General features: G+C 38.7%; 23 protein-coding genes and 3 long non-coding RNA genes across 49 annotated transcripts; 12 read left to right on the top strand and 14 right to left on the bottom strand.

Moving 5' to 3' along the window:
• Window positions 1–21,712: 21,712 nt before the first annotated feature.
• LOC116803896 lies at window positions 21,713–36,273 on the top strand. The gene is made up of 3 exons (XR_004363909.2): window positions 21,713–21,780; window positions 35,930–36,039; window positions 36,104–36,273. It is a non-coding gene; the product is annotated as an uncharacterized LOC116803896 (long non-coding RNA).
• LOC26528351 lies at window positions 24,310–26,958 on the bottom strand. 3 transcript variants are annotated; one of them, XM_032729030.2, is made up of 4 exons: window positions 26,810–26,958; window positions 26,217–26,751; window positions 25,583–26,183; window positions 24,310–24,722 (listed from the first exon to the last, which is right to left on the bottom strand). In XM_032729030.2, exons 1-4 carry the CDS (start codon window positions 26,858–26,860, stop codon window positions 24,353–24,355), a joined length of 1,557 nt encoding a protein of 518 aa, XP_032584921.1. In that variant the 5' UTR covers window positions 26,861–26,958; the 3' UTR covers window positions 24,310–24,352. The 3 variants fall into 3 exon arrangements, with proteins under 3 accessions (XP_032584921.1, XP_032584922.1, XP_015020942.1); XM_032729031.2 differs by having other exon boundaries at window positions 25,583–26,254; window positions 26,303–26,751; XM_015165456.3 differs by having other exon boundaries at window positions 25,583–26,751.
• Window positions 29,233–30,181, top strand: LOC122757127. The gene is made up of 2 exons (XR_006357046.1): window positions 29,233–29,320; window positions 29,380–30,181. It is a non-coding gene; the product is annotated as an uncharacterized LOC122757127 (long non-coding RNA).
• On the bottom strand, window positions 30,755–36,710 carry LOC6576983 (CD109 antigen). Of its 4 annotated transcripts, XM_015165453.3 has the most exons (8): window positions 36,474–36,710; window positions 35,402–35,465; window positions 34,613–35,272; window positions 34,187–34,550; window positions 33,803–34,128; window positions 33,227–33,753; window positions 31,109–33,135; window positions 30,755–31,049 (listed from the first exon to the last, which is right to left on the bottom strand). In XM_015165453.3, the coding sequence occupies exons 2-8, from the start codon at window positions 35,452–35,454 to the stop codon at window positions 30,810–30,812; spliced, it is 4,197 nt and encodes a 1,398-aa protein (XP_015020939.1). In that variant the 5' UTR covers window positions 35,455–35,465; window positions 36,474–36,710; the 3' UTR covers window positions 30,755–30,809. The 4 variants fall into 4 exon arrangements, with proteins under 4 accessions (XP_015020939.1, XP_032584919.1, XP_032584920.1 ...); XM_032729028.2 differs by lacking the exon at window positions 36,474–36,710 and having other exon boundaries at window positions 35,402–35,748; XM_032729029.2 differs by lacking the exon at window positions 36,474–36,710 and having other exon boundaries at window positions 33,227–33,750; window positions 35,402–35,746.
• Window positions 36,711–37,453: 743 nt separating this feature from the next.
• On the top strand, window positions 37,454–38,644 carry LOC6576982. Its single transcript, XM_002002922.4, has 3 exons — window positions 37,454–37,855; window positions 37,964–38,186; window positions 38,272–38,644. The coding sequence occupies exons 1-3, from the start codon at window positions 37,547–37,549 to the stop codon at window positions 38,568–38,570; spliced, it is 831 nt and encodes a 276-aa protein (XP_002002958.1). The 5' UTR covers window positions 37,454–37,546; the 3' UTR covers window positions 38,571–38,644.
• On the bottom strand, window positions 38,641–42,016 carry LOC6576981 (protein ref(2)P). Its single transcript, XM_002002921.4, has 3 exons — window positions 41,529–42,016; window positions 39,089–40,648; window positions 38,641–39,026 (listed from the first exon to the last, which is right to left on the bottom strand). The coding sequence occupies exons 1-3, from the start codon at window positions 41,704–41,706 to the stop codon at window positions 38,878–38,880; spliced, it is 1,887 nt and encodes a 628-aa protein (XP_002002957.1). The 5' UTR covers window positions 41,707–42,016; the 3' UTR covers window positions 38,641–38,877.
• LOC6576980 lies at window positions 41,759–43,215 on the bottom strand. 2 transcript variants are annotated; one of them, XM_002002920.4, is made up of 3 exons: window positions 42,939–43,215; window positions 42,716–42,878; window positions 42,519–42,648 (listed from the first exon to the last, which is right to left on the bottom strand). In XM_002002920.4, the coding sequence occupies exons 1-3, from the start codon at window positions 43,213–43,215 to the stop codon at window positions 42,594–42,596; spliced, it is 495 nt and encodes a 164-aa protein (XP_002002956.2). In that variant the 3' UTR covers window positions 42,519–42,593. The 2 variants fall into 2 exon arrangements, with proteins under 2 accessions (XP_043864404.1, XP_002002956.2); XM_044008469.1 differs by having other exon boundaries at window positions 41,759–42,878.
• Window positions 43,216–43,477: 262 nt separating this feature from the next.
• Window positions 43,478–54,220, bottom strand: LOC6576978 (ethanolaminephosphotransferase 1). Of its 3 annotated transcripts, none has more exons than XM_032729364.2 (5): window positions 53,529–54,215; window positions 53,388–53,456; window positions 52,665–53,287; window positions 52,421–52,601; window positions 43,478–43,597 (listed from the first exon to the last, which is right to left on the bottom strand). In XM_032729364.2, the coding sequence occupies exons 1-5, from the start codon at window positions 53,601–53,603 to the stop codon at window positions 43,493–43,495; spliced, it is 1,053 nt and encodes a 350-aa protein (XP_032585255.1). In that variant the 5' UTR covers window positions 53,604–54,215; the 3' UTR covers window positions 43,478–43,492. The 3 variants fall into 3 exon arrangements, with proteins under 3 accessions (XP_032585255.1, XP_002002954.1, XP_032585254.1); XM_002002918.4 differs by lacking the exon at window positions 43,478–43,597 and adding an exon at window positions 48,151–49,350 and having other exon boundaries at window positions 53,529–54,212; XM_032729363.2 differs by lacking the exon at window positions 43,478–43,597 and adding an exon at window positions 50,579–51,322 and having other exon boundaries at window positions 53,529–54,220.
• LOC6576979 lies at window positions 44,914–46,487 on the bottom strand. Its single transcript, XM_002002919.4, has one exon. It carries the CDS (start codon window positions 46,313–46,315, stop codon window positions 45,053–45,055), a length of 1,263 nt encoding a protein of 420 aa, XP_002002955.1. The 5' UTR covers window positions 46,316–46,487; the 3' UTR covers window positions 44,914–45,052.
• Window positions 51,319–52,046, top strand: LOC122757126. Its single transcript, XR_006357045.1, has 2 exons — window positions 51,319–51,511; window positions 51,611–52,046. It is a non-coding gene; the product is annotated as an uncharacterized LOC122757126 (long non-coding RNA).
• A 325-nt stretch (window positions 54,221–54,545) lies between the features above and the next one.
• Window positions 54,546–60,482, bottom strand: LOC6576976 (centrosomal protein of 104 kDa). Of its 2 annotated transcripts, none has more exons than XM_015165449.3 (8): window positions 60,280–60,482; window positions 57,932–58,099; window positions 56,853–57,873; window positions 56,489–56,627; window positions 55,436–56,424; window positions 55,231–55,376; window positions 55,060–55,161; window positions 54,546–54,990 (listed from the first exon to the last, which is right to left on the bottom strand). In XM_015165449.3, the coding sequence occupies exons 1-8, from the start codon at window positions 60,317–60,319 to the stop codon at window positions 54,848–54,850; spliced, it is 2,748 nt and encodes a 915-aa protein (XP_015020935.1). In that variant the 5' UTR covers window positions 60,320–60,482; the 3' UTR covers window positions 54,546–54,847. The 2 variants fall into 2 exon arrangements, with proteins under 2 accessions (XP_015020935.1, XP_002002952.1); XM_002002916.4 differs by having other exon boundaries at window positions 56,489–56,603.
• Window positions 58,223–60,051, top strand: LOC6576977 (transmembrane reductase CYB561D2). Its single transcript, XM_002002917.4, has 3 exons — window positions 58,223–58,839; window positions 59,037–59,229; window positions 59,295–60,051. The coding sequence occupies exons 1-3, from the start codon at window positions 58,663–58,665 to the stop codon at window positions 59,609–59,611; spliced, it is 687 nt and encodes a 228-aa protein (XP_002002953.1). The 5' UTR covers window positions 58,223–58,662; the 3' UTR covers window positions 59,612–60,051.
• An 89-nt stretch (window positions 60,483–60,571) lies between the features above and the next one.
• On the top strand, window positions 60,572–61,607 carry LOC6576975 (dolichol-phosphate mannosyltransferase subunit 1). Its single transcript, XM_002002915.4, has 3 exons — window positions 60,572–60,767; window positions 60,824–61,034; window positions 61,105–61,607. Exons 1-3 carry the CDS (start codon window positions 60,664–60,666, stop codon window positions 61,513–61,515), a joined length of 726 nt encoding a protein of 241 aa, XP_002002951.1. The 5' UTR covers window positions 60,572–60,663; the 3' UTR covers window positions 61,516–61,607.
• Window positions 61,608–61,784: 177 nt separating this feature from the next.
• On the bottom strand, window positions 61,785–70,204 carry LOC6576974. The gene is made up of 10 exons (XM_002002914.4): window positions 69,749–70,204; window positions 67,176–67,315; window positions 66,917–67,113; window positions 65,556–66,861; window positions 64,581–64,686; window positions 63,724–64,523; window positions 62,944–63,655; window positions 62,689–62,879; window positions 62,148–62,623; window positions 61,785–62,082 (listed from the first exon to the last, which is right to left on the bottom strand). The coding sequence occupies exons 2-10, from the start codon at window positions 67,247–67,249 to the stop codon at window positions 61,862–61,864; spliced, it is 4,083 nt and encodes a 1,360-aa protein (XP_002002950.1). The 5' UTR covers window positions 67,250–67,315; window positions 69,749–70,204; the 3' UTR covers window positions 61,785–61,861.
• Window positions 70,205–71,521: 1,317 nt separating this feature from the next.
• Window positions 71,522–79,608, top strand: LOC6576973 (protein lev-9). 2 transcript variants are annotated; one of them, XM_002002913.4, is made up of 15 exons: window positions 71,522–71,790; window positions 72,287–72,592; window positions 72,646–72,825; window positions 72,904–73,095; window positions 73,733–73,909; window positions 74,834–75,016; window positions 75,070–75,860; window positions 75,923–77,080; window positions 77,139–77,246; window positions 77,311–77,624; window positions 77,692–77,837; window positions 77,897–78,011; window positions 78,069–78,187; window positions 78,252–78,411; window positions 78,491–79,608. In XM_002002913.4, the coding sequence occupies exons 1-15, from the start codon at window positions 71,739–71,741 to the stop codon at window positions 79,419–79,421; spliced, it is 4,932 nt and encodes a 1,643-aa protein (XP_002002949.2). In that variant the 5' UTR covers window positions 71,522–71,738; the 3' UTR covers window positions 79,422–79,608. The 2 variants fall into 2 exon arrangements, with proteins under 2 accessions (XP_002002949.2, XP_015020932.1); XM_015165446.3 differs by lacking the exons at window positions 74,834–75,016; window positions 75,070–75,860; window positions 75,923–77,080; ... (5 more) ...; window positions 78,252–78,411; window positions 78,491–79,608 and adding an exon at window positions 74,001–74,335 and having other exon boundaries at window positions 71,525–71,790.
• A 637-nt stretch (window positions 79,609–80,245) lies between these two features.
• On the top strand, window positions 80,246–91,092 carry LOC6576972 (monocarboxylate transporter 13). Its single transcript, XM_002002912.4, has 5 exons — window positions 80,246–80,629; window positions 85,403–85,505; window positions 88,457–88,684; window positions 88,752–88,878; window positions 89,143–91,092. The coding sequence occupies exons 2-5, from the start codon at window positions 85,406–85,408 to the stop codon at window positions 90,656–90,658; spliced, it is 1,971 nt and encodes a 656-aa protein (XP_002002948.1). The 5' UTR covers window positions 80,246–80,629; window positions 85,403–85,405; the 3' UTR covers window positions 90,659–91,092.
• A 135-nt stretch (window positions 91,093–91,227) lies between these two features.
• On the bottom strand, window positions 91,228–93,130 carry LOC6576971. 2 transcript variants are annotated; one of them, XM_002002911.4, is made up of 4 exons: window positions 92,932–93,130; window positions 92,107–92,592; window positions 91,724–91,961; window positions 91,228–91,601 (listed from the first exon to the last, which is right to left on the bottom strand). In XM_002002911.4, exons 1-4 carry the CDS (start codon window positions 93,011–93,013, stop codon window positions 91,388–91,390), a joined length of 1,020 nt encoding a protein of 339 aa, XP_002002947.2. In that variant the 5' UTR covers window positions 93,014–93,130; the 3' UTR covers window positions 91,228–91,387. The 2 variants fall into 2 exon arrangements, with proteins under 2 accessions (XP_002002947.2, XP_015020931.1); XM_015165445.3 differs by lacking the exon at window positions 91,724–91,961 and having other exon boundaries at window positions 91,544–91,601; window positions 92,932–93,129.
• Window positions 93,131–93,234: 104 nt separating this feature from the next.
• On the top strand, window positions 93,235–97,108 carry LOC6576970 (guanine nucleotide-binding protein subunit alpha homolog). Its single transcript, XM_002002910.4, has 6 exons — window positions 93,235–94,167; window positions 94,667–94,805; window positions 94,867–95,072; window positions 95,856–95,987; window positions 96,063–96,202; window positions 96,272–97,108. The coding sequence occupies exons 1-6, from the start codon at window positions 93,769–93,771 to the stop codon at window positions 96,630–96,632; spliced, it is 1,377 nt and encodes a 458-aa protein (XP_002002946.1). The 5' UTR covers window positions 93,235–93,768; the 3' UTR covers window positions 96,633–97,108.
• A 605-nt stretch (window positions 97,109–97,713) lies between these two features.
• On the bottom strand, window positions 97,714–99,470 carry LOC6576969 (ras-related protein Rab-30). 4 transcript variants are annotated; one of them, XM_015165443.3, is made up of 2 exons: window positions 99,003–99,470; window positions 97,714–98,928 (listed from the first exon to the last, which is right to left on the bottom strand). In XM_015165443.3, the coding sequence occupies exon 2, from the start codon at window positions 98,910–98,912 to the stop codon at window positions 98,220–98,222; it is 693 nt and encodes a 230-aa protein (XP_015020929.1). In that variant the 5' UTR covers window positions 98,913–98,928; window positions 99,003–99,470; the 3' UTR covers window positions 97,714–98,219. The 4 variants fall into 4 exon arrangements, with proteins under 4 accessions (XP_015020929.1, XP_002002945.1, XP_015020930.1 ...); XM_002002909.4 differs by having other exon boundaries at window positions 97,714–98,925; XM_015165444.3 differs by having other exon boundaries at window positions 99,138–99,470.
• Window positions 99,471–100,310: 840 nt separating this feature from the next.
• On the top strand, window positions 100,311–105,939 carry LOC6576968 (RNA-binding protein 39). 4 transcript variants are annotated; one of them, XM_044008908.1, is made up of 7 exons: window positions 100,311–100,422; window positions 100,488–100,582; window positions 102,954–103,102; window positions 103,183–103,396; window positions 103,433–103,626; window positions 103,701–104,268; window positions 104,331–105,939. In XM_044008908.1, exons 2-7 carry the CDS (start codon window positions 100,529–100,531, stop codon window positions 104,967–104,969), a joined length of 1,818 nt encoding a protein of 605 aa, XP_043864843.1. In that variant the 5' UTR covers window positions 100,311–100,422; window positions 100,488–100,528; the 3' UTR covers window positions 104,970–105,939. The 4 variants fall into 4 exon arrangements, with proteins under 4 accessions (XP_043864843.1, XP_043864842.1, XP_015020927.1 ...); XM_044008907.1 differs by having other exon boundaries at window positions 103,183–103,402; XM_015165441.3 differs by having other exon boundaries at window positions 103,183–103,626; window positions 103,704–104,268.
• Window positions 105,940–108,370: 2,431 nt separating this feature from the next.
• Window positions 108,371–125,873, top strand: LOC6576967 (trafficking kinesin-binding protein milt). Of its 4 annotated transcripts, XM_002002907.4 has the most exons (5): window positions 108,371–108,540; window positions 108,611–108,820; window positions 121,694–121,972; window positions 122,034–123,624; window positions 123,694–125,873. In XM_002002907.4, exons 1-5 carry the CDS (start codon window positions 108,378–108,380, stop codon window positions 124,790–124,792), a joined length of 3,342 nt encoding a protein of 1,113 aa, XP_002002943.2. In that variant the 5' UTR covers window positions 108,371–108,377; the 3' UTR covers window positions 124,793–125,873. The 4 variants fall into 4 exon arrangements, with proteins under 4 accessions (XP_002002943.2, XP_015020925.2, XP_015020926.2 ...); XM_015165439.3 differs by lacking the exons at window positions 108,371–108,540; window positions 108,611–108,820 and adding an exon at window positions 114,405–115,499; XM_015165440.3 differs by lacking the exons at window positions 108,371–108,540; window positions 108,611–108,820 and adding an exon at window positions 119,479–120,043.
• A 2,269-nt stretch (window positions 125,874–128,142) lies between these two features.
• On the bottom strand, window positions 128,143–130,918 carry LOC6576966 (protein tyrosine phosphatase type IVA 1). Of its 2 annotated transcripts, XM_044008524.1 has the most exons (5): window positions 130,798–130,918; window positions 130,560–130,726; window positions 128,791–129,054; window positions 128,500–128,631; window positions 128,321–128,442 (listed from the first exon to the last, which is right to left on the bottom strand). In XM_044008524.1, the coding sequence occupies exons 1-5, from the start codon at window positions 130,903–130,905 to the stop codon at window positions 128,331–128,333; spliced, it is 783 nt and encodes a 260-aa protein (XP_043864459.1). In that variant the 5' UTR covers window positions 130,906–130,918; the 3' UTR covers window positions 128,321–128,330. The 2 variants fall into 2 exon arrangements, with proteins under 2 accessions (XP_032585370.1, XP_043864459.1); XM_032729479.2 differs by lacking the exon at window positions 128,791–129,054 and having other exon boundaries at window positions 128,143–128,442; window positions 130,798–130,906.
• A 292-nt stretch (window positions 130,919–131,210) lies between these two features.
• LOC116803999 lies at window positions 131,211–133,971 on the bottom strand. 3 transcript variants are annotated; one of them, XR_006357057.1, is made up of 3 exons: window positions 133,797–133,971; window positions 132,703–132,780; window positions 131,211–131,798 (listed from the first exon to the last, which is right to left on the bottom strand). XR_006357057.1 is itself a non-coding variant. In XM_044008526.1 (2 exons), exon 1 carries the CDS (start codon window positions 133,925–133,927, stop codon window positions 133,808–133,810), a length of 120 nt encoding a protein of 39 aa, XP_043864461.1. In that variant the 5' UTR covers window positions 133,928–133,964; the 3' UTR covers window positions 132,699–132,780; window positions 133,801–133,807. The 3 variants fall into 3 exon arrangements, 1 of the variants encoding a protein (XP_043864461.1); XR_006357056.1 differs by having other exon boundaries at window positions 133,801–133,962; XM_044008526.1 differs by lacking the exon at window positions 131,211–131,798 and having other exon boundaries at window positions 132,699–132,780; window positions 133,801–133,964.
• A 9,471-nt stretch (window positions 133,972–143,442) lies between these two features.
• Window positions 143,443–144,811, top strand: LOC6576965. The gene is made up of 2 exons (XM_002002905.4): window positions 143,443–143,597; window positions 143,661–144,811. Exons 1-2 carry the CDS (start codon window positions 143,514–143,516, stop codon window positions 144,648–144,650), a joined length of 1,074 nt encoding a protein of 357 aa, XP_002002941.2. The 5' UTR covers window positions 143,443–143,513; the 3' UTR covers window positions 144,651–144,811.
• A 1,381-nt stretch (window positions 144,812–146,192) lies between these two features.
• On the bottom strand, window positions 146,193–148,569 carry LOC6576964 (cdc25-like protein phosphatase twine). The gene has a single exon (XM_002002904.4). It carries the CDS (start codon window positions 147,994–147,996, stop codon window positions 146,710–146,712), a length of 1,287 nt encoding a protein of 428 aa, XP_002002940.2. The 5' UTR covers window positions 147,997–148,569; the 3' UTR covers window positions 146,193–146,709.
• Window positions 148,570–180,957: 32,388 nt separating this feature from the next.
• Window positions 180,958–207,266, bottom strand: LOC6576963 (zinc finger protein Elbow). The gene is made up of 3 exons (XM_002002903.4): window positions 206,931–207,266; window positions 182,985–183,747; window positions 180,958–182,103 (listed from the first exon to the last, which is right to left on the bottom strand). Exons 1-3 carry the CDS (start codon window positions 206,997–206,999, stop codon window positions 181,352–181,354), a joined length of 1,584 nt encoding a protein of 527 aa, XP_002002939.1. The 5' UTR covers window positions 207,000–207,266; the 3' UTR covers window positions 180,958–181,351.
• Window positions 207,267–210,418: the final 3,152 nt, after the last annotated feature.

Below are 210,418 nucleotides of genomic sequence, written 5' to 3'. Positions count from 1 at the left end.
AGTAAATTTAATGTAGGTAATTAGCTTAAGGCAATAAATTATGAAACTTCATGCTGCCCATAAAATAGTCAAATACTATAAGTATTGCTTCCGTTTCTATATTGATTCCATTGCTTTTTATAATTCTATAATTTATATAATATATCTCTATTTAAGAAAAATCTTTCATTCATGCATTATTTAATAATAATTGTTCTAGTACTTAAGCTTCAAGCATCTGATAAAATTCTTTTTTCATGAATGCTTAATATTGTTAAGCTGAAAGCAATGCGATAATGCATAATGCATAAGCTAATGAGAAATTAATGACTAATGACGCTGTCAGCCATTAACGGTGTACAAAGACTCCGCAAAAATTAAAAAAAATAAGAGAAATGAAAAGAGTCTTAATCGGGATTGTAACAGACAAGTCATGCACTTAAAATTACTTTTACACATATACAGATTTATATGTGCATGTGCCTTTAAATATGTATATACTCATGTTTGTGTGTATGTATGTATGTTTGTGTGTAATATATGTATATATTCATGTAATTTCGCACGTGCAATTTTAATGAACTTTTCACACTCATTACACTCAATGGGAGCACACAGACAGCGCAGAGTTGCGAGCTCGACATTCCATTACCCACACACTTGCAAACGGCACACACACACACATACACACGAACATGCACTTTCATATAGGGCATCGTTTAACTTCCGGTTTTGTCGCGTTTTTGTAACCGCACGCAACATCTGCAAAATCATGTCAGATTGCAACAGCCGCTGTTGCCTGACTTTACTATACCCTGTAAATACAAAGAGCCGTCCCTTGTCATTATTCAAATACTAAAATTGACAGTTTTAAATATAGCCCGCGCATACTTAGACTAAGCATATGCTTAAGAGACCTGATAAAAATGTTGTGTGACTTAAATATATCCTATATTAAATATTTATACCTATTTGAGTGATTTGGTTAGGTGCTCTAAAACTTCAGATTAATTTTAATTAGTTAATTGCCTGACTTAAACTTACCCTACTGCATTTCAGAGTAATCTATTGATTATGAAATTAAGTAATACTGAAAATTGTTTTATTGAATTTTACTTTAGAGTAAATTGAAGAATGTGATATAACAGAGACTTACAATACTAGTAATTCAACTTCTGAAACTATTGCCACACTTAGAGATACCCTGCATTTATTTTCAATTAATTAATGCACACCCTATACCATGTTCGCTAAATTGTACATGCCTAGGTATTATAGAAAATATAATATAATTTTGATTTTTGTCCTCTTTTTCCAACCGTTGCACAGCTTTACAAATGTGGAACTAATTGACTGTTAAATTTAATCCGGGAAAAGTCAGTGCGTTGTGCGTAGCTATCAGTTCCTCAATATATGTAATATATATGTAAAAATAATCGCATTATATATTATACATATGGATATAAAATTAATGGCAGGTAACGTAACTTTAATAGATTTTTTTAAATATAATAATTATATACCTTATAATTTTTATAAATAATTTATTTGTTAATTTATAATTTAATTTTATAAGCTCAAAATATTTGGTAAACATTTATGGCACTGACATAAAAGGGCATGACCTACCCTATAATATCTATCTTTCTTGTCACTCTTGAAAACAAGAACTTGACTATTTTAAATAATTTACAATTTATTGTATTATTTCTGATTGAAATTGATTGGTATTTCAACAAATATGTAAAGGTTGTATTTTTTTAATTCGCTGCAGTTATTATTATTCAATTACTTTTTAAACTAATTGCCATCCTTTAAACACTCTAAAGTTAAATATCTCACGTACAGGGTATATACATATACACATATACATAGATAGAACGAGAAAGAGAAAGAGAGGTGGGAAGACAAGCTTGTCTTGACTTGTCAAATCGTGCGCATAAAACTTTGGCCATGAAAAGTTTTGTAGCCTTCCATCCTCGAACCCGATGCGCGTGGCAGTCGAGTCTGACTCAAACTGAGAGTCGGACTCAGACAGGTTGACTGATATATATCTGGGATTGGGTAACAACAATGTTGGGTGTCATCTAGTGCATGCTGAATGCACATGATGTGGCCTCATTCGCATGCTACGTGATCTGCTGAGTTTCTATCGGGTCTTGTCAAAATGCCTTCCAAACTGATTCGGTTGCGCGTTTGTTCTCCACATTTTCCTGGCACTTTTTCCCCTTTCGGCTACGACTTGTGCCGCCGCGTCTCGAGACAAATTGAATTGGTGCATTTTTTGTGCGGTGCATACAAATTGCAAGCCAACTGGCGCTGACGTTGACTTGCTCGTTGAGATTTCGTTAGCTACTCTCACCTCGGATCTATGCACTTTGCCAAGAAGTTAAAGTATACGTGTGACTATAACTATAAGTCTTATGAGTTGTATCATCTAATAGCACTAAGTTGACATCTCCAAGATTGCTGTAAATTATTTGATATATATTTCCAATATTTTAGGGTATTTCATGGTCGACTCTCTGGCCAGTCTTGTGTTCCCTTCACGTCTTCTGTGCCCGCTGAAAATCACGCTAATTGTCGCACAGCAAATGTCGTTGCATACATTTTGGTCGTCGAGCCCGTTGCACAGTGGTCCCATCGGGCTTGATGCCCGGCTCCATTAACATAAATTTGAATAAGAAATCGTTGGATGCTACAGCTGCATTTATATAGTTGCAGAGCAGTGGTTAAATCCCAATACCATTTAAAGCTAGCTCTTAAACAATCTCACTAAAAATATCTCAATAAATATTTTAAAAACTTCCAAAAAATACAAACTTTAATAATAGCATAAAAAGCGTATGAATATTTCTTTGACTTGTCTGAACTTTTTCTCTTTTGTTGTCCACCTTCGGTCGGCTCAAAGCCTTGTCATGTTTTTTGACATGCAAATGCAAGCTGTGGCATCTGGCGCATCCGTACTTGCAGTTGGCATCTCGTTTTAAGTCCTTTGTGTGTGTGTGTGTGTGTGTGCTGGGGTGTGCAGTACATATTATAATGGCAAGCCCCTCAACATAAACAAAAGTCAACGCTTTCAGCTATTAGGAAAACAATAACAAACACTCCGCCAGCAGCGCCAACATCAACAAAGCATTCCAGTGCCACCTGCTGCCAGCCAGTGCCCATACGCTAACCTCCCTCTCACTCTATCTCCATCTCTCTCTCTCTCTCTCTCTCTCTCTCACTCTCTTTGTTACCCAAACAAAGATAAAGAGCGACGGTCAGCCACAAGCCGAACAATGATGACGATGCCGATGATGATACCCAGGTCCAGGTCCAGGTCCCCCGACCTATGCATAATTTATAGGCAAGTGCAGTACCGCAATATGTAGGGGGTACTCAAGAATTGCTGATGCCGATGCTCCTACTGTTGTTATTGTTGTTGCTGTTGCTCTTGGTTGTGCTTGAGGGTTTCGGCTTAGGGTCGCGGGCGCACATTTGCATTTAAACACATTTCCACACTCATGAGCTGCAAACTTGTGCAACACTTGTAACACCAGTCTTAAGCATTAGCGAACCACTAGCAATATGTACATATATAGACGAAAGATCTTAAGAGGTATTAGAAAATTAAGTCTGGTTTGCTTAACAGATTAACAAGAATTTGTTTAACTAATACTAAGCCAGTACAATGAAAAAGGTTTCAAAATTTAGATTATATAAATTATTTGTATTCCTCTTATATCTTGGATTTCATATATTAGCCATAAAATTTATGCAAACATATGTTCTTTATATGAATTATAATTTTAAGTAAATTTAATATATTAAAATGCTTGAAATATTAAAATAAATTAATATAATAATAAAAAACAATTTCATCATTTCTAATATTATATTACAAAATAATTATAAATATAATATATTCACTAATTTTTTTAATTATTTAAAAATCAAAATATGATTGATTATTTAAAAAAAATATTAAAAAAAAAAAAAAAAAAAAAAAAAAAAAACATTTAAAGAAGTCTTTGTTTTGTAAATTGTATAAAAAAAATATATTTTTTCTATTTTTTTTAAGAATATCTTATAATATATTAAATATTTAATACTTTAAATATACATGTAATATATAAACGCAAGATTTGTGTATTTTAATATTTAAAAATTATAAATCTTAATTTTAATATAATCTGTATTAATATAACATACATAACCATATTGATTGCAAGTATGCCATATTTTAATATTTTCGCATTCATATTCTTTAATGCCTATCAAGCTTTAATTCACTCCGATTTGACATTCAAATGCAGCTAATGAGATATGCACAGATGAGCCCAAAAAGTCTCGTCTTGCTCTTGCACTCTCTCTCTCTCTCTCTTTGTCTCTTATTTTACGGTCATTGTCTTTGGTCTTTTGGCAGCCATGACATTTTCAGATTGCGCATTCGCCAGGTTGAACGGTGCAAATATTTCAATTAGCTGGTCTAACAAATTTTTAATAGTTGTCAGCTGCATAGACTTGATAAATGCCAAAGTGCCAGCCAGTTGCCAGTTGCTCTTAATGCCACACCCCACCACACAGTTAGCGGCGCAGCTGCCGACCTCTTTGCCCCTTTTTGGAGAGCATTGCCTGCAGCCTTCAACTTTCAGGCTTCTGGCTTCGGACGGCTTTTTTGTTCCAGGGTTGGCTGCGCCTGACATGCAAAGCATTAAAACACGATTTTCACATTTACCTTTCAATTTAGCATTGCATTCGCTTTTGCTGTCGTTTGTCCTTACTTTTGTTGTTATGCTTAGTTGTTGTATACTCTCTTTGCTGTTGTTGTTGTTGCTGTTATTCCTGTGTTTGTCTGCGAGAGGCAACATATTGACAAAAATGCCTAGCTGCTTGAATTAAATTATACCCCACGGTCCCACGGATTTGATTAGGTCAAATCGAATTATTCAGTTTGATTAGCGATAATCAAACTATAAAATAAGTCATTGTGCCCATCTCTCAGCATCCAGGAAGAACTCACTGCAAATATATGTACATATATATTTATAATATGCACTGAAAAATATTTCTTTTAAACGTGCATTGAGTTTAGTTCTAAGCCTGACTTTATATATTGAGCTTGATAAAACTATAGTAAGGGTGAATTATTTGATTTATATTTGAAGAAAATCCAGATACACTTTTTTTGTACCAAAAAATGTTTGAGGATATCGTAACGTTCACTTACAGAACATTTTTTATTTATTGTTTATTTCAGTTACTGTTATGTTTTGTTTTTTTTTTCTGGGTGTTGGCCTCATAAATCTGATTTATAGGAGTAATAAAATGCTTCATGCTTCAACAAATTTCAACTGTTCGGCACACACCTTCTTGTCAAACGTTTCAGCTTGAGTTCTCTCTGCTGCCAGAAAATCAAGCACTTTGAAGTTAATGTGCGAGAGCGAGCTGTAACCACGTTGAGTTGCCATCTGCAGTTATTTAAATGATGTATCAAAAGTATTTCAGAGCAGTTATTCGGTTGAGTTAATATTTCTCGTAGAACACTTTATTATCTCTGATTTTGAAAATTATTTACATTTTTATGCGCTGTTCTTAGGAATTTACTGGAGTATATTAGGATAGCTAACAAATAAAAAATAAAAATACAACAATTTTTGAATTCAAGCTTAGAATTTGTACATTTATTATTTTAAAACGTATTCTTATATAAATGTATATAATAAAATTCCTTCGATTATGAACAATTTTAGAAATAAAAACTAAAAAAATTATTTCAAAATATTTATTATTATTTCAACAGTTATTTAAAATATGTATTCTCATAATATATATATAAAAAAAATATAATATAATAATAATATTAATGTTGATAGTATTAAAAAATAATTTTTTAAATATATATTAAGTATTTGGTATACTTTTACATAGTATTTTTATAAAAATGTTTGCAATTGAATACGTCTAACGTCCATCCATAATCAAAATACTTAAAATTTAGTCTATAAATATACATTTATTTTTATTTCTGTAAGAACGTATTACATAATAGTTAACTTGTTCTAATACAAACATTTTTAATTTTAATAATCAATAACTTTTCTTACATTTTCCAAACTCATTGATATTACTTGAGCACACAATTTAATACATGGCAACTGATTCTCGATATGTATTGAGGCTATTTTAATACATATTCAAATAATGCTAATTAGCTGTAATTTGAGTATTAGTTTAGCATAATATTTGGCTTTGCCCAAACGAAATTTAGTTTCGAAATTTTTAAGCACAACTAAACGGCTATTAAATATTAAGCCATGCACCTTGACTAAGTTGCTCACCTTTCAACGGCGTTTTAAGTATCCGAGTCCTGTTGACATTTCGTTCATTGTTATCAACTGAATGGGCTGGCTCATAGCTGCAGGCCAAGCTTTTATGTGTGTATATGTGTGTGTGTGTACTCAAACAGTTTAATGCCTTGGATAACAAGGCGCATCATGTTACATTTACGCACAGATACAAAAACATCGATGTATATACATATATATATATATATATATGTATATGGAAGACATGTGTGGCACGCGGCCAGGTGCTTAGCCTGTGGCTTGCATTGCATTGCCTGTAGTTGCTCTGTGCACGTATATGTGTGTGTGTGTGTGTGTGTGTGGGAGAAAAGGATGCTCGGTCACAACTACACGTACGCTCTAAACCGTTGGTACTAATGCAATTTCTGTCATTTTTAATGGTTTTATAAGTTGCACTAAAGTCGCCTGACTAAGGGGTCGTATACGCAACGCTTTGGCCACTTGCTCTGTGCCAGACTTTTGATTATTTGCTTGGACTTTGGACATGCCAAGCGAGTCGAGTCTGTCTTCAGCTGCATCTGCTCTATGAGCACTGGGTAGCTCTGAATTTTGTTTGCTCTCATTATGATGGGGTCTGGTCTTGCATGTGTCCTCTGCATGCTCTGCATGTCCAGCATCTCCATCTACCGCCTACCGCTGCCGCCTCCTGGCGCTGTGGCCATCCAGTGTGGCAACTGATGGCAATTACTGCTTCGTTTGTGCCAGAGCTAAATGTGTTTAGTTTTGATTAGTTAAGTAATTGCCGGATCTCAATTCAGGCGAGTGGCACTATGGACTGGCAGGCTTCTGCAGCTCCTTCAGTATTTCCTGCAGCATGCTCAATTGCCATTCATACGCGAAATTAGAGTTGTTAATCTAAGTTGATTAGGCTCAAATCACTAATATGGGCATTTCATTTTGAATGCGATTGGCTGAACATTTAATGCAGAATATTTTCAATGATTGCAAACGAAATATCAATGGTATTTTCGTTTACCTGCGACCAATTAGTCAGCAATATATTTATGGCAGAAGAACGTTAAATTTATTAAACAAATATGCTAATTTGTATTATTAGTATTTAACTTGGAGAACATTTACCAAATTAATAATAATATTGATATTCTCAAATAAATATTAAAAAAGAGTAACGAAATTACTGAAAATTAGGAAATATATATGGAAACAAGAATTATCATAGAATAAGTATACGAAAATTAACAAATTTAAATAATATTACTTGATGCAAAAGACAAAATAAAATGTTTTATTTTTAAATTAGTTTCTTTATGTTTAGATACATTTCAGTTTATCGTCTTTAAACATAAAGAATCAAGCTAATATAAATATCATAATAGTAATATTATTATCATAATAGTAATATATTATAAAATAGTGCTTTTTAAGAATATGAGAAATAAATAATATCCTTATTACAATGTTTATTTTATATTAAGGTTTTTTATAAATGGGTCAAATTTTATAATTTTTGTATTCATTTTACATACATTATAAAAACACAGAAAATTTTAACTTTTTCAGATTTTATATATTTTATTTTATCTATTATGTATAGATTTGTTTATTATATATTAATCATACAAAATATTGAAATTATGAATCCTTCAAAAATATTCTAATTTACTCTCTTATTATATTTTCTGCACAACTCGCAATTGTTTTCTCTCAGTGCAGTTTCACACACTCACATGCAAAGGATGCTCTGGACCATTCTGCGCATTCTCACCACAGAGAGAGAGAAGCCCACACTCAAAATGAATTTCATTTCGTCAAAAGCTCGGCTCTGGCCATAGAATCTATGGAGCCGGACCGGGCGCAACATCTAAAGAATCATTCGAATTGGAACCTACATGAACAGCAAAGCGCTTGAAATTGAATTCGACGCGCGCCTTTAACAATTCCAACTTATTAAAGGCAAATGCGAAAAGTTTAATTGGAACTGCGATTGTGGCGCTGCTTCTTGTCACTGGGGAGTCGCGCAAAATAGATGCGGCCGAGGCAGTACCCACTATAAAGTCACGCCTGTCCGCCAACCAGCCCCCATGCCCCCGGGCCACTCCTCTTGGTTAACTGCAGGCCTGGCGCTAAATGTGCGCAATTGAAGGCAATTGAGCAATTTTGTATGCTCCGAGCATCAGGCGGGGCATTTGCATAAATACATTTATTTAATATTTAAATTAGCTTTCTCGCATTTCTTGCAGCCATGCATTTATGTATATATATTTGTATATATATTTGTATACTTTCACAATTTTTACTGATAATCTCCATTGACGACGAAGTAATTGTCCATGACGTAAAGCACAAATGCAGCTAATCTCTGTAAACTTACCAATTTGCTCTCGACTCCAAGGCAATGAAATCTCTGTCTGGCTGCTAACCAAACCGAATGCGTACAACAAACGCAAATTGACAAGTTTTCTGGCTCATTAATCTGACGGGCTCAGACGAGATTTGGCTACAGCAGAACCTTTTTGTTTTGAGCTACGGTTCGGTTTGGTAAGTTTTTGTTTATTTTTGTATATGTTTATATATTTTATAGAAGAGTGTTCGCTTTTACAAAAATTCAATTTTTACAAAAACAAAAGAAATATAAAACTAAATTAAATTTTAATTAATTAAATTTAAATTAAATGATTTCATATAATTTTTTATTCAATTTCAAAGTAAACATTTCCTTTTACTATCAATCAAGAATAAATTACGAAATTCCAATTAGAATAATTTAATTTCTAAATATTACGTATACGCAATGTATATTACAAATAGCTTTATTAATGTCCTAAGTAATTTCATTTTGTTGCATATTATGATGTAAAGTAAACTTTATGTTGGCCCCTGTCAACTAGAGCATGAAAACTCCTCAAAATATTACGCATAGGCCAAATATTGCTTCTACGCCTTGTATATATTACAAATAACTTTATTTTTCATATTCCAAGTAATTTAATTATAATGTAAAGTAAACGCAGCTAGAGCAGAATTTAAAAATTCCTCGAGAATATTACGTATTCTTCCTCAAGCAAAAAATGGCGTATATGCCAGATATTGCGTATACGCCGTGTATACGCCGCGCCGGACTGTTGCTGGCAGGTGCAAATGTATGAACAGTTAACAGTTTACTTGCCTGCCTGCCTGCCTGCCTGCCTGCTTACCTTCCTCAGCTGCCCCACCTCCTGCTGGCACCGTCGCTGACCCAGCTGGCTGTTGTACTATATGGCAGGAAGCGCGGCCAACTTCTGCGACAGTTTTTCTTTAGTTGTTTTTCGCTCAGTCTTTCGCTTACGTAAATACCCAAAGCTCTGCGCATATTTCCATATTAAGTATTTTTATAGCTAATGGCGCTTTTTACTTAATGTCAACACACAAGCCACGCCCCACGCTCATACATATATACATATACATAAAATGCAAAAAAATTGAATATTTTTATGTTGTTTTTATAACAATTTTATATTTCGATGTTGCTGCTGTTGCTCTTTGTTGCTTTTTGTTTTCACTGTTTTTGCCTTTTGCCGTTGACGATTTCAGCGCCAAGAGGCAGAGACTTCCTGTGACTCCTGTGCCACCTGTTATCTATTGATTTTTATGCCTGCGTATTGCCTGGATACATGCGGTAAAAAGAAATATTTATCTAAGGGAATAGCAGTGCCAATAGATACCCTGGAAAGAAAACCAAAAGCAGACAGAAAAAATATTTTTTTTAATTTTTACTACTTGTTTGATTATTTGTATTATTTTCAATAAAAATAAATGTATAAACAAAAAAAAAAATTATTCTATTTTTCTTTTAATTCATTATTGCACCCCATTTTTATAATAAAGTTAAAAATTTTTGAAAGAATTTTAAATTCTAATTTTCGATTTTTATAAATTTTGTTAATCATTTTGAAAATGTGTAGAGTTTTAAACTATATTTAAAAATCAAGATAATTAAAATTATTTGTATTCTCATACGGACTATAAAAAAGCAAATATTTTTTCAAATATTTAATAAATGTAATATAATTTCTATAATACAAAATATATTTATATATACAGATATATTATTCAAAATTTAATTTAAAATTACTTCTAAAAAAATGATTACTCAAATAATTGTATTTCAATAATTGTTGTAAATGCAATGTTGTAAGAATCCCTTACCAAAATTATTTTATTATATAATATTACTTAATAAATATTATATAATATTATATAATATTACTTAATAAAACTAAAGTAATTTTAAAATAAATTTAATAGCTGAAGTGAAAATGTATATTTTTTTCTAATATTTATTTCTTATATAGCTTACCTTTATTTTCAGTTACAAAATTTCAAAGTTTCAAAACTTTTTCTTAATTTTTGATTTGTTAATTTTTTTTAACAATTTATTTAAATTTTATTTTCACTCTATATAGCTTTAACAAATCTAGAGGCACAGCAAGTAAGAAGGCTTCCAACGCTTGAGATGCAAACGCTGCGTTGGCTAACAAGTTGGCATCAGATAACTGTAGAATACTCTTTTATATATATTCATATATACACACGACTATATGTATATAAATGTGTGTACACTCTAATATATACACAAATACATATATAAATAAAAAATAAATAAGCAACTTCACCCCAAGTTCTTTTCTAAGGCAAAGTTGACATTTGAGCAAATTTTAGATAGCCAGCAATGGCATACAATAAACTCACCCACATTCACCCACGCTCTCCCACTCACTCCCACTCTTGCGGTCTCCCTCTCCTTCCTTGGGAATTGTGAATGCGTTGGCTCGTAGGGGTTAAAGTGCTAGAACAGCAGGGACTGTCGGACGAGAATGGTTATTGTTATGTTGTTTAGCATCCACACAGGATGCACAGGATGTTCGTGCAGCTGCCTGTGAGTGCCAACCAATTTGGGGCTTGTGACATAGACAAAGTGTTGGCCATTCCCGCCCATACTTGGCTACATTCTCTTTGCCAACTTTATAATTTGGGTTTTGATTTCGCATTTCGATATTCCCAAGTGGCCATTAAATAGTTGCTACTGATTCAACTTGTATTCTTTTTAATTTCTTTAAACTCTGTTTTGTTGCTAACTTGAATTAAATGCATTTTGATATACCCGCAGTTGACTCTCTCTCTCTCTCTCTTTCTCTCTGTCTTTCTCTCTGTTTCAGTTAATTGCAACATAACGAGCTCTTTGTTTGCCAGCCAGCACTGTCGCTTTAGTGTATTGCACTTTTCCTTTGCTTTTCAAGTATTTTGCATATTTTTGCAATTTACACTCCAGCTAAAAAGGTGAACTATTTTTTGTTGCTTCCACTAAGCAATTGCCAAAGTCATTAAATCGTTAAAATTTAAATTATTTAATTGCATAAATGGTTCTATGATTTCCTAATTGTCTCGTGCCTTAAATACCCTACAATAGCGTCTGAAATCGTGTGTTGCAGTGTAGTTTCCTATAACAGACTCTCCCTCTCTCTCTCTCTCTCACACACACTCTCGCTCTAATTTCTATGCTAGGTATCGCGGCAGTCGAGCAGAGCCAAGGGACGCTTTCCAGCTTGTTTATAGCTGCTGGCTTTTAATTGAATTCAATTATTCAGTAGTTGCCTCTAGTGCAGCTGCTTCTTCCGCTCCTTTTTTTCAGTGTAGCGCTTAATCCAGTGCGGCAATATGTGAAGAGTGAACAGGTAAATGGATTTAACGCGCGCAGCCAAATGGTTTCTGTGACTTGTTTAGGTAATGTTTTTTTTTTTTTTTTTTTTTAATTAGTTGGTGTGTTGCGATAATCTGTGTTTTTGCACGATTTAATTGAATGCCAAACAATTAAAATTAATCAAAAAGCGGAAAGTGTCAGGCATCGAAAGCGGCGACAAAAAAAAAGCTTCAAATGAGCCGTAAAAAGCGAAACAGCCACACAATCTCGATTGACCCGACTTTGTCGCTGTATGAGTATGACGGAGAGAGAGTGTGTGTGTGTGTGTGTGCCTGTGTGGGTGAGTGCGCGTATCGTCAACTGTCATTGTCAGGCAATGATGTGCGTGCGTGAGTGTGTGTGCGATGTAATTATCACAGACGCCAACAGGCGGCGCTTTAAAGCTGCTTAGCCACGCAGACGGCGGCAGCGCCGTGCCTATTTATCGTTTAATATACTTTAAATGCTATATTGACTCTACTGACAGTATGCGATGCGCACGCATGCTTCACGTGTATATATACGTATACTGTATATGTTATATTTTTAAGGTAACTCAGGACGATTTAATTGAGGGTGAGCGACTGATAGATATCCTTAGTGACTTGGCATTTTCTGGAAGATTTTTTCTTCGTATTTTGAGTAGATTGTAGGGGTGTCATTCCAATAATAAAGTGCTCTATATTTTAAGGTACTTTTATCAGAAGAACGTGCTGAGTAGCAACTAGTGTGAAAAATTATTTAAAAAAAAAATAATAATAGAAAAAAAATACAAAATAATTATCCATTCGATTCACAAGAACATATCCTATTCACTATACCATATTCGAGGATAATAAGCTGTGGTGAACATACAATAATCGAGCGCTCTTACAAGGTAACGTTGAACAAATTGCTTCCTTCCCAAAGTGTCCCAAAAGCTTAGCGATATGCCAAACTTCGTCAAATAGCTGAAGATCTACTCCAATCTTATAAAAAATTAATATATTAAACTACATAACGCTTGGTAAATAAATGTTAATTAAGTACAAGTCTAAGCATTGAATATAGTTAACAAATTTTAATTAAGTTTTCGCAAATGGCCGATGCTGTCCATTCAGACAACTCATTTGTCAAGCACTCCAAGTACCAAGGGCAGTTGAGTGATGACCATAGATTGTTTTCCTCCCAATTTGTATGGCTCTATTCAGTTAGGGTATTTTGAGCTCTCGGCTATCCTTACGGTAGTTGCATATTCATATTTGTTATCATTGGGCGTTTGTGTCATTTTGCGCCAACTGGCAACTGGAAAAGTTATCATAGAGTCGCAGCCCAAGTTTATTGTTGCATACTTTTCAGCTGTGCTCACACCCATACATTTGTAACCCACCCACACCCACACCCACACGGACGCCCACGCCCTCTCAAACGCAGGCCCATAGAATATGGGCTTCATGACTTTGTTTTGTTGGCTGCGCCGCTGCTGTGCGTTTTCCCAGTTGGTTCTCTGCTGTTCTGTTGTCTTAGGTGGCTCGGTTAATTTACATTTTCCTGGTAATTAAAATGTGCTCGCCCATTCGCTACCCTTCGCTGTACCAACCCCCTCCCCCCTCCCCCCCCCCCTAGTTCATCGTACTGACAGTTGCCACACGCAAAACTCGTTTACATAATTATGTGTGGCAATTTGCGCGTGTGTGTAAAGATTTACACAGCCATAGCCTAGCACACCAATACACACACACACACACACCAACAATCACACACACTTAGACCATAAATTGTACCATTTCATTTTTTAACATATTTCTTGTTGTTCGCCTTCTTCTGGCAGGAACAATTGTCAGCTAATTTGAATAACTCACAAGTTTAATATGAATTTATGAATTTATGAATATCAAATGCGAATATTTTTGGAGCTTTACATTTAACTTTCTTGACTTTCGAAAAGTTTTTCAATAAATATCTTGGTTAGCCGCAGGTTTCCCAACTGAATTCAATTTTAAATGACCAACTTTTCTAGTTGAAGCTCTCAAACTAGAACTGCAAGTCCCAATATATAATAGGTGCAAATCTGAAGCTATTTCTGATAAATTTGCAATACTAAAGAATTTTTGAAATAAAATTAATTATACACAGTTAAGCTTCGATAAAAAAAATATATATACATAAAGATATAACATAAGGTATATCCTAACATAAAAGTATAGCCTTTATGTGCATACGTTTATACAATAAAATTAAAAAATTTTTATAAAAAAAAAAAAAAAAAAAAAAAAAAACACTAAATCAATTATATAAAGTATTATATATTAAATTCTTTTTTTTTTTTTTTTTTTTTTCAATATTTACATAAAATCATATGTACAAATATTTCAAAAATATTTTTATTTTAATTTATATTTTTTTAAATACCTAATGTTTAAGTTTGTTACCAATTAGTGTTATTATTATTTTTTTTATTACTTTTTCTTTTTGTTATGATACAGTCTACATCTTCCTTACTCCCATTTGAGTGTAGTAATTATTTATTTTTTTCATTTGCTGTCAAATGGTTATTGATTTAACGCTTGAGAGTGTGCCATATATCATTAAACGAAAATGAATATTTATGATTCATAAAATTGTAATTAATATGTTAATTCTCGCAGTAATTAAAGTCCTATTGTGTTTTTGTTAGACTACAGCTATACAACGAAAAAATCATATGCATATGCATAATGGATGAATATGTGTTAATACTTCAAGATAGTCGACGACTTTAATATCAGGAAAAATTAAATGCATATATGTATATGTTTACATACACATACAGTTTTACGGAAATTACTTTGGAAGCAACACTCTTTCGTCCTGAGCTTGAAAATGCACAGTGAATGTATCACAATACTTATCTGGATCAATATGTAAGCTACGTCTATGAATTTATATGAAATCAGCATCTTTCGTGCTCATAAATAAATTGTTTGCGCCACGCAACGGAAGCCAGAGCCCCGGAACATACAAAGTCAATGGGACAAACCTCGAAAGCCAACAAATAACCCAACGAGATGGTCGGAATTGTAGCTTATGCTTAGACCGAACCGGAACCTGAACTGAACACGAAATTCGTTTGTGGGTGGACATTAGATACGCTTAGCAACTGCGTTACAAGCAAAACGGGCGGGCGCCGCCTCCCGTTGCTCCCCAGTTGCCTTGCTACAGCCCAGCTCAAGGACGGCGTGTGTATGTACATACACGAGCAGGAAAACGAAAACGAGAGCGAAAACTTCCAAAAGCAAATTAATAACAAAAACAGCAAAAACAAATGCAAAAGCTTGCGGAGCTGCTGGAACGCAAACTGTCAAGTGGCTCAACTGCCCGCAGGACCAATTAGAAACATCCAATCAGAGTTGAATACGTGCCAACACGATGCGGGGTGAATGGCCTGGTTTTATATTAGATATTAGTTAGGCATTAGGCATTAGGCATTATGCATTAGCCATTATGCATTACGCATTATGCATTATGCATTAGGCATTATGCATTAGGCATTATGCATTACGCATTATGCATTAGTCATTAGGTATTAGGCATTAGGCATTAGGCATTAGGCATTAGGCATTAGGGATTAGGCATTAGGCATTAGGGCATTAGGCATTAGGCATTAGGCATTAGGCATTAGGCATTAGGCATTAGGGCATTAGGCATTAGGCATTAGGCATTAGGCATTAGGCATTGGGCATTAGGCATTAGGCATTAGGCATTAGGCATTAGGCATTAGGCATTAGGCATTAGGCATTAGGCATTAGGCATTAGGGCATTAGGCATTAGGCATTAGGCATTAGGCATTAGGCATTAGGCATTAGGCATTAGGGCATTAGGCATTAGGCATTAGGCATTAGGCATTAGGCATTAGGCATTAGGCATTAGGCATTGGGCATTAGGAATTAGGCATTAGGCATTAGGCATTAGGCATTAGGCATTAGGCATTAGGCATTAGGCATTAGGCATTAGGCATTAGGCATTAGGCATTAGGCATTAGGCATTAGGCATTAGGCATTAGGCATTAGGCATTAGACATTAAGCAATGTATTATTCTTATTGGAAAATAGTATCAATATCATTTCGTGCTTTACCGAATTTTCATCACGCGCCCAGCACTCAGCAAAACAATCGAGGATTCTTGGCCAATTGGCGGGCCAAATTCAATTCATATTCGCGGCAATGCCTATTTTGAATGGACTCATTAAATAGTATCGAGATTTGTTTCAACTTCAACGATTTGTTGAGCACTTTGTTCCCCGGTCGATTATGCCGTTGCGCTCGAGTTGCCTTCGAGTTGTTGCAAATCATTTCGCAGCCAATTTCAAAATAATTCCTAGAAGCCGGCGAACTTATTCCTTGGTGAGCAATTAGGAAATTTATTTGTTCTTGGCCTACGCCTCGGAACAAACGAAAAATAAAATAGAAATAAAAGAAAAAAGAAAAGAAATAAAAAATGAATATTCCGCTGAAATTAATAGCTAGCATTAAATTATAAACTGAAATGAGTGCGAAGAATTTCATTTCATTTAATGGTGCCATTTAATTTTGAGCCCCCCGAAGAAAAGGGCGTTAAAAATATGCTAATTTGACAGTTATATAAATATATGTATATCTGAGATCCTAAAAAATGCGTAGGAATTGTTTAACAATTCATTAAAGTATACGGAATTATTAATATGTATTTAATATGATTTGAATATGCTTTACAAAATCCCACTCCTGCCCTCCGGCCAATTAATTATGAATAATAAACTATTGCTCTCTGCTAATGCTAAACTTTTCACCCGGCACAACAACTCAAATGAAACAGCTAATTAAATGAAAAGCGCCTAAAGGCAGTCGAGGTATTGCCAGCGAAATAAGTTGCCCTGCAAGCGAATAACTTTAGGCCAAAGTGTACCCTGTACCACCTCAGTGTGTGCAACAAGCTACCTGACTAGCCTTATGATTAATAATAAATGTAAAGCATTCGGCAGACAGGGCTCAAGTCAAAAGGCAACGGCAAAAGTAACTGTTAATGAAATAAAAAATTTAATTAGCAAACGGTAGCGTAAGGTGTGCCAGCTGAGCCAAGACGAATATGGAATGCACTGAGAGAGGTAGGTGAGAAAACTGATAGAATATTTTTATACCCATCAGATTAAAATGATTTTGCTCAAATTGTATATAAGACCCTATATATAATTGTTGATGAGCTCGAGGAGTTGAGACGATTGTCCGTCCGTCTTTTCGTATTTGCCAACGCGTCGATCCCAGAACCTATAAGAACTAGAGGCTTGAAGCTCTTTCCTATAGGTCCCTGTATACAGCGCATTATTAATTTACATAAATTTCTAAATACTTTTTCTTTTCTTAAATATATATTCAACTAATAAATATTTATATGTGCATGCACAAAATTCACATGGTTATAATTTATTCATTTTATTTTAATATGAATACCTTTTCTTTTCAACAAAAATGCATGATTTAATATTCAAGTAATAAATATTTATATAACCCATTAAATTTATATGAGTATATTTATTATATTATTATTATTATTTTTTATTTTTTTCTTTAATTAATTCACATTTCCTGCCGAAAATATGAAATGCCCTCTGATAGTGTAATAAAAAAAACCTTAAAGGAAAACGCAAACTCAGCTGGAGAGCCTGTTGAAGTGCGCCGCCTACAAACACAAATAAAAGTATAAAAGAAAAAGAAAAAATATGTCCAACAGATGTGTGTGCGTGTGCACCTGTGCGTGTGAAGCTTTTTGCTTGATTTGACTTGCGAGTCGCGGCCTGAACGAAAGCATCAATAAATTCCCTTTTTTTTTATTTTTTTATTTTTATATTCAGCCAAAAAGCATAATGAAATATTTTATCGAGTTTATTAAGCAGACATATTTAAAACCATTGGGACGAACAAAAATAAATAAATAAACGTTGAGCGTTCGAAAAAGTTGAGCGCGATCGCAGGGACTTAAAAGATTTGCCGTGAGCCCGGTGAAAAATGGAGTGTACAAAGGTAATTTCAAATTCAGGGCACAGAGAAAATGCGTGAGCTAAACAAAGCTGTCAGGTGTCAGCAGCAGCAATAGACACACACACACACACACACACATAAAATAACATTATCACAAGCCCACTCAGTAGGTGCTGTTGAGGCAGGTTTTTTATTTGCTTCTGCTCTCCTTTTTGAATTTGTGTAAAGAGGAAGAAGGCTGCTGTTAGTTGTCGATTTTGATGCCAGTCGAAAAGTTGGCGAAGGCTTTCAACAGCAGAGGCAGAGTCAAAGGCACAGGCTCACGCATGCACACACACTCACACGCTCACGCATGCACACACACACACACGCTCACATACATCATATGTATGTATACGCACATGCACTAGCTACTTGGCTATTAGAAGATAGACCAGCCACGCCCAGCGCCTATAAATAACAGCCGTTATGTGTGTGCGTGTGTGTGTGTGTTTGTGTTAGAGGGAGAGGCATAGGCGCAACTATTCAAGTGGCCAATTTACTAACAGACCACACACACTCACACACACACTCACGCATACGAATACACCGACATGCAGCTTTGGTAGCTTTAGTCCCTAGATCGCAATTTGATGTGGTGTTTCATGTTTCAAATTGAAACTCGGACCAAGTGGCAGGCAAGCAATAACAACAACAACAATAATTGAAATGAATTGAATGAAAAAATATGAAAATCAATTGAAGGAATTATTTTCGTTTTCCTTTTCATTTTTTCTTTTTTTCCATAAACGAAATGGAAATGATTTCAGCTTGGCCAAGTGGCAAGCTCAAGGCTTAGTGGGTTTTCTACTCTCTCGCTCTTATTGATGGTTATCTATCTACATACATATGTATGCATGCAAATGTTCCCTTCTCTGTGTGTGTGACTTATGAGACAGCTTGAAAAGCCTAACTGAATAGGTCTTACTTTTGTAAGTAAGCCAATTGATTCCTGAATAGCGTTTGATTAAATTACTATGTTGAAATCTGAACACTACTATTTAAATACATCAAATAAAATAAAAAACAAAAATTAAAGCATTCCGCTTGCAATTAAAGCGAAAGTTCACGAACAACTGAAAGCAATAGAGCAAAGCACTAATTTGCACTAATAAAATTACAACTTTGAGCATTTAACTTAGATAATTCCCAAGCTTTCACATACACAACGAAACAAACACAAACACTGCAAAGAGCAGTTGAGAGCCATTGCTCCTACCTCAGACACAATTATCGGTAAATGCTCTCTCACTGCAGTCCACACATTTATATGCATGCTAAGCAAAGCTTTGGCTATCCAGCGAACTAGTTAAGAAGCGCTCAGCTTTATCTTCCACCATGCCTCTCTTTAACTTACGATCCAATTGTGGGCTTTGAATGAATGCATTAATTTTGGTTTTTTATTTTAGTTTATGTATTTAAATAGTAGTGTTCAGTATTTTTGTTGAAGACTCTTAACACAGTTACATATCTCCAGATATTAACCGGTTTAACCGTTTGGCTTTCTCGGTTGCTGTTATTCGTTAGACTGCGAGATGGTTGGCAATTATAACTGCGTCGGCCAATCTTTTCTGCTGCTCTAGGCATTGCTAGATCCTTATATAGCTATGAGTTTCTCGCATATGTATGTATGAATGTGTATGCAAGGAGTTTCATACATACAAGAAATCAACGTCGCTTATTTAAATTATATATAAATATGTGCATACATAAATATGTATGTATTTAAATATTGAAGATTGCGCCTTTGCTGCAATATGACAATTTGCTGGAGGCTCTCAGCATGCAATATTAATTAATATTTTTCTAGCAATATTTATATTTTATAAATCGCATTAAATGCATATGTCTATATTCTATTGCAAACAGGCACTTAGCTAATTATTATTTTATGTATGTGTATGTATGTATATCAATATCACACAGTTGTTATGGCATGTAGTTATATATATAGATACATATGTAGGTATATGTAAAAATGTATTTACATAGAATATGAAAAACTAATAATATAGAAATATACGCAATATAAATATATGTATGTGTCTGTGGGACCAGCAGTCGAGTAAAGGTGAGACTGAACCCACATACACATACATACATACGTATAATGTCCTGCTCTGAGTAAGTAGTTATCGTACAGAATTTTGAGGGTGTAGTTGGGATCATGTGGAACTTTTTAGCTGAGTGACTATTTCGCTCTTTTGCATTATGCTAAATAACTATTTTGGCTACTGCATTATTTTTGCGAGCTTTGGATTTAGAACAGGAAATCATCACGAGTTTGCAGTGCATTTTTATGCGTGGCTGCATTAGAGTTAATTAAAATTAGTTTTGAACGCTTGGATTTGTAGAAAAGTTTATAAGCTTGTATTTCATACATACATATATGTAACAAATTCATATGTATTTATAAAGTGAATTTTGTACATATATATTTTATGTATGTGAGTATATATAAATTTAGCAGCATTAAAATTAAGTACTTCAGGTTATCCAACTCTTGAGCTAAAAAAAAAAAAAGCGTTGCCAATTCGTTGCGGTTTTAATGTTCCCCAACTTTCTGTATAATGATAGTTGTACGGAGAAGAGCACACACACAAACATACGCGCTCACTCACATTCATGCACAGTTGCCAGTGCACTGGCGTTAAGTGAAGTTTGTCAGGAACGGGAAATCTAATAACAGCAAACACAAACACAATAACAGTTAGTTGGTGTCACGTTGTTATTACGTGTTAGTGTGCGTGTGTGCTTGTGAGTATGTGGAGCCGAGCTTTAATTTGTGTTTGGCACTGCATATTAAATAGACACATCAACTCCCCAGTCCCCACACACCTACACATACGCGCCCCTATGGACGCAATGTCTGATTGAATCGATGGGGCGGCGCGTGAGGTGGTTTATGTGTATCGCTTCCTAGCTGAATCGAATTTTGGCAAACTGAGCTGCTCACACTCACACACTATCCCTCTCTCTCTCTCTCTCTCTCGCTCTCAGTTATGTGTGTTGAGTCACTGATTACGTATACGCCGCCTGGCCGCCTCATAAAAAAGGCATTAAATGGCGATAGCTGTCGTTGTGGCCAAACTCTGGTCAACCTGTCCAAACATTTCGGCCTCCTTTTGGCCTAGCGCAAATTGATGTGACATATTTGATATTAATTGACATCATGGGTCCTGCAATTTCAATGACCCAATGCCCACAATTCAATGAAATTCCTTGAGCTCAATAAATAACAAGTAACTGAAATTGAAATTGCAAACATTTAGTATTTATTATTGTAGTTGAAAAGTGATTTCATTGGGTCCCAACTAACTTCTGTTGTTATCAGAAGTAGTTCGGACTATACTCAAAGCTTCTCTAGAAAGCCTTAACTAATTAAAATTTCTTTTTTAGACAGGTTTAGCCACTGAGCTGATTTGTTTAGTTATTTACTGCACTTTACTCTTTAAATGCTGTCTCTGCTTTAATAGTACACAAAATTGAATAGCAATACATAACGTAATTCCACAACATTGTTGCCCTAAGCTCTGTATTACTGTGTTAAGCAGACAGATTAGACAAATATACACAGCACATTTTATAACAGTCAACGACAGTTTCAGCTGTAGCCTTAAGACAGCACATTATTTAGTTGGGAATTGTAAAATAATAATATGTAAATTGTAAAATTTATAATATTTTCAGGGATCGCGACACGAACATCGGGAGCTGAGACCCTAAAATGCAATTGATGCAAATTCATGACCTCAAAATGTAAGTAAAGAATAAATGGTGACTAAGAATGCTTTATTATTCAGAATCAGACATTTTATTTTTAATTATTTTTTAGTAATCTCATTATTCTTTATTTTATTCTTTATTTATTTCATTATTCTTTATTTAATTATGCTTTAGTAGTCTCATTATTTATATGCCCATATAAATGCTGCGACCATATTATATATGAATCTTATTGTACGTTAAAAACAATTCTCCGCTTAAGATTGATATTTAATTGATTCTCCTTCCCATACGATTTCTACACGATTTCAAAGTGCTGAGCTCTAGATTTCAGATAGCAAAGCTTTTGCTTTCCATTCAATTGCAATCGTAAATTATAGCTATTGCCCGATAACACACATACACTTACACTGCCACACACACATATGCCTATAATTTTGTGTGCTACTTACAGCTTTAGCTCAAATCCCCAGAAATTAAACCGCAAACACTAGACACAGCGCCACTAAAGCCACACGCCACATTCCTGTATCTCTCACCCTCTCTCTCCCGCACACATTCTCGCTCTCGTACACTTGCACACATACACACATTTTTATGATATTTATCAATTTGGTTCTGCCAAACATTTTTTAATGCCTATAATCCATTTGCTGGCACACGCTGCGTATACGCAATTTAATGACATTTCCTTGCTTAAGCTGTTCAATGCAATAATTGATTCTTTACGATGTTAGAAAAATATTTAACTGCAATTTTTTAGCCTCTTGGGCTAAATTGTCTTAAATATCGCTAAATTATATATGTACATATAAATTAATAGTTATTTAAATAAATATTAGAAATATACATTTAATATAAATACAATATTCAATTATATTATTAACATAAAGAATTATTCTGTATACTATTGTGGGCAAAAGTAAAGTGAATTTTCAATTACTTTCACTATAAATATATGACTCAAAGTTTTGGATTTTCTATCATGCATTTATATACAAAAGTATTCAATAGTGATACTACTCCCAATGACTATTAAGTCGTAGCAACTTCTTTAATTATTGATAGCATGCAGCTCTTATTACACAATAGCTGCTAAATATAAGAAAATAAATAAATACAAATTAATTAATACCAAAAATAAATTTATTCTTATAGCCAATACTCGACATGGCTGCAGTATAAAATATTGTATTTACTTTCCTTATGTTTCAATAAGTTTTCAACTCAAATAAATTGATACTTCGCATGGACATACTTACAACTATGCATATACATGTATATATATATATTTATAAATATGCATATGTGTATATAAAAACAAAAATCTCTAGCTAGCCGGCTGTGCACTCATGTGCGCTTATTATTTATGCAAAAGTTATCCATTTATGTTGCTCAAATATTTACAAACGACTTTGGCACGCATCGCGCACAGTTTGACAGCGACTTTTAAATTGTGGTTGAACATACGTTTTTGACGGCTTCACTTGCTAAGCTCGTAAATGCGTGGCGCATTGGTTTTCAATTTGAACATGTGTCCCGGGTCCAATAAGTGAGCTATGCACGCACATACATGCATACATACACATATGTGTATGTGTGTGTTCATGTTCCTGTAAGCCATTGATACTTTAATGTATGCACCAGGGGATAACGGTTTATATCAGCTCTCCGCTGGATTTTGTAGACGCGCGTGTGTGTGTGCCGGCTCTCAAAGCCCATTTATTGAGGCTTGGGCTTTTGGTTTTTTTGATAGACCTCAATATATGTATGTGGCGTTATGTATTTAAATGTATATATAAATGTATGCATAAATATACATTTGTACTTATATATGAACATATGTATATAAATGTGCATATCTTTGGTTATTTTCTTCTTTATTTTTAGATTTATTATTAAATACCTTTTATATAATATATATTATATTCTAGACTAATTTCGAAAAGGCGTCAAGTTTTAGTTTAAATGACTTTAAAATGATACAAGTATTTATTAATCTAATGCTATAAACTATAATACAATTTGTCTAAAATCAATATTGGAACATTCATTTGCCATCAATGCTAAAGGTAATTAAATTCCACCCCAACAATTCACAACGGAATTAGACTCATAAATTGCATTACCAACGCAATCTCCATCTATTGACAATGTAATTAATGGGTTCGATGTCAGTGTCGATGTCACTCGATGCTTGAGTAAACAAAGATGTAGGCACTATCTGTTAGCCGACAGGTGTAAGGGTAAACACACATTGTTTATAGCGAAACTCAATACCATAGAATATATCTGTAAGTATTTCGATTGGGTGGGGCGAATCAGACAAAATATTTGTATAATTACCTTTAATCAAATTACACATTGGCTAATGGCGTCTTCAAGCTATTTATATATACAGTATAAATATAAGTATAATAAAAGGTAAAAGATCTAAGAATCAACTTTGCTTGTGATGTCAACAGACGCTGAGCTGATAAAGGATATATGATTTAAGGGTTCGGCTCTCCCATAGATTTTACCAAATAGATTTTACTCAGAATATATAAACAAACGCTTAAAAAGTTTTTTTCTTATATATAATTAATGTATTATTTATAATTAATTACGATTTTGGCTGATATGATGAATAGCTGTTATACAGGTTCTCATTTATATTCTTACTGGACATAAAGACGTATCCCAATTGATGAAGTGGATATTTTGGTATTAAGAACTCCATGCGTTGATTGCGCATCAAGGCACATTCCAGATAGGACCTATACGTATTGAAAGCTACTTTGTGGCACTCCTCAGATCTTCCGTTTTTGAAGAGGTTATATCTGAAAGCAAACCACATGTTATAAGCCTCGGGTCCGGTCCATTGGGCGGAATTGGAGTTGCAGCCCGAATATATTTTCGTTTTCAGCCAATCCATCACTACGGGCTTGTTATATATGGTGGAATGGCCAATGCATACAGAATCCAAATGTTTACTAAAAATGAAACGAAATACTATAATAAAATTCGTGTTTCAGTCCGTAACATAAGTAACTAAACTGCGATCAATGCAAAAATTCGCTATGAATTAAATGTCTTACTCCCTTTAATACATACATACAAGAAAAGCTTTATTGTCCAGTCAACAAATATTCATAGCCCACTCACTTTCATCCTCATTATATGCTGCTGTTCGCAGCAGAGAATCGAGTGACTTACATTGCGTGCATTTTAATTATATGTGTGTGTGTGTGTGTATGGATGTGTGTAGATACTTAGCTCTAATATGTATTAGTGAAGCTCTCCATATTTCATACACAAAAGTGCTCTAATTCACGTCTATACGATGCAGTCTGTGGAACCTGGGTACAACTACTAACTGAGTGAGCAAGCACATGTATGCTTCGCTCTTTTACGATGTTATCTGTGGAACCTGTGTCAGGATTGCACATTTATGTGCTCGTGCTCAGTTTTCTTTCTAATGTTGCAGCCCCATCGATTATAATAGAAACAGCGAGCTTAAGGTAATCTAATAAGCTCCAACATTGGGAAAGCGCTCAATTCACTGTGCACAAATCCACTCAATCTGTTACGGTCCAAAGTTGTGGAACTTGTGTAAAATTACTCAAGCGGCAATTATACTCAGCAAGCCAATGCACATGTATGTGTATGTGTAGCTTTCTTATTCGCGATCCTAGTAATACATATACATATATACATGAGTGAGAATGTTTGTGCTATGCACAAAGGCGCTCAGCTCCATTCTCTTACGATCCAATAAGTGGACCTTGTGTAACAGAACTGAGTACGCTCAGAGCAAGAGAAGTACAAATGTGCGTGGTTAAGAAATAATTACCCAGGATAATAGTTCATTGGCGCATTGTTCCCTAGCAATAAATTTGCCTTGGTCGCGCGACCCCGTTGATTGATTTTTAATATCATCTGCTTAAGATCCTTATTATGGTTCACGGCTAACAGGTTCGGAAACTTTTCGAACTTTTCTCCAGATGAATCAAAGTTGGCTTTTGGTTGTTTGTTTATATATTTTATTGTTGTGCCAGACTCTCTATTATCCTTATTTGTGGGTCGTAAGGATTCGATCATTTTAGATCGATTATGCTGTGGAATATTCGTATTTTTTCGATTCTTGAGGGCGTGATGTAAGATGAACATATTATCTATTCTATCTCTTGGTTTTGAAAGATTTTTGCGATTTTTGTTGCTTTTGATTCTTTTGTGAAGTTTTCTTGGAAAAATGCTGGCGATTTTTTTTGATTCTGCTAAATCCATATCATCCAGTGGAAGCAAACTTTCAATTTGATTTACTTTGCCAGCATTTTGAACGTCTTCCATTGATATTTGCTGACTATTTGTATTGTCTACTTGCTTTAGGCCTTCTATTGGAAGTGAAATTTCACTTTTATGAGACTCTACTACTTCCAAGTTTTCCTTTGGAAGTAATATTTCGATTTGGTAAGTCTTGTCATCATGTGGATTGTTTTTATATTCCAGCGGCTTTTCGTTTTCCATTGTAAATCTTTCATTTTTATAAGACTTTACTATTTCCATATCGTCAATTGGAAGTAAACTTTTGATTTGATTAACCTTCCCAGCATTTTGTTGACCTTCCATTGATACTTCATGACTATTCATGTTATCCACTTGTTTTTTGCCATCCGTTGGAAAAAATCTTTCATTTTTGTAAGACTTTACTATTTCCATGTCTTCATCTGAAAGTAATCTTCCCTTGTGATAAACCTTGTCATCATATGTTACGCCTTCCATTGGCAATGAATGTTTCTTGTTGTCATTTTTTACTTCTTTGACACTTTTTATTAGAAGTAAGCTGTTAGTACTCGAATTCTTAGCTAATTCCATGCCTTCCATTGGAAATAAGCTTCGATTCAAAGAAACTTCAGCTTTTGGGTAAGGTAAGCTTTGAGCACTTCCAGGATCATTTTGATTGTCAGTCTGCCTTCCAGGTTTTTGCGTTGGAAAAGCACTTACATCGTCCACACACAAAAACTAATTAAATATAATAGGAAAATTTTGAGAGATTCAAATGATTAAGACTGGAACTTACGTTCACTATATAGCCAATGGTTAAAAACAATATACAATTTGTGTTCAGCATTTCAAAAAATTAACATACTAATATATATATTTTTGTATAAGCCGACTAGGAATTTGTGTGCTATGAAGTCAATTACTGGAACTGACTTCTAAAGAGCAGATAATTGATGTAGAAATCAAATTGGCCAAAACTTGAATCTTAAAGTGAATGGAAAAGCTTAAGCAATGTTGACTCTGGCAGCTGACAGCACTAATTCATTAAGATTGGTTGGTCTGAAAAGCGAATATGTGTTTACCATTCATTGCTCTATATAAGAGTAGTCAAACATAGTTTTACAGTTTCAATGGCGAGCAGCAGAACGAGCTACTGAAGGGATTGACCCGACGGACTTTATGTGAAATCTAATCAATCAGTATTGAGTTTCAGTTTGTTTGTCGACGAGTCCGAACAAAAACAAGCAAACATGCTGCAGTTGGGCGTCAGCGATTGCATAATGCTCGCTCAGAGTGGATGAAGAGTTAAATTATTTATGGCAGATTTTAAAAGAGACGCGGCTTAGCAGTCAAAAAAGCTGTGAGTCTCAGAGTTTTGAGCTTAATAATATTTTAATGTAATGATATATAAATATATTATATATTAATTTATTATTATTAGATTTATTAATATTTATTTTTCTCTATATGATATTCGGACATAGTTGAGTGGACGAATAGGTGGACAGACGGATGGATGGGCGGATAGACAGACGAACGGTGAGCATACGAACGGGTGTACGGATGTATGGAGATTGTTAAAAACCAATATACTCTTTACACGTCGTGAACGACTATAACAAAAAAGAGGTTTAGGCGTTTTCATGTTTATTATGAATGACGCAAATAAACTCGTCAGAGTAAAATGATTAATATTGCGAACACGATGCGCTGTCCGATCGAATTATTGCTGCTAAGTGATTTGAGTTGGGTAAACGGCTAAAAAAAAATCAAGAATAAATATACTAAAAATCCATTAATATACAATTCCCACCAGTCCAATCCATCTGCTGTCTAGACATTTGCTGACATCAATGTAATTGTTAAGTACGCATAAAAAGCGTTTTAAATAAAAATAAAACGAAACCCCAATTGCTTCTCTTTCTCTCTCTCTATCTCTCTCTCTTTCTCTCCCTCTCTCTCTCTCTTCCTTTCCCTATATACACATATATACAATTCGAAAATCCGTAACTAATATGCTCTCTGGCACTTGCCAAAACAGAAAGAGAATAAAAACTTCAAAGTATCCTAAACGGCAATCAACGTTACAGACGAACGCCAACGAACCGTAAAGGCAATGCCAAAACAAGTCAAGCCATTAGCCGGACACTGAGCCAGGGCAGCGGTTTAAGCCAAGATTCACATTAGCCAAATACATTTTCCACTGGCGAAATATTTGTAACAATAAATTCTACAGCAATTGCAGCCTTAAACTAGAAAAAAAAGCAAAAAAAAATCGACCACAAAATTTCATATTCAATGAGGACAAATTAAATGAAATGTAACCACAAAACTTGCACAAATCTATGAGCTCCAATTACTAAGAGAGAAAGAAGCCGCTGAATTTATGGCCAAATAACTGCGGGGGCCCCTTCGAGCAACGATGCCTTTGCCGTTTAATGGGCTCATTCGAAAATTAAAATGCCATTTTCATACCCTATAAATGTGTGTAGGCAGCAGATGCATGTGGGTTTATAATTTAGCGACAACAGACTTGAAGCCTTTTTAACATTTTCATTAATAATAAATGTAAAATTATAAATGATCAAAAAATTATTAAAAAAAAAAAAAAAATATTAAATATTACACAACTTTTTTTAAATTTCTTTTTTTGTATAAAATATATAGAATAATGCGCCAATCAGGTACCGACAAAAGCAAAAAAAATAAATAAATAAATAAAAATAGTAAGAGCTATACACGAATTTTCACAGATTTTGGTTTACTTAATATATTTTAAATGTCTTTACTATTTTTATTTAAATAAATAAATAAAACAAAAACTGGAAAATATATAATAAAAATATAAAACATATCTTGAATTAAATTTAAAAAAAAATAATAATAATAAAATTAAAAAAATAATAAACAAATAAATAAATTAATTAATTAAATTAAAATATCTTTACTATTTTGTAAATTATAATATTAATTGATATATTATTATATAACAAGTAAGAAAGCTCTAGTCCAGACTGCTCGACTAGGAGATCCCTGAACCCTCTAAGCTGATATTCTACTTATTCTGCACAGTAAATCTGAAGTCTCTAGGTCGAAAAGTGTTGAAATTAGGCTCAAAAAACAATAACCATTTTTCGATTATTCTCGATAAAAAAAAGTTATCGAGTGAGTTATAGAAAAAATATGATAAACTTGTACTGTTTTTTGATTTTACTACAGGGTATCTTAAATCATGCCTGTTAAATGCTTGTTTGGCAGCCGGTTGCTTGACTGCTCTGCCTGGCCGTACTTAGGAAGGGTTTTTGAGGTATTGGGATTTTGCCAATTAAGCTGACGATTTTATAACTCCCTTTTTTATGACCAAAGTTTTATTTATAGCCTAAAGGCAAGGCGATGCCAATTGCCTGTGATACGTCTACAGATACAATGCAATCAATTCAAATCGAGAGAAATTCAAGCTAAAATAAATTGAGAGAAACCAAAAGTGGATAACGAACCTGAAGAAAAGCCTCATGTGGCTTTATATTATGCATTAAGAAAATTTAAGAAAGCATTGGAAAATGTATGAAAACATCTCAACAGCCGCTGAAGCCTCCTCGAACGGAAGTCGAGGAGGATGAGTTGACGCCAGCTTGCAGCCAAACGTGAAGTATGCGGGGCTGTGCTTAGGGGAAATTGCCAAAAGTCATTAAATTGCTGAGCAACGAGGCTGGAGCAATAAGCTGTTGCTCTCGACTGCTAACCAGGATGGATGGATCACTGGAATGGAATGCAGCTGCAATGGCTCATTTTTATGCAATCCCATCATCATACAGCCTGGAGACTCAGAGACAGAGAGAGAGAGAGAGAGAGAGAGAGATAGAGAGAGAGGGGGAGACAGGGAGAGCACATGGAGAGACAAGCAGAGAGTCAGATACCTCAAGCAGTGTCTGCCATCTGCTACTGACGTTTACCATAAATATAATTAAAGTTTCATTTCCGTGTTAGAGCTGCGAATGACAAGCGCTGCGGGCACGTGGCGTATGAGTGATGCCAGCGCAGCCAACTCAAATGCCATTCAAACTGCGAACAAACATTTCAAATTTCATATGAAAAGTGCATTTCCAACTTCGTTATGTCACACATTCACTTTTTACAAAATGCATATTTATGACGTTAGTGTAATTAATTAATTAATTGACAATGATTTCATAGGGTCTTGATTTCATAGGGTCTACATTTGTTAAGGCGATGCACCCATCGGAAATGGGAAATCTGGAAAGCTATATGTTTCAAGCAGAAGAAGGTGTGGCATAAAGTATATACATTTTTGATCACTGCTCTCTGTCTATCCGTTGAATTTTTGTATGTGTGCAAAAAAAAAAACCCTGGTTCGGGGTATGGCCTAGTTGGGCTATCTCAGCTAATAGACGGTGTGGTAGACCCTAATAGAGCATATACATATATATTTTGGATTATGGCAACAAGCAGTATCGATATAGCAATGCCCGTCTGTCTGTTCCTTTAAATCTTTGTATGTATAAAATAAGCGGGTTCAGAGTATCTCCTAGTCGAGAAATCTCGCCTAGGCAACTCTTCCTTGTTTTGCATCAAACTTAAGCAGGGTACAATTTATATGAATTTTTGTTTCTTACTTACCTCTTAATTTGTTTGACTTTTTATATATATTTTATTAATGATAATATATTTATAAATGTATTTTATATATTTTACGTGTTTATATAATATATATATATATTTTTTTCTTTGTATGTATATATAAGTATATATACAAGTTTTTCTCGCACCTATCGTGTTTAGCTCTCGCCCGCAAAGTCAAATCCCTCACAAATGTTCCTAACTTGTGATTTTACTTCGTAATACTCAGTTGCCTTCTTATTCGTATCGTAGTAGTCATAGAGGACGATCGGGACGGGCTTCAAATATGCCACATGATGCCTCATAACCGCCTCGATGAGAAGGCACTTGATATCTCCCTTGTGCAGGCTCTCAAAGTAGATGACCAGCACAGAGTCGTCATTTTTGGTCTCCACCAGCTGCGTAAAGTAATTAGAATTGATATTCAAATAGAGATAGGTGATGAATTGATACCCACCCTGACGCGATCGATTTTCTGTATGTCCTTGAAGCTGTCCTCATCCACCTTATAGCCGGAAGGTAGTGAGACTTCCAGTATGGCCATATTGGATGCCTCAGCCTTGCCCTCCTCTACATACTCAACGCTTACGCTGAGCTCCAGCTTGGCTGGCGGCGATCCTGGTTGAACAATAGCCTGAATCTTAAAGCTGGGCTTGGGCTCCCTTGCGACAACATTGTACTGATAGCTGACTTGTAGCAGAGCAGCGCCAGCTCCCTTGACCATGTACGACAGCGACTTTGTGCCTTGCGGGAACTCCACAGTTTGTAGTAGCAAAGCGTTATCTTCCGTCAGGCTGAGCTGCTCCGTCTTTTCTCGCTGGCCATGATTGGAGACGGATACGTGCCACCTGGCTGGCTCGTCGCCGAACTTCTTGGCGAACTGAATGAGTGCCTGCAGGCCAGCCACCGTATCCTGCGAGGAAGCAAAGCCACCAAAGCAGTTCCGCTGTGCCACCAGCCAGCGAATCGAATACAACAGTGAAACGGGAGTCTCCTGGCCCGATTCCAACAGCGAAAGCACAGCATACGAAGTGATCTCAATGTTCTGACTGGCACAAAACTTTAGTTTATCTTCCGTCCACCAGGTGTAATCCGCCTCGTGCTTGGCCAGTGCTTGCAGTGCTGCCACATGCTGGGCGGCATCTGGAGACTTTGCCCTCTGCAGAGCGTAGGTGGCAATGGCCCTGGGCAACAGGCCTTCCGCATTCTTCTCAGTTGTGTGGGCACTCAGATAGGCCACTGCCCGATCGATGGCCGATTGGTTGGGCTTTTGGTGCTCAAGTAGGGCCAGCAGTACGTTGGCAGTGATCGTGAGGGCCGAACACTGTGCGGCATAGAAATGGTCGCCATTCTCCGTGAAGCTCCCGTTCTCAGCCTGGCGGCTGAGCAGAACCTCATATCCGCTCTCCAGTAGTTGCTCGTCCACTTTTATCAAATCCCTTATCTGACCGAAGGAGCGCAGCACATAGGCTGTCAGCCAGGTGGATCCCTTTCGTTCGGGATCCTCCTTATGCCACCTGCTGGGTCCAAACGAGCTGTAGCTGCCATCGTCGAGACGGTAGTGGAGCATATGCTGGTAGCCCTGCTCCAGATTGCGCTTTATGCGATGCTCCAATTCTGGAGTTAGTTTCTTCATGTGCTTCAGATAATCATACACCAAATAGTTGGGCACAAGTTTGGACATGGTCTGCTCGCCGCAGCCGCTGGGCAAGCGCAGCAACCGCTCCAAGTTCTTAATGGCCGGGCCAAGCAGATTTCCACCAAAACCGACTTCAATGTGCTGCGAGTCTGGCACAAGGTCCTCCGGTAGATCCAGTTCGAAGCTGCCCTTGAGCTCGTGCACGTCCGTCAAATTCAGGAAAAAAGCCCGGTTCCTATATTGCGTCACACCTTCGGGCACCACCTTAAGGGTCTTGAGCACCGCATCTCCGGCAAGAGGCGAAACGGCCGTAAATTTCAGCAGAATGCTGCCAACGATTCTGGGACGCAAAAGGAAGGAAGCGCCTGCTGTGGCATTTGCGCCCACTTTCAGTGTCTTCGTGCACTTCTGGAAGTCGCCAGGAGCTGCGCTGGACGGATCCACAAAATCGTACTCGTTATCCTCATTGCTCAGAGTAACCTCCACGTTCAGTTGATGGGGCAGGTAGTTGAAGACCAGAGCGGGCACATTGATCACCTCGCCCCGCCTCACCGAGTAGGGCAGACGCACGGACACAAAGAACGGCTGATAGGTCTTCATTTGCAGCTGGTCATTGATCACGCCCAAGCCCCTCTCGGGATGCAGTGAAAACGCCGACAGCACCCAGCTTGTAATTGTATCAGGAATTTTGCGGACCCACTTAAATGTCTCCGTTTCCGTCCATTCAATGTCCTCGAATAGCCACGTTTCGGCAAAGTTGCTCCGCACCTTCGGTAGAGGCCGATCAAGTGCAGCTGGTGCTGCTTCGGGTATCATCAGGGTCGACGAGCTACTATCAGAGCTTTCTGTAAATTGCACATAAAGGAAAATTCATTTTCAACTGGGAAAGCTCAAGTGCAATGAGAGTGAAACATCTCTCAATCATTATTGAATTACCTCTTAGACAGTAAATGGGCATGCGATCATAGAAGAATTCGGCATTTGTCATAGTCACAAGTCTTATTAGCCGTTGCCAGGTTGGGTATATATTATAACGTTCAAGGCAAGAGAACGGGTCATTCTTGATATCGTTGTTGGCACCAAGGCAAGCGCTTTGATCAACGGCCATAAGACCAACGAATGATCCTGGCGCCGTCTTAATCTCTAGCTCAACATCTGCGCCTGGCCTAACCTCAGCTGGAGCACTAATTTGAATCGGGTTCGGTAGCTGGACTTCTACATCAAATTCAGTCTTGGCATGGCGGAATGCCCCAGAGTCGTCCACGTAGTAGGCATAAATGCGACCGTTAGGTAACATTTGGAATGTGGGTGTCAGAGTGATGCTATGGACCTCCTGTGGCTCACTCAGCACGACTCGTTCCGTCTGCAGGACATTTCCACGTCCAATGATGTTGTACACGAAATTCTTCAGGGGGCGTCTGGACTCCAAAGTTACTTGATATACCTCACCGATGCGGAGCCTGCTATAGGGTGGACAGTTAAGTGTTTGCCGAATAGAATGATTTACAGTACCTCGCATTCTTCGTAGGGTTTTGCACAATGAGCCTGAACAACTCTTTACTCCTCTCTTCACTCCACAATTCACGCATTATTTCATCATGCCCACACTTGATCGGCTCTTCGAAAGAATTTATGTCTAGGGTTTGCTCTTCTCCATCAAACTGAAGCACCGCGATGTGGTGAGGCGAATAGTATCCAGGCTTCGGTAAATCTGATGGCGCCAACTTAAAAACAGCAAAACTTGACTCATTGAGTTGGGTCACGAATTCCGAGTAACTGTTCTCTTCTATTTCCTGTATCCCCTGTCCAGAATTATACATGCCCGGGAAGAGCCTAAGCTACAGTTTTGGGTTATAAGTTACCGTTAGTTATTAAATAATTTTTCAAATGACCTACCTTGACAGGGTTCTTGTTGTCCTTTAGCAACGTACCATCGACATAAATGATCTGAAACACTAACTCATGTCTCGTTTCCGAATATATATTGAACATTTTATAGCGATTGGCATGTAGTTGAAAGCTGCCGGTTTCACTGAATTTAACGCCCGTAAAGTCTTCCTCAATAGTGGCTAAAATCTTGTAGTGCAACGAGCAGAAATTATCTTGCGAAAAATTGTCCAGTTCCTTAACATCTATATCAAATTTCGCAATGCCGTTGACCAGGTTAGTATTCCTTATTAGAGTGTGGCTCCACCAAGTTGAGTTTTCCCTATGCACTTTGAGCAATACTTTGCCATTTACTGGTTTGCCATAGGCGTATCTGGTAATAAAGCAATGAGAATTTGATGGGTTTCCCTAGGGAAAAAAGTAAAACCAACTTACTTGGCTCTTACCGCAACGTACAAGTTGCCATCCTTGACTGAGACATGTTGATTCGCATCCATTTTCACGATATATCTGGGAAGAACATACTTCTCGACCTCGAATTCGACACGCTCATCCGTGCGACAATTCTGAACGGAAAGGGTCCATAGGCCCAACGCAGCAAGCTCGGACAGTTGAAGCTTTCCAGTATAGACTCCACAACGGGTCTTTATGTCCTTTACCATCGCGATGAGTCTGCTTTTGGAGTCGTCGAACCGTACAACTAAATCATCCGGTGCCACGCTAGGCATTTGGTTTTCATCCAAGAAAACGATCCGGTAATTAACTGTGTCTCCCGGCTTGTACTTACTCCTGTCCGTTTGCAACTTTACTCTAGGCTCAAACTCTTCGAAGAAAAGCATCTTGGAGTTCTTGAACTCCATTCCAGCGACACCCTCTGCGGTTAACAAATAGTCACCCGAAGATAGAGCAGGCACCTTGAAGGTAATCTGCTGGAACCCATCCGAATTTAACAGCTCAACTGTTTGAGCTTCGTTGTACGAAGGTCCCGTAATACCAATCTTCAAGGTAACTGGCTCCTTGGTGTGGTGCACGGCGACAGCCACATTGTAATCTCGATTAGCGCATAAGGCTCCCGAGGCGACGATGGTGTATTGCCTGCGTGAAAAAGATTATGTAGCTAATTAAATAAAATGCATGAGTCAAGAACATATGAATGAATGAGGTTCATCAGACAAGTCAATTTAGGCCTGTCAATCCGGTATTCCACACAAGACTTTGACTTACCCTTCACATGTCTTCGAGTCTTTGGTAGAGCTTGCGGGATCCACAGAAGCCATTGCTGATAGTTCTGAAAGAGCTTGCATTTATTTTATTGCAAAAGGATTTTCGATTTTCAATGGATTCAGGGAAATTATTTAATTTAAAGGAGTTTTTTTCTATGTATAATCCGGACTCACGTTGTTATCTAGTTCTCAAGTTGAAAATCACATGATTTACCGAAATGCATATATTCGCTTATCTACAGAATGCGCTTGTATCAGTTATCTACAAGGGCTTAGTTATCAAAGAACACATACATACATATATGTATGTACATATGTCTGTATATGTAACCTATATACATAACATTTTTATCAGCTATTAGTTTTTATGAATGGCATGAGTGTATGCAAACCAGTGATGTCAATTTTTTTTATATTTTTTTTTTTTTTTTTTTTAAAAAAGGCAAAAATGTCCCGAAAATACGGAAAAAAGGCTGAAAAGAGGGCAAACAATTTTCTTATAAATTTGCAATTTATACCACATTTGCAGATTCTGCAGTACGCCTTATTGTTGTCGTTTTCATCTCGAGCTATCCGCGACTTGAAATCTGGCTGCTCTAGCCAGTAATTCCGAAATTTTTGCACTGTGCTTAACCAAATGTGGGTACACTATTTAGCATATTAAATGCTAAAGTTCTGTTCAAGTTCTCTTCAATGTTAATAGGATTCTGTTGCATCCACAACCGATCAACTGGAAAAACGGCCAACCAACTGGAAGGATATGACCTCGATCCAGAAAAAGGACAAATTGTCATCACTGATGCAAGTACATGCATATATTTATATATGTACAAGCATATCATATTTTGGAATCGATTAATCGCAATTTAAAAGATTAGATTTACTATTTACATGGATTTTTTTTTTTTTTTTTTTTTTGCCTGCAAATTTGTTATTTGTTATATATGTATATTGCATCGAATTTAGTTAATAATTAATTTAATATTTTTTTTAATTAATATTTATTTAAAACTGATATATACTTCAATATTTTGTTGTAAGCACAATTTAACTAAATCATATATTTGAATTACCTTTAAACTTGTAGAAAGATATTGTTTGTAATATTCTATTTTACTAGCTGATCAATGAAGCCTTTTATTAAATTATGAAACTGCTGTTTAAAAATGCAATCGCTGCGTTTTACTGCTTAGACGCCTCGATGGAGAGTGCTCATGGAACAGGCGTACAATGCCAATATCAAATATCTGACCAATGCTTTCTCTCTCTCTCTCTCCCTCTCTCTCTCTCTCTCCCTCTCTCTCTCCCTCTCTCTCTCTCTCTCTCTCTCTCTCTTTCTCTATCTGAGTTGCTGTTGCTTGCAAGCGTGGGGAATTCCCTCTCAAATAACGTCATTGATTCTTTCATTTCGTATTGCCCTGAATAACTACATATGTACATATGTAGTTTGCGTTGTCTATGTGAGAAGTGTAAGTCCCCCAGTGCGATAAAAAGCTGAATGCGCTTGCTAAACATGATATGTATCTAATTTTAATAGCTATCCAAAATTAATGAAACTCATTTCAACTGTATTTTTCTCTATCATTACAATTATAAAAGTTGCTTTCAGCTTGCATATCATAACCCAAACACTCGTATGAATCATAGAAACAGTTTTAGAGTGGACCAAAATACCACTGTAAATACTGTGACTCTGACTGTCAGCTGTTGTCAATGACGTAGAGAGCGCAGTCCGTTGGCGAATTGGACGGATAATTATACAAACCGGTTTAGAATGTGCCGAAAATAACATTATAATACATATATACATAAATATGGAAGTAGAATGCGAGCGATGCCAATCCGACAAGCGGCACCTGGCTGGTGTCCAAGGTGAAGCACGTGCAAGAGCGCTGAGTCACGCTCCATTTGCTTTGAAAGTTTATTTTACATTATTATTATTATCATTATTTTTTTTTTTTTTTTTGCACACAAACTTCTCTCCGAGATGTGATCCACACAGCTGTTCTGCGTTCTCTGCTCTGCCAGCGTTCTTTCAAACGTTATTCGACAGTCGAAGCGCGCGGTCAGCGAATTTCTTATCGGCCGAGCGCGCGTCTCGCACGTAATAGATAAAACTTGTTAAAGTCGGAAAAACACAGAAATTATGGCAACCGGAGTTATGTCAGGCTGCAGTGCGACGGGACTGCGCGATGTTTGCGAGAATCCAGATCTGTGGGCCTATGTCAGGACTTTGAAGGAACATGCCGATGGCAATGTAACGAATGGACGGTTTCTGGAGGGCACACAATCCCAATCCTTCAGCTTCGATATATCCTCGGCCGTGTTTTACTTTGGTTTCTGTGCCTTGATCTCGCACCTATTGCTGGCGGGCGTCACAGCTGTCATAGTACACAAATGCGTCTCCCTCAAGATGGTGCACACAGCGGGGCATGCCTTCTACTGTACAGTGGGTGTAAGTATATACAATGTATATGTATGTCTGTACATACGTACATATGTATGCATCTATATATTTACATATTGTAGCTCTCGAATATTTACATTTTGTTTGCTCCGTCAGTTTGTTTTCTTTCTGGGCGAAGCTCTGCTTGTGCGTCACAGTGGAATTTTGGTGCTCTGGCTGGGCATATCTAATGTGGATCTATTGCACAGTGCTCTTGGCCTACTCGCCTTTGGCATCGGCGTTGGCGGCGTGGGCATCAAAACTTTGCAGAAGCGAGAGCGCAAGCGCGAAGATCCAAATGCTACGGTTAGGCACTTCCGCAGTAATCACGGATTCTCTGGTAAGTGCAAAGGCACTCGCTTAAAATGCAAGCAGGCTATTTACATATTCCCTCTCTCTCGTTCTATTTCGCTCACTCTCCATAGGCATTGTCGGGTGCGCTCTGCTGCTGTGCTGCGTTCTCAGCGGCCTGCCGTTATATTTCTACACAAACAAATCTCTACAGCTCGTTCATCGCTTTTGCTCTCTCGCCAGTTTTGCAACACTGATGACTTCACAGATGTTCAGCTACAACACTGGCTTCGCTCGGCGCCAATGGAAAGCTCATCATGTCCGGCTGTTCAAGCTGTTTACATTTATTGCACTGATCACAACAATGAACTATGAATTTCGGAGATTTGCGCGAGAAATTGTTAGCTTAATAATGAGACAAGTCTGGCATTAGCTTAACGGGAAGTTAAATTTTGTTCATTTCCATTATTTTAATTTGATTAAATACTTTTTCAGTATATGCATATATTTATATAGCTTTTATTTGTTATTTTGATACACGATACCATAGGGATAACAATATTTTGATTATTTGCGACATATAGATTTACACATAGATTATATACTTGATTATCATTTGTTTCGTAAAACGAATGAAAACACTTCACCGAAGATAAACATAAATTGACATAATATGCCTGAAGCTAATATTAATTGTCGAACATAAAATGAATGAACTTATAAATATGCGACAAAATTACTCAATTGCGGCCACTTTGCGATGTATTCATAATGTCCAATGCAGCCGGTATGTTGCCCTCCACTGAGTCCAACAGCTGCGTCAACCAGGCTCCCTCATTGCTGAAGCCCATGGCCATCATCGCGTGCACTGCGGCATTGATGCGTTCATCTGTGAAATGGATGACAATTTTGAATGAAATTGAAGCACATCGAGGATAAATTTCTACTAACCAGTATGATAGATGGGCACATGGCGCTTCTCCTCAGGGGCCGGGGGATTGCCCGCTGTCGATGTCGATGTCGAGGTGCTGTTGGTGGCCACAGCTGTGGTTGAAGTCGATGTGCTGACCGTGTTCACCTGGGAGGTTTGGGTGTGAGCTGTTGCCAGTTCCCGCTGCTGTTCCTCGTTCACGTGCTGACGCAACATCTCGCCCAATTGCGCGAAATCACGGGCTGGGGTCACCGGTGAATCAGTTGTGGTCGCGTTTGGGGTGCTCAAATTAATCAATGCATCCGAGCTAGAGACATTGGCCATGGGCGAGGTCGTGTTATCAATCATTTGCCAATCCTGATCCAAGCTCTCCGAACGGCGTCGTTCCTCTACCAGGGTATTAGTCGTCTGTGCCACTGGCTCGCCAACAGTTTCAGTTTCAGTGGCAGTTGTAGTTGTAGTTGTAGTTGTAGTTGCAGTTGTAGCTGTAGCTGCATCAGCAGTTGGAGCAGACGCCTGTACTCCATTGCTAGCCTCAGATTTCTCAGAGGCCGTTGAGCCATTTGAAGCCATGGAGGTCTCGGCACAGCCAAAATCGGCTGCTGCACTGGGATCAATCATTTTAGCAAACATTTCGCTAAAGTTGTTCAAGATTTCAATACCGGCACGCATATACTCGGGATTGACAACCTGTGCTAAATTCTCCAGACTGATTACTGGGGTTGTTGGTGTGCTGTTCGGAGTAGGCGTGGCAGTTGCCTGTGTCTGGGCTTGCTCCTTGGGGCTGCGAGGAGCAGCCACCGGCTCTTGTGCATTTGCTTCAGCACTTGCTTCAGTTGAAGCTGCTTGCTTTTGCTTTATTGGGACGTCAGTCGACTCTCCTACTTTCTCGGTTTTCTGGGTTTCTTCAGATTTGTCATTATTCACTACAGTTGGCTTCTCTTTTGGCTCCGGCCCTTGTGCCTCCTGAGTTGCGGCAGCCGCAGTGGGCGTTGCATTGCTCTCCGGCAAATGCATCATCATGTCTACGAATTGAGAGAATACGTTGCCATTCCGGCGACCATGGCGTCTTTCGCGACGAGTCCAGCACGGAGCTGCACCACCTGGCGTAGCCTGTGCTGAAGTAGCAGTTGTAGTAGCAGTTGCAGTTGCCCCTGGGAATGGGCACTGATCGCGAGAGCGACGGCTCGAACGACGATGATGATGCGAGGTGGCACTCGGGCCACTTAGCCAGGCCTCAACCACACTCGGTCCACTGTTGGTGGGCATGCGGACCATCAAGTGATCGGCATGCTTGTGAGCCGACTCGCAGGCCTGGCACAGATCAAAGTTGGGGCACTGTATGCACTTGTACCGAAAGCCGACCAATGGTAGAGCGCCGCATGCATCACACTCGACTCCATCATGGATGACGAAATTGCTGGGATCGTCCTCAGCTTGCTTAGCAGCTGATGCCTGCTTGGCGTCAGTCTTACCATCGGCAACAGCTGCAATTTGCAAATGCATATTCTCCTTGCATTTGGCCAAGAATATTTCATAATCATTCTGATTGAAGACTTCTATTTCATCACCATCGGAATCTACAAGAAATATAAATAAACTTTAGTTTACCTAAGATTGCGTAATATAAAAACTTGGAGAATTGCGTGTTCAAATTAAAATAGTGTCTGTATAATAAGTCGATGATTAAGCGAATGTGCTAATTTCATGGCAGACTCAACTATTTCGTGATATCAAGAATGTATGTATTTAATTTAAAATATATGTACCTTGGAATAAACTCCATTTTTCCCTATATACATGCACTTGTACTTGTACCCCAACTCTACATTTCTCCCTTGTGAGAAGAAGTATTTGCAAAACAAATCGGCCAGTCAGAAATACTTAGATCAAATATCGCTGTTTACTTTGTAATTTGTAAACAAAATTCAAGTATTATACAGTCTATAATCTTTTGATTAAACCAAAAAAATGTTTGTATATATACATATCGTGAATCATTCGATTTGACTGGATTAAGTTCTGTCATTTTGTTTTGCTATCAATTCTATTGATAATGATATACATTGCTTAGTGAATCACACATAGGGCTGACAGGGTTGTCTATATACGCATACTTGTATATATGCAGATACATATATGTATGTACTCGTATACTTCGTATATTTAGTGAATACCTATGAAATTTGCCGAGGAGTTGGCAAATGCACTTTAGCCTTTTTCCATTTATCGAACAAATGCTTGCGAAACTGTTTACATACATACGTACATAAATACACATATACATCTCTTGACACAGATGCGCACGCACACAAGCTTGCAAGCATCCGATTACATAGCACACACGCACACACACACACACACACACACACACATTGACACATTTAAGTGCATACAATTGATATCGCATGTTGATTCGTCTATTATATCATATCTACGTATATGTATGTGTATATTTACCAATCCAATATGTCCTTATCTCGCATTTGACCAGCTGTCGCTCCTGGAACAGGTACATGTCGATTTCGCGACGTAGAATGCTAAAATTGTTTGATGGCATTCGCAGATATGCATTCAGCTTCTTGCCAGTGCCAGCTGGTGCATTATGGTAAGTGATTTTCAGCAATTTCTCCGACATATTCAAGTAGTTTTACTTTTTTCTTTCTTGTTGTATTTTTATTTTAATTTTATTAATTCGACAAAGTAGACAGCAAAAGAATGTATTTGCTGATTATTTGTTTCACAATTTGCTTCGAAGTCGTCTATTGCGTCGCAGTTGTTCTCTATGTATACAGCCGCAATGGCTGCACTTCGGCTTTTATACTGGGTCTTGTTCGTCGTGCAGTTAGACACGACGGTTCTTGAATATTCGATGTAGAACGAGCGAAAATACTGCAAATCACTCCACGGACACCTATTTGTTTATGAAATGATTCGCCAAAACGAAGAGTAGTGCCAAGCTGGTCTTAAGTTGACCGACTATCAATCGAAATTCCTGATTTTTTATCGACTAACAGTGTTGGTTAATTTATTGAATTTTTAAAAGATAAATTTATCGTATCAGCCCTGATATTCATATGATGTGATTAAGTGGCGCAATTTTCAAATTTCGTTTACATTATGTTGAAACAGAGAGTATGTTTCTGTAAAATCAATTTTCATATCATATGTGATATTTAACTGAGAGGTGCATTTTGTTTCAATTCGCATATCCGAATTCATTTTTAAAATTTTCAATAATTTTTGTTTCACATATTTCTTTGTTTGTTTGTCGATGTTGTCTAACAACTTTGATGACTATATCAAGCAGTATTACAGGCGATTTTATACTGTTCTTGCTTCTTGTTAGTCGTATAAAACTTTTCTGTAATACTCGCTAAAACAAGGAATAGATTTTTAGATTTATATAACCATATAACGGATATTATTCAACATTCAATTTAAATTCACATTTGTTCGTTTTCAAAGATATTATTTATTTGCCATAGCTTAAAAATTCGATTTTATGTATTATATTAAAGCGCTCTAAGCTTGAGGACGTCGAAACAATTTTAGAAGCTGCACCATTTCCGATTTTGTGCTGTATAAAAATAAAAAATAAATAAAAAAATAAATGATCTAGTTGGCTTTCCATAAGAGTTACAAACCGAGGTGCACTAGACAGTTTAGAATTGGGGCTGTGTCGGCTTTCGATTTCCTTCTTCGGCGTTGATATATTTACCACTTGAGTTGTTGTCTGATCTGTTTTATTACTTATAGACTCTGTTGGATATATATCGACTGGCTCCCGTATGGCTGCCAGTGGACTGTCTAAAATATAAATTTTTGTATATTGTATATTTGTTTTTGTTGGCGATCAGCGTTGCTCACTTGAATATGTCTCAAAGAGCTGTTCCATCCAGGAGTAGTCCTCGCGACCTGGTAAGCCGAAAACAAACCCATCTAGATGCCATCTCAAGTTCTCAGTACCCTTCTGCCTCTGATCGTAGTGAACCTCCTCCACCTGGTAGCCATAGTCACCATAATCATTGTACAATAGATCAATTAAATCGCTGGCACTACTGCGACTCTTCAGTGGCTTCGGCAGGGCCAAGGCAACGCATTGCAGCAAGGCCAGGACAAATAAACGATTGGTAAACTTGCACATTTTAGTTGAGCGTCTCCTTCGCGTAAACAGGACCGTTGCTCTCCGACTGCGGGCGATGAATGAGCCACAGCTGCAATCAGGCAAACAAGATGAGCCTTAGCCCGTCGCCAGTTGCCAGTTGCCAGTTGCCCAGTTGCATATGGGTAACGAAAAACCCGCTTGGGTGCTAGACAGATGCTCAGTTCAATGGCCAAAAGACTTCCGCATTGTAATGGCAATGTGAGAACCTTGATTAGATGCTGCCATTGACCGCAGCTCGATGCGTCTAAGCCCGCAGCTAAGGGTGTGGGAGAGGGGTGCTCGACTTGAGGGGTGTGACACCTCTATCCCCAGTTCTCGGAGTCGACAGTCTGCTTGAAATGAATCGGCTAATCAACTTCATCTATAAATGTGAAATCGTATTATTGTAGACTTTTTTTGTTTTTCTTTTATTTTTATTTTAGTTCAATAATGTATGATAATTGTATATTTAAGTTTGCAATTCCCACAATCGGCTTTTTCATAATGTGTATCAGCCCCCTCCAAACATTATCTACTACCACACTACGCCACTGGCCAGAGCGACATATGTATCATTATGTGGGTAGTATTAATTAATATTTAATATATGTATATATAATATATATAGAAGGTATATACATCTATAGCAATATATATATATACATATATATATTTATTTAGCACATCCAGCTAGCTTAGCATTATAACCTACATATAGCTGTTTGAGGAAAATAACGCGAGTCATTGTAAAACGTTCTAATTACTTTGACTACTGCTGTGGTTAGTTGTTTATTGTAAGTAACGGCATCTTGTTTGAGCTGCTTGGAGTAGAGTGTGTGAGTTCGTTGACCCATTGAGTAAGCCAGTAAGCAGCAGGCAGGAGGCAGCGGAGAATGCACCCAACTCTTTTGCCAATTTATACAGGAAGGTGCTGCTATCAGAAACTAGAAGCTGCACTTTCTATCTTCTAGTTTCAGGTGTGTGCGTGTGTGTGTGTCTAAAACTGGTTTTCAATTGAAAATTGCAACGTTGCAAAATGATGGCTCTGGCCTTAGTTAATGCATCGCTATTAATTTTGTTTGTTTTTTTTTTTTTTTTTTTTTTTCTTTCCGTTTTTGCTAGCCCCTTGATGACAGCTGAACTTCACATTCAACTGGACTTATCCTTGATCGCATCATTACCGTTACATTCATTTTTCACGTCTTCCGGTTTCAATACACCAATGAAAGTTTAACGTTGGCAATTAAGAATACCGTTAAGCATAGAACATAATTCAATTTGGTTTGTCCTCCCGTTTGATTTACATTTTATGCTCTCCCACACTGACTCGATGCGCCTTTGCCCTTAAATAAATGTTAAGCTTAACATTGACCTTTAACATAATCGCTGGGCGCTTAATTTGAAATGTAATCTTGTTGTAAGTTTATTTAAATAAATAAATTGGTATTTATTTTTTGTTTTTTTTTTTTTAATTATTATTAAATTTTTGTTTACTTGAAACTCTTTTTGTTTGATTATTATTATTTTCTCTTCAATTGGAAATACAATTTTTGTCGATTAAAATAAATCGTTAAAATATAACAAAATATTTTTCAATTTGAAATGTAATTTCTGTAAGTTTAAATTATTATTAAAATGTATTTAATGATTATTTTATATAAAATGCAATTTTTGTAAGTTTTTTTTTTTTTTTTTTAATTTAAGCTCATTTATTTTTGTTTTATGTGTGTGTGTAAAGTGTGAATCTTAAGTCGAATGCCTAATCATTTATTGCGATGCTTAGCCTAATACATATGTATGTGCGCTTTCGTTGAGCAGTCTGGAAAGTGTTTCAGTCTCAGTATCCCTCGACCTGGCGGCAGGCACCATAGCTGTCGCGTCGCTGACCCGGTGAACAGCGTGCCAGGCCGTCGCGCAATAGGGCCTTGGAGTCAGCCAGGGCATCGCCCAGTAGCTCGAAGCTGAGCAGAGGCTCGCCATCGATCAGATGCTTGGGCTGTATCGGTGTGGGCTCATCGCTCAGTTGCCAATTACGCGGCTGTGCCTCGTTAATTATGTAGGCGGGCACATCGATGGGCGGATACAGGACGTTCGCAGTGCCCGGCTGGGTTTGGCTGCGGGCGACATCGGTGCGGTACAGGGGCACGCTAATGGCGCGTGCATTGGAGTCGCCAGCCAGGCGATTGGTCTCCAGGAAGCTTGGGCCGCGCAGCGAGCGGGAATTGCGATAATACTGGGAGTTCGCCTGGTTAAAGCCTTCGAGTAGATTGTTGCTGCTGCTGCTGGCTGGCACGGGTGGCAACGCCTGTATAAGCTCCGGCTCCGCTTCCAGGTGATATGGCTTGATCAGCTGTGGCATGGGAATCAGCTGAGGTGGCAACACATCCACCTGCTGGCGATGCAGACGCGGATGCTGCTGCTGTTGCTGCAGTAGCTCCTCATTGGTTGCAGAGATGTCCACATGGTACGGCGTGCGTCCCTCAATAAACTCGGGCAAACCACCTGGCAATCCCGACTGGGGCATCTGCTGCAGTATCTGCTGCTGTTGCTGCTGCTGCTGAAGCTGTTGTCGCTGGTAGAAGGATTTGAGTGCCGAGGCATGCTTACGCTTGCTGTTGCTCTTCGTACCGCCGCGCATGGCGGACTTGCTCAAGAGATCCAAGAGACTGAAACTGTCCTGGGTAGCGGATGGGATCACCAGTATCATGAAGTTTTCCAGATCGCCACGTATGTTATACTGGCCCTCCTGCCGCTGATCGTAGGTGACTACGCGACGACGCAGTCCCTCCTCAGCCTCCACAGTGGGCAACAGCGGTGGCTGCAGCAGACCTGTCTCCGCTTCAACCGCTGCCTGCGGCGGCGCGACAGCCGGAAAATGCTCCTCCGCTACAGTAGCTGGCGTCTGGCTTTGACTCTGACTCTGACTCTGGCCGGGACTCTGATTCTGACTCGGGCTCGGTCCTTGATTGCTAGTGGATGGCATTTCAGTTGTGCTGTCACGCAAATAGGACGACTTTGAAGCCAACGCTGATGCGCCGAGCTGCAGCAGCAGCAACAGCACCAGCAGCAGCGGCAGCTGCGTGAAAGTCTTCCAAAACATATCTCAGACAATCTCAGACAAGATTTAACAAGCGCTCAATAAATTCTACGTTCTTAGCTCGCGCGCTTCTGCTTCGCAACTGATTAAAAGACAGCAACAACAGCTATAACATCGACGTCGACGTCAACGACGGCGCTGACGTCCGCATCAGCTTCGGCGCCAGTGTAGGCACTTTAGCTTTTTGCTCATCAGAACTGGCTTTTTAAAAAGTCCAATTGGAGAATGAACTTGAAAACAACGGTATGCGCGAATTCTAGCTTTTTAAATATCTAGAAACGATTTTTCAGCTTTTTCTAGTCAGATCAGACTTTTTTGTAATTCGATTGCGATTAGAGTTTTGTAGCCTGGCAAAGGTTTTTTCTACATTTCAATTGTGTATGTTATAGACATTCAAAATTCTGCAATAATTCCTTAATATCACGATTCAGCTAAATCTTTTTCTCTTCCGTTCCAGCTAAGTCTAGCTTTTTGTGCTGCAGAAAAAATGGCAGCACTGTTTAGTATGAGCGTCGGCGCATGCGCAACTTTCATATTCTGCCACTGTCGACGTCGCTGCTTTCTTGCTTTCTTTTGCATCTCGTTCTCGTTCTGGTTTTCTGTTCACGTTGTTGTTGTTGCTGATGGTCATTGTTTATTTTTCTTATTCGTATGTAATCTTCATTTCTGTTGTTGTTGTTGCTGTTGTCGTGCCCATTTCGTGTGCGTGACTTGCGTACGTCGACGTCGCCGCCGCCGCCGCCGCCTCTGCCTCTCGCTGCCACCCGCGCTGCTACGTAATGTTTATTTGTTGCCCACTGGAAAAGGAGGAGTGGCAGGGTGGGGTTGGGGGTGCTATGGGTTCTCCAAGTGCGCACAGCGATCCGTGAATTAGATTTTCACACCAATTAGGCAATGAGGAAGCATTTCGATATCCAGCTAATCGCCCGAGCACGTACTCAAAACTGATCGATACATTGTTGACAGCTGGACAGCTGGGCAAACCTGCTGGCAGTCGTGGGGACTCTATTAGGTGCAGTTTCTACGCATCAATAAACCAATTAAATAGATTCAATTCAGTAGAATTAGATGAAGCAGAAGAAGTCGCGTTCCAGTTAAATTTATTTATCCATCAGATTAGCGATTCAAAGAATTGATTCTATTGTTGCCCCTCTAATACAATTATTATGCTCTGAACCCAGTGAAACTGTGAAATCGGACCATAATGTTTACATAGTTCCAATTTATGTAACACGCTGAAGTGGGCGTGGCAGACGCCTTAAAGTATATATATACATAATATTGATCAATATATGAATTAGCTCTGTCCGTCTCTCCGAGTGTTAAGAGGCAGCTGGAGTTTGTTTACAAAATCGATCACTTTTATCCTTTCAGTGTAATCGATTAAGCCCCTTATCGAAATGTAGTTTACAATTAGCTTGATAAGTTTTTATACAACATTGATTTTTATTAATTCTAGATTTTTTATTCGGCGGTGGTGGTAAAGGCATTGTAGGTTATTCAGTTATCTTATGTTCGAGCTAGACAGTGTTAGGGTTTCCTGTTTATTTATTTATTTTTTTTTTTTTTTTAACATGGAAATTGATTGTGAAAGTATGAGATCCAAAATTAGCATGTCTTTGTGCTACATCAGGTTATGGGATTGGACGGTATCTAGGGTATCTCCTAGTCGAGCACCCCAACTAGAGCTTTCATACTTGTTTTATCTCAGTTATTTTTCTTTGCGTATAAACTAATTTACTTTCGGATGCTGCTAAATATTTGTGTCCGATCTCTAATCGAGATTAGGAGCTCACTCACAGAACTCAGCTGAAACACTTAGCACTTCAATTGTAATATTCATTTTTTAAAATACGAATTTATTTTTTAAGTGGTTTTTGACTTTGTTGTTTGCTGTTCGCACAGTTTTCGAGGATAGGGAAGCGACATTTACAGTTAAATATATGCGTGTATAATATAATTAAGCATTCATAGTCTGAAGTTTACATATGCGTGTGTGTTGTTTTAAAATAATAATAACATAGTATGCATTTAAATAATTAGAGGTCTTTGCGGTTATATCTTAGCTAAGAATTGCATGAATTAAAATTTCAATTGGCCCTTTCGCACAATCTAAACAATTTGAGCTAAAACAATTTCAAAAATAATACAAAATAATTAATTAAGCACATGTAAGGTATGCCATTAGATCCACATATACATATACACATATACACCTATATAGATTGATGTAGACAATTTACGATTAAGAATATGAACAATTATTATATGATATAGGAAGCGAGCGTCGTTTCAGTAGTCTCGTGTTGTCCCCCAAAATGTCTGTGATGTAAAATAGGATTGAAAACTAAACCGCAGATGTGGATTACTGAATTGAATACTTGGCGAAGACTTGTCATTTAATTTGATATTTAACTTGCCAGAGATGAGATTTCTCTCACAAATAGATACTAGAAGGAATAATACAATCGAATTTAAGAATACTTCAGATAGTAATTGATAATTGAGTGCGACTCAAGCAAACTCTTCGTGTTTTCTGTTACCTGAGCATTTTTGTGTTGTTCAAGAAGCGCTAACTAGCACAAACCTATAAATACATACATCTGTATAATCTCCCGTGATTTGTCTTGAAAAAAAAGCCTCCAAGCTGATCGATGTACATCAGAAATATGCAACTCGATCACGTTAAACAGTTCACCAACATCCAGTTCAGCCTAATCCTGTTTCGCTGCTGTCCTCGGCTGCTCCTCAGGCTGCTCCTGCAGCGTCTTCTGCTGCTGCTGCTGTGTCACATCCAGATGCGTCACACGCTTATGCACTGTAAAGCAAACCCGATTGAAGTGCTCGCACATCTGATTGACGACGCTGGCGCCGTAGTGCCAGTGGGTCAATGTGGTCACGATCAGTAGGATGTAGAGCAACGGCCGTTCCAGGATCGGCAGCCACAGGCTCATCAGCAAGGACATCACGAACATGGGCGTCTGCCAGTGCCAGGCCTCGCACCGCGTCACCGACATCTGCGACACAATCAGGCGGCACTGCAAGGTACATCAAATGAAAAGCCATTGGCTATGAATTGTGGAGTCCATTGTAGCACTAAGATTTATTTTGGCTCAACAATGCGAGCCACATTGGAACAAATAATGTTAATTGTGGAATTAATCGAAAATTCAACTAAAATTGTTATTGGGAAGGGACCATCCCAACCATCCAGCAACAGCTCTCTGGCGCCCTTAGCGCGAATTCCTAAGCATCCTTATCATTGGATCCCCCTCGCGCGGAAATTCAAAGACGCCGCGATCCTTTATCAAGAAGTCGAAGGCCCGATGCTGATACCAGCCATATATTTGATTCTCCGTCATTGGCTGCGTTGAGACATGCCGCGGCACAGGCTGACTGGCTGACTGACTGGACGGCCTGGCCGCCACATGCACATTCCCATGCACGTTCGCATTCATTTCGGGCAGCAGCTTCCTATGGTATTTCTGGCGCATCTCCTCAAGCGTCTCATCGTCGCAGTGGTAATACGAGCAATCGTGTCGCGCATAGAACTTGGTGGTCAATGGACGCTCAGCATCCAATATCTGGGTCTTCAGTAACCCCCGGTCGATGTTGAAGTACAAGTCGCGGTTGCAGCGCCGACGACGATAACGATGTCTGGGCATCTTCCAGCACTTTGCCCACCTCTAAAAACCTATCAAAACCTTCAATCGAAGCGAATAATAAATGCAAAATTTGGAATCCAAAATTATGTGTGTAGTGTAGTGTATTTGTTGAAAGTAGTTCACTGACTGAGAACGGCATTAAATCGTATCGGACTACTATAACTCGGATGTCAAGGTTTGCATACCCATTGAAGTCGGCTGAAGAGGGTGTATTGGTTAGATCTAGGAGTTACAATTGAATTGTATTACAAATCAATTCCATTCTAATTATATAGACCTCTTTCTTATGTACAGCAGTTCTTGAATGATATACCAATACAATACAGTCCGCTTCTACGGATTAGACTGAAGAGTATATCGTCAAGTAATGTTACTTCTCTATTTAGTATTTATAAATAGTTGCAAAAATTGGGAAAATAAATGGAGTAAAATAAGCATTGACAGAAATATAAGGCTATCATTAGGAAAAAATCAACTACTTTCCTATATATACGCACTGCGGGCGTATCTGAAAAATTTTGAGACCAATTAGCATACAGGAACCCACGGTATATTTAAAGTCGGACGAACGGATGGACAACAAGATGAAAGTTGACAGAAATCGCGTATTTTTGTTCATTTATTTTTATCTGTCATAGTCCCATAATGAAAGTTCAATAACAACGAGATGTTCTTCAGTATGCTGTCCAGATAGACATGTCTATATGCATTATATTAGCCATAGGTATAATTTAATGCAGGTAATCATATCTACTCATGTCTGCGACTTTTGCTTAGCCATCAAATTGGTTTCCAGAATCAGCTTTATCAATGGATCAGCTTCGCGTGGAAATACGAAGACCCCGCGATCCTTGGCCTTGTACGGAAAGGCGCGATTGTGATACCAGCCGTATATTTGATTCTCTGTCACAGGTTGCGGTGTCGAGTGCTTCGGCTCATACTTCTTGAAATTGCCATCAGCGTCGGGTACATTTATCTCGGGACCCTTCTTGTCAAACTTTTCGCGCATGCGCTTAATCTCCTCATCGGTGCAGCGGTAATAGGGCCAATCATGGCGGGCATAGAACTTGAGGGTCAGCGGCTTCTCCGCCTCGGTCACTGTTATCGGCGACGCCTTCGCTTGCTGCTCCTCGGTGGCATCGTCTCCTTCAGCGTTCGTCTTCTCCAAGTCTTTGGCACAGCGCCGGCCGCCACAGCAAAATGGCGGCATGTCGATAAAGTTCTCTCTCGAATGTTTTTTTTTCTGAGTGTTATTATTGTTATGAAAGCTGAGAATTTTAGACTGCAGAAATTGACGTCTGAAGACTGCTTTGATTGTGTCGTAATTTTGAAGTCTTCTCAGTATCTATTGATAGGCATAGAGAGATCATTCTAAGATTGTAACACAAAAATATGTACAACCCTGTGCTCCTTTAGACTGTTGATATTCTGGAAACCCATAAGAGATTTCTAAAGAGTGTATTTCCCAATGAAATTTTATATTGAAAGAAGCTACGTAATCAACATAAGATTGAAGACTTTCGCTTGTATCAACGTAAGTGAATATTTTTTGAAAGAGGTGCATACTAAATGCCGTTTAGATTAGATTAAGAATATCTAATCATTTTTCTATAACTATAATCGATATTTTCAGAATGGAACATATAATCTATTTGGCTATATAACGAGGAACTCAGCCAGAACTCAGCTCTATTTCGAAAATTTTGTGTTCATTTCTCAGACTGGGAAAACTATTAGCTTCAAAACAAAACCGCTCAAAATGCAATAGAACCAGTTCCATATAAAAAGACTCGATCTACCAAGCTCCTAGTTGTGATGGATATATAAGTAAACCATTGGTCCTATTTCCGAGTAGACTAGTTCCAAGACTGTTACATGTTTAGTTTAACAACCGCATACATGAATTACTTAGATTATTTCCATTTTTCCTTAGTTGTATAACAGTTCCGATAAGTGTCTAGCCCAAACATTGATCAAAACTATCTGTGTTCGCTGTAGCTAGCCTACATTCTTATCAATCAATATAGAACTACTAATATGCAAGTTTATAGTCGTAAGACTAACAATTATTTATTATTATATTTATTATTATTATTAAGCACTCATTGTTCTGTTATCTTAGCTATCAGCGATATTGAGTTGTTTTTATTAGTTATTAGCCAAGAAACCCCTTAAAATGACGAATACAAAACCACGCCACTCCATATCTAAACTGAGTCACTTGCCCCGTTATTAGACGCTTGGTCAGAGGAGAGGGCTGGGCGGGCAGACAATTAGTTTGCTAATGACCCAACAAGTGTTCGAGGGCTCGAGCATGATAATAGCAATTTTTAACAACAAACAATAAAAACCAAAACTTAATAATTTGAAGCCTTCAGGCCAAATGTAAGTATGTAACGCTTTCTCATTAGTCTGCAGAGATAAGGGAAGATAAGGAACTTACGCTGACGTTGGAGAAGATTGTGCCACTTAGCATGAACATGGCGCGCGGATCCCTTTCCATAATATCATTGGGCGATAAAAATGGCCAGAGCAACAGCAGCACAAAGTAGGTCACGAATGGCCACATCGGACGCACTGCCTCCCACGCCGACAGCATCCGGCCGGTGCGCTTGACATATGAGCTGTAAGTGACAAAATTGAATGTTAATTGAAACGCTTGGCCAGTGATAGAGAAAGACCCTTACTTGTAGACATTGATAACTACTAGAGGTAGATTGGCCATGGCGCTGATATGCAGCACCGCTTCCATAACATTGCCCAAAGGCAGGCTGCCGAGCGGGCCCAATGACAGAGCGAATTTCCATCGCTCGAAGCCGGCCCACCACGTGAACAAATACATGGCCGTGCTGCCCCACATGCTGACATCGTAGCCCCACGGCAGATACAATACGCCCGTGTTGTATTTCTCCCAGTGCGACACGAAGAAATTGAAATAGACCGTTAGACAAACGTAATACATTCGCATCGGCCGCACTGAATAGACCCGACTGCGTCCAAAGATACTATACAGGCATGTGGGTATGATCATCGCCGTATACGAGTCCAGGCCATGATCAAACAGTTCGCCCAGCGGCCCGGACAGACCAATGCGACGCGCCTGCTTGCCATCAATGCCATCCAGCGTGTACGCCAGGAATATGTTGATTGCTGCGCTCAGCCACACCCACTTGGGTATCGGTGTGGTGCCCTCCTCGCCCGAACTGGCCTCGAAGTTCCAATCATAGTAGGAGAGCAGCACTAGATTCATCACGCTGAACAGGAAGCCCAGAAAGGTCATCAGATTGGGCGCAAACCAGCGCGGGAAGAACTGCATGAATAATGAACACGTAAATTATTCAAATTATTGATTTTTGTTTGTCATTTGTTGTTGTTGCTGCTGTTGTTATGAATATGCCGTCTGCACTTACCTTGACCAGCCAATTCCAAAATGGATGCATTACATATTGGCTGAGCGGCGACGTGTCTATGGCGCTATACTGCATATAAATAAAAATACATTAGATTTATGGACGGACTAGTGCGACGCCATCCCCCCTGCCCCATCATACCTTGTAATTGTCAAAGCCATTGATTTGCTCCCGTGTCAGGTACCGCCAATGCAACAATCGCCACAAGCGCTGCATCTTTGTGTATATGTATGTATATGTATATTCCAGGCGTAACACACGTGCTCCGTTGTCTATTTTAGTCGCGAGAGTCTCTCTCTTATAGATAAATATGGTTTACACGGCAGCAACGGCGCCACTGCTCTAATTGTTGTTGTGGCAATTGACTGAATGGCGGCAGTGGCTTTTACGTTAATTGTCAATGTTCAGCGCATCGTTAACTGGTTTGCGCGATAGAGTTACTTTTACTGGCCACAGCACATACAGAACGAAGCACGGCAACTGGTCAATTAATTTCACATGCAAAAACAAAAACCAATTTTGCCGGCTGTTTTTTCACGTTTCACACACACAAGCGCGCGCGCGCGTGCACTTACACACATGCATTTATATACACTAAATTACTGACACACACACACACTTACACTCTCAGCTGGTCAGGGGGTTGTTTTGCAGCACACACTTTGACCCATTCACCTTAGAGATGGTATATATATCTATATCCATTATTTATAATACATTTATATTAATCAAATACTTTTTACTTAAATCTAACACCATCGAACCATTCGCGAGTGTTAAGGGCCAATTAATTGCCTCATGAAAAAGTGGCACTTAATGCTGCAGCAACAGTGCTGCCAGCTCAATCAAGGACCGGGTCGATTGTCAGTGTTGTCTAGCACAGAACGTTCTCTAATTTATCGATTATTGGCGGAATTTCGAAATTCAAATTTAAATTTTCACCCAAATTGTTATAAGGAATCACATTCTTAAGCTCATTCTTAATGAATCACTAACTTATGCATATTGAAATTATGAATATTAAAAAAAGCTGCCCCTTTTCAGATACGTATTCATGGCTACAGCAAAAGTGCTGCCAACTCTAATAAAGATCTTACCAAAATACTTTCAGCATATCGATTTTAGCGGATTTCTTAAATAGGAACTCACATTCGAAACTTCAGTTGATTGGCTTTATTATTGTGGGACGTTTAGAAATTCGTGTTTATGTATAAGTTAACAAATCACATTGCGTAAAAAACATATATACTCGTATAAAGTTTAACAAAATGTATAAAGCATAAATAATGGTGAACTTAACACCAAGTCCTGTAACAAAATGTGCTAAATTGAATCTGTGTGTAACAAAAATTACTTTAAATTATGCTAATGGCCGTAATAGTTGGCTTGTCATAAATGATCTACTCTATAATAGACAGATAGTTCAGTTATTGATGACTTGTGTCGTCGCAAGGTATTGTTTAGTTTGATTTCTTTAAATTCCGTTTACGTATATTGCCTGGACAGCCGCCAGCGCTTAATAGATGTAATTTCCAGCCTCCGTCCAATGGCAGATGCACATCATCATGACAAAGTGGACAGCGAGCAGCGCCAGTTTTAAGCTCTGAAATAAAACAAGTGTATGTATATATATTAAGTGTGAGCAACAAGAGAAATGAAAATTGAAGAATACCCCGACAAAAGTCCTCCATTTGATGTAGTTCATATAGCTGCTTATGCACCGACTCCGTGCAGCGCGCGCACACCACGTAGCTCTCCTTGGCTTCGCATTCGTCTGTAATTCGAGAAAGATAACACAACTGTCATTATTATTATTCAAGGAAGAATAACTGGGGAAACTTACTAATTAAATGGTAGTTGAGCGCAGCTACCTCCAGCACCTGACTACATTGTGGGCACTTGGTGAGAAAGGGACAAGTCTTCCAATAGTGACGATCCAGTTGGCCAGCATCGCTCCCAGGGCAGCTCCAGCCACAAAACATGCAATTGCTATAATGAAGGATTCAGCTTAAATACGGGACTTTCTAATTACCCTGTGTGGTGCTCACATCTTTGGCGTTGTCTCTTCAGTGGACTCGGAGTTGGTTGCGGATCCCTTGCGTGAATTCGAGGCCGACTGCATGGAGCGCTTCAGTTGCTCATTGTACTGTTGCTTGCCATTGCAGCTGACGTAGCCATTGTCCACCACGGAGGCACCCAATGCCATTCCGCTCTTGCTCTTCAGCAGCCGCGACGCGTCTGTGCTGGTTGTGGGCTGCATTAGCTCCGCATCATTGCCTGAATTGTGCACTTCTAGCAGCTCCTGCTTGCGCTCCAGATCCAGCTTATCAAACTCCGTGAACAGCTGGCGGTAGAGCAGATTGCGACGCGTAATGTCGTCGTCTGGTGGCAGCTGCTTGCGTACCAGTCGCGGATTCACCTTATAGACGAGCAGCAGTATACGCTCAGCCACCTTGCGTACTGGCTCCGCTGGATGATGTATGCCCGAGCATCCGCAGTCGGACAGAGCCCGACATGTCAATCCGCTATGCTTGTCAGTGCTAATTCCTTGGGTGTTCACCAATTGCTCGAGCATTTGTAGCCGGCTCATGGCTAGACGCTGATGCGTTCCAGAGCCAACGCTTCGCGACAGCGCAGGTGCGACCAGGTGCTGCTCGGCCACCTGTGGGCATGCGGCGATGCTGAGTATGGTGTGCTGTGCCAGCGTATGCAAACGCGCCGAGGGATCACCCGACTTTGCCAGCAGCTCTGGCAGCAGACGATCCACGCATCGGGCCACCTCATTGGGCGACACGCGACCGGGCACATATTCAAGGAACAGCACCCGCACCGTTTCGGTCGCCTGATTAAACACCGAATAGACAGCATCTCGGACGGCACGATGCAGCAGCAAAGCAGCGCTGCGTGCAACTTTGTTGGGACTGGCTGCATGCTCATTGCTAGCCGCTTCATCCGTTTCCTGCTCCTTGAGAAAACTGCGCAGGCGCACTAGGCCATCCTCGCGATCCTGAAACTGTCGCGAATAGAATAGCTCAACCTGCAAGAGATCACATCAGAAAACCATGGACTTCGAGGCTGGTTAACCGGTTGGGCAATCTTACCAGTTCGCTGCCAAATACCAAGATGGGCAGCGCAGCTTGTCGACGCTCGCGGTCATTGAGACGGGAACGGCTGCGATTGGGGTCCGCTTCGAGCAGCGCGTTGCCCTGACACTCCCTTAAAAATTCATTAGTATTTGAGCTAAACAGTTAATGGTAAAGGAACGAGACAACGTTTACGGAAATGGAGAAATAAAAAGAAAAAAAGCAGCGTAAACATCGACGACAATTACTCTTACTGAGGCGTTTCTATAACTATTTGTTTGTGTTGTGCTGCTTCCAACTCATGCCACATGCAAACTGTTCCCTAATCACAACAACAACAGCAATAGCTACAGATTGATCTGTTTCATATACTCAAACTTACTGCCTCAGCGTGGGTATCGCTCGCTCCTCGTAATCCTCGTAAGAATTGCGCGGTGCACTTTTATTTCGCCTCCTTAGCGATCCTTGGCGACTGGACATGGGCGAGCTATGGCGGGATGCCATGGGCAGGCGCGGCGACTGAGGCAGCTCGTCGTGGGATTTAGCATGCAGATGAAGTGCAGCAACAGGCGCAACTATGGCAACCTCATGGCTGGGCGACTTTTCAAGCTGCACACTGCTGGACTTGGGATTGCTGACAGCCTCGGCCAGAGCGTGAGCCACATCCTGAAGACTCGGTGCAGCTGGAAGGCTAGGTTTACCGCCCGCATAGATCTCGCAGCTCTGATCGTTCTGGCTGAGTGCTCCATCGTTCTCGAGCAGCTGCTCCACTTGGAGTTGCTTGAGCACACAGGCGCGATACATTTCGATCTGCTCCTTGCGCAACTTGGCCGCACTAAAATCTTCCTGTTGCACCGCCTGCCGCTTGGCCAACGCATAGCGACCCAAGCGCTCGCCCGCCGTTCGCAGTGCCGTCATGCAAAGTTTTAGTTTGCGCGCATATTCGAATCTCTCCATGCTGACTGCCTTAATCTTGCGCTGTTCCAGTTCGCGTATGTAATGTACAATGGACTCCTCCACGTACATGGAAAATAGCAGATCATCGCATATAGAGGCCAGGGCTAGTTCACCCGTGGCTGTGTCTATGGGCGCCGACTCGGTGGCCAGATGCTCGTCGCCTTCATTGAGGGCTGCCGTTTCCAGATCCTCGCCGAGCACATTGACCGCTATCAATGCAATCTGCTGGGTGCTATTCAACTCATTGCAATGAACGCCAATCAGACGCAGCTTCAAGTGCGTTCCTCGCCTCGGATTCACTGTCACGCTCTGCAACTCGCGGGATTTGTAGTTGGTATTCGCATTGTCGGCGAGCGCGACAAAGCCAAGAAAATCAAAGTACTGTGAGGACGGAGTGCTGGGCATAGACTTTGGGGAGTAGTGCAGCCATAGTTCCACTTTTTCGGCTAAAACAACAAATCTTACTTAGTTAACAGGAATTCCTCTACAAACAGCCAAACTCACGTATCAAATACTGATGGGCCAAGAGCTGGATGCGATAAATTTTAGCGGGTTGATGGAAACGCAATATGATGTCGTGTGTGCTGACTCCGCTGTCCACGGCACTGCGCCAGCCGTGTACTGTGGGGCCATGTGTATTAAGTTCGCTGGCTGGAAAGCCGGGGTCCTCATCTAAAACCACGCAAATAAAACAAAACGCAGGCTTAATTGATTAACATTAACATTAACAGTGTTGGTAAGCAACGAATATTGTGAAACGAAAGAATCAAATTGAGTTGGCAATGTTAACTCATTCTCATTTCAGTTCAGTTAGTTCAACAATCGTGAAGGAACTATAGTTTATAATTTGTATAACATTTACAAAAGTCTTAGATAAATTAATTTAAAACTTAATTAACAATCTGTGATCTCTTACATGAAGAATATTGTATTTCATCATTTTAATGAACTATTCAAGTGAAGCATATGACACATCTCTAATCATAACAAATGTTAGCGGCTGTCGGCTAGTAAGCCCATGTACACATAAATTAAACGAAAACAAAAACAAAACCTCTCCAGAGAGGTCTGAGAATGACGCTATCACACATACAAACAGCAACGATTACGTGGCTGTATATCGTTCAGACGCTCTTTATATGTACTATGCGCAGCTCACTGAGAATATAACTTAGTCTCGTTTTTAGTCTGCGACACGGCGGAACGCATTATTCTGCTTCACGGCTGATTTCAAGATGAAGCAAGCAACAAGCTCGGGTTCTGAGTCGTCACCATGGCTGTTACAAATTCAAAGCCTGCTAAACAGCATAAATCATATGCTGATCTTTATGGTGGGTGCCTTCTTCTTCACACTCGCCAGGAGTCTGGAATTTCAAGATACGGCCATGCACATGTTCATGACGGGCATAGGAGTAAGTAGTAGCCCGGAACCAACGAACCCACAACTTTAAATTGAAATCTCCATTATCATATCGAAACATTTTCAATAACATAACGTAACTATAAATTTAAATACCCCGTAATCATTGTTTTCATATCAATTTTAACTGTGCTGCTTATCATTGGTTTTGTCACCTTTATACCTTAATACTTTGTTTTTTTTTTTCAGTTTCATGTACTAATTGCTCAGGCATTGATGTCACACTATAAGGTAAACCGAATTACCCGCTGGCTCTCACACAAGAACAAATCCCGTTTGCATGGCGTGCTGCAATTGGTCGGTGGTTCGATGGTGCTGCTGGGCGCCTTGGGCAAGTTCTCCCAGAAGGATGTGCACTTTGACACTTGGCATGGAAGATTCGGTGCGTGTGCGCATAAATTTCACACCTCAGTGAGCACTAAACACGTCAGTTTAATTGACTTTCAGGTGTGGCAGCTGCCTTTGGGTGCGCTGCGAGCGTTGTTGGCGGTCTGGTTAACTTCTTCCAACCCAAATTTGCGTTGAAAGTATTTCCACCATCGGAAATGCGATTCCGTCATAATCTCTTTGGGCTGCTCAGCTTTACGATTGGCATGACGGCTATTTACCTGGGCTACTATTCAAAGTTCTTTACACGTGTCGTTGATCATGAATTTATACCTGCCCTAATGCTAACCACGGTATTGGTCTACCTCCTGACCATAATTGGGCCGGTGGGCTCGCTGCTAACGAAGCTCAAGTACCGCAGGCAAAAGTCCGCGTAAAAGGGGCCGTCGACTAGGTATACAAATTGGTGAAGGTTATGAGGCTACATGAAAGGGAGAATTCTCTTTCATTGAGTACAATAAAAAATGAATACAAAATAAACTTTCTAAAGCGCAACGAAGGCAATTTGAATTGTCAATTGGCTTAGCGCTTCGCGCTTGGCTCGTTGCCAAACAAATTCCTTGACTGCATATTTAATTGGATATGCGTTGCAGACATGCCAGACATATTATGACAAACCGTAATCTGTCAATATAATGAAGATATATGCAAACAATGACCATCATAGATTTCAAGTGCATTATCAGTTAGAGAGTATTCTAAAATTGATGTCTTATGTCTTTCAAAATAAATGTGTGTTAAATGTGTTCAATGGTTGCTCTAGATCAATATATAAATGTATAATTGTCATAAATAAATGTTTTGCTATCCCGTGAAATTACTTTTGAATGTTGTTTAATTAGGCGTCGCACTAGGCGTATGTGTGATTTTTTATCGATTTCTCAAGTGCAGCCAAATGGCGCGCGATACTCAGCGCTGGACGAGCGCATAGCTAATGGTAACTAAAATAAAAATGTAAAACAAAAATAAACGTAATTAAATAAAAGTAAATCACAATTATTTCTAAAGCACAGAACGATTCTATAATACTTAACATGTTGTTTACCTGAGGCAAATACCACGTTAAATGGAATTTTCTTGGCCATTGTGCAGGCAGTTACACTAAACACACATTTACTCAATTAAAGTCGCTAGGTTGTGCCTTTAGCAGCATCTATTTTATATTTAACACAAACTAAATTAAAATTAAATAGCGGTGCATACCGCCGTATCTGTGGTTACAATGCCTTTGCACAGTTGCAGTTAGTGCAGTTCATTGATAGCGCTGGTATATCGATAAATAACAGCTGTTTTCGTACTGTATTTACCAATACTGTTCGTTGGAATTGTTGCGCAGAATAATCGAACTAAATCTAAATTAATGTAAGTTCCAGTTCGTTCTTTAATTGAACGTTTGTTAAATTATTTGTATTGGACTAAGCAAAACAAAATGCCTCCAAATGGCCATAAATACAGCATTTTGTTGCCCACATATAACGAAAAAGACAATTTACCAATTATCATATGGTTAATTGTAAAATATATGAAAGCTAGGTAAGTTGAATTACTATCGAATAACCGAATTGATTAAAATCAAATTATTTTTCCAGCGGCTACGACTATGAGGTAATTGTGATCGACGATGGCAGTCCGGATGGCACATTGGATGTGGCCAAGGATCTGCAGAAGATTTATGGCGAAGATACAATTGTGTTACGGCCACGCGCTGGCAAGCTGGGCCTAGGCACCGCCTACATTCACGGAATAAAGCATGCAACCGGCGACTTTATTATTATATTGGATGCCGATTTGAGTCATCATGTGAGCGTAGATAATGGCACTGCACTGACGTGTGATATTTATATATGCGTGTGTGTCTCTTTACTTGCAGCCCAAGTTTATACCCGAGTTCATAAAGTTACAGGAATCGGGTGACTACGACATTGTCTCCGGCACTCGTTATGCTGGCAATGGCGGCGTTTACGGCTGGGACTTCAAGCGCAAGCTCATCTCGCGTGGTGCCAACTATCTGTCTCAGGTGCTGCTCCGACCCAATGCCAGCGATTTGACGGGCTCATTTAGGCTGTACAAGAAGCCGGTGCTCGAAAAGTGCATTTCCAGCTGCGTCTCTAAGGGCTACGTCTTCCAAATGGAAATGTTGGTGCGTGCTCGTCAGCATAATTTCACCATAGCCGAGGTGCCCATCACTTTTGTGGATCGCATCTATGGCACCTCCAAGCTGGGCGGCACTGAGATCATTCAATTCGCTAAGAATTTGCTCTATCTTTTTGCCACCACCTAAGACAGAGAGAGAGAGAGAGAGAGACGACAGAATTGATCGGAGAACCATAAGAATTAACAACAATAAAGCTAGATGACTTAATGAATCTTTAATTTATAATTTCTTTTTGGTTATTTCTTTAGCCTTTTGTACATCTGGTAAGTTTTTTTTTTTCAAAAATTTTACATACAACTAATGAATTATGCATGAGAAGATTTTTTATGTGATATTTATATAATTCGGATTTATAATTTCTTTGCATTTCTTTTCTTCTTTTTTTTTTTTTTTTTGTTTTGTTTTCATAAATGTACGTTTAATTTGAATAATGATATCTAAGTTTAATTGATTCAGGCAGCTGTATCAACTTTTAATTACTTAAGTTAAAAACTTTGTGCTGGTTGTCGGGATTGCCATACAAGGTGCCACAGTCATCCTCGAGAGCATTGGCCGAGCTGCCTCCATAGTTCTTCAATGCGAGCGTTAGCAGATCATTGCGATCCACAAGGGCGAGCACAACATATGCACCGTTTGGCAAAATCTCGCAGGTGCTGATCTTCGCTGGTGGCTTAAAGACGGCCAAGGACTTAGCTGTAAGCCAGATGATATGAAATAGCATAAGAATTCATTGAGAGGCTAGATGTGCTTTGACCCACCTGTGTTCAACTCCCACAAGCGTATTGCACTGTCACGTCCCTCCTTGTCGAAGGACAACAGCACTTTACCGAGTGGATCCAGTTTCAAGTACGTGACGGGCGCATTGTGTCCGATGAGCGTGCACTTGCAATTTCCAGTGACCAGATCCCATATCAATATCTTGGCATCCTCCAGGCCAGCGATGACGCAGGCATTCAGCTGAGAGATGGCCAATGATACTGTATTGCAGCTGGGCTTCCACTTCTTGAACAAGGTGCCGCTCTGCAGATCGTAGACCACAATGAAATTTGGCGTTGTCGGTTCGTTTAGCTCCTTGGCCACCACGCACACATAGGATCCCTCGTGGGTAATGGCCGATAATGAAGTGACAAAATCGTGGTGGGGTATGCGCAGATCGTAGAGCAGTTTACGCTGCGATAAATGCCAGACGAGCAGTGGGAATGGCTTTTGCGTCTCATCGCCGCAAACCAAAATTCTACAAAATTCAAGTATTTGAATATGAGTCAAATGCTAAGTCAGAATAATTCTTCGCTTGCTCACCGTCCGTCCCCCGAGACGAGCAACGAGTTCAGGAACCGATCCTCGCCCGCTTTGAAGGTGGTTACACAGTCGCCCGACTCCAGGTTCATCAGATTCACATACATGCGGTTGCGTGAGAGACAAACCAAATGATTCTGATCGTGCAGGCCGAAGTAGGGCATCTTCTGGTTCATGACGCCCTTCAGTGTGACCTGCGAATGGTAAGTAAATTATGATAATTAATAACTATATTATCGAATCAGCAGTAAATCATACCTTAAACTTGCCCTCGTCCAGGTTGATGACCCGAATCTCGCGACGACACAGCACAGCCGCCTCGTAATTGCCCACTGGGCACATGGCTGTCGGCTGCTGAATGCCCTGGAGCTCGCGTATGCGACAACAGTTCTTCACATCCCAGATGCAAATCTCAGCGCGCTCGGTGCACAGCGACGCCACATAGCAGCCCGGCTGCGGCAGATTCATCAGCACATCGTAGCCCCTGACAGCTGGTGTGGCATTCGATTCGTCAACGTTAGCCTCATTGTCCTTGGCATCCAGATCGGCATTGAGTATCTCAAGAAAGGCGAACTCCAACTCATTTGTGTACTCCCACCAGGAGCGTATTTTCTCATCGTCCTTCAGGCTCTCGTCGTCCTTGAAGCGTGTCTTCAGATAGTACTTCATAAGCGTATAGAACTGTTGACCATCGTAGCTCAGCTCGTGGAGGTAGCGCACCAGAAATTGCTTCAAGAAATTTATATGTACATAGCCCGTAGAGCCCTCGCTGCCTGCCAGCCACTCGGCATGCAGAATGTCATGCATCAGATGCGCCGGACCCGTGGCATGCACCTTGTTGGCTATCCACTGCAGGTCCGTAAAGTAGAAACAATTGAAGAGTATGTCGATCTTATGCGGCGCCGGCTTATCCTCGATCACCGCACAGAAATGATGATAAGGCAGTTTTAAGTACTTCTGATAGTTGTAGCTGCAAGTGTGAATCAAGTTAGTTAGGGAGTACTTTGATGTTTTGGTCTCGATTTGAGTTTCTCTTACGTTTTGACACCGGCGCTGCCTTTGAACTCGCTCTCCTGACGATCGAAGTAGTCGCGCAGCGCTTCATGTACCAGCCACTGCTTCTGCGCATACCTCGACAGGACGGCGCGTCCAAAGCTCCTGTCCGCTATTCTAATATTTTTCAGATTTAAAAGCATTGGTCCCATCAGCCAGCAGAACTTGGACCAAATCTTGAAGACGACCTGCGCCTCCAGCTGTGTGATCTTTTGAAAAACGCCCAAGCAGTCGCTCTCCCGTATGCCCCACGGCGACAGTCGCACAATCAGCAGCATCAGCTCCACCTGATCTGCCGCAAACTTCGTCTCCAGCACCTGTAATATCTTGCTGGATATATCCCCGATCTCGCTAATTGGCTGCGCCACATGGCCCAGCCAGGCGAGCCACCACAGCGACTTGGCATGGTAGGGCGTCTTGCCGTGCAGCGACTTCCAATCGTCGGGCAGCTTCAGTGCCCCGTTAGCTGCATAGAAATCGCCGCCGCCGGAGCTGAGTATGTCATGCCATTGGCGCTCGGTGAACTGGCGCAGACGCAGGAAACAGCGCTGTGGAATGCCCAGCTGCGCCAGCGCCGCGAGAATATCGAATGAATCGCTCTCATCCTCCTCGTCCTCCCGCTCGCTGACCGTCAATATCAGCTTGCCGCAGCTGCCCAGCTGCAGTGGCAGCCAATCGAGCGCCGCATCCCGCTGCAGCTCATCCAATCCGTCTATGATGAGCACATAGAAGCGCTGTTGTCTACCCAAAATCGCTTTGATCACGCCTGCGTATGCCTCGAGGGTCTGTGGACGACCTTGAAATGTTAAACTCGACTTTTTACTCATGTTTGTTCGACTTACGTGTGGCACCTGACACTGCTGACCCGTCTCCAGCACCGACATCTGATTGGCTATCGATCCTAACAACGAGGTGATGTCCGAGGAACGCGCGCTCAAATTGGCATATCTAAGAAGAGAATAGATTATAATAATAGATTATGCTTAGGTAAATATTCTTAGGCTAGGAGCCTGCTCAGCTTTACAAAGGAATTACCCAAATTGGTAAGCTAGCTTATTTCATACTCTTTTGAACAGACTGAACCCATAGGAAAAGTGAAGACTTTTTCTAGAGACGTCTAGCCTACAGACATACCATTTAAGATAATATTTTAATCATGGCTAGATAATTTTTCATTTAAAATGTACCCAATATTTATAAGAACTTCCGACAACCGAAGTTAATTACCCAAAATATTAAATATTTTTTGTTTACGAGCTTCAATTACTTTTCCTGCGAGACGAAATCATCTACCCAGCGAGTTCGCTAGACTATATATTAGATTCCGAAGGCTAGGAGTTTTTCCCACATGACAAAACCCATCAACCCTACAATTTTAGATCTAGGAGTATATTAGGCTAGACTAGCCAATTAAAATATACAATATCTACTGAGCTTTTAATTAACTAGACACATCGACTATGTATATGGCTTCAGCTATTGGCTTGGTTCATAATTATTAACTTTTATGGGTTACTTGTTTGATGAAATCGTAGGTACTTAGATATGTAGATAAACAGGCAGGCATCTACCAATCTATATATCGACATTGAAAAGAAGGTTTCTTGATGCAGAGGGATCGGAATGAGCAAATGAATATTCTTAAATTCCAACCCTTTAGGATAAGCCTTAAAATTGGAGCGAAAGAATTTATTTATCTAGGGGGAATCAGCTGATATATTACATCAAATCTCCACTTTCTACATCCACAGCACCTTCGTAAATTTATCCTACTGAGAGTTTGGTAACGCTATTTCGGCTATAAATTTCAAGCTCACCTGAGTACTAGTTGTGCCTCTGGCTTCCATCGATGCACGTTCTCCATGATTTTAGACACGAGCACACTTTTACCGCTCCCCCGGGCGCCCGACACCACCAACGGCTGGGAGGTGCCGTCGCGTATGTAGCGCTTCACATCGTTCATAATGTCGAAGTTGGCCGAGTTTTGGGCTAGCAGCTTGGAGTAGTAGCCGATCAGCTGCAGCTCCTCGAGGAGGACACGATCCACGCCCAGCGTGTTGTAGGGTATACTCTTCTGCAGATGCTCCTCGAAGATGCCCGCCAGCGACTTGTCCAGCAGACTCTCGATGACCGAGGACAGTTCATCGTCTAGGATATTCATGGTGGGTAGCATTCGGATGAGATTCTTTTCGCAGAGCTGATTCTTTAGCTCCGCGTAGATGCGTGTGATGCGACGCAGTACCTCCAGCTCCAGCTGTGTGGCATTCTCTGGGGCGCGCGAGTAATGGGCGCCCGTCTGTATCCATATGCAGCGCTTGGCCAGCTCCTGGCTTATTAGCACCGTGTTGTTGATCTCCTGCTCGACGACGGTGGTCAGATACGAGTCCTTCACATCGTCCGAGAAGAGGCGCAGCAGCACCGCCAGCAGCTCATTCAGCTCGTCGTTCACCTCCGTGGAGTACGGATCGATTTGTTGCGTGTAGAGCCGATGGCACATGGGCTGGTAGGAGTTGTCAATGGTGTACCACTTCTCCAGCAGCAATTTCTCTGCATCGCTGGCGGCGCTCAGCACCGAGGTGAAGTCCTGGCTCTCAATTGTCAGCGGCAGCATGGGTGTGCCCAGCGTGGAGCCAAGGAAGAGCACTGGTATTATGTAGGCGTCGGTCGCATGGCGCGTTATCTCGCACAGGCAATTGGCTGCCTCCTCGTGGCCGCCCTGCGCCTCCAGTGGTGTTTGCGTCCAGCGCTTCACCTCCTGCAGCCTGGAGAAGTCCTTCTTCGCATTGCCATTCGCCTGCTGCTCCAGCGACGTCGTCATCGCTGTCGCCTCCGCCTCCTTGGTCAGCGCCTCGCTGTCGTGCACATCGGCAATGATGAAGTCGAATCCCTTGCTTTGGCACTTGCTCTTAAAATGCTTATACAGACTGTAGATGACGCGCTTGTGCTTCTTGTACTCGGTGCTATTGTCCGCCAGTATGTAGATGACGATCTTCTTGTCCCGCTCGATTTTGCGGCCGGGCGGCGGCTTGCCCTGCAGCATGCTCAGGTTGCCCATGCCCGGACTGCCGCTAGACGCATCGCCAGGCGCCTGCGCCCCCTGCGTTGTATTGTTGCTGTTCAACTCTGCAAAACCAGAACTCATTAAGATCCGATCCCATCCGATGGTTCCACTACTTACCCTTCTCTGTGGCATTGGACTTCGGTAGGGACGTCTGCTGCTGCTGTTGTTGCTGTTGATTGCCATTCGAGTCGTTGGGCTGATTGGTATCCGGCAGCGCCTCCACATCGGCCAACGGTGCTCGCCTTTCATTGTGGTCCTTCGCATCGTTGCTTAACTGTGCGTCCTTTTTATCGGCTTCCTCATAGGGCGGGGAGCTGTAACGATTAGTTCGACACTAAGATTTGAGACTTTCATATAAACTGCGGCCTCAACATACTCATCAGACTGCTCGGAGGCGCTGTCCTTATCCTTCTTCTTCTTCTTTTGCCCGGAACTGCAAACGTTGCCCATGGCTAGAGCTAAAAGCTTTCTGCTTCACTACGAATTCGAATTAACTTAAAATTGACTATTGTTGACCTGAAAGAGAAGGGGAACATAATACGTTAATTATAAATAATATAGACCATAAATATATTTATGAATATAGTACGTTTTTTTATTGTTAGTTGCAAGTTCATTGCAAGTGGCAACACTGCTGCTAAATTTCCATTGCATGTTCGAAAAGCAAATGCTGATTGAATATCTGTTAACAACATGCAGTTAACATTCACTTATTATAAGGTGGCAGTACCGTAGCGAATTTTTTTTTTCATATAGAATTCTCTGATTAACTTATTGTGGCGACTTCCACAGTGAAGTTAAATTGTCAGACTATTAAATTTTTAACATTAGGCTAACATACAGGCGTAAAGATATCATTTTATTATTAATATTAAAATAAAAATGTTTGTAAATTATTATTTAAGTCTTTCAGACATTTTTAATCTCAAAATCCACCATATTGGAACTCTTAACATGAACTTGTCAATATATCATGACGGTAATTGGGTTTCAGTTGACACCCAACTATAACTATTAGCATTCAGTTAACATTCATTTAACATTTAAAATTCTTAATATGTTGAATGAACTTTCCAAGCGCTAGCACTATAGATTGCATTGTGATCGACTGAAATGGAAATGAATAAAAAATCTAAATAAGAGTCTGATAAGATGTTCAGGTATCTAAAAATATCTCTGACAAATGACAGCACTAAAAAAATATTGGCATTCATTTTAATTAAAATCAATTTCTTGTGTATCTTTTGCCAAATTGTCATTGGCCAATGGCAACACTGATGATAATTTGTATAGCTCTAAACATGCATTTAACATGAAAATTGGTTTACCAATGCAAAGGGGCAACACTGGAGTTAAATTATCAATGTGTATTATTACCTTCATGTTATTTGTACCTCAATGCTAAGTGGCAACACTAGGCTCAAATACACATTGTAATTTTATCTACAACTTTATCAAAGTGGCAACACTCCAGTTAAAATTGCTATTCAAATAACCTATTTGTTTGCTATGTACAGCCAGAACAGAGCCAATTCTGTGCAACACTAGGCTTAAATGGCTTAAATACTCATTGTAATTTTGTCAACTACTTTTATCATTCACTTAACACGAACTTGAGTGGCACATCGAAAGCCTGCCCAAAGGATTAGTTGAAAATGTGTCTGAGATAAGATTCACTACTTCTTCTTCTTATATGCATACGTGTGGATACTACAGGATGCCTAAATGCCAGCTTTGTGGGCAAAGTATTTAATTGTGCATAATCAGATGCTACGTAAAGTGTCCTCGTATCGATTTACAGACGGCCTGTAGGGATGTGGCTTTTGAAAATGCCTCGAGGCTTTAATTTTACGCCAGGTACACAAAAAACACTGGACGAGGGGGAGTACAAGCAGGGAAGGAGGCACGCGTTCAATATACAAATTCCATATACACATTTACAAAACAATAACATTGAAATCTATATATTTGTGTAATAGATATCTAATTAGCACTTGATATATTGTTGAATAATCTCGCATTGTTTTTCGTTGTTTTCTCCTTTTCTCATAAATATTTAAACTATTTTGAATCTTTCACTACCACAACAGGTCAATGACAAAAACAAAAAGAGAATTTCCTGTGCAAGGCGCGAGACGCACACTGAGAGAGAGAGAGAGAGAGGAAAACAGAGCGCGGACAGTGCGGGAGCGAGAGAGGAAAAGAGAGCGAAAGCTCAGTGAACGCATGCTCTCTGCTGAACTTTTATAGAGATTTTCTGCGTTCGAATTGGCATTGGCGTTAATCAAGTGGGTCCGCCTGGCTGGCTGGTTGAGTGGGTGGGTGGGTGTTTGGTTGGGTTGACTGTGGTTCGTTGCTCTGCCTCTGTGGTGCGGTGCGGCATGATTTGGTCTGGTCTGGTCTGGTCTCCGTCTCCGTCTGGGTCTGGGTCTGGGTCTGGGTTTTGGTTTTTGTGTACACGCTTGAAAATTATCGGCTGCTGCAGAATCTAATTCTTTTTTTGGTTCAATATTTATTGGATATAAAAAAAATTGTTCAATCGTGTCACATATTTCTCCGATTTCTATTTTATTTAATTTTTTCTTTTCAGTTTGCGCTATAAATAAATTTACTTTATATACACAGCCATAGAAATGTATGTATTTGTGTTTTTTTTTTTTTTTTATTTTTTATATTCGACATTTTGTCGCGCGTTTGTCGCATATTTTTATTTATTTTATTTTTCTCAATAGCAATTAATGTGTTCCAAGCATTCCTTTAATAATAACGATCTCTTCTAAATTTTTTTTGCGCATATGCCACTTACACTGCTCGCATACATGTGTGTGTGTGTGTGTGTATGGGTGAGTGAGAGAGATGGAGCGACAGCGGAGGGAGATGAGTTTGTGTGTGTATGCATCGCTTAGTTGGTTATTTGATTTATTTTAATACACAAATTCTGGCACTTACTTTCCTTTACGCGCTTTTCGCACACTCCCCTCACTGCCCGATGACCGAAGCCCAAAGAAGCCCGAACCCGGACCCGAATCTGAACCCGGACCCGAGAACCCGAAACCCAAAAACCCGAACCCGAACCCAAAAGCGAATCAAATTTAAAACATTTCCACCCACTGCACTTGCACTTGCCGTTATTTGTTTTTGTTTTTCTTTTTTATCACACAGCAGTCGTCTCAATTAATTGCTTAATCAAAACGTTCGCCACACGCTTGCACTAAGACATTTTCGACAGCAACACTAACAACAGCAACTGCAACACAATACAACAACAACAACAAAATAGAATTGAAGATTTTGTTTAATGCTCTGCGACGTTTTTCTTTTTTTTTTTTTGTTCTTCCTATTTTTTATTTTGCTTTCGCTTGTGCGCGCTTTGAATAGTTTTTCCCGTTTTGTGCGTTGTGCTCCGTGCCGTGCGTCGTTCTGCCTGTGAGCGTTGGAAAATTTCTCGACGGCGAAACGTGTGTGGCGAAAGCTTTAAGCGAAAGCTCTCTCTCTCTCGATGGCGCTCTCAAGTTCTTGGCGAGGGCTGCAAATTGGTGTGGAAAAGCGTAGTAGCAGCCAATGCCAAAGGCTAGCAACAGAATTGTAGGGAAATGTGAGCGGGAAATTTAATAGTATTTATTATTTAATCGTAAGTTAAACAAACAATAACTGAATGCGAATGCATTATTTATGCTGCATTTATTGAGTAATGATAAGAGTTGAGCACCATCAGTGCTTAGCCCAGACGCAAACCAATTGAGCATCCTGCATGGACGAATGCTTTGTGTGTGTGCATTCGTGTAGAGTTGTATGGAACTTATTAGCATTTAGCAAAGACACAACCCAATTAGCATATCCTGTGTGCTGCAGCCGATTATCAGTAGAGTTGAGTAGAGTTTTCGAATTTGGAAATGAATCTTTTTAAAGGAATATTTGGCTTGTCTACAAAATCAATCAAATAATTCCGTCTGCACGTGGCGTTCGTGCATTCCTCTAATTATTTCCTTGAAGTATTTCATCTCTCACACACATCACTTTACTGCACTGCACGACTGACCCCACCATGCCTAGGCGACTGAAGAAATGCTGCAGCTGCTGCCCTTTATATAGAGTCGTGAGAGACGAGAGCCGAAGTCGTGCTCAACTTTAAGTGACCAATGGGAACACTCTCCGCTTCTGCAAGAATTGTAGCTTCGGTTTACCCAAATATAAAAGCCAAATGAATACTACTGCTGCATACATATGTATAGGACAACATAAATGATCTCATGTAGTTAGACAGACCGACAGAGAGAAAAGACGGAGGGACAGATATACAGGCTAAATGTGAAGAAAAATTATGAAATATCAGTCACTCGAAGCTTTCAGGGGATCTCGTAGTTGAGCAGTCTGGACTTACTTTTTATTTGTTTTGTAATTTTTTAAAATTTCTTTAGCGCTCATTCTATTAAAGAACTTTAAGCACAGGTATTTCTGCATATATATACATAATACATAAAACGAATGTCGATCTGCGAAAAACTCTCCGATATTTAGCAAAAATTGAAATACGTCAATTCCCAATTGCCTACACATACATACATACATATTACATTTGCTCCCAGAGCGTACGCTTTGTGGAACACATTACAGTTTAGCTCAGACACCAACCATTAACGCATCCTCTGCCTGTCAGATGCGATGCTGCTCTCACCATCTGTCACAAGCTGAGAGCGAAATGCCCGAAATTTCAGCAGCTGAGCTGCATTTCGTGTTGTTTCGCCAAAGTGTGCAGTCTGCAGCTTACAAGGCAGCTTGCGAAATACGCACCAACTAGCAAAAAAAAAAAGATTAAAATCAAGCAAAAAATGATGCAGATGTAAACCAATTGGGGCCGATGTAAATCCAATTGGAATACCAACAGCCACAACGCAAAACCCTCTAAGCAAAATCCCCAGCTGAAAAACAGGCCAGCAAAATGAATCGTCTCCTTCTGCACTGCTTGGTGGCCATGATTCTGGTCTACAAAGGTGATTATGTGATTGATTGATTGAGTGACTGATTGACTGATTGATAACAGCACAGATAAGTATATTTAGTGTGTTACGATTAGAGACCAGACGATTCAATTGGACTGCAGCTGAAAAATGTATATCCTGTGCTGCTGCTGCTGCTGCTGATTATATAAGCGTGGCCACAGTGCGCAGACTCCAGATGCTGCGTGGACAGTGCGACTGACTGACTGACATGTGGAGCAGACGTCAACACATAAATGGGTCAATGTTTTTGAGGGCAAGTCAGGCAACCACAACAACACAGCAGAGACACCCACCCGGCGCCTGCCAATTCCCCACCCCACTCTTCGCCGCTGTTGCTGTTCGTTTCTCCAATACAGACGAAATGGGGAATCAAAACAAAATACGCGAATAATGTGTAGACTTTCGCTGAACCGGAAGTGGAGCAAGTGCTTAACCGGAAATTTAACTCTCTCTCTCTCTCTCTCTCTCGCTCTCTAACCCTCTTTAGTCATCTCGGTGCCCACCAGCCAGACGACCGCATTGAGTGGCCTAGCAACTACTACAGAGATACCCCAGCAGGATGACGACGACGACGATTGGGACGAGGGCGATGATTCGCTGGAGTCCGATGATGATGGACGCGTCTACAAGAATCCACGCAATTCCCCGTCCACGGAGTGTCCGCGCGATGAGGAGCAGGCCACGCTGTTGGGCCAGAAGTGTTTGCGCAAGTGCTCCTCCGACGAGGATTGCAAGAGCAAGAAGAAGAAGTGTCTATGCGACGGCGTTTGCGGCAATTCGTGCATCAAGCCAGGTGAGTGGAGCACTCCAGCTGCTGTTGCCATCGTTAATCATTGTCTTGCCTAGATCGTGAGTGCCCGGAGCTCGCCCAGCCCAGCCTGGGTCAAGTCACCGTCGCCGGCCGTCACTTTGGCGCACGCGCTTCCTATGCCTGTCCCCATGGCTACCATGTGGTGGGTCTCCAGAGCCGCCTCTGCCAGGCCGATGGCAACTGGGCCGGCGCTGAGCCAGCCTGCAAGCAGAACAGTAAGTGGCTGACACTTCCAAACAATATCCAAATTCTCATACCATTAATATCGAAACTAACTCCATTTGCTCCTGCAGTCTACTGCCTGAAGCCTCCCCAGATCGAGCACGCACGCAACTCGGCTCTGCCGGAGCAGGAAACCTTCGACTTGGACTCGACGGTGCAGTACCATTGCTACACGGGCTATGTGACCAACGGATTTCCGCGCGCCAAGTGCCTGGCCATCGATAATCAGGCCAGCTGGTATGGACCGGACATACAGTGCGAACGTGAGTACGACATTCTTATTGGAAGCATGCCTCTGCTGCGAGTGCTCGGGGTTCTTATAGGAAATGTAAAGTTATTGAAATTGATTAAAGAGATAGTCTTGCTGGAAGTTGTCCGTCTATGAAAAAATGGTGGAGAGAGAGAGATAGAGAGTGAAGGAGTAAGAGAGCTATTGAGAGAGAGAGAAAGAAAGTAACTGAGTGACCGAAACAGAGAGAGAGAGAGTTGGGGAGAGTGAGTGATTGTGATAGTCAGTGAGTGAAAGTAGGAGAAAGCGAGTGGAATAGAGTGAGTGAGAGAGAGCGAGTGAAATAGATCAAATGAAAGAGGGAGAAGTTGTGAGAAAGAAAGAGTGAGTGAGAGAAAGCGGGAAAGAAAAAGAGAGGAATATAGAGAGATATGGAGAGAAATAGTGAAAAGGAAAATACCTATTATACTCAGTTTTCAAATTAATAATTGATTTACTTTAATGAATATCATTATAATATTTAATGGGATTTGTTGTATTGAAAGGTCCTTCCTATCCTCCGATATCTATTCTCTAAATATCCGTAATATTCTCAATACAACTGCAAGAGAATGAGGGTCAATAAAGGCTTAATGTCAAGGCTTAATCAAGTTTATCGCAACTGCTTACAGCTCGCTCCTGTGGACAGCCTCCAGATCCGGCGTACGGCTGGCACGCCGGCGAGTGCTACACCTACGGCTGCAAGATCACCTACAACTGCGGCACCGGCTACGAGCTGGTGGGCAAGCACGAGCGCTACTGTCAATCGGATGGCTCCTGGACGCCCAAGGAGCTGCCCACCTGTGTCTGTGAGTATCTTGCGCCTTTGTCCATCTAGTCTAGAGCGATCTTATAACTTTTCATTTTATAATTTACTAATTCCCAACCAACACAACAAAGCGGATAACGCAAATGTTACAACCACCCAAGCAACGTTGTCCTAAAGCAAACCAAATTTGAATTTCTTGTGCAATTGCGCGCGGGATTGCTCCAAAACCAACAAAAACCAAAATACAATTTGCAATTTGTTCCGAGCGCCAAATTTCGAAACTCCTAGCCAAAAAGCAAAACAAAACAAAACAAACCAAAAACAAAAAAACTAAATAAATTGTTAATTATCGTTCTGCATTCAATAATAATAATTGTTCAAAAGTTGTTGTTGGCCTACAAAATGTTAATTGATTAATAAATCTAATAAAAGTTACCACAAATCTTAAGAAAGAACTAAAACAAAACCAAAGTTGTTTCATTTGTCCGGTGGTCGATGCGAGCGCTTTCCTAAGATTTGTGATAGCTTTTATGAACACATCCGATCAACTTTGAAGCCTTATCTTTATCACTCTTTTAACATAGATCACCTGTCGTCGATTGATGCCTTTGTATCTCAAGCCTTATCTTTGACTTGTGACTAAGTGTGATCTCACAGTGGTTACCCCTTATCCCTTATCCTTTAATGACTCTTTACCTCATACACCACCATAAGAGTTTCCCCACTTTCGAAGGAGTTACCCCCAAGATGTGTCTTACCAAAAGTAAAACTTTGTTCAAAGCTTTTCATTCTTGTTGGGATTGAAAGAACTTTTCTTTTCTCATATATTTTTTAATATATATATATATATATATATCACTTGAAGCTTTTTGTAAGCTTGTTCATAGGCATCTCCCCCATCTCTCTCTCCTCCTTTTGCTCTCATAACTTTAAACCTATTTTATCCATTTGCTTATCTTTGCAGTGGTCACATCTGTGGTATGTCCGACGCCCGAGAATCCTAAGAATGGCAAGGCTACGTACACCACCTTAGCGTACAATTCGGTGGTCAGCTACGAATGTCGCTATGGCTACACCTTGGTGGGTGAGAGCTCAAGCCGCTGCGGAGCCAGCGCCAAGTGGAGTGGAGTTGTGCCCACTTGCAAAGGTAGTGAAACAGTTTTTACTCGCCGAATACCTACCTCAATAAATTCGTTGCAGAAATCAATTGTGGACATCCGGGAGTGCTGTACAATGGCTGGATCGAGAACATTGAGGCAGGGACTGGCTTGGGGGCCAGCATCATCTTTCGCTGCCAGCCCGAAATGCTGATCAACGGCCTCGGCTCGAGCGTCTGTCAGATCGATGGCCGTTGGCGCAATGCGCTGCCCGAGTGCTTGGCGCCCTGTGTGGTGCCCACCATATCGCAGGGATTCGTTATACCCATTGAGATAACTACCGATGAGAATGGCACGACAATAGTCACGCCGACTACGACGACAACGCCGTCGCCGACGCAGATTGTGGGCGGAGTGGAGAAGGTCAAGCACGGCACCGCGCTGGAGGTGAGATGCGATGAGAATTATGAGTTTCCCGTTTCATTGCTAAGTCCACCGACCTGTAACAACGGCACCTGGAGCATCATACCACGTTGTGTGCCAGCGCGCTGCAAGAGCATGCCGAAGCCGCCGAAGCACGGCATGGTAATGGCCCCAAAGACGGAGCACGGCATGAAGGCGAGATTCAAGTGCAAGGACGGCTTTAAGCTGGTCAGCCCCGAGGGTAAGGATATCACGGATCCACACGATTATGTGCTAACCTGCTCCTTTGGCAACTGGACGGGAGAGACGCCCAAGTGTGACGAGGTCTTTTGCTCATTTCCGGGCTACATACCCCACGGCAAGGTGCTGCTCGTGGGCAACATGGGCCTCTACGACTATCGTCCGTATGTCAAGAAGATTGTGAACAACAAGCAAATCATGTACGACTGCGACAAGGGCTACGTGCTGGAGGTGAGCTATTGACTTGCCCCGATTATGTTCAGTTAAGCAGTTCCTCATTTGATATCCTTCAGGTGGGTCCGCCAGGCGCTACTTGCGTGGGTGGCAAATGGCGTCCCCTGGACTTGCCGCAGTGTTTGCTCAGCCAGCATCCGCGTCTGCGCTGGAATCGACGTCGGCGCCGTTCACTGCAGCTGCGTCAACTGCGCTCCATCTATTTGCTGCGGCGCCAGCGCCAGCTGCAACGGCAACTGGCAGAGCATCAGGATTTCCTAGGTCTACAATCTGCCGCCGTTCAGCCCGCAGCTGGAGCAACGATGGCTGCACGCGTCAAGCGCAACGCCAATAACAATGAGAGCCCCTCGGACATTGAGTTGGCCTACTCCAAGTACTATCAGAAGATCAAGGAACGCTACCAACGCTATGTGCGCAAAATCCTGGGCCACAATCGACTGTTCCAGCAGACGCACGGCCAGAATGGACGCTGGTATAATCAATACAATAATCCTGAGCTGGACATGATGCGCAGGGCCTCACAGAAGTGGCGTAACGAGGTCGAGGAGGATATCGCTGAGCATCGTGGACGTGGATCACTGCCTCTGCCCGACATTAATCAGAGCTCACGTTACAGCCACTCGCGCAGCTCCAACGAGGCACCAGCTCCGCTCTCGCATGGCTCGGTGGAGCGCAAGCTGCATAGCAACGCCACAAGAACTTTGATCGAACAGCTCAAGTCTCAAATTGTGCGGCGACGGCGCAGGCGCAGCACCAGCATCGGCGCCACGGGCACACCGCCGCCCGAAACCGAGCTGGATACGAGTGACGGGGCTGACGCCAACAAGGCAGCCGGTGGCAAGCGCCTGCGAGGTCCCTGCGAGGAGCTCGACTGGGACTCGTTTGCCAACATAACGGTAGTGCGTCCAGGCAAAGCGCCGGGCAGAAACTCGGTGGGCATAATGCTGCAGCTGGAGTGCAATGCGGGCTTCAAGCTCAACATCAAGGGCGAGAATGCGACTGCGCGTTGCATACGGGGCATCTGGAAGCCGGATGTGCCCAAGTGTATGTCCGCTCCGTGTCTGGTGCCAGCCGTGGAACACGGACAGTACTACAAGGTGGAGCCGCACACCAAACAGCTAAGCGACAAGCCATCCCTGACGCCACTCTCCACCTACGAGGAGATTCAGTCAAATGAATTCATAACCCTGGAATGCGAGGATGGATTCAATATACAGGTGGGCCACTTGACTCTAAGCAAGCAGATCTAAACCTCTCTCTCGCTTTCACTTTCAGGGCTCTGCTCAGCTGCGCTGCGCTCATGGCTCCTGGTCTGTCAACGCCTTCTCCGAGTGCACCTCCTTGCCCTGTACCCTGCCCAACATACCCGGCGTTATCTATGAGGCAAGTTCCAAACATTTCTCCAAAGTTTGCATTTGAGTTGCTGTAACTGGGGGTTTTCCTGCAGGGCGGCTATCGCGCTGGCCTGACCATTGGCCATGGCAGCACAGTCAGCGTGCGCTGTGAGCTGTCCACGAATGCCAATCCCATTGAGATGTCATGTCATAAGGGCGTCCTAACCCCTCCCAGCGTACACTGTGAAACTGGCTTGCGTAAGTCACGCGAGGAACTGGAGCATGCCACGCCCACGCCCACAACGCACAGCAAAATCGAGCACAACGAATTGGACAACGATCATCACGATAACAATACAGACGAGCACGGCGAGGAGCTGAAAATGTGCGGACATCCCAGTTTGACAGACGGCGCCTTGGTCTACAAGTGAGTGATCCTTGCCCCAAGTGAGTGATTCTGCTCACTAAACTTGCCTCTTCTGTTCTCTCTTTAGAAACGCTGATCATGCGGAAATAGAAGGCGCCTACGAGAGTGGCACAGAGATCTTCTTCAATTGCATTCCCAACGCCGCAGGCGATCGGCAAACCTGGCGCATCATCTGCGACAATGGACAGTGGATAGGTCGCTCCTATAACTGCGGTAAGTCTGAGTCGAGCTCTGATGCAGCTTCAATCTGAGATGAGCTTCCTCCCACACAGAGAACGGTACGTGTTTGTTTCGCAACAATGAGGCAAATGTGGTTAGCTTCTACAACGATTTGGAGATAAGGGAGGACATTGTGGAATTTCCGCCAGGCGCTACAATTATATCCAGGTACGTGGCGTCAGCCCAAATCTATCGGACTAATTCCTGCTAAATCCTCTGTCATAGATGTGTGGACATTGGCAAGTTCTCCATGACGGGCAGTCATGAGCGCACCTGCATTCACTCCGAGTGGACAAACACGAAGCCCGTGTGCTCAGGCCTGAATCAGGAGAACGATTATGCGAGTGGGTAGCGCACTTAGATTGCCTTGTATTCTAAAAGATATTCACAAATGATATTCCCCCGCAGTGGAGAAGGCACCCACCATTCTGTTTCGTCACCAGAACGGGCCCATTGCCCAGAGCAACGATGGCAAATTGATTGTGTATCCGGGCACTACGCTGCACATGGAATGTCTCTGGATGCGACGCTTCGGCAATCCCAAATGGAACGTCAGTCACACACACAAGTGGGTAGCAAGCGCTGCGATCATTGTGGAACTGTTCAATCAAACCATCTGTTTCTGCCGCTGATTCATTCATTTCCAGAAACTACACTGAGGGCTGGGTAACCGAGGCAGACGAGGGTAGAGACTCAACGCTGGAATATCGACTAAGCATATTCGATGCTGCTGCCGACGATACCGGCATTTACTCCTGCATGACACCGGCCAGGCACGAGCATGCCGTCGAGGTGGTGGTGAAGGCGATCAATTGTCCAGAGATACCGATTAGGCGTGGCCTGATCGTAAGCACGAACGATACGAAACTGAGCACACGCGTGCTGTTGTCCTGTTCGAATGGCAACTCGTTGATTGGCGCATCGGAGCTGTTTTGCTTGCCCAGTGGCAATTGGAGCGCACTGTTGCCGGTTTGCGAGAGCGTGGAGTGCGGCGATATACCGCTAATGCCGAACAATGTTAGCTCACCGCGCGTCTCTGTGCTGTCGCGTGAGGTGGGCGGGCGAGCGGCATTCTCCTGCTCCACGGGTTACGGATTGCGCGGCCCCACGGAGGCCATCTGTTTGCCTACGGGCGAATGGGCGACACCGTTTCCCACCTGTGTCGAAGTGCAATGCGATAATCCGGGCGCGCCGCAAAACGGTTACGCCCAGGGCTCGGCACCATATCGTGCCGGCGACGTGGTCCAATTCAATTGCAACCCGGAATATATGATGCAAGGTCAGCCAATAATTGCCTGTCAGGATAACGGACGCTGGTCGGGCGGTTTGCCCAAATGTGTGCAGGCCTGTTCGTATCCAGGCACCGCCATCAGCGGTCGCATGTCCTCCGTTAAGTTCTACTATGCCATCGGCGAGAGCATCACCTTCACCTGTGATGCCGGCCTTGAGCTGCGCGGCTCCAAGGTCCTCAAGTGCATGAAGAATGGCAAATGGTCGAGTGCCATACCCACTTGTGTTGCCAACGATGCGCCAGCAGGCGCCGTTGGCACCAATAAACATTTGACAACCATGGGCTAAATCCTCATCCGTGAATTGAGTTTGAAATCAAAAGTGATACTAATACATATGTAACAGTAACAGTAACCAAATGCGAAACACACGCGGATATTCGAATACTGACATTTTCTTGCGATTCAACAATAATTGTAATTGATATTGTCTAACGGCGTCATTTTACTATTAATAAATGTTCGGTCTAAAATCAGATTTAAAAAAAATCAATTCACATCAAATTGGCGCCAAAAAAAAAAAAAAAAAAAAAAAAGGCGATTGCTTTCGATAATTCTTTCTCTCAACCAGTTCATTTGAATAAGTTACCTAGCTGATGGACCATTTTGAGTACAACAGCAACATTACGTTTATCTAACATTAGGTTGCCCACACATTAACATTATCTGCCCGGCTATAAATAACTAACAAACTATAAAAAAAAAAAACTAAGTAACAAATAATATTATGAATGAATTGTAAGTTTATTTATAAATTTAAAATTGTCTTGCAATCAACTTGTTTAATTGTCGAACTTTTTGCAATAATTTTGTTAGATTCTTGTGTTAAATTTGATAGATTTTTATACTTTTTTAAGGTAATGAATTTAAAAAATAAATAAATAAAAATGAAAAATAAATACATAAAAAAATAAAAATTACATGCAATTATATTTATATGTATATGTGATTATAAAACATAAGGTATACAGCTATATGCTACTTTTACTAAATAAAAAAAAGATGTTCACTAATTTTATGGCCTTTTGCTCAAAATGTGTTGGTTGTGCATGGTTCACGGTTACTAGTTCATTCAGCAACGGAACTGCGCTCTGGTACAAAACGCGAGTGGACCAGCGTTCATTTGTTTTTCCACGTCCGAGAGTGTGGCACGTCGTGTGGGTGGAGTGCGCGTGAAAGACGACGACGGGAACCTTTCGTTTTTCGCGTTTTGTTTTTGTATATATTTCAAACAAAATACGTCTATAATTGTGTACATAGTGTAGTTAATTTACAATAATTCCTTAATTTCAATAATCGCAATAAACGCTGGCCCGATGTCATGTAATAGCCAAAAACCAATAAAAACACAAAAAACTCATTCATTATAAAACGTGCAAAAAACGTGCGTCAGTGTGAGTGTGTGTGTATATGTGTGTTCAAGTGTGCTTGTGTGAGTGTGTGTGTGAGGCCCGCCTGCTCAGGACGAATTTAAATATCTAAACAATTAAATTTAAGGTAAGTGTAAGCAGCGATTGAAATGCACAAAAAAGAACAGCTGACGCATGCACAACTACAACAACAACGCAACGCAACAACAGAAACAAACAGAATAATGTGCGCTGGCATTACCTTGCCTGAGCCCCAACCCCTTACACAGGCCCCGGCCCCTTTTGGCAACAGCAGCCAGCGATTCAAGGGCGATGAACTACAACAACAATGTGAACAAGACGAAGAAGAAGCAGAGGCAGAACAAAAAGCAAAGTCATAAGAGTGTGACAAAAGCTGTTGTGTTATTTTCAGATTTACACTGTTACTCTCCATATTGCTGTTTCTTTTGCTGTTGTTGTTGTGGTTGTTGTTGTAGTTTTGCATTTTGTGTGCACTAGTTTTGCACAAAGACTTGAATTTGTGGGCGTTAAACGTCGCGACGTGATAACAACGAACGATACCGATATCAATACTCCCGTTAATGATGGAAAGTAAATCAGTGATAGGCTTGCCGCTGTTGTTATTGTTGTTGTTATTACCAATGCCAACCAGCCACCCCACGTAACGTTTTTTCAGCTGCTGCTCTGGCTGCTCTCTGTTACTGCACGTCTGAAGCACACAGGCCCCGATACGCGCGCAACAGTAGTGCTCGCGCTGACGTTGGCGTCGACGCGTCGTCGCTGGCATAGGCAGCATAAAAAGTCAGTGTGTTAGTGGGAGCCGCTTTGGTGTTGTTTTTGCTTTTGGCTAAGCTGTTATTGTTTGCTTGCCTGCCCAACACAAACTTACATGAATATATGTACACATGAATGTGTGTGTGTGTTAGTGTACGTATCTCAATACAAATACTTGTTTGCTCTTATTTCGTGCGCCTTAAAGTGCGTAGTAGGTAAATTGGGTCACTGTTGCCATCTGATCCTATGCCCTCAAACCCAATTTCTTGTCGTTACCAGATAAAAGAGGACATGTAGGCTGAGACAATCTGTGATTTGTTTTGGTATTGCCCTAAGCAGTTTTAAACCCATACTCACAAAATGTGTATAATTCCCACCCAGATATCTGAGTTATTTGTTAACAAACAATAAAAATATGACGCATTTACACATTGAAAAGTCATTAACATCTAGGCCATGCTATATAGTATTTATTGCTGCTACTGGCTAATATTTACTTGGGGTGTGGTCAGGCTGACATCTGGAATCCGTTAGCCGACTGTTTTTGTTGCTGGCTTTCGATCAGATAAAAAATCAGAATTGATTAAAGCCATTCAACTAATCTGTAATCTGAGATAATCTATAATAAAAAGGGTGCTATCGATAGCTAATCGATCGCAATTTACTCACGCTTGCGGTGTAGGCGTGAGTAACAAAGACGAGATTGAGTGAGAGAGAGCGAGGACGGGAGCAAAAGGGATATCAATCAGTCTTTACATTTCTCTTTTTCTGTTTTGGCGTCTGCTGCTTTGTTCATTGTTCTGCATGCGGGTGACTGGCGCAGGGGCCATTGCACTAGGCAACAGCTGTATGTAAACATAATTGCGTTTGACATGCATTGCTGTTAATTGTTAATTGACTGCGCTGCTATCGATAACATCTGTATTCAGTGCGCATTTCCTTTTCTCGCCCACATACACTTGTCTCTTTTCCTTTTGTGTTTTTTGTTGTTGTTACATTAAGCAGACAAAAGACATTGCCGACTCATCGTGTCGTCCGCATGTCTGGCTCTTTGTGTACGCTACCTGCATTTAGCGTGAAATGCAGCTAGACTCTTGGCCGGTCATTAATGACCTGTCTCAACAGTGATAAACCCACATGCGCCGTAGTAATCATTCTTGGAATTCTGGGCAACCCAGAGGCGGAAAGGGAAACAATTCACCCACATTTATGTATGTTTGTCTATCATGCCATAGCGATTGTCCGAAAACGTGTTTATCTCCAAATCCAAATGCATCGGCGGACTAGACAGCTGTTAAGCTTATCATCTGCATTAACTACATCATGTCAATTTTGGCAAAATATATTTGCTTGCAATTGACCCTCGGAACAAAACCTAACACAAGTCGTATAATATATATATATATATATATATATATATACATGTACATACTTATATAAGTAATTTATATCAATATGTCTACATTCGCCACAAGGTTTACAGTTATCAGAAGTTGGCAACAAGTAAGTGTTGTTCCCCTCATCTCAGCTGGAAACAATTGATGGCACCTAAATACACATAAAAAAGCTCGTCGCTGTCCTTAAGTTTTAGTTTTATTTTTATCAAAGTCAACTTTCGATTATCGATGTGAAATGCTCTAATTGTCGTTCAATTATTAATTAATAAATGCGCGGCCTCGTCAGCGAGCCGGGTCGCTGGGCCAAACAACGCAGCTGTTTTATTTCATACAAGTTTAAATTATTACTGTGTGATTTATGGCTGTTTAACGAAGTGTGCAAACAATTTTCGCTCATATTACAAAATAAACACATACACGCAGACAAAGAAATAATAAATATTGTATTTAAGTAATAATTATTAATGTGAAAAAATAGAAATAAACAGACTATTGAATGCCGATAGCCGCACATCGAATTCTGAAGCCAGGCTCCAATTGTTGTTAGTGTTAGATAACACTCAAACAAATCGAACTTTAGCAGTGTTGATTTATGCTAACTTATTGCTTCCCAATGCCAATTGTCCTCTGTTAAAAAATGTTTTGTTGTTATCTTTGTTTAATTTTGTTTGTGTAGCTTTATAGAACAGGAATCTAAATCGTTTAGACAATAGATGCGAATTGAGCGCAGTTTTAAATGATCAGCACTGTGACTATTGGGCATGAAGAAAAACAATTTTAGACCTCGCGTTCGTTTCGATACAGTGAATACATATAAACATACAAACATAAATATATGTATATACATACAGTATACGTAATTGTTGTCAATACATTTCAATTCAATTCAGGCGCCAATTGAATTTAAATGTGTAACATTGTATTTGAGTCGATTTCTTGCTTCATAACTGCCCAGGAAACGACCTTCAATCTTTTGGGGGCAACGGAACGAGTTGTTGATTGCGTTGTTCTCAATTCAAAACAAAATTTCCATTATACCTAAAATACATACAGATGTATGTACATACATACACACACACACATGTATGCAACAATTTAATCATAAACTGATATCTATTATCTAAATTCTTAAACTATGACAAGTTGAAAGCAATTGAGAACCATTTGACCATCACATGTCAACAAATATAATAGAGAGATTAGTTGCAATATCTGTAATTTTTCGTAATTCCTCCTACCCCCATCAATAATCTTTTCTCGATTTGTGGAACGCATAAAAAAGATCCATTCGCTTGCTTTTGTTTGTTTTGTTTATCGTTCCGTTCTGAGAAAGCGTATTTCTATCGCCAACGATGACGTCACAGCTGAAAAAAAATAAAGAAAATCAACTAAAACAAAACAAAAATAAAAATATTTACACAAATATGTGAATATATATGTGCACATACATATGTATATGAATATGCATGTATAGATTGGGAAAATTATGTTATGCCGCTCTCGCATGATCCTCGATGTAGCAAAAAATTTATATATGTACATATATATGAATCATCGCTGCTATGGGGAAACAAACACGATGGGGCGAGGTTTGGGATCAGGCCACCAGCTGAAATGAATGTATGCGACCTACATATGCATGTATACAAAAGATTAGAGTTGCTAACTGTTGCTCATTTGTCGTGAACCGATGCCGATCACTAGTTCATTCATTCATTTACACAGGAAGCTTTGTCGTTCATTGAAATGAGCTGTTCAATCGAACTGATTCGGAACGAATGGGCACAGCACACTTGTGTTCCCCTGCAGTTATCAACAACTGTAGCTCTCTAATAAAAATCGGCATCGAATTCGCGGCTTTGCATGCAATCGAAGCACATTTATGACGAAACATGTTCAGCCATTTAGCGTACAATTACTTTAGCCAAGCTGTAGCTGAGATTAGATGCCAAAAGCAACACGTTCAACACAACTTGCTCTCAAATATATGTACATATGTATATGTATATATACAAAATATTCGAATATTTATACAAAAGTTGGGCGCATGTTTTTTCTTTGCTATATTCGTGACACGAACTTAAAATAGTTTCGTATGTGATCGTGCATGACAACAAACACGAAAGCTTTTAAAGTAAGCGATAGACATTTAAAACAATAATAAATAATGCAAATATGAATAAAGATTATAATACATATTTAATTCTGAAATATATAATGATTTTTTTATATATGTATATATTATAATCTATATAAATAAATTTAAAGGAAATGTAAAAAATCAGTTAAAATTATGGCATACATTCATATACATATATATTTTATTTTATATTTATATATATGAATATTTATATCGATCGTCTGCTTAATTTTGTTTTTTGCCTTGAGAATATTAATGGAGAAACACGAGCCCATCCCTAATTCATGCGTATATGTATGTATTTGTACAGTTCTCTGCCGGATGTTTCATGTTTTAATCAGTTTTCTTGTTGTTTGAATGTCATCCCTATCCATCTCTTTCTCTCTCGCTCCCTCTGTATGTGTGCCAAGCAATTCAGATCCAATGACTTCTAGAACACGCGTGATACTCATAAAGAACATACATTTTCTATATTTCAATAAAAAAAAAGAAAACAAAAAACAACGAAAACTAAAATTTAGTATATCCTCAACCCACAAAACAACATCACACTATTTTTCTTTCTCTCTCTTTCTCTTTCTTCTTACAGACCATGCATAAGGAAAAAGTTATAAGTACACAAAATGCAAATAAAGCAAACAACAAAGAGCATAAAATAAATGGAACAACTAAAGAAAGTAGTGATAAAACAGGTCAGTAATCTATCTATCAACAAACAATAAACAACTATTGAGTCATATAAATGACATATGTAAGTACATACATACATATATTGAAGTACAATCGATCTTCAGTAAAAGTTTGTATTAAATTTTGTATTGATTGATTGATTGATAGCCTCAATCGATCACTTTTATAAGTTGAAATCCCTTTCAGATTACATATCTATATAGTGATTTCTATTGTATTTCTGAACAATGATTAATTAGAATATTTGAGGATTGTTTTAGCTAGAGCCCGTATAGTTTGCAGCGATTATATATGGTACAGTTACGCCGTAATCTAACTAATTAGCAGGAAATAACAAAGCTGTAGCGCAATCAATTGCGTAGGTCTACGCCCGATGTCTGTTTATAGCTAGCCAACGAACCCAACTGGATGGATTGTTAAATCAACCAACCAACCAACCTCCCTCCGATTGACTCAGCATGTAGCTCCGTTTAGATTGCCCCTATCATAATTTTCTGGACGTTGACAACCCAAATCGCTTGGCAAATAACACCAGGCCCCGAATCCCTATTGTTGTTGACGTATAGACGCAGTCTGTAGTGCCTGTTTAGTTATTTAGAGCTGGCACGTTTTGCCGGTTATTTTATTTATTTTTTTTTTTTGCCGGCCTTATATGTATGTACATATATATGTGGCGCTATCAGCGATACGCATTGGCATTCTCAACCAGACGCACAAATGGAGCTAACTGTGAGCACGGCTAGACCCCGGACTCGGGTTCCGGGCAAAGTGTGAAAGTATTTTGGCAGACCCCTTGTAGAGATAAGATAGGGCTTACTTTGTTCTTCAATATAAACACCAAACGAGTCGGACACTTATAATACAGACTTATAAGCATTGTGTACGACACTCAAGGTTTTTTGGTATCTGAATGATAATATCTAAAGAATCATTGAAATTGGCTACCCTGGGACTCGCAGCGATTCAATATTTAATAATGTTCTTAAAAAAAAAAAATAAAACAAATCAAGGTTTGAAATACAATCCATAGAGTGAAAGATCTGGATAAGGAAAGTATTAACTAGTAAGAGTACTCTAGACGACTCTACTTAACTAAGAGATCCATAAAATCTGCAAAGAGCTCATACTCTAATCATTTTACGATTCTCTTACGCACACATACATACGCATGCATTCACACACGCGTACATCTAGTCCTAAAGAGAATAATAGATCAAAAGAGACTGCTATTTATGCCATCTACATTTTAAATATTAATTTGACAATGTATGTTCGTATGTCTGTCTGTCGCCTTGTCTATTTCGCAGTCTATCTCTGTGCTTAACTCAGAAGATCATTTTATTTTTATACCCTGAACCCATTTTCAATGGGAAATCAGGGTATAATGGTTTTGTTGAAATGTATGTAACAGGGAGAAGGAGGCGTGGCAGACCCCACAAAGTATATATATTCTTGATCAGGGTGACGAGCTGAGTTGATTTGGCCCTGTCCGTCTGTCTGTCCGTCTGTCCGTATGTATGAACGCGTCGATTTCAGAAGATATAAGAGCTAGAGACTTCAAATTTTTTTTAAAATGTCCGTAATTACAGCGCGCATATCAAGTTTATCATTAAAAATCGATAACTCATCTCGATCTTTTTTTATCGATAAAAAACCTTATCGAAACCCAGTTATAAAATTATATCTTCTACACCTTTATTGCTAGAGTCTCCAAATTTTTAATGTATGCTTATATGCAATTTATACAATTTCGGTTTTTGTTAAAATTTACCCCCCACCTCTAAATTCACCCCCTCACCCTCACTTTTGTAAAAAGCGTATTTCAAATACTAGAGACTTGTGCTTTGGCAATCACATGCATATTCATGTTATAATCATAATCTAAAAGTTTCATGAAGATCGTACGTCCATAAAAAAAGTTATTAAACAATTAAGTTCTCATAGTAAGCGCACACTGCAGCCCATGCGTGTTTATGCGTGGTTGCTTGTATGTGTATGTGTATGTGTGTGTGTGTATGCGTTTGTGTCTGTATGCGTGTGTGTGTGTATGTATACCTGTGTGTGCGTACGTGCGTGTGTGTGTGTGTGTGTGCGTGTTTCTTGTGTAAGCTGAAAGTCGCGAAAAAGTATTGAAATATCTATTGCTCCAAGGGTTCAGGGGATCTCGTAGTCGAGCAGTCTCGACTAGAGCTTTCTTACTTGTTCTATATGTATGCAGGAGAATTCATTTCATATTTATATTGGAGTTACCCGAAGCTAGAATTCTTGCAGCAGCAGACAGTGATCCTATTGGTCACTTAAAGCTCGACTGTAACTTTTTGAGTGAAAATCGCCCTATATAAAGGTCAGCAGCTGCAGTATTTCTTCAGCCGCCCAGTCCTGATGGGGGTCAGCTAAGCTTTAAAGACTAAGGTAATGCGCAGAGCAACTACTTAGAGGAAATGCTTAGGGAAGGAAATACGTAAAAGACATACATAGAGGAACTACTTAGAGCAATTTCTCAGAGGAAATAATTAGGAAAACAGAGGAAAAACATAAAAGAAATGCGTAGAGAAAATACCTAAAGGAAGTATTCAAAGAAAATACTAAATATTAAAGTCCTATGACCCACGGAACGGAATACCAAATAAAATTAGTTTGCCATTTTTCACGAACAGCTGCTCATTGCTTTAAATATTTAGCTTCCTTCTATATATATGTATATATTTTATTTATTTTATGCTTGGAATATTGTTTCCTGTGATACCTTCAGCGATGGTTTTTTATATCCGAATATTTACAGCAGCAAACACCTTTTGTATTGTATTGAAAAATGCGTATTTAAGCTTAAGAGTTGGACTTGAATCTTCGTTAATTTATATCTCTTCACAACCTCTGAATTGAACATTTGCTCAAAGATCTAACCCAGCACTTTTGATTTGATTTCGTTTCATATACACACTGCACACTGCAGTCAGCCTGCTGAACAAGAAGGATGATAGCGCCGAGTATGACCTCGTGCCACCCGATGGCGGCTGGGGTTGGCTAGTCCTCTTTGGTGCATGCCTGACGAACATACTCATCCCGGGCACCATTAAGAGCTTTGGTGTCCTATTCATTGAGTTCTTGCAGGCCTTCGAGACGACGCAAACGCAGGCCTCCTGGATACCGGCATTATGCTATTTCCTTTACAGTTCATTGGGTGAGTATTAAGTGAGATAATTGTGTATCGAAATTCGATTCAACTTCATTTTGTTTCCTTTTAACAGGACCTGTCTCGAGTATTCTCTCTGTTAAGTATTCCTATCGCACGGTAACTCTGATCGGTGCCGTTTCCGCATCGCTGGGCATGATACTATCCTACTGGGCATCGTCCGTTGGCTACTTGTACATTAGGTAAGTTGTCAGTTTCAAAATTAGTTGAAAAATATTAATATTTATAGAAAATATATATATAAATAAATATAGATCCAAATCTAAACAATTATTGAGCCGGTTTAAACAAAACTCGTTTTGACGTAGACGGTTCTGTTCAAGCAATTAATTTATAAAGATCAACTGATAAATTAGGGGGCTTACAACCTGTTGAAGGGGATTACTCAGATCACCAGACTTTAGCCGGCTATTTCATTAATTTTCTGCCTCTCTTTGCTCTTCCAGCTATGGCGTCTTGGTGGGCATTGGTGCTGGTCTTTCCTTTCCGCCCACTGTGTATATTGTGACATCGTACTTCGTGAAGCTGCGCGGCTTAGCCAACGGTCTTTGCATCTCTGGCAGTGCCATTGGCTCGATCATATTGCCGCCGGTCCTGCGCTGGCTACTGGAGACCTATGGGTATCGTGGCTCTTGCTTGATTATGGGTGGTATCACGTTAAACGTTTTGGTGGGCGCCTTGTTCTACGAGCCAGTGGAACAGCATATGATTCGTGTGCCGCGCGCTCGCCAGGCGCTGGAAGACATACCTGAGGAGGAGGACGTTGGCATTGTCATGAAGTTCGAGAATGTGGACGAAACGGCGCCAAATCAGGCTGAACTGGCCGAGAAGCATCTGATGCCCTACAACTCGCCACCGTCGCCGCTCTACTTGCTGGACGATGACAAACAGCAGTTCGTGCGCAGCGCCTCGGCCGCTGTGGTTCAGAGCTATGCCAAGCCCGGTGATGAATTCCAGCCACGTGCCCGAAAGATCAGCACACCAGTGCGACTGCCACAACGCAACCAGACATTTACGCCCGGCCAATTGAACTCACAGTCATCGCTGTATGCAGTGCCCGAGGGCCGTTCCAGCTCCCACAAGCTGGCCATGCGCAACAGCTCGAGGAATCGGCTGTCCAAGCGCTCGCCTTCGACCAGCAGTTTCTTGTATATTAGCACACCATATCACGGCAGCACGTTGTCGTTTCAACCCAAGGAGTTCTCGTCGCATTTATCGTTGCGTTCGGCTGGCAGTGCGGCGGCTGAGGCAGCGCCACAAGACGCCGGAGGTGCGGATGAGACGGGTCAGGGCAAGGCGCCACAGAGCCAACGCAGCAAATTCTTCGATCTGAGCCTGCTGAAGGATCCCATGTACTTGGTCATACTCATCTCAAACTCAACGAATGCCATCAGCTACACGAATTTCATCATTCTGTTGCCGGCCTTTGGCCTGGCCAGAAACTTCGACAAATCCCTGTCCGCCTACTTGCTCTCGGTGGTCTCGGCAACTGATCTAATTGGTCGCATCGGCGGCTCGGCGCTCTCCGACATGGGCTTCATACCCAAGACGTGGTACTTTGTTGGCGGCCTGTCCATTTCGGGCGTTTCGCTAGCCTTATTGCCGCTGGCCTACAGCTACGGAGCCGTCTGCTTCTGGTGCGCCGTCTTTGGGCTTGCATCGGGCATTTATGTGGGTATTACGGCTGTCATCATGGCCGATATGCTGGGCACGGAGCGCCTGACCTCGTCCTATGGCATCAGCCTGTTCGTCAATGGCATTCTGCAGCTGGTGGGACCGCCGCTGTGCAATTGGTGGACCGAGGCGGTCAACAATTATAATCCACTCTTCCATACGCTGGGACTGACACTACTTGCCGGCTCGGCCCTATGGGCCTTCATGCCATGGATACAACGACGCAAAGCCAAAGAGGAGGAGAAGCTGGAGGCCCAACTAGACGAGGAGGCCATCGATGGCTACTAAGCCGTCCGGCTCTCACACCACGTACAATTACGATTAGTTCTTAGGCTTCAAATGCGTACAAAGAGAGAACGATAGAGAACTGAAAGAAGTTGCATCAGAATTGGGGGGGGAAATCAATGTATATCAGAATGGAAGCGTGTAGATCGAGGGATGGATTCACTAAGTTGTGGGAGGACGTCAAATGGCATTGGAAATTTTGGAAATTGTTAATTTGTTTCTTCCATTAGCTTTTTTGTCTAACTGTTAAGTCTTAATTATTAAATTGTATAATTATTACAATTATTGTTTACTTAAAATCAATTTATAGCTTAAGCCAATAACAAAATGAAAAATGTCTAGAGCAGTGAAAACTTAAGATGTGAAAATATTTTTTCTATAAATATGCTAAAGAAAAAAAATTAAAAAAAGCAGTAAAATCAACTGAAATATAAAAATGAATCAAAATGGATTTTAATTGATTAGGACCCTGGGGATGATTAAAATAGAGCTCTATTATTTTCAGATCAATAAAAGTTTAGGTTGGGGATAAGCAATTTAATCTATTAATTCAAAGATCAAATTCCATGAAATACGTTTTACATATTTTCTGGTGCAATATTTATTTGATTATATCAGCATAATTACACAATGTATTGACATGCAGAGCCAAACTATAAAGAATTTAACGATTCTTGTCGTTGTTGACAAAAGTTGTATATAAAATATAGAGATATGCGTTCGTATATGGCACTAATTGCTCTTAATTTTCGATTTCAAGAATCCCTTGGAGCGCAGCAAGCGCACAATGAATGGCGCCGAGCCCAGCGTGATGCTAATTCGAAGTGGAGCGAAGACTTTGTGAACGGCATAGGCCGTGACGAAGGTGCTGCCCACGGCTAACTTTTCCGCAAATGCTGATGACTCGATTCCAAGGAATTCCATCACGGGCATCATATTTATTCCGCTGCAAACAAGAAGAGAGCAGTTTGGGGATTAAATTAGAATTGGTTAAGGTGGATGCAGAGCAGGCGTTTAGTTTTGGATGCGGTTACGAATGGATGAGCGCATTCAGTTAGTTGGTCATACCTGGAGACGAGCACGTAGAAGCCACCTAGAGAGAGCAGCGAAATGCCCACATGAAAAACCACAATGGTTGCGCCGTACTCCTTGAACATTTTCTTCAATTGCTCCTTTTTGCTCAGCTGCTCAGGCGCAGGCGTTGTGGTTGCTGTGGGCGTTGAGGGCGCTGCGCTTCCTGTTGTTGCTGCTACTGCTGTTGGTGGCTGTGATGGCTTTGCTTGTGTGCTGTAGCAACGCCGGAAGCCTACGAAATTCGAGCAATGCATATGATATGGGATGCGTATGCGTGTTAGCTAGAGCTAGAGCGCATGCGCGCGACATGCAACAGGTTTAGTGGAGCACGCGCAACACGTGTCACCTATACGTCAACAGCTGCTGTCTGTTCTCACCTTGGCTGTGGCCCGCCACCGGCATCGTGGCATTCTGATCGTAGGTCACCCAATCAGCGCGCGTGCTGTCGCGCAGTGAACGATAATGCGAGTTGTGCATGTTTTGCGAGGTGAACTTGTACTCTTGCGACCACTGCCCACCCGGCATATTGAGATGCGAGAACTTGTGCATGCCACCGAACGGGGTCGGCACATTGCTCTGCATCACCGCATTGAGGCTGACAGCGCCGAAGCAATCGTATGACTGCACATGCGGATCCTGCAGAGAAGAGCTGTCCTGCGATATGGTCATGGTGTTGTCAGTGGTAATATCGATTGTCGAGATGGGAGCGTGTGACATGGTCATAATATTGTCGGACATATCCCTGGAACGTTGCGGGGAAAAGCGCGTCGTTTCGGCAGCGTCCACATTGTGGGGCAGCGGCAGGGCGGGGTCCGGCTCAGCATTGTTTAGCACCTTGGAACTGGTGTGAAAAGGTTGAAATGCTGCATACAAAAATAGTCTTATTAATGCTATATTAAAATAACGATATATGAGAAAATAAATTGCGCAGTTGGGCAGACGCCCAGGGTGCAAAATCCAACTGGAATTTGCTTTCACTTTCATACATATGTACATACATATGCAAATATACATGTATGTATGCATGTACATATATTTTTATGAGTGACAGTGAAAGAATCGCTTATTGCGCGCAAATTGAATTAAATCTACATAGGCTATTATCTGCAGACCCATCAACCATTGCAAAATGTTCTTCGCAAATGGATTTTAATCAATTTAAACTTAATGACCTCTAACGCACTGAATTTTTCAATAGTTACCTGTATATTTTTTCATATACTGCATACCGCCTGATAGACGCGCAGCATAAAGCAAAGATACTTTGCCTGTATTAATAATCATATTTAATAAACAATATTTTCCACAATGTGTTGATATCGACTAAACCACAACTTCACAGCGACTAAGCAAAATAGACCAATGAGCAGCAGGCACTAGAGCTGTATGGGTGTTTGTTATTATTGTGTTAACTATAAAAACAGCTGTTTCCAACAACAGGGTTGCTTGTAACTACGAATATCGCATATGAACTATCGGCTATGATTTTCGATAGAGTATCAACAAAATATCGAGTGTGTGACATCGTGAATACAACCCTATCCATTCTTTTGGGAGTGAAAATGCGAATTTATTTACAAAATTTGCCAATACGAGAAAAAGAAGGCGTCGCGTAATAAAGGAGTTCAATAATTTGTCATCAAAGCGATTAGCATATGTTGTAGTGGCTGCAAACCGTGAAAGTGTGTGTGTGTGCAATGCCCGCGGAGCGAAATACACAGAGGAAGAGCGCGGCGATGCTTTTGTGGTCAAGATATGATTTGGCTACAACTACGACGTCCAAACAACGACCAAAACAATAAACCCCCGAGACCAGGCTAATTTTAGCGAGTGTGCAACAAGAACAATAACAGTATCAACATACAAAACGGGGGACAGTCAACAGCAATAACAACAACAACAATAATAATAATATCAACAACTGAACGTACAGCGCGCGCGTCTGTGTGCGTGACTGTGTATGTGTGTGAGTTTGTGTGTGTGTGTGCCTGTGTAGAAAGTGCGCACGTCAGGCGTTGGCTGTCGTCGCAGTCGCAACCATGTCCAGAATTACGTTGACCACGTTAACACATAGTGGCGGCATCACAGGCGGCAGCAGCAGCGGCAGCAACAACAACAGCAACAACGATACACGCACTGGAACGCTGACCCACCTGATGGAGGAGCATCATCATCACCACCATCATCATCATCAGCAGACAGTCAGCGGCCGAGGGACAACATCCAGCTCCACCGGACTGATATCAGACGGAGCGGAAAGACTGCGACGGCAAGGGAGTCGATTGCAAACGTCACGATTCGCCTGCATGAGATGCTTTGGTAACCTTCTGACCCATCTGGTGAGGCTGCGCAGCACGCCCGAGGAGCTGGAGCAACGCTACAAATCCAAAGAGATTGATAAGTTTCTGGAGAAGGAGAAGCATACGTTTCGACGGCAGGTAAGATTGAATTTAAGAGAAGCGCATGTTTCCACATTCCGTTTAATTAAGTAATTAGTATTAATTTGCTTGGGCCCACACGCACACATGCACAAACACTCTCACGCACACACACGCACAAGCACAAGACACAACATTCATCCGGTTGTATAGCCCGCATGGGCCGCCCAGGCAAACAAATGAAACGGCAGACGAATTTTCACTTTTCGTTCGATGTTGTTGTTGTTGTTGCTGATGTTGGTATTGGGCTTGGCACTGGGGTTTTTTATTGTTGCATCATTTAGGCAATCATTACAAAAAGTCTTATTCACACAAAAGGCATTCAATTAACAACTTCTTTGTGTTTTGTCCGCTGGCTGCAGTTGATTTTCTTGCGCGTGCGTGCGTGTGTCTGTGTGCATGTGTGTGTGTGTTTCAATATCGGTCAAGGTTTCAATTTCGCACTTACATATCTTTTGCATCATAGTTTGCCCTCTAATAAATACACTCAACTTTGCAGGTTAAGCTGCTGCTCCTGGGCGCTGGCGAGTCAGGCAAATCCACCTTCCTCAAACAGATGCGCATCATACACGGCGTCAACTTTGATCCGGAGCTGCTGCGCGAATACCAACATGTGATATACCAAAATGTTATAAGAGGTAGGTGTTTCTATGTGCATAGTAAATAATTACGTATCAATTAATTGATTTCGCCTTGCAGGTATGCAAGTGCTCCTCGACGCGCGGGAAAAGTTGGATATTCCCTGGGGCAGCGATGGACGGGAACAGGATGCCAATGACGCCAAAGCAATGGAATGCAATGCAATAGAGGCAGCCAGATTCGTGGAATATGCGCCGCTCATACGACGCCTTTGGCAGGATCGTGGCATAAGACGCGCCTATGAACGACGACGCGAATTCCAAATTGTAAGCTGTCATCTAAATCCTTACTCTGGATCCAGAATGGCATACATATATCTCAGTTGATCAGCACCAAGTTGAAGTTAGAGTCCAAATATTTCTGTTTTGTGCCAAAAGCTAATCGAGGATTTTAAATATTTCGTATGCTTAGTTAGAACAAATAACGTTAGTAAATGGAAATTATTTTGCACAGACTTTGCAAGCTACTGAGATTCAGAATTCTTCAACTATTGTCTATATATATTAGCGTTAAGACCTAGCATGTTTTCATTTAAAACAATCAAATCTATTTAGTAAATAAATTCAAATAATTATAAACAACGTAGGCAACTACGCAAACTATGTAAATAGTGCTTTGTTTATAATTATTGGAATTTATTTATTTAGCACCGTTTCCTCAAAATTAAAAAATAATTTATTGTCGATTGTCCAATCAAATTGTATTAACAATTTGAATGCCTACAAGAAACTTTATGTATACGTAATTTTTATTAAACATAAGCCTTGGCTCTTAACTCTTAAGCTCGGGGTAGATTGAATAGACTGGAATTACTGTAGTTTCTCTAAAAGTATACAGTTTTTTATATCAATAAATAACTTTATTCTTACGCAGTTTTATGTGATACGCTAAGAGTTTAAAAGTTTACGATAAAATCAAAAAATTAGTGTAAAATAGGTAATAGTTCTTATAACTTGGATTTCTGTTGCGCATCATTTCTATATTTATTTCTATAAACCTTTTTACAAAATATTGCATAATATTATAAACAAAGATTATCTCTGTTGCAGAGCGATTCGGTCAGCTATTTTCTAGACGAAATTGAACGGCTGGCGAAACCGGATTATGTGCCCACACACAAAGACATACTGCACTGTCGCAAAGCAACCAAAGGTGTCTACGAGTTTTGTGTCAAAGTACAGGTGAGCTGCAATTGTGGCGTAGATTTGATTGCTTTGTGGTATTTCATTTTTTTTAATGGTGCATTTCTGTTGCAGAACATTCCATTTGTGTTTGTGGATGTGGGCGGACAGCGCACTCAACGTCAAAAGTGGACCAGATGCTTTGATACCTCGGTCACATCGATTATATTTCTAGTATCCAGCTCAGAGTTTGATCAGGTGCTTGCCGAGGACAGGTGAGTGGGAAATACTGAAATGTGAGAGCGGGTGTTAAGATGTTAATGTGGATTTGCTTGGCTTTGCAGGAAAACCAATCGCCTGGAAGAGTCCAAAAATATTTTCGATACCATTGTGAACAACAACACGTTCAGAGGCATTTCAATAATATTGTTTCTAAACAAGACCGATTTGCTCGAGCAAAAAGTACGAAATCCAGAGACTGATATACGCTGGTACTATCCGCAATTTAATGGCAATCCGCATTCACTGCTGGACGTCCAAAACTTCATGCTGCAAATGTTCATGAGCGTGCGCCGCAGCACCAGCACCAGCCGAATCTATCATCACTTTACCACTGCCATAGACACGCGCAACATCAACGTGGTGTTCAATTCGGTGAAGGACACGATACTGCAGCGGAATTTAAATGCCCTTATGCTGCAGTAGCATTAAAGCAAGGAAGCATAGAGGCGACGGCGACGGCGACGGTCGCAATCATATCACAAGCTAACGAATCTCACGCCAGCTCTGACACACATACCACATACATCCAAAATCAAATCAAAACAAAAATATATATATATGCCTATATATATCTATATATATATATATTGAAACACACATATATAGATAACGAAAGTGCCAGGCTGTCAGGAATGTAATATTTTGTGAAGGGCCGACCCAAATTGTTGTTTACTTTTTAAAATGGTTTAATTATTCATAATCTTTGTATTAAATGAAATTATTATTATTATTATATTAATTTTTAGCATTTACATGTATTTTATTTATGCATAAATGTATATAATTTATTGTGTATGTGTTCGTGTGTGGCCTGCTAACAGACTCTAATGCTAGCTAAGAAACTAATCCAACAACTGCAGCTACAACTTTTCTATCTATTATATTATATTATTATTATATACTCTTTTGATTATGCTATACCCGTATGCCTTTTTGCTACCATGACATTATACAAGCATATTTACCATATATAGCCAATATACATGCACATACATATCTCTATTTATATATATATATATATATATATATATATATATATATATATATATATATATATATATATATATATATATATATATATATATTTATACATATATATAAACTATATACACCATTATATTTTTAGAGTTGAATGTCGAATATACACACAAAACCGATATTGTAGTTTATACAAAGAGAGCTTAATACTAAGCATGAAATTTTCTCCTAGAGAAAAGTCATCAAGCGACAAATGTACCAATTTAAAATACCAATATTTAATAAATGAAAGAAACAACTTGATATTCAACGATATCGTTTCACTCAGGGAGATATTTGGTGGTATTTGAGTAAAGAAACTTTAAGAAAATCATAACTTCCCAAGTAATTATAAAACATCTACGTCTATAAAATGTATCGGTTTATTCAGGGAAGGGAAACTCTGTTAAAACATGAATACTTTTCCCCATATAACTATCTACATAGATTGTAGATCTGCCCAACTCTCATCGAAATACATTTCAGATGCACATTAAAAACTGTATTTGGGTTTATTTAATTACAAAGTGAGTTATTCATTTCGTTTCACATTGAACTACATGTTTAATTTTTGGAATGTCATAAAATCGTCTTATAAACTATTACGCCAGTCCGCGTAAATACCATTTAAATTGCATATGTATAAATTATTGCTAATAAAAATTATAATAAATACGCATTTGTATAAACATATAAAAAATATTTTAAATACACAGTTAAATACTCTAGGAATAAAAACAAAATGTGCATTGCATTGCTATGATGATGTTTTCAATATAAACATGAATTTAAAGCATAAACTCGTGATGCTGTCACCAACCAGATCTCCGATTCAGATCTATACATAACAAATAATACTAAGAGAAAATCAAGGAGTACTAAAACTACACATCCAATGGAGTTTTTAACACAAATATTTAGCATCCATAGTCATTGAGTTGCTTTTCAGCTGAAAGCTGCCATTTGTCGACTTTCTGTTGCTATATTCCCTGCTCAGCCGCCTTGACTAGAGTTGGAGTTGGAGTTAGCGTTGCCGCTGCTCGAGCTGCTCGATCCACCGCAGCAGTTGCTCTGAGCTGCTTTGGCACTTAAGCTGCCCAGTCCAATGGAGCCACCGCCATCCGACTGACGTTGTGCAGCTGCAGCTGCGGCACTGGTGCCGTCCTTGCTGCGCGCTTGGCCAATTAGCTCGGCGGCGATTTCATAGAACAGGCGTTCTACGTTTTCCGCCTCTTTGGCGGATGTTTCCAGGAAGTACATGTCATGTTGTTTAGCAAACTCCTCGCCTATTTGCGTGGGAATTTCACGATCATCGCGATCCGTCTTGTTGCCCACCAGAATTTTGAGCACCTTCGAGTTGGCGTACTCCTGGATCTCTCTCAACCAGTCGGGCAAACAGTCGAACGTGGGCTGGCAGCTGATATCATAAACGAGTATCAGCGCGTGCGCCGATCTATAGTAACTTTGTGTGATGGAACGAAAGCGCTCCTGTCCGGCTGTATCCCAGATTTGCAGCTTTATCTTTTCGCCCTCGACCTCAACGGTCTTAATCATGAAGTCCACACCAATTGTAGCTCCCTGTCCGGGCGGAAATAGACCCTGAGTAAAGCGTCGCACCAGACAAGTCTTTCCAACACCTGCATTGCCTACGAGCACAATTTTAAATAGGAACTTGTAGTCCTCCATTTGCCGTTGAGTTCTGCTAAAATGTAAAACAAAAAAAAGAGAAAACAAAAAGAAACTAGTATACAGAGCTTTACATAGGTTTAGACACACCTTAGTTAGCCACCCGTAACGTGTGTGTAAACGTTGGCGCGTTCGTATTGGGGATGGTTTAGTTGCTGGGTTGCGTTGGAGTTTCACCCGCAGATGCAGCTTACGCCACTTTTCATTTACGCAACTGCCTCTCACCTGTGGCTGTGGTAGTGGTGCGCTCTTCACACGCAACCTACGTATACGGTCTAGCGCTCGCCGTTACCTCCAAGGCTGCTGCAACTCTTCTTCTGCTCTGTGTTATTGACTGGGACGCTGATGACTCAACAATTAACACTGCCAGCAGTGTAAGTTCTTGGGAATACGTTTTGGACTGCGTACCGCCATTCAATCAATTTGGCACCTGTTCGACACGATCTACTTTCGTTTATGAAGCTCAATTCAAACGGTCGTAAATGCAAGCAATGAAAATAATTCTGAAAATCGCAAATTTCGATGCGTATATGTAAATATAAACAAATCGATTAATCTGATGGTGATATGGCAACGCTATAGTTGCCTCTTGAAGGCAGGTTAGAGCTGCAAGTTAAATTAATAATTTATATTATATAACAAACTTGTTCAAATGAATGTTGTTCAAATTGTTATTTTAATATAAATATTAGTAAAATATTTATTTCTGTTAATTAGTACCATATTTAAATTTTTAAATTTTACATGTGAGACAAAGAATCGATACCGTTGTAGGTAGTGATGTAAATTTGGGTCGAAAATTCGATGTCGATGTTCATCGATGTTTGCAAAATGATAAATCGATGTTGTGTAAAACATCGGCTATAAACATCGATGTATCGATGTTTTCTACCAATTCCGTTATTTTTCGTTAATTCAATTCTTAAACAACATTTCTTCAACATTTTGTTCTATTTTATGAATGGACCGCAGGTGGTCCTTCATGTTGGTCGTGTTACCCGCAATCTTCAAAACTTTGTTGCAAATGTTGCATTTCGCGCTATTTCCATCAATTTTGTAAAGTGCCTCCAGCAAAAGCTTGTCTTTGTTGTTATTCTAGAATAAATACATTTGTAATTGCAAATAACTATATTTATATATATTTTCAACAATTACTTACTTTGGCATTGCAAACACAGGGTAAAAAAGAAACAAATTCGCGAATTTTTCTATGTGGCAGTGTATCCATATGTTCTGCAATGTTGTGAAATTTAACGCCCGATGTTCTGTCAAACATCGATGCATCGCTTAACATCGGTATCAATAAAAACATCGGAAAACATCGGAAAACATCGCCAAAAAAACATCGATTGTCGATGCATCGATGTTTTTTCACATCACTAGTTGTAGGTATCGATGTGTATTCATTATCAACCCTGAAGCAACACAACATAGCCAGCCACGCTGTGAAAAAATATTAAAATATAAGGAAATTGTCATTAATCTTCGAAAGAAATTGAAACCCTTGTTCGTAAGTGAATCTTCGAGTTGTGGTGTGCATACCAACAAAACTTTTGGTTTCTTCAAACGTGCTAGACAACTACTTGGGGAGTTTGTTCCCGTCCCAAAAATTCAACATGGCCGAAGACTTTGATGTTGAAGCAATGCTGGAAGCGCCGTACCAAAAAAACGTAAGTGTAGCTATTCGTTATCTAGATATATATATTAATTAAGAAACGGTATGTACCAATTATGTTATTCCTACGACAATGGTATATTTTATGAAAATTTGTATACTTCTTTCCCAAATAGACATCTACAAGCGTTCTCGCGCTCTCATGTGATATACATACATACATGCATATGAATGTATGTAAGATGTCTGAAAAACAGGCACTCAGGCACAGACACGTAAAGTTTTCTTAACGCCTTTATGCGCTTATGTATGCATTTGTGTGTGGTTGTGTGTGTGTGTGACTATTGCATTGAAGTGGCTTTCTTAAATCGATTTTAAGCCTTAATTCTAAAAGTGCAATCGACAATCGACGACATCGATTTACAAAGGTCGGCCGGTGGTTATCGCCTTTATATATTTTATACATGACTAAATGCGTTGCCTAAATTAAACCCCCACGTACATTAGTGGGCGAGTGTGTGCGTGTGACTTGTTTGTTTTAGTATTAATTTGCACATAATCGCAATATATCATATACTTACCTTACCTTTAGTTTTATTTTAGGCTTTCGTTTGTTAGGCTGGTTCTTTAATTTCTTATCTTTATAAAGTGTCAAGTAGTAATTTGATAAGGAAATGTGAATTAAGAAATTCATATTCAAACCTATGCAGTCTTTTATTCAAAACAGGTTGATAAGCTTTCATCACAAAAAAGCGGCTTCATACATTGTAATTTTTATATATGTAGTGTGGTATTTGGTATTGCATATACCAGGTAGTATCAGAAATAGATAGAATATTGTTATTTATGTATGCCATGTCTATATGATTTCTACTTTTCATGAAAAGTGTTTTCAAAATATGAAATTATTCAAACTTAATAGCTGAGTGGTTGCTCTCTCTTTTCTGTCTCTATCTCTTTTTAAAATTAAAATAAAACAATTGCAATGTGCAAGTTAATAAGATAATATCACACTACCCAACAAAATAAAAGAAAACTTTTAAAACAAAAAGCGAGAATAATTCTTAAGGGTGAAATGTCTTTGCAGAAATCGTATAAGCTCAATATTGTTGCTAGTGATTGTTTTGGTCATTCTAAACACAAAAAGCTGGAGACCATTTGGTAAGTTTTGAATGTACCAGAAACTGCGAAAAAAATAAAAATAAAAAACAAAAACATTTGAAGAAAATAAAACCAAAACATGTAGGCATTTGTTTTCTGTATGATTTCTGTTTCTGTTATGTTTTTATGAATTTGTTCTTAAACTTGCTTAAAAAAAAAAAAAAAAAATGAAAACTGAACGTGCACTAAATTTCAGATATACTCTACCTATTGTTGTCTGGGGCAGCAGGCAGCTCTACTACTACTCTCACTCACAGACAGACAAGAATGAAAGAAAGTCTCACAAGTCCACTTCACTGCTCTTTCAGGAGTCGAGTCTGAAATGCCCTAATATAAAAAATATATATAAATCACACCAAAAATCAAAAGCCTCTAAAAATTGAAAGAAAAAACGTAATAAGAAAACATCAATTTATTTCACTACACATATATATCTTATAACTTATATCTATGTATATGTATGTCCCATATAGACGTGAGCGCCTGCGATGTGGTGGCCAGAGTCTTTAGAGTCAAATAAGAGCCAAAGCAACCAGTCTACAAACCATCCCAACCACTAGCCAGCGCTAATACCCAATAAACGAAACGAATATTGAAATATGTGTGGAGACATTTCGCCGTGATCTACTTATCTATGTGTGTGCTCCAAAGCCTATCTATCAATTTATACATAAATAGATAGGTATACGTGATATGATGTACTCAAATTTATATATATACATATATATTTCTTAGGTACATATGTGTATATATATACCTCTCTACAAGGCAGACAAGCGTCTCGAAGAAATCTGTCGATATTTGATACTTGTATTAATCGTATATGTATTACTATTACTATTACTCTATTGCTATATTGCTGTAAATTGGCAATGATCTGTAAACCGATCATTGTTGACTTAAGCATTTCTATTTTATATACTTGCAGATACCAAAAATTTAACTAATTTACTTTGATTTGCTTTCTCTTATTCAAAAAAAAAAAAAAATCGAAAAAAAAAACAAAAAAAAATATTTTACAATAAACAATACAAATCATACCTGAACAAATATTGTAAAATGAATACAACAACAAAAACGAAAACAACGTAACGTGGGATCGTCGGCGAACCGAAACGTTATGTGTGTTTGTGTCTCCATGTCCCCCACAAAACATGAACAAATGAAACTATCCAATTCTATGTATGTACATTATTGCTTGCGACTTCCACCTCCCATGTCTCCACCCAACCAACCAAATACCAAAACCAAAACCCTATCTGTAGAACGTCAGTGCGGGCAGCGCTGGACGTGGACACGGGCGCAGCAGCGGCAGCGAGAGCGGAGGGCACGATGACAACGAGGAGGATGAACGCTATGCGGAGAACGGAACGCGTTCCTCAAATGGCAACAAAAAGCGGAGCCATCGCTCACGGTAAACTTGAATGAAAATTCTTAAAAATTGAAATCATTTTAATTGAATTTACTGTATTCTCTTGCATTTTCCCATAACAGTAGTCGTAGTGGATCGCGCCACAGACGCTCCAAGGATCGGGAACGCGAGAAGGAGCGCGGCAGTGAGCGCAGCAGCTATCGTGAAAAGGATAGAGATAGGGAACGGGAGCGCGATCAACGAGATCAACGTTATCGCGATGGCAAACGCAGCAGTCGCACACGCGACGAACGTCCCAGCGATGACAGACGTGGTGGACGCAATGATCGCGATCGCGATCGCGATCGTGATCGTGATCGTGATCGTGATCGTGATCGTGATCGTGATCGTGATCGGCGTTCACGCGAAAGGCATGGCGGCAGCAAGAGTATGCAACGGGATAGTGAGCGTAAACGCAGCAGATCTCGTGACAAGCGTCGTCGCAGTCGCTCGCGTGACCTGCAGCGCAAGCGCATGAGTCCCATACGCGAACGTCGGCGGAGCCATTCACGCTCCAGGGATACAAAGTATGGCGTAATTATATTATAATTATCATATGATGTTAATTTTGTCATCTTTTGTTCTAATTTGTATCGTATAGCAGTCGCCGTCGCACCAGTTACTCGCCACGACCATATGGCGGACGCGGACGTGGTGGTGGCAGATCGCCGCCGAATGGCATTGGGGATCGCACACCACCCACTGAGCTCAGTCCTGAGGAGCGCGATGCACGGACAGTCTTTTGCATTCAGTTATCACAGCGTGTGCGCGCCCGTGATCTAGAGGAGTTCTTCTCCAGCGTGGGAAAGGTGCGCGATGTGCGTCTAATTACGTGCAACAAGACTAAACGCTTCAAGGGTATTGCGTACATTGAATTTGAGGACCCGGAATCTGTGGCATTAGCCCTGGGATTGTCGGGACAGCGGTTGCTGGGCGTACCGATCATGGTGCAGCATACACAGGCAGAGAAGAATCGACTGCAGAGTGCGCCGCCTCCATTTCAGCCCAAGGCTCACACAGGACCCATGCGACTATATGTGGGATCGCTGCACTTCAACATCACCGAGGACATGCTACGTGGCATATTTGAGCCTTTTGGCAAAATTGATGCTATCCAGTTGATTATGGATACTGAGACGGGTCGATCAAAGGGCTACGGCTTTATTACGGTACTACTAAAAATTTTCAATATTTTTGTAAAATTAACAATTAATATTTTTCTAATTTATAGTATCACAACGCAGATGATGCCAAAAAGGCTTTGGAGCAATTGAACGGCTTTGAACTGGCGGGACGGCCAATGAAAGTGGGCAATGTGACAGAGCGTTTAGACATGAATACTAGTTCGCTGGACACTGATGAAATGGATCGCAGCGGCATTGATCTGGGTGCCACGGGACGTTTACAGCTGATGTTTAAGCTAGCCGAGGGCGCAGGCCTGGCCGTACCACAGGCTGCAGCCAATGCGTTACTGGCAACAGCTCCACAGCCTGCGCCGGTGCTGCAGCAACAACAGACGCCATCCATAGCTACTCAGTGCTTTATACTGTCCAACATGTTTGATCCGCGCACCGAGACAAATCCCACCTGGGCTACGGATGTGCGTGACGATGTGCTCGACGAATGCGCCAAGCACGGTGGCGTTCTGCATATACACGTGGACACTGTATCACCAACGGGTACGGTTTACGTGAAATGTCCGAGTACGACGACAGCGGTGCTTGCGGTAAATGCGCTGCACGGACGCTGGTTCGCAGGCCGTGTGATCACGGCGGCGTACGTGCCAGTTATCAACTATCACTCGATGTTTCCGGATGCTATCAGTGCAGTCGATTTGATTGCCTCGACACGCAAAAATGCTGACGATTAAACGGACGGGAAAGGCAAAGGCGAAGGCAATAGATTTGCAACTGCAACACTATGCAACTAAATATTGTTATTATTCGTTAAACAACCAAGTTTTGAAATAATTTTAACATTTTTTTGAAAGACTTTCCGAACTCGTGTAATTGTCCTCCGCTAGCTGAAGAATATATGGGGCAAATCAAAATACAATTACATTACAATTAAAGATATACATAATATATATAACAATGTATGCATCAGATAATTAGGCATTCCTAATACGCCAAAAAATCTATTTGGATTTTAATTCGAAACATTTTGAGACATTAAAAATTTTTAATTATTTTACCCTAAAGCATGATTTTAGACAGCGCTACATAATGTAAAATGCTATGTAAACAAAAAAATAAAATATTTTGTAGACAAGAATTTAAAACAAAAATAAAAATCAAATTTGACATTTTTTGCTTCAAACCAAGGCTATTTACAATCCGTGATCGCTCTCAAAATGTTGTGTGGAAGTAATTGACTGCAATTAGCGAAGATTGGTATACTTTTTATAAAAGAAAATATATATTTTTGAAAACGTAAAATGTACAACGATTATCCAAAAAGAATATCGAAAAAGTTATCGATATGAGGAAAAGTCGTATACCAAAACATCGATGGCTATCAAGAGGCTGACAATCGCGTTTCGTTCCACCACCAGTGTGCGCAAGATATTGGCTGCAGCTGCAGAAAAAAGCAAATTCCTTAGACCAACGATTATTTTATTTAGTTTAAACTCAATGTGACTCGACGCACACAAACACAAAGTGTATATTTTACTAGCTAAACAAATTACAATTAGTTTTTCTTTCCATCGATTGACGCGCGCTTGTGCAGAGAGAACATTGGCATGTGGTTTTCGCTTCGATTTTTAGTGTGAAAGCAGCCACAACACATCGAAATAAAAAAAAATAAAAAATGGCAAACACATGCACAACTACAACAAATGTAGGTATTGTCGAGCAACAACAACGATAAAGTTCTGCTGAAAATGAAAATTCAATAATTCGTGGATTGTGTGGGTTACATGTTCAAAACAAAACAAGCTTGGAAAAAATTATGAAATATGAGTAACATTCACGCTGATGAATGAGTGCGCGAGTGCTGAGTGCTGAGCAAATGATGACAGTGTTTTATAATCGCACATTTGTAGTGGGCGCGCTCCTCGACCAAACACAAACACACACACCCAGTGTCATATGAATACGCACAATACATTCCTGCGCCCACGCATCCCATTTTTGACCTCCCCTACTGAGCATAACCAGCAGCAGCATCCCCCATTCCAAATCCCAGCCCAGCTGATTCATGTTTGGCAATGCATGCGGAACACACTTTAAATAAATTCATTTTACAAATTACAACGGTGTCGTCTAATGACCCTGCTCCACTGACGGCGGCGTCGTCTTCGATGGCAGCGCTGCTTATATAAGTGTGCGGTAAATATGTGTATATTGTGTGTGTGTCGGTGCGTATGCCAAAAAATTGAGTACACCGTAAAAACAGCCAGAACGAAATGAGGAAAGACAAAAACAACAACAGCAGCAGCAATAGGCAAAACTATTTAAGCACAAGCTGACGCCAACAAAGGGAAACGAAACTTTAACAAATTAGTATTTGGCTTCTTCTCTTTTTTTTGTTTTTTGGCAAGCGTCGCCATTGCTGCAGCCAGCCATTGCTTGCCTTTGGCTTTCAAATTTATTTTAGAGAATTATGCCATTCATCCATTCAGTTTCGCTGGCAACGCGCGCTTAACAGTGGACTGTGAAATGAAACGTAACACAGCTAAAAAATAAAAATAAAAAAATTAAGTGGAAAATGTCTCGAACAAGACGCGCGAGAACAAAAATCAACAACAACGGGAACAAGAGCAACGGCAGCCAATAGCAATTTGCTATTTTTTTCCCTTATTCCCTTACATATCATTCGCTTCGCTGCTGACATCGCCGGCTTCCTCACATTCACATTTACGAGTTTGTTGTGTTTGTGTTTGCTTCTGTCTATATGTAAATTTCTATTACGCAATGCAGCTGCTGCAGTGGAATTGGCTAAGCGTCGATAGCAAAAAACAAAAATGAAATAAAATAAGCAATCGCAAAATTCGTTTGTTGTTATCGCAATTATCGCGAAACCTTTGTGCTCGCTTGATCTAACGGCGACGGTCAGGGAATACCTCAGCTGTGGCTCGCAGTGGCTATTGCTTTCCATGCAGTCGACGTCGCCGTCGACATCGCCGTTCGCGTCAGCGTCACATGCTCTTATTAAAACGGCCTTTGTGCGTCAGCGCCATTGACTTCGAATTGCCTTGAAAAGCTTTTGGGCAGAGGAAGTGCAACTTTTCGCCGAAATTTCGCTCCCACTAATAAATAGTATTCGAGCGAGTGCTTGCTTGCTGTTTGTGTTTTGTTTACAGTTTAATTACACGGTTTTACTTTCCGCACGCCGCGCCGCACCGTGTTATATTATATCGCTTCGTTTGCGAGCTGGCGAGTCTGCTGCGATACGTATACGCCGTGTTCGGCACGTAGTCTGAGTGTCTGTCTGCTTTTTGGCCATCTCTCTTTGACTTCATACTCTTAAATAAGAAGCCAGCAACAATTACCAATCGAACTTTCAATTCAGTTGGAGTTCTCTTCGTGCAGACTCCATTTAACCCACTGTCAGATGGACAATGATAAATCAGTTAGCATTTGCACGACAGTCAACACGCAACGCTTTTAATATTTCTGAATGTGCTCGGGAAATTATAGGAAAAATATATTGATCCCTTTTCAAATAATATAATGTATGAATTTATATATATTTGGGAGTTATTTATCGAGACAAATCATCGCTGTTTAGTCCTATGATCGCTATCTTGTTGGATGCTTGTGGTATCTTGAAGAAGATAATGATTTTTCATACGCATAATAATGATAAAAAAAAAAAAAAAAAAAATAAAAAAATTTAATCAATCAATATGTTTAAATAATCAGTTGTAATGATAAGTGATATTGAGTTGGAGCTAGCTTTGGCAGCAGAACTTGTGTGTAAATGTGCGAATTATGCTTGTGATAAATTAACGCTAAAATCCTTTGACGTTTCACTAATATTTATAGTATTAATAATCATTGCTTTGACGTTGACTTTATCATCGAAACTTGGGCAGCAAGATAAGCGCCCACTCAATAATAGAAAGCAAATGGGGAAAACGCGCGTAGACTGGGTGCTACTTGTTGCTAGCTGTTGGCTAAATATTTCATTACGTTTGAGTGTCGGTGAATTAACAAGCCGATGTACATTTCCAATTGCAGAAAATCAACTAACTACACATTGACCAGCCGATAAAACGATTATATTTATATCGGTATCGATAACGACAATATATTAGAATTCTTCAACATTTATGCTATCCGCAACATTGGGGGCCAATGGCGGCCAAATGCCGCTCAGTCCCTCGGCGCAGGCGACGCTCAGCAAACACTTACCCAAGCTGCAAACAAAGCGACTCATGCAACAGGCGACGACGCCCAACAAACCACAGACCGCGGATGCCAGTTGCCTAACTGGTGAGTTGTGCAATTGTTTGACTGTAATTAACCGCTTGCTAATTACTTCCATCTGTTCACACCCTCACAGATTTGTGCAGTAACGAGAATTTGCCGGAGGTGGAAATATTTTCATTGCTGGAGGAACAGATACCCAAATATAAAGTGCGAAATGATTTCCTCACTGATTTCTCTGGCTATGCGAATGAAGATTGGTTTGTGCCAGCTCCAGCGCTGCCCATTCCGGTCGAGGGTCTCGGATTGACCAAGGAACAGACTAGAGAGTGCCTAAACTATTTCCGTGAGTACTGCACTAATCAGCAATACTAATATTAAGTTACTCAAACGCTATAAATAGTTTCTGAAGTAGTTTAAACAAATTGTCTGACCTTGTCTGATAAGCTTATAAAATATAATTCTATATACATATACTCTACTATATTATACTTTAATTGCCCAATATCCATCCCTTCATAATTGCTCAGCTCAATTGAACTCATTTTGTATGTGTAAGAATTTCTCAATCCGTTGCTATAGTTATATAATAGAGCAAGAATTGAATCAGTTTGTTGTCATATTGTCATTATAGAATATATATTTATATATTCATATATTGTATATCCTCTATCTCTTGTTTTTTGCCAAGTTTTATTCATTTTTAAAGATCTTTAAAAAAAATTGTTTATCTCTGCCGCATGAAAGACAAAACGCAATTCGCTTTTATCTACGCAACGCAAAGCAAGATAAAAATAAATTCTATATGTATTCTATTTTTTGCAAATGTGCCGCGTTTTTGACGCCAATAAATTTGTGACAAAGTATTATTGATGCGTCTCCAAAATTTACTTATACGATTTTAATATGTACATACCAATATAATATTGTATATCAAAGTGTAATTTGTAACGTAAAATTGTTTTGCTAACCATCTGTTGAATATTCATATATGATGTGTGAGCAGCTAAATTCTCAAATGTTATCGCAATACATATTTAAAAATTGCGCCAAGCTTTCTTTCAATCATATCACAATACTTGTTCGTATGTCCAGTGTTGCGAACTGGAAAAGCTCTCTTTGCCATTCGCACAAGATAAACAATATTTGAGCATATTTATATTTCATTTATAATTTGGTCAGAGCTAATATTAAATATTTGGCATTGACTTTTTTGTTTCTAAAACATACTTTCAAAAGAAAGGCATATTGAATTATTATTTAAAATGCCGAATTAAATTTTAATTCTGCTGGTCACACTGGCATCAGCTGGTGTTGTCATTCGCCGTTTTGACATTCACACCGCAATCAGCTGTTGTTGGAGCCGCCGCCAACGGGTTTGGGGCATTGCCTAGCCTTTGTCATTCCGCGTGCGTCGTCGATGTGTGCATTTCAAAAGATTTTGCCAACTGACGGCGTTGCGCCGTAAGCAATGAATAGTGCCAAAAGAAATTCGTAAGCGTCGTGCGCGTTTTTGTTTAATATGTATGTAATTTAAAAATACCAAAAATATGAGACGTTTGCTGTGTACTCAGTGAAATTGTATGCGTGCCCCAATAAGCAAAAATAAATTATAATTACCAAAAATAAAATCAAACTATAAAAGCGCTAAACAAAATGTGTTGCAAAACCATAAGCTAAAAACAATCGAAAATTATTACTAATACACGCACTTTGAAAGTGTTATTGTGTGTGCTCATTTGTGCAAAAAAACGAAGAAAAGGAAAAGAAATACAAGAGCTAAACGAAACATTTGGAATTTCTCCAAGTGCTTCAGCTTGCCGCCGCCTGGCGTCATACAACTGTATTTATTTTTAGGACGCGCACACAGCAACAAAAACTTTGAACTTGCTTATGAATTATGAAGAAAACGATTTGCCATTGCCTGTTTCTGTGTGTAAACACAAGCATTTATGAATGGGGTCGCCATGCTCTCAGTGTGTGTGTGTGTAAGTGTAGGAGTTGTAATTCATAATAGGGCATGGGCATGGGCAGGGCTGGGTCTTCGACTGTCAGATTAATTTGTTCTTGCTTGTTCTGTTGCCGCCCGCTGAACGTCTCCATTTGCTGGCTGCTCTTTACATAATCGTTTTTCCATGTGCCGCTATTCTGTCTCGGTGCTGCTGCCGCTGCTGATAAGCAATCAAGTGTGTTTGCCTATCGGAATTTAGCGTCTGTTCGCTCTCTACAACTGTCCGTCCGCTCGGTCAGACAGACGAGCAAGCACAGCTGTTAGCTGTTTGCTCGGCTTTTTGCTTGTTCGTCGCCTTTTGCATGTCGTTCGTAATTTAACCATTTACCGTTGCGCTCTGTACATGCCGCTTATCCAATGCCAATTACAATTTCAGTTCCAGTGCCAGTGTCAGTTCCAATTCCTGTTTGAGAACGAGTTCGAATTCTTGTTCTTGCCACCGGCCATAGCTACGCTGATTAATCATTATCAGAAAATATTTATGGCTACGTTGCTCTTGCTCTTGGCCGTATCGCATCAATCAGACACCGCCGCCGCTCTTGTCAGCTGTGCGTGTGAGTTTATCTTCTGCGTTTAAAGCAACCCGCAAAAACGCAAACGCGTTCCGTTGGTTTACTCATCACGAGAATAAACCGCAATAAAAGTAGACGTTGCTGTTGTTAGCTATTAGGCACGTTAAATTGCTGTTCATTTCCCCCCGACCCACATTGTTGGCTATTTTTATTGGTGTTAAGCTGGTGCCGGCCAACATACACTGCACAAACTGGCAAAAATGTGTGCCATGTATGTGTGTGTGTGTGTGCTTATGCTTGGATATAATACGTATTATGTACGAGGGGGGACCGCGAGCACTTCTTTGTCAAACACAAACAAAATGCTAAATGACATACTTTAATTGCGTCATTTTACAACACTACACACCTCTGGCAACTGTTCGCCAATGGCCAACGGTTGTTATACAGTTGTGTGTGAGTGTGTGGATTTCTTGTGTCTTTTGTGCCGTGTGTGTATGTATGGCGGAGAGTGTTGTGTATCTGTCGTTGGCCTATTGATTAGGACATTCACATTGCGGTCCACAATTAGCGCAGCGAAATGGAGCGCAAAAAGTTTTGCTTTTCTTGCAGTTGAGCCAAGTGGAAATAGTTGCATATGCTATTAGTACACACACACACACACACGAGCATACGTACATGTACTTATCTCGCAGTGAACTTCCTTATTAGCAGTGTTGGACAGCGAGTGCATTCCTTGTGTTGTTTTTGCATTCAGCGCGCCGCTTGACCATATAAGTAGAAGTAGATTTAATTGCGCCCAACTTTTGCCAATAATTAATTACCACCAACAGCATTTTGTGAAAGTTGATGTGAACCAAAAAAAAAAAAAAAAAGACAAAAAAAAAACTACATTGAAACTACAAAGTTTGTCTTATTTTAGCTGCTGCTTTAAACCGTTTTCATTTCATTTTCGCGTGTGAGCACGATTGATTGGCATTTTTTGTATGTTTATTATTATATTTTTTCTTTCGCCACTAACAAAAGTGTATTATTTTGTTTTTTTATTTAGCTGTCTTCCTTTACATAATTTTGATAGTTTTGTCATTCAAAGCCAATTAGCCAATCAAGCAATGCCATTCTTGAGTCTCTCACATGTTTTATTATCGATGCGATAGCGTAATTTACATTAACCCACTAAAGCCCCGCGCCCCTGTCTGTGCACGCGTTGCCTTTATAGCCGAGGCTTACCTTTTAAAGTCTGACTCATAAAGTGTGTGTGTGTATATACATATATACATATATAGATATTTATATACGTATACAGATATTAATGAATATCATTTGAGGGCTCTACGCCTGTAGCATGTCGATGAACCACTCACATATTATTTGCAGTCGCTATATGCGATACTCTCTGTACTCTCTCTCGCTCTCTCTTCAAATACAAATAAACAAATTCTGTTATTAAATTAAATCCTCTTGGGTTCATTTTATTTGATGATTGTCATAATTCCAGTTTGTTTGTTTTTATATTTAAAAATTATAGTGTATTCCAAGACTGTGTCAAAGTATTTATTTCTTTGCAATTTCGCTTAAATGGTGACTGCACATTAATCAAACTGTTTTGTGTTGATTCATTCAAGTTTATGAGAGAAGACCCATGTTGGCTTCAAATTTTAAATTTTAATATAATATATATGGGATATTCCGGCATATGTACATATGTATCCGATGATATGATAAAAAGAATTATTTATGAACTAAACTAAGTTTATAGGTTCAGATATTTTTTTGAGTTTATATATTTAATTACAGTGTTCTGCTATCTTAAGAAAGAGAAAAAGATAGAGAGAGAGACAGACACAGAGTTTGTAAATATGGAATATTAATTCTGATTCCTTAAGACAAATGACTAAGAAATATAAGTTATGCATATAGCCAGCCTATCTATATATAGTTTTTCCCAACATGCTAAAAAACAAAATGAAAGATAATTCTAGTATAATTTTTTACGACAATGAATTTGCTTAGCTACACCGAGTATTATCTATTTTCAGATAGCCATTGGTTCTGCTTGAATATTGCCTTCTTTTTATTGCTGATCATATCGCAGCGGAAAATTCTATTTGGCACAAGCTATAACGGTTGTTTGTTTTTTAGCTCAGCTCAATTTTCTTTCTTTCACTCTGTTCGACCATAAATTATGATCTGATAGTTATTAAGCTCAGCAGCAGGGGCAGCGGCATCGGCAGTAGATAGAGCAGCATCATCAGCCTACATCAGTGGCTCTTAACTTAATGTTGCATCATTTCCCCTTTTACTTTAGCTGGTCATCTCAACATCCTCCGCTTAGATGGGCTCTACATTTTCTCAGCCCACACACACACACTCACACATAGACACTCGCCCAGTCCCAGATAGGAGAGCCCACTAGAGCTAGCTACGTGATCGCCGACATGTTATGGCTGAGTGGAAAGGCGCATCTTTCGAGCTGGCTAATAAAATGTAAACTTGTTTTATGCTCGACATTTTTCCGAATCCAAGGGCCCGCCTCATCAAAGCCATTCTTCAGTTTTAGTCAGTCGCTCAGTCCACACGCCGGTGTTCAGTTGTGCCTCTCCCTTCTCTCGATCTCTGGATTTTGAAATATTTTCCACTTGCATTGTATGTTAATGCTGCAGCAGGCAAACTAAAGTGTCATGAATGGCAAGTGGAAATGCTGTATTATGTAAATTGAAATTTTGTAATTTGTTATAAGCCATTGTCTAATGTAATATGTATGTATATGTGTGTGTGTGTGTGTGTCAAGACATTCATATAGTGCTGCAAGTGTTTAGATAAACAAAAATAGACCATCGATAAGCGCGTAACTATAAAGATAATAAATATATTTACTTGAGCGGCCGTGAGTCAGTTTGATTATAGCCAAATGCGCATTTGAATTGATCAATCAAATCAGTAGGACGAGGCGTTGTGGAAGTGTTATGACTTGACTGCAGTCAGCACGAAATCGTGGCATTCATATACATTTTTTGTTGTGTTACTCAACACTGAGGGGACTTGAGGCTATGTCGAGTGTCTTCCAACTCACATTTAGAACTTTCTGGCAATGCTTAAAGTTAATGTAGCGCAATATATAAAATGTGCACGAACTTAGTCGAAACACTGTATTCTGAGTGGAGTCAACATAACAAGTGGGAAAACTTTTATAGCACTCAATCAAGCCAAAACTGAATCTAATTGATTTTCAAATTATAGCTAAATTTGTAAATTTCGCTTGATATTAGCTAAATTGATTTAATTAGCTTGTAAATAGCTAAATTGGCATATTTAGCTTGGGCTGTTAGCCACAACAGGACTCAATTGAGAATGTGCACGTTGTCCAACACTGGCATTTGACAGACGTCACACTTCACATACTCATTCATAAATTTCTTTGGTACATCAACATTAAATTGCAGCATTCAAAATTAAAATTAATTGTTCAATGTGCGCGTAAACAAAAAGAGAGGGAAAATCAAGTGTGAAACTTGTTAGCCAAATAAGACAAGACAATGCGCTGGCTTTCAAAAACCAACAACAACAACAACAAAAGCAACAACCTCAAATGCCGCTATTTAGCAACAATTCAGCTCTAAAGAGCAACGATCTGCAACAACAACAACAACAACATAAGCCACATTTAAATGTGAAACTAACAACAACAACAACAACTGTTGCTCTGCCCATCATCCATGAGTTTACGCTGGAGCCGGAAGACGACTCTGATGGCTATCAGCACAGCTTTGTCGCCGGCCTTGAGGCGCAGCAGGAGGAGCAGCTGCTGAGCAGCTCTATGGTACAGCATGTGGCCAGCAACAGTTCGCTCTGCTCGCTGACGTCAAACTGCAGCAGCAGCAGCAGCAACATGAGCAGCATGAGCAACATGAGCAACATGAGCAACATGAGCAACTGCAGCAGCACCTCGACAATCAGCAAACAGCCTTCGAACGCCAGCAAACACTTTGAGAACACGTACAAGCTGCTGGGCAAGCAGCTGGAGAGCAATTGCCAGCGCACGGCGGATAAACTGCAGCAGCTGGACCAGCAGCTGGACAGCCTGGACAGCCTGAGCAGCTCCTGTGCCTCGATGTCGGCGATTGTCAATGGCACCAAGCCGCCACCCACGCGCCTTGAGCTCGAGCTGGAGGCTGTGGATCGCATGCGCGTCATTGTGCAACAGATGAAGGCGACGCCGCAAGAGGCAACAACGAATGCCTCGGCGCCGCTGCTGGCGCTGCTGCACGACTTTGCGGCCAAGGGACAGCCAAGGCGGGACAGCACAGCACAGGATGACAGCACGCCCAGCACTCCAGTGCCCAGTCCCATCGCGGGCGTCCTGCCCGTTGAGGGGCCCAACTTTGAGCTGCCCGCGCAGCTGCTGCAGTCGGCCAACTCCTGGGAGCTCATGTACTACGCCTCCAAGAACGTCGATGGCCAGAACTGTCTGAAAGTGGTGCGCAGCCTCTTAACCAACAAAGGTAAGCATCACCCACTGAAGCACTGAAGGCGCAAGCTCAACTCTTTAATTCGATTTGGAAATCTTTTTCAATTGAATTGCTATCCAAATAGTATTCTATATTCTATCACTACAAACACGGGTTAAAGTAAAATGCTATTCAAAATTCGATTAGAATGGTGGGTAGAGAAAGTTTAGACAGCTCTTACAGAGCTGATCAAATATCGTACTTTAACTATCTATTTCGAATTCAACAATATTTTATATTACTGACGATCTTAAAATAAAACAAAATATCATTTCAATGAATATGTAAAGAAAATACAAAAAACTAGGACTATTTCGCTCGCATATTTTAGTGGAGTTATTTACTTTAAGATCAAATTAACTATAGCAAAATAGCAATAAGAAAAATCTAAACTTAAATTGATTTACTTTCTACGAAACTACGAACTTAGTTGGAAAGAACTTTATTGGCAGTAATAGATATGCGATTAGATATCAAGCAAAGAGCTGGTGCTCAGGCGAGTTGTCGAAAGGCTTTCAGATATATTTGGAAAATATTTATTTATTTAATTTATTGAAGTAGATGTGATGATTTACGTCTGCAAGATATAATATAAAAATAATTATATATGAAGTAAAAGGCAATTTTCAGTCAAAGTTCATATGTCTTCATTATTGTTATTTGTTTTTTGTGCCTTTTCGTTTGATTACAATAATTATTAATAATAATATACATCTATGTGAGTCCCCTAATAAAGCGCAGACTTTATGACCCCCTTAACTATTTTAGCATATTAATTTTGTTGGACATTTATAGGTATATGGGTATATATATATGTATATATATGGGTATATGGGTAATGTTATATTGAGAAAAAATGCAAAAAATAAATTGGGATACTAAATACTATACTATTTCATACATTAGCTCTGTGCCAATTAAACCTTTCATCCTAATTGCATAATGTGTAACCGCGCCCAATAACAAATGGCAATTTTGAGTCGCTCCTCTTTGTCCCAAAGACCCTGTACAAATGGCCTAAATACCCACTCACTCTTGTTCAGCAACACCTGCGGGATTCTATTTAGCTATATATCCCACTTACTCTTCCTCTGAGGGACTGATAAGTCAGAAATGAAAAGTGTGCTCTCAAGCCGCAAACTCACTAGGATTACAGCTCCACAACAGGCTCTTAGCCCCTCCGTAATACTATAACAGCAGTTAATTAAATAGAAAACAGACTTTACTCTTAATTAATAATGAAGTCAAATATTGATATATGCATATGTATTTACACCTAAAGAAAGGGTTTTTTGCGAGTTCATATTTTTTTATATGCTAGTTTTATTTTTTGTTTATTTCATTTATTAATCAGCTGAAATTTCAGTCATATAAAGTATATATATTTTATTTTTATATATTCCTTAGAATACCCCCTTTAGATTGGATTGTTGACTGTTTATGTTTACAAAATTTATACTCAGGCTGGCCATTTGGGCAGGCGTCTCTTAATTAGGTTATTAAAGCTGCCATTAGGTGCTCAATTAGCTTTCACAGGTGCGAATTATCTGACTGAGCCAGCTCATTATCCATTATCGCTGGCCTTATCGCCTGCTTGGCGGCTTATCAGTGTCAAGTGCAGCGGGGAGAGCTCGTTCCGCTGCAATTGGCGGCGGTGCAGAAAGTCACTTCACGTATCTTATCGTTAGTTGTTATATTTGTCGATTGATTAATGTTTTCTCAATTAGACTTAGTTCTTTACTTGACTTTTTATTTGTATAATTCCTTTGTTGTGGTCGACGTGTTAAGCGGCACGACAGCAATTTTCAATTTTTTTTTTCGCCCGTTTTTCTAACTAATTCCCATTTCAGACTTTGTATTTGTGTTTTCTTGATATTTGCGGAATGCGTTATCGATATATGAATAAATATATGTATTTATATCATACCTACGTATACATAGGTAGAATAGCTTTTAGCAAGTTAAAATAAACCATTAAAGTTCGAAGCACATGATCTCATCTCAAGCTTTTTATGCCCTGAACGTGTTCAACATGAAGGGTATATTGGTTTTGTTGCAATCCCCGTAACAGAGGAGAGAGAGAAAATGTGGGATATGACTCTACTGAATTAAGCTGAATTGATGTGAGCTACAGATTTCAATAAGTCACATAGATTTGACATATGAATACCAGTTTTGTTGCGCATCATCGATAACTCTTCCATTCTCATCAAATCGATTGAGGTCGATTGCGAATTTCAAATAATTATGAAACTCAGTTCGTATATTCCCAAGCTCAATAGATAACTTTACCCATTTCTCTCAAACAGAAAAAGCTTCATTTCATGTTTAGAGTATCTTTCAGCCGGGTTCACTCATCTAGAGCTCTTTTAACTTATTTTCCCTAACAGTTTTGCAACTTTTTCGCCGTTTTGTTTCTCTCCTTTTTTAAGGTCAGGTGCATAGCGTTTTACACATATCGCATGATTGACCAAAGCAGCGCTCTTATGACGGTTGATTAGATCAACTAAAACTGACGATCATTCAGATTTTTCCTTTAATTTTATGACATTTGTTTTGTTTGTCAGTTTATCTAGCTATAAAGCTGGCCAGCCAGAATCGTCAACGAAAGTCTTATATAACACTCGACAACTAATTGAATTTACACGTTTTTATTTTATTTGGGCTGAGGCACAGACACGTGCGGAGCAGTATTTAGCAGATGGAAACTGGAACTCGAAATTCGGTTCTACAAAAGTTCGAACTCAATCTGCGTTCGTTTGAAGTGTTTGCATTATTTATACTTGGATTTTATTGCCTGTATCTGAGTTTAGTGTTCCAGGGAAATTCGCTATCCTACTTTCCAGATATCCGGATACGCGGAAAATTACCCGCCACGACATCCGTGCTGAAAACATGAATGGGATTAAGATTTAGGTAGACGTATTCCGGTTTCCCTACTATAAAAACAAAGACAGTGTCAAATGATTAATGAGAGACATATGCATACATACATACATATTTATGTATGTACATAATTTTGGTTTATGAAGCCCTTTGCATTATTAACTTGCTATGATTCAGTATCAGTGTAAAATTTAATTATTTTTGCATAAAATATACAATCACCTCTTTAAAAAAGAATTAAATTTAAATTCGTGTTTATTAAAAATAATTTATATATAAATTAAGATAACGAATTTGAATTCAAACCATTTGAAGCCATTTGAGCTGTACATTTTTTCACGTTGGCAATGCTGTGAGGTTGCTAGCATTCTCTCACTCTCTTCTTTGGTGGATTTAAATTTAACAGAACAGTCGCAGCCAGTGTTGCCAGATTAGCTATTTAATAGCATTTTTAGCTATTTTTGAACCATAAATGCTATGAAAATTTTGAAAATGCTATTAGCTATTAATTTAGCTATTTTACAAACGAATATTTTGAATTTGATTTTAGTATTTAAAGCAAAAAAAAAAAAACATTTTTCGATTAAGTCCCAAATTGTACGTAATGATCTGCGCGATACTACCACCACGACTTTGTCGTACTTATACCATCACTAGTTGTGAATTTATACCATCGCTAATTCTTCTTGCGCAGCAATGGCAAATGCTGCCATGATTATACCGTGCCTTCCAAATATTTAAAAATGATTCCAGTTAATCAAAAATATAATTCTGATGATGATTTGGATGTGGACCAAATTGTAACATTATTAAATAACATTTAAAAATAAAATTTAAAGTAAATGCATAATGCATAAAGGTTTCAGCTATTTTGTAAGCTATTTTAAAATTTGTTTAGCTATTTTCAGCTATTTTTTAGAGACGATTTTGCTATTTTTATGTCTCAAAACCTGGCAACACTGGTCGCAGCGCGCTCATAACAGAGCAATAACAGTGCATTGCTTGCCTCTCTCTTTTTCACATGTGGATGCTAACTTTGGTGGTGGATTCCACTACAGCAACAAATAACACAGAAGCAAATAAAATTCACTCTGAGCGTTTGTCGTGTATCTGCTAATCCGCAAATTACACAATTTGTGCCAATTGTAATGTTTAAAAAATACTAGAAAATATTGTCAAAAATTGAAACGAAAAGGAAAATTTCATTCAGTGCTATAATATATTTTCTAAAATAAAAATCGTGTAAAATAAGCAAGCAATTTTCTTTAAAATTGCGAACAGAAACTTAACCCTCCTCTGGCTCATCCAATAACTCAAACTGCGTGTTTGTGTATAGCGAGGCGTGTGTGCGTGTGTAAGCGTGCGTAAGTGTATGTGTCAATCTGTCGGACGTCGTTGCTCCGTCACGAGTTTGGAGCGCCGTTTGCCCGGCTGGCGATATTTCTTTTTACCTTAGAATTCATTTGGAAGTTTTGTTGTTGTTTGCATTCGTTTATGTCTCACAACCTTTGGACTGGCCACAGCCTTGTGGCTATTGTGATTACCAACAGTGTTGTTGTTGTTATTAGTGCCAACCAGTGAAGTGAAACGCGCGTGAAGTTCGCAATCAAAACTAACTGAAAAAAACCAATCTGTGTGGCTATTTTCGACACGTGAGTTTTGTTCATTTGCTTACATTTATTACTCGTATTACCCGTAGAACTGGCAGAGGCAGCATATGTACATATGGACATACATACATATGTTGATGTTGCATTTCTTTTCACCAAACATTTTTGTGACTCTTCCTTTCACTTAAGTTAGGGAAAACGCCTTTTACTTGCAGACTGCCTGCAGTTGCCTGCTGCGCTGCTCGCTTCCTCTGCCGCTGCCTCTCTCTCTCTCTCTGCTTGTACCTCTGTTCAACTGTAGCAGCGCTGCCGCTGCTACTGCCGTCAGTGTATGTGTGTACGTCGCGTTTGCAAGAAGTGGCTTTGAATTTGAGAGTTGAAAAAGTTGCGCTCACGGCTATAAATATATTGAAATACTCGTTTAGAAGTTCAAGCTAGGTTTTATTCAGTTTATGTTATGTTTTTCGACAACAAAGCGCAAAAGCATTATTGCGCACACTCAGCGCGCGTCTAGTGGGTGGCAAAGAGCGCAGAGAGAGAGAGAGAGAAGAGAGAACGTGCGAGAGAGCGAAAGCAATAGCCATAGCAATGACAGTTTTAGTTTCTCTGCTGACTTCAGACAATTCGCATTAATTTAGCAATTAATTTAAGTGTTTCATCTGCGGTTGACAATGCTTTTTTGACTCATACTAAAAAGCAAACAACGATAAAACTACAAAAAAATAGTCATGTGACCACCAATGTAACGTTGCAACCCCGCTGGATCCACAAACTACATCAGCGCAATAACAAAAAGAACCACCACCGCCATCAACAAAGCAACCAAGTGCCTTGGCAGCAGACTTTACAATGAGATTGTTTATTACATAATACGCGATATAATCGAAAAGGCTAAATCGAAGCAAATTTAAACTTTTATAAAAAGAAACTCGCAGAATGCTGCGTGACTAAGGAAATTTGTGATCACAGAACCAAGCGAAAATAAGGCGAAAGACTTACATACATTGAGCATGACGCACGTAAACAATGGCAAAGGAGCGGCGTCAGCGCCAACAAAAGAGATGGAGAGAGGGCGGCAGTGGTGGTCGGCTGTCGGTGTGGCGCCTGCTGCCGGTGCTAGTGAGCATCGATTTTTAGCCACTGAGAATTTCAGTGCTAGCAGCAGCAGAAGCTCTCATGTGGATGCTGTGGATGCTATTAGTGCAACAACAATAGCCGAACACTGCTTAGAGGAATGCGCATTCATTGCGTGCCAAACAAAAGCGTCGAGCGATTGGCACGACGACTTTTGCATCACAGAGGATGAACTTGAATATGAGGATGAACTCGAGCTCTCAGCTGGTTGCAGTGCAATAACAACAGCGGCGTCGACATCGGCAGCGACGCCAGCGTATGAGTATGGTCTGCCGACATTTGGTTTGGGAGAGCGTGAGCAGCAGAATGAACAGTTACTAATGGAAGGTATTTTGGGTCTTGGACATTTCTCAATTGCGTAATGATCTGGCAGGCCTGTTAAATCGATATGTGCTTGCATTTTGATCTTGTATCTTTATTTATCGATAGTCTTTAATTTATGTCGAATTGTAAGGCTTAGCAAACAGTATCGATAGTCTGTAATTAAAGTCGAATTGTAAATATTAGTTGAAATATTGAATTTCATTGTATTAATTGGATAATATTTATTGCTTGCAGTTCTATGTGGTAACCGTGTTAGCCAGATGACTCGTGCCTACGATGATATTGAGGCCGTGACGCGTCTGCTGGAAGAGAAGGAAAAGGATCTGGAGCTGACGGTGCAAATTGGCAAGGAACTCCTCACGCAAAATAATGCACTAGAAGCGCGCGTAAGTGATCTGGAAACAGATCTTAAAGCCTCCAACGATGACCGCGCCCAGCTGCTGCACGAGTTGCACAAGAAGAACGAACTAATTTCGGTGCTCACCAACGATGCAGACGATGCAACTGATGCGGGTAAGTTGAATAAAAATTATAATAATAGGCAAGTAGTAATAATGAACTCATCCACCTTTAGATACGCCTACCATGTCAAAGTCGATCACTCTGGACCTGCTGCAGAAGAAAGTGAACTCCTTGCTCGATGAGAACAAGACGCTGAAGAACGAGGCCACACAGCTGGCCCACCAAACGGACGAGGTGGAGGAGCACGAGCGACGCCTGATGGCGGACATCAGTGCCCAGCTGAACGATGCCAATTCACAGTTCGACAACCTCAGTCTGGAGCTGGAGCGACAGCGCGAAGAGAATCGACTGCAGCACGAGCAAATTGTGAGCCTTACAGCGCGACTGGCCGAGGCGGAGATGCGACTGCATCAGCTGACGCAGGACAACGATGAACACCTATCGCTGTTGCATGTGACGAAGGAGAATCAAAATGCGCTCGCCCTCGAGCTGGTGGAGTTCAAGCAGCGCTACGAGGAGGTGCTGGCGCTACTGCACTCGGCCCAGGATCAGCTGAAGCAGCAACGCAAGCGGTCACAGCCGCAGGCGCGCAGCTCCTTCCTGGGCGGCCTGGGCACGAACGGAGCCGCTGCCGCTGTGGCCGCAGAGTCGCTGCAGTCGGAGCTGATGGAGTCCTCGTTATACTCGGAGAACAGCCTCGACTCGGGCATATCGGGCGATAGCCAGCGCTGCGCGGATCGCATCAGTCGCATGATGTCGCAGCTGCCGGGCGGCATGGGCATGGCGGCCAGCTTCGGCTCCAGCAGCATCTACGGGCCGCCGCCCTACAAGCGCGTCTTCGACACGGTGCGCTGTGCCACCAAGAGCGGCAACTACATGGACAGCGGCAATGTGTCGATGACCCAGATGGGCGCCATGTCCATGAGCAGTTCGTCCGGTCCGCGCATGGCCTCCATGGCGTATCCGGCTGGGTCCTATTATCGCGGCAGCAGCAATTCGCTGGGCCTGAAGACGCTCTCAAGCGAAAGCCTTAACTCGCAGTCGGATGATGGCTATCCGGCGCAGCCTTCTGGCGTGCCTGGTGCTCCAGGTGCCAAGGAGCTGGAGGCGGCACTTAAGCGTCTGACGCCTGCCGAGGTACTGGCTCGGCGTGCGATGCTCTCCTATGCGCCCGCCGGCACCTACAACTACGATGAGCCCCCGACGCATGGCCGCGTCGGAGCAGGAGCTGCAGCAGGCGGACAGCCGGCTGGACTCAATTTGCCCATGGGTGTGCGCACGCCGGACAGCATCATGTCAACGGGATCGGGCTCATCTTCCGGTCTAACGACGCACCAGTGGCGCCTGCCAGAGAAGCTGCAGATTGTGAAGCCCATGGAGGGCTCCCAGACGCTGCATCACTGGTCGCGCCTGGCCACGCCCACGCTAAGTGGACTACTCGAGGAGCGACCGGGCGTGACAATACGCGGCGGTCGCGGCCTCGACGATCTGGGCATGCAGGTGTACACGCTGTCCGACGTCGAGGAGGATGTCAGCGATGATATCGGCCTGGGCAAGCAGTTCGAGGCGCCCGGCTGCACGTACACCTACACGAACAGCATGGTCATGCATCCGGATGATGGTTTCGTCAACGATCTGTCCTTCCTCTCCCAGTCACAGATGTCGTCGCGCATGGCCTCCACATCCACATCCAGACAGCCAAGGTGGGATACCAAATAACAAAAATTTATTTAATTTATTTTATGCACATTGTTTCTCTCTTTTGTTTTTAGTTGTCCGGCCACACCTCGTGCCGGCATGTCGCGAAAGAATTCGTGCTCCACGTTCTCGGTTAATCTGGGCTTGGCCGGCATGTTGAATGAGCGCGGCATCAAGGCGGTCACGCCCAGCGCCTTGAATACGCCCGCCGGCCCTAATTTCTCGCCCACTGTGACGCCCTGCAACAGTCCGGAAGGTTCGCCGCCGCGTGGCCAGTCGCCGGAGCCGCTCTTCGGGCTGCTCTCCTCGGGCGCTGATCTGATCAAGCGCAAGCTGGTGGGCCCCAGCGAGAGCCAGCTGCAGCGCAGCCTCAGCAAGCAGCAGCACCAGCAGAAGGTGATGCTGTCGCATCTGGAGCGTCGGGCGTTGCGCTCGCTCAATCTGATCGAGAAGGTGGAGAGCATCGGGCTGGAGAACATAATCAGTGCACAGCGCGGCCGCAGCGCCGGCATCGCCAATCGCAGCAGCTCGCCGCTCTCCCAGCTGAGCAGCTGTGGCAGCATCAGCGGCGAGAGTCTTCAGAGCGTGCACACGAACAGCAACCAGATCGTGGATGACATCCACTTTGATCGCGCACAAATCAAGGGTGTGCTACATCGCGGCCTCAAATCACCAACGCCGCAGCAGCCCGCAACGTCGATGGGCGTGGTCAGCGGCGGCAGCGCCACGACGAGCGCCTACAGCAGCGAGGACAGCGATGACCAGGGTATAGTGCTGCAGCTGAAGGCTAGGCCACAGCCGGTAGCAGGAGCAGGATCAGGCGGAGCAGGAGCTACAAAAGCAGGAGTAGCGCCAGCAGCACCTGCTGCGTCCGTTGATGTTTCCGCCACAGCCAGTGAAACGCGCGTCAAACAAATGCAGCGACAAAAGTCGCGACGGAACCTGAAGAACGGCATGGCTGCTCAGCGACCCGATCTGGGCACCATAGCAGGCGCAGGCAGCGGCCGGCGAGTGCGGCCCGATCTCGGCAAAGTGGCGGACAGCAGTGCCTCAGCTGCTGGGGATGCCAAGGGCAGCGACAGTGAGTCGAGGGCGGCGCCACAGAGCATTACGCAGGCCTTTGTGGGATCGGTTAGTTCCTTGTTATTTGGTCGCAAAGGAGGCTGGCTGTAAGAAGAAGAAGAGGGGAGAGAGGAGAAACACACATACACAAACACAAACACAAACATAGAAATACAGATGCATCTGCTAGGGAGAGACTCTTTAAGAGAGCTAAGCGCGCCGGACTATGATTTAATTAGACTTCGTTCCATGTGAAGATTCGAATGAGATCAGTAAAGCCAAGCAAATGAGGGTGTACCGTTAGTTGTCGCCGTTGCAGCCGCCATTTTGTTAACGACCGTCGATGTGGATGTTGAAGTAGATGTCGATGTCGATGTCGATGTTATGCAACACTGGCAACACACGCCTGCTGTCTTAGTGTTTGTAGCTGTGATTTGTAAATACTTGTAGTAAAATGTTTAAATTTAGTAGTTATTATTAATTAAAGAATCACTTGTTTTGCTTGTGCAACGGCGGCCAACTAAAAGCGATTATTAACAGCAGCAGCAACAACAACCCAGCAGAATAGTGCTAGAAAAAAAAAACAAAACTAAAGTTCCAAAGCAGCTTTTTATTTACTCAACACACTTAACGATATAAACTTATATATGATTTTTGCCAATTTTGTATTTATTTTCATCTATGTGTTTACTTAAAGGGTACGAAACGTAGTTTACGAATATACTATATTACTTTTAATTTTATTTTTATTTGGTTTTCTCGCTCGATAATAATTCGCTGTATAAACCGAAGAGTGTGCGAACAGAATTATGTATGTATATAAGATATAATTAACTGAAAGTGGACTTGCAAAAAGGTATATATATTTTTTTACACGTGTATATATATAGTTTACGTTATTGCTTTCCACTCTAGCCGACTTACGTATATCACAAACAAGAAATTGAACACTATATATCTTTTTAACTGCCTGCATTATTCTAAAACGCTTCTGTTTTTGGTGCTTTGTACGCAGCCATGCAAAGAAAAAAGAAGAATATCCCAAAATTAATTTGTTTCTAGTCTTTACATACTACACACACACAAAGAAAAAACGCGGCACTCCTTTGGCTATGCGCTTAGCTTTATCAATGCATAGCTTCTAAACGGAGTGCACTGAACAAACCCCAATAAATATTTACTCTTTTGCATACTATTTTAGTTTTTATTCTCAAAGTAAAGCAACTACAACAACATTTGGCTGTTAATCGGCAGTGCTGTTGGCTAGCATAACATAGTTTGCAACACATGTTACTAGATCACTGTTAGCCAACAGCGTTCGCTGTGTGTGGAAGAGCCCTTATTCTATCACAAAATGACAAAAAAAAAAAAAAAAAAAAAAAAAAAATGAACAACAAAGAAAACAAATTTGATATATTATTTTGCATTATTTACATATACTTTGATTTGGGCAAAACAAAACGTATATCACTGATGAAATTATTGTATTAAAATCAAGAGCAACATAAATACATATATTGACGAAATTGTTCACGCTTTGAAAAATTAGGTTTACAGTTTGTAATAAGAAAACCCAAAACACAAAAAAAAATAAATAAATACGAAATAAATAAAAACCGGCATCAGAGCGAAACGAACATGTGCCCGATGAAAATTAAAAATCTAAAACAAGAAAATGTAAAATTTATTAGTTGTAACTATTATCAATATATATTTATTTACGTATGCAAAAATAAAGAGAACATCGTTAAATAATAATCGACTTTTAGTATTATTTATTGGCCGAATTTATGCGCTATATTAAACATATGTATCTTATTTGGCAGAGAAATTGTTTAAGCTCGAATCTGCACAAGATTTAAGGATTATATCAATTGAAAAGGATAAGTTAAAGACTCACAGAGTTTCTGTTAGCCCTAAAAAAAACTTTTTTAGGCATTTACTACGTAACCTTTTGAGAATCGCATAGGGAGGGTTAAAGTCAGTTCATCGTCATAGTAAAAGCTCGAATAGCATATTGAATCATATACGATAGTATTTCACGTAAAAATTTGCCATCTCCAAGGTACTGCAAGCTCCCAAAATCGAAATATTTAAAATAGATTATCCATTTGATACAAAATGTTTAATTTTCATATATCGTTTTTATTTCATTGTAATGACTAACATTTTAAAAAATTACAATTCAATATTGGATAAATTAATTGTAAGCATATAATTTTATAATTTCTGCTTTATCCTGACTATAATTTGTTAAATTTGTTGTAAGGTTTGTTTCATTTTCATTCATGTTCATTTTCTCAATATTTTTTTCTTTTTCTTAAAGTGTCCGTGTTTTTTTTTCATCATATTTTATAGATTTCTTTATATATATATATATATGTATATATATATATATATATATATATATATATATATATATATATATATATTTATAAATAATTGTTGTTTTGCTGTGTATTTGTTGTATTTATGTGTATTGCAACAGCTGCATTTAGCGTTTAAATGTATGTAGTCATTAATGTAAAATTTGTATGTACTTGTTAATTAATTGTTTATTGCTGTATGATTTAGTAATATATAAATAGTTGTTATCCAGCGGAGTTTTGTATGTTACAGAGAGAATAGGGAAAGCGCATAGGATCCGACCATTATACCATTCCTTTAAGCACATCGAAATCAAAATTGTTTGCAATTACATGGAAAACCCGAGAGTACGCTAATTCGTGTATGGTTCAAGCATGGTTCGACTTAATAGTTATGTAACTAGTCTATATTTTCTTTAGATTCACGTTTTCCTTTCGTTTTATTTGTATTGTTATTTAGAATATGTTTCTCACTATGAAATGAATCGGCGTCTGAGCGCTGGCTAAACTAAACATGCGATTAAGTACATCATTTGCAGATCGTTTACATCAAATGCAGCGTTCAGCTTAAAGCAGATATCATTCCTCCATATATCTATATATATATGTATATCCATATATCTATATATATATTTATATGTATAGCTTTCTACACGTGATTCATTTATATTTATCGTTATTTATTTAATTTTTGTTTTGTTTTTGGCTATATTGCAATAAAATATATATTTAGTCATATTATTGCCTATGGTGCCTGACCCTTGACATTAATTTGAATTCGGACTGGGATTTGGATTTGGAATCGAATTTGGATTTGGATTTGTGGATAGGTACATAATCGCTACTATTACAGATGCTATAGATGTTTATCTTTTTGCTACGATGCCCGGCCACACAACCATTTTATGGACACTTTGAGGGGGGCATGAAATAAAATTAGAATTGCGTTTGTTTGGCGAAATATAAAATTAAATAAATTACATTAATTAATACATACAATAAATACAATTTTTGTTGCCAATTCATGCGAATTTCAATATATAAATATAACTGGGCTGTGATCGACTCGTCTATAGAATATTGGGCTGTTTTCAATCATAGTGTCTCGTTTTTGTGTTGTATTGTTTTGTGTTTTTAGCAATTATACAGTTTTCGAATTTATAGCGGTTGTTTTGGTTTTGTCTTGTTTGTTGTTGTTGTTGTTTTCCTTTTTTTTTTTTTTTTTTTTTTTGAAAAAATGAACACTTTTTATCTGGTGGGAATATACATATGGTTTTGGAAATCTATTGCACAGAACATGAATTTTTGTGGCCATTTTTGTGCTTTAGACGCGCCTTCGGCTTGTATTTCTCCAAAAATGAGAGCTGCTTGGCATTGATAGCGCCGCGTCGCTTACTAAACAAAAATATGAGTATTAATAATTGATTTCATAGATTTCAGATTATGACTCACTCTCTAATCATTTCAACAGCTGCTTCATATTTCAAGCCCAATTCGATGAGTGCAAGTGCAACCAAAACGGGGGCACGTCCCAAACCAGCTACGCAATGAACGGCAACGCACGCCTCGGGGTTCTGCTGATATCTGTGGATGAGATAGATAAATAAAAAGATAAATGCATGAATATATCAGTATATTTTATTGAGCGCACAGTAAAGAGAAGTTTAGCTGTTGAAATTGTCATTGTTCATTCAGTGTGGTTCTAAAGGCTCGCTTTAATTTGTATTACAAGGCAACGCTTACCGACAAGTCTCATTATCAACGAATGCAGTATTATTGTATCTTGTATCTGTTTCATTTGCTGTCAGGGGCATTGTATCTGTATCTGTGTCTGAAGAAGCTGTAGTATTTGATGCTGTCGCTGCTGCTGCTGCTGCTGCCGTTGCCGCCGACGCCGCTGCCGAGAGGCTGGCTCGAGCTGCCATTGGAGCTGTTTTTGGTATGTGTCTAAGCGAGAAACGCTTATGTCTGTAGTAGGATAGTGTGGCGCTTGTGGACTTTCTAAAACTAGCCAGCGGATAATAGCACACAAAACCAAGAAACGAAACGGAGTACACACATATACATATACATATATATATATATACAGTTACAAACCAATATATATATATATTATATACATATATGCATGGAGGAAGTAGGTAAGACTTTCGAAACCGAAATTAAATAGTTTATATTCAAGTATTTATGGATATCTACTGTGAGGTTAAATCAAATTTACAAAGGCATCTAGGGAAAACTTAACGAAAAAGTGATATGGATATGGATATGGATATATTACATTAAAAAGATCTAAACTTATACAGCAAATCAAATATATTTATGGTAAAAAGAAATGATATTCAATAAGTGTGATCTGGTATAGAGAGCTACATAACAGCAAGGCCTAAGCGAGGGCTACGGGATATGGTGCAGATATATGCAGATATATATATTGATATAGATATAATCGATGTTTATGTTTTATATATATTGTTTGATGGGAGATTTGAAGCGCAGCTCTTTGAAATGTTGTTAGCAGCAGGTTAGTCGATGATTTGTTTTTGGAATTCGTTTTAATGTTCATCTCATTGTCGGTGTATAAAGCAACAAATAATACTGAATAAATTGATAAAAATCAACTTTGGTATCGCTTTTTGTTTTTGCAAATGAGCCTAAGCTACGCAATTTATATAAAAACATATTTAACTGGATTTGAAGAATAATTAAACGTAATTGCTTAGATGATAAAGAAATCGTTGTAAAATTCGCTGAAGCAAAGAACTAGTTCAGCAAACTATTAGCTGCATTAATTCAGTCTATCAACAATAAAGTTGAATTGGCTATGAGCTACCCTCAGTGATCTGTTCTTCTAGCGGTTCTTAAAAACTTCGTTATTTTTAACTTTGTTCGCCTGTTCATGAACCATACGTTCTATTGAGCTCTATTCAGCGTTTGTTTTTGGCTGATTAACAAATACAAATTTATCATAATTAACTGAACTTTATCTATGTTCATGAACTGCAAAACGCGCTGAACTAGTGTATAAATAGGAGTACATAAAGGTGAACTTGTTCAGCAAATTTAATTTAAATTCGAATTTTTAAATTTTAATGAAAATTTAATAAATTTTACAAAGAATTTTTAGAAAAGTCTTCCATATATATTATATATAGTGGAGTCTCCATAAATATAAAAAAAAAATGACCCTCTTGCCATATCGAATTATCGGGACTCGACTGTGTATAACAAATTTAATAAAATATTTTGTAAAACTTTGATAAATAGTCAAGTTACTTGTACCTATTAATATTACTAAACATTTAATATAATTATAACTTTTGACTCTTATAAGTGAATAGTTCTATAATAGAACTATATCATATAAGCAATTTTAGTTCAATTTAATTCTGATAGCTCAAATTTCTGGTCGTCATTTAGAGAAAACAAAATATTAATTATAAATATTATGACTTCAGCTTGTTGAAGAAATGATATAGAAATCGAGGGTATGGCACTTAGCTCAGACTTACTTGTCCTTCAACACCTCAAACCACTCGTCGACGACCTGCTGGGGCGGAAAGGTGCCATCGTCGAAGGCTAGATCCTTAACAGTAATACCCTGGGCCTCCAGCTCGTCCGTATTGTAGCTGGGCTCGCACACCCGCACCACAGTGTTAACATGGTTCTTTTTAAGCTCCTGCAAAACCCCGGAATAATAATGAATTATGATGGAAATGAAAGTTAGATATTTGTGACTTTGATACTCACCATTATATAGTGATTAATTGTTATGTCTGATGGTCGATCGGTGATTAGGAACTTCATGCCCTTATACTCAATAAGAGCTGGTGCTGGGCGCAGATCTTTTTGACGCATTTTGTTGCTTAACTTATAATAACTTTACAAATCAGTTGAATTGATTACAAAATGGGTGAACTCCTCGCTTACAATATGTTAATCGATCCTAATTCTTGTTTTTCAAACTACGTTAATATTACGTGTTATGTGTATTTGTGTTAATTGTTTCAAAATTGTCTGGGCTAAATATAAATGTGAGTGTGTGTGTATGTGTTTTGTTTTTCCTTGTTTGATTTGACTTTGGGAAGTTACGCGATTTTATTTAGATAGATAAAAATTCAGCGTAATTTTAGAAATTTGTTTTGTAAAAATATATATAAATATAAAGTTTCTTTTTTTTTTCTTATTTTTTCTTTAGCAGGCTTTAGATTTATACACCAAACCAAATAATTGTTTAAGTATAAATGAATAATTCAATAATTAAGTACAAATTTTGGATATCTTCAAAACGGTTATCACAAAAAATATATAAGTATTTTTTGCTGTGCCTCAACCCCGTCTAGTAAAAATCCCTGTGAATTTCGCTATATCGAATCTATCGGCGAATCTATCGAATTAAATTTATTTCAGGCGCAGTTGCTGCTCCTCTTCAATGGTTACAATTCTTGTTTCCAAACACTTTTCGTTGTGGCACCCTACGGTTAAATGTGATTTCTTTGTGATATGAACTCAGTTCACCCAGACGTTAAAAACTTTCGCTCGGGACTGCTCCTAATTCAACTCCCTCTCTTGCTCTCTCTCTCTCTCTCTCTCTGTCTGTCTCTCCCGTTCTGTTGAACAGTGTCTTTCTGTCTTGAACTCTGCTCCACTCGCTCCACGCTTCGAATCAGTTTTGGCGTCCGTTGACTTCCGGGCAGAGGATGACAGCGCGTTGTCTCAGGCTATCGCGGCCTTCTTTGCTTTTTGATTACCTGAAATTCACACAAAGCATTGGTCAATAATCGATAGTAATCGCAAATTAGAGAGTGCTCGACTTTAATATACCCTATAGACTTCTAAGTATCAGCGAGTCTTGATTGTTTCTGTTTTGCATTTACATTAAATTTCCACATAAAAGCTATGTTCTTTTGAAATGTTCGTGAACTACTAGTTCTATTCAGCAATTCAGCTGTTGTTTCTTGAGTACTTAAATTCTTGAATTGAACCAATATGAATTATTCACGATTGACAGTAAAGTCCTATTGCATAAAAGTTGTCAGTAAATTGTGAGAAATCCTACTTAAAAATTGTATATATAGAGTATATATAATAAGTACAGGATTTACTAGCTAAGCTATCCATAACAAACACAAGAATTCATCTATTTGAAACCTATTTCTGCATTTTGAAATTTGGATAAATTGTTATCAAGTGACTCTATAAATTCTATTGAATAAAATTTAAAACTTGAACAAATTTTGTTCTTAAGTGACCCAATCGAATTCCATGAGAACTAGAAGTTTGTCTCTTTAGCTAAATTTTCAGCAGTCGTTTCGATTAATTCTCAAATTTAAAGCAATTGTTGCCTCAATTTTAAATTGACTGTTCAATTAGCTTTATTAATTGCCAAATTTATAGTTTTGGTCCTCTTGAATTTCGTTCATTTCGCTTTAATTGTTCAAAAATTTCTGTGGACAAGTACAAGGGAGAAGAATTCGAGGGGAGCATTTGAGCAAATTACACGCAATTCGGGAATTTCACCATTTCGGCATTTAAAAGTTCAGCAACATTCATGACCTTTGACTGAATACACACATATGTATATATATATATATATTTATATATATATATATATATATATGTATGTATATGTATATATGTCTGCCCTAGACTTACTTTTTATTTGTGCTGTGCCTGGCAGTATTCTGCACTGTCTAGATGAAACTCCATAGATGTGGGAACAGGTCTAACCAACTGCAAGAGGAATGCGAGAAAAATGGAATAGTTAGTATAAAGTTAGATTATTATTATTATATATATGCGATTGTAAATGTGTATGTGAATGATACAGCAAGAAAATATTTAAAATATGACAAAATTCCAAATATACACAGATTTTCACAATGCTTTGCTTTGTCCCGATTTTTTTTTCTTTTTAAGAAACACAGACATATACATATATAGATGGATATGTGTATAACAGCCCGTCAAAACTAGATACAACTGAATATTATTGTATAATATATGTATATAGAGAGACACTGGTGCACACACACACACATTCTTGTTATAAACATACATATTTGGCATATCTTTGTTGTATATAGATAATATCTTCAGCAAATATTTAGCTTTGTTTGAAGGTGTGTTGGTCGGTCGGCCGGTCGGTCTATGCAGGTCTTAAATATAACTATACAAACAATCCGATTCCGCTGAAATTTGGCATAATATTGTTGATAAAAATGGAATGAGCATGGGAACAAATGTATAAACACACACATAGAGCAATTGTAGAACTTGTGGCTTTTCGAGTGGGAAACGTAGAACTAATTAACAAACTCTTGGAAATCGTATAGCCTGGTATTTGTCTACAAATATATGTATTTAGACGTGAATGGTTTCGTCATTTTGGGCCACATGATTTATATTTGAACAACTTTCACTTGTTTGTACCTTTGGGGCACTGGGAGCTCAGAATCACGCGAAACGAACGTACGTATGGGAGTGAAATATCTGTTCATATATACGTATGCATGTATGTACGAACATATGTACTATATCAGCTGTTTACTTGGCGTTTTCTGGTTTTTACTTGACTTATGCAATGTATTTTGTTTTGCGTCTTTGCAAAATGACAAACACAAATATATACACACACATACACACAGAGAGACAGGTATATACAAACGACTATATATATAGATAAATGATGACACTGGTGTTATTTGTTTATTAGTTATAATTAGTATATGGTGTTAAGTGATTAATACCGACTCTAATCTTAGTCGCCAGTAATGCGGCGCGATAATATCTCGATTAGATATCGACAGGTGTCAATTCTAAGACGCTGATCGATTACACTGAGCAGACACCAAATGATGCGCGATGAGCACTGTTTCATCTTTTGCTATCGACTGAACGTTGCCAACTCATTGCCGGAGCAGGCCAGCCAGCCAACAACCAATACAAATTCAAACAACAATTACTGTGAGCGCAGCAAATAGAAACACAGAGAGAGAGAGGCGGAGAGGGCGAGGAACTTAGCCTGAGCGAACAAAATATAGAGAGCGAACCTGACGCATAAATCGTATGAAAAACGAACGAGAGTGCGACACGAATACAAATACGAGTACTTGCAGTTCATTTGTTTTGTTTGCTCTCTCTTTCAGCTGCGAGTGTGTTTGGGCTCTCGCCTCTCGCTGTGACGCACATTAGTTCACTCGCATCGCTATGGAATATGGACAAACACGTATATATATGTATATGTATATATATGTGTGTGTATGGATGTATTTACATATGTACTTGCATACGTACGTACGTACAATGCTCCCGTCTCAAAGCAATATTTGGTTATTCTGGCGCATTTTTAAGCCTTTTAACGAGATGTGTGAATTGCTGTCGCCTTAAATTGTTTTCAATTGCTTTAAAGACAAACAAAGCCAATTTCGTGTGTGGCCCACCTCAATTTCAAATCCAAGAGCGACCAATCGAAATATCGATTAATTTAGAGATGATTAAACTGCAGCTCGTGAGATCTGACACGAAAGCAATAAGAAATCCCGATAAAAATGAATAACAATTATGTATTCAGCATAATTATTTATAACTCATCATCATTAAGATTATATAAATAATTTGCGCATGTATTAAATCGAAAATAGAACTTCAACAAATCATAATGTATGAATTATGTTATATTTAACATATTTACTTTCGAAATATTAGGTGCGACGCGCCTATATTATTTATATCCTCTGTGAAACTCAAAATGCGACTGCAAAGGTAAATTACACAAGAGCAAATTCAGACTAAGAGAGAAAAACTTATGTATAGGAGAGACCGGCCTATGAAAATGTATTTATTTTTGGAATTTTTTTCATATTCCGTTTGCGTTGCTTTTTTTTTTCATTATAAAGAAACATATGTATTTCTACGTACTTGCGAAGCATAATATAAATACACATTTTTAAAAATACATGTGTTTATTATGTAAGTTTTTCCCATTAACAAAGTCATTAAAAAAGTATAGAAATGATTTCTAATTTTTTTTTTTTAATTTATTTCAATCGGAATGCAAATACCGCACAACAGCTTTCGGGCCAAGGTCAACGTTATTTAAGAAAAATAACAAACCAACTTACGACAGTTAAATTATAAAGAATTATCTGATTATTTATCGCACGATAACAGAAAAAAAAAAACCAAACACATTCAAGGTCAGGCCGCAAAACAATTGCAGTTCAAATTGAAACCAGTTTAAACTAATATGACGACAGTAAAATGAGGCTCCAGACAGTCGGACTATGGCTGGGCAGGTACTATGTGCCCATTTGTAGTGTAAATTGTAATTTATTGTAATTGCGTTTTATTTTTATTTTTGTTGTTACCCACACGGTCCAAGTGGCCGGATGAATTTTCCAGCAATTTTCCCCTATACAACAAAGCCCCATGCCACGCTTCAATGTGCTCAGCTAATTTGCTTGATATATCAGGGAAGTGAAGGCCTCGTATATCCATATTTTATAATAGGTGCACCACAAACTATTTTCCATGGACTATGAAATGCTCAAGTTCATTGCTAACTTTTCAACACCCTACACTTTAATTTCAATGAGTCTAGTGCGTTTGAGAAGTCTGTATAATATATGCAAATCTAACTATTTTACAGGGTGTTTTACAGTCTATCAATGCGAAAAAGTTATTTTATAGAATACATTTGTGCCTGGTAAATAGATAAATGATAGATTATACCTATACTTGACTAACTTAATTTTGCTTTGTGTGGGTTTATCCAAACCAGATCATAAATACTTTATTAAAAGGCTTTCACATCTAAACTAGATCTTAAATGATTTATAAAGGCATTTGCATTTAATCCAGATCTAAAAAGTCTATTAGTTATACACTGCTTTATTAATTATATTTTTAGTATAGCTTGAATAAATGTAAATCTAGAAGAGTTCTTAGATAGTTGTACCGATATTATTTATTGTTAGCCTAATATGTGTATTTCATAGATGTATATAAGAATTCGAACTGGAAAATGCCAGCTCAATCCGCTTGGCGACATGACGAAAATCGTGTTAGCCTTATTTGGCACTAAATTCGTAGACACGAGACACTTTCCGTTAACTAATCTTATCTGTATAATATGACGAATATATATATATATGTATATTGCATAGTGATGTAAAATACAGGCAGCACCTCAAGGCTTTCAAGCATTAGATTTAAGTGAAAAATTGAATTAAATTTACGAATATCTCGAGGAACACAAGATTAAATTCATATCTCAAGAGGAAAATATATGAAGAGAAAGAGAGGGAAAGTGAGAAGAAAGAGTTGGAGAATAAATATGTATATAGACAGGGCGTGAGACATATAGAGAGAGAGCCAGTAGATACAGTTGAAGCAGGAGGAGAAAGGGGAGGTACAAAGGGGGAAAAAGATTTCGCAAGGTAATGACAAAGAGAAAGACAGAGATAGAGACACGTAGTGTGGAAGGTAAGCTTGAAACTTTGCTGGCCAAACAAATTGAGGATAAAGTGAGCAGAGCAGAGAGCCAAGAGTTGATTGCACTCCGGCCAGACAAGTCAATGCCATTGTGAAACATGTCGCTGGTAGACAAACAAACAACAACAACAACATTAACACTAACGCAACGGAAGGAGGCGAAGATTCACGCAGGAGCAAGGAACAAAATAATGGAAACAGATATGAACCCTCTTAGGTATGCGAATTTGGGTATTCTCTAGACAACAAGGCAGCAAAAAAATAAAAATAAATAAATAAAAAATCTGGTATAAAATATCGAAGTTCACAGCCGAAAAATAATGCATATATACTTTATTATATTGCTAAATGAAAGGAAAAAAGCAATGAAAAAAATATTTTTTTTTTTTTTTTAGCAAACTAAACAACGACGGGAAGAAACCTGATTCGTCTGTCATTCAATATGCTCAAACGTGCCCTTATAATTCAAGGCGATAACTTTCAAGTAAGACCCAGACACTGGCCAGACATTGCCTGCTATTTGGCCAATTGTGATGAATCATCAATATCACTAATTGCATGAAAGTGCAAAAGGCAATTACGATTAAAAAGAGAAAATAATAAATACATAAATATTTAATAAGCTAGATTTGCGATTTTCGACTGGAAATTTAAGGTTTCATTAATAGAGATCTAGAGATCATTATTAGAGATCTAATACAAAATGCCATTATATGACTATTTCAATTTGTACTCTATTCGGGATCCAAAAAAATCGATCTAAGAACATTATACAACTAGAATAAAATCACATAAAAGAATTCCATGTCTATTTGCTATAAAAATATATACCTTTGCAAGCAAAAAAAAAAATAAATAAAAAATAAAAATAAAAATTATAATAATAATAATAATAATAATTGTAATAATAAATAAATAAACCTATAAACGATCATTCGCTTTAAAGCTATCGTCTTATGCATTCATCTTATTCTTTTAAATGTATTATTAAATGGCCTATGCATCAACTATTATATATGAAAAAAAAAAAAAAAAAAAAAAAAAAAACTTTAAATGAGTTTATTTAACTCAACAAATAAAGTTGTTTGATTAACAACATTAACAATTCAGTATTTGGCACATTTAGAGCGAAAAGTAGAGCACACGTAAAGCTAAAAAAAATAACTAGGACACTATTGCGACTTTGCTCCGAAATATTGATTTAACGGCTGCTGGCTGTTGGCTGTGGCTGTATGAACAGCAAAGGAGGTGTTGAGGGCGTGGCTAATCCAAGTGTAAACACAACACAAAATGCTAGTCTGCCCTTTCACTTTCATAATGGAAATTATCGGTACTGAAGGCTTGCGGCACAAAATGAGGTCGTTGTCTATGTTAATGGGATACCCATTAATCGAAGGTGGCTCAAATAGTTCAGGTAGAGTAGATAAAGCTCTCGTTGTTCTATTTTTATACTCGTAGGAAAAATGAATGCTAAATAGCATTTAATATGCGCTCCTAGTTTAGAGATAATTTGTTTATGTACTACTAAACGCAGTTATTTCGATATTGACATTGACGTTAGTCCTCAATATAAATAATAAAATTATCTAAAGGTTATTAAATAAAAGTATTAAATATCATTGCATTTGAATATCCTACCAAATTTAATTTAACTAAGTCCTATGACCACAAAATAATCTAATATATTTTATATATATATTTTAGATTAATTAGCTTCATGAAAATATATGATGTTATTGCATTACAACGAAATTCTGTGTTTTTAATAATTTCAATGTGAACTTAATAGATTTTGTGCATGATTTTAATTTTTTCTTGCATCTTTCTTTCCTTGAATTTAATGTTATTAGATTGAATAAAAATTCTAAAATAGATAAAGCATACACTACAAATTATACATATGTATATAAAACTTATATAAATTATAATTCGCGCAATTGAATGACGTAATATGTCGGGCAGTGTTCTAGTATTTAAAGCAAAAATAATTATTTGTTTACATCAACATTTTTGCCGGCTTCACAATTTTAATTAAGATCAAAAATGCATGTTGTAATTCTTCAGTCCATATATGCTACATTTGAATACTATATCAATTTTTATATTGTATTCAGTGTTTGCTCATGAGCACAACTAACCTTATACTCATTGTTTCTCACTTTTTTTAAAAGATATTTGTTTTTTTTTCCTTTTGTCTTTTATCAGTGTTAAAGCTATTTTACTTTAATCAAAACTTTTTACGATTTATATTGCTTGGCACATACGCACATTTCTCAACTTTAAGTGCTCATCAAGCGAGTATATAGCCTTATATATATATATATATATATATATATACATTGATACGGCGTTTGTCAGCTTGTATATGTGAAGTGCCTGAGGAGTCTTGTATTATTGCTTGATAATCTTTGGTGCCAAGCAGCAAGGCAACAATAATTTTGATGACGTCTTGTGCCGGAAAATGCGTCAGCCCTTTTATCGCATTTGATTCAATGCATATACAGATATGTACATGTATGTGTATGGAGCATGATTACAGTTTGAAGGTTGAAGTCGGTGTTGATACAACCGTTGTTTGTGCCGTAGATAGAATACCTAAAGAACAAGTTCTGATTACTTTTTATCTCTTTCTCTCTCTCTCTCTCTCTCTTTTCGCTCGTACCCATCAGGCAAGGAACGATTTCGCGCAGTAAATGTCGCTTGCACATGCCATCAAAGAACCCTTTGCAAGGTTATCCAGTCAAAAATTGTCGTCGTTTTATGCAGTTTTCCCTGTAGATGGCAGCCAACAGAAACAGCAACAGCAACAGCAACAACAACAACAACAACAGCGGCTGCAGCAACAATAACAACATTTGCTTAACTATATTTAGACTTGGCTCGTGGTTTTAGTGTCGCCTCTATCTCTCTTTCTCTTTATCTCTCCCTGTGCAACGTTCCACTCCCACTCCCAGTTCTCAATTCCACATTCCCCACCTTTGGCAAGCGAATAACGGCAACTGACGTTGTAAATATTGCATGTTTTGGTCGTTTTCTTCCTTTTCTATATTTAGATATGACATACACACACTAACGCAAATCGCACGCCTTCCGGAAACGTGACAATAGTGAAAATATATACATATATACTATATATGTACTTGCTGTTGACAAATAGTTTTTGCAGGCAAAATTCGAGCGAAAAACTGTCTATTAAAAATAAATTATTCGCTAGGACAAGAAATTTAAATAATATTTCATATTATCTGTTTTCAGCTTTCATAATCTAATCGCAGAAACATGAAAAAAGATCTCTGTGTGTCGACACTCACACAGACGTGCCTTAAGTGAATTGTTGGCTCTAAAAGCTAAATTAAATATTTTATTTAAATTTGAAGGATGCCCGAGCTGTCATATAAACAAAAACATACATACAATATATGAAATCGCTATGTACAAAGATACATAGTACATATGTACATGCATTTATCTAATTTCAAAGCGGCACAAGGCGTACGTAGAAAATCAAATAATAACATTAAATACAGTTGATTCGGACCGCACATGTCGTATATCCACCGCTCTATTCATTTTAATATTAAGAATAAACAATAAAAAAAATAAATAAAACAAAGAAAAACAAGTAAGAAAGCTCTAGTCGAGACTGCTCGACTACGAGATCCCCTGAACCCTTGGAGCAATAGATATTTCAATAATTTTTCGCGACTTTCAGTTTACACAAGAAACACGCACACACACACACACACACGCACGTACGCACACACAGGCATACACACGCATACAGACACACATACACACACACACACGCATAAATACACAAACGCATACACACACACACACACACAAGCAACCACGCATAAACACGCATGGGCTGCAGTGTGCGCTTACTATGAGAACTTAATTGTTTAATAACTTTTTTTATGGACGTACGATCTTCATGAAACTTTCAGATTATAATTATAACATGAATATGCATGTAATTGCCAAAGCACAAGTCTCTAGTATTTGAAATACGCTTATTACAAAAGTGAGGGTGAGGGGGTGAATTTAGAGGTGGGGGGTAAATTTTAACAAAAATCGAAATTGTATAAATTGCATATAAGCATACATTAAAAATTTGGAGACTCTAGCAATAAAGGTGTAGAAGATATAATTTTATAACTGGGTTTCGATAAGGTTTTTTATCGATAAAAAAAGATCGAGATGAGTTATCGATTTTTAATGATAAACTTGATATGCGCGCTGTAATTACGGACATTTTAAAAAAAATTTGAAGTCTCTAGCTCTTATATCTTCTGAAATCGACGCGTTCATACATACGGACAGACGGACAGACAGACGGACAGGGCCAAATCAACTCAGCTCGTCACCCTGATCAAGAATATATATACTTTGTGGGGTCTGCCACGCCTCCTTCTCCCTGTTACATACATTTCAACAAAACCATTATACCCTGATTTCCCATTGAAAATGGGTTCAGGGTATAAAAAAGACAGCAACAGCAATGCTGTGCGCTGAGCAATATCATTGAACTTGTTCAAGGACAGCGCAAATATCGCAGAGAATTTACAGAGCGCTACGAACGGAAACTGAAAACAGAAGAGCGAGAAGAGAGAGCGAGAGTTCACACCGAGAGCTACATATGCAATTGGATTAACGGTTATTTAAAGTTACAATTAGGCACTTGGTTACCGTATATGTATGCTTGTATGTAAATAAATACTGGCTGGCTTTTGTTTTACAGTTACGCTAGGCCGTTCACTTAGATTATTTGTTTATTCGCATTGACGCAAATGACAAAGAGTTGTACGAATGTTTGTATGTCTTGCAGACGAGACAAAAACAAATGTATAAATACTATCGGTATATATTTATATACATATTTACTTACATACATACATACAAATGAATAAACTAAAGAATAACTTTCAACTTGGTTGAGTGCACATACCAGCAGACAATTCTTGACCGATGCAAACTGATAATAAATTTATGTTCATTGCTGTTTCTATCTGTGTGTATGTGTTTAAAAATAAATACGATAACTGGGCGGAATGGAGATGTATATCGCGTCCTCAATTGCTCGGAAAGAAATTCAACTGATCCGAATATAAATCTTTTTTTCGTCTTTTGCTCAAGTGAATCTTTTTGCGTCGTCTATTTGTTGGTTAAATATTATTTTGTTGCAGTTGACGTTGATATGATAAATCTGTTTGAGCATTTAATATAGATTAGATATTAGTGAGCGCTCTGACGTACAAACATACTTACATACATGCATATACATTTATATATACACACATACATATATACATTTTGTATTTGCGAATGAAAGTAAACACAAATTTAGAGCATCGGCATATATACATACACATATACGTACATACATATACTTTTACATATCTATGTATGCATCTCAGAGCATTTCTGTTCTCTTTGGTCTGTGCTGGTCATGCCCTAGTTTTGCACTTGCGCTACTTTCAGTTATAACCGGGTCAATCCAGTGCAGACATTTACTTTCATCTAGCGACGTCATAATGTACATAAATATTTAATATAGCATATATATGTATACATATATGGATGTATATGCAGGTGCATGTGGGTCAATACCTCATAGCCAAAGTACCTTAAATTGAATAAGCATTAATCCAAATTCTGAATCATTTCACAAGTTCGCGAATTTTCGACTCATGCTAATTCACCACAGGCACAGCACGCTCTGTGCCTGTAAGAGAGAGGGATAGCAACAGAAAGATTGCATTTGCAGATTAAGCTAACTAAATAGGCACGCGAAACTAATTAGCTCGAGTTTGCCTAGTCCGTCATTAAAATAAATGTAAATGACGTGATTTATTCAGGATTGAGAATAGTATATCAAAGGATGAATCCTGCGTATATTTCATCATGAATCGTATTTCATTACTTCATTGCAATACTTTCTGCCTTTCTTTTCCATGAACTTGACGGACACTTTTCAGCTATGATAATGAGCAAAACAAAGAGGATAATGGATCACTAGATTGCTCAATTAAAGTAAAGCAAACCCAGTCACGCCCTAGGATGCATTTACTTTGGAAAGTGCAGCAAGTACAACAGAGAAATCGTTGCTTCGTCGACATGGTATTTAATTTAATTACTGACTTTGGTCACACTCCCCATACACATACATGTACATGGACTGTCTGCATGCGCTGTGCCCTTTTTCGGCCTAGATACATGAACTTTGATCTATTTACTAATATTGGGCAACTATTTCTGCACTTACCACAATTGCCATACACATTTGAGTATAACTTTGAGACTTTTTCGTTGTCTTTCGAGTACGAGAGTTTGGAATTTCACGCACACACTTGGACTTGCACTAACACGCACAAACACAGACACAAATGCAATTGATTTTTGGATTTTCGTTTTGGTTGCAGGCTATTTTTAGTGTCTGCTTCACTCGTATTAGAAATGTTTTATATTTATTTGAATGGGTAATTTATTGCTTGCGGGAGGCATTAACACGTCGTTTGGCTTCTTGCTGCCGTGGTCAAATATTGTAACCTCAAACTTTTTCACCAAGTCTGAATGGGACACAGACGAAACACAGCCGGAGGACAACACTTGATGTTGCGATAAATGCACCCACTCTTATTTGCAGCTCAATACACGCTCTCAATCGAATTATTGCGCAAGTAATTGCAATTTAAATTAGTTGTTTTAGAATTGGGGACAAGCGTAAACCCTCAAGCACGAATATTTTTTGTTAAAAGCAGTCAGTGTGACCGTAAGTTTTTAATGTTAAAATACCATACACTTAACAGAGACCATACTAAGCGTATTGAATTCTGTTAAATGTGGAGCATTTTAAGAAATTGTGGAGTAAAAGGCGTATTTTTTGGTACTCTTTTGCTATTTATCGATTGTTGCGAACAAGTGTGAAATTAAAACTAAACTTTACAAAGTGACAACAATCAAGAGGAATGTCAAAACGCAAAGCCGACAGCGCAGAAGGGGGAGACGAAATGGCATCCACAGCAGCAAAAACGAATGCCACAGAGCAGGAGGTAAGCCAAGTGAATTTTTAGCAATGACTGAATTATTAAATGGTATTTCCACAATTTCCGAAGAACATTTTTGTCATTGGCACCGCAGAGCCCCTCAAGGACTACATTAGACTCATCGAAACGAAAGTAACGGTCGATCAGATCGTCGACGACGCGGTGACCAAGGAGAACTTCAAGAGAATCGCAAGTGCTGCCCGCGACGTTATATGGAAACTGCTATTCAGCGACGAGTGCGGCGATGCTGAGTCACAGAAAAAGGCGAGCGAACTGCTCGAAGAACACAAAAGTGACGCAAGCTTTTATGCGCCATGGCCGTACAACGAGTGGATAGTGAAGGTGCGGGACGAGCTGTTGAAGCGGGAGCTCCTCGACTTCTGGCGGGATACGATTGTGGCCAAACAGTTGGGTCCGTGCTGGTCCCGCGACTCGGATCTGTTTGACAGTGAGGATGAGCCGCCGCTGGAGTTCTATGCCCATGCCGGCTGTGTGGCGCCCTTCGCCGCCAGCCTGAAGGCGCGCGCAGCTGAGAAGGCTGCCGCCAGCAGTGACGAGGATGGCAGCCATGAGATCGAGCGTGATTCCAATAATGCGTCTGCTCTGGCTGGCGACTTTGAGGCGCGGATCGGTGCCGAAGAGCCACTGAGCGACTATCGTAACCTGATGAAGCGTTACGTGCTGACCACCGTCATTGTGCCCGACGAGGTGCACAAGAAGAATGTTGAAAAGATAGGCCAGGCGGCCCGCTCAGCCATCTGGCAGCTACTGTTCGAGGGCACGCCTACCGCGTCGGAGTTTGAGAAGGCCGCCGAGCTGTTGCAGGAGTACAAGAGCGACGCTGGCTTCTATGGGCCCTGGGAGTACAATGAATGGATTGTGAAGCTGCGCGACGAGCTGCTCGAGCGCAAGATGCTCAGCTTCTGGGGCGACACGATCGTCAAGCTGGAGCTGGGGCCATGCTGCTCGAGGGATTCCGATTTCTTTGATTCCGACGATGCTCTTCCAGCTGAGTTCTACAACAAGGCCGGCTTCAAGGCGCCCTTTGACTCACCCTAAAAGCCTTAAACACTATTCGAATATCTTTGTGGTTACTAACTTAGTCTAGATGTTGTTTTGCAAAACAAAAAACCATTCGATAATTGTACAATTAAAGTTGAGTTGAATGTAAAAATGAAAATTGCATATTAACTGATAAATATAAATTATTATATTTTTTATGTAAACTTAAAATTATTCTAAACTCTGACAAATGAAGGGGAGTTACATTAGGAGTTGAAACTCACCCTTGTGCTCACACACAAGCATGGTGGATTTGCAGTGTTCACCTGACTGAGTTGACGCTCGCTCTAGCACACACAATATACTCAACTTGAGCACCAATTGTACTCGACACACACACATGCACGAAAAGGCACACATACATATTTGAAAAAGAAGTAGGAGCATGCGCGGGTAGTTAAGAGAAGAGTAATTAATTGCAATAGGAATGTATGCAGACAGTTGTCGTTCAGCTGATTTATCCCGCATATATTGTACATATACATATGTATATGTACAATGCATATTTAATATGCGTTTCTTTCTCTCCTGGCGGCTGGCGGTGGGTGAAAGTTGGCGCCCGTTGCGGTCTCTTGTGCAATATTCGTAATATTCCGCTGTTGGCAATAAATAAAACGTAATTTTTTTTTTGCGTAGTTTCTTTTGCCAGTTAGCCAACATAAAATATGTCTGCTATCCGATTTTCATGGCAATGGCAATGGCAGTGGCAATATATAGGAGCCATAGGAGCCGTTGGCAACGAAAGAGTGAGAGGGAGATAGAGAGAGAGAGGAGAAAGAGAAGCTGAACTGAAGCTGTTGCACCGAACACATTCGGGCAATATTTCATTTTTATTATCTCTCTGCAGAGGCATCTGCAGTAGCAGGAGCAGCAGCAGTAAAAGGCGTGGCAAGCGAAAGTATTGTGAAATGCCAAAGTGTTTGTCTGCATGCATACCCATACATACATAGATATATGATAGATAGATGAAATCCTACCTTTCCTCTATCGCTCTGTAAGCCATGTTTTTTAATTATACATTCTAATTATAGATCAGAAAAGATTTTTGTTTAAGTTAGTTGCTTAAATAATATATTGCCTGCATTCAATATTTTAATCAAATTAGAGCGTTTTAAAATGACAGTGCATGACTAGAAAATATCCTGAATATTTTTCCATTCTAGGCATAATTCACAAATCATAATCATAATCATTTTCTCAGCTCATCCTATGCAGAGGCTAAACTTGTTCTTCGTAAAGCTCCCCCCACATAGGGAAATTATTTTATAGCATTTTTTGTTTAATTATTCCTACAATAAAAGTATAAGGTATCCTTTTCAATATTTCCACATTTTATTAAGATTATATTAAAAGATTTTTATTTAAACATAAATATTCTTATTTGCTAGATCACATTAAAAATATTTGTATTTTTTTGTTTGTTTTGTAATTTTAAATAAGCTCCATATCTAGATTATAGTTCCATTTGTTTAACGATCACTTAATCCTATATATTATAGAAATATATGATCGAAATCTTAGCTTAAAAAGCGATTTGTATCCGATTTGGAAACTGGTTGCTTCGAATAATTTTATTATTATCAATATAATTAAACATAAAGAAAATTTGAAAAATTAAATTTAACTAAACGCCAAAGGAAAATAAAGAAGGAATGGAAGATAAACACACACATACATAAGGATGATAATCGAAAATAGCTTAAATATATGAATTTTGTTGCACTGACTAGAGGACATTTTTGGGGTAACATTTGAGAACTGTTAACAATGAACCAGAACCGTAAATCGTAAACCGTTAACAGCTAACCGTAAAGCGTAAAATCAAGTTAAACAATTACATAAATTCCACTTAACATATATGGGAAAACGCATCAACTTAACGAAACTTCAAATTTGCGTCCTTTGGGTTAAACATCTAAACTAACTAGATCTTATACGAATGGCTCGAATGTTGAAACAGTCTGGCAACGCTGCGCATCATCAATGCAACAGAACGACACTCTAAATTCTAGATCGTTTGATTGAGCTCCATCATGGCCATATATCTCTGGGTATTCTATTCTTCGGCATAGAGCAGGCGGGATCGTGATTTGTGCAGAGTGCGTCCACGTCTCGAGAACGAAGAGGAGGAGGATGAGTGGCCATCTGTGCCGCCAATGCCGCTGTCGCCGCCATCGCTATCGGCGCACTGCCACGACTTGGTCTTGGCCCGAAACAGACGATACTCCTCATTGTGGGCTGGCGCCAGCATCGGCACATAGGCGCAGGGCTCACAGAGATCCGTATAGCTGGCATAGAACTCCTTGTAGCCGTTGTGCAGCAGATACAGTTCCGGATAGTCGAGCGTGGGATAGTTGTGGGTGTGCTCGTTGCGATCGTTGCTGCGCAAGTAGCGCAACAGTTTCGGTCCACGCTCCGAGGAGAATTCGCAGTGGAAGACGTAGATGCGATGCTGGCCAGCGACCTGATCGCACGGTGGGAAGGCGTCCTTGATCTGGGCGCGCGTATAGAGATTGAGGGCGCCACGTATGTGACCGCCGTCGTATTCGTATGGATAGCGACAGTCAATGATCTGGTAGTGATTCTGCAGTTCGGCGAACTCGCCGCGCATTAGACGCGCCAGCGTCTCGCACGAGATGGTCTTCAGATCGCGATGCCGCACGCCGTGCAGCAGCACGGGCAGGGCACACGGCTTACTGAGATCCCCGATCAGCTCCGGCTCGTCGGCCAGGGCGTTCATGATGTCCGCATCGTTCATGGAGACGGCTTTGCGCATGCTAACGTTGCTCGTCTTAACCGGCGTCACGGCCAGAGATGAAACCTTCTGCTGCTGATCGTGGTGCTGCTGCTGCAGCTGATCCTGCTCCTCCTCCAGTTGCTGCTCGGACATGCTGAGGCAACGGCGTACGGTGCGATTGCGTTCCGTGCACACGCTGGTGCTCTTCAGCTGTCCGCTGATCAGTGCATCCAGATCGCCGGGCAGCTTGTCCGGCGGCCGCTGCTCCAGTGCCTCCAGCTCAAACATGGCCATATATTCGTCATCCAGCGAGTTGCTGGAGTCGTAGCTGGACGAGATGCTGCTGTAGCTGCGCAGTGTGCTCGACTTGGGCGTCCCGCAGCCGCCGCCATCCAGCTGAGTGTCGCGCATATTGTGCGCCAGCTCGGTGATTGGCGAGAGGTGGACGGTGCAGTTGCCGCCGGAGATCTGGCGATGCAGCATGCGCTGCAATGGCGATTCGTCGCTCGCCTTGTGCCGCTTGGCCGAGCGCTGTTCCAGACTGGCGACGCCATCGTTGGAGTGCAGTTGCTCCTCCAGCATCAGACTTAGCCGCTTGCTCGCCATGCCTCCCGATCTCGATCGCGATCTTTATGTAGCTCTCTGTCTTTCTTTTCCTCGCTGTTTTTGCTTCTTTCGCGCGTTTTTCTTCACTTTTACTTATTTATATTTATATTGCGCTGTGGCAAAAATCCCAGTCCCAATCCCGCTTTCGATCCCGATCGCGATCGCGATCGTTATTTCGTTTATTTATGATCTTTCCACAATTTTCTTTGGTATTTTGCATGCGGCTCTATTTTTTTCCGATGGTCTCAATTGGCGGCGTTCGTTTGACTTTGCGTTTTGTCTTCGATTTTCGTGCTCTCTTTGCACGAATTTCACTTATCGTTGGCGCCGTTTTCATTTTTCTCTCCTAGCTCATCCCACACGCACGCACACATACGCACCCACACATGCACATGCACATGCACACGCATACAAGCGCGCAGCGGCTTATTGGTAAACAGAGCGCGTTAGAGATGGGCGATAGTTCGATCTTCAACTTTCATTGTTTCAGTGTCAGCTGGCTATTTTCTATTGTTTTTGTTGTATATTTACGCACACATGTATGTATATATGTACATATATTTATTTTTTGTTGTAAATTCACCACGATTTGAATTGAGTCTAAATTTTAATTTGAAGTTTGAACAAAATGTGATTTTGTTTATGCTACATATACTAAAAATATAATAAATAAATCAATAAAAATAAATAATCAATAAATAAAAACAAAGTAAAACGAAAATTTCTAAAATCTTTTAATGATGCTGTGTGTTAGTACAAGTAGTTCTATATTCTTCTAGCTTCTACATGGTTATACTTATGTACGTATGTATGCATGTAGGTGTGCATTTGCGATATCGGAGCCCCGTTTATTTTGGCGTTTTCAACACAGTCGCTGTCCGTGGTGCGCCTGAATAGCAATTTACTTGCTGGCTGTTTGGCTGTCTGTCCATCTGTCTGGCTGTCAGTTTAATCGGCCACGTTTTAACCTCAGCTGTCGGCCTGGCTAAAGCGTTGCTCTTGTCGCCGTTGCCATCGCCTTCGATCTTTAGCTGGATGTCAATACCAAATTCAAGCAAAGTGCTGTCAAAAGATAATTACCGTTTCGGCTCTTGCACACACACCCGCAAATGACGCCAACGCAACAACAACAACATCAACTTTGAAAAATTGTTAACCAGTTTGGTGTTTTGTCATCTCGCTTGGTACATTTCAATAAAACCACTAAAAATGTTGATTAATTTGCAAGATTTTGTTACAGAAGTCGATTTCGAATGAGCAACTAATTCAAGAAATTGTATGCTGACTATGTGATACCCTGTATTTTGTATTTCTCCTTTGATCAGTTGAAGTATTTTTCTGGGATTTCTGTGAGCTTCTTTCATTCGCTTAACTTCAAGTTAACTTCAGTCATGATCAACTAGGTAGGTTTTAATTTTTTGGATGAGTACAACTTTTATACAGATATGTGCAACCAATCAAAAACTGAGAAAGATGTAGAATTTTCTGTTAATCTATCTACAAAGCTTTCAATTTCCAGCACTAGATTTGGCCATGCCCCAATTAAACACATGATTAGTGCCTTCCTAATTTTCAATTTGTCTTGTCTCCTCTTCAAATAAGATCAAATTGAATTATAAGTCTTGCATTTAGCTTTACGAGCTTCAGACGAAATGTTTAAACGAAACATCAACCGGAAACCAAACTAACCAAACTCAGAGTGAGAGTGATGGAATATGATTTTTGATCGGCTGATGATAGCGAAGTATAAATATGTATTAGTAAATAGTATAAATACGTAACAAGTAGTTATGTGATTTCAAATTTTTATTTAAATTATAACATTTTCACAATAATATCGTTTGTCAGATTTCATTACAAAAAGAAACTTTCAGACCTGATAAAGACAATGATAATAATAGGTATGAGTGAATGATATAAAAATGTGAGTGTAGATTGGGCTATGCTTAATGATAGATCGGGTATGAAAAAGTCCACGTTCATTTTTCCGAATATCCGAATATCCCGATAGGGATTCCCAGTTGAAGCCTGGAACATTTATTTGTCACTTTACCAAGGCAGTTTGAGCGTAAAATTTCTAGGCTTTCCCTTGGCGGATTTGGAGTAGTTGAAAAAGAAGCCTCACTCAAACACGTAAAATCTCGAATAGTAGAAACCTGTGTGCCGCTAAGACGACGGCAATGATTAGCCGAGTAGTTTAAATTGAAAGAGTCCGGGTATTCCGGTATGATACGGGACTGACTTGTCTGTGATATGGGGGCAATTGGCTCGAACAACTGGCAGCTCCTTAAGGCAACTCTATTGGCAAATGGGCCGAAGACGTGCCGCATTTGAACAGACAGACATACATAAAGATAGATGTATATACATATATATATATATTTCTCTTTAGTTTTTTTGTTGTTTGCTCAATTATTAATTTGATACGATATAATTGACATGTTGGCGATGCCAAAAGGAAGCACTAACATGAACGAGCTAAGCCGGAGCGACGCATATTAACGCCACACGTTTACTGGCCAAAGACTGGCAATGGGACGGACACTCGATCTTGCCCACGTTCCGTTCACATTCACGTTCCACAGTGGAACACATTGCTCAGCTTACGTTGCAAAAAATAACATCATAATTTGCTGTCCAATCATACAACTACTTATACTCATTTACGAAAGTGATATTGGTTTTGTCTGGCTTTTTGTCCGTCCATCTGTTCGTATGAATGCAATTTTTTTCATTATCATTAGAAGGTAAATATTAATCTATTCCAAGCTGTACCGCATTAACGCAAAACAGCCTATCCGTCTCTCTTGCTGTTCATTGTATTCTAAAACAAGGTATAATTTAGAAGATATGTATGTATATGTGTACATATAAATGTAGATTTAAATATAAAAATAATTTTTGTCAAAAAATATATAAACGCTGTTATTTTGTTATTTAACAAGGTTTTTTGTACTGGTAATTAATATTCAAAAATCAACGGTTACGAATAGGCTCTCTTCAAAATATAGTTGCATAATTTAGGGAGCTGTTATTGTGGTCGTTGGGGACACCATTTGAACAACTACATAGCTGCAGAGATGGATAGAAGAAACGGTGCGGCTGATAAACAAATCATATACATGCATATATGTATTTTTAGCCATTTGTATGAGAGTTTCGCTCTCTTCAGGGCTTTTACGTAAGCTAGATAAAACTACATGCGTGGTATGCTCTAATCATTTCTATACTCATTCACGAAAGAGAAATGAGTATATTGGTTTTATGCAAAGCCTTGCTATTAGTAGAAATTTGGAGCATAGACTCGAGCAATAAAGTGTTAACATTTTCTCAATCCGCTCACTAGAGGCTTGGCAGATTGGAAAATGCAAAGAATGCATACCCGTTGAGTTCCCAAATTTTAGTATACCAAAATTTTTTCTATCATATTAAAAAACCTTTAAAAACGGATTATTATTATTATTATATATAATTATAATTATATTTATTATAATTATAATTATTATAATTATATATTATATATTTCTATTTTGATTTTTATTTGGTGCTTTGTCTTTTGGTTCCACTGTCGCTCAGTCAGTGGCTCTGGCTTTGGCTCTGTCTCTGGCTCGGGTTGGCAGGCGTGTAAATTGTTTTTACTTAATCGTTGCAGACACAAACGCACATGTTGCTTGCAACAGTGTTTGCCGCTTGCTGCTGTCAGTTGGCAGCTGCCTCATGCAAGACTCCGCCCCGCCCCCATTTCCCCTCTCCCACTGGCTGGACGATCCTCCTCTGATAGCTCTCCGCCGTTTGGCTGGCTTTCGGTAATTGCAGTTGGGCCTCTGCTTCTGTGTTACCTGCATAGAAAATTGTTATTGGTAGCTAACTTGTTGCTGCTGTTGTTGTTTTTTGTTGTTGTATCTGTTGGCCAACTTAGTTAGTCGTTCAGACATGCAAATTTTTATGTTTGTGCTGTTGTTGTCTAATATTAGTTGTTTGTTATTTTTTATGCAAATTTTCGTGTTAGTTTTCTTGTTTTCCTTTTGACAAATTGTCTGTTAGACTTAATGATGGAGCGTACGAGTAGGCTGGTACGTTTATATGCATAATTGTCTGCCTATGCAGCGATCCACGAACAACTCTACGACTCCATCGTACACATGTTAACTCCCAGCTGAATGCCATTCGAAAGCCGAAAGTAGCGAAACGTGTTCAATGCAAATTTCATAGCATATGAATTCATTCAGCTGTCTATTACGAAATAATATTGACGGATGTCTGTATAAACTTCATGTGTCAGGTAAGGCTCAAACTGTGAACTTCTTGATCGATTCGCTTCGGTTTATGAACCAAGCTTTCATAGCTATAAATGAAACTATATTAACAAATTTTATCTTTTTGTGTACTTTTATAGCTTATTTCAATACCCTGAATGTATTGAAAATAGCCAATATAGATATAAGGGTTCTGTTAGCATGTTCCGTTAGCTTTAATCACTAGTTCATCAGCTTTGTCTCACATTTTGAATTATTCCGACCAGCGAACTAGTTCACCACCAACAGTTACTCTCTTGTATGTGTTCTTAAATTGATCATTTTCTTTTAAATACCGTTTAGATCATTAGTTTATAATATGTATTACTTGCCAAACTTTGCACATTTTAATCCAGTTCCGGATAATGAACTAGTTGCTACTGATATATATGTACAAACGTATTTTTCTCGTTCATTTGCATTAATTTTCCCTTTGCTCAAAGACTAGTTTTCTACTTTGAACTTGTTCCCCATAGTGAACTAGTTCGCTATCAAGAGCAGCTACTCATATGTGTCTTATGTATTTCCATATTCTTTTTGTTAGAATCACTAGTTTAAAAACTTCAATTCACACTGGACCTAGTTCCGACCAGTGAACTAACTCAGTTAGTTAATTTTTTAAAATTGGCATATTTTATTTTCATTAATGCACTAGTTCCAACTAGGATGAATCGGTTAATGAACTAGTATCACAACATTCACGAATCTAATTAAAGTTTCATAAACAAATCGCACAAATCGCACGAATGAATTTGTAGTTCCTTTAGCGAACTGGTTCGCCGCACAGCCTTCGCTGCACTCGCTGGTCGCTTAAGTGACTTCTTTCATTTAGAGCTGCGGCTAATTTGTATAATTTTGTAATTTTCTTCTTATGAATAATCTACAAGATGCTTCCTTTGCTCGAAATTGAAAAGAAGTGCAGGGCGAAGCGCTGCCCACTGATTAAAGGCGATCGGTTTAAGTATAATATGTGAGTGGTGCGAGTGGTGCGAGTGGTGCGAGTGGTGCGAGTGGTGCGAGTGGTGCGAGTGGAGTGAGTGGAGTGAGTGTTGCGAGCTGTGAGTGAAATAAATGGCTTCATAAAATTTTGTAACCATAATTTAGCTGAGCACACGAAACAGATGAGGAGAGTAAATTGTTTTATCAGTGGATAGTTTCTGGCCTGGCCGGGCCTGGCTTGGGCTGGGCTGGGCCTTGTTGTTGGCTCATTTGCTCTGCCTCGCTAAGGAAATGTTTCTGTAGGCACAAAGTGTGGCCATTAAGCGATACATAATAATTAACTGAACAAGGCTATGGCATGGAGCTCTCGGGCCAACTCCAGTTCCGAGCGGAATGCAGCTGCCAGCGGAAATTGTTGATAAGAGTCGCATGATAACATCATCAATAGTCTTGGCCCCGGGCCTCTGTGCAATTATTTAAATTATATGTATGGCATTTGTGTTCGTTTAAAATTAAATTAGTATAATGTCGTGTCCTCTCTCTCTGTGTATCTATCTCTCTCTCTCTTTGATTCGTTCTCTTCGGTTACAGTCTAAAGTCTATAATCAGACGGGTATACCAACTTGTCCATAATTGGCAGCTCTTGAGCAAACCCAGTCACACCATCTCGCATGCTTTGTCGGCTTCTGCTCATCACTCCCGATATGGCCAGTAATTATATGGCCCGCTGCGGCTGGCGCATCTGCCCAGAATTATACAAGATTTTAATGATGATTCGAGCCATTCAGCACACACATCGGCCATAAACTAACAATTAGTTTTGCAACTGATAAATATTTCATTGTCAATTATTTCGCGCTTTGCAATTATGAAAAAAAAAACATCCGTCTTCACTGGAGCAGATAAGGCGATTTTCTGTCTCTTTCACCCATGGCTCAAGTAGGATTAGTCAGAGACACCAAAAGATCTCATAATAAGTATAATAAGTATAATTATATTTTAAATCTATTATATTTTCAAATCTAAATTTTTTAAATGTGTTAATTTATTATTAGATATTTATTATTTATTATAAAAAAGGTCATTTGAAATGCAATCGGAGTCAATCTAGTAAGAAATTAAATAATCTGTATATATGAATTTAACGATAAATTTTGAATTTTATAAATATAATTATAAAAATGATATAGAGCTGTTAACAGTCGATTCTATATTTATATATATTATTCTAAAAATATATTTTAAATTTTACCTTTTTTATTTTAATATTTGATATATTATAAATTACAAAAATTTTAATTTACAAATTAGTTTTAGTTCGAATTTTCTATATTAGTATTTTAGGTTTAATGAATTAAATATTTATTAATTTAACTTTAGATTTTCGATTTTATTTTTAAGCAAAGTTGTTATTTGTATATTTATATATACTTAAAGTTATTGTATGAATGGCCTTTGATTTATAAACAATTTTTCCACTTCATTATAGGCTTTTCTACGTGGCCATTATGATCGGCAGTTAAGATGTTATTAGTTTTTGGCTTATAATTGATGTGTTTGACAGGTTAATTTTAAAGTTTTCTCTTAACGCGGGCTTATCAAAATCATTAGCAGCAAGAAAAATGGCTAAAACAAAAGGCAAAGTGTGTAATTTTTATGGCCAGCGCAGACATACAGACAGACACACACACACACACATGCAGACTGCTATGGCCAGGCACTCTCAGAGGTAACACAATTTAACACCGCTGCCAATGTAGCCATCAGGCGGCATGCAATGTTCGACTAACGAGCAAAAACAACAACAACAACAAAAGCAGCAGCAGCAGCAACAACAACAACAACAACAACATGCCCCTGCCTGCTGCCGTGCTGTGGTAATCAATTTTAAAATTTATGACAAAATTTGCAGCTTTAAATTATGCCATTAAGCACGGCATGTAACTCATATCGTCAGGCGGCGTCGCGTTGGCTTGCAACAAGAAAAAAAGCTGAAGGAGAAACATGTTAACTGCTTTCTTGCAACTGTGTGTGTGTGTGTGTGTGTCTGCAATGGCGTTTGCATTATACGCTCGTATTTCGCCACATTCAACAGCGCTGCAGAGTTGACGGGTGCCATAACTCATGGCCCGATGCCGGAGCCGGTGTTGGCTGAGTACGACTCGAGCTCAGAGTCCGAGCAGTTGTTGCAATTACAACTGGACACCACATGCTACAGCTGCCATGTGCTCATGTCTGTGTGTGTGCGTGTGTGTGTCTGTGTGTGTGTGGCGGCGTGTGTGTTAAATATTGCAATTTATCACGCAAATGCGTTTTTCAATTTTAACATGCCGCCAGGCATCATAAAAACGTTACAAACCTACAATATGAGCCAACACACACACACACACACACACACACACACACACACACACACACACACACACACATACACACTTACACACTTACACACAGCTGACAGCAGCTCGAATCGGGTGAAGGGGGAACCTCCCCCCATACACTGAGGGGCACCACACGCTGCCCACGTTGATGACGGCTCACGTATCGCATTTGAAGCGAACCCTATGCCACAAAATGCGACTGAGGCACGGCAAATGAATGGCAGACGCTCAAAATGCTGCAGCTGTGGAGCCCAGCTCAGCTCAGCTTAGCTCCACATCTGCCCCAACGGCTGCTTGGCTCTCAAATAGTCAACAGTCAACAGCTCTCGTAGACAATATCAACACGTTGATGGTTTCGATGTCGACTGCAAAGATAGCCACGAATCACCAGTCACGCAGTGCTCCCTAGAGATAAGCATATGTTTAGCATCGTTTATGGAGAAGTGGATCCTAAAAACTTAAATATTCATATATAAGGTAATAATCGAATAGAGATTCTATAATGTAACAAGGAAATTGATTGAAAATTCATTTATAATAATGTTTACATTTCTTATAGACATATACTGATTGTAAATGTATTTAAGATAATTAGAGAATCTAATAATCATTCAGAAATTGATATTAATTGAATTGTCTATAGATCGATATATTTATATTTCAAAGCTTTAGTATGGATATAATGAGAATCGAAATAAGTGAGAGTTTTGCCTTCGAGCACTACCGACTGCATAATATGCACACACAATCAAATATCAGTTCAATCTGCATTGGTAAAATAGTCATGTATGAGTCTGCTGTAAATTGAGATCTGTATTTTGTAGGTCTACTTCATCAAGTCAAAAGTAAAGCTTAGGAAGCTATATCTAAATATATACATACAATAGTATCCGATTATAACGATGCACCACCCCTACCATAAAAGCGGAGTCGTTATAGTCGGGATCTACTGTAATATCATTTATCTCTTTTTATATTATTTGATTATTTTAATTATTATATAATTATTATTTTTATTTTAGTCCATCTTTTAACTAACTATTTACTGACTATGAAAATTGAAAATAAGTTATTCATATATTGAGATATATATAATATATATGAAGTATAACTATAGAAATTTATTCCAATCTACTCCATTCTCTCTACAAGGTCAACTTAAAAAAAAAAAAAAAGAAGAAATATAATATATAATATCGTGAAACAAACTATTGTAATATGCATAAATAAAATCCATCTATATAGTCAGCATCCATAATAAACTATAGTTACTATAAATTCTAACTCTCCAGGAATATCCTAACCGATATTTCCTGCAAAGCGTTACATACTCGATGAAGATATTGTGTGAAGCAACGCGTTGTGAGTGTATACGAGTGCAGTTTATCCTATTGCCCGAAAAGGTGGACTCAATTAATAGTTGATTTGCTTTACAAGGTCCAATTAGCTATGCAGAGTTCGGTTTTGCTTGCATGCCGCATCAATGTCCATCAGACTTTTGGCCCCTCTTGGCATTTGAAAATGTTAATAACGGCCACGGACATGGACATGGTACATGGAAGTGGATATCGCCAGAGGGGCGAGGGGATGGCTGAGAGGGAGCTGAGAGAGGAGGGCGAGAGCAGCTTGTAGCTATGGTAACGATGTCGTTTGCCGGGGCACTTGTCATCTGGTTGTTCAACTGTCGATTGGTCAAAGACATTCGATATAGATAGCGGTCCAAATAACTGACCATGTTGCGGCGGCTGTCTGTGGCTCAAGGCCCCCCGAGGCGACTGCGACGGGAAGGAGTGGACAAGGGGTGCGATGCTCGACGACGGTCGGGCTTGGCGTCCATTAGGCCATTCGCAATTTGCAAATCAAATCAACGGACATTCGTTTAAAATGCGATTCATTGCATGGGTGTCTTTAGATAAAGATAAAGACTTAATAGACCAGGATTTCCCAGTGCTCGTTTGTGATCTGGCGGATTAATAAATCATATGCGATAAGCGAGCCACATCAACTCAAGCTCTTGTTGCAGCTGTCAGTTGCACATTGCTGTCGCTCATTCGGAAATCTGATCTCATGATTTCAAAGCAAAGGTGTGCCGATGATGACTAAATATTTGAGTGTTACGGAGACATCTCCTCATAAAACATATACTATATACATGTGTGCTATATATGTATATATTTATGAATATATTTGGTTTTATTGTGCGAGATCTGTTATCGCCTAAACGAAAACAGTATAAGCTAATATATACAAATCTCTGTGTGTCTTTGTATGTATCAGGGGCGCCACTAATGAAGTTTGTTATAAAATTTTATGACGCTCTTAAAATATTGTGCTTTAATGATTAGCCAAAAAAAAAAAAAAAAAAAGGCCCGCTGCCAGCTAAATCTAAAGTGGGCGATGAATCCGTATTCAAATATCATTAATAAACATCTCAAAAATTGATGCCTATTAGAGTCTATGTCATACTAATACTATATTATATCATACACTTTATGGGAATACCATAAATTTATTCTTATCTGTTAAGCTTTTAAAAACTTTTGAAAACTCGCCGAGAGGTTACGCTACTAATGACTTACTATAGTAAATATACTATAATATGCCAATTTTTGTATATTTTATATAATATAAAAATGTATATAATATTAATATATATACTATGAATTTTACAGAGTTCATTTAAAAATATTTCCATTTTATTTTACAAATTTTATTAGAAGTAATATACATTGATATCTAAAAAAAAAGTGAAAAACAAATGTTTAAATGTTTATAAATATATATTTAATTTTTTATTACCTTTAATATTTACCCATTGACAGAAATAATAAAAGAAATATGCATGAAATATTTTAATTTATGATCTTATATAATAAATATATCAACAAATGTACCGCAAAACTTAATTTAATAAATAATTATGTATATCTAGTATTTATGGATCCACAAAGGCATTTATAATTTATCTTATGGCAGAGTATTAAAATTTCGACGCTTGGACGAAAATTAAATAAATATTCGCTTCAGCTTGTTTATTGAAATGTTTCTCGTTCGAATATATTTTAATATTAAATAAACAAAATATTTAATGTCAACAAGTTTTGCAAAAATCATAAAATTTCTTAAAATATTTTTATGAGCAATTCTCATAAAGCGTTAATATATATACTTTTTTTTTTCAATTTCAAGGAACTCGAATTGAGACGAAAATTTATTTATAAGAAGCGGTATTTTGTGTCACGAGTTTTTGGACAAATTGACATGTGTTTATATGAGACATTTTGAATAACATACATAATTTCAATACGATTAAGTGCGAAGAGCTCGACTGGCAGCTACCCTGTTTGATATATATTCTAAATATATTATAAATATAGATATCTTTATACCATATTCGTATACCTATATCTTATAGAAACTCTAATTTATTGGTTATAAACTTGAATTTAAAATCGATATTTATTGATATTACATATATACATATATGCTATGTGTATATTTGTATATAGCTATAAATCTTCGCATTCTCTCAGTTCTTATCAATCTGTTAGTGAAGTATATATATATACGTATATATATATATATATATAATCTGATATATATAATCTGATAATTGTGCTTGAGCTTCATGTCCATATTTATCGATTTTTATATATATTAGTATATAATTTAAAATATTTCAAACTTGGGAGCTGTTTTACCCTAATCAAACTATAAATAAATAAGCTTATTCGCATAAAGTCTTAAGCTATTCGATTTTACGATTCCGAGACATCATAGCAGAGTCAAACTCTGATTCATCTTTTATAGCGATACTAATTGATCTTTTAGAAATTGTTTCTGTTTTCCTTCCTGAACAAAGATCGCTTTCTTCGTTGTCAATATACCCTGCCTTGTCAGCTTGTTAGTGAGTGCGGAGCATATGAAAAGATAAATGTAAAAAGACAATAGCTTATGACATGCTTGCTCATTGTATTTTTTGTTTTGTTGGTTGTTTTTAATTTTTTTATACAAACTAACAGCCATGATCCAACTGTCAAGAGTCATTTGAGTTTGGCTAAAATATCGCTGATGCTTGAAAATTTATGTTAATTGATTGCGAATTGTAAATTAGTGGCACAGCTCACGAATATTGTAGAGCCGGCAACAGACAAAAGATTTCATATTTTATAAACATAAAGCTTATTGTGATCTTGGGTTCTTTGTCGTGTCTGCGACTTGATCGCATTTAGTTCAATGCGAGAGCCATTGGGCATTGTTGTGCCTATTGTAATTGAATACATTTTATTGCTTTGTATTCACGGAATGAGATGACAATGACTCTGATTTGTGTTCGCACAATGGAAATTAATAAGGAAGCTTTCACAATGACTTTAACGACAGCTTCTAACAAACAAAAATCTACAAAATTCAAGCATCATTTAAATTGAGTTAAATGCTGTTAATGGACTCTTACCTATCGTTTATGCTCTTTGAAAAGTTTCGTTTTGCCCTATATGCAAATGATATGGAAATCTTGAGTTTAATTTGCTGATACTCATATACGAAAAAGCTTGAATTTCTCCTCAGTTTCTTGGCATATATTTTCGCGTTTGTTACGATCCAATGCGTAGATCATAAAACAAATGCAGAATAATACTAATTCTAAGATTTGATTTGCCACGCCTATCAGAGGTTATACATTAAATTATTTTGTGTTTCTTTTTTTTTTTTTTTTTTTTAAGAAAAATGAAAATATGGTTGTATTGAGGGTTCAGCTAAAAAACTATTTCGTTCAGTCATTACACACTATACAAAATGAATATAATCTTTTCAGCGTGTCAAAGGGAATAAAATATATTTATAAAATATTAATAAACTTTCTTTAAGAAAATATTAAATAGCTTCATAAAATATAAGAAATAAATTTTACAAATGTTTGATATGAATATAGACGAATCTGGACTTCAACAGTTTAACTCTTTATAGCATTCCTCAATACGGATTTGCATTTGTCTAATGTGTTTCGCACACTCCAAAGTGAATTATAATTTGGTCAGGAGAAATTTGCAATCATTGTATTTTTTCGTAGGTTACAAATATCTGATATACATAAATATATATATAACCCCATTATTTTATAATATCTAACGATTTCCCGTCAAATGAGTTGTGCTTATTCAATTTTTTCTACTAATTTTTGTATTAAATATTAAGTTTGCTTACGGACTATGCAGTTCCTCAAAAATATGCAAGGAGTTTATTTTTGAAAGACTTTGATGAACATATACATATGCATAATCCACATGTTCATATGATTGATTCTCTTCTATTCTTTCACTTTTTTCCATGCTTCTACTACTACTACTATTAATTCTATTACTCCCTCTACTACTAATTCTATTATTACCTCTACTAATAATTTGACTACAAATTCTATTATTACCTCTACTACTAATACTACTACTAATTCTATTACTACCTCTACTAATTATTTTACTACAAATTCTATTATTACCTCTACTACTAACACTACTACTAATTCTACTAGTAATTCTATTATTACTATACTACTAATTTTATTACTACCTCTACTACTATTCTATTACTACTAATTCTATTATTACCTCTACTACTAATTCTACTACTCATTCCATAAAATTGATAATAGAAATTTCAATTTAAAGAAGTTAATTTTCGTAATGAGTAGATAGTTGATTGGCTGGATAGCTATTCTACTTTATTTTAATGGATATTCTTTTCCATTTGGATGATTAAATGGACTTTGCTAGATGGCTAATTAAGTGTATACTACGAATATTATAGACTTTGTATTTATTTTATAGCTTCGCTGATGGCGTATTGAAAATATTATTTGCTTTACCATCATATTTTAGTTAATTGCTTTACATTATTTTCAATGCGGTCAAATTAATTAGCGTGGGCTCTCGATTGTTGTGGCTGTTGCTGATGTTGTTGTTGCTTTTGTTGTTGCTTGCTGTTGCGTGTTAACAATTTATTTATGTAAAGTTAATTCGGTGCCAATGCAAGAGTTCGGCTTATAAATGTAGCTGTCAGTTGTCATAATTTATAGAATAACTGTCAGAGCCGCAACACCTCCAAACACGACTTGCCGCTGCCTCGGTCCGCAATAGAGGCTCGAAGTGTATCGTAATCATAGCGTCAACATTTTTGATTTATGCACACAGTTTATTTCTCAAACAAATTTTGTTTTATTTTGCTTCATTTTCTGTTTTTTCGTTTTTTCGTTTTTGGGCACGCTCTCCGGGCTCATGGGAGCCCCAGCCCCAGCCCCAGCTCGAGCCCCAGTCGCACTTCAATGGAAATAACAGTCAACAGAGGCCCGTGGAGCCAAATCGGGTAGCTAGTTTGGCTCTGAATAGGTGAGGCTCTATGCCCCGGTCTCCGGTCTGCTAACTTCCAGTTACGCGACAGTTGATTATGATTAAGTGCCAGGCCAAAAGCCAAAGCTGAATATCATATTCCATGTTTTGTCATAAATAATATTAATACACTTGCAAAACAGGCGTACACTGACTTGCATATGGAATTTACCTATTAGCGAGTGAGAGAGGGAGAGAGAGTGGAATAGAGAGAGTGAGAGAATTGGGGAGAATGATAATGAGAGGGAGAGGAGGAGGAGGAGGAACTAGAGAGAGAGAGAGAAAGAGAGAGAGAGATAGGGAGTGAGAGTTAATGATTGAGAGGGAGATGAGGATGAATAATTTAAGAAAGAGAGGGAGAGAGGGAGGGAAGGAGAGGAAGGTAATGAGAGAGAGAGAAAGAGACAGAGAGGGAAATAATAATGAGGTGAGATAGAAAAAGAATGAGAGGGGGGTCAGACAAATATAGAAAGAGAGAGATAGATGGAGATTAGATGAAAGAGATAGCCTGATAAGTGGGTTAAATGTGGCAGAGAGAAAGAGAGAGAGAGATAAAGGGAAACACTTATCGTGGGAGAGTGGCTGACATAGAAACAGAATTAGAGAAAGAGGTTGAAAGAGCCAGAGAAAAAGTGTAGAAGAAACGGAAACGTAATACAAATTTCTCAAATATATTTTTTATTGCGTTTGAGTTTTTGATTTTCTAGAGAGTTAAGCAAATTGTAGAGTATTTACTCTTCTGTTTAGATAAATCACATTCATCGTTATATCTTATTTATTATGCTATGCACAAAATGTTTAGACTTAAAACAGTTTTGTTGCTCCGGAAACATACAGAGCGGAAGTTGCATGCAAATACTTGTCACAGCTATCTAACTCTCTTTCTCTCTCTCTCTCTTTATGTGGTTCTCTTTGAATTGTATTTTGGTAGCTTTTATACAATTGCCATAAACTCATATTTGGTTTTGTTCAAACACAAATCAATGCTAAATGGCATCCATAAATCAATCAATCAATCAATCGTCGCAATGACAGCCAGTCAGAGTGCGCCATGTTGATTGACGAGCGTTGTCTTAGAAACGTGGTATCAAAATATGTATTGCTAAATGTAATTAAAATCATATATGGATATACCCTCAACAGATGCGAAATATATTTTAAAAATGCCTCAAATTTGGATACTAAAATAAATTTTTGTTAGTTTGTCTAATTTTTTATTTTTATTTATTTATTTATTTATTTATTTATTTTTTTTAAATAATTATAGTGTTGTCTAATTTGTCCTAAGAGTTATCCAGGGTATTTCATAGTCTGCGAAATGTCAGGAGCCAGCTGTCGAACTGATTTATGAGCTTGACATATATCTAAAAATGGGAATGTGAATGAATTAAAATGCGCATTCGAATATTAAAACATTAATTTATATGCAAACTATTTCCACTTATATGGGCCAAACAACATTTCATTGAATTAAAACTATAATTAAAATATATATTATATATAAATTATATCCCATATATTGAATTAAAACTATAATTAAAATATATATTATATATAAATTATATCCCATATATTATTATAGTAATATATATATATATATATATATATATATATATATATATATATATATATATATATATATATATATGTGGGAGGAAAGGTAGAATTTTATTAGAAAAAAAAATTTCGCACTCTTATAAATATAAATATTGTAAGCAAATATATATTCATGTTTGTAGGGTTTCTACAAATTTGTCCTGTTCTTTCTTTTTTTTTTTTTTAAATGCTTAATATACATTAAAATTGAAAAGACAATGAAAACTAAAATCAATATAGAAAAGCCTCATTGAGCCTATAAAATAGAAAATAAGATATTCGAATCGATTCACTACATTTCTAAAATTTATTGTCTTTTTATTTGCAAATTTTTATATGCTGTCAAGAAATATTTTGTGAATGACTTTTATATAATTGATGTTTTTAAATCTTGTCAGCTGAGACAATGCAATATTTTATTATTTATAATCTACAAATAGCCACGCTAAACACGCATAAATTTAGCAGGTTGTCTCACCTGTCTACCAACTAAATAGATTGATGCATATGTAATATATATAACGATATTCGAAATCCATAAATTTTATGAGCTTCGTTTTCATCCTAAATAGATAAAATATATACTTTAAAAGCTTTAATAATACATATATCTTTTTTATATAATAATATATTATATAATGTATTTATTATTTTTGTATTTATTGTTTTTATGGCAAACTTGTATTTATGTAACACATTTTCATATTTATATTATTTAAAACCAGATTATGGCAAAAATGAAATTTGTGCTAAAAACATTAAAACGAATATGAATCATCGTCAGAGTGCTTTGTGTAAATTATTGTGTTTAATTGGAAACCGTATTTCTTTTGGCTTCAGCAGGCAATCATAATTCAAACTTGTTGACTATAACTTATGGCTTTAAAACGAGCCTCTGTGCCACAAACTGACGTAATTTAGAACTAAGTGGAATGTATGTGCACTAATATATCATGCATACATACATACTTACATACATACATACAAACATGCAAATAAAAAATAAACAGAAGAGAATCGCATTTGTTTTCGAAAGCAAACATAAATTGTGCCACACTTATTAGAAATACAATATGTATTTATTTATTTTTAATTTTCGAGTAATCCAGTTACAATGATAATAATGATAAAGGCAAATAAAATTTAATAAAATACTGGCAAAGTTATTTAATGTAACTCATTATTTTGGAATTGCTTTTCTGGCTTTTAACAAGCTGAATCCACATTTCAAAATATCTATTAGCTATATCTCGATATTTATAATATATATATATATATATATATATATATATATATATATTTATTATAAAAACAAATAAAAACTATATTACATGTAATATATTTTTTATTTGTTTTTATATTACATGTAATATAGTTTTTATTTGTTTTTATCATATTTTGTGTCTTATCCAAAATATCCTAGCTGACAATTATCTTTTGATTACAACATGATAAACTTATCTATACTTCTAAATAAGTTAAAATAAAAGAAATAAAAATAAAATAGCAAAATTAAATGAATAAAGAAATAGAATAAAACAAATTTATAAAAATAAATAATAATAAAAATAAATAAAAATATTTGCATTCAAAACATTTCACACTCATTTCATTGGAAAATGTTGTCAACTAGTTCAACTGATAAATATCGATTAGAGTCAACCAGATGTTGTCATTCATTCACACTCATTAGCTGGCATATTTAATGGCCCCACTCGCACAAGGCGTTCCATTCGAATCGCCCCTGCCCCCGCCCTTGCCCCTCGCCCTGCCCACACCTCAATTTGTGTGCTCATTGAGCAATCAAGAAAAATGTTAATTTCAAAATACCTCATCGGTCACATTTGCCGTTTTTCGTCTTTCGTTTTCCATTTTGTATTTTCAATTTCCCAGCACAGCACCCACTAAAATGTTCACGCTCGATTAATAAATTAAATTGAAAGACACACGAATAGAACCAGAGAGAAATGGCTAAATGGCAACTACATTATTTTCCTTGAGAAATGTCGCGACATGCTAATAAAAATATATAAATTTGTATATATATATATATATATATATATATATATATTTTTTTTTTACTGTTGACTTGATTTATGCTTGCTCAAAAGACATGCTCTAGAGAGGCCTCAGTGAGTGAGTGGGGGGCTTGTTGTTGTTTTTTTTTTCTTTCAGTATTAGCCGTGCGCTAATAAAAATTAATTTGAAAATTCTTTTAGCCATGGCATGAGGCGCGACACAACGTTGGCGTTTGGCTTTAGCTTAAGATTCTTATTTATTTGTTTTTCTAATATGTGTTTGCGTACACATTACTACACTCTGCCTAAATTTAAACATAAATGCTAAGTATGAACGGTTCCGCGTGCTTTATTTATGAGCTAAACGACTAGAATCTCTAATTCTCCACAAAAGACAAGCAACAGTGCTCAAGGCGGGGAGTATACGACCAGCAAATACCTCGATCTCCACAACTAAAGTAGAGTTATTCCGGCAATGAGATAAGATATCAAACTAAATGATAAACATTTACTGCAAATGGCATGGGAAATATATATACATATATTTTTTAAAATTTAATTATTAATTATTTTTAGTTTAATCTCTTTAGTTAAAGATACAACATTATATATAAGATATAATATATTATATTATGTATAATTATAATATAATAGATATACTGTAGAGTCCCAATAATTTGAAATGGCATAAAAAAATTTAAATTATCGAGAATTATTGGAAACGAACTTCTTTCAAGGGGATAGAATTTTTTTTTTTTTTTTTTAATTATAATTTGTAGTCGATCTCATCTCCTGCCTACATATGCACTAAATCTATCCAATCTCTCCAAACACTTTCAATGGCTTAAAGGGTATATAAATATATATAAAATAAAGAACTGAAAATCTTGTTCGATGCATTCACAAGATTTTATCACTGCGGATTATTGCTCGATGAAATACAAAGTGTTTAGTGCTCTTGATTTATGAATATTGCGGCATTATTTTCGATAAGATATGAGTTCGCATAAAGTCCAAATAGGTTTTAAATATTTAAACCATTTAATAGAACAAAAACGAAACACGCTTTGTCTTTATAAATTACGCTTCATAAACTCATTTGCAAACTGCTAAAAAAAGCTTTTTAATTCAAAGTACAATTCAGTTATTTACGATTATTTTATGAGCTATTTTAAGTAAATGTTCGTGTTAAATTTTTTTTCAAATCTATCAAGCTTAGTTTTGAAAAAAAAAAGTCTTTTGAAATAAATATTTATTGCAAATTATGTGAATGATATGTATGTATAAATATGTATATAATTGCGTTGGGGGCTGCTGAGATCAGGTTGGAATTTCAATTCCCTCACACAAAAGCCATAAACAACTTAAGTGAAACCGTTGGGGGCCATTAACTAAAATCCGTCTGCTTATATGAAACACAAACAGCTGTGCCAACAATTTGTCAGCTATGAATTTATATAGATGTAGATAGATGAATATGCATCTATGCGGGACAATATTGAGCAAAACTCAAAATGAAAATGAAAATGAAAATCTTAAATATATATATAAGTTCATATTCATATATTTATATACATATTTATATATGTATCTCACACATCATAATGTCTCGAATTGATGTTGTTTTCATTATTTCTCAGTCAACCATAATGTGAAGTCTGCGGATATCAAGAGTCTTAACCTCTCCCTCTCTCTCTCTCTCTCTCTCTCTCTTTGACATACAATCATACCGCTTTCTGAGTGATGTTTTGATGGCCAAATATTTGTGTCACATAAATTTCTGTTACCCCCTTTTGACAGGCAGCGCAAAAAAAAAAAAAAAAAAAAAAAAAGCCACACGTCGCCGCAGATCAAAGAAATTTTGATTGTCTGCATTATGATAAATAATGTTGAAATGTTATATTTTATGATTTGTATTTGTGACACAAGTAATTAATTTTGACATTTGTGCTAACAGCTTATAATAAAGCATTTAAGCGCCCTTTCAATCCAGTTCAAGTACAATGCGATTCGTTTGCTTGCGTAAATAAATAATATTTATTATATTATTTAAAGTTAATAAATAATAACAATGAATAAATAGAGAAAAATAAATATTAAAATAAATAAATATAAATATATTTGTTTATTTTTAAACCAATTCTGAACAAAAATAAAAATAATATAATTTAATAATATTTAATAGATTTGACTAGTTGGAAATTTGAAATTACAAATAATACTAAAGGATGAAAATTCTCTACTTTTTATAAAACTTTCGACTTTATCGATTTCTTCTTTGAAGTTTAAGTCTCTAAGCGATATATAAATTCAAAAATGCACATATAAATATATATGTCGGGGCGTTACGTTTCTCATTATGGTTTTCTATCATAGCTGCGCGTAATAACGAATTCCCGGTGTGTCGCTAAACTCTTCTTAATGCTCTTTCTCGTTCAATAGTCATTGACCAACTGTCCTCTCTTCTACTCTGGAAAGTTCTAATCATGGTCGCATGTTCTTGTTCATCGAAAGCACAGCGACCCTGCTGCGAACGGCATGACTAGCCGTCTCGCTCTCACCCAGCGACACCCGGGACTACGTTCAGCAACAGCTATTGTTGTCTCTCTCTTAGTGGCAGTGCATCCTTTAATTGCACCACAATACTAAATCAATCGATTAACACGATATCAAGATATTTAATTGCAATTTCAACAGTGTAATATCGCACTGACACGACATATATATGTTGTTTTTTATTAAAATGTTTATCAATTTATTTTTTAGATTTAGTGAATAGTGAAGAGAGTATTTTAGGTTTAAGTAATACTCGTCTCTCTGCTAATGCGCAACCCGTTTCGCAGTTGTTAACAGCACAGGCTTGAAATTTAATGATAATAATCAAATTTAGTAAATAATACATAATTAATACTGTTCTATAGTAAGATTTCCGTGCTACTTTTAATATCAACTACTATGGGCATGGTAAATCCAGAAAGGCTATGTCTTGTAGAAATGCTATTATTTAAATTGTTATATATTAAATATATACTATAGTTTCTCGTGAAAAACGTTAATAATTTTGAGTCTAGCTTTAGAGTTGGTAACTTGAAAATTCAATCCATCAATCATTGATGCCATCAGTATGATGCAGTCAGGTAGAGTCCGAGCTCTTTCCATAACTATATTTCCGCGTGTTGTTGAAATATGCAATTAGTTGTGCCAGTTGTTTATGAATTGCCTTAGTCCACAGTGTGCCACATTTTACATCAAAATGAAATCAGAAAAGAACGTCAAATATTCAACAATTTTAACTTTATTTCAAAAGGTTCTTTTATACAATATGCGCACGTTATCATTTCGCTGATGCACTTATATATACGAATTTCTATTCACATTTCATGAATTTTCAATGAATTTATAAAACCAAAACCAAAAAAAAAAAAATAAAATAATAAAAGTAAATTTAGAATTTGTTGCTTGGTTTTTAAATATTTGAGCATTTTGCGCACAGGTCAACAATTTGCAGCAGTAAATAATTCAAATGGAATTGCTAAAATATGCGAAGTGTGTGCAGTTATTTGTTGCTATCTCTCTCTGTCTCTCTCTCCCTCTCTCTCCCTCTCTCTCTCTCTGAAATGTTGGCAAATTCATTTGCAGCTCCGTATCGAATGCATATCCAAATTATAAATGCTGACAGACAATTGAGTTTTGTTATGGTCCGTGGACAGGTTTGAGTGCCATCTGTGCGAACCGAACAACCCAATTTGAATAATTTATGCAACATACTCGAGCCTCGAGGGCCGTCACAGCATATGATAGTAGATTCCGTTTGGCTCTATCTCTCGACGAGTGCAGCGAGTGCAACTCGTTTGTTATCTAAAGAAGCCTAATGGGGCTCGAGCATTTAGAGATTATGACGCCCCAGCTCTGTGCGGCCATGCCTTCGCTGATCTGATATATAGAAATCTTGTTGAACGGCCAGAGTCTTTGGCTACAAGAGACAAACAATAAAATTAAATAATTACAAGTCGTGAGTGAATTTCACGCGAAACCACATACTGATGCACACAAGTTGATAGTGCAGCTGTCTGGACTGCCGAATACAGAGTTTCTGGCCTCGAGGCTCTCTGAAACTCTGAAAAACCAGACACCAGAGCCCTCAGCCCCAGGAGAGAGAGAGAGAGAGAGAGAGAGGGTTGGCATTGGAGTATGCGAAATATGCGCAACGGATGCCGATGCCGATTCGATGGCAATGCCAATGCCATTGCCCATTGCCCATTGCCGCTGGCTTGACCAGTGGGCAAACAAAGCGCGTTTTATATCGATGACAATGTCGCCAATATAAGTGCCACAACCAGAGCCACAGCCATAGCCAGAGAGTCAGCTCTGCCCTGGCCCTGGCCCTGGCCCACTAATATCAATCCGAACACTCCAAAAGCAGACAAAATCAAAGCCAGACGCTGCCGCTGCCTCTGCCTCTGCCGCCGCCGCTGCCGCTGTCGATGTGACCACCGCTGGCATAAAAGGTGCCCACCAAATTCCAGGAACATGTTAAACGATGTCGAGCATTTGGAAGCGAGTAATGTACATGGAATCTGTGGCAGTCGAATCGCCAGCGCTCATAGCAGTGCATACCGTACATAAGTATGCCTCCACGGTGTTTGGCTAGATAATAAACTTGATGCACTTGCGTGATGAAAATAAACCAAACTAATATATAATCAATTCAAACTAAAAAGCTCTCTGAAAACAAACATTTTTTTATATACACAAGATATCAATTAAATTAAAAATTTACAATATATGCAGGGAGTATGGAATGCAAGTCCTAGGACAACTTAATTCAAATTAATTAATAATTTAATTCAATATGCAAGTAATATTATTGCTATACAGATTTCTTTTAAGCTAAACCGATATATTAAAATATTAGATTCTTAAAGAGTTTTTTCATTCCTTCGTAATACCTTCGTAATCTGTCCTGCTGCATATTACTTCCCTTGGAACGGGACGGACAAAAATTGGTTCGCACAAAGTTAATACAGTCGAGTCCCGATAATTCGAAATGGCAAGAGGATCATAAATTATCGGGAACGATTTTTTTTCAAGGGCATGGAATTTTTTTTTATTTATCGCGATTACAAATTATCGAGACCGGACTGTGATTTTTTTGATTACATTTTTTTTATTATCTTTTATTAATCCATGACATGACGTGCTTATATAACAGTGTTTTTCAAGCATTCTCTAAGTGAGATGATATATCAACAACGACTAATCTGAATCAATCGATGATGCTTGCGATATTATCGATTTATCTATCGATGGTTCAGGCTGTCTTTACGAGTCCGCTCTTATATGAATTAAAAATGTCATTTAGCTCAAAAGATTTGAAATCAGATTAGACCAAACAGGACTAGAATATCTCTGATTAAGACAAATTTATTGGACTAACTAGTATTCATATGTATATATAATGTGAATATAGTTGGATTAAAAATTCAAATTGTCTAAGCCATTTGTTGGTTCAATTCAAATTTCGAATTGGAGGAACCCATTGCAATCGCTCGAGTCGCTGGCCGCATTTATGTAAATGCAATTAGCAGCACCGACTATCTGGAATGGCCGTCGGTGCGTAATACGCTTAATTGATTGCAAATTAATAATGCATTTAATTAGCACGCTCGCTGCATTTTATTTGCTCTAATTAAAAGATAGCAATGCTTTGGCAATGCAAACACTGAAATAAATTAAATTGAATAACATGCGGAGCAGACACGAACTCCATCAGCCGGCTTATACCATGTGTGGTGATCCGCTTTTCATAAACAATAGAGATTTGGCCAAATGTGTGCTGTTCGGGCTTATTTTCACTGGCCCCTGGGATGACTGAGACAGCCATCACCTGCATTGACAATCTTCCTGGCCAATGTGATGGACGACTTTTGCTCGGGGCCAGCATTGTGGCAGCTCCTTCAACTCGTTCATAAATTATGAACCAAAGCCAAGAGCTGACTGCAGCTGCTGATGAGCAGCCCCCGCCTCCTCTCTGACTCTGATTCTGACTCTGACTCTCAGTCTGTTGCCATAAATCAAAAGGAAAAGCTCGTCTGCAATTGTCTGGCCGTCCGTCAGACTCCTTAGCCAGCAAGTCCTGGCCCACTCACCTGGCTGCCGACTGCAGTTGATGCAGTTGCTGCAGCTGCAGCCTGCACTTGTGAGCTAGACGAATTTATGCATGGCTTCACATTTCTTCGAGTTATCATTTGTTACCTAAATTATGCACGTTGAGTGGCAGCTCTTGTTGGGGAATTACTTTGGACGATTAGCCCTGGGTAAACTGGTAAACTGGTCAGCACTCACTGTTCTCTACACGTCAAGGGTCAGAACAGTGCCTCCTTACGAATGCATACATGTATCATATACTATGCATGCACACACATCTCTTTGTCAATTACCCTCTGTGATCCCATCCCAGATGGTATGCTAGAGGCATTTATCATTCGGACTAGCACATTAAAATGAAATGTGGAAAAATAGTACATACAATAATAAGTATAATTTAATAATCATATTTACTATTAATATATTTATTATATATTTATGGTAAATTTATAGTATATATTAAATATTTCAAGCCCATTTTCAATTTCCCAAGCATTTCTACAAACATATTAATATTAATACTCATATAGTATAGGGTATTTGATAGTCCATCATTTCTTGTGTGTAATATATCTTAGCACATTGGAGCTTTAGGTTCATTTCCAGTTTGCCTGAATGAGAACTTATTCTGTATTAAATCTGTCCCTGACTATAACGATTTATGAGTATAACATACGTATAATGAGATCTAATGCTAAAGAGTATCTCACAGCACATCATGTTGTATGTGCAATTAGACCACATTAAAAGTATTTTTACACACCAAACAGTTGATTTTTATTGGTACACAGTATCTTCTAGTCTATCATTTCATGGTTTCAAGTGTTTATTACTATCACAGGTTTACTGTGAACTGCATTCTTTGTGACTATCAATTTCACCACACATATTGAGCTATTTGCAATGGTATGGGTAATCTCCTAGTTGGTCATTTATTATTTGACTGACTCAGGCTTAATTTGAATTAGTTTCTATGTGACAATAAATTTCTCTACACTCGAGGTATTTTCAATGGTACAGGGTATTTCGTAGTCGGTCATGCTTTGTGTTCAATCTGTCCAGGACTGATTCTACTTCAACCACATCCCCAATTGGCGCACATTGCTGTTTGACAACGAATTACAAGTATCTCTACACACACACACACACACACACGCACACGCACGTATAGAGGTAATCAGTTGTGCTTATGCTCTCTGTGTGTGTGTGGGCTTAAAGATGAACAAACGCATTTTAATTATGCAAATGCTGAAGGCATGATAACAATCAGGAGATAAACTAACAGATAGATTAACCACATTATGTTGACGATGCGATGCGATGCGATGCGTGTGTCCGACTAATTTGTAAAATGTAATTACAATATTAGAGCCAACAAAATGGCCGCAAATTGTTTACAAATTGTGGGATTTATTTGAAATCTGTGCGCCCGATTTGCTTGCCATGGAGCATATGCTCGGGCCTTACAATGTGCACTGTAAATTTTGACAGTCAGCTGCCAGTTTTCGCATGCGCTCGCTAAATCGGATGCATTGCAACAGATTTTTTCTTCGGTTCGTGCAGGTGTCGATCATAAATCGCGAAGCTGCACCTTGAGATCTTGTCAGCTTAATTAATGCACTTAAAAAATTTGTGAATAAATTAGTCGTGGGATCCAAGTGGGAAAGTGCATTAAATTGAAATACCATTTGCAATACAAATCAAATAAATTGAAATAATAAAAGGCTGAAAATGAGATATGACTATGTGACTATGTGAGTTGTGAAACTGTAGTTTATATAACACAACTATAAATAATACAAAACTATAAACATATATTTATTTATTTAAAAATTGATTCAAATTTGTTTAAAGAAGTATGCAAAATCTGTTGGATTTTTTTAAAATTATATAATATTTTTTCAATACATTTAAATTTGAATTTAAATATACAATATAAAATTAATAATTATAATATAAATAAAAATTACAAATTATATAAAAAATAATAATATTAATATAATATATATATTATTTATATTATAATATAATATTATTATAATATAAATAAAAATTACATATTATATAAAAAATAATAATATTAATAATAAATATTTAAAAAAAATTAACAAATATTCAATGATCTAATTCATGTGTGCTTAAAATATTCTTAAAATATAATTATTATATTAATGGTAAAATCTTTAGAGTTGCCTCAGTTTGCATGTGGTATATATGTATATATTTATTTTATTAATTTCTTTATTTCTTACTCATGGTCTTAGAGGAGCGATAAATATATCGATCGATCGATAAATGAATTCCCATCAAAATAAACCGTTTGTAAGCACTTCAATAAATTGAGGTAAGTATATTACATTTTAATACGAGTTGCCACAGCTAATGTGCGTTATATGACTTACATTTCCAGCTTAATTTTAATATACATACATATGTATATGTGTGATATTCAGCGTATATTTCTAATTTAAGTGGAAAGCCAAAACAATTTGAGCGAGATCAGATCGTGTGTTAGTCGAGTTGCTAGGCATATTAAAGGCGACAAAAACACCTTTGTTACAAAACGTAATATGAAACACTTAATATATACATGCATATATTTATATGTATATTTTAGAGTCTTTTAAACAAGTAGATAATTCAAGCGCCTGTGTCAACGATATTTATCATACTCTTACATTGTCATTAATAAAGCCGCTGACTTGGCCTATAGGCTAAATGGGAGACACATACAGTGTGTGTGTGTGAGAGAGAGAGGGGGGGAGCGAGAGGTAGAGGGAGCATATGAAGTATACAAATTGCAATATCTATGCAAATTTATAACAAATAATTACTGACAGCAATATTTCATTAATAATTGCAAGTACTGCGCGCAACACACAACATTTTCTAGATAACATTGCAAACACCAAGCCAGCACAACAACAACAACAACAACCACAACTGGAACATTCAAGCCGAGGCACAGTGAGGCAATTAAGCTGATGATGTTGATAAAAATCAACAGCAGCCCCATACAGCTGCCATTGCCAGTTGCTATAATTTATAGCAAGGAAATTATCTACGTTACAAGTCAGATACAATACACATTATATTAAAAATGTGCTATGCCCGTCCCACCGTAGAGCATGTCCCCAGTACCGTATGCAGATGATTTACGATTGCCAACTAACCAAGTGACATCGACTCTGTCACAATGTGCTCACGAGTGCACTTTGTCTCCATATAAACACCACAGACTTCATACATCGACCTCTGCTCCACTCTTTAGACGACGCCTATAAATCAAGCAATCTATAGTAATTAAAGCTGAACAAGATCATCAATTTTATCCTAGATTATTTTTTACGCATTCTTATGCAAAATAAAACGGTAGAGAATAAAACTAGAGAAAACAGAAATTCAGAAATCTTGCAGAAATTCTTGATTAGTATTCTTCTGTATAAGTCTATACAGAAAAACTTATTGAATCGAACATAAACTAACATAGATTACCCTAATTAAGACCCACATAAACTAACGTATACTATTGTAGTATAAGTATCCTATCCTGAATTCATAAAATATAAAAATCTAGATTTATGTACACTAATATCAATGAATTATTGATATATTCAAAGTCTCACAGCTTTCTCATTAACTTTCCCTTAATCTATGCATTTTAGATGAGGATACTGTAGCTTTTTATTTGAATTATAGTATTTTCCTATTATAGTATTTTCTTATATTTTGTCAATTGATCTGAAAGCGCTTTATAAAATATATATAAAATCATAAGATGTCATATTATGCTACAAATGATGTAGATCTAGTTCTAAATATATATGTACTATATGATAGCTATTTCGATGGCTAATTGAATTGATCGGAACATGCCAGAGCAACTGCTGTCCGGGCAATATGTTCGCTATGGGAGGACAATGCCCAAATCGAATCGCTGACAGGCAGGCGCGCGTGCTACGTGGAACCCATAAAATCGTGGCATATATTGTCGTACCTGAAATTTACGTGCGACACGACAGCGCAGTCGATGACAGCCAATGGGCGGGGTAAAGAGTGGCGAGTGTCAAACTGCCAGCAATATGCTTGACAATAGTCAGAGTGAACGAGAGATAGAGAGAGAGAGAGAGAGGCTGGCAGATGCTCATATTTAAAATGCAGAACATCGTTGACCACTGTGACCAAAGTCAGAGGGGCAATTGGCATGGTGGGACGAATGGAAGTGGGCCATGGGAATGACTGTGTAGACTTTTCGCTGCACACACATACACACATACAGGCATGCATACATGCAGATTTGCCAGCTACACCTATTCCCTTTTCCCTCTCGCACACACTCCTCTCCCAGGCAGTGGCCTGTCAAATGGCTTCACGGCGGTCCGCTGGCCGTTGCGTGTGCTCTGCGGGGCCGAGTCGTGCCGACCGGCGCAGGCTCAACACCTTCCAGCGGGCATCATCATTACCATCATCGTCGATAAATGCATTTGCCGTTCTCTGCATACAAACTGTTGCTAAATTTATTTATATGTAATGTCCTCTCATGCATATTTAATGTCCACGCATCGGCAAGCGCTAAGAAGATAAAATGCATTTGCCCGCGACCCAGACATGCTCGAAGCTGACGCTGAAGCCGAAGCCTGCTCGATGCTCCATGCCTCCACTTAGGTAGCCGCAACTCCTCTTGTATACCTGCTTCTGGTCTTCGGCGAGGCACCCAGGGCCAACTTTGTAAGTAGCTTGTTTTGGCTTGTAGTTGGCTGCGATTGACTCCGACGCCTGGTGGATCGTGGACTCCAGAAGTCGCTTTGGGTGTCACGTGTTTTGTTTTTTCTTCTCTCAAGATCTTCTCACTCATGGCTGCGGGCACAAGTCTGCTAAAGGTCAGCCAATCAAAATGGTAATGCATTTTGGACTCAACTCTTTGAAGAAAGAGGATGGAAATATAAGACCGTTAACATCGCAGCAATTTATTTAAAAATTTATTTATTTACATTTTTTTTTAAATTAAACTACAACAAAAAAAGAAAATCTCTCACTATAAATAATATTTGTTAAGTAACCCTTTAGCTTTAATAACGGCTGATATGAGGGTGTCATTCATACACACACATATGTACATACACACACATATGTATTCATATGTCTGTCACTCAATTCAGTGCGTGATTATGCGATTTGTTCTTTCAACATCTCAATGCTTACTCCCTACTCCCAAACTCCCCTTGCTCCTTGCTAATACCCCTTTGGCAATGCACCTCCCACCACCCTCCTCATCGTTTGTCGCCTGAGCCGTTATCTTCAGCTTGATACACGCATTGTGCGAGAACAGAGTTGTGCACGAAGAGACTCATAAATCAAAATGACATGAGCAACCGACTCTGGGCATTAATATTTCAACACCATAAATGCGGCGTCAATTCGCACATGGATGGAGGCAGGCAGCCAACCGGGCAGCCAGCCAGGCACACACTGACTGACGATTGCAAACTGTGCATAATAAATAAATAAGTAAATATGTATGTAGGTATGCGTGTGTGCATGTGTGACAGACAGGCTCTCAAACTCTACACACATAAGTCTGCAGTCGCCGCTCACCATTCACCATCCACTACTCCCCACTCTCCACTCTGCGCTTCTCGCTCTACACTATTCACTCTCCAATATTCAGTCTTCAGCCTTCTCACTCTTTGAGCATCAAATCAAATCAACGCAAGCGTTCAAACATGCAACGGAGAGAAGACAAGCCGAGACACGCTCGACTAATTATGGAAATGTCATCCATCGGACGCTGCTGGACTGGGCTGTTGCTGTGGTGGGATCGCGTTTGTGTGGAGACCCCACAAAGTGGAGTGGAGAAGTGAGCAAACACTCAGCGGCACTTGCATGTTAATTTATAAGAAGGAGAATTCTTTTTTGCTTTTGTCTTGCAAGAAATTAACCGAGTGAGAGAGGGAGAAAGAGACACACAGAGAGAGAGAGAGAGAGAGAGAGAGAGAGAGAGAGAGAGAGAGAGAGAGAGACAGACAACGCTTAAGACAGCCAGCGACGACTTTCAAGTGACAAAAGTTCAGCTCGTGGGTGGCAAAGCCAGACAAAAATCGCCTGGGCCCCCATGCACAATGATATATGGTTTTGTCGCCTGTCATTTGGCTTTGGAAATTATTGTTGAGGCATGCACTTGGTGTGCCTGACGTCTCTTATACACTCTCTGACTATCTCTCTCTCTTTCTGTCTCTACTTCTGTTGTATGTCGAAGTCTTATACATTTGTAGATTATAAGTAAGATATTTGTAGTTGCAATTCAAATGAATAAATTGATATTTGTTTATTTTTTTTGCTTATCTTAAAATATTTCATCAAATAAAAAATGAATATTTAATATATATAAATTTGTAAATAACTAAAATTTATTATATTATATTATATATTATCATTACCTTATTATATTATATATGATATGATATACTGTTCTTCTTCATATATTATCCATAGAGTAGGGTATATCAAATTTGTTTTTCTTTTGCGTTTGTCTTTTCAGTAGTTGCATTCGACTTGTTGTTGTCGTCGTAAATTTGAGTGAATTACGATCTTACCTGGTGCAGCATGTCTGCATTTTAAATATATATGTAGTCAACACCTATCTGGGAGCTAGTCGGCGCTTCTAATGGCTAAAAGGTAGTCCTTAGTTCTTGCCACGTTTGTCTTCTTTTCAAGTATAATTTACTTTTTCTTTTCTTTCATTTCTTTACTTTTTTCGCTTTGTAATATTTGCATTTTCTTTCATTTGTATTTTTTATGCGAACCGATTTTTCATCTCCCATTATATTTTGCAGCGAACGGGAAAAAAAATTTGCAAACGCCAAAAGAAATATTTTCACGAAATTCTCAACCGATAAATTCTTGCCACTGTTTTCTTGTTCTCCTTTTTTTTGCTCCTCTTGGCTTTCCCCCACCCGTCCATATTGGTCACCGGCTGACAAGTCCAGTCCTGGTTCGAAGATTCCAGATTCCAGGGGAGGGTGGGCGTTGTGGAATGATAAATGGGCGCGGCCAGCGAGAACTATAATGGCCACCGCGATGGCTTTCACCTGTGCAGCTCAAATTTTAAGAAAAAACCGCTAGTTATCGAGGGAAGTATTTCATAAAGAGATACCCTAGAAATAAGGTGATTATGATATACAGAAATATTATTATAGAATAGTTCAATACCAGACATTGTGATGTATAGTGTAATGCTGTTACTCAGGGAATAAATGTTTTCAAAATGGGAATTATTGAGTTCCTGACGTACATTGATATATATAAATATATACTTATATAAGATATATATGAATAACATATCAATAACTATTTCAGATGGGAGAAGCTTCAAACTCACCTCTCTACTCTACTCGACTGCAGTGTGCAGGTCAACCTCCGTTATGTGTGCCGCTCCTCTTTGCGATTCTCAGCGATATGTGGCGAAATGGACATTTATGAAAGAATTATTGATGCCAGCGCCAATATGTATGCGTGTATGTCTCTCTCTCTCTTTCTCTCTCTGTGTGTGTGCAAAGTTTATAGCATATTTTTTATGACTCTCGCTCGCATCTCTCCCGCCCCCACGTCGCGCATTTTGGTCACCCGGAGAGGTCATTCCCAATGTGGGCAGCCAAATGCCAAACCGTATAATACAATAAATTGTCAGGTAGTCACTGGGCGGCTAGCTGTCAAAATGCAAGGGCATGGCTAAAATATAGCTCTACTCGTACTCCCACTCCCACTTCTACTCCCACTCCCACTCCCGTGTAACGAAAATTTTAATTTATCGACGCCATATGTGGGCAGCGAGCAGAGTAACTATTGGGCCTCCCTCACAGCCCTTAAGTTCGCTCGGTTTGCAGCGCAACTTCTTTTTTGGGGGAAATATAAAATTTGATTTACTGCCGTGTCGGTAGCTTCGGCAGCTAACTTCCAGCCGCCTCAAACCCTACGATTTCTCTGCACACCTCTCTCCCTTCTCCCTTACTCTCTCTCTCTCTCTCTGTCTCTCTCGTGCTCTCTCTTTCGCTCTGTCTGTCTCTCAATCTTAGCGGGCATAATTCAGGGGCCAATGTAGCTGCATTTTATGATTTGTGGGTCTCTGGTTTATTGGCTCTGGCATCGGGCCCGACTCCCTGCGCGTTTATTCATTTCGCATTTTGAGTTACGACCGTTTAGCTCTACACTCTGACAGCCCAAAGTGGATCGCTTGTGCTGTGTAGGAGTGGTAGTATCTATGTACAAAATTTGTATATTTAGATGGAACCAAAACGTAAATATCTCCGTGCAAATTGATTCTGAATTAAAGCTCGGAATATGCCCTGGAGTACTTAAATCCCATTAAGGCTACATTAAAGACCTTACTCACACTCAAATTGCTGAAGGAAATATATCCATATATTAATGTATATGTTCAATATCAATGTCAATGTACATCCATTCTTCAAAGATATTTTAGGAGATTTTGCTTTTATTAATTTCGTAAGACTAAATGATTTTTAAACATTTAGAGTCTTCAAATTATGGGAGTATTCTCATAGAGACAAGGCATTACCAAACAGTATATTTCAGATATATTCGTCCCCTATTCAGACTTGGCATATGGAAGAACCTATATCTTAGACGATTTCGGAAGCAGAGTTTTACCACTAAAGATTGAACTATTTAGGCACATTAAAGAGCATTACCCAGCCAATGTCTCCCGATGAGAGCATAAGCTCATTTTCTAGTTTCCTAATAAGATGCAAACTCTTGAAGCATATTTGAGACTATATGAAATATTTTACCATTACTCTCTGTTAATATATATTTTTATATATTTTATTTATTTATTATTTAAAAAAAAAAAATTGATTTAACTATAATTTTTCAGTAAATATATTTAACTTTTCCAGCTTGAATTGAGCCCCAGAAAAAATTCAGTTTCAGTTAAAGTTTTTCTTTGATTTATTGATTTGTTGTAGTGGCTTAAGTGAACTTTAAAATTGTGTTCATAATTACATATACACATACATAAACATATATAGCATATATGTACACATACATAGATATGCATATATGTACACATATAGTTATTAATATAATTTACAATATAATTTTACAACTTTTAGTTTTTGGACAATCTTTTCATTTTCAAATTGGTTTTCACATATGCATGTACGAACGTATGTACATTTATGTATTTATTTATTTATATATATATATATATTTTGTATTTGTATTGTGTGTGTGTTTTTAAATTAATAAATAATTTTACAATTACCATAAGCTTTAAATGGGACATACGGAGAGACACACTGACGAACGAGTGGATGTGCGGCATATCCTTGAATAGAACTTTTCGCCTAAAGCTAAATTTAAACAATTGTATGTAGCTATAGTACATTAGATCACTAGCTTTTCGTTTCACGAATGAGTTGACCCCTGACCCCACGTCCTCGTCCCAGTCCCTGCCCCGCTGCCCCACAATTACAGTTTGGCAAGGCCGAGGGGGAGGGGGCAACTCAAGCAAAATGATTTGACTGAATGTTAGGACCAACGGCTGGCTCCATCTCCATCTACGGATGGGGCTTTTACTACGGATGCGAGGAGCCCATGCGCGGTCCATATAACGAGTAGGGCGCAAAGTACTGGGCCAGCGCGGCATGAGGCGGCAGTCCGGGCAGCACTCCCGGCGGCGCCAGCGACGGCGGCAGCATCGACGGCTTGCCATACGGATGGTAGCGCGCCGCCGCCGACAGCGGGCTGAGCGGCGGGGTGGGGTAGGTGCGCTGAAAGAGCGGATGATTCGGTGGTATGCCGCCCGCGGCTGCTGCACTGAGCACGGCATCCGGCACGGAGGCTGTGTGCGTGCGCAGATGCTGGAACAGATCGTCGGAGGTGCCGAAACGCTTGCCACAATACGCCGCATCGCTGCCAATCCAGGAGCAGACATACGGCAGCTGCGAGGCGGCCGCCAGTGCCGCCAGCTGGGCGTGATAGGAGGAGGCAGCCGCTGCCGCCGCCGCTGCTGCTGCATTAGATCCGCCAGCGCCCGCAGAGCTGCCGCCCGACTTGCCCGCGCCGCCCATCTCGCACTGCGGACAGCCCGCCGGACAGGGCTGCCCGGCGGCCTTGTTGATGTAGTGCGGACTGGCCGGACAGCCGGTGCAGTACGGGTCGCGGCATATGTTGGGTGCGCCCGACATCATGGCCGCCGGATCCGCCAGGCCCTTGAGACGCGCGTAGTTCAAATAGGGATTCATGGCCGAGGCCTTGAACATCGCAGGATGCGGCGACATCAGCGAGCTCGCTGCCATCAAGTCCATGGGATAGGGCGAGCCGTAGCCTGCAGGCGAGAAGGCAAAGAGTTGGGAGAGATGTTAGATAGTTAATACTCATGGAGATATTCCAATTAGGAACTGCTCGAGCATCAAGTTTGGATAGTTGAAGATATTACAAATATTAATATTTGCGATTCTCTGCAAGTTTATATAATTCGTATATACGGTATAAGAATTTCATAAAAGAGGCATAAATTAATGGCATTAGAGATTTATGGATCGTTTTTCCTGTTTTGTATTTTATAAATTTAAATATCATTTATATAGGATCCAAGAGTCAAATCTAATATGCAAAATATAAGAAGAGGTTTGGAAATTTATATGACAAAAATATTAGTGAAATTTACGTATTTCAAGTGACGAAAATATGGTTGCAACAATTTTCTTAAGCTCAACTGAAATTTTACAGATCTCAAACTGCGTCTCTCTACCTCAATTCAATATTTTTCAATATACCAAAATTTATTTCATTCAAATCGAAGATTCCGTTGGCGAGATCTAGCTTTTTGAGTCTAAACATATTTAAAGATTATTCAGCTTTGCTGCACTTTTATAAAAGAATTAAAACCATATCAACTCAAAATTGATATATTATCTATATAACACAATTCATTTTACTCAAATCGGAGATTTCGTTGACGAGATATGACCTTTTAAGGCAGTTTTGCTTGACTGTTTGATTTTCTATAAATCAATATTTACTTCATTTCAATAGGAGATATAGAGATATAACTTTTTACTTTCAAAGTCGTAAAAACTATTTATTTTACTATATTTTAAGATCTTTGTAATAAGTAGCTCGAGTTTTATATGAGACAATCTCAATGCGAGTCTTGAATCTTATCCCTTGATTACGATAGTTCGATATGGCTAGAAGGACTCTTACCTTGCGGATAGTAGGAGCCAGCCGAGGGACTGGCCTGCTGGCTGGCCGCATGCAGAGCCTTCACATAGCTGGCCTCCTTGGCCGCCGCATAGGCGGCCTCTTGCAGTCGACTGGAGCTGGGATTCTGTGCGGCTGTGCTGGGGCTATGCATCGACGCTGACTCTTTGGAGCTGCTGCGTGCCGGTGCGGTAGAGTGCACCGGACTGCTGCCGTTCAGCTGGCCGCTGGCGTTGGGCGTGCGTCGCAGCTGGTTCGAGACGCTGGCGTTGGGCGATTCCCGATGCGAACTGCTGCTGGCACTCTGATTCGAGTCACAGCGCGGCTGTCCGTTGGCCGAGGCTCCACTGCCCATGGCCATGGCCATTGCCTTGGGTGTCTTTACGCGTTGGTTGTTGCTGTTGTTGTTGCTGCTGGTGAGATTTGTGGCGCCGCAATCGCTATTGTTGTTGTTGTTGTTATTGCTGCTGTTGTTATTATTGTTGTTGTTGTTGTTGGTCTCGTAGGGCTTAAAGGTGCTGAGGGTTTTACTGTGAGCCGGCGGCAGCTGCTGCTGCTCCACGGAGCCGGTGCTAACGCTGGATGAATGACTGCTAACCGGCGAGGATTTATCGCGTGCATTATCCAGCCCGTTGCCGTTGGCCTTCGGCTGCTGTTTTGTGGACTTTTCAATATTGGCCGCCAGCAGCTTGGGGTTTGTGGTATCCGCTCCGATGGCGCTGCATGTTTGTGCCAGTAGCGCCAACGGACTGCTCTTGTTGTCCAGCTGCAAGACAGAGAGAAGGGCAAGAGGCAAACGCTTATTATTAGTCTCTCACTCTATTATATCGATATCGTGCCATCAGATAAGACTTGAACAATCCGCGGACTGTCGCCTGTTTTTTCTTTCTCTTTCTCGTATTTGCATTGTCTTTGTGCCCCAAATGCGTGGCACGATGCGTGATCCTAATCTGTGGCCAACACTCGCGCTCGATCATGAAGCACTCTTTGAGTCTCTTTTGGCCTGCTCCCATTTCAAAAGCCCCCCTCCCCATTTGCTCGCGGCTATAATAAATAAGGGCTGCTGGCCATAAATACGGCCGACGTGGCCAAAATAAATGGAATTATGGGCCTATTAAAGCGCTTGCAAATAAAAAGATATAAAAAGTACATTAAATATGAAATTACGACGCAAATGTAGTGTGAAAGCATTTGGACCCCATTGGGTGCCCCAAAACCCAATTGCCAAGGGGCGCTACAAATATGATAAAGCGCGCTGTTAAGACAAACAAGCTACTCCGGCCGAGACTGAGGCAGCGCGAAGTGTTTAAATTATGCGACCTAATGACACAATACACAACAGAAAGAAAAAAAAAAAAAAAACAGAAAAATACATCCATAAATACTGTCTGGCCCCTGAATCATGATTTCATTTCAAACTGGTCGAGTAGTACTCTAGAAAGTAGGGATTGAAATACGCACAGAGAAATGAAAAACTTCTCAAATTTTTCAAGACAATTTAAACAATTTTTTAAAGAATTACAAATTTATTTATATTTGTTATTTCATGTTTATGTTATATTTTATAAGAATTATAAAAATAAAATAAATGTATGTTATGTGAAATTACATATTTATTTTTAATTCACGTTTTTATTTTATTTAATTTTTTTAGTTGGATAAAATGAATTGTTAGATTATAAACATTAAAAATCTCCAAATACATTAAAGATATTACATTATTGTCTAAATAATTGTATTTTATTATATATTATTGTATTATATTATTTTAAGAATATTTTTCGTGATTCTCATTGTGGGCATAGGATTCATAGGTAAGGAATTAAAACTGTAAAGCCTTTTACAAACACAACTGAAACAGAACAGACATTCAAAGAGCGTGTTTAGAAAGAGACCTCGAAGGGCAGAGCGAGAGAGAGAGAGAGAGAGAGACAGATAGCCCGTCTCTATTTAACTTTGTTCGATGACATGTTATATTAAATTTTATTGAGCATAATGGATGAGGCAATTGTCGCAATTAATTCAAGCGAATTGCTAGCCATAAAGCTGCCATAAAATGTGACAACGCAATATTTAGCGAATGATGGGCGGAATTGGTCTAATCATTGGTCATTAATCATAGCTAATAACTAATATTGTTTTAGTGCTACTTTTCAGGCTAAAAAGTGAAAATTTGCGATTTTCAGTGAGAGAGTGAGAGAGAGAGAGAGAGACAGAGAGAGAGAGAGAGGGAAAGAGAAAGAGAGAAATGCCGACACTGGCGAGGCCACAAAGCAAAGTGCATATAAATGAAATGAATATTGCCCACTTACAGCTGTGCCATAAACTCGAACACGGCTTTTGCAATAAAATCCATTTCGCCGCATGCCATAAATTATGGCCCAGCAGGGCACGAAGCCCAAAGAGAAAGAGTGAGAGAGAGAGATGGAGAGAGAGAGTGAGAGTGTAGTGAACCTAAACTGAGCAAACGAGTTGAGAGTCATAATTCATGGAAACTAACAAAGCACATTGGAAATAATGACGTATAGCTTATGTATTTAGTAAGCCTGTGTGTGTGCGTGTGTGTGTGTGTGTGTGTGTGCGTAATTACGCCCATGCTCCAACTGGCGCAAGTCATAAACTACAAAATATTGAAGCTTTTATAACACTCAATGGGCAGCCATAAATTATTATGATACCATTGTAAAAATGGCAAATTTCTTATCGGTACTTAAGCGCTTTTTTCTCTTCGACATAACATAAATACTCCCACACATACATACATATAAATAAATAAATACATATATATGCATGTGTATATACATACACACTCTTAAATGGAGTACGCCCGTATTCTGTTGTGCTACGATAAGGAACGCAGAAAGAAAAATTATTTACGATTCAGCAACTATCGGAAAATTAGAAAAAACAAGTAAGAAGGTTCCAGTCGAGACTGCTCGACTGGGAGATACCCTGAACCTTCCAAACTGATATTCTAATCATTCTGGACTTCTTTTATGCACACATACATACACATGCACTTATAAGCACGCGCTCTGCTAACTGCGCAGTAAGCAGCGGCTGCGCTTGGGCTGCACTTTAGTGTGGGCAATATTATGAGAATTTATTTGTTGAATAATTTCTTTTGTAGACACACAATCTTAATGAAACTTTTAGAGCGTAATCATATGGTTAAAATGTGTGTACATTCCAAAGCACAAGTCTCTAGTACTTGAAATACGTTTTTTACAAATTGGTGGCGAAGGGGGCGTGGTATCCAAAATCTGTAAACTACAAAATCTTTGTGTCTATTAACTTTATATACATTGCAAATTTGAAGTCTCCAGGTCTAAAAGTGTTCAAATTAGGCTGAAAAAACAATGTCGAATTTTCGATTATTCTCGATAAAAAAGTTATCGGACGAGTTATCGAAAAAATAAAGCAAACTTGTACTGCCTATGGTATACACGAGTATGCATGCCAAATTTCAGCTCTCTAGCTCTTATATCTTCTGAGATCCTTTTGCTCATACGGACGGACGGACGGACGGACGGACGGACGGACAGACGGACAGGGCTATATCGACTCAGCTCGTCGTCCTGATCAAGAATATATATACTTTATGGGGTCTGCGATGATTCCTTCTGCCTGTTACATACTTTTCACAAAACCATTATACCCTGATTTCCCATTTTCAATGGGTTCAGGGTATAAAAATTTAAAAAAATAAACAATAACTAGGAGTTTGTTAAAAATAAATCATAAATGCTAAAAAAAATTGTTGTCAGTTTGATAAAAAAATTGTAAAAAAAATTAATTTAGAGTTTGATAAAAAAAATTGATTTGATACCAAAGTGGCTTAAAACAAATCGAGTTTTTAAATATTGAAACCAAATATGTTTTATATGTTCTGTTCTCGTTAAGCAGGAATAGCAATTCTATTTATAATATAGATATTCAGATTTAGCATATATATTTATAGCTGAGTTCAAGTGTTTTAGCTAGTCAAGACCTAAATATATTACAAGAAAGGAATGACATTGGGGCATTTGGTATTAAGGCACTAGGCCTATCGAGTCTCTAAATATTGTAGAAATGCACACACTCTATATTTATATACTTCTCTGTTGTTTAAGGTCTTCAGCACGCGATTTCTGGCTCACATTTTATGATTCTGATTGCAGAGCACGATCACTCGATGATCACCCGCTGTTTCCTCAACAATTTCGCATTCAACGATTGTCGATTTGAAATACTTTTTGATTTTTATGGCAGCCCGTCCCCCTTTGAGGTAGTCCTCTACCGCTGATAGGCCACTGATTCCACGAACGCATACGTTATCAGGGGAAACTTATCGATTCGGAACCCCAAATGCTTGCCACTCAGTCTCGTTTTTAGCACAATTAGTCATAATTCAAACGAGCGCTGGCTGATAAAGATTCCGTATTGATTTTAGCGTTTGCTTGTGATTTAGTTCTCGTCCAATGTTTATATATTATAGACAGGCGACTTGCACGATTTACGACTGAACAATAGTATTTATTAGGGACGTAAATAGACGACATTCATGTCTGCGGGCTCTAAATAGTTGATTGAATTATTTAGGACTGAGCTGGCTAATTGGAACAAAAGCGAACAACTTAGAGCCCCAGCACAATTTACTGGGTGCTAAAAAGAACAAAATAAATGTGCTAAATTTAATAATGTATGGTTAATAAAATAAAGCAAAAAAATTAACAAATGGGTAGTTATGGCACTTCATTAGCACTCGCTCACATTAAATAAAATTTCCCTTTGCTTGCTGCTATTTTTTTTTTTTTTTTCAGATTTTGTTTTTATTTTTTTCTTTACATCCGTTTACAAATTATGAGCTTTGTGTTAATTAAAATGTTACACTCTGTGAAAAATGTGTGCAAACAGCAGCAGCAGCAGCAGCAGCAGCAATTACAAAAACAACAACGACGTTAAATAACGAGTAAATATTAACAACAACAATAACATCAACAACTGCAATTATTGCCTGAGCAATGATTGAAAACGGTTCGGGCATATGCATTCGGTCATGCCTTTTGCACAATCGAGTCACAGTCGCTTGTTAAGTGCGTATAATTGAATTAGACACTCGAGACTAAACAGTCAGAAAGGCAGCCATCCACAGCTCTCTGGCTGTGGGTATAACGCACGGTGCGCATAACCTTGCAGCTACATGAATCGTAGGAAGGCATCATGACATTTAAGCTGAGTAAACGAATAATGGAAATCGATAAACATTTACAAAAAATCGACAGTAAAATAGGCAAGCCGTCGATTATTATTCATGTTTGCTGTTAACAGCTATTAATACGTATACGAGCTGTAACCAGGCTAATGTTGGGCTCTTATTAAATTCAGATATATTGACCATCACATTTATGCTAAATAAGAGGTGAATAAGAAATTGATAGTGATTGTTGAGAAATCGATAGACATTGATCGATAGCAATATAACATTTATGCTAAATAAGAGGAATAATCGACAGTCATTTATTTATTGATGAGTAAGCGATGGGCATTGATCGATAGTAAGCTTTGAATAATCGATCAATAATAGGCATACAAAGTAGAACACACGTTTCATTCACTATCCAGCCGCTATATGGATACATATATAGACCGCATATAGCATGATATTTATGTGGAATAAACGATTCTGAATCGATAAACTGTTGATTACAATGTTTCAACATAATACATAATAATACGTATACGCATAGTATTCACGATAATATCAAACATCATGTAAATGCAAGAGCACAAATAAAACAAAATTCAATAAATCTTATCATTAATAGCTCAATCTAAAATTTGATTGATAATTTAATATGACGTATACGCAAATTGTGACATTGCTGTGAATGTATATATGTATGTATTTAATGCTATGCAATATAAAACTCTATTGCTAAATAATATAATTTAATTGTTAATTTATATTATAGTAGAAAATTATTATCCTATATTATATTATTATTACTTTATAATCGATAATAATATACAAAGAATCGATAGAAATCGATGCAAATGCTGCAGACGTTTTATATAAATGTAGAAAAAACTTTGAATACATTGGCTGCAAGCTTGATTCCATAGTTGTTCACAGATTCCAATATTTCGGAATTTAAATCGATTTTATTTTCCGTACAGTATTATCAGTACAGCTTGGCATTAATTCAATATTGATTGAAGACAACTGTGTCGAAAATGTGTTGCTAATAGAGACTCAACCCATTTAGCGCTTCATGGCAGTATTTACTGTACTTTATATTGAGCAACAACAGTATTACTTGTGTGTTTGTGTGTGAGTTTTTACAGTTTACACAAGTTTTCACAGCTGTCGAAGAACATGATTCAAATACGACGCGCGCGACATGTGAAATGTGAAATGTGACACATTTTACGCAGCGGCATTTTAATAGGGCTCTGAGCCATGTTGTTTTGTGGCCAAAACCCGTCGGCGTTAGGGGCAAGTATGACACACATCGACAGAGCAAACTTTAGACAGAGCAAATATACACTTGAAACAATATTAAGCAGCTGCAGTACGCAAACGAAGACAACATCAACGGAGAGAGGGAGAGAGGGAGTGAGGGAGACAGAGCATAGAGACTCGACTCTGAGCTCACGACTCTCGAGTCGGCGCTGATCAACTGCGTGCTTGAAGCCACTCAAAAAATCATACTCCATGTTAATATGACAAACAAAATGTTGAAACTTTTGAGACAATGACAATGACAATGACAAGCTCTCGAGCCATCAAATCTGAATGGGTTCAATTGAACTGAAGCGCACAGACTGAAGCACGGCAGCCGCAAACAAGATGTGAAGATCGAATTGCTGTCGTCACCTATTTGCTTATGTTACTGCTGATGCTGATGATGCTTTGAAGTTCAGCCGCACGGCAAATACATATATCCAATTTGAGCAGCATTTACATATACATTTTACAGTTTATGGGTGCCCATATATTATGTTAGAGTATTTGCTCCGAAAATGTAAATGATGCTTAAATGGCCGTTTGCCCTGGCTAAAGCAATAAAACTTATCTACATTGATAATGCAATTCAGCAAAAAGCTACCCTGCCACGCCCACTGGCCAGTGCCCTGTGGCCGACTCCTGCTTCAGCTACCCCTTGTGGCCGTATTTTCGTATGAAATGCAATTTTCTATAGCGGCTGCTGTGGCTCAGTTTGCTGCTTCCTGTGCCACACACACAAACACACACACACATACACAGCAAAAAGAAACAGCCGCTATAAATATGAATTACAGGATAAGCATAAAAAGCGGAAATTGTGCGACGCCGACGTCGACGCCAGCGTCGACATCGCTTTGCATAAGCCCCCAGCGAGGATGTTGGCGTCGTCTGTTAAGACGCTTTTCAGTTTTGTTGCGAATTATAAAATAAGCGATAAAAATTGTATAACACTTAATGCAGACGTTATGCTCTCTTTCTCTCTCTCTCTCTCGCTCACTCTCTCTGTCTGTCTGCACATACTTAACGCTTATGTGGATTTTATCCATTATCTGTTAACACCTTTTTTTGTGTGTGTGTGTGTGTGTGTGTTTTTGTGTTGCTAATAAATTCTGCCAGTGCTGCGAGACAGCCACAACGGAAATTTACATAAATGCGCTCGACAACATTCATTCAAAGGAATTGTCCCTTCGGTCGCCCGTGTGGCTTTCTGACAATTTACTTAATCATAATTCATAAAGTAGAACACGAAATGTTCTTTGGGGGCGTGCGCAGCGGGAGGGCAACAATATTAATATCGTTCCAAATAAATTAAAGACGAAAGACGAACGTTTTTAAGCCGTGATATTTATTTCTAGTAAAAAAGTAAGTAAAGCTTTCACACAGAAATTGGAGAGAAGCAATGACTATAGATTAGTGTAGGTAGTAAATGAGTGAATTATTTCTAATCAATTTATTATATTTTTATATCGAAATATTACTTATATTACCTCGAATAAACTCTTAAATATTATTTAAAAATGAAATTTAATTATTTAAAAATATATATACTTTAACTAAATGGGAAAGCAAATAGGTGAACTACTTTATATTTATTTATTTATAACTTAATGATAATATAATTTTATTTTAATATTATTTATATTGAAATACTACTAATTTTACCTTAAATAAACTCCAAAATAATATTTAAAATTAAAAGAAAAGAAAAAGAGACAACATTTAAAATAACTATTTAAAAACTCTATTTGCTTATTTACTGATATTATATTTCTATTTTTGTGATCATTAAAATATTAGTAATCTTACCTGAAATAGTCTTTGAAAAATAATTAAAATATTAAATACAATACTAAAAAACTAAAAAATGAATATATTTCAAATAAAAAAAAAAACTGAAAATAATAGTTTTAATTTGATTTTTGTAAAAAAAAAATTGATGTGTAAAATTATTTTTTTTTATTGTGATCATATAAATTATATTTAGTAATTAAAAGTTTTATTTTTAATGACGTAGAAATTTTTATTTTTTTATTTTTTGTATATAAATGATAATCGTTACGGTCCCTGAATTTTACTGATAGCTTATAATCGTATTTATATATATATAGAATAAATCTTTAAGATAACAGAAATGCTAATATTCCATTTGTATTCTAGATTTGATATATGTTGTACTGTTACTAAAAGGTAGAATATAATATTGAGCTATTCGAATAATTAATGATCAAATGCAATATCTCTGCTAAGAAGTGTGATTCATCGGGCAATTTGTCTCTACTATGTGAAATTCAGAAACTTTAGGAAAAAATATTGATATAGCTGAATGCAATTATTATTGATATATGCCATAAATCTGAGCAATATATAGCTAATGCATGACAGTTTTAATTCGATATTTATTATTCTCAATATTGATGGCACTCAAGAGAGCTGTAGATATGGTTACATGGAATCGACTTGAGGGCAATTGCAATTCAAAGCATAAATAATCCTTTCCACAAAAGTGAAATAAATGTTTGATAAGTGCCACAGCTTGGTGCACTTCCAAGAATACTTCTATCAGTTTAAAGAAAAATGTCTCACAAATTTTGCAATGGCTTGCCGCAAGCGGAGCATGAAATGTGCAGCATGTCAAAGGCGAATGCGTTGCATGTGCCAAATTGCAAGCACTCGAGTTTGAGTTCGAGTTCGAGCTCGGCAAATGTGCAATCCAATATGCCTGTCCGTAGTTTATTTAGCCGGCGCACAAGCGCTGTCACATTAACTGTCAACTGCTGCAAAAGTGACACTTGTCATATTGACAGCTGACAGCGTCATTTGGCTGTCAAAGGCAGCTCGGCTCTACTTGAGTAAATATGGCCGAGGCGAGAGTGAACTGCACAGAAAACAGAAAATCAGAAACTGAAAGAAAAAAATACAAAATAAATGAAAAGCTTATATTGCATGAGTCGTAGGTCGAGCGGGTGTGCAGGGGCAATGTGTGGCAATGCTCTTATGGCGTTGCCACATAATTTGACGACACACACACACACACACAGATGCAGAGAGACATACACACACACACACACACACACACACACACAGCAATCTCATATGCACTTGGCGTTAGACAATGTTGCAATTTCAGCCGTTGTTGTGGCCTCAGCAACAGCAGCAACTACAATTGCCAACAACAACAACAACAACAACAACAACAGCAACTGCAACAACAACAACAACAACAACAGCAACTGTCAACCATATCATTGCAATTGTCACAGTTGCCGCTGCAATTGTTGTTGCTGATGCTGCTGCTGCTGCCGTACGTTTTTGAGTGACACATTAATGCCATTTTCATGTGTCACTCTTTCTTTCATTTGAGGTCTGTTGGGGCTGTGTGTGCGCCCCCCTTCCAACCTTCTCCCCTCCCATCGCACTCCGTTAGATTTTATGCCAGACTTTTGTCAACATTACGTGTCCATTTAGTTGTCAGTTAGCGAATGTTGTTGTTGTTGTTGTAGCAATTGTTGCAGTTGCTGTTATTGTTATTGTTGTTGTTGCTACGCTTGTCGCATAACCTTTTGGTTTTGTTTATTCGCGCTGTTAACACTTGCTGGCTTTTATTTATTTATGTTTCACACAACTTGGCATAAAAGTTAAACTGCAATTAGTTGTTGTTGTTGTTTCTCTCTACTCTATCTCGTTCTCTGTCTAACTCTTTGCATCTCTATCGCCTACTCAGCCACTTATTGGCCATTGTCAACGCCCATTTGGCATATTCCATTATGTAGCCTCATCATTCATGGTGCTGCTTAAAAGCAAATGTTGAGTACGAACAAACAACAACAAAAACAACAACAGCGACAATAAACAATAACAACAACAACAACAACAAATCTTTGCTTTTAGCTGGGGGCCAACAGCTCAAGGTTTTGCATATCAGCTGCCAGCTGCCTGTTGTTCCTTTTGTTTTTCAATGTAATTAAGACAACGAATTTATCAATCATACGCAGTGTGAACCTGTCAAAGAATTGTCCCGCTCTTGCTCTGGCCAGAGCCAGACTCTGCCTCTCTCTCGCCCTCTCTCTCTTGTCTTTAATAACTAAACACATTGTGTAAACATGCCTTACTAACTCATTTAGTCAGTGATTATGTATTTATATGCATATTTAATACAGTTAATAAAATAAGTTAATGCATGTTAATGTTTTGGCCTGTTTTTTTTTTCTGTTTATGGCATTTGCCTACATTTTGCGTGTGTGGCAACTGCTGCTGCTGCTGCTGCTGCAATTTGCATATGCCGAAAGCGTAACAGAAACGGACTGTCTGTCCGTCTGTCAATCTGTCAGTCTGTCAGTCTGTCAACTGATTGACTGCCTGCGCCTACGTACGGCATTCATTAGCTCTCGCATTTGTACAATAATGCCGGCCTGCATATAAATTCTCTCTCGCTGACAGACAGACGCTGACTGTGCCCGTTTTTAATTTTATTATTAAAAAAAAAAAAAATAAAGGAATATTTATTTACATATATATAATGAAATACCAAAACATTCTATATGCGAATTTAAGCTGACAGGCGACTAAATTAATTTGACAATAATTAGCATTTCAAGTTGTCAGCGCTAATGAATGCGACGGCAACTGTTGCTCCTATTGAATGTGCCAAGGTGTTGCTGTTGCTGTTTCTGTTGCTGCTGCATGCAACATGCTGCACATTCAATGACCCATCACACAACGTGCAGCTTGCAACGTGCAACTTGTAAGACATTGCACATATTCTCTCACCTCGCTCCCCCTCACCCCCTCTGCCCCTTCGCTGGCCTGTGAGGAAATTAGATGAGCCGAGGTGTCATTCGCATTTGCAGCGCGTTAATTACGTGTTATTTATAATTATGCGCTTTACACATGCGTTGACAACACCTGTCAGCAGCGCTAACAACTGGCGTATCGAATCGTGTCGGGACAGCTGCCGGCTCTCTTCTGGGCCAGCCACGCCCTCTCGCCCCCTGGCCCGCTCGCCAGCACGTCACCCGCCGCGCCTGCCCTGCCCTGCTTGCACGATTATTCATAATTCATTTTCCTGATTTCATTTTTCGTTTCTTCGTTCGCGTGCTTTCAATTTTTGTTTTCCGCGCCTGATTTCAGTTTGCATTGCTCATGTGTTAATTAACTTTCGAAATATTTGGTTTTTACTTCCGTCTGAAAAGTGTTTTGATTTGATTTCTTTAAATTGATTTTTGTGTTTTATATTCCCATTTTTTAACAATCATATAAAACTGAAGTTATAAATTTATTTTTAATTATCATTATTTTTTATATTATGTAATAATATATTTTTTTTTATTTATTTATAATTTTATTTTTAATTATTATATTATATATTATATTTTTTATATTTATAATATAATAATTATATTATATTTTTTATAATTAAGGATTTTTTTTTTTATAATTTAAAGATTTTCTGTATGTGTGTGGGTGTTTTTTTTTTTTTTTTTTTTTTTTTTTTTTTACGAACTAACATTCATTTTATCATCATTATTTTGTATGTTAATTAATATCTAAGAGCTTTTCCTAAAAATAAACTCCGCTTTTTTTTATACCCTGAACCCATTGAAAATGGGAAATCAGGGTATAATGGTTTTGTTGAAATGTATGTAACAGGCAGAAGGAGGCGTGGCAGACCCCACAAAGTATATATATTCTTGATCAGGGCGACGAGCTGAGTCGATTTGGCCCTGTCCGTCTGTCTGTCTGTCCGTCTGTCCGTCTGTCCGTATGTTTGAACGCGTCGATTTCCGAAGATATAAGAGCTAGAGACTTGAATTTTTTTTTTTAAATGACCGTTTATACAGCGCGGACGTCGAGTTTGCTTTTAAAATTCGATAAATCATCCCGTTATGTTTTTATCGAGTAAAAACATTCAAGTTCAAATCAGATGCCACTATAGCTAATTGTGAATGATTTTTCTTTTTTTTTAAATTTCTCAAATATTCAATATAATATGTAGATCATATGCCGAAAGTTTCATTAAATTCCGTTCAGTCAAAAATTAATAAAAAATATTCAAATATTTGGCCAATTAACAAACGCACGTGCAGCAGCTACAACAAAAACATTCGTTGAATCACTACAGCTGTTAGTTTCGTTTAGATTTGGTAGATGGCGCAGCAACAGTGAATCTATTTGAGTTTTGCCAGCGCCACTAGCAGGAGTGGGGTGGCCTAGTGTGTTAGCTGCATGACGCCCGATAGAGGATTCGCGGTTCGAATCCCGGTCGATGCAGCTGATGTTAATTTTTTTTTAATTGTTTCAAAATATTTTTATTTTTTCATAAATGAGTTTTCTATTTAATTTATATTTTTAAATACACCGAAATTGAAATTTTAACTATACTTTATGTGCGTTTTTAATAGTTCGGTTATTCTAGCAGATTCTTAGAAACACATCAGCAGTTAGTTTCGTTTAGTTTTGGTAGATGGCGCTGCAGCAGTGAATCTATTTGAGTTTTGCCAGCGCCACTAGCAGGAGTGAGGTGGCCTAGTGTGTTAGGTGCATGACGCTCGATCGAGAAGTCGCGGTTCGAATCCCGATCGATGCAACTGATGTTAATTTTTTTTAATTGTTTCAAAATATTTTTATATTTTATTAAATGAGTTTGCTATTTTATTTATATTTTTAAATACATCGGAATTGAAATTTCAGCCATACTAAATGAGCATTTTTATTTGTTGGGTTCAGGGTAGTATCTAGTCGAGCACTCTCGACTAGAATTTTCTTACTTGTTTTTTTTTTTTTTTTTTTTTTTTTTAAAATAAAATAATAAAACGATAATTATTTCGAGCAGTCAATTCGTTATGCATTGAGTCAACTGCAACTATTTTACATCTATTCAATTTTTTTTCTTGGTGAGCATATAAAGTATTTTTATTAGAAATCTGCTCAGTTAGTTAAAGATATTATTTAAGGTGCACTCGCTCTTCAAAATAATTTTAAATAAAATATGGAAATAGACCCCATGGGACAGGCTCTAGCGCTCGTTTTCTTTTTTTCTTTAATGCATTTCCGATTCAACATCCGTTTCAGCTCCTCAATGGCAGTCAGCTGAGACACATAGAGCGACAGCTACCAGTGTTCCGAAGCACTCGGCCATTTTGGGGCCGGAAAGCCAACTGACAGTTCAGTGTTGCACAGCGGCATTTTGTTGTTGTTGCTGCTGCTTCTTGTTATTTTGTTGTTTTTAATTTGTACAACGAACACAATTTGTGTACAAAATGTAGCCGAACGAAAGAAAAAAGAAATTATCTATTCCTGAGCGTGAGAATAAGCGAGTGAGTGAGTGAATGAGTGAGTGACAGGCTGACGCCCTTTATACTGCCGCCTCTGTCCGTCTGTCCGCCAGTCCGCCAGTCCGCCAGTTCGCCAGTCTGGCAGGCTGTCAGCCTTTCAGTCTGTTTGGCTGCCCCCGTCCGTCACTTTAGATAATCAAATGCGAAAATATGCGAATAGAGCCAAATACTACCGGCAATGCAGCCAAAAGCAGAAACACAAACACACGCATGACACACCCTATCATAGAATATAAAGAGATATAGCTTGCAGCTCAGACATTGCAGTTATTGCATACCCTGTAGTTCCGTGAGAAGACATTGGGTATGTGGAATGTAAAAGTACGTAAAGATAAGAAAAGTCTAAAATAAATTAATAAAACCAAATATAAATATGATTTGGTATAAAAGTGTTATCGATATATCGATACATATATTATTTAAGTAAGTTTATTCAAGGTAAGAAATTTGTATTATCTAATATATTTATTTTCCATTGAATTGCCAATATTTTTAAGAAATTATTCTGTTTAAGAATAAATAATTAATATCGATAAAATTGTGCTTAGTTTAAGCTTAGATTGCTTATATTTTTTTTTAATTTTTAAATGAGATTAAAGGCAATGGCAACAGTATAAATAAATTCTGTTAAGATTTTTTCTGCATTTATTTTCCAAACTTCTCTTTCGACATTCAGTGAAGTAATACCTATCGATCTTTCTTATCAAGCACCTTATAGCTGACTGAACCCACTAAAGAACTAAAGAAGAGTGAAAAGCTAATCTATTTAGTATTACGAAGTCGTTCCAGAAATAAAATTTATTCTAAAATTTTGTTGTATGACTAGAAATATTGGGCATCTTATTGTCGATCACTTGTTAAGAGTTGTTCTAACTAGTTTTATGTTTTTTCTCTTGTTGATTTGTTTCCGTTTTGTGTGCGCAACGCCCTTTGCTTGATTTTTTCCACGGCGATAAGCAAATTTCGCGAAAGTATACCAAAATGCGAGTCGGTCAGGAGACGGGAAATGGAGGACGGGAAACGGGGGCGACAAGCAGCTGTATAAATGAATTGCAGATGGTAAACTCTGCGGCAGAGTCGAAGCTAATTTAAATAAGCAGCCAGTGGGAAGCGTGAAACGGCGCCCTCAGGCAACGATCTGCAACACGTGATAAGCGTCAGCTGGGAACAGCGACAGAGACACTGAGAGAAGGGTTTGTCTTATTTTGTTTTTGTTTTTGTTTTCTTTTTTTGTGGGAAGGCGCGAGATGCTCGTGTCGTGCGGTGCAATGGGAAAATGCATTTTCACTTTTTAGCTGAAGAGCTTTCATGCAGAGTTATCCACAATTGAATGTTTGTGTTTAGTTTTTTGTTTTTTTTTGGTTCGAAAGTTGTTGTTGTCTTGAATGACATTTCCCAGTTTACGGCTGTCAAGTGCAGATCCTGCAGAAATACTTTGCCATTTGACATGCATGTCATTCGAAAATAACAATTCTGTCGGAGTATTTAATTTGTTTTACTTTTTCTTGCTGCTCTCTCTCTAGAAGAAAAAAGTAAATATATATATATATGTATATTTATGTTTGTATTTTTGTTTCGTTGACTGGCTTGTGTTCTTTCAACCTTGGGACTGTCGCCAGGCAAATCAGCCCGGGTTCAAAGAGTGTCAAAAGCAAACGCAATTTCATGCAGCCCGACGGACAGACAGCCGCTGAAGTCTAAGAAATTTGTTGCGTTTACAGCGAAGCAAACAGAAAAAGAAAAAGAAGAAAAAGCAAAATTCATTTTATGAAAACAAATGTCAGTTTGACACATGTCGTTTTCTATTTAAATGAACTCGCTGTCAACTTTATGGCGCATATTTCATAGCTCTCAATCGTGAGGCCCCTTGTAATGAATATGGATGAGGCTGGTTCTAGTAACGCGACGCGTCAGCGAGCGACAGCTGCTGTTTCTGTGCGACACGGTCATTAAATTAGATTATTTATTTACTTGGCTTGATTCTGTGAAAAATCAAACACAATCTTGCAAATCTCACAAATCTCATTGAGAGCGCAGCTTAAGCTTTGATTTTCTGAAATACCAAAGTACAATGCGAACTCAAATGTTTGTACGGTAAATCTTTTTTATTCTCATAATTTATTACACATTAACAGAATCTCTGTTTAGGGTATCTCTTGGTCGGATATTCCCGTTTGTATGGCCACAGACTTGTTGAAAGTTCACCGCTCACTTTCACTTCTCGAGTGTGCCAAGTGGGGTCGGTCGCTTGTTGCTTGCAACACACGAAACTAATTTGAGCCGCTTTCAAATGGCTGCTTAAAAATTAATGGAGCCACGTCGGCCGCTCAGCTGACGAAAGACTTGACAGCTCTAGATGGAGATAGAGCTCGAGTTTCAAGTGGATTAAGATACTAACAAAGCTATAGGTATAGATCTGGATAGATATGCAATAGATACGAGCACGGGCCATAGGTATATAAATATTTATAGATACAAATTCATATCAGATACAGACACGCTTTCAGATACATATTCATGCGGCGCGACATACATAGATACGAATATATAATAATATAATAACAGATATGAACATACATAGATGCATACCTAATATATTCTCCACATGAATAATAATGTATCTACTTTTAATGTAAAATGTATCTGTATTTAAGAAAGACATGTATAGAAAGTATCTACATACATATATCAATAATCTTCTAGATACTTTGCATCTTGATATGTATCTATATATCTGTATTCTCTATACATTTGTCTATATGTATTTTAGACACATTTACATATGTTGAAGTGCTATAGGTTTATATCTATCTATATAGCTGTATCATCTATACATTTGTCTATATGTTATTATTACATTTACATATACCTAAGTTCTATAGGTACAAACCTAAATATATACATATATCATATATTCCATGAGTATATATACAAATGGAAAATGTATCTACAATTGGGAAAAACATCTAGCAACAACCTTATAGATACTTTGAGAACTACATCTCAATATGTATCTTTATATTTATCAGTTTGTAGCTTAGATACATTTATATATCAACAAGTGCATCGGCATATGTAGAAGTATCCATAGTTAAGATATTGTATCTTTTGTATCTGCCTTTGCATCTAAAGATGATTTCATTTTATTTCGGATATATCAGCTTATGATATTATGCTGAATAAGTCTATGAAGATAAATTCTAAATCATTATTCTGCTTAGATACATTTGTAACTGTATCCATGTTAACTGAAGCTACACTCTATATAAATAGGCTTAAATGTGATTTCAAATATTCTTCTAGTATCTCTATCACTTGATGTATTTAGCCTTTATTCTATATAAATATTTATACATAAACATTTATCTAGAATAGGTAGATCTCTATTTTCTACATTTCTCATTTCCTGGTCTTCTATATATGGTAGATCTCTTGCACCGTTTACACATTAACTTCAAGATTTATATCTTTTCGAATGGCGCTGCATTTGCTAATATTCGATATAGATACATTCTATATCATTATTCAGTATATGCACGTGTATAGATACATTTGTATCTTTATCCATGTTAGATGAAGCGACACTCTATACAGATAGGCATAAATGTCGCAATTTGATGCATTTATGCTGTATTCTATATAAATAGTTATAAGTAAACATATATTTATCTATCTATCCCCTCTCCAATTGTATCTACACTTCCATCTTTGGCACTATCTGTGCATGTATCTTTGTTCACCCACACGCAGTCGCCAAGAGTGTTCAAGTGGCGCCAATTAAAATGATTAACAACGATGTCAATGTGTTGCTTTAAAAGTGTCGTCCATTCGAACACAACAAAAAGTATTAATAATAATAGAAAAAAAAAAAAAAAAAAAATACAACACACATTCGAATTTTGATTTCTTTTTTTTCTTTTTTTGTGTGTGATAAGACAAGCGAGTTGTTTCGGCGCATAATTGATGTGATTGAGATTGATTGCTTATTTGTTTGGTGCGTTGTCTGGTTGCTGTTGTTGTCCGCTTTGATTGAAAGCCCAAGCCAGGCCAAGCGAAGCCAAGCCAAGCCAAGCCCAAGCTGCGTGGCTGGCGCCAGGCATTCGGTCCCATTGGGCATTGGGCATTGGGCATAGGGCAATGGGCATTGGGCGTGGGGCATGGGGCACGGGGCATTGAGTGTTGACCGCCTTCTGGCTTATCAATATTACATTTGGGTTTATTTTTCCCCCCTTTTCTGTTTTGCTTCTTCTTTCGTCTCTGTTTATGATTACAATGGACAATGGACAGCCCCGACCGCATAAATGCGTAGATACATCAGCTGCGAGGGGGCTTCAAAAGCAATTTGTGTGTGTTTAGTGTCGAATGTGGCGTTGAGCCACTTGGCCTGCTGGTGGTGGTGCGGCGGCGGCGGCGGTGGTGGTGGTGCCGAGGGCTTAGTGTTTATATCATTTTATGGCAATCAGTCATACGAGGCGACTTAATGATTGCTGCCATTTGGAAAGCAGTTAAGCTGATGCGGCTTACAGCAGCATTAAGGCCTATCGGAAATGGTCAGCAAATGCCAGTTAAGGCCAAATTTTGCGACATTTTTCTACTGTTTGAATTTTTTGTTTTTTTTTTTATGTTTTTTCATTGGCTTGACCGGGCTTTAAAACACATTTGAACGCATGAGACAAAAGAGCCAAACGAAAGTCCAAAAATTAAGGGCATTTGCTTATCTCGGCTGGCTTCGACCTCGTATTGGAATCAGCTGCTTCGGGTCTGCCATGTAGGAGCCGTTGGAAAACACATTTGGCCACAATGTCAACTGGCCATAAATTAACAGCACTATGCTAGTTCGCACTCCGTGTACTCTATAGTCTGCCCCTCCCACTCGCCCCTCTGGCTGACCACTCTCTCGCATTCTGACAGTTATCAGCGGGCATATTAATATGATTATTTCTATATTAATTTATTGGTTAATTTGTTGCCGCATTTTACGATTATTGGCTCTGGCTTTGGCTTTGACTACCCCAGCCTCCCGCCACCCGCCACCCGCCTCCGTTCGATTATCGCAGTCCATAATTTCAGTCAGTCGGTGGCTAAAAACGGGTTATTATTTTGCGTTTAAGCCGTCGTTTCAATTCATTACCATAGTTAGTGCCTTGCGTGCATTTAAATGAATTCATTGAGTCTCTCGGCCATTCAATTTGTACGTACGTAAGCATTTAGCATGAAATCGCCTAGCGAATGGAGCTAACTTAGGCGTCAATAGCTCGATTGACGCTCCAGCGGTGTTTTTTATTTTTATTTTTTTCTCTTTGTTATTACTGTTGATAAATGTCTTGGCGAAAAAACAAAAATAAAACAAAACCAATAAAAGATGTTTTCCTCTAATTTCGCCCTCTTGTGCGCCGCATGGTGTTTTATTTATAGTCTTCAACAAAGTTGGGGTTATTAACGAAATTGATCGCTATAAAAATTATGAGCGCCATAAAAGAGAGACCAAGCCATTTAAGTATTCCCTAATCGAGCCAGTTAAATTTTATTCAGGCGACATTTATTTTGAGCTCTTCTAATGGGGATTTTAATCAAACTATTTTATGAGTCATTCGAATCTATTTTCGCTTATATTTGCTGGGAAGTTCCCATCGTTTTATATTCTTTAACAAAGATTTCGCTATGTTTTATTAAGTCGGTGCTATAATAAAGAGTGGAACCTGAATGAGTTTTAATCACAATTGAAACTGTTCTTTTGTGTCTATTTTTGTAGTTTTTTTTTTCTTAGCTGAAAGACTTCTGAAGCCAAGAGATTGGGACTATAATTAAGCTTAATTACATTGTCCAGCAGCATTCAGTAAGCGCGAATTAGACGAGATTTGCATACCCCAAGTCGGAATGTGAGGCAATAAAATATCCAAGGTGGTCAGTTTTTAAGATGTTTTAGCATAGATCTGCTAAATTTCAGTTCTTAGAACAGACTTGAGTGAGTATGACATACGGCATATTTTTTTGGGCAAACTTAAAAAAAAAGCTTATTTTTATTAAACTCTTAATTTACTCAGAGCTTGACAAAGTATTATCAATAAATACTTTTTATTCAGCTTTAAATTTATTTAAAGCAACAAACATAAAGGTAAACTTAAATGGATATCCTAATGGCTTTGGGTTTATATAAATTATATTTTAAAATTTGTTACTTTTGCCTTTTCAATGACAGCTAAAAATAATTTCTTGGCCATTTTCAAGCTAGAGTTTTAATTTATAGCTAAACCCACTTACAACAGCTTTGACAAATGAGTTTCTCTCGACTTCATTTAAAGTGTGATCTACATGCTATACAAACGTTTGTGTGTGTGTGTCTGTCTATACCTGCCCACACACACACACAGACTAAAAGAGATATTTGTGATGTTCCAAGAATTAATTAACACTTTAGGCAACAGCAGACGAAAGAGAGACAGAGAGAGAGAGAGAGATATAGATAGAGAGAATGAAATAAACTATTATGCAGTATGCACGAAAAATTAACATGACAGCTCTAGACATAGCAATTTATCACTAACATGCTGGCCAGTTCATTGTTGTTGTTGTTGTTGTTGCTGCTGCTGTGCTGTTGATGACACTTTAATTAGAGCCACACGCAAGCGAGGCACACACAGACAGATAGACAGTCAGACAGACAGACAGCCAGAGAGACAGAGAGACAAAAAGCCTGACAACCGACTCTGAACCGCTATTACAAAGTGAGCTGAACCCAGGCGAGGAATGAACTAGCTCTCTGACTCGAATTAGTTTGTGTGGTGTCAGCCAGAGTTGCCAGACCGCCGTGCGCTGACTGATGACTGCTTGACTGCTTGACTGGCTGGCTGGAAAGCTCAAACGGCTTTTGGCTCTGCGGTCTCTGCATAAATGGCTGCTTGACTGACACATTTAATTATATTAATGATGTTTGCGGTCAGCTGACATTTGCACTTTATTTACACTCCCGAACAGTTGAGCTGCTCGTCAGACTTTCACGTTAACATGGCACACACACACACACGGAGAGAGAGAGAGAGAGAGACGTGTGAGTCAAGCTTGATCATTTCTCAAATGTGACAGCAAATTATCAATAGCAACAGCAACAACAACAACAACAGCAGCAATGGCAACATTTTTGTGGCATAGTTTTTCGCCGTCTACAAACGGCACAAACGATGACACTGACAGCTGTCAGGCTTAGTTTATTTGATTTTATTATAATTAATAGCGGGCAGGTGTCATTAATCATTGAATAATTTATGGGCACTCGCTGCCTAGTATTTACATATGCACACACACACACACACACACTAATGCACACATAGCTGCTAAATGCTGCGCAAAGGGTTAGTCAGTCGCTAGCAGTTGAGTAAATAAATTTACTTAAGTTGACAACGTCATAAATTTTAAATCGTACAAATAATTTATAATTGAGAAATGACAGTTAATACTTTGCAAGTACTTTCCATTTGTCTCAGAGCACACCTGCATAGTCATGGAGCGACCATTTCAATCAGAGCTACGAACGGGCTGAGCTACAATGCGGTGAACTATTTGGAACCATTAGTTAGTTCCAGGTGTCGTTGAATAAGTCTCACAATAAGGCATAAAATCTAGAAAGTCTAACTTGTATTGCGGAAAGCGTTGAAGTGACAAATTAACTAGTTCATTTAAATGAATCTTATCTTATCAATGGAACTTGTTCATTTAATAGAACCGGAACTAGTGAACATTACTCAGAGTTTTCAGTAATAATTTCATTTAAAAACAAATGAACTAGTTAATTAAAGGGACTCACGTTTATAAGTCGACAGTTAACAAAATTATTTTTAAATCACATTATATTCCAATTACATGCAACTAGAGGCGAAAGAGAATAAAGTTCAGTTTTAGAGTTATTCAATTCCACACGAACTAGTTCATTATTTATACAAACAGTGAGTCACACAATGACATAAAATGAATATATATACATATCTTATCGATCGCTACGAAGTGATTCATTTAAATGAATAGCATTAAATGTGTTAATAAATCAGTTCAAAGAATGAGTTTTGAACTAGTAAAGTAAAGAGTGTCTTTAATAGCATACGTTAAGTACAATGAACAGACTGAAAGAATGAGCCAGAAATTTATCCTAAGTTTGGACCTGTGAGCTAGTACCTGATTCCATAATTGAACTAGTAGAGAATATATGTAAAGTGAAGTTTTTAAATTCTGAGATTATATACACCTAAGATCTTAAATAAAGTTGATCTGACTCGATTTATAAACCTTAAGAGTTAATGTATTCTTCAGTATCTTTCTTAAAAAAAAATCTTCTATTAACTATAGTATGGAATATTTTTTTTGCTCCAAAAAGTAGATATGTAGAATACATACATTCATCTATAAGACGATGTATGTATGTATATAGCTTTCCCTTCCAGTCAGTTTTGTCCGTTTAAAGCTCTAATGAATTGTGAACTTAGTTCCATTTTAATGGATGCAGCACTCATTCATTGCAGCGCCGAGGAGCTGGCATCCGTTCGTGGAGCGAATAGTGTGAATATTTACTCACAAATTAAAATGAAAATTTATTGGTCTCAACGAGTTTTTGGGGCTGCCGAGAGCAGAGAGCGAAGCAGTCGGCAAAAGGCTTTCGGACTCTGATTAACTGCCTCGGCACTTGTGAAATTGCATTTGTTCTGTGTGCCATTATAAATTCAGATTTGCTAAAGATATAAATTTGAGTGCAGCGTTGCCAGACCGCCGCTGCTCAGCTCGACTGCAATTTCAGAGTTCACAATAAAACTTGCGCGTATTGATAAATTTATGGAGCGACGATTCGTGGTGCAAAACAGTTTGCAGCTAAAGCTAAGGCAGTCTGGCAACCTTTCGGTACAGTCCGGCAACCATGTGTAGGAGTTGCTGATTGTCGTCGTAAATTGTTGCCTGCGGCAAGTGGCCGTAATTGCTTTTCTGTCGACATTTCTATTATTTATGAAATATCATACGTTCATAAATAATGGCAACTAATTTTATTTAAACGCTCGCAACTCATACTGCGCTCTCCATAAGCTGGCCATATCAGAGCCAGATTGTGATATATTGCACCCACCGGCGCCCCTACCGACACCGCCCCGGCCCAGCCAGATAAACACAAACAAGAATCTATTATTCAATCGAATAACAAACACAGTCTCTCACCTCAATGCGATATAAATTGCGACTCGAACTTGCTGAGCTGAATAAACACATACACACACACACACACACAAATAGGAACACCCACATTCATAGTATAATTAAGTGATCGAATATAATAATAAATAATTGCATAAAATTTGATTTAACAACAGTTTTGCATAGATTATTTAGTTGGACTACTTAAAGGTATCGTTTTAATAGCAAAAAAAAAAAAAAAAAAAGAGTTAAATTGAAGTCTGATATTTTGTGGGGTACAGTTGAAGTAGAGTCCATCTCCAGAGACTTTGATGATATTTTAATTGAGTAGCAAAATATATAGCTTGATTCTTATATATGAAGTCAAATTCATAGAGAAAAGAAAAAGAATTCCACCCAATTCATAAAAATGTATTATACTCTATAGATAAGATTCTCTTCAGAGGAAGACTCTAAATTAATCTGAGTTCGTCTTTCTAACACCAAAATATATAATACTAAAATATATTATAGCATTTATTATTTAATCATAAATATGATTATAGCAATTCTTATAATTTGTCTAGCTCAATAGAAAGATATAAGGGCTACAGATTATTTTTAATGTAAGCTATATACATTTCTCAGATTTTATTTGCCCATAAGAAAAAGATTAAAAAGCCAATTAAACAGTTTCTGAGTGAACCCAAGTAACTGTATATAATAAACCTGTATATATAACTGTATAACTGTAAAACTGTAAACTGTATACAATTCAATATTGTTATAACGACTAAAAATACTTTTTCTACTAAAGCTAAATCTTGAACTTATCAGAGAAACTTTAACCGGCTAAGATAAAACTCACAACTCAATAATCTCTGGATACATCCAGCTAGACTCTACCTTGCCTTATACACCCTCTCTGTGATATATTCGCCTCTATATATGTATTCTTTTCGTTTGTCCGGTACTTACCGCTGTTGGAGCTGCCGTCGCTGCCATATAATCCGGCCGTAGATAGTGATGATTGCTGGACTGCAGCATTTTGTTGTAGTTGGTTAAATCCACTTTGAAGGCTGTTCTTTGGCTTGAGTGTGGGAAGAAGAAGCTGCAGCACTTTAGGTTAGCTCAGCCAGTGAACAGTGCTGCCAATGTAGCGCAGAGGCTGGCGTGCAGTGCTGCCAACTCGAGTGAAAAGCGGCGCCTGCGCCTCGCTTAAGCCGTTGCGGCTTTTGATTTATTTAATTTGCCTCCAATTGCAACAATTACTGTTAAATATATTTATTAATTTTTTTTTTTTTATTATTATTGCAGTTGTTGCTGTTGCTGTTGTTGTTTTGGCTTGTTATTTATAATATTAATAATTCAGAAGGGGATTTCAGTTGTTGCTGTTGCTATTCAGTTATTCCGAGCTGTGCGGCATATTTAATTTATTTGCTGCTGCTTAATTGTGTAATAAATTCATTAAGTCGTATAATTGCAGCTGCTTAATACATATTTTATTTGAGTTAATTTTTTTTTATTTTCGTTTGTTTTGCTGTTGTTTTTCCTTTTTGCGTTACGCGCCAAAAGTTGCGTGAAAAGTGCATTAATTTCCAGATATTGAATTACTTTCCTCTGATTTTTCAGATTTTCTTTGGTTTTGGCTATGGCTGAATGCCTTCGTTTAGGGCGTGTTTTATGACGAGGCACGTACGTGAGGCTTGGTGTTGCTAAAGGGGGGGCTTAGGGGGCGGGGCTTGACCTCTATATAATCTATAAACGTAAATCGAAAGTTCTCTTTGATTTGTTTCAAAAACTTGGGTTTTTTTTTTTAATTTTTTTAATTATTTTTATTTTTTATTTTTTAAGACTAAATGTGGTTCAGTCTAGGAGTAAAGCACCTTTTTGAAAAAACATCACTTGAAATTTATTAAAAAATATTTTAAATATTTTATTTGTTGCAACTTGATTTTGTTAAATTTTCTTTGCCTTGCTTGCACTAGAGCAAGTGTGTGTGTGTATGTGTGTGGATGCAATATGTTACGTATTTATTTGACACGCGGCACACGTTAAACAAATTCCACTCCGTTCGCAATCCGTTCGCTTTGCACGTACGTACTTTAACGTGAAATAACAGAATTCGACTAAAAATCTATAAACAACATTCATACTCATTCATTTTTTCGCTCCGCTCTTGCGTCTGTAGTCGTTCGGTTGAGAGTTGCGAGAGTGCAAAGCATGCGGAACGCTCGGGCATGGCACAACTTGTTCCGAAACCAGTTCAGTTTCACACACTCAATGCGCCCGTGAGTGCGTTTGTGTTTGCTTCTGTTTGTGTGTATGTGTGTGTGCATGTGCGCTTGTGTTCTCTTTGTTGTGGTCGTTTTCATTTTCAACAAGTGTGTTTTTGTTGTTGTGCTCGGAGCGACAACATAATAAATGTCATGCGCAGCTGAGAGGCAGAGCGTAAGAGTGAGAGAGTGAGAGCACAAGCGCAAGCTTTACGGCTCCGACTCTCTTTGCTGAGCGCGCATGCTTTCTGCTGAGGCAGCATTACAAAAAAGTACTAAATTTCATTTAGTAGTAGACACATTCGTACCATTCGTGCCTGCCGCTGTCATAAACATCGCAGCGTTAAGTTGTTTCACACGCCACATTTACAGAGTGCTCAAAACTATTCAATTTATGTTAATGTTGAGGAACTGAAATGTACATTTTTCTGAAGCATAATATTTGCTTCAATGAATTCTCGAAACTTCTCAATAAAAATGTTTATTTATTTCTTTGCAAAAGCAAATCTTCACACATACACATACACACACGCACACATACACACGTCAGGTTTTTGGAAAACCGCCGCTCATTGGACGATCGTCGCTTCTGTGTAGCCATTTTGGGATTTTTTTCTCGCTCTTGTTGCCGATGTTGTTGTTGTTGTTGTTGTGGTTGCGGTTGTGTTGGGTAATATTGAGCACAGCGGCGTCGGCCATAATTGTTTACAAGTTGCGGTGAGCAGGTGGGCGGAGGAAATAATATGTGCTAGAGTTATGTGGTCAGATAATACATGAGGTGCCAACAAGAGAGCGAGAGAGCACCTGCGAGAGAGCAGCCTCGTAAGCTGAGAGAGCCTCGTTAGAGTTGATTTAAGGCTGTAGATGATAGAGGGAGAGAGAGAGAGAAAGAGTTTTGTGAACGAGCTGTAAACAGAAAACAGCTGCTGGCAAATGCTTTCTGATGCACTGGAATGGGCAAAGTACCGCAACGAATTGCAGCCAATCCAGTTCAGTTGATGCGAAGCACTGGAAAATAAACTAGATTTTGGCAAGGAATAAAAACATCAAAACAAAATATTATTGTACATCTCAAATAAATGTAAAACCAACTCCAATGAACAGTAAATTATCTATTTGCATATTTAAAGAGTTTGATGTGCCAGAACACGCATAAAATGTCCTACCGCTTGCCATATGAACAAATCAACTTTGATTTTTATTACATTTCTGATGTTTTAATTCATGGCAACATAATCAAGCGGCAAAATTAAGCGCTCATACAAATGCAAATGGCCGTGCCATAAATCGAACACCTACCTTTCCAAAATCAAAGGTAATAAACGCGAAAGACAATGCCTGCGCGCTCTAAAAGCCGTCAAGATTTGCCTTTCAAAAGTATCGAATCAGCGTTAAATAATTTACATATTCGAAACGATTTTCAAGCATATTTAAATATATATTCAATAAATTTAAATGCAATTTCTGTTTTTGGACTTATTTGAAGCATACTTAACAAATGAAATGAATATATTTAATATAAGTATTTAAAAAACTTATATTTTTTATGCAATACAGTACAAGCATATTTAAATAGAAATTAATATACATTTTTTTTTCATACTCATATAAAATTTTGTTTTATTTTCAAGCAAAAATAATATAAATTGATATAAAATTTCTGTTTGTTTTATAAATTGTTTAAATTTTGTTGGCTAATTGATTGTTTATGTATTGCTTTAATGGCTTACATTAAATTGTGTTTAGCTCCCGCACAACAAAGCAAACAATTGAGATTTCAATTAAGTGCCACACACACACACACACAGATACTCACATATGCGTCTCTGTGTGTGTTAACCACAAAATTAAGTGGCTAACTGAATTTGCGGCTACACAAACACACACACACACACACACTCTGACATTCACACCCACCCAAACACACACACACACACGTTGTCCTTTTTGCCAGCAAGTCCCAAAAGACAAAAAAGGGGTTTCGGAAGTGGGCAAAACATTTTGTTTGTGTTTTTGTTAGCATTTTAGCAGTTCATTTATGCGGGCCTCTAGCAAAAAAAGAGAAAAAAAAATCAACTTCCAGCATATAATTGACCGGAAAATCCACTTCAAGCACAATACAAATGACCATCGGAGTGGAGGTCGGATCTAAAGCGAGGCTTAACCAAAGCTGGAAGCGTTTTGCCTTAA

This window comes from Drosophila mojavensis, unplaced genomic scaffold (genome assembly GCF_018153725.1).
Source record: "Drosophila mojavensis isolate 15081-1352.22 unplaced genomic scaffold, ASM1815372v1 contig_36, whole genome shotgun sequence".
NCBI classification, from domain to species: Eukaryota; Metazoa; Arthropoda; class Insecta; order Diptera; family Drosophilidae; genus Drosophila; species Drosophila mojavensis.
The sequence above is the reverse complement of the archived record's forward strand: the minus strand, read 5'-3'. Positions and strand labels throughout refer to the sequence as shown.

What these genes read in the sequence shown, in the direction of transcription:
- LOC6576976 (XM_015165449.3), bottom strand. Translation starts at nt 60,319, where the DNA reads ATGGCCAAGAAAATTCCATTTAACGTGGTATTTGCCTCAG. An exon ending in TAACGTGGTATTTGCCTCAG is followed by an intron (nt 58,100 to 60,279) that starts GTAAACAACATG and finishes GCGTGGTTTTAG; the next exon opens with ATGAGGACCCCGGCTTTCCA. An exon ending in GCTCAACTACCATTTAATTA is followed by an intron (nt 55,162 to 55,230) that starts GTAAGTTTCCCC and finishes CTCGAATTACAG; the next exon opens with ACGAATGCGAAGCCAAGGAG.
- LOC6576981 (XM_002002921.4), bottom strand. Translation starts at nt 41,706, where the DNA reads ATGTCGGAGAAATTGCTGAAAATCACTTACCATAATGCACCAGCTGGC. An exon ending in GATAAGGACATATTGGATTG is followed by an intron (nt 40,649 to 41,528) that starts GTAAATATACAC and finishes TATTTCTTGTAG; the next exon opens with ATTCCGATGGTGATGAAATA. An exon ending in TGTGCCCATCTATCATACTG is followed by an intron (nt 39,027 to 39,088) that starts GTTAGTAGAAAT and finishes TCCATTTCACAG; the next exon opens with ATGAACGCATCAATGCCGCA.
- LOC6576971 (XM_002002911.4), bottom strand. Translation starts at nt 93,013, where the DNA reads ATGATTATTAATACAGGCAAAGTATCTTTGCTTTATGCTGCGCGTCTA. An exon ending in GTATATGAAAAAATATACAG is followed by an intron (nt 92,593 to 92,931) that starts GTAACTATTGAA and finishes TTTTGTATGCAG; the next exon opens with CATTTCAACCTTTTCACACC. An exon ending in TTCTACGTGCTCGTCTCCAG is followed by an intron (nt 91,602 to 91,723) that starts GTATGACCAACT and finishes TCTTGTTTGCAG; the next exon opens with CGGAATAAATATGATGCCCG.
- LOC6576970 (XM_002002910.4), top strand. Translation starts at nt 93,769, where the DNA reads ATGTCCAGAATTACGTTGACCACGTTAACACATAGTGGCGGCATCACA. An exon ending in AGCATACGTTTCGACGGCAG is followed by an intron (nt 94,168 to 94,666) that starts GTAAGATTGAAT and finishes TCAACTTTGCAG; the next exon opens with GTTAAGCTGCTGCTCCTGGG. An exon ending in ATACCAAAATGTTATAAGAG is followed by an intron (nt 94,806 to 94,866) that starts GTAGGTGTTTCT and finishes TTCGCCTTGCAG; the next exon opens with GTATGCAAGTGCTCCTCGAC.
- LOC26528351 (XM_015165456.3), bottom strand. Translation starts at nt 26,860, where the DNA reads ATGCTGAACACAAATTGTATATTGTTTTTAACCATTGGCTATATAGTG. An exon ending in CCATTGGCTATATAGTGAAC is followed by an intron (nt 26,752 to 26,809) that starts GTAAGTTCCAGT and finishes ATATTTAATTAG; the next exon opens with TTTTTGTGTGTGGACGATGT. An exon ending in CCAATGAACTATTATCCTGG is followed by an intron (nt 24,723 to 25,582) that starts GTAATTATTTCT and finishes TTTCATTTTTAG; the next exon opens with TAAACATTTGGATTCTGTAT.
- LOC6576983 (XM_032729028.2), bottom strand. Translation starts at nt 35,481, where the DNA reads ATGCAAGCTCTTTCAGAACTATCAGCAATGGCTTCTGTGGATCCCGCA. An exon ending in TACGTTGCGGTAAGAGCCAA is followed by an intron (nt 34,551 to 34,612) that starts GTAAGTTGGTTT and finishes CTTTATTACCAG; the next exon opens with ATACGCCTATGGCAAACCAG. An exon ending in AGAAAATCGATCGCGTCAGG is followed by an intron (nt 31,050 to 31,108) that starts GTGGGTATCAAT and finishes TACTTTACGCAG; the next exon opens with CTGGTGGAGACCAAAAATGA.
- LOC6576965 (XM_002002905.4), top strand. Translation starts at nt 143,514, where the DNA reads ATGTCAAAACGCAAAGCCGACAGCGCAGAAGGGGGAGACGAAATGGCA. An exon ending in CGAATGCCACAGAGCAGGAG is followed by an intron (nt 143,598 to 143,660) that starts GTAAGCCAAGTG and finishes CAATTTCCGAAG; the next exon opens with AACATTTTTGTCATTGGCAC.
- LOC6576978 (XM_032729363.2), bottom strand. Translation starts at nt 53,603, where the DNA reads ATGCAGCGCTTGTGGCGATTGTTGCATTGGCGGTACCTGACACGGGAG. An exon ending in TTTGGAATTGGCTGGTCAAG is followed by an intron (nt 53,288 to 53,387) that starts GTAAGTGCAGAC and finishes TTATTCATGCAG; the next exon opens with TTCTTCCCGCGCTGGTTTGC. An exon ending in CAATCTTCTCCAACGTCAGC is followed by an intron (nt 51,323 to 52,420) that starts GTAAGTTCCTTA and finishes GCCTATCAATAG; the next exon opens with ATACTGAGAAGACTTCAAAA.
- LOC6576982 (XM_002002922.4), top strand. Translation starts at nt 37,547, where the DNA reads ATGGCAACCGGAGTTATGTCAGGCTGCAGTGCGACGGGACTGCGCGAT. An exon ending in CCTTCTACTGTACAGTGGGT is followed by an intron (nt 37,856 to 37,963) that starts GTAAGTATATAC and finishes TTGCTCCGTCAG; the next exon opens with TTTGTTTTCTTTCTGGGCGA. An exon ending in CAGTAATCACGGATTCTCTG is followed by an intron (nt 38,187 to 38,271) that starts GTAAGTGCAAAG and finishes CACTCTCCATAG; the next exon opens with GCATTGTCGGGTGCGCTCTG.
- LOC116803999 (XM_044008526.1), bottom strand. Translation starts at nt 133,927, where the DNA reads ATGAAACAGTGCTCATCGCGCATCATTTGGTGTCTGCTCAGTGTAATC.
- LOC6576967 (XM_015165439.3), top strand. Translation starts at nt 114,587, where the DNA reads ATGCCGCTATTTAGCAACAATTCAGCTCTAAAGAGCAACGATCTGCAA. An exon ending in CAGCCTCTTAACCAACAAAG is followed by an intron (nt 115,500 to 121,693) that starts GTAAGCATCACC and finishes TATTGCTTGCAG; the next exon opens with TTCTATGTGGTAACCGTGTT. An exon ending in AGACGATGCAACTGATGCGG is followed by an intron (nt 121,973 to 122,033) that starts GTAAGTTGAATA and finishes ATCCACCTTTAG; the next exon opens with ATACGCCTACCATGTCAAAG.
- LOC6576968 (XM_002002908.4), top strand. Translation starts at nt 100,529, where the DNA reads ATGGCCGAAGACTTTGATGTTGAAGCAATGCTGGAAGCGCCGTACCAA. An exon ending in AAGCGCCGTACCAAAAAAAC is followed by an intron (nt 100,583 to 102,953) that starts GTAAGTGTAGCT and finishes CCCTATCTGTAG; the next exon opens with AACGTCAGTGCGGGCAGCGC. An exon ending in TCACGCTCCAGGGATACAAA is followed by an intron (nt 103,627 to 103,700) that starts GTATGGCGTAAT and finishes TGTATCGTATAG; the next exon opens with CAGTCGCCGTCGCACCAGTT.
- LOC6576974 (XM_002002914.4), bottom strand. Translation starts at nt 67,249, where the DNA reads ATGGGCAACGTTTGCAGTTCCGGGCAAAAGAAGAAGAAGAAGGATAAG. An exon ending in GAGGCACAACTAGTACTCAG is followed by an intron (nt 64,687 to 65,555) that starts GTGAGCTTGAAA and finishes TTCTCTTCTTAG; the next exon opens with ATATGCCAATTTGAGCGCGC. An exon ending in AGCAGTGTCAGGTGCCACAC is followed by an intron (nt 64,524 to 64,580) that starts GTAAGTCGAACA and finishes GGTCGTCCACAG; the next exon opens with ACCCTCGAGGCATACGCAGG.
- LOC6576966 (XM_044008524.1), bottom strand. Translation starts at nt 130,905, where the DNA reads ATGCGTCAAAAAGATCTGCGCCCAGCACCAGCTCTTATTGAGTATAAG. An exon ending in TTTGAGGTGTTGAAGGACAA is followed by an intron (nt 129,055 to 130,559) that starts GTAAGTCTGAGC and finishes TCCGCTGGCTAG; the next exon opens with TTTTAGAAAGTCCACAAGCG. An exon ending in GCTGTTGAAATGATTAGAGA is followed by an intron (nt 128,443 to 128,499) that starts GTGAGTCATAAT and finishes ATTTTTGTTTAG; the next exon opens with TAAGCGACGCGGCGCTATCA.
- LOC6576969 (XM_015165443.3), bottom strand. Translation starts at nt 98,912, where the DNA reads ATGGAGGACTACAAGTTCCTATTTAAAATTGTGCTCGTAGGCAATGCA.
- LOC6576980 (XM_044008469.1), bottom strand. Translation starts at nt 43,215, where the DNA reads ATGTGCAAGTTTACCAATCGTTTATTTGTCCTGGCCTTGCTGCAATGC. An exon ending in GCTCTTTGAGACATATTCAA is followed by an intron (nt 42,879 to 42,938) that starts GTGAGCAACGCT and finishes TTTATATTTTAG; the next exon opens with ACAGTCCACTGGCAGCCATA.
- LOC6576972 (XM_002002912.4), top strand. Translation starts at nt 85,406, where the DNA reads ATGCATAAGGAAAAAGTTATAAGTACACAAAATGCAAATAAAGCAAAC. An exon ending in AGAAAGTAGTGATAAAACAG is followed by an intron (nt 85,506 to 88,456) that starts GTCAGTAATCTA and finishes TGCACACTGCAG; the next exon opens with TCAGCCTGCTGAACAAGAAG. An exon ending in GTTGGCTACTTGTACATTAG is followed by an intron (nt 88,879 to 89,142) that starts GTAAGTTGTCAG and finishes TTGCTCTTCCAG; the next exon opens with CTATGGCGTCTTGGTGGGCA.
- LOC6576975 (XM_002002915.4), top strand. Translation starts at nt 60,664, where the DNA reads ATGCCTCCAAATGGCCATAAATACAGCATTTTGTTGCCCACATATAAC. An exon ending in GTAAAATATATGAAAGCTAG is followed by an intron (nt 60,768 to 60,823) that starts GTAAGTTGAATT and finishes TTATTTTTCCAG; the next exon opens with CGGCTACGACTATGAGGTAA. An exon ending in ATGCCGATTTGAGTCATCAT is followed by an intron (nt 61,035 to 61,104) that starts GTGAGCGTAGAT and finishes CTTTACTTGCAG; the next exon opens with CCCAAGTTTATACCCGAGTT.
- LOC6576964 (XM_002002904.4), bottom strand. Translation starts at nt 147,996, where the DNA reads ATGGCGAGCAAGCGGCTAAGTCTGATGCTGGAGGAGCAACTGCACTCC.
- LOC6576979 (XM_002002919.4), bottom strand. Translation starts at nt 46,315, where the DNA reads ATGTTTTGGAAGACTTTCACGCAGCTGCCGCTGCTGCTGGTGCTGTTG.
- LOC6576973 (XM_002002913.4), top strand. Translation starts at nt 71,739, where the DNA reads ATGAATCGTCTCCTTCTGCACTGCTTGGTGGCCATGATTCTGGTCTAC. An exon ending in GGAGCTGCCCACCTGTGTCT is followed by an intron (nt 73,910 to 74,833) that starts GTGAGTATCTTG and finishes TTATCTTTGCAG; the next exon opens with TGGTCACATCTGTGGTATGT. An exon ending in AGTTGTGCCCACTTGCAAAG is followed by an intron (nt 75,017 to 75,069) that starts GTAGTGAAACAG and finishes AATTCGTTGCAG; the next exon opens with AAATCAATTGTGGACATCCG.
- LOC6576963 (XM_002002903.4), bottom strand. Translation starts at nt 206,999, where the DNA reads ATGCTGCAGTCCAGCAATCATCACTATCTACGGCCGGATTATATGGCA. An exon ending in CGACGGCAGCTCCAACAGCG is followed by an intron (nt 183,748 to 206,930) that starts GTAAGTACCGGA and finishes TCTGTCTTGCAG; the next exon opens with CTGGACAACAAGAGCAGTCC. An exon ending in TGGCTCCTACTATCCGCAAG is followed by an intron (nt 182,104 to 182,984) that starts GTAAGAGTCCTT and finishes TCTCGCCTGCAG; the next exon opens with GCTACGGCTCGCCCTATCCC.
- LOC6576977 (XM_002002917.4), top strand. Translation starts at nt 58,663, where the DNA reads ATGAAGCAAGCAACAAGCTCGGGTTCTGAGTCGTCACCATGGCTGTTA. An exon ending in TGTTCATGACGGGCATAGGA is followed by an intron (nt 58,840 to 59,036) that starts GTAAGTAGTAGC and finishes TTTTTTTTTCAG; the next exon opens with TTTCATGTACTAATTGCTCA. An exon ending in CACTTGGCATGGAAGATTCG is followed by an intron (nt 59,230 to 59,294) that starts GTGCGTGTGCGC and finishes ATTGACTTTCAG; the next exon opens with GTGTGGCAGCTGCCTTTGGG.